Consider the following 288,358-nt stretch of genomic DNA (forward strand, 5'->3'; position numbering starts at 1 on the left):
CTTGCAAATGTGTGCCAAGATTGTTGCATACAAGAATGTTCTCAGCGGCATTATTCACAATAGTCCAAAACTGAAAGCAGCCTAAACATTTAATCATCAACTGAAAAAAAGAAAAAGAAATTCCTATAGGAGAATCTGCTATAACAGGAGCCAGGGTACTTGAATGGGTAAAAGAATGAGTCTGAGAATGGTTCATCCTCTGGTGTAGACAAGCATGGGTGAGGAAAATTGATTCAAGATGGAGAGGATGGATTAGTCCACATGAGCAACTGTTTGCTTTTCACAAAAGCCTATCTTATCTTTAAGAAGTGCCATTTAGTGAAAATCCCCTAAAGGACGTGTGATCCTCCCCAACTTGACCTACTTCCGAATCTAGACTTGGCCATGCAGGACCACTAGAAAGCTTCATTCTTGTACTTCATCAGTTTAGACCCTGAAAGAATTTCCTTTTCCAAGGAGCATTTAGTGCTCTTCTCTCTCCAGGAAGATAAGCCTATGTCCTGGCACATTGTTCTGGGGCAGGAGAAGCAGAGCTGGTGGAAGAAGGGTCCTCAGAGTCACCCAGAGCTGGGTTTCAATTCCTGCTCCACCTCTCACCAAATTGTAACCATGGACAAAATTACTTGATCTGTCCAAATTTCAATGTCTTTATCCATAAAATGGGGGTAAGAATCCATACAACATATAGTTACACGAGGACTAAACGAGTCACATCTATAAACTGTCCTTCACAGAAAGATGCTCAAATGGTAGCTGTTAGTATTTTATGTCGACTGATTCTTACCAGCTTCCATTTTAGAATGTGTGCCTTGACCTTGACACAGACCTTGTCCTCCCTCCCCACTGACTACACTAAGAACCCCAAGAATGAGTTAAGTGGTTCAAACCAAGCCATACTGGACCAGAGATGTTGGGTTCATCCCTAGCTGAGCTGATCAGGGAAGGCATTTGTGTGTCACCTGAATACAGGCTGATTTCCATGGACACAAGCTGGAGGGGGAAGGGAGGAAAGACCAGAGCAGGGAGGACCCCCGGGCAAAGAGAATGAGATGAACCTCTGGACTCTTTTGAAAACTGGACTGTGATGGTGGGGACAGAATTACTATCGTGTAAATGTTTATAGCCTCCCTGTACCTTGCTAGCCATAGGAGATTTTCTTTGTCTGCTTTTTTCCGTCCTCTTTAAGGAGCTTCTGTTTGTGCTAGCTCAGTTCCCAGGTCTCAATGTTGTAGAATCAGGCAATGTGCACAGAAACACAAAGTGGATGCTGGGAAAGACAAAGGAACAGGGGCAGACGGAAAAGAACAGTGAAAGAAGACAGCCGGATGGGTGTTGAAGAGGGTTTTATTTGGAGTTGAGAATCAGAGAAGGGAAGGAGTTTTGGGCAAGCAACTGATGATGACTTCTGAGAACATTGTAAGTGGCAGAGGTAATCAATAACCACAGAATGGCAAATCCAGGCTCTGGAACCAGTTGTGCATCCTTCACCACAGTCCATTTTAGAACTTTTTCACTACCTCAAAATGAAACCCCACTGTCTTTAGCCACCAACCCCAATTCTTCTGTCCCCCAGCCCAAGGTAACCACTGATCTATTTTCTTTCTTTATAGATTTGCCTATTGTAGACATTTTATTTTATTTAGAGATTTATTTTTTTATTTTTTTAAACTTTATTTATTTATTTATTATTATTATATTTTTTTCCCCCTAAAGCCCCAGTAGATAGTTGTAGGTCATAGCTGCACATCCTTCTAGTCGCTGTATGTGGGACGCCACCTAAGCATGGCCAGAGAAGCGGTGCGACGGTGCGCGCCAGGGATCGGAACCCAGGCCGCCAGGAGCGGAGCGCGTGCACTTAACCGCTAAGCCACGGGGCCGGCCCTAGACATTTTATATAAATGGAATTATACAATATGTAGTCCTTTGTGACAGGCTTATCTTATTTAGCATAATATTTTCAAGGTTCATCCATATTGTAGTGTGTATCAGTACTTCATTTCTTTTGTTGCCAAATAATGTTACATTGTATGTCTATACCACATTTTATTTATCCACTCATCAGTTGATAGACATTTGGATTGTTTCCATTTTTGGCTATTTTGAATGATATTGGTATGAACATTCACGTATGAGTTAGTGTGCACATATGTGTTCATTTCTTTTGAGTTTATACCTAGGAGTGGAGATGCTGGGCCATATGCTAACTCTGTGCGTAACTATTTTAGGAACTGCCAGACTGTTTTCCGAACTGGCTGCACCATTTTATATTCCCACCAGCAATGTATGAGGGTTTCAATTTCTCCACAACCTCACCGACACTTACTATTGTCTATTTTTTTTATTATTGCCATCCTAGTGGGTGTGAGGCATTATCTCATTGTGGTTTTGATTTGCATTTCCTTGATGGCTAATTGCCTGAATTTCTATTTAATTAAGATACTTTTTGGATGTAAAATTACTGAATTAAGGGTACAACTTTTAAGTTGATATGTAGTGCCAAACTACTTTTCATTAATAGTACCAATTTTACTCTGCCTACAAGTATATAGAATATTCATTTCATAATATCTTCATCAAAATAAATATTATATTTAAAATCTTTGCAAATTTAGTGAAATTGAAATTTATTTTAACCCCATTTCTTATGATACTGGGTTTTTTCATACACATAATAATTATTTATATAACTCAGTGAGCCTATATTCTTTGTACTTTTTCCTATTGAGTCTTAGTTTTTGTTTTTGAAATTGTTCTTAAAATGGCTAACGTTCATCTTGAATAGTCTATGTTAGATAAGAAAAGTTTTTGAGTGAATTATTGCTATAAAATATTTTGAGAAAAATAAATATTTCAGAGTCTTTGCAAAAACCAACCAGAGCAACCATTTTCCAAGCATTAAAAGAGATTTAGAATAATTTTTTTTTTAAAGATTTTATTTATTTATTTTTTCCCCCCAAAGCCCCAGTAGATAGTTGCATGTCACAGCTGCACATCCTTCCAGTTGCTGTATGTGGGACGCGGCCTCAGCATGGCCGGAGAAGCGGTGCCTTGGTGCTCCTCCGGGATCCGAACCCGGGCCTCCAGCGGCGGAGCGCACGCACTTAACCGCTAAGCCACGGGGCCGGCCCCTAGAACAATTTTAAAGTTCATATTTTGTTGTTTACAGAATGCAAAATGTTAGACAAATGGAAATTAAATGAGAGGGAACACTTTGATTACATGAGACATATCAATGCTTCTCCCTGAATGTAATTGAAAATTTGATTATAGTTTATGTTCAATGAAATGGAGGAAATTAGAAGTGGTAATTATTTTGGGGTTGATCCTTTCATTTAGCTTCTTAAGCACTTTAATTGCACTTATGGAACTAACTAGAGCTTTTTAAATTTCCCAGTGTATATCTCTCAATGTTTACTTGTATTTAAAAGAATTTCATGATAAAATCTAGGTCTGAGCCCTCTATTCCTGTTTGGCTAGCAAAATTCTTAAACAGAAATCGCTGAAGTGCAACGCACGCACACCCTCAGGCTAACAGTGCTTCCAGAAGACTGAGTGTGAGAGGTGAGCTGGTGGATACTGAATCACCAGCTCCATCTCTCTCCCCTATTGGTTAGTGCTTAAAGGTCAGAATTGCTCATAAAATAACTGGATTACAAATATCTCCAGTTTTTCTTTAGGAAGATCTGTGAGCCCAAAAGGACTTACCTGAAACTACAGAGTAGTTCTGAGTTTATAGTCTTCTGAATTTAAGTTCTCTTTTTCCAGGTCTAATGAGTCTCCCTTCCTACTCAGAGTTGGTTGTTTTATATGGCTAAAGCCAGAGGGAGCACAGAAGAATGTGGGATGGATGATGTATTATGTTCTGATCTTTAAACTGTATCTTTAAATAGCTAGATATGGATCCAAGAAATAGGAGGAAACTATTACTTTTAAAGGTGTGAGATACGGAATGGGGAAGAAAGGTCCCAGAAAATATCCTGAGTTAACGTATGTGAACATCACTGGTTTGGGGACACACTGTGTGAAGGAAGTAATTTACATCTTTGTGAATTTTCCTCTGCCACTGGCATTAAATAAGGAAATCTGCCAAGTGTCCCTGTGTTCCTGGTTGGGGAGGTGATTTAAGAATGTCGAGGAATGAGAAGTGTTCTCAACAGGAGTCCTGAGTTGGGGCCCTGTTATGGGTTGAGTTGTGTCCCCGCAAAAAGATCTGTGGAAGTCCTAACCCACCAGTACCACAGAATGTTACCTTATTTGGAAATAGGTCCATTGCAGACATAATTAGCTAAATTAAGATGAGGTCAACTGGAATAGAATGGACCCTTCATCCAATATGACTGGTGTCTTTATAAGAGCAAAATTTAGACACAGATACACATAGACTGTAGAACACCACGGAAAGACAGAGGAGGAGATTGAAGTGAAGAATCTAGAAGCCAAGGAACACCAAAGATTGCCGGCCACCACTAGAAGCCAGGTGAGAGGCACAGAACAGATTCTCCCTCACAGCCCTCAGAAGGAACCAACCCTGTGGACACCTTGAGTTCGGATTCCTAGCCTGCAGAACTGTGAGAGAATGAATTTCTGTTGTTTCAAGCCACCTGGTTTTTGTGGTAATTTGTTACAGCAGCCCTAGCAAACTGACACAGGCCCCAAATCTCCAGCTAAACTGCTTAATACTTTCGTCTAAATGGGCTTCTATGAGGAAAAGCTTTTATGTTTTGCTGCCTGAGTCTTTCTGCCTTAGGGGAATTCCCAAGACTTCTCTTCTCTCAGCACTGCCAATGCTGCTCTTAAACTTGAGCATGCATCAGAATGACCTGGAGGGCTTGTTAAATCAGATTGCAGGGCCCCACCCCAGAGCTGTTCATCCAGCAGGTCAGGGGTACGGTGTCAATTATTTGTTAATCTAACAAATTGCCAAGCGATGCTGACGCTGCTGGTCTGGGGACCACATTTCAAGCACTACAGGATCAGACACTTGGGGAAGATTTATGGTGCAAAAGTAACAAAGTCAGTCTTAGAGGGAGTCCTGAAAGGGTGAGGGCTTTGCATCATGTGCAGATAAGCCTTAAATTATATTTTCATAAATGGGTCTCAACCACTCTGCCCTTCCCCCATGCCGTAGCACCTGAAAGTCTTGAACTATCTTATTGGTTACAGGTTCTTTTCCCTTCTTCATTCTGAATTTGGAAGTTTTTTTCTTGTACATCTGGGCTTGGACTTGAATATCTCCCTATTGTTCTATCTTGAGCTTCCCTGAGTGATGAGATTTGAGATCTTATTGAAAGTTAATTTCAGGTTCCTTGTCCCACCTCCCCCATGAAGCCTGTTCACCATGACTCCTCCCTGCCTTGGGTTCATAACACATTTTCCATATTACTTATTAGGTGCTTGCTCATACATTCACCAATGGAACCAGTTTCATGTGGTGGTCACTAAGCGACCTTCTTGTTGATTGTGTTTAGCTAGACATAGGAAACTAGGCCATCATTGTTCTTCAGAAACACTTTAAATATCTTTTTTTTTTTATAATTTTATTTATTTATTTTTACCCCTCAAAGCCCCAGTAGATAGTTGTGTGTCATAGCTGCACATCCTTCCAGTTGCTGTATGTGGGACGCGGCCTCAGCACGGCTGGAGAAGCGGTGCGTTGGTGTGCACCCGGGATCCGAACCCGGGCCGCCAGCAGGGGAGCGCAAGCACTTAACCGCTAAGCCACGGGGCCGGCCCTCACTTTAAATATCTTTTAAGTCTTACTAAATTTCCCAAAGTTTCTCCACCCACTCATTCATTCATTCATTTGTTCATTCATGAAATGCCCTGTGAGCACCTGCTGTATGCCAGGCTCTCAGTACTGTGCTGGGCATGCAATGGGGAACAAACTCCAACAGTGCAGGCCCTCATGGAGTTTGCAGAGTAGTGAGGGCAGGGAGGAGAGAGACATAAAAAATCACATTAATACATGCAAAATCACAACTGTGACAAGTACATCAAAGGAGAACAGGCCTAAAGGATTAGAAGGGTGAGATTTGGCCCTGTGTGTGGGGGTGTCAGGGAAGACTTTTGACTGATATCTGAAGTATGTGCAGAGAGTTAGCCAGCTGTAAAGCAGAAAACAACTATTTCAGGCAGAGAACAGTGCATGCAAAGACCTGGTCAGAGGGAGGAGCATACCGGGGACTGATTTTTGAGTGCAGAGAGTAAGGGCATCAGGTGCGTGAGGGGTGCTGGGTGCCCGAGGCTGGAGAAGTGGGGAAGACGCCAGATGGTGTAAGTCCCTCAATGCCATGTGTACTCAGTCTCAGTAGTTAGGGGCCATTGGGCTTCTTCCTTGCTTCCACTGGCTGCTCTCCCACCTGTCACCACAAACCCACCCCTCATCATTCAGGCTTCGTCCCTCCACACCTTCTCACCACTATTCCGTCTCAGGGAAGTCAGTCCTCCCCCTTTATCCGGTGACCTCTCCATTTGGCCTTTCTTCCCTTCCCGCTTGCATCGTCCACTGACTGGGCTCCGTGAGCTTTTGTCTCCCTATGACTCATGTCTGCCATTTAACTGGCTCCTTCCTTTTGTTCATGAACCTGCCCAGATCTCCCAGCTTACAAAAAAAGCTAAGCAGGGGCTGGCCTGGTGGCACAAGGGGTTAAGTGCGCGCGCTCCGCTTCTGCAGCCCGGGGTTCGCAGGTTCGGATCCCGGGCGTACACCGATGCACCACTTGTCAAGCCATTCTGTGGCAGCATCCCGTATAAAGTGGAGGAAGATGGGCACGGATGTTAGCCCAGGGCCAGTCTTCCTCAGCAAAAAAGAGGATTGGCATTGGATGTTGGCTCAGGGCTGATCTTCCTCACACACACACACAAAAAAAGCTAATCAGATCCCTTCGTATCTCTTGACCTACTGACCGATTCTATCTTCATCTCAAGACTTCTCATGAAGTGGGGGTCGGGGGGGCAATGGGGACATCTGTCTTTGCTCCTCCCACTTCCTCTCCTCCACTGACTCCTCAGTCAATTCTGCCTTGACAGAGAAAAGACTTTCCTCACTGTTACATGTGATCGTGGGACTTATGCTTGCCGGCTGGGATGGGCTTACCCTCCCCCCTGTAATAATCTTCAAAGTTAAGGGCAGCTTAAGAATTACTCTCAAAATTCTCCAATTCAACTCAACAGTATTCACAGAAAACTAAAAATATTTTCAAGACCTTTGTTCTAAGGAACTCCCTACTTGGCAAACTTCCTGTGACTGGACCTTGAAAAAAAATTGGTATTCTTGAGAAGGTGGTGTTTTAATGTTAACTTAAATGTTTTAAAATAGTGCTTTATTTTGTCTTGAAGTTAGCTTTACATATGTGGGCCAGAGAACATACAAGATGTATACATTTAATAAAACCACCAATAATTTTTTAAAAGGCAGAAAAAAGAGTCCTAAACAATCAAAGATAAATGATTTATTTTTTTTTCATATATAAAGCTGATGCTGACAGAATGTTAGAAAGTTGTACTCTGTGTTCTTAGTATTTTTGACAGGCTTTTGCTGAACTAAATTATCTCTCCATTCTCACCTGGACTTTTCTGTAATCAAGAGAACGCAAGCCTGAGATGACATGGTAGAATGCGGACTGTGACTAAGGAACAGCTTTTCTCTGCATGGTTAACGAGCTACTAAAATAGTAACAGAACTTGGCCCCTTTAACACAACGCTTTAACAGGCTAACTAGCCAGATCCTATGTTCAGAGTTAACAACATGCCTTCAGAATCTCTAATGATAATGTCCACCTAGGAATAGAATAAATGAGCCAGTGGTAAAGATGCCCTAACAATTTACACTTAATGAAAGTTGTTCTCATTCCAGAAGTGGGCACTGCTGTCTCAGCTTCGCATTTATTTACCAGCATTCAGCTGCCAATTCCCAGGGGCTGGGGAGGTTCAGGCCCTGGCAGCCTGACACATACTAATCAAATAAACAAAAGGTTTAGATTTTTAAATCAGAATGTCAATGTCTTACAGGGAGAATTGACACTTGCTAAAGGACTATACTCCTTGTCACTCAATCTGTCCACCCTCGTCTGCGAAGGAAGCCTAATGCAGTGCTTAGCAGGAACTGTAGTTGCCTAAATTGCTGTATTTGAGTTGCTAGATCCAAACAAGAAATGGAACTGAGATGAGAATATTATTGCAGGGGTTGGGAATGGGGGGAGATATATCACGTAGAATGTGTTCATTGCAAGTAACAGAAAGCAACATTGGCTGACTGAACAAAGGGGAATTTATGGCAAGGTCATCAGGGACTCTCAAATTGACAGGAAGCTGGAGATCCAGGCTTGGATATGGTGAGGGAGCAGCAGTGAGGACCACTGAGCAGTCTGCTCAGATGGAGAGAAGTTAAGTTAGCCCCAGGCTTTCTGGCCTTCTGCTGGATCCAGCTTTTAAAATTTCATCAGCCTTGTAAAATTTCAATTGTCCTCTATCTAGTGAGTGTTTACATTATCTGCTAAGAATTGTATAAATAAAGCTAAGATGCTGCACTCAAAGAGTTAAGAATCTAATACTATATATCAATATCTCTAATACATGTTAGACCACATTCACAGCAGAGGTACACCATCAGGGCTTTGGGGGTCCACAAATGAAGAGAGGACATGGGGTTAGAAAGGACAGGGAAGAATTCGGAGGAAAGGCACTAGAGATGGGCATTGGAGATGGCGGGATTTTGCTAGGGAAGTTGGAAGCATTTCAAACTGGCATGTAAATAACGAAAGGGGCCCAGATATAAGCGCCTAATGTGAGTCACTCACTTGGTTAAGTGTCCTCCTTCTACTCCCCTTCCCTCTTCCCCTCCCTCTCATTCTCCCCCCTACCCCCCATGCCCCTTGATTGAGTTAATAGAGTTTAGTTAAATGAAGAGGAAGTTTTTACAGGGAGAGACCCCTGTGCTTTGGAGGGAGGAGGGCTATGTGGGACAGGAGGAAAGGTGAGGTGGGGAGAGAAAGACCCATAAATTCCCCCTTCAAGAGACAAAAAAGTGTGCTTCTCTGTGTATCTGTTGGAGGGTGGGTGGTAGGTGACAGACTTGGAAGAAAGGAAATGAAAGTGGCCTTTCTCTTGATTTCCCATCTCTAGGAAAGGGCTTGGGAGCCCTGCCCATGCAAAGTGGGGGCCCAGTGCTACTGGCAGCATCCAAAGGCACAAAATCTTATGTTGAGTGCTATTCACACCAGAATGACTGTCTGGGTCCTGCACATCCCATGCGTTACTACAAGGCTGTCTAGGGAAGGCTGGTGAACATCAGACCCAATGTGATGAGCATACTGCATCAGTGGCGGTGATAAATTGTTCCATCTTTCATTCATTCATTCCAATCTGTATTTATTAACACTGACTGGAGGCTCTGCCCTAAATTGAGGCTTAGAGGCTGGAGGAGAAAAAGTAACGATGAATAAGTCACTTCTTTTCATTGCTTCTGTTTTCTCATCTCTAAAATAACAAGTTGGGATTTAATGCTTTTGCTTTGCTATGTTTCTTGTGCTTAACGAGCTTACACAGAGAGTCAGTTTGCTCTTGTGTGGGCCCGAGGAGCAGTGTCGGGCTGAAGGGCAGAAAGATGAGAGCTGATGCTTGTCTTCTGCCTCCTTGGAATGAGAGGCCCTCTGAAAGCACCAGGGATGTAGCAGCTCTGTGCAAACTAGAGGTCTGGTATTTGCCAGAAGCTTTGGCATAATGCAAGGAGAAATAGTGCATGACTGATGTGATGGAATTATTGCTGACGATGAATTTCCTGTCCAATTAGTGAGGTGAGGCTGTGTGGGGGCTTCACTTAATTGGAACGTTCCTGAGCAGACATAGGTTTATTTACCATTTTGCATTGATTTGATCTCAGGAGATGAGAGGACAGCATGTTGAATTACAACAACCTTTTATTAAACAAAGTTCTTTCTCATTGACCTTTGGTTCCCCTTTCCCTACATCATGCTTCTGCATTTCTCCATAGAGCCTGTGCTGCAGCTTCTGGGCAACCACAGAGTCACTCATGTTTGAAATTTTTTCAACGTCTGGTGCATTTGTCCCCTTATGCTCAAGTCATGATGAATGTCTCTAAGAAGGGTTTCCCGAATTGCTAGCCTGGAAACTCCTTGGGGTTCAAGGTCCAGTCCACGTGGGATCTCCCCTTACCACCTCCCAACACATCCTATCAGGAGGCCTGCTGGTAGAAGGAGCCCAGCAAATCTCTTTCAAAACATCTCACAGGTCTTTACAGGTGTAAACTGTGGCTGCAGTAGAAATACTGGATTTACATGAAATCCAGGGGATATCTGGGGGAGTTAACTATGGTTTCAAAAGGATTTAAAGTCCTTTCTCTCAAGGTAGTTCCTGTGAAGTATAGCAGAATGAGCATCCTAAGTTGGTGGATGAAGAACCAGGGAAAGAGATTTTTGTTAAATTTGGGGTTCAGTTAAGTATTCACAGTTCTGAGGAGACTCTTCAGGTCCCCACTTCACACCTTTCACAGTTGAGACCAGAGCTCATGAATCCCAGGCCCTTCCACTCTGTAGATTAACTGCTGTCTCTCAGCAGCTTCAACCAAGGCCCATCCTTCTGTGAAAATGTTCCGTTGTTCAGATCAGGGACCAGGTGGGAAAAACTACCTATAAAATACTTTTTCTATTATACAAGTAATGGGAAAACATTTTAAAAATCAGGAGAATAGAGAAAAAATTTCACTCTTAATAGCTCTACTCTAGCCCAGTGGTTCTCAAAGTGTGGTCCCCAGAGCAGAGCATTAGCATCCCCTGGGAACTTGTTAGAAATGCACATTATCAGGCCCCACCCTGACATAGTGAATTGGAAACAGGATGTGGCCCAGCAATTGGTGCTTTCACAAGTCCTCCAGGTGTTTCTGATGCACGCTAAGGTTTGAGAACTGCTCTAGCAGCACAACCATTATTAGCATTTAATGGTAATCTTTTCATGAGTACGTGTGTGTGTGTGTGTGTGTCTGTGTGTGTGTATGCAGGCTTCACCAAACTGTCCGAGTACAAGAGCAGCATTGTACACTGTTCAAGCACTGTAACACTGATACTGACCCTAGGTTCATTAGGCTCTCTGTGTAATAGAAATTGACAAGAGGCACATCCAAAGTCCCAGACAGGTTTTATTAGGGCTTATGCTCAAGCACGATGGAGACAGCACAGAAGAGGCTCTCTGGCTGGCTCCTGGAAGGGAGCCGTCCTGAGTTTTTTATGGGCTGAGGGGAGCAGACTGGTGGCAGGATTCTCCGCCTCCAGACGCGTTCTGCTTCCCTCTTCCTGGTGGTGTGGCTGTGCGTACCCCATAGGGGTTGTGGTCCCTGCACCTGCCCAGTAGGTCTATCACGGCGGTGTTGCTCACTACCGCCGACCCGGAAAGGTCTTATAGTGGTTATCTAGAGGCTTTGTGCGCATGTGGGAGTCGGTGTCGACCGCTTTGGGGGGAAGTTTGCGGTTGGAACGTTGCTTGTCTTGACTTCGAAAATAGCTGGGTTGGGAGGTGCTGAACATGATGGTTAAGGGACAGGGGCAGAATCCCATCCCTATTCTGTCTCAAAACTAATCCCCAAATCTCTCTAGCCTAGAGCCTCACCTACTCGTGCAGTGAGTCTTGCATAGTTTCCTAGTGTCAAGAATCTGGGAATCACTGTGGTGGGCCTTATAGATGTGAGTAAATGTGCCCCAGGCATACCACCTCATGAGGCCTTTAACGCCTTGTCCTGGAGTCGTGGATCAGCAGCCCCAGCTATCTATCGGCAGGACTTTTGTCTTTCCCTGTCTGATGTTTCTCTGAGACACAGATTGGCCCTTGCTCTGACATTTCTTTAGAATGCCTTATGGATCACTAGAGCTTACTGTTCACCCTCTCTAGCTGTAAGAGGTCAGGGTATGGTCAATGCACGGAGCCACCATTCCCTCTGACCCTCAGGCCTGGGGACTGAGTCTGCCCAGTGCTTCAGTGAGGATGCACAAAAGAGAAGACACGTCCCCAAACTCCAGTAAGGCTTTTTGTAGGAAAAAAACAGGCCACTTCATGGACATCTAATGACAAACAATAAAATACATGTGGGCCATGGCAGGAACTGGAAAATCTCCCTTTATCTTCTAAGAAACAGAAAAGCATTTTCTTTATGTGCCTCACTCAGGATAGACTAGTTTTGCCACAGTCACAACCCCAGATTTAGTGAATTAAAATTACTCAGGTTTATTTCTCACTCATGCTAAACGTCTGTTAAACATTAGGTGGGGACTTTGCCCCACTTCGTCCTGACTCTGGATTCTAGTTGACAGACCACAACTATCTAGAACATTGTTGCAGAGGGAAAAGAGAGCTTTACAGCATCTCAAACCAACAATTAAATTCTTTGCCAAGAAATGACAGTCACTTTCGTTCCTAACCCAGTGGTTAAAACTTGTCACAGTGCCCCACTTAACCACAAGGGGTTTGAAAGGTTCAGTTCTACCGTGATCTGGAAGGTACATGAACATCTGTGGTGGCTATCACTTGGAGATTTGCTCCTTTTGTCTGCTTTTCTCTGCATAGGGGGTCATGGGTCCATGTGCTTTCACTGCTCCATTACCCACCACTACCTGCTTGACTCTGCCTTTATGTCTCTCAGTTCACATCATCAACAAGGACTAGGACTGGGAGATCAGCCGATGGACAGGTCTCCTTGTATCAGAGGTTCACCCTGGGCCCAAGCAGCCTGGCCACAATGTGGGGCTGGGGTCTGTGGTTCCTCCCAGGCAGCAGGGGTGTGGAGGAAGCTGCCATTCTGCCGCGCGGTTTCCTTATTCATCCTTGGCAGTGCCTCTCATCTTGGCTTCTGTCACTCTGGTTTCTCCTTCTTATATCTTTGGTCCCTATGTGGGGACAGTGTTCAAGTTCTTTTCCACGTGCTCCTCCGTCCAAGAAAGACCAGAGGAAGTGGCTCATTTCCAGAACACAGGCGACATGCTCTGCTCCCAATTCACCTAATTCCATCAGAATTTCCTTAGTTCAGCCATATATACTTTGTTACATATGTTGTATTTGTACAATTTAGTGTCATGCTTTCTTCACATTACATAATGCTTATTTTAGACTGAAAATCCTAAATCTGCTATCATAAGTGAACACCAAGTTCATATTCGGACTTTTCCATTTCTGTAAACAGAGGATTAAATGCTAGTACTGTCGTAATATCCCACTTCAATTCTATTTACCTGACCGGCTTCAAGGTTTTAAAAATATCTTTTCTTCTTCTTAAGTCGTTAAATTGTATCAGCCCAAAGGAAAAAAAAAGGGAGAGAGAAAGCGTCGGTGGCTTCCCCCGACGTTAAGTAGGCTTAAGGGATATTGAAACCAGGGCAGAGCAATGTTTTCTGTGACCAATCAAGCGGGGGCAAGGCAGAGAAGGAGCAATGACTTATTCATTACCCCAGATAGAGCGCCACTCCTCCTTTACAGGCTGCAGGGAGGCCGGGCTCAAAGGGCAGGCGGGCCGGCTGCAGGCAGCGCCGCTGCGGCTACCTGGAAGCCGAGCGAGTCACCTGCGTCGCGCCGGTGCCTGGGCTGCCAAGCTGCAGCGACCGGTCCGCAGTCCGCGGGGGCACGAACGACACTCGGGGCGGGACAGCGCCCTCGGCCGTCTTAACCAGGCAGCCGGCCCGGGGGGTGGGGGTGGGGGTGTCGCAGAGCTAGTCCGCGCGGCGGGCGCCGGCGCCCAGGTAGCGCGTGCCGCAGCACCTGCCCCGCCAACCCCGCGCCCGGGGCGGGGCTTCCCGCGTCCCCTTTAAGAGGCCGCCTCACCCGCCCCTGACGTCAGGGTGTCTCTCCGCACGAGCCCGCGTCCCGCGCCGCTCCGCGCCCCCGCGCCCACAGCCCCGGCGGCGGCACGACGAGCGGCGGCCCCGGGAGCGCGCCGCCCCGCCCCGCCCGGCCCGGCCCGCCGCCGCCTCCTGCCCGCAGCCGCAGCCGCCCGCGCGCCTTCCCTCCCTCACCATGTCGGTGGCCGGGCTCAAGAAGCAATTCCACAAAGCCACTCAGGTAAGGCGCGTGACAGGTGCGCCGCGGGGCGGTCCGGGGAGGAGCTGCGAGGGGCGCGCTGGGCGCTTGCAGCCGGCGGGGAGCCGGGGACCCCGGCCCGCGCCCAACACGCCCCGGCCGCGCCCCGCATCGCCCGCCCGCCGCCGCGGCCCGGGGCATCCCGGGGCTGGGAGCCTGCCCTCCGTCCCCGCCGCCGGCTCGGTGCGGCGCTGCGGGCGCCCGCAGGTCCCGGCGTCCCGCCTCGGCGCCCCGCGCGCCGCCCCCGCACCGCCCAGCGCGGGCGCCACGGGGAGGGGACCGCGGCGCGCAGATGCCCGGGCGGCGCGGCGGGAGATTATGTAAAGTCGCCGCTTCTCCGGTGACCTTGCGGTGTCGGTGCGCCCGGCTGTCCCGGGATGTGCTGGCACGAGGGTGGCCCGCACTGGGGGTGGCTGCGGAGATGCCCGCGGTCTGCGCGCTTCCCCTGTGGTCTCTGGATCCCTCTTTCCACCGCATCCTGTGGCTCCAGAGGAATGGGAATGGGGCGTCCTCCTGGGAAGCACATGCATTAACTTTTCCTTGGAGAAGTCGGTGCTGAAACTCCTCTGAGGCCAACGCTTGACCAGCGCTTAAAAAATGTCCCGTTGGTTTTGCAGCCGTAACGTAACCAAATTGTTGAAGACTTAAAATCATCATATATTTTAATGTGTTATTTTTAGTGAGCCTTTTACTGCTTGATGTGTCCATCTTTCTCTATTGGGTTAATAAGCTGCGATTATAATAAAACTTAATTCAGATTCTAATAATTTAAATCTCATTGGGCTTGGTTGAAGAACTTTATCTAGGGACACATAAGTGAATACTTATAATGTGACCTATTTCTTATGTAATGAGTATGGTTACTATTTTTTTATCCTTCTGAAACAGTTCTAGTTTAAGGGATCTTTACCTAAAGACTTTGTTGATTTCTTTAAATATTTATCATAATTTAGCCTTAAATATTTTTTCATAGATTAGCCTTAATTAATACTGAGCTTTCTTATAATTTCTCAGAAGTGGTAAGGTTTTTCCCAGGCTACCACAATAGCAGTTCTGTTATAAACCACATCCAGAAAATGTGGTGTTACAGAATCTTGGTTAAGTTAGGGTGACAGATGCAGCATGAAATTCATCTTGTGTGTCCCTACATGCCATCTCCCTCACCACAGACTTGCCTTTATAGAATCAATTATATCTGTCAGTTTGGGAAATCAAGAAAACTAAGACGATTTCAGTTAAAAAATGCCTGTTAATATAATTATTTTTGCTTTTCAGATTGGATCTTTCTAAGACTTCTCTGCCAGAAGTGTTTGTACATATAAGTGCATTTTTGGTGTAATTTGGAAGGCCTCTAATGACTTGATACTTCAAATTCTGTCAGGTTTACAGAACCAGCGTATGTGCTGCCCGTAAATTCTCAGGCAGGACTTCTATCTTTTTTTTATTTCGGATACTTTTCACTTCTCTAAAGTAGACCTCAGCACTGAATTTAATACCACCACATCCTTCTTTCACTTTGATTCTGACGACTTCCTTTGCAAATCTTGGTGCCGTAAGAGGTGTTTAGGAACCTAATTGGAATGGGCAAGGCTAAAGCTTGACCCACCTCTGTGTCTATGACTTTGAGCAAGTTACTTAACTTTTGAATCTGTCTTTGCTAAAATGAGAAGAATATCCATTTCTTAGAATTGATGTGAGGATAAATGAGTTTGTAGAACATACATGAAAAGTGGTCAATAAATGGTGTTAACGTTAAGGATAGTTTTATTAGTATAAAATACTCTTCCTTGTGTTAGTAATAATGAGACAGGAAGAAATTATAGAAGCTAGAATTTTAGCTTTGCTATCTTACTAAATCCAGGTGCAGAATTACTACGTCATTTTCTTCTTTTTACTGAAAAGCCTTTTATTTTCAAGGTAAACTAATACTCAATCTGTTCTTATCCATAACTTAATATAGCACAATCTTAGAAAGCCCAAGGCAGAGGTTATTCTGCCTGTGCATGTATGAGTATTTTGAAGGGCGTGTAAAGCCAGTGCTACTGTTTGCATGTGACAGAGATTTAGGGGAAAAAGCCGTGTCTTACTTTTTAAGCCATTTTTCCCATATACCTCCATGAACCTGATCTTATCTGCAGAGGAAGCTTTAGACCTGGAATTATTTTCTTTTGAGAATGGATATGCTAGATTAGATAGCCTGTGTTTATAAGTGGAAGGCCTCTCCTCAAGCAAACATTTCTCTTGTCTCTATGAAATTGAGTTTTTTGCTTATATTAGTGAGGGGTGATATTTATATTAATAAAGCAGTATACCTTTAGTGTTTACCCACTGATTTGAAATCTCTGATTAGATGTGTCAACTGTTCTCTTGGTTTAGAACTGATTATTTCTACCTTGTTGCTGACAGTTATTTTCAATATCTGCTATTTGGAGGTTTAAAAAGATGCTTTGCCAAATAAACTTTGTTAGAGGGGAAAATCCTTTCAGCTTGAGAATATATTAAAATAGCAAAAATTGATCATCTTTTTACTTTAATATACTTTATTACTTAATTGCTCATAAAGATAAAATGTACCATGCATTTAGAATAAATAAGATACTTTTTTTTTTTTTACTGTAAAATAGGGCAAACGAGCATTATTAGTCTTTTAGTGCATTTTATTCATATTGAGATTTCATTTTGGCAAGAGTAATTTCAATTTTTTTCACTTGTTGGTTTAAACTGGCAGCAGATTAGGTAAAAATAGCTATCTGGTTCCAATTAACATGCTGGTCTTACAAAATCTGTACTTGTTTTTTACTCTATTGGGCATTTGGTGTGGTGTACCTTGCTTTATAGTAAAGTGAAAGTTTGTTACAGAGTAAAATTTCTTAGGTCATTGTATTAGTTTGCTAGGGCTGCTGTAACAAAGTATCACAAACTGAGTGCCTTAAACAACAGAAATTCGTTGTCATACGCTTCTGGAGACTTGAAGTCTGAGCTCAAGGTGTCAACAGGGCCATGCTCCCTCTGAAGCACTAGGCAAGGATCTGTTCCAGGCCTCTCTCCTGGATTCTGGTGGTTTGTTTACAGTCTGTGGCCTTTCTTGGTTTGTAGACACATCACCGTGATCTCTGCCTTACGATGACCTGGTGTTCTCCTTGTCTGTCTATCTGTCCAAATTTCTCCTTTTTCTATGGACGCCAGTCATATTGGATTGGGGGCCCACCCTTCTGCAGTATGACCTCATCTTAAGTAATTACATCTGCAATGACCTTATTTCCAAATAAAGTTACATTCTGAGGTGCTGGGGGTTAGGACTTCAACATGAATTTTAGAGGGGGCATAATTTCAACCCATAACTGTCCTTATTTGCATAAAAGGATTCATCACAGTGTTCTAAGTATTGTATTTGATTCAGCATTTAAAAGGACAATTCAGTCTGTAAATAATAACTTTCCATTGCATTAAATGAGATATGCTTTCTTCTTTTTAATGAGTTTGGTTAGAATATATACCTATTATCGACTATATCTTCTGATTTTTTTTTAAATGATAAAACTCATATTTGGTTAGGCTGTATATTGATATAGTCTGGTATGTGATTATTGGCACACTCAGATTCTTCAACTGGAAAAATTTAATTACATTGGTGTTTTCTGCCTTTCTGTTTTAACTAATTTCGTCATGCTCTCATCACATTTAAAATGCTGTGTTTTATATAGATGCTTTGCTCTGGAGAATGTTACATAAATCTGTTTATGCATTTGTTGATTTGGTGAGACTTAAAACTTGTTAAGGTATTTAATTAAATATATTATTAGTTATGACTTGATCTGAGCGAGGTTCTCAGTTCCTTAATTGCCTGCTCTAAGCAGTAGGATCTCTGCTGCCTTCAAGATATCAAGTATAGCTTATTGGTTGACACAGGGTTCCCATACCGGCACTCTGTCAGGTTCTTAGCCTGGGGTCCATAATAGGCTGCAGAGGGCCTATATATTTTCTAAAATTTTATGCCACATTTTATATGTGCATTTTTCGAAGGGAGAGGGTCCTTAGCCTATCACCAGCTTCTTAAAAGAATTCCTGATCCCTGTCCCACCCACCCCGCAAAGTAAAAATGCCTTGTAAGAAACTGGTCAAGTCATCAGGAGAGAATGGGTGGTTCTTAAAATAACAGACATTCCCTCCATTCTATTACTGGACTTTATAATGTCTGATCAAAATGCAGCCTTCTCTGAACTAATTTTAGGGGCAAATGTAAAAAACCTTTCCAGAGGTGTCAAGATTGAATGAGATGCTGTTTGTGAGAGTGCCATGCTTGCATAATAAGGATGACTTGAACCACGTTAAAAAAAAAAAAGGTTGTTAATGAACTCTAACCTACCCATACACTTCGCAAATGGACCTGTGGGGTGTTTGAAACAGAAGTGGTGACTGAAAAGAATTTTCCTTAAGGCTAAGATTCTTCTTGATTGAAGTTTTTATTGTTGACATCGTTATATTTTTGCAAGGTTTTTTCCCCCACAGTGATTCTTTAATGTTTTAAATTGAGTTTATATGAATTTTGGTTTCAGTTGACTTGGAAAATTTTAAAGTACCTCTCGAATTAATTAGAAATACCCTTGAAAATGGCACAACTTGGTTGGGGAAAATGGTGACTGTTTTGAGGGGAAATGTCATTGTGTTACCAAACCAAGGGGGCTCTCCTCCTGGTGAGTTAAATAAGACTCTACACCAGTGGAAGTTGTCTCACAAAGTAAAGTGTATTTGCAGCAAATAGGAGGTCATGAGGAATCATTTCCAAAGTCATGGCGGCCTGGAACAAAGGGAAGCAGGGACCTTTATTTTGGAGGGGGAATGAATATTCAAAAGGGAGAGGCGGGTATTTGCTTGCACAGGCTCAGTTGGAAAACAAGCTTCCAAATATACTGCAGGTTATGGTAATGAGGCCTGAGCTCCTCCTGGAGAGATCTTAGCATTAAAGGTAAGGCAGAGGGCCGGCTCCGTGGCTTAGCGGTTAAGTGCGCGCGCTCTGATGCTGGCGGCTCGGGTTCGGATCCCGGGCGCGCCCCGAGGCACCACTTCTCCGTCCAACGTGAGGCCGAGTCCCACATACAGCAACTAGAAGGATGTGAACCTATGACATACAACTATCTACTGGGGCTTTGGGGGGAAAAACTGAATAAATAAAATCTTTAAAAAAAAAAAAAAAACAAAACCATTAAAAAAAAAAAAGGTAAGGCAGAGGTCATGGGCATAGCTCTTGTGGTGAGGCTTGGTCAGTTTCAGGATGGTTGGTGTTATATCTCCTTAACATACAAAAGGAAAAACACAACTTGGAGAAACAGTTCATTGCTTCCAAACCCACCCTGGAGTTTCTCAAGGGGACTAGTCGGTGACAGTTGTGGGAGGGAGGGGCTTGATATTGGGGGAGGAAGCTTGCAGAGCACATTCCATTCTGTCAAGCCTCTTGTGCTGCATACAGATTCCCAGGGTGTCAGGCAACCCTAGGGCTTTCTCTAGCCTGGGTAGCTTGAGGAAGTGAGAGAGAAGGGCAAGACCCATTGTAAGAGAATAACGAGAATTGGCGAGTTGGAGTGCAAGAACAGCTCCAGGGTTGAAAGTGGGGGGACCTTCCTGGGGATGAGCATCTTTGAGAAGTCAAGGCCAGAAGGGCACGATACTGCAGGGTAAGAAATCAAAGATTTTCTCGACTTCCCTTTTTTCCCCTTTCTGTTCTTTTAATTCTTTGTCCCCTTGTTCTGTGTTCTTTTATGTGATGACCACTCTTGTGTGGCCACAAGAGAGAACACATAGAGGCACAGGAAAACAAAGTTTATTGTACTCACAGATCATAGAGAAACAGAGTCGCTGCTTGTCGAGAGGGGGCCGCATGGGAGGAACACCAAAGGAGTGGGCTTAACCAAGCAGTTAGGGAGCTGAGAGAGCACAAGGACCCCAGGATCAAGGTGGAGTACACAAAAAAAGGCACGAGGGAATTTCCTTGGTCATTTCAATATTACCGGGTCATGGTCCACGACTGGCAGAGAAGGGAACCTGTGGTGAGGCCCATCTTTTCACACTGGTGCACTTGGTCACCTGGGTGGGGTGCTCACTGCTTGTGTGTATGGGGATGTTGGGGCAGCAGGAGATAAAATATGAAGTTTTAAAATTTTGCAGTACAACCTTTCTCAATTTTTTTTGATTTAGATCTTCTCTGTTTCTCTAATTACTTTGGAGTCCAAATGTTTGAGAGTGATTTATGTGGTCTATAATAAATAATAAAGAATAAGAAGAGAGCTATAGCTATACCTATTAAAATGTCATGATTGTGAGACCCTGTTAAGCGTTCTTGCAAACTAATAACAAAATATTTGCAAACAATACTAAATCATCAGCTGAGTCTAATGCTTCAGGAAATAATTTTAATATTTATGAAGATTTTACGTCTAGTACAACTTCTAAATTCAGAATATGATGTTCTGTTTGCTTTGCTCTAACCTCTGTCTCCCCATTACCCACCTCGCCTCCCAGGTCAAATTATATATGGTGTGGATGACTATGGAGAAGCTGTCTGTAATTCTTGAGAACCACCTGGCTCCTAGGAGGTTTGCTTAGGTCTCTGAAAGACCACTAGGCAGTATCTTCTGGCCTCTTCTAGTTATGATATCCGAAAGAAATATAAATATCTTTCCTATAATTCAAACTGCGCTTTCCTCGTAGATCCTAATTGGAGCAGTTCTGTAATGCTACAAGGTATCTAAGTATCAAGGTACAATGTGTGTTAGGCACATATCAATAGTCTGCTTATGCTTGTTAATGTGCAGAAAATATCGCTCACAGTGAACACTCAGTTTGGGAAAGGGAAGAATGGGAGTCATGGCAGTCATTGTCCACAACAGTGACGCCACCTTCTGGGTAAGCATTGTGAAGTCCCCACCCTTGCAGTAGATGAAGTTCCGTGGTTTTACCCTGATTCTGCAATTGGAGCAACAGTTTTGTTCTTTCTTCTCTTTGGCCAAATCTAAAGAGAGTGACAAGGAGTGTGGCCTCTTTGGGAGCTGCACAACTTCTTTAGTCAGCTTCCTGTTTATTTAAATTTGGAGATTATTTTACAGTCCCAGGCTTTAACTACTCAAGGCTCATGGCTGACTTGGGCAATAAAATTCCTTCAGAAACTTAAAAGACTTCTAATCTGTTTTCTTCTTGTCAGTTCCGTTTGCCAGTTACCACGATGGAAGTTCTTTTTTAGAGCTGGTTTTCAACCAGTAGGTTTGGTTGTGTTAATCTGAATTTTGCAAGAGCGCCTAATGCCTTGGTTTAACCAAGAAGTCTTAATGAATCTTTGTTGCTCAAAGCTTGTTTCATTCTTATTTCCTGTTATTTGCTTCAGAGATCCAGGATGACTGGGATTCCGCCATCTTTAACACATTGTTTTCAAGATTGCTAAAGGGAAAGAGTATGTTGGAACAAACTTGGGAGATTCTCATGGGCCATGCCTGGAAGAGGAATGTGGTAGGCAGAATGCTAAAACCCTCAAATGACCTCCTTCTTGTATAGTCCCTTCCCCTTTGAGTGTGGGTCAACTTGTCACTGTAAAGGTGTCGCTCCTGGGATTGTTACTTTATATGGCAAAAGGGAGTTTATATTCTTGGGATTAATCTAATCACAGGAGTCCTTTAAAAGCAGAGCATTTTCTCTGGCTGGTAGCGGAAGGGGAATTCAGAAAGATTGGATATATGAGAAGGACTGGACATGCTGTTGCTGTTTAAAGATAGAGGGCCATGTGAGAAGGAATGCGCTCAGCCTCTGGGAGCAGAGAACAGCTCTTGGATGACAGCCAGCAAGGAAACAAGGACCTTAGACCTACAGCCTTAAAGAGCTGGATTCAGTCAACAACCTGAATGGAAGAGAATTCTTCCCCAGAGCCTGCAGTTTGGAGCCCAGTCTAGCTGACACCGTGATTTTGGCCTCATGAGACTCTGAGCAGAGAACCCAGTCAAGCTGGCCCAGACTTCTGACCTGTAGAATTGTGAGCTAATAAATGGCTTTTGTTTTAAGCTGCTAAATTTGTGGTAATTTGTTATGCAACAACAGAAAATTAATTGAAGCAACAGTCACTTCTGTTTATGTTCACTTGGCTGGAACTTGTAACATGACCAAACCCTGGTACACCGAAGTGCAAGGGAAGAAGGAAGGAGGCTGGGAACTGTAGTCTAGCAGTGTACCCAGGATGTAGAAGTGGGTGTGGGAAAAAAGCTGGAAGTCTGTGCCACCCTGTGTCTATATAACACATTCATTTGTATGTGTGCTTATGACTGTGTGTATGTATATATACACAACATAAACGTACACATGTGTAAATTTTAAGTCTAGTTTGCTGACTTAATCTTTTATTACATAATGTTCAGTGTTCCATATGTCTTTTTAAATATATTTTATATTTTACAGTTTTTTTCCTACAATGTTTAGATTTTTCGATATTTAGATTTTTTTTTTCTGGTGAAACACAAGTTTCTTTTTGTGGTCCCTCATCAATTTTATACAAGGAGGCTGTTTTTGTGAGCAGCCTCTTAGCTTAGTGGGCTGGTATTATATTGACGGCTTCATTAACCTTCAAGTTGAGAGGCTGTGGCACTATGAAGAGATTTTTTTGAATTATTAGTCTCCAACAAGGCACGAGGGATTTTAACCAGTGAGAGTAGAGTGGTTGCCTGTTCCCCCTACATCTGTTTTGGTGTTTGTGGAACGCTAGCGCCACCACAGATACAGTGAAATGGTCTTATCTGGTATGGGCACATCAGACAGTTACATGGTAATTTGAGGTTCCTTAAGTTGTGTTGAGGGTTGCAGATGTGTGTAGCACACTTGGTGGTGTTTGTCTGGGATGTGTTAGCTCCATGCTCTTGGACGTGGTTCATGGATCTATAGTTCTGTATGGGTTTCTGGTTGCAGCTGGTGGGCAGGGCCAGACGTATTTTGGAAAGGATGAGGTCTGGCACCTTAGGATGTCCTCGAAGGACTTGGAGTCAGTTGAGCAGCTTGGCTGGGGAGAGACTAGTCAGGCACGGTTCTGTGGCTGAGTGATGAGGTAACCCAAAGGTGACCCTGGTGTGCTTCTTTATGTTGAGTGAAAATGTGTGCAGTGGTTTCCTGGCCATATTTATATTATTCATTAAAATGCTTAAGTGGCTACTTCTGGGCAAGAGAGACCTCCAAACCTGCTGCTGTGGCTCTCCTCCATCGTGTTTGTAGACTGACTGAAGGAAGTGCTTTCTGGAGATGTGCCTCATCAATACTGGCATCAAAATTTTACTCATGAAAGTTAATATCGTGTTATCCAGAGGTTCCGTCTGCTGCTTATGCTCAACCTTGAACTTAAGTCCTGTCTCCTGTTCCACTTTTTAATTAAGTTTAACAAACATAGAATTGTTTTCCATTAAGCTCTTTTCTGTTCATCTTATCCACTACCCTCTGGGCATCTTTGGTCCCTTTGAGACTCCCAAGTCCAAAATCTTGAGATTTTTCCCCTTTTTTGGTCATTACCTTAACCTTAAAACAAATTGTCCAGAGAGATACTTGTAGTGCTCATCACCCATCTCTTACCTGCGTTTCTTGATGTAGACATGGCAAACTCCTTTTTCCTAGCTCCAACAGAAGTTGGGAAAGCTGATCATTGCTAATGAAATTTAAATTGTTCAACAAGTATTTTGTGATCATTTAGATCCATATAATTCATTTCTTACAAATTCTTTCAGCTACTTTCTGTGTCTCAAGATATGCACATTGAAAGCATTTTGATTCATTTTCACCGTAAACCACCTTATATGAAAGGATGTGTCCTAAATAGAAAGCTTATCATAAAATCTCTAGGTCAATGCATTTGTCTAAATTTTATGACTGGTACTGTGCTTTTATGAGGCAGTGGGTTATGCTGATATCGTGTGATATGTATTGACTTGCTCTTTGTGACATTTAAATTCTTAATATCTGGGCCGGCCCCGTGGCTTAGCGGTTAAGTGCGCGCGCTCCGCTGCTGGCGTCCCGGGTTCAGATCCCGGGCGTGCACCGATGCACCGCTTCTCCGGCCGTGCTGAGGCCGGGTTCCACATACAGCAACTAGAAGGATGTGCAGCTGTGACATACAACTATCTACTGGGGCTTTGGGGGAAAAATAAATAAAATTATTAAAAAAAAAAATTCCTAATATCTGATGTCACTGTGTCTACTGGTTGCTGCCATGAATGCTTCAAGTGAATTTAGGCAGTCAGCTTCTATAGGTTCTTTCCATATGGTTATGGTGGAGTAATTCAAGTGAATTTAGGCAGTCAGCTTCTATAGGCTCTTTCCATATGGTTATGGTGGAGTAATTTAACTGTTTCCCAAATTTGTCATTCGTTTTTATCTTCATGACTTTTGGGCATCTGTATTCATCTTTAAATTACTGACTTTAATTTAAAAATGAATCATTGTATCACTTTCATAAATGGAAAAACCACTATCACTTATCATAAATAGAGGTATAGGAAGCTTTCATACAAAAAAAAATTAAATCCTAGATACTCTTGCTTAAGTAAATCTGTGAGCTTGAGGTTTATTCTGCTTTTGTTAAAACAGGAGATTAACAAATGTTAGACAAGCAGTAGAGAGCCTAACAATACACTGAGACTTTTTCCTTCACTAAATCAGAATGATTAAAGGAAGAATAAAGCGAATAACACCCTCATTGAGGGGATCAGTGTTATTGAGGACACAAGTCTGCACCAACTGGATTGTTCAAAACTTGCCTCCTCCCACAATTGGACTGTATAAATGGTCAACAATTTTTTGATCATCAAGGGATTTTCCGCCCAGGACAGGAGATTTGATTATGTATCATAGAAGGGAAGATCATTTGTTTAGAGCTACACTGAGTCATCTGTTCTGTACTGATGCTCAGAAGGGAGGCGGATACTCACTTCAGGAGAAGCTCTGAAAGCAGGGAAAGACCACACGTCGTCAGGCTGTGGAGAATGTGGTCAACAGGACGCCAGGGTTAGAAGCTCAGAGACTTTAGATCTCCTCCTAGTTTTCCCATTCTGAGGACCTGTGAGACCCCAGACAAGTCACTAGTCACTTGATTTCAAACCCCCTCCCAATTCCTAACTTCCTCTGCTGAGGTATTATGGTCTTGGGTGTGAAATTTGGTTCTGACGTTTTATGCTTCTGGTCTTCTCCCCTCTGATTCATATCTAAGTGTAGCTATAGTCATCTTTCTAAAGATCAAATCCAGTGTTGCTCCTCTGCTTAAAACTCTTCAGTGGCTCCTTCTGGCTCCCAGCATAAAGCCCTCATGAGTCTCTTTAAGGAGTTTGGAGTGTGATCTGACCCTTGTTTACGGACCTAGTCTCAACTCTCACAATCCTTATATGTGTGGTTTTTTTTTTGTGTGTGAGGAGATCAGCCCTGTGCTAACATCTGCCAATCCTCCTCTTTTTTTGCCAAGGAAGACTGGCCCTGGGCTAACATCCGTGCCCATCTTCCTCCAATTTATATGGGACGCCGCCACAGCATGGCTTGCCAAGCAGTGCATTGGTGCATGCCTGGGATCCGAACCGGCGAACCTCGGGCCACTGCAGCGGAGCGCATGCCCTTAACCACTTGCACCACCGGGCCGACCCCCAATATATGTGTGATTATCTTTTACATCTTTCCTTTGCACCGCACACACTTACCTGCCTTTGAGCCTTTGTACATGCTTTCCTCTTTATGGAAATTCCCCTTCCCTCTCTTCCACTTTATACTTGACTAATCACTACTTCTCTTTAAGGTCTCAGCTTGATAATTTCTTAGGGAGATTTACTCTTCCTTCATTTGGTGTGTGTTAAGTGCCCTTCCGTGTGCCATGAAAATTGCCCGTGACACTTCTCTGAAGTTTAGGGCTTGACCGCTGTACTGCAGGCACCTGTTTCCTCGTTGGTATTCCCCAGGGTGGGTATCAAGAAAGGTACTCTGTTCTGTCCTTCATTGTGACCCCAAGGCCTGACCCACAGTGGACGTCTGATTGATGTTTGTTGAATGAATACATCCTTGTTTCTTTTCTGTTTATTCATATTTATATTTAAAAGGGGTTCTCCTGTGTATGTATTTTTTAATTTGTTTATTTCTGCTTAAACATATATCACATATTTTTAAGAGTTAATTTAGAAGTTAAATTAAAACATGCCATCATAAAATTGTAAATTTGTAAATTTAAAATAAACTTCCTTAATTGTAAAAATGGCTAGCATGGCTAGGCCCTATTTTAACTCATTAACTACCCATAACAACTCTTTAAGGACATTATTATCCCCATTTTACAGATGAGGAAACTGAAGCACAGAGAGGTTAAGTAAGTTGTCCAAGGTTACACAGCTTCAGTGGCAGAGCCAGGATTTTAATCTAGACCAGCTAGTTTTAGAGCTGATAACTGCCAATAATTCTCAACTATGAGTCCTATTCCAGCCTTAAATGTCAAACTAAGAAATATCTAAAAGCATTTAGTAATCAGTAAGATAAAGATGAACACCTTAATAGAAAAATTAGAAAAGAATATGGAAAGGCAATACAATCCTGGCCACATGAAAGAACTACAAGTGGCCAGGATACAAATATAAAAATCATGGACATCAGAAAGCAACCTATGCCATTTTTCATTGTTTAGATTGGCCTGGATTAAAAGGATGATAGCATTCTGAGTTAGCAGGGGTGTAAGGCCAGGGCTCTCATTTGATGGTGGGAGTGCAAACTAGTGTAACACTTCTGGAAATCAGCAGTGTCTTCCTTGTAATTCTGTTTTTAGGAATCTATCCACAGAAAATAAATGTATAAGCATGCAAAACGGTGTACACAGTTGTTCACTTTGGTAGTTATTGTAGTGAACAATGGGAAAGAACCTAAATGTCAAATGAAAGGAGATAGGGAAGTAAATCACGGTGTGTCTGCATTATGGAGTATCTGTAGCCATTTTATCTGTAAGGTGGTGTTTATTGGTGTAGGGAAGTATTCACGATTATTGCTAAGTGAAAAAAGCAGACCATAAAGCAGATATGCGATAGGCCTGATGTTGGAAAAAAGAGCTATAATAGTAGCTAAAGTACACTCAGAATTTAGATGCCAAGCACTGTGCTGTATTGCTAAAAGATTACTTTTAAAATTAACATTTAAAAAGTGGTCAGTGGGCTTATGGATGAGCAGTTTGTGTTTCTATGTTTTCTCCTCATCTGTTGTAATTAGGTATATCTATCACTAAATTTTCTTTCCAGTCCATCATCTTCACTTGTTATTCCCATCCCCACTTCCTCAGGTGAAATTGAAAACAAGGCATAGAAGAATCTCACAAGCCATCACTGGGATTGGGAGCAAACCCAGTTTCCAGCCAAGTTCTAGAACTATAAATCAATGTGGGTTTGCTCCCTTAGGCATTTAGTGTAGGACTGTTAGAACACCTGCCCTCCCCTCCGTAGAGCCCTGAATTAAATTGTGCTGCTTGGGTTTCTTCTGAATACGTGGCTGCTTTTCCTGTTTCTCTAAGAAGTGTAGAAGCATCATAAATAAGAATGTTGCTAATGACTTTTGCTGGCATTTCTTTTAAATGTTCCTTTTTTATTCCAAATCCCTAGTCTTATCCTTAGGAAAGACAGGGTCGTGGCTGTGATTCTGTGTTTTGTGTAAAGGGCAGGAGGGCAGCTAGGACATGTGTGTATGGTATAGAAGAGTGCTTCTGCAAGATGTTCTCAGTAATTTGGTGCAAACCGTTCAGCTGCATTCTCCAGCCCTTACCCTAGGAAGTTCCTGGGTGTCTGTCACTTTTTAGCTTCTCGGCAAAAGGCTTGTAGGCAATGCCATCCCAGCAAAGAAGAATGAAGTGAGGTGGAGATTCCCTAAGAAGATAGGAGACATTCTCAGGGATCCACTTTGAACGTGAATGCAGATTGTTGTCAGTAGCCTCTTGTGGGCTTCTATTTTGAGGACAGAAAATGCAAAGTTTAGGAGGCCATGAATGGAAAAATAATAACCCTTTCTCCCCACCCCAGACAAAGTAGAACAAAATGGAAGAACCACTGCCATGAAGCTCAGCCTCAATAATGAGGTGGGCAGGCCACTTTCAGCTTCCTCCCAGAGGGGACCGTCTGGCGGCATCAGCCAGAGCACTGAGGGTGGCTGCTGGTTGGGCACAAGTGTGCCTTTATGGATGGTTTGGCCTTCTCTGGGGCTTGGCACTCTTTAATGGCTTCAGTGAAAAGTGCTTCGAGCTCTGAGACAAATAGGCTGTGAAGTCATTTCTGGAGGAAAGCTTGTTTTTTCCAGCCTCTGCAGAATCTCTTTAAATTTCTGGAGCTGGTATTAACTTGTAAGTTGAGAAACAGAGTTGAATACTCCACCTCGGAAATTTGTTTTCCTGCGTGTAGTCTGATGGAAGCGTATACTAAACTTATGCTTTTATTTGCTGCAAAACTTGAGAATTTGGTCCTTTTAAGTATTTTTAGATTTCAACATTTAAAAATATCATTATAAAAGAGTGATTTTTTGAATTAAAGTAGATGGAACATAATGGAACTTTGTTACCTATACATTCTGTACTGTCCTTGTTAGATGGCTCTCTTAAGAGTAGAAGGGTTTTGCGGGACACTTTTCTTTTATAATTGGGCATCACCAGTGGAAGGTGAGGTGTGAGTCTGTTTGATTTGTAAGTTTTTTTAAAGCAGGTTATTAAAATATGCTTTAATAAGCTGCTCAATAAATTATTTTGATTTAAAAACTTACCTTATGCAGGATAGATTCTTATTTGTATCAGTATGTTAGTCTCCTCTTGTTCTTGAGTGGACTTGGAATCCTCAAGTCTTGATTAATAGAGTACCCATGGACTGGTAAAAGGGTGTGCAATTCTGTTTCTGTAGATTAAATGACTCAACTTCTCTTATGTTGTAATTTTGAAGACGCTTTACCTTTGCCTCATGCTTCATTTAGTAGTGATTCTGAACCTGGCCTAGCATCTCTGCAAGTTGTTTAAAACCACTTAAGCTGATACAGTGGTTCCCTAACCTGGCTGTGCGTCATGCTTGGTTCCCAACACTTAGAGCCTGAATTAGATTAAGGAGGGGCACAGACATTACTATTAAAAAAACTCAACTCAAAAGCACTCCTCAGCTTTGGAGACTGCTGTCCAAAGAGTCTTCTATTAATAGATAGAGCACAGGGGAAAGATAGATGCCAAGACCAAATAAGTTTGAGAAATAATTGGATTAAACAAAGGTAAGCGTGTTTCTGTACTGCAGGACTTTCCAGAGCCCAGCCATCATAAAATGTTGAGAATTCTTGAAGGCAGGGTATGGTTATGTACAGTTTCACAAACTTAATTGATTAGTACATCCTCCTGCCTGCCTGTCTCCCTCCTCCTCTCCTTCTTTTCTTCTTTCCTTTCTTCCTCTCCTTCATCCATCTTTTTAAAACAGCTTGAGAAAAGGATTTGTTGTAGATTACCCATACATCAAATAAATAATAGTTTTGCTCTCTTTCAAAATAATTCTCTTTCAAAAGTTCCTAAAGTTTGATTTTAATGTGTGTTTCTTTAAGGGGAGGCATTACTTATATATATATATGTGTGTGTGTGTATATACACACATATATCTATACATACATATATATACACATATATACACACACACACACACATATATTTTTTGTGTGTGTGTGTGTGAGGAATATTGGCCCTGGACTAACATCCGTTGCCAATCCTCCTCTTTTTGCTTGAGGAAGATTGTCGCTGAGCTAACATCTGTGCCAGTCTTCCTCTATTTTGTATTTGGGATGCTGCCACAGCATCTATTTTGTATTTGGGATGCTGCCACAGCATGGCTTGATAAGCAGCGCCTAGGTCCGTGCCTGGGATCCGAACCTGTGAACTCTAGGCCGCCGAAGTGGAGTGCACGAACTTAACCACTATGCCACTGGGCTGGCCCCATTACTTATATTTTAAAACAAGTGTCAGGGTCTTTTGAATAATCCCCCCTGTCAAATAGAAGTTCTTTACTTAAGTCAAATAAAGAAATCATCACGATTTGACTCTTTAAGTAGTAGCTACTCAGATACTTGCTTCTCTAAAATTCATCTCAAACAGGAAACTCATTAACTTTTCCCTCTTTGTTGATGAATGTAGAGTGACATCTTAACATTTTATAGTGTGTTCTTGCTTATTTTACTCTAACACCTCTCTAGGGAGAAGGCATCTTGATTGGTACTGAGCCATTTAATATATGGAAAACGGAGGCCGAGTACCTTGCCCCAGTTTCTGCAGAAAGGATGGAGTTATGAGAGTCTGGCCCAAACTTCTTGTGCATTCTTCTTGCCAGTCAGCAGGCTTGTTTTGCCTAAACCGCTACCAGCAGTGCCAGATGTGCTCACGCAGCTGTGAGGGATAGGAGGAGAGAGAAGCAGTGTACGGGTGTGGTAGGGATGGTGGATGACATTCCCAACATGCTACAAGAGGCAGTGGCTGTAGATGGCCTGCCCCTGCTTAAACAGCCACTCACAGATACAGAAACTCCTTCCCTTCTCACGTTCGAAAGATCTTAAAAATATGATAGTAGTAGGTTTTTCAGGAACGTTATGAGGATCGAGGAATAAGCCTTCAAAGATTTTTTTTTTTTTTGTTAACGTTGTGGGAAAGAAACTTTACAATATATTATCTATTCATTTATTTATTTTTTTATAATTTTATTTATTTATTTTTTTCCCTCCAAAGCCCCAGTAGATAGTTGTATGTCATAGATGCACATCCTTCTAGTTGCTGTATGTGGGACGTGGCCTCAGCATGGCCAGAGAAGTGGTGCGTTGGTGCGTGCCCGGGATCGAACCCTGGCCGCCAGCAGCGGAGCGCGCGCTCTTAACCGCTAAGCCACGGGGGTGGCCCTCATTTATTTTCTTAAGAGTAATAAACCACAGTGCTGTTGAGTTACACATAGGGCAGTGCAAAGGCCGTGAGCCACTGTGCTTTGTGACTTAATTTCATATTGTTTCTACATTCAAGATATTTAATACACAGGAGCCATCTTTCCATGGTTGATGATTAATGTCCTTCGAATGAGTGAAATGGTTCAGAACTGGACTCCCCTGTGAGGAATAGACTTTATTTTAGTTTACACACCCGTTTGACTTTATAGGTTCCCTGATTACAATGACTTATCTCTACATTGTACAGTCTCACATTTTGTATTGAGGTTACCGGTCATGTAGAATTTTCTTTTCTGGTGCCAAATCTATCCCCATGAAATATTGGCATTTGTCATAATGTCAGTTTTTGAAATGCTGTGCAAGTTCCTTAGACAGTCCGCTGCTCACCCCCCCTGCCCATCCTAGTCCAACCTGGAACCATCTCAGTCTCCCAGCATTCTCTCCTGCCTCCCATCAGGTCACGTTGTAACTAGAGTAATCTTTTGAAAACCCAAATATGTCCTTGCCACTTCTGTGCTTAAAACCTTTCAGTGGCTTCTGGTTGTAAAGACCAAAATCCTCACTAGTGATCCACAAGGGCTGCCTTGCCTCTCCACCCTGATTTAGCGCGTTTTCCCCTCTCACTGTGCTCTGGTCATCCATCTGTCTTACGAATAGTACGTATTAAATCGATTACCTGCCAGGCTCTGTGCTACATTCTGAGTGTAGAGAGGCAAATAAAACACTCGTTCCTGCACTCCTGGAACTGGCAGTGTAGTGTGGGAGACAGACCAGTAGTAATCACACAAATATATAATTAGACATTGTCACAAGTGCATCAAAGAAATACTAGGGTGCTATGACAGGAGGCTGTATCTGACGTGTTGTGGAGAGAGGCGGCATGCTTTCCAGCATGTGGAATGGCTAAGGGTTATTTATCAGGTAGAGTGGGGAAGCTCTAATCAGCAGAGAGAATTCCAAATGTGAGAAAGTTACTATTACTTGCACTTAAAAAGATCAGATGATGGTTTCACAGACACTTGCGTATTTTAATTTGGTAAGGATAAAGAACTACTTTTTGTGTCTGACTGAAGCTAGGATCTTGGAGCATCTCCAGCTGGAATAGCTTCTGTTGAACGAATAAGATTGTGTGGTGTGATTTACATCATTATCTTTCTTACCAAAGACCATGTCTCTGGCTTTTCAGAAGTGAGTGGTCATGGAGTCTCTCTCTGAGGATGTGAATTTAAACTGAGGGTTGAAGGTGAGAAGAAACCAGCCCTTTGTGAAGTTGCCAGCTGAGGGGACAGCATGCAGGAGCGTCCCCAGGACGGGCAGATGTGGGGCTCTGCAGTCAGGCCCATGTGGCTAGATCGAGTGCCCACCCTCCCGTCACCCTGGGGCTCCTTAACTCCTGCTCATCCTTTAGCCCTTAATGTAAGTGTTACTTCTTGGAAGCCCCTTCTCTGACCTGGTAGATCGAATGAGGTTCCCCTTAATCCACTGACTGTGGTTCGTCATTGTGCATTAATTTTGTGGCTGTTTGATTAAATGTCTCCTCCACTGATCTCTAAATTCCTGAAGGCAGGGATCAAATCTCTCTTGGCTTACTTTTGAGGATGACGATAAGGATAAGTAACATGAATATAGTGCTTACCGTTTAGCTCAACCTTATAAAAACCCTATGGGGTAGGTGCTATAATATCCATTTTACTGATGAGGAAACTAACGCACAGAGAGGTTCAGTGCCTTATCCAAAGTAACACAACCATTAGTTAACGGTGGAGGCAGAATTTTACACTGGCAGTCTATCCTTTGGATGCTGGAATAGACTTTAAATCGATCACTTAATAATTCATTTCAATGGAACAGAATAGAAGGCCCAGGAATAAGTAGAACAGCTATATTGTGGTGATTTGGTATATGATAAAGGCAGCATTTCAAATCAGTGGAGAAAAGAATGGATTATTCAGTAAATGATGTTTGGATAGTTATCTATCCGTTTGGAAAATAGAATAAAACTGGATCCTTTATCACTCCTTATACTAAAATAAATTTTAGGCGGTTGGAAAGTATGAAGGTAAAAGAATGTAAGGTAGTGAAAGGAAAATATGAATTCTCTTGAGCTGGAGCAATACTTTCTAAACATGATTGATAAGGTGCGGAGACTGTAGAGTAAAGCTGAGTGATTTTTGCTTCATAAAAATGAAGAACTTCTGAGCAGCAAAAGCATCCTAAACGTGACTGAAATGACGAATGAGATTAAGATATGCAGCCTACAACTAAAAAATAAAATGGACAAACGAGCTTAGGCAAGGGTGTGGGCCAAGGGCTGCTACTCTGTGGAAGCCAGTTAGGCAATGTGTGTTGCTGTGTAGATTCCCTTTCATTAAGGCACTTCTTGGAATTTATCACAAGTAGGAAAATTGGAGGTGTGTGCAAAGACATATGTTCAAAGTTCATCACTGTGTTAATGGTAGTGAAATATTGGTACAGTCACACAATGGAGTTCTATGTGGCCATTAAAAGTGATGTAATCTGTATCTATTCACATGGACACTTTTCCTTGATATACTCACGGTGGGGCAGATTTTAGTAAGGTGTGTGTAGCATGAACCTCGATGTAAAATTCTGGGCATGGCCTGTTTCCAAGCATGTGGCTGGATGGAGGTTTGGAACATGGTTTGCAGCGTAGATAATTATCTCTAGATGTGGGCTTTTGAAAGTTCTCTTTTTCTTAAATTTTTTTGGATATTTCTTTAAAAAAAAATACCAACAATGAGCATATACCTTTTGATAATAAGAAAACTATCCAGGAAATGAAAATAAATATCTAAGATTGTATATCTTTATTTTTTTTTCCTAATCTGAACAGTTTTCTAGTTTATGAAATAAAAAATTGAGACATTTTGTTATCCTTTTGTAAGTATTTAAATGTTTATAACACTTATTTTTGGCTCCTATAAGTGCTATTCCCACTTTTGACCTTCCCAGCCACTGTATAGAGCTGTTTGAATAATCAGGGTACTGAACAGAAGGTCAAACACAAAGAAGGAAATGGGGTTCAGAAGCATTTTCATTAAAATTGCATGAATACTGGAGTTTATTCTACAGCAGAAAGCCTGCCTAGATGAACTGAATCAATGTTTAGTAGAAACACAGCCTTTTAAGCATCACTGTTCTTAAACTCTTCTGTTTTTAATTAAATGTGCTATGTTCTTTAGCCTTAAAAGAAAGAGTAACTAACTAAGACAAAGGAGGGGGAGAAACCCCCACCAGCGTCAAAGATAGGAGTATAATGTTGAAGGGAGAATTTCAAATAAACACCTACACATACACCCCTCCCTCAGAGATAATATTAAACAGCACAGCTGGGTCTGGTTCTGATCTTTTCTCAGCTCTTCAGAGAAGAGTTTAATAAAGCAGTAATTATGTAGGAGCCCTTACACACACTGTAGACAGGGATAATCTAGCTGCATAATTTTGCTAATGATATAGCTATAGAATGCTACTTCCATCCTAGTGTAAAATGTCTGTTTGTTCTTTAGTTCCAAGGGTTTTGCTGATTTCAGAACTGCAAGCAGCATTTGATACTCAGCACTCTGTCTGGTTCAATGAGTATGTCCCACTATTTTGGATTTTGTGGGGAATGGACTTTAAAGATTGGTTTCATGATAATCCACAGTGTGGGGACACATTTGGGATTTAAAAAAAAAACTCCTTGCCCATTGTCCTAGGTGAGGGGTGGTTGGAAGGCAGAGCAAAGGGAAGAAAGGGATAAATTTTCTATGTAGATGAAAAATGCCACGTGGATTTAGAGTTCCGAGTTTAGGACATGGAGATTGTCATATGTTTGCTGCTAATAGGTAACAGATCTCTGTAAATTTTTTTCTGTATTGTTTTCTTTTTCATTAGCTCTGCGATAACCATTGTGACTTTTTTTTTCCTTCATCACCATGTCACTCAGCATTTTGTGGCCGTTGTATATGTATACACCAGGCTTTTCGGTAGATTCCTCGTGCATGTTGTCGTTTCTCCAGCTCTATCTCACCACTCTGCGTCTTCAGCCAATAGCCCGGGCCCTGTTGGGAATGGTGTGCCTCTCATGCACAGGTTCATTTCTTTTTGGTTGTTGAGGCTCATGTTGTCTTAAGTGATCTCTTATTCTTTAATCTGAAGTGATCTGTTACCGAAGGACATATGTACATATAGCAAAATGAGCAAAAGGTGGAAAAAATAAACACAGGGCTTAACGTTCAGAGGATATTTTTAGACTTAGAAGCAGCAAGCTGCTTTCCATGAAATAGTCAAGTGTAATTAACGGCTCACGTTTCCCTCTTCAGTGGTTTTTCTTTAAAGGATGAAATGTTGGATTTAACTGTCTGTGTGTGTTTGGTTCTCCGGGTTCATGGGAGTGTGGTTATTCTGTCTAATGGCTATGTGAATAATATTTCCTTTTATCCTTGCAAAGTATCTTTTTTAGTCATTACAGAAATCAAATCTTCTTCCCACATAACTTTCAGAAAAGAAGTTATATGTTAAATCATGGCAGTAATTTTTTTTTAATATTTAGGGGTAGCGGAGGAAGCCAGTGAGTGGTTAAATGGCATTGTTAATTTTCGGGTCCTCTGGAATGCTTAAGTAGAGCCAGAAATAATTTTTTCAGATCATTTTGAGTGGTACAGTTTATTTGGTGACTTGTTGAATCTACCCTTCAGAAGTCGGGGTGTGGTCACTGGGGGAGAGAGTCTCAATTGGGGAAGTCTTCATCTGTCTGTAGAGGATTTGATTCTGTCAGATAGTTCTAAGAGTTATAAAAGAGAAATGGTCAAGCTTGGGAGTCATGAATCATATTTTTGAGCTGAGGATCTTACAGATCATTTCATATATGGGAAGCTGAGACATCATTTTAAGGGCATTGCAGAAAGCCTTTGGTTTAACTTGATGAAAGCTAACTCATACTTTGTAGACCGTCTCTCCCACCTTTTGAAAACCAAATTGGCATTCATTATATAAAGTGCTAAAAAATGAAGATCTCCATTTATTGGATGGTATGATTTGAAAGAGGAAAAGACTGAATAATGACAGTTGGACATGTCATTCTCCTCTGGGCTCAAGGTAGGATGCTCCTGGCACCCAGCACCCTTCCTTGGGATCAGGACAGCTAGAGACAGAAATGATCTTAATTCATGGGACCATGACTTGAAGTGGGGCAGCGGGGCTCCCAGTTTTCTTTTGTGGTTGCTTACAATAACCTCTGAATTTGTTCTCAGTGCACTATCTAAACAAGTCTGGTCTATCCTGCCTCTCTCTTGCCCTGAGGCTTGGCTCCTTACATGCTGCTTCAGCCCACTCTGTCCATTAGAAGCATTCCTGTACCTGACTAGTCCTGTCTCCCCGAGAGGCTGCGTCATGTGCAGGGATATTTCTTTTCTTTTTCTTTCTTTCTTTCTTTTTTTTTTTTTTTTTTGTGAGGAAGATTAGCCCTGAGCTAACTAACATCTGCCAATCCTCCTCTTTTTGCTGAGGAAGACTGGCCCTGGGCTAACATCTGTGCCCATCTTCCTCCACTTTATATGGGACGCCGCCACAGCATGGCTTGACAAGCGGTGTGTCAATGCGCGCCAGGGATCCGAACCAGCGAACCCCGGGCCGCCACAGCGGAGCGCGCGCACTTAACCGCTTGCGCCACCGGTCGGCCCCGACATTTCTTTTCTTTAGCTTATTTACCTTGAAAACCCAGTCAGTGGAGTGTCGGTTTGATTGCTATTGCCTCAATAGCAATTGTTTTTGTTTTACTTAGGGAATCAGTGGTAGGTCACAGTTGAAGTCAATACCAAAAGGCTAGGTTATGATGAAGCATACAAAACTATCTCTGATTTGGTACAGTTTAGCCAGAACATTTTTGTGCCATTTTTGCTTCTCTGTTTCCAAGGGTTCCATAGTATAGTCTGGTGTAGAGGCCGCCAGCTGCCTTATCTCTTTCACTCCTGTCTTCAGGAGCTTGGCAGCTCTGATGACTCACAAAAGGGTGGATCTTGCCTTCAAGGTGAGACTTGACCCCTCATACAGGGAGTGGGCTGTCCCATATAGACCTAGTTGTGTAAAAATAACTTAAATATTACTGATTTGCAAAAGAAGGATTACAAACAATGGTAACAAGACAGTTGATTGTCATATTTTCTTCTTTATTCTTCCTTTTTTTTTTTTTTTTGGAAAATGGAACGGGGAAAGGTAGGAAACACCTGCACCAGAATGAAAAAATTTCTTGTGAGATTAACAAAGGATTTCTATGACTGAATCATTTCTTTTTTTTTTTTTTTGTCTTTGAACTAACTGCAGAATGGTTGAAAGAAATCCTACAGTTATTCTAGAAATTGATGTGCTGTCAAGAACACTCAACCTTAAATCTCCTGCAAGGTGCATTCGAATCTTTCCTCATTGTGGTAGTTTTTTTGGAGATTATTGTTCTTAGGTAGCATGTGTTTATTTTATTCTTCACTCATAGGCAGAGAGCCATATTAGTGACAGGAGCTTGGACCCCATGATGGAGCAATGCTGTGTGTGACTCGGATTCCTATGACATGCCACAGAGTCCTCGGCCTATGCTTAGAGAGCTTGGCTCAATTCAGGAAGAGTGAAGACTTCTGATTTGTTTATAAGAAATCTCCTGATATGTTAAAATAATTTATTTGGACATAAATAGACATTCATTTCACCTCACTAAAAACGCAGAATTACCTATGTACCCATGTTCATAGCAACATTAGTCATAATAGCCAAAAGGTGGAAGCAACCTAAGTGTCCATGGGCTAATGAATAGGTAAACAAAACCATACAATGGAATATTATTCAGCCTTAAAAAGGAAGGAGTTCCTGTCACATGCTATAATGATGAACCGTGAGGACATTATGCTAAGTGAAATAAGCCAGTCACAAAAAGACAAATACTGTATGATCTCGCTTATATGAGATACCTGAGTGTTCAAACTCTTTGAGACAGAAAGTAGAATGATGGTTGCCAGGGGCTGGAAGGAGAGGTAATGGAAAGTTATTGTTTAATGGGTATGGAGTTTCATTTGGGAAAGATGAAAAGAGATCTGGAGATGGTTGGTGGTGATGGTTGCACAACAATGTGAGTGTACTTAATGCCACTGACCTATAGACTTAAAAATGGGTAGTATGGTAAATTTTATGGTATGCATATTTTATCACAATTAAAAAAAACCAACCCAGAGTGAATCACTCTGATTTTTTTGGCTTCTAGTCACAGTGGACTGAGGCTGTCCTGGTCCTATGCTTGGTGCCAGGAATGATCCAGTGAACAAAACTCTTGGTTGGAAGGGACCTTAGACATCATCTGCTTCAACATTCTCATGTTACAGGTGAGAAAGCTGGGTCTCAAGTGAGGTGATTGCCCACTTCATTGGTGGGTGTAGGCCTCCACACTGTGGCTCACCCAGTTTTCTGCGGAGGCAGTGTAGAGTTATGTTAAGAGGTGGGCTGTAGAGTTATAGTGCCTGGGCTTCACTCTGACTCTGCTGCTTACCCAAATTCACACAGATGGCTGAATTCTCCAAACCTGTTTCTGATTCTGTAAAAAGGGAATCATATCAGTACCCCATGAGGTTGTTATGAGGATTATCTGAGCTGATGCATATCGGACACTTAGCATAGTGATTTTGCATACAATAAGTAACAAATGAACATTAGCCGTTTATTGTCATTATTGTTTTTGTTATTGTTGCTGTTACTAGCTTCTGCTGCAGGGAGGGTTTGGAGACAGAGATTTGGGATTGAGGCTCAGTGGTTATCACTGGTTAGCTCTCTGTCCTTGGCCAAGCTACTTAGTCTCTCCTTGTTAACCAGTGTGTGAAATAGGGTGGATGCAATGCTTGTCTTGGTGTGGTGGTTGTGAAGGAAGGGAGTGAAGTACCTGACCAGTGAAGTTGTTGGTAATAAGCTGGGTCAGTTTTAGTGGGTGAGGGGAGGTCACTGCAGGCAGGAGGCCTCACATCTGTGAAGTCATGGTCTCCAAGAGTAGTGCTGGGAGCAGACATGCTAACTCTGATCTCAGGCTGAGAGTGGAGGTGTGTTCTCTTGGGCCTGCTTTCCAGCGCCTCCTGAGGAAGAGGTCACCCGACTCCTCTAGGTCAGTTGTGCCCAGAAGTTGGTCAGCCTGCAGGTGGAACTTGGCTTAGTTCAAGGCAGGGACAGAGGTGTTAGTGTTATCTCACAAGTGCTTTTGTTTCTGACCCCAGATGATAAACGTGCCCTCACGACTGACTCATTGTCTTGTTAGCTCTTTTGTACTTGCCCAGCCTTACCAGCGTATGGTGGAAGACTTCATCCAAAATTGAGATGAGCAGGGAGGTCATTTGTGCTCAAGGAATATTCATCTGACAAACAAGTATTGAAGTACCTGTGTGCCTAGCAGGCGGTAAGAGGCTCGAGACATAAAAGGGAGAGAAATGATCTGCCCCGGAGGGGCTTGGCACTCTCCAGTCAGTATACAGTCCTGGCTCCTGAGAGCTAGAAAAGAACAAGAGAGATGTTTGTCTTAGCCCAGGCAGCTCCTCGGTGAGGAGGCTTGGGTCCAACATTGCGATCATACCATGTAATATTGTAATGTGTGTGCGTTTGTGTTCCATGTATATATAAATGTTCACATCTAAGTGAAATATATATGATAAACTGCATATCATACAATTCAAAGTGTGAGATTTGTCATAGTCTATGACATCCCTACTTAAAGAGTCTCTCAATATTATGGACATCCAAACTGGGTGAATCCAGAATGACTTTACAACTCTGGTGCCAGAACGGGCAGAGGACATGGCTTCCGTGCACACTCACCCATATCAGGCCCAGGCAGTTAATGGATTTATAGTTTCATCAAAGTCAACAAATTATTTTGTCTGCTCTAAAATTTCAGCACTTGACCGCATGATCACCTTCACCAATGGCTTATTCTTTTTTCAAGTAGGCTCATCCAGTGTTTCTCAACCCTCACGGCTGGGTTAGCATCACTTGGGTGAGGTTAAAAAAAAATGTTCAGCCACCCCTCCCCAGACCAGTTAAACCAGAAGCTTCCCAAGCATGGTTGACCAGCTTGACACCAAGCATGATAGCAGCGTGCAGCCTGCGTTGAGGACCATCAGCCTGTCCTTTGCTTGCATAGCGTCTGCCTTCCCGTTTGATTGATGTCAGCTATGCCTGTCTTCTTGCTTTAATGGTCCATGGCCGTAGCAGTTGGGTTTCTCCTTGTTAGTCATCCTAGAGGTTTGATCTAGGAAACAAAAAGCTGAAATCAGTTCAAAAAGTTTAGAGCAGATTTAACTGATGCTCTCTGGTGAAGTGAAAGCTCCATATTCTCCCGAAGTCTGAGCTGCCTAACATTTTCTGTTTGGCGTTTTCCTTTTTCTCCATTAGGAAAGGAAAGGAGGAATTTAGTGAGGGTGTTCTCTGTCCTGTGATGCTACCACCACAGATAAATAAAACTACCACAGCAGATAAATAAAATTATGAAATTCAAGATGTATCTTGACTACCTCCACTTCTTGTCTAGGCAGTCTCTTGACTGGCAATGAATTGGCAATTTGGAAATGGAGCATCAGCAGTTGAAAATGAGGCTTCACTGTGATTTCCCATGAATTCATGTGCAAGACAGAAGCACCCCTACAGACACACAGTGCTTCAGAGGAGTGTGTTCACCAGCTGATGCCCTTTCTTTCTCCTCTTCTTGTAAGGGCTGATATAGGAAAGAGATTTTGTGTGTCCAGGAAAAGGACTATATTATGGTTCCTTAAAACGATGACACATTTAGCTGAATGATTAAGTAGAATAAATCATATTAAGGCCTTTTTCAAATTAATTTTTTAAAGGCTCACAATTAATAGTCTGTATATACTCACGTAATATTATAGGATGTGCAATTGTATTTTTGACTTGTTTCTTCAAAATTTAAATGGCTAAAACTTCCAGCAGGCTCCAAGAGCTTGTCTATTATGATTGTGTTTATTTCAGTCCATAGCAGAATTGCCTCCCTTGAATTTACACAAAAATAATGGTGTGAAACTTGGTATCATCACAAACTGATCATTCAAACTCATGGGTTAAATACAGTTAATTTCATGATTTCCTGAATGCTTTTCTGTCCGGAATACTTGTGTTCCTGTACAAGTGCTGGATGTACCATCATAGGAAATGTTTACTACCCTGAAGAAATTCAAGATTTTTCTTTCCCTTTAGCTCATCTGTTGAAATTAAAATGGAATCTTTGTATTTGGGGAGCTGAAATGCACTTGTGTATAAACAACTGAGGAAATTAGATACGTAGAAATCTTTTTTGAATTTGGAATTTTTAAGCAGCCCTCTTCGGGTCAAACCTTATTGTAGAAGCATGTTAAAGGAAACTTTGATAGACAGGTTTCGTTCTCCGTCACCCAGATACGTTGGAAGCAACAAGTGTTTTCATTTTGACTCATGCTTTCTCAAGTGCAGTGACAATTTGTTGAAGGATGAAGCACAGTGATATTTTAAGCTGCTTTGACATTCCCTAGGCAAAGGATTCTCAGGAACAGAGCCCTGATGTTTCAGAGAGTTGCACATGCTTTCATGCCTCTTCACTGTCTCCTTACTTAGACATTTCAAGAAGGCAAATACAGTTATTCAAGGCTCAAAGCAAAGGAATTGTCAGCCGGATTTGAGGTTGGAATTAGGTGGGGAAAAACATGAATTATTTTCAGTAACATACAAGTGGAAACACAATTTAACCAATCCTTTTTACTTCTAGTGAATGTAAGACTTAAAATCCATGGAGGTGGCTGCATTGCTCTTAATTCATAATAATTTAGAAAATAACAAGTTTTTAGTAAAGCAGCTTTGTTTTGGTGGATTGAGATCCAAGAGACCCACTGACACATAAAGGTGATCTGTTCTTTCACTATCCTTATCCATAATGGTAAACTGATCCTGGCATCTGCTACTTCTGCATCACACTGTGGGGGCTATGGGGATGCAGATCTGATGAAGGCATGGTCCTTGCCCTCAGTGGGCTTCAGTCCGGCAGGTGACAATGTTAGTAACCAATATTATTGAGCACTTAATGAACAACAGTTCTCACAGCCGAGGGAAGTAGTTACTAATGATATCCCCATTTATAGATGTGGCAGTGGAAATGCAGAATGTAATAGCTTGCTCAAGATCACAATTTATAAGAGGGAGAATTAGAGTTTGAATCCAAGTAGTCAGGGTTGTACAGCCCAAGCATCAAGTAAGTAGTTTAGTAAGTAAGAAAATTTTCTGGGATTTTTCAAAGGAGGCTTGGGACTGAAGAGAAAGAGCAAAGATGCTCAACCTCGGGTTTAAGCAGATCTTGAGCACTTTTTGGGTCAAGGTCTCTACCTCTAAAGCTCTGACAGGTATGGGGATTGCAAATCAAATGGCTACAAAAGTCAGGCAGGTAGCGTAGAGGAGTGAAGCCTGCCAGCTGGGGCAGTGGTGAGCTGGAAAGCCTCTTGAGGGGGCAGCCTCTGTGCAGCTGTAGCTTTGGGAAGGCAAGCCCAGTATGGCTGATCTTTAGAGGGGCAACTAATTAAAGGTTTAAAAAACGTCTGTGGGTCATAAAAATAGATCTTTAGGCCATATCGAGTTTGTGAGTCTCTAATGTGCAACCCTGGATATGTACTTAAAAGCAGTTTGGGGAGAATTATTGAGAATGTGGGAAAAACACTTTGTTCTCCAAAAGAAAGTTACAGATCACATTATGGAGCTACAGCTGTGCTCTGCAAGGCCACCCCTTGAGAATGGCATGGTCTTCCCAGCTCGTCCCTGCCTGGGCTCGCATTCGTGGGGTGAGAGACTCTTGGAAGTCACAGCAAGATGCACCGCACCTGTGCTGCTCATGGACCTATTTTGCTGCCCCTGGGAGCTCCAGGCCACTAACAAAGGTACTTTCTGATGCAAGTGTACTGCTCAGGTATTTATTTGCTAAGTTAAGGTGGAGCCCTTGGTACCACTAAATCACATTTTTCCTAAATTGGTCAGTGTATATGCAGTTTTAACCTTATGTGCCTGGATTGATTTGAGGCCCCATCTTATTGTAGCTGTGCAACTGTGGGCAAGTTCTACCTTCTCAAAATTCAGCCTTCTCAGGGTATTGAAAGGATTAAATACTCAAATGCACATAAGGGTCTGGCATACAGCAAATGATAGTTTTCTTTCTTTTCATCCTTGATCACTTGATTTATGGAAGTGGTAACAAATGAGCTTTCTGAAGCTCAGTGCTGTGTGTGAGCAGAGGGCTCTGATTCTATTTATGGTGTGTTCTGGCTGACAGGCACCTGCTAGGGCATTAGGGGAATTAAAGATGGGAGTTAAAGGCCTGTTTCTATTCTCAAGGAGTTTATGATTTAGGATGAAAGACACATAAAAGCTGATGTTTGACTGTTGAATTGGTTTAAGTGGTTATACATTTGGAATGACCACGATGATTGTTTAATGGGGGTGAGTGTGCGCTATAATGGGAACTGAGAACGTCGGGGAAACCCTCAAATTGTTAAAACATATACTTAAAAAAAACCAGGATGTAAGCATTGTGGTGGTTGAATAATATCTAGATTTTTTTCTTTTTTATGTGCGAGGGGAGAGAGGAGCACAAGTGGCACACAAATTTTTTAAGCAAAGCCATTCTAAGAACTCTAGTAGATTTTCTAAAGATTTTTATTTTTTTGTCTTCTAAAAACTACTTTACTGACTCAGGTAGAATTGTAATAAAAATAGGGCAGTGCCTCCTCAAAATGAGGCTTTCTCTTTTTATTTTAAAAATTAATACATTGTAGGGGCCCGCCCAGTGGCATAGTGGTTAAGTTTGCATGCTCCGCTTCGGCAGCCCAGGGTTCGCAGGTTCGGATCCTGGGCGCGGACCTACGTACCGCTTATCAAGCCATGCTGTGGCAGGCATCCCACATATAAAGTAGAGGAAGATGGGCACGGATGTTAGTACAGGGTCAATCTTCCTTAGCAAAAAGAGGAGGATTGGCATCAGATGTTAGCTCAGGGCTAATCTTCCTCACCAAAAAAAATTAATACATTATAATTAATTATCTCTTTCTTCAGATTGTAGGCTCCTTATTCTAAAGTTAATACAGTGAAAAAATGACAGTCTGAATAAAGAGAAGATGTTAATAATACTAGGGTATTAAATAAGGCTCTCATTTCTTTTCAGTGAAGGTTCTTTTTTTAAATTGGCAATTAACTGTTTTTTCCCTGTTTCTCTAAGGCTGTACTTACTCATGACAAATTTCATTTCAGGAAAGATGTAAATAACTTCTTTAACTAGTTTTTGGTGTTCATAGTGTAGACATTATATAATGAATATAACCTTACAAATAGGAAGATATACTTTATCAGTCTTTTTATTTCACAAAGTTAACAATTATTTTGCTATAATGAAATACACAGAGTAAATCCATCTGATTTTAAGACTGTCTTGTAATAAGTGGATGAATAGCTTTTTACAAGTCTTCTGAACTTGTTTTTGAAGCTGTTTTTAGAGAAATATAGGTTCTATATTTTATGAATATTTTCATGATTCTGAAAGTAACTTCTGAGATTAATTTTTATGGGGTAAATATGGGTACATGATAGGCATATAGTACATTTTGGTTTCTTTTTTCATTTTGGCTGAAATTTTTCATGAAACTAAAACATATCCTACAGCAAAATAAGTTTTGTCTTATCCTCAGGGCACTGCAGTTTCATAGAAAGGAAAGTGCATTTCGAACTTCGTTGGCCTCAGTTCTTTCTGGCTACAGCATCGTCAGAGACCTTGAATTGTCATGTCATTGCAATGATGTACTTGTGATGTACGTGAATTGAGTATGGGACATCATATCTGAGACTCAGTGGTAGCCGGAGCTCCCCATTATTAAGTTTATGACCTCACACTGACGTTCTCACCGGAAGCTGGGGGATCCCTAGGACATGGACTAAAGCTTTTACCGCCTCTCAGAACATGTCTGGTTGACTTTGGTCGCTGAAGTCTTCCTTCTCTGAGAACTGGCCTTGCCCTTGCTAAATCCTGTTAGAAGGGGACAAGAGGGGGGCATTGCCTTGGCCTCTGTCTTCACTGCCACAGAAGGAGGCAGCAGGAATTGGTGGCCCCCAGAGTCTGCCCAACTTCTCTTGTCTTTCGTGTCCATGGGGAGTCGGAATGACAACTTGCCTGTCTCAACACTTTTCCCCCACCGTAAGGTAATATAACACTTTATGGTTCTTTAAACTCTTTTCACATGCGTTATCTTATTTCACCCTGGACACAACCCTGTGAAGTCAGTACCCAGTAGTAGTGTCTCCAGTTGTACATACGGGGAAATTATCTCAGAGGAGGAGGTGCCTGGTGGAAGGTCTCGCAGCAGCAGAGCTGGCGTAGAAGGCAAGCCTGTGACCTGTCTGTGTGTAGGGAAGTCCAAGTGATTGCTGGTGACATTGCTTCTCATCCTCTCTGTAGTACTGTGCACAGGAGGGACAGAGAGGAAAGCCCTTCCTGAGATACCCCTGGGTGGGGCTTATGGCTGGCCTTGTGGCAGTAGCTCTGGTCAGCGCTTAGTGCGTTAGGATATGTGGAGTCCATATATGTGGTACAGCATCTATGATGTGGGAAGGACACAACTCTCCTAACCGTGCCACACCTGCGAGCTTGCTAGAAATGCAGAATCTCAGGCTCCACCCCAGACCTAAGGAATCATAATCTGCACTTTAACAAGGTCTGCAAGTGATTCTTATGTACACTACGTGTGTGAAGCACGAGCTCTAGAATACAGAGCACAAGAGATCCTACGGTTGAAAATAAGGTAAGGGGTGTGTGTGTGTGACTGAGAGGATGCATTTCATTTTGTGTATGTTTGTAAATGTGAGAGTGTGTTCATCTCATTTTACCTTTTTTAAAATAGCAGATTTAATGAGATATAATTCACAGACCATAAAATTCACTTATTTAAAGTGTACTATTGAATGGTTTTTATTATATTCACAGACTTGTGCAACCATCAACACAGGCAATTTTAGAACATTTTCATCATCCCTAAAAGAAACTCTGTACCCATTAGCACCCACTGGCCATTTCCCCACAAAGCCTAACCCCCTTCCTGGAAGCCCCTGACAATCGCTGATGTGTTTCTGCCTTTATGAATGGGATTTGTCTATTCTGTACATTTCATACATGAAAGAAATCATACAATATCTGGTCCTTTGTGTCTGAATTCTGTTACGTATGTTTTCATAATGATGTTTTCAAGCTCCGTCATCAATACTTCTTTCTATTGCTGTCATTTTACTTAAATTTATTTTGAGCAGGAGTGAGGAGATAGTGCCTTTTTTCTTAGCCTTGATGAAGTTGAGACAGTCTTCATTGTACAGTGAGAGTCAACAAGAGTTAATTTCTTAGTGTAACCGTTGCTTTCTAATGCCATAAGCTCTAGGATCTGAGAATTGTGTGACAGTGGAATATTAGGAGCATTGTTTCATGCTTTCAATTGAAGAAATATAGTGTTAGTATTTTCCATTTTCTTTCCAAGTGAAGTTTTGATTCCTTAATTTTCAACCCCTTTTTCCATAAAAGCAGTGGTATGCCATCCATGCTCTGCTGAAAACTATGCCTGTCTTTACAAAATATCCAGCTGATGTTGGTGAAAATTAAAATGACAAAATATTGTGTTCAGATAAATAACAACAATGGCTATATTTTTGGCAAGAAACCACATGATTGTCCCTCCCCCAAGCCGTCTGCTCCCTGCAGTTCTGAATGTTCTGTAATTTTAAGCTTCCCAGAGGAAGACAGCATTTTTTCCTTTGTTGTCTGTGCCAGGCTCTGAAATTTTTATTTGTCAAATAAAGGACAAATTTGTTTTCCTCTAGATATTTAAAGACCTTTTAAGAAATCTGTCATGCAGAATACCTTACTGACTGGGAAAATCTTTGCTTGGTTCTTGGGTTTTCCGGTGATCATTTTATAATGCATGTAATGTGTGGTGACCAGGGAAAGAGCGACAGGAAGATGTTTTTATACCTGCACAGAAGTAGTTCTGTGTTCTGTTTTAGCATTTCACTGTTCTGATGGTGTTACACAGTCATTTGGAAAAGTTTATTTTGGTTTTAGCAATGTGAAAAGCTTTTCCTTTCCCTCTTCTCTCCTCCCTGACTAAGCTCATCTTAATGCCACTAAATTACCAGCGCCTTATTTGGCTGGCTGCCTGGTAAATCAAATGACTGACGACAATACTGGAGATCTTGTGTGGTCACTTTCTAAAGGGTTTTGTGCTTCCTTTATACTCTTGTCTCCCTTTCTGTCTTTGGTGGGTAGACTCAATTATTTGACTCTGTTTGAGAGGGCTCTGGGCAAAATGCCATTTATCTTTTCTACTTTTGGTGACATGCTTTCTTAACAGATTTCTTTGGGATATAAGGTTCTTTCTTTAACGTGACTACTCTTTTTCTAGGTGCTGTAAAGTGCTGATCATCTTAGCAAATCACAAGCATTCTGTTCTTCCTCAGTGTCCTGACAGAGTTGCTGTTGTGTGTATGTGCATTTGTGTGTGTAATGCTGAGAATGCACGGTTTCCGAGAAGAGAAAAAAAAAGATAAAAATCCTTGCCCCTTTTAGACTGGAAATTAACATAACTGGGTTAGCCAGATCCCTCTGTTGGAGGAAATAGGAAAGATTGAATTGAACCCTTATGTCAAGAAAATTGACTTGGCTAGATTTCGGGGAGCAGGTTGGGCTGGTCCACTAAAGATTTGTGTCAGTATCTTCAGTGGCCTTCGAATTGGGACAGATTAACTACTTCTTTTTTTTAATTTTATTTATTTATTTTTTCCTCGCAAAGCCCCAGTGGATAGTTGTATGTCACAGCTGCACATCCTTCTAGTTGCTGCATGTGGGACACGGCCTCAGCATGGCCGGAGAAGTGGTGCGTCGGTGCGCGCCCGGGATCCGAACCCGGGCCGCCAGCAGCGGAGTGCGCGCACTAACCGCTAAGCCACGGGGCCGGCCCTAACTACTTTTTGTAATAGGTCAAACTCTGGGGAAAAAGGGCAGGCAACCAACATCAGCAAGAGCCTCTTATGTGTCAGGAAGTGTCATGTAAACACTATGTACATTCTTGTGTAATATAACAACCTTGTGAGCTATGCATTACTATTGTTATTATTACCATCACTGCTTTATAAATGGAGAAACCAAGACCCAGAAAGGTGAAGTAAGTTTCCTAAAAGTTCTACACCTGGAAAGTGGGTCATAGAGGCTGCTGTCCCCAAAGCTCGTGTCTTTTCCTACTAAGAGAAGTTTGTCTTTGCTCTGTCTCTGCCCATACTCTTTAAAGGGTGCGGTTGTTATAAGGGTTATAAGGGTGATGTGGCTGATGGAAAAACTCACAGATATAGGACAGAAATACAAGATCCCTTAACAGATTTAAATTTCCCTGCTCCCAGATGGCTGTACAGCGGCATTTCCAGGTACAGGGCCAATCTTCCCTGACTTCCAGGGACCCACAGAGGTGCCGAGCTGCCATTGACTGTCCCTGATTAGTACGAGTGCCCCCATCAGGTCCATCTGAGAATGCCCTATACTCCCTGCCCTGAGCATCCCTTGTCCTTATGGCCCCTCCCAGCCACTCTGGACACTGTCTGTGTGGTGCCTGCTCGCAGGAACTAAGTGACTGGAAGCTACATCGCTGAGTGTTCCTTGCACAGTTTGGTGAATCAAAGCTTCACATCCTGGTGAGCACCCTCTAACAGGCTAAAGCTATAGACCTGCCCAAAGTTAGTTTTGCAGAAAGTTTTCTGGGACCTTTTTAGCAACTGTCAAATAAAACTGTATAATTGACCAGCTATATTTTCTACAAATAAATTGGGCCTCTTATAATCTTTCCATCTGTGACTTTTCTCCTTATAACACCTTATTTTTTATTCTCCCCCCATTAATGCAGTCCCATTGTGAAAAACTTAGAAGAAAAGTTAAGTGAAAAAAAAAAGCCACTACCCCTTTATGAAGACGTCCTCATTAAAATAATTCTACATTTCTTTTCTATAGAAAAATGTTAATGCGAACCTTGTAGAACTCAGTCACATGGCAGTATGATCATTTTAATCAGTTGATAATTTGCTCTAGTAGTTTAAAAAATAGTCTCCCACCATTTTGCTTTCTCTACTGCATGGCAGGTTGTAGTTCTATGAATAAGAAAGTTAAAACTTGTGCTTGGTGGCAGGTCCCCAAAGAGGTGTGTATGGGAATTGAGATTTTGAGGCAGTGGGCATTCTGCTTTCGCCAGGTCTCCCTAATTAATGCCACCTTTGTTCAGCAGTGGAGAGTTACTTACTTATCACTTTATTTATCCTACATCAGACTTAACGTTTTGAGGAAAATTTGCTAAAGTATTTTGTATAAACCTGTATCACCCAGTGGATGGAGCACTTAGGAAAAAAGATAAACTAGAAAGCCTTAAGGTTTTTTAAGAAAAGAATAGCAATGCTAGCAAAGAGGCGTGATGACTTTCTGTGATATACACAGTCAGTGACCTGTTTTTCAGGAAGATGGCAGCTGCATTTTGTTCTCTTGGGGGAAAACATAATACATTGGTACAACCTCAACTGTAGCTAATTGGTTGTAGTGATACTTTTTAGAAATTGGAATCAACAAGGAGAAATCTACCAAAGCTAATTTCGTGTGCACTAAACTAATAAAAGAAGCTGTTGTATTTTTTTTGTGGAGGTGGTGTTTTTGTTTTTATTTTTATGAAGTGGTGCACGAGAGAGGGGGGAGGCTACAAATGTTAGAGCAAAGTAAAGAGCCAGATGATGAATCTTTATGAAATCATGAAGGGGAATAAAATATTGTTACTGCCTTATCCAAAAGTATTTCACCCTTATTATTTAAAAAACAAGAAGGTGTCAGCCTTTGGAATCATATCACTGATATAAGTTTCTTGCTGTGCCTATTTACTAATAGAGTCTGCAGTTTTAGTAGATTATTGCCTCTTCTTTAATTTCTCTTCTAAAGAGATTGGTAAAATTAGTTCATGTACTTATTTTTAACTTTAGTTTTCTTTCTGAGTATATAATACAGTCAGCACAGTATAAAAGGTTAGAAAGTGATGTTTCTATTCTGTTCCTCCCTCTGGCCAGTCTCCTGCCCCAGAGGCAGGCAGTGTTACTGTTACTGTGTGTTTCTCTACAGAGATAGTCCATGCACATTTTGGCAAATTGGTGTATGTTCTCTTCTTCTCCCTCCCTTCCTTTCTTATACAAATGGTTGCATACAATATATAATATTCTGTGTCTGTCTGGTTGTTTTTCACTTCATGTACCTTGTAGATTAGTCTGTATTGGTACCCTAAGAGCTTCCTCATTGTTTCATGGTTGGGCAATATTGTGTTGTTGCCATGACTTACTTCATCTGTGTGCTTTTGGTGGATGTTTTCAATTTGCTCTTTTGAATAATACTGCAATTTATAAAATTGTACACCTAGGTAGATTTGTTTAGAAAGAAATGGAAACCAGTACGTGAAAGATGGTTTTAGAACTGTCCCTGGAGGTTAGTCTCTGTCGTTGTTGCCCAGACTCGTGCTCCTTGGATCCCTCATCAGGGAACTAGATGTCATTGGAGTGAAGGAAAATGGGATTTAATGGCCAAATAAGCTTGGGAAATGCAGTGTTCGCCATTTTCTCTTGGAGCTTCATAAAAGAATTAGCATATTAAAGGCTTAAAATACTCATGTAGTTTTAACAACAAAAAAGAAAACTCTTCAGAGATAGTTTTCCAGACTTATTTAATGAGCATCACGTATTTCAAGATGCTTATTAACATCTGTCGAGACAGTTTCTGGGAAAAACTAATTTGGGAAAGGTTGACCTGTGTGATTCCTCCCTGTCTCCCCAGTTCTATAGATAGCAAAAACTAGCTAAACATTTGGTTTTTCAGCTGACAAATTGCTTCCCTTTGGAATTATGTTTCTTGATACCTGTAGCTTGCTCACCTCTCTGGTTCTACTGCTTAATGTGAGAAATGCCTTATTTGGCAGGCTGTGTGTCAGGACCATCTTCTGTTGGTGAGCATGAAGGCAAGTGGGATCAGATATTCTGGGTGGAGGCTGGTGTGAACTAAGGCCTTGAGTTGTGAAAAATCGTGTTGTACTTGGGGACAAAAGCAAGAGGTTCATTTTGGCTGGGGTTTGGGGTATAGTAGGGGAGGAAGGAGAGTGGTGAGACTTTCTAAAATAAGTAGCACTCCAGCAGAAGTTGTGGTTTGGACTTCTGTTATGGAATACAGAGAGGAAAGCAGTAGATATTTTTTGCTCTAGTGCACTGGTTCTCAACCAGGGATGACTGTACTCCCGAGGGGACATTTGACAATGTCTGGAGACATTTTTGGTTATCATGACTGGGAAGGTGCTGTTGGCTTCTGGTAGGGGTCAGGAATGCTGCTAGACATCCTACAACCATACAGGACAAAACACTACAATAATTATCCAGTTCAAAATGTCACTAGTACCCTGTTGAGAAACCTGCTCTAGTGGGATCCTTCCAGGGTTGGGGATTTAGTAAATTGTCATTATTTCTTTGTCCAGGCATCTGAAGTGGCATAAATCGGCCATGTGCCATTTTGGACTGCTACTGCTGTGATGCTAGCATTTGATAATATAGATTCAGGACTCTTTATTCACAATTCAATTTAAAAAGCTCTTGGGCTGGCCCGGTGGCGCAAGCAGTTAAGTGCGCTCCACTGCGGCGGCCAGTGCGCTGGGTCGGAACCCCGGGCGCGCACTGACACACCGCTTGTCAAGCCATGCTGTGGCGGCGTCCCATATAAAGTGGAGGAACATGGGCACGGATGTTAGCCCAGGGCCAGTCTTCCTCAGCAAAAAGAGGAGGATTGGCAGATGTTAGCTCAGGGCCGATCTTCCTCACACAAAAAAAATAAGAATAAAAAGCTCTCAGGGCCGGCTCCGTGGCTTAGCGGTTAAGTGCGCGCGCTCTGATGCTGGTGGCCCGGGTTCGGATCCCGGGTGCGCCCCGAGGCACCGCTTCTCCGTCCAACGTGAGGCCGAGTCCCACGTACAGCAACTAGAAGGATGTGAACCTATGACATACAACTATCTACTGGGGCTTTGGGGGGAAAAAACTGAATAAATAAAATCTTTAAAAAAAAAAAAAAAAAAAAGCTCTTAAAATGTGAAGTTTCTTAATAATTTATTTAGCAGTAAAACCTTACCTGCACTGACTTAGAGTCTCGATTCACTTGATTTTCTGTGAATGTTAATGTGTTTGATTGTAGGGTACTGGCCCAGACCTGGTTTAGAGTTTTACATAGAATGGTCAATGTACTCTATAATCTTTCTAAAATCTGAAAAACTCTGTATTTGAAAATACTTGAAGCCCTAAAGGTTTCTGATGAGGGGTTATGGATCTATGTATTGAACTAAATTTTTGCCTAATTTGATTTCTTTCAAGAAATTAAGAACTGTTAGTGATATTTGTTTTTTTTAATTCCAAAAATGACATAGGATAATTGTGAAGAACTTGATAAGTACAAAAAGGTAATAATATTATCAACCATCTGTGCAGTGCTTAATGTGTGCCAGGGGCTGTTCTCAATAGTTTACACATGTTAACTAATTCCGTCTTCAGAATTCTGTTGTTGTTGTTTACAAGTGAAGAAACTAGGGCATAGTTACTTGCCCAGGATCCCATACCTAGTAAATGGCAGAGCTGGGCTTTGAACTCTGTCACAAAGAAGGAAATCATCCATAATCTCCACAGCTAGAGAGGTTACTGCTTAAACAGTTAAAAGAATAGCTGAATGAACCATAATTTATTTAAATAGTGTTCTATTGTTGGGCATTTAGACTGTTTCAGTTTTTCACAATAGAACATTGGCATGCACACGTTTATGTATAAATATTTGTCCACATCTCTATTTCTTTCTTTTTTTTTTTTTTTTTGTGAGGAAGATCAGCCCTGAGCTAACATTCCTGCCAATCTTCCTCTTTTTGCTGAGGAAGACTGGCCCTGGGCTAACATCTGTGCCCATCTTCCTCCACTTTATATGGGACGCCGCCACAGCATGGCCTGACAAGCGGTGCATCGCTGTGGGTCCAGGATCTGAACCCGGGCCGCCAGCAGCGGAGCGCGCGCACTTAACCACTACGCCATGGGGCCGGCCCCCTGTGATTATTTCTTTAGGGAATGTTTTTAAAGGGAATCACTTAGTCAGAGTGTATAACTTTTACAGACTCTTCATAGATGCTGTGAAACATACCAGTTTTTACTCCCACTCGCACTTCGCCCTCATCAGCATTGAGTGTTAAAAATTTTTTCCCAGATTTCTGATTCTGAGATGTAGTATCTTGCTGTTTTCTGAGAAGATGGGACAGATGGCTGGACTTTTATTATGAGTTTTTAGTTTGTCAGGATATTAGAATTAAAAAAGAAATCTCCCAGGAAAAAAAGCACCCAAATTAAGTAGTCGAAACAACTGTCTTTTCAGGTTGATCCATGAAGTTAAATTGAGGCTCTATTTCAAATTATTATGAAGAGTTGGCAGAAATAAGGATGTCCAGCGTTAGGCGATAGTCTGATCAGAATCTTATCAGTATGTGATCAGTGTATGACTGAAAGAGCTGTTCAGTAGTTTATGCAGCATCTGCTATGTGCCACACAGTGCACTGTGTTTTGGGGATGCAGTGAAGAATAAGTTTACAGTAACAATAATAAACACTTGTAGAGCTTTTTGGGTGTGAGGCACTGTCCTGAATGCTTACATATATTAACTCATTTAACCCTCACAGCGATCCTATGAGGTAGGTACTGTTATTATCTCCACTTAACTGATGAGACTGCAGCACAGAGAAGGTAAGGAACGTGATCATAGACATACAGCTACTAAGTGGCAGAGTTAGGATCTGAACCTAGGCAAAGCCTGATTGAACTAGTTTGAGAAGCAGATATTAGGGGGTTGGTGTAGTAATCTGGGCACGAGAAAATGGTGGCTTTAGCTAACAATCCAGCAATGGAGTTGGAGAGAAAATGGAAAGATCAGAAGAGTTTTTCAAGATGGAATTCATCAGATTTGGTGAATTCACCAGACTGGATTTGAAGGAAGAGGGACAAGCCTAGGTTTTCTGGCTTGAGTGACTTGCTAGATGGTGGTACCATCAGTTGGTTGGAGACGACCAGGGGAGAAAGAGGTGCATGTTTTTGGGGAGGTGGAGAGGATTTTAATTTTGGATTGGTTGGATTGGAGAGGTCTGAAAGGTGGAGATGCCTAGAAGGCCATTATCTCCAAAATATTTGAGAGTTATGAGCTTTGAAGATCACCAAAGCTGCCCTCGTAATTTATTGATCAGAAAATTATTTTCTTTAAATACTTACAGTAGGTAGTTTATAGGAAGGTTTTACAGCCTTTTAAGGTGTTGACAAGTTGATGACTGTGGTTTTCAATTGATGGCTGTAGTTTTCATGTATCATATATGTAAGAATTTAATTACGTAATTTTAGTGCCCCTTTAAAAACTCATTTTAATGCCTACAGACAACTTTATAATGTGGTTGTGCCATTATTTCTAAAATCAACAATCTGTGAGTGGATAGGTTATTGCCATTTTTTCTTTATTGTAGATAATTTTACAGTGAATGTCTTTGTGCATAAAGCACTTTTAGCATGCAGAATTATTTGTTTGGACGTTGATCAGAACTAGATTTACTGGATCTTAGGACATATTGCAAAATTACTTTCTTTTGCTAATTTATGTCCACCAAATATGTGCAAGACTTTCCTCTTAATCAACCAGTGAGTTGAATGTTGTACTGATGATTTTTGTGACACCATCACACTCCCTGCTTTCCATAACACATCCTATAATCACAATCCTATGATGACTTTGTATACTGTGTCTCTATTTAATTTTGATCAATACCTGATTAACACAAATATTGCCAAGAATTTTACAGATCTAATTAGATAAGAATGTGGAGATCATGATCATTGTTCTCTAAAGTATTGATGCCAGGTTGATAGTTAAAGTCACTTGAGGTTGTCTGCCAAAGATTGACTGATGATGGTAGAAACACCTGGAATTTGGTAAAAGATGCCTATTCTTCAGTGTGCATTTTGTCTGCCTCTATGTGATAAGTGGCGGAGAATTAAAGCCATTATGTGCATAATTCAGGACAAAAACAACTTTTACCATAAATATCTAGTTATTTTGGGCAAAATTAGGATGACTTTTTGACTAGAATTAGGCAGGTGTAATTGCCTCAGTTTTCTACTTTGTTTTCCACTTTGCCCAGTAAAAATTTTACTCTCCAACCTTTCCTTTCTATAATTTTTCCACCTTGGTTTTCCACAGCCATGTCTCTGTTTTGTGTAATTTTCTTAAAGTTACTGATATCTGCCTCCAGAGCCATGGGATCTGGCTTCTTTTGATTATTTCCAAATGGAATTTTGGGAAAACTGGAATCACACTATCATTTTGTAATTCTCTGCATTCATGAGCTGACCTTTTCCTTGTGACCTTTTAGTGAATTTGCGTTATGAGTTGTTCTGCAAGTTGATCATTTAGGGATTACTTATTAGCCTGGTTACTTGCCAGAGTGACACATTAAAAAAAAAAGGTTTGTCCACCCATCTGCTGCTTCCCATATCCCCCCGAACAGTCATCAACTAGGAGAATTATAAAATGCAAATAAGCCATCTGCAATGTCCAAATGGGAGGATAGCTTCCAGTTCTTAGTCAGAGATCTGCCAGGGGCTGGGTAGTAATTTTGGTAGCTTTCTTAAGAAGGAGGGGATCTCTTAAGAAGTAGCTTGATTAAAAGTGTTCCCATAGTAATAGAGACATTTGGAATTGGGTGATCAGCCCTCTTGTGAGTGAAAAATCTCCTCTTTCCAGATTCACCCTCTACCTTTGGGATGCCTGTGTTCCATCATAGGTGTCCTCAACTTTTCTTTTTTTATCCCTTTACAAAGACAAAAAAATGTGATACCAACTAAAAAATGTGAAAGAATATTAATTGGGATTGAATAATACCTGTGGTTTTCTATTGCAGTCCTGGGCCTCTCTTGTTCCCTGAAAAAGTGGGTTTCCTCGATGTCCTGAATTTCAAAATGATGAAGATGAGAGGCAGGCATGATGGGTAAAGAATAATGGCTCTCGAAGCTGTCCTTCTGGTCCCTCATCTCACAGGGTACGTGCTCGGGACACGAGAGCAAAGACTTAAAATTGTGACATCCCTTGCTGTGGTTTTTGGGAGTGAGAACTATACTGGCTGTAGTATCGCAGAGGGAAATTGTACCACCTCTTTTCTCAGTTCTTCTCTTTGTCTTGAAGTTTTTGGTAATCATTCTCCTTTAACTTGCTGTTGTTTGCAAGTGTGAAATAAAGCATTGGTTCTGTTCTTTCTCCCTTCCCTTCCATCTGAGTGGGCCCCTTAGTGGTAAGTAAGAGTGAGGAATAAGAGGTTGGTATTTGCTGGTGTTACTTTATCAGGCCCCAAGCTGTGTCTGAATGTTCCCCAGATCTAGAAGCCGTGTCTTCTCAGTGTTGAGGAGCCTGTGGGAATCTAGGTGAAAAGGTTCAGTAAGTGGAGTGGTTTGGAAATACGGACCTTGGTGGTGGTGTGTTTGTATATTCAAACCTTGGATGTGAAAGAGTCTATATAGGCTTGTGTGTAGACTGAGAACAAGAGACCCACCAATTTTAGAGAATGAATTGAAGAAGAGTTGCCTATGAAGGAGAAGTCAGAGAGGAAGTAGGAAATCCAGAAAAGAATGATGTTCTGGAAGCTAAGACATGACAGTGTTTCGAGAAGAATGTAATCAAAGAATGAGAACACGTGTTTTTTTTATTTTTTTATTTTTTTATTTTTTTAATTTTTTGTTTATTGCAGTAACATTGGTTTATAACATTGTAAAAATTTCAGGTGTACATCATTGTACTTCTATTTCTGCATAGATTACATCATGTTCACCACCAAAATACTAATTACAACTCATCACCACACACATGTACCGAATTATCCCTTTCACCCTCCTCCCTCCCCCCTTCCCCACTGGTAACCACCAATCCAATCTAAGTCCCTATGTGTTTGTTTATTGTTGTTATTATCTACTACTTAATGAAGGAAATCATGCGGTATTTGACCTTCTCCCTCTGACTTATTTCACTTTGCATTATACCCTCAATGTCCATCCATGTTGTCACAAATGGCTGGATTTCATCGTTTCTTATGGCTGAGTAGTATTCCATTGTGTATATATACCACAGCTTCTTTATCCATTCGTCCCTTGATGGGCACTTAGGTTGCTTCCAAGTCTTGGCTATTGTGAATAAGGCTGCAATGAACACATGGGTGCATGTACCTTTACAAATTGGTGTTTTCAAGTTCTTTGGATAAATACCCAGCAGTGGGATGGCTGGATCATATGGTAGTTCTATCCTTGATTTTTTGAGGAATCTCCATACTGTTTTCCATAGTGGCTGCACCAGTTTGCACTCCCACCAGCAGTGTATGAGAGTTCCCTTCTCTCCACATCCTCTCCAACACATGTTGTTTCCTGTCTTGTTAATTATAGCCATTCTGACGGGCGTGAGGTGATATCTCATTGTAGTTTTGATTTGCATTTCCCTGATAGTTAATGATTTTGAACATCTTTTCATGTGTCTGTTGGTCATCTGTATATCTTCTTTGGAGAAATGTCTGTTCAGGTCCTTTGCCCATTTTTTAATTGGGTTGGTAGTTTTTTTGTTGGTAAGATGCATGAGTTCTTTATATATTTTGGAGATTAAGCCCTTATCAGAAGTATGCTTTGCAAATATCTTCTCCCAATTGTTAGGTTGTCTTTTTGTTTTGTTGATGGTTTCCTTTGCTGTGCAGAAGCTTTTTAGTTTGATGTAGTCCCATTTGTTTATTTTTTCTATTGTTTCTCTTGCCCGGTCAGACGTGATGTTTGAGAAGACGTTGCTAAGACTGATGTCGAAGAGCGTACTGCCTATGTTTTCTTCCAGAAGTTTCACAGTTTCAGGTCTTACATTCAAGTCTTTAATCCATTTGGAGTTAATTTTTGTGTATGGTGTAAGGTAAGGGTCTACTTTCATTTTTTTGCATATGGCTATCCAGTTTTCCCAACACCATTTGTTGAAGAGACTTTCTTTTCCCCATTGTATGTTCTTGGCTCCTTTGTCAAAGATTAGCTGTCCATAGATGTGTGGGTTTATTTCTGGGCTTTCGATTCTATTCCATTGATCTGTGTGTCTGTTTTTGTGCCAGTACCATGCTGTTTTGGTTACTACAGCTTTGTAGTATATTTTGAAATCAGGGAGTGTGATACCTCCAGCTTTGTTCTTTTTTCTCAGGATTCCTTTAGCTATTCGGGGTCTTTTGTTTTTCCATATAAATTTTAGGATTCTTTGTTCTATTTCTGTGAAAAATGTTGTTGGAACTTTGATAGGGATTGCATTGAATCTATAGATGGCTTTAGGAAGTATGGACATCTTAACTATGTTAATTCTTCCAATCCAAGAGCACGGAATATCTTTCAATTTCTTTGTGTCTTCTTCAATTTCTTTCAGAAATGTTTTATAGTTTTCGGTGTACAGATCTTTCACCTCTTTGGTTAAGTTTATTCCTAGGTATTTTATTCTTTTTGTTGCAATTGTAAATGGGATGGTATTCTTAATTTCTCTTTCTGCTACTTCGTTGTTAGTGTACAGAAATGCAACTGATTTTTGTATGTTGATTTTGTATCCTGCAACTTTACCATATTCATTTATTACTTCTAAAAGTTTTCTGGTGGATTCTTCGGGGTTTTCTATATATAAAATCATGTCATCTGCAAATAGTGACAGTTTCACTTCTTCCTTTCCAATTTGGATCCCTTTTATTTCTTTCTCTTGCCTGATTGCTCTGGCTAGGACTTCCAGTACTATGTTAAATAGGAGTGGTGACAGTGGGCATCCTTGTCTGGTTCCTGTTCTTAGAGGGATGGCTTTCAGTTTTTCACCATTGAGGATGATATTAGCTGTGGGTTTCTCATATATGGTCTTTATTATGTTGAGGTACTTTCCTTCTATACCCATTTTATTCAGAGTTTTTATCATAAATGGATGCTGTATCTTGTCAAATGCTTTCTCTGCATCTATTGAGATGATCATGTGATTTTTATTCCCCATTTTATTAATGTGGTGTATGACGTTGATTGATTTGCGAATGTTAAACCATCCCTGCATCCCTGGAATAAATCCCACTTGATCATGGTGTATAATCTTTTTAACGTATTGTTGTATGCGATTTGCTAGTATTTTATTGAGGATTTTTGCATCGATGTTCATCAGTGATATTGGCCTGTAATTTTCTTTTTTTGTGTTGTCCTTGTCTGGTTTTGGTATCAGGGTAATGTCAGCTTCGTAGAATGAGTTAGGGAGCTTCCCCCGCTCCTCAATTTTTTGGAAGACTTTGAGAAGGATAGGTATTAAGTCTTCTTTGAATGTTTGGTAGAATTCCCCAGGGAAGCCGTCTGGTCCTGGACTTTTATTTTTGGGGAGGTTTGTGATTACTGTTTCGATCTCCTTACTGGTGATTGGTCTATTCAAATTCTCCACTTCTTCTTGATCCAGTTTTGGAAGGTTGTATGATTCTAAGAATTTATCCATTTCTTCCAGATTGTCGAATTGGTTGGCATATAGCTTTTCGTAGTATTCTCTTATAATCTTTTGTATTTCTGAGGTGTCTGTTGTAACCTCTCCTCTTTCATTTCTGATTTTACTTATTTGTGCCTTCTCTCTTTTTTTCTTGGTGAGTCTAGCTAAAGGTTTGTCAATTTTGTTGATCTTTTCAAAGAACCAGCTCTTGGTTTTATTAATTTTTTCTATTGTTTTTTTGGTCTCTATTTCATTTATTTCTGCTCTGATTTTTATTATTTCCCTTCTTCTACTGATTTTGGGCTTTGTTTGTTCTTCTTTTTCCAGTTCCTTCAGGTGCATTGTTAGATTGTTTATTTGAGATTTTTCTTGTTTGTTGAGATAGGCCTGTATCGCTATAAACTTCCCTCTTAGAACTGCTTTTGCTGTATCCCATAAATTCTGGCATGTCGTATTTTCATTTTCATTTGTCTCCAGGTATTTTTTGATTTCTTCTTTGATTTGTTCGTTAACCCAGTCGTTGTTCAGTAGCATTTTGTTTAATCTCCACGTATTTGTGGCTTTTCTGATTTTCTTCCTATAGTTGATTTCTAGTTTCATACCGTTGTGGTCAGAAAAGATGGTTGGTATTATTTCAATCTTCTTAAATTTATGGAGACTTGTTTTGTGGCCTAATATGTGATCAATCCTGGAGAATGTTCCATGTGCCTTTGAAAAGAACGTGTATTCTTCGGTTTTTGGATGGAATGCTCTGTATATATCTACTAGGTCCATCTGTTGTAGTGTGTCGTTTAAGGCCAATGTTTCCTTATTGATCTTCTGTTTGGATGATCTATCCGTTGGTGTAAGTGGAGTGTTAAAGTCCCCTACTATTATTGTGTTACTGTCTATTTCTGTTTTTATGTCTGTTAATAATTGCTTTATATATTTAGGTGCACCTACATTGGGTGCATAGATATTTACAAGTGTTATATCCTCTTGTTGGATTGTTCCCTTGATCATTATGTAATGCCCTTCTTTGTCTCTTTTTACAGTTTTTGTTTTAAAGTCTATTTTGTCTGATATGAGTACTGCTACCCAAGCTTTCTTTTCATTGCCATTTGCGTGGAGTATCTTTTTCCATCCCTTCACTTTCAGTTTGTGAGTGTCTTTAGGTCTGAAGTGTGTCTCTTGTATGCAGCATATGTATGGGTCTTGTTTTTTTATCCAGTCAGCCACCCTATGCCTTTTAATTGGAGCATTTAGTCCATTGACGTTTAAAGTAGCTATTGATAAGTATGTACTTACTGCCATTTTTTAACTTTTTTTTTTTTCCTCAGTGTTTTGGTAGTCCTTCTCTGTTCCTTTCTTCTTCTATACAGAATTGATGGTCACTTTAGTTTGACCTCTGTCTGAAAGCTGTACTCTTTAACTCCCCTCCTCCCTCATGTTTTTGATATCATATCTAACCTCTTTGTTGTGCATTTGTATCCATTACGTTCTAATCATGGAAATAGATAATTTTTCCTATTTGTGGTCTTTTCTTTTCCCCTTAAATCAGTCCCTTTAACATTTCTTGTAGCACTGGTTTCTTGGTGACAAACTCCTTTAATTTTTGCTTATCTGGGAAAATTTTGATCTCTCCTTCCATTTTGAATGATAACCTTGCTGGGTAGAGTATTCTTGGCTGTAAGTTTTTCCTTTTAGCACTTTAAATATATCGTGCCATTCTCTTCTAGCCTGTAAGGTTTCTGCAGAGAAGTCAGCTGATAGCCTTATGGGGTTTCCTTTGTACGTAACTTGACATTCTCTTGCAGCTTTTAGGATTCTCTCTTTATCTTTAATTCTGGACATTTTGATTATGATGTGTCTTGGTGTGGGCCTCTTTGGGTTTATCTTGTTTGGGGCTCTCTGTGCTTCCTGTACCTGGATGTCTGTTTCCTTCCTTAGGTTAGGGAAGTTTTCATCTATTATTTCTTGAAATAGATTCTCTGCCCCCTTGTCTCGCTCTTCTCCTTCCGGGACACCTATAACACGGATGTTAGTGCGCTTGATGTTGTCCCAGAGGTCCCTTAGACTGTCCTCAGTCTTTTTAATTCTTTTCTCTTTTACCTGTTCACCTCGGGTAATTTCTTCTAGTCTTTCGTCCAGCTCACAGATCCATTCTTCTGTATCCTCTACTCTGCTTTTGAGTTCCTCTAATGAATTTTTCATTTTCAGTATTGTATTCTTCATTTCTGATTGGTTCTTTTTTATATCTTCCATTTCTTTGTTGACATTCTCACTGAGTTCATCTGTTCTTCTCCCCAGATCAGTGAGCATCCTTAACACTCTTAGTTTGAACTCTCTGTCAGGTAGGTTGCTCATTTCTGTTTCACTTAGTTCCTTTTCTGGGGTTTTGTCCTGTTCCCTTACTTGGAATGTATTCTTTTGCCTCTTCATTTTGCCTCTTTCCCTGTGCTTGTGTCTACGTATTAGGTAGGTCAGCTACGTCTCCTGCTCTTGGATAGGTGACCTTATGTAAGTGATGGCTTAGGAGGCTTCCAGTGTGCTTCCCTCAGTTCTCAATGTTCCAGGGGTGACCCCTATGTGGGCCACGTGTATCCTTCTGCTGTGGCCTGTTTGCTCTCCCTGTAGGCGCCCAGGGAGGCTGAGTTATGCTCCTGGCCAGCTGTTGTAATGCTCAGCTGCTTGTAGTTGTTGTGGGCCCTTCAGTCTCTTTATCAGGTGTGGGGATCCCTAGCACAGTTGGCTGCAAGTTCTAATACCACATTTGTGTTGCAGTATTTCTTTTAAGTGAGTAGGCCCCCAGTGTGGCAGGTTGTTAGGCTCAGGGCCTTACAATTGCTGTAAGCCTCTAGCCTATTAGGTCTCTTGTCAGTTCTCTGAGGATTGCAGCTGGGTGGGGCTGGCCTCAGGCACAGGAGCACCCAATTGTTTCAGGTTTTGGAAGGTGGAGCAAACCTCCTATGTGGGTCTTTGAGAAGTACAAGTCTTCTGCGGCTGAGAAGCCCTGCCGCCCACAGGTCCACACACACAGTCAACACAGTCCTGCCCCGTGTGAGCGCCCCGACCTCCCAAAGTGGACCCAGTCTCTCCACGGCAGGAGCCCCACACACTCTGCCACCGCCCCACACTCTCCACCCGCTCCTTGTGCACACTCTGCCCTGCTCAAGTCTGCTCAGTTGCCAGGCTGCAGAGAATCCAGTCACCAATCTATGCGGGCCCACACGTTGCCTGAGGGCTTGTTGTTGGGTGGGGCCAGTCTCTAGGGTGGGCTGCCTGCCCTGGCTCAGCTGGATTAAATCGGTGCTCTAGTGGGTGGGGCAGACCTGGGCTAGCAGGCCTCAGGGAGAACTCCAATGGTGTCTGTGTCAGCACGCCCACACCAGGCCACAACAATGGCCGCCGCCAATGTCCCAGTCCCTGGAGAGGTCTCACCCCTCACTGAGATGCGCTCAGGGCCTATTAGGTGAGTCTCTTGTCACCAAAGCACTGTATACCTTTCTTTCTGGTGATTTTAGGGTGCTTCCTGAAACGGGTGAGTTTGCGCGCGGGCCCTTTAAGAGCCAGTTTTAGTTTCTTTGTGAACCGGGTTTTCTGGGGGTGCTCCCCAGTGTTTTAGTGGCAGGCACAGTCAGATATTATGCCACTGGTCTCGATTGTGCTGGGTCCACAATATGCCCACAGCGGGGCCGCTCCCGGCTCAGGGCCCCGCTCCTCCAGGGAGGCTGCGCACCTGTGAGCTGCTCCTGGCGGCCGTGAAGCTGGCGGCTTGTGAAGGCGACGTTTTCTCTCCGGAAGGGAGTCTCTGCCTCTTCTACCCCAGTTAGGATTGTCCGTTGTTGCAGGAGTTCCTCTCATCCAGTTTTCAGTTCTGTCTCAGGGGTAATTTTTCCACGAGTAGTTGTAAATTGGCTGTGTCCACGGGAGGAGGTGAGTTCCGAGTCTGCTTACGCCGCCATCTTGACTCCTCTCTCCATGTGTTTTTGTTTTTACTTTTTATTTGGAAATAATTTCAAACTTATAGAAAAAAAGTACCAAGAATACCTATGTACCCTTTGCCCAGATTCACCTGTTGTTAAAACTTAACCATATTTACTTTATCTTTTCCTAAACACACAATGTGTTTTCTGAACCATTTTGAGGATATGTTACGTACAAAATGGCCTTTTACCTCTAAATACCTAAATATGTATTTTCTAAGAATTGGGATATTCTCATATATAACCACAGTACAGTTATCAACTTCAGTAAATTTAACATTGATACTGTGTTGTTTTAATCAAATATAACGTTCTTATTCTAACTTGACCAGTTAACCCAATGATGTCTTTCATAACATTTCCCCTCCAGTACAGGGTCTAATCTAGAGTCAGATATTTCATTTCATTTCATTCTTTAGCTTCCTTTAATCTGAAACACTTCCACAGCCTTGTTTTATCTTTTATGATGTTGACAGTTTTCAAGAATACATACCCCACCCTCAAAAAAAATAGAATGGTCCTAAGTTTGGGGTAGTTTGATCTTTCCTCATGATTAGATTCTGGTTATACAGTCTCAGTTGGAATATTGCCTAGGTGATGCTGTGTCCTCATCAGAGTAGCATCTGGAGGCAAATAAATAGTGCCCATTGGTGTTGATAATTTTGTTCAGTATATCAAGTTGCTGTCCAGTTTCTTGTCTAGTACTCTTTTCTTTTTCCTCCCTTGCAACTAATAAGCAGTCTATGAGGAGACACTTTAAGATCATGCAAATATCCTGCTTCTCACCAAAATCAGTACAATACTTAGCATTGGTTGATTGATGATTCTTACCAGATCCAGTCTTTACTACGATAGGTGCAAAAATTGCAATTTTCCAACTCAGTACTCCTTCCAGTTTTACCCGTCAGCCTTCATCCTTAAGCAAGAGCCTTGCCTTCATTCCTTCCTTCTTTCCTGTCTGTTGTTCGATCGGTCGGTCGGTCGGTCTGTCTTTCTATCTGTCTATCTATCTATCTATCTATCTGTCTATCATCTGTCTATCTGTCTATCTGTTATTGGCATGGACTCATGAATTCCTGTTTTCCAGTGGTTTATAAGTCACTGCTGAACTCTGTTATTTTGGGGTTCAAATTGTCCCATAGTTCGCCAGTGGAAGCCCCTTCAAGCTGCCTCTTGTGTCCATGTGGTCTGTTCTCATCTTTTTTTTTTTTGGAGAATTTTTTTACTTTATGGTATACCGAGATGTTCCAGGCTCATCTTGTACCTACTTTGCCCCAGCCCTGGGGTCAGCCATTTCTGTGAGGAGCTCAGATTCCTTTTAGTGGAGAAAGAGTACAGCACTTCAAGGTGCATGTTTTCAGCGATCCTTTCTGCTGTGTGAAGTGTGGGGCCCAGACTTTGGAAACTCAATTTCTTGGTTGATGAATTTTGGATCAGGTAGAAATCTTGGAGTAATTAGGGAGGGCAGTTTTGATTTGCAGTTGTTAATTGAAGACGATGTATTCAGAGTATGTCTGAGATAAAGATTGTTCTTGTATTTAATTTATTTGTAAGCCTTGGCTAGAGTTAGCCTGACAGATGGTGTCCCTTTCCCTCTGGCCATACCTTTTTGGGAGGGATCTGGCCTGCATTTTAATGAACATGCCTATTCTGGTTCTCTCCCATGCCTGCCTTTTTACTTGTGCTGTTGTCTCTCCAAGCTCTGTAGGCTCTCTTTTAACATTGGATCACCGCGTGTGAATGAGCAGGTGGAGGAGGTGAGGGGAGAGTGTTCTGGCTCCCTCGTGGGAGCAACCTGAGTGTGCCATTTAGTCCACATTTATTATTGAGTGGATCCTGGTCTGGGAGCCCCACCTTATACTTCTCTGTGGAATGAGCAGGATCGTAACTGCAAGGCTGTCGGAATACATGGTTCCCTTTGTACAACCTACCTCCTCTCATTGTCCGTCATCCCCAATTCAGCTGTTCTGACATTTTTTCACCTATTTGGAGCTATTTAAAAAGTATGTCTCATTGTGGAATCCTCTTGACTATAGCCTTGGTAATCCAGCAGAGAGGAGTTCCATTTTACAGATGAGGAAGCTAGGCAAAGAGTGGAACTTTCCAAAGGGGAGACAATTAGTAAGTGACAGAACCAGGACTTCAACCAGCATTTTTGTCTCTCAATTCTGTGCTCCTTTGCCTTGGTCTTAGAAATTCAAAGACTAAAGAAGGTAAGTGAGCCCTCTAGAAGTGGCCTAGATACGGAGATTGGCGGGGCTAGGAGGTGGGATAGATTTCTTCTTTCTTAATTAGCTTCCTATATGGGGCTTCACATATCGGGTACAATTTTTCAATGTGAAAGAGAGGCCAAGGTCACTCTCTTTCCTCATGGAGAACCAGACCCAGGAAGTATGTCCAAACCCTACGGTTACCCCAAGGCAATTAGGGAAAACTGTACACAGGCACCAGTCTCACTGCTTTGGGGTTGATGAAGCAGAGCAGAAAAGCTGTTCTTTTCTCTTTGTCTTTACTTTGGGCTTCTTCTCCTGATCCTCCTTAGCTGAGCTGATGGGCTCTCTTGGGGTGGCAGAGGTGTCCTCTTGTTTCTCTGGTTATGGTTCACAGAGGGAGGTTCTGGCCCTAGGACACGGCAGATGGAGCCTGTGTTTGGATGTCTCAGCAGGTGCAGGTCTGGGATGGGATCTGACCTCTACCTGGCACCTGTTCCTTTTATTGCCTCCATATGTCAAGAGAATTTCCCCCCATATGAGTACTGACAGATTTCCTCTGGCCTGAGGCCAGGTTTGCGGATGCCAGCAGTGGGACCTTGGTGAGGGGCAGTTGAAGAGATGGCCTGAGGTTAGAGAACCACACAGCTGCCCCTTCTAGAAGCTTCACTGGGCTTGAGGCATGGCTTCACAAGGGCCATGCTTGGGCTGTGTTCTCATCTCTCATTTTCCTGCTCCAGTTTTGTTTTTGTAATTTTGTTAAAGGCTTCATGTGTGTGGATTTTTCAAATGGCAGCGATGATATTTTTGTTTTTAAAGGGTGAAACCATGGCACTCTAGTGCAGTTACTTCAAGACACACACCAGCTAACCTTCACCAGTAAATCGAAGGCCATTGAGTCAGTTGTTCTTAGGGAGGCTGGGGACACCCTGAAATTAAATGCAAAATGTGACATGGGTACATGAACAAGTTTTTCTGAGGAGAACCTTCCATAGCTTTCTGCACATTCTCGTAGGTATTTGATAGCCCTTCTCCAAAGCATGGCCTCCAGTATACCTTTCCCACCTTCCTTGGAGGACTGGCTTTGCCTGCTGTGTTCCTCAGAGGTTTCTGAGAGTCAAAGGAGAGGAGGCCTTGAAAATAGCCTCTCATTATTGCAAAATTTTGAGACTTGCACTCCCTCCTCCCCATCTCTGCTGCTGCTGACCTGAGAAGGGGTCTGGGCGAGGATGGCTTCCTTTCTCCTCGACTTTGTGTCAGGCCCTGGATTGTGTGCTCTGTGCACCTCCCCTCATTTAATTCTCACGACTACCCTGTAAGGTAGGTGGTGAAGATTAAATAACACGTTCAAGCTATTAAATAGAGGAACTAGGACTACCAGTAAAATCTGCCGGATTCCAAAGCCAGTGTTCTTTCAGTATACTCAGGAACAAAAACACCAGCTGTTATTTTTCTTAGTACCCAACAGCCAGACATCCTGTGGTCCTGCTCCCTGTTGTTCTTCTTGTGGTGCCGTAAGTCACCCTAAAGCATAGATCGTGCCCAGGGGCAGCCTTCAGCTCATCTTCTCATGAGAGGCAGAGAACTAGCTTGCTGTTTGGGGAATAATGGCAGCACTCTCAGAAGGTGCTCAGTCACCAACCACTTTGCTGGATTCTTCATTCCTAGCCCAGCTGGCAGCTTTCCTAGACGTGAAGGCCAGAAACTGTGGCCTTTTCACCTCTACCCACTCAGCTGGAGAAAGAAAAGTCACAGAAGTGAAGTGTTAGCAAGCAGACCCCATCTGTTATCTCACTTTTTAAGTTAGAAATAATAATTAAAGTAATAATAATTACAAGGTGTTTTTAATGTAGTCACATTGGCAAGAAAAATATAAACCTGAAGCTCAGGGATTTAATTCTGGGAGTGTGATTTGGGATGCTGTGAATATTATCAATTAAAAAAATAACTAGCTGTGGCTGTTCTCTGATGGCATTTGAGAAGGTAAAAGCATTTATCATCCTACCATGGCCCTTCATCCTCTGTGATAACTGTGTAAATAAAGGATAAAACACAGGTAAACCTCCTGATAGAGAGGTTCCAGATGGCGTTAGCCGAAAAAACAACTGGCATCCAGAGTGGCCGTGTGGCTCTTCATACACGAACTGTGGGGAGTGTTTCTTTTTACTGCTCTGGTGACTCAGTATTGCAACCGTGGTCTGGGAAGGTTTGGCTTTAGCCTCTCCTCGCTGTATTTAACCTCTTCATACTTCATTTCTTACTTTTTCCTGCCATTGCACAGACCGGTTGTGAAGATGAGTGCACAAGAGATGCAAGAGCTCTAAGTTCTCTTGGGTCAAAGGAGCAGTGTCCCTTTGAGGTAGTGTTTTGCAGTGTAAAGCACAAGTCATTGGATATCTGAGACATGGCTATGTCACATGGAAAAGTTCCTTAAGCTCCCTTGAGTCTGAGTTTCCTCTTTTCAACATCATTATGTGGGAGATCAAAATTTGGCCACCCTGAAATATATCTCTTTACCTTGATTATTTTCTGTGATGGACATTTGACCTCCCCCAAACTGCCTAAAGAATTTAACATAGAAGACCTGTTCCACGAAGGTGTTACTATCATATGATGGCTGTAATCTAATGCAAAATAGATGTTACAATAGGAAAGGCACCAACAAGCCCCTCTTATCAAAAATTCTGTCTCTTCCCGGCCACATTCTCTAGGTGGCCCTGCAGGGAGTTGCCAGACAAACATTTGCAGTTATAAGGGAAATCTCTCTTTGTAAAGGTATCTCCCTCTGTGTGCTGGGAAGAGGGGGACCATGGCCTTGTCTCTGGAAACTCTTATCAGGACAGAAGGAGAGGACTTAAATCTACATACTCTTTTTTTTTTTTTTTTTTAAGATTTTATTTATTTTATTTTTTCCCCCCAAAGCCCCAGTGGATAGTTGTATGTCGTAGCTGCACATCCTTCTAGTTGCTGTATGCGGGACTCGGCCTCAGGATGAACGGAGAAGTGGTGCCTCAATGCGCACCCGGGATCCGAACCCGGGCCACCAGCATCGCAGCGCGCGCACTTAACCACCAAGCCACAGGGCCGGCCCTACATACTCTTGATTACTGTGATTTCTGTCTCTCCGGCCACCTTCTCTATAGGTGGCCCTGTAAAGAATTGTCTGACAAACATTTACATTTCCCTCTCCATGTAAATTGATTGTCTTCTTCCCCTCTGAAATCCCAAACCACTACCCCCCACCCCAGCATCCTCCTTTGTCTTTAGCTGAAGATGGTATTTAAGATGAGAATTGCCCCTATAGTGTTGAGAAACTCAGTTTCCCTGGTTTCTCCCCTGTGTATGTGTTATTAAATTTGGTATTATTTTGTCCTGCTAACCTGTCTTTTTAATTATTTGGCCAGCCATAAGAACCTTAAGGGAAAGGGCGGAGGGGGATTTTCCCTCTTCCCTGACAATTACATCATTTACAATTATGGGTGGTAGTTTAAACGAGCCATGATATAGCAAGCAGTTAGTGTCACTGGCACATTGGCGTTCAAGAAGTTCATGACTCTTCTCCCTGCCCCCTCACCTCCCTAAATGCATGCAACCCAAATAGAACCTTTTGACTGGCTGGAAGTACAGTAGGAACATTAGCCTGTTTCTGTGTCACAGTGCCAAGCTTAAACATACATCTCTAGTTCTGGAGATGGCCAGGTAAGTTTATTTTGGTTTGTGTGTGTGTATTCTGTGCGTGTAAGTGTACATAAGTCCGGGTCTCACATAATGAGATTCAGCTTGGCTTGGAGACTTCAAACCTTTTGACTCTATTTGAAGCTCTTAAGGTTAGAGAAGATCGAGTAACAACATATATTTGAAGCTAGAAGCCTCAGCAGCTTGTTTGGAGGCTTTTTTTTTTTTTGTTAATAGATAGCTTGAGTTTCCAGCAAAAAGTTCTGGGTAGGTTTTGTCCAGCTAGAGGGAGAATTGCATATTGGGCACTGACTATTAATGGATGAAATCCAGCTACTCGTTTATAGATCTTCAGTGTGAAACAAGGCCTCGTGTAGGTTGCCAGTTAAGAATCTATCTTGGTTCCAATTCCATCAGAGAAGCTTTAATATTTTTAGAAGTAAGGCTCACCCTAGCACAGCATATGGTGATATGTAATACCAGCTGTTTATAAAAATCTGTGTTTTAATTAATTTCTAGAAAATTAAATTGCATTTCTTCCCCCTGATGCCTTCTGTCCAAACTGTGTGAAACTGCAACAAAGTTCAGGGTGTGGCCTTTGCAGAGGACTTAGAGGCAAATTGGGATGTTGACCTTTAGAATATGAGGATTGCATGGTGTTTGGATGGCTGTCATTTCATAACAATCTTCCGAAAATAATATATCTGTGTTAGAATATTATTGAGTAGATATTGAATATTTCTGGATGCTGCTCTGGTTGTGCACAGGTGTGTTTGACCTCGTGTTCAGAAACCCACCATTCCTTTGGGGAGAGGGTTGTAGGAGAGCATATGCACAGGGTTTCAGTGTTAGGAGGGCTGTCAAGTGGACTGACTGGGAAGGGCAGAATGTGGTGGGTGGGTAAAAAGCGAAAGGCACATGCTCTGGTTTCTTGCTTTTTCTTGTTTGAAGAACTTTTGGTAGTTACGTAACACCACTAGAGCTAGAGACTAGGCAAGACGAAAGATGCAGTGATTAAAGAAAACAGGCAGTAGTTCCTCCTTATCCCTGGTTTCAGTTACCTGCAGTCAACCACGGTCTGAAAATATTAAATGGAAAATTCCAGAAGTAAACAATTCATAAATTTTAAATTGTGCACTATTCTGAGTAGTGTGATGAAATCTTGCTTGATCCCACCTGGGATGTGAATCATCCTTGTCTGGTGGATCCACGCTCTATATACTACCCACCCATTAGTCACTTAGTAGCCCTCTCCATTATCCGATAGACTGTCCCAGTATTGCAGTGCTTGTGTTCAAGTAACCCTTATTTTACTTAATGACCCCAAGTGCAAGAGTCATGACGTTGGCAATTCGACTATGCCAAAGAGAAGCTATAAAGTGCTTCCTTTAAGTGAAAAGATGAAAGTTCTCAACTTAATAAGGAAAGAAAAAAAATCGTATGCTGAGGTTGCTAAGCTCTACAGTAACTTTTATTACTTGTTATATAACAAGTATATTGTTATAATTGTTCTATTTTATTATTAGTTATTGTTGTTAATCTCTCACTGTGCCTAATTTATAAATTAAACTTTATTATAGGTATGTGTGTATAGGAAAAAACAGGATGTATAGGGTTTGGTACTATCTGTGGTTTCAGGCATCCCCTGGGGGACTTGGAAAGTATCCCTTGAGGATGGGGGAGCCTACTGTAATCTGGAAATCAGATATTTCCTTAGTTTATTCGATAATGATGATGTAGCCTGAGGGGCTTCCAAATCCCATTTGGCAAATGGGGGATAAGAGGGTGGAGGTTGGTTCTGAGGTCCAGTCTCTGCCTGTTTATGGACAAGGCAGGGCTGGATGGATGGTAATTTTTTCAGTCATGGCCCCTTTTTCCCATAAAAGGATTAGGACCATCTAATTGTTTAGGAACTTGGGAATTCAGCATATAGATCCAATCAGAATGATGGGAAGGAAAGGTAAGTAGCAATTGATTTAATATGTGATCTTTGATAGCTTAAAAAGTGTCCAGAGCCTACGCATGCTCTCATTGCTTGATAGTCTAGTTTTTTTTGTTGTTTTTTTTTTTTTGTGAGAGAGATCAGCCTTGAGCTAACATCCGATGCCGATCCTCATCTTTTTTTTTGCTGAGGAAGATTGGTCCCGGGCTAACATCCATGCCTATCTTCCTCTACTTTATGTGGGACACCGCCACAGCATGGCGTGACAAGTGGTGCATTGGTGCGCGCCCGGGATCCAAATCTGCGAACCCTGGGCCACCGCAGCGGAGCGCACGCGCTTAACCGCTTGCGCCAGTGGGCCGGCCCCTTGATAGTCTAGTTTTAATTTGAGTTATGGCATAGAGATGGTGATTCTAAAAAGGGGTGGATGAGAGGAAAAAGTGAACTGATCTATAGGCTTATTAATTCTTGGGAACTGTTCTGTTAATAAAACAAGCCTGAGAAGGTGAAACATACAAACTTAATAGCTAATAATATCCACATAGCATACTCTTCACTGTTGTCACATTTCTTCTGAGTAGTTCTGTTTTGGCAGTACATTTTGTTTTTAAAAAATAAAACAGAAAATTTAGTAATTTATTTTTCAGAGAGCAAGATGGATACTATTCAGTTCTTTTCCCGCTAGAATTCACAATAACCCTCTTCACACAATATTTATGATATTCCTAACATGAGTTATTTTTCTAGTCTTCTGGGTCTCTGTTTTCTCGTGTCTAAAATGAGAGTTTTCTACCACAAATTGATCTTGGAGGCCTTTTTAAGCTCTAATAGTTAGATTCTGGGTAAGAGACTGTGTTTTCCAAATGGATAATCAATTTTATTAAGATCACACCTTACTTTCAATAGTTTAGATCTCTTTACATCTGTAATCAATTCCCAATTTTTTTTCTTTTTAAAAAAATTTTCCTACCTCCGTTCCCCTAACCCCTCTTCCTGGATTTATTGAAAATGTATTCTGTAGTTTGATTGAATTGCTGTAGAAAGGCTCTGAATGTCAGGTTGAACTTAGATTTTAGATAAGCTATTTGTGTTCCAAGGTTGGGCTGCAGTTTCATCAATTCCATGAAAGCTGCTGGTGGTGGATTTCTGTGCTGTGCCATCCCCTGCGCTCTGTTGACCAGCTCCGTCTCAGGTTTCAGTGCAGTGATGATGACTATGTAAGGGGTCCTGCTTGTGCAGAAGAGTGAAGAGAACCCGGAGTCTGTGCATACGATGTCTCTTGGAACCTTGGCCATAGCTTATTCCTGGTTTTGCTCTGATGGCTTGTGTGACCTTGGGGATGCCATTGAATGTGTCTTCACCTTCATTTACTCGTCAGTAAAATGAGAGGGTTATAGTAGATAAGCATTAAAATAGGTGACATAATGATGACCTTGAATGCTTCAGGGTTACTACAGTTTCTTCTGAGTTGTCAAAGAAATTATGCTAGCTGTAGTTTTGAGTATAGCACAAACTTATATTCTAATTCCCGAAATATTGGTAATCCAGATACGGAATAGGATAGGTGGTTCCACATGGTGTGCATAAGATGGTATGTGAAGATGTAGGAAAAAAATATTAGAAAATATTTCTGTATTCTCCTCAAACTTAATTTGTTTTTATATTTTGAATTAATATAGCAGGATGCATATAGTTTATAAGTAAAAATATTGGAGGCCGGCGTGCTGAAATTTTTTACTGATTGGGGTTTGTATTCAGAATTAGGAGACCACTAGAATAGATTATATGTCTTTTTTGCCCAAAAGAATATATTTCATTAGGACATTCCAGTGTCTGATTGTTAAGCAACAGGATCTTCTACCTTTACTTGGGAAAGATCATGATACAGGATAATTGGGTGTGTCTAATTCAGCAAACCTTTAGTGACTGCTGTGTATCTCGAGTTGTGTTGAGATGGAGTGGATTTTAAGGATGCAGTTCTTGCCTCCATAGCATATAGTTAAAATAAAAACAATAGCTAGGTGTTCTGACACCCTTACTTGTTCAGATCTTCGTGTTCACCTTGGCATGGGATGTATTTGGTGAACCTTGGCCATTCTAACTTCCTGCTGCTGTCTCTCTCGCTATTCTTTTCTGGGGTTTATTGTAATGTAAACCCAGCAAACAAGACTTCTGGCAGCTCTGTAGATGGAAAATATAAAGACTTAATTTAATATCGAGGTGAAAATGAAGCCCACCTTACTGGATGTTCATGTCAGCTAGGCTGGGGCACAGTGCTGGTAAGTCAGTGCTTTGAAGACATCAGGGTTAAATGTTTTCAGTACCGCCCTAAGCATATCATCTTGGGTTCTGTGAGACCTTAAAACATCCCTTATTCTAATCCACTTTTCACTGACCTCTGCAGTTTAAATTGCATATTACAGTTTTCCATACTCTTTTTGAAAATGAGCTTTTTTATGTCCCAATGCATACCTGGAGGAGACTGACTTGGGAAAGTAGAGAGGTTGGCTTTCTTTTTTTCCCCCCCAAAGCCCTAGTAGATAGTTGTATGTCATAGATGCACATCCTTCTAGTTGCCATACGTGGGACGCGACCTCAGCATGGCCGGAGAAGCGGTACGTCGGTGCGCACCCGGGATCCAAACCCAGGCCGCCAGCAGCGGAGTGCGCGCACTTAACCACCAAGCCACGGGGCCGGCCCGAGAGAGGTTGGCTTATTGATGGCTTTAGGGTTGCTCCTTGCTGACATGCTCGTGTTTACAGTTTTGAAATTGACCTGAAAAACATCAGTACTCTGTTGTAGTTTTGAAATTTATCTGGTTAATTCCTCTCTGGGCATATTAATTTTCTTGGCGAAAGCATTTTTGGTTTGGAGTTGAGCATCTTCTTTTCAGCATTGTTTTTGGAAAGATTTTAGTAGAGCTTAAGAACTTTCTTAACCACATGCAACATTATTTCCTCTATAAATTTATGGGAAAAAAGATCAATTGAAAGGGTTAGCATAACACTAATTAGTGAATGTCATTTTCTCTAAAGCTGGCCTGAAATTGTCTTTGCATTAGGAAAGAGTTTTAAAAATTGATCAAAACTGTCAGAAATGAAAAATAAAATATTACAGACAAATTGATCTTTCATTATAAAAGCAACCTGTGACAATAAGGAAAAATAATATTAAAAATTCACAGTCTCTAGTTCAACTATTTTTAGTTTTGCATGTTTTTTCCGTCTTTGTTCACATAGCTACAGATCTCTTATTTGAACTATTTTGTTTTTGTATTTTGATTTTTATTGCCATTTATATATGATCACTATTTTAATTTTTCCATATACTATACACATATCACTGAAATGGCTACATAACGGGCTATCTAGTTGATTTACTGTAACCATTCTCATTTTGTTAGAATTTAGATTGTATCCAGTTTTTTAACATGGTAGATAATATTGTAGAGACCATATTTTTGCCTATAGTGTTTTTCTTTTCAGAATTTCTTCCTTAAATTAAATTAGAACTTTAGATTTGGAATTTCTGGATCAGAGTTACTTTTATGGCCCTGAAATAATACTGTTTTATGCTTTTTAGAAATAGTTTTTCTTCTTCCAACCAGCTAGATCACAAGTGATGGGTAAAGTTTTAGGTTTAGTGCATGGAGGAGTCAAATAGGTTATGTTCTTAATGTGTTCTGAAGATTTTGTGCTCTTTTTTTGTGTGTGTGAGGAAGATCGGCCCTGAGCTAACATCTGCCAGACCTCCTCTTTTTTTTTTTTTTTTTTTTGCTGAGGAAGACTGGCCCTGGGCTAACATCCATGCCTATCTTCCTACATTTTATGTGGGACGCCGCCACAGCATGGCTTGCCAAGCAGTGCATCGGTGCGCGCCTGGGATCCGAACCAGCGAACCCCAGGCCGCCGCAGCGGAGCGCGTGCACTTAACTGCTTGCGCCACGGGGCCGGCCCCAAGATTTTGTGCTCTTAAAGCATGCCTGTCATGTGGGGTCTGCCTGAAAGGGATTCTGCCAGGGGCTTCTGCTAATTAAATTGACTTGGTATAGTTTTTTAAAAATCAAACTAGTAGCTGATTGTGGTGTTTTAGTCCTTGATGCTCATTCCTGGAAAAAATTTTAGTAAAAAGAAAGGATATTAGCCTGAGGACAAAAGTATTTTGTGGTTCTGTAGAAGAGCTGCCAGTATTAACCAGCCATCACCTGGAACTTGCTGGCCTCTCCCGAGCCAGCCATCATCGGTCTTGTGTGCTGCCTTTCACTTTCTGCCAACAGAGACTTCCCAGCCCTTCTGGTGTAGGCTTTGCCTCTCAAGTGAGTGTGTCCTCAGGGGTGGAACTGGGCAATCTAGGAAGGTAACTTGGATGTCACAGGCATGTGGGAATGCCAGTAGAACAGGACTCTGTGGTGAATGTGGGTACTAGCCCTGCCTGGCAGGAGTAGACTAGAAATCTCTTGGGGTCACTGTGAGTGCTGTCCATTGATGGATGCCTGTAGTGTGAGAAGAGAAGGCTCTGCATGGCTGCCAGTGACATTAAAAAGTTTTCTGAGAGACCATGGAAATGTGTGCGTAACTGTCTAAAATGTATTAAATGTAAAAGGAAAATACAAAATGATCAGATATTGTGCAAGTACCCTATAATTTTTGCCTGTGATCAAAATAATATAAGAAAGTATAAATATATAATAGGGTATAGTGAGATTAAGGGGCCTTTCTTTTTTTGCACCATGTTCTTTAGTATTTTAGCACATTTTCAGTCGAGTTATGAAGTTATTTTTGCAAACTAAGCATGTGGGATTTTAAGGTCTGTGAAGTAAAGTTGAATGAGGAGAATTTGATGTTCTGGTTAAGCCACCGGGAAATGGAGGTTGGAAACAGTTAGCTTTTGTCTGCGTATCTTCTGGAGCTGAAATAAACAAGGCCCCCTTTGCTATATGTCCATGTGAGTATGTTCTAGGATCCTTCTGGGGAGGAAGTGTATCTCTAGCAGGAAAATTTCTAACTATCCAAATCTCTTTAGGAAGCTAAAGGAAAACTTTGAGATATCCAAGAGTGCTTTCAGTAGCCCTTGGCCACCCTCTGTACACTTTCTTCATTGCCGTGACACGGATCTTGCATTGCCAGTTCTCTCTTCCTGCTCACAAAACCCCTGAACCCAGTTGTGTACACTGTGTATGAAGCAGTGGGGCAAAATGGTAGAGAGTGCTGGTGCTGGACTCAGGCTGCTTGGGTTAGAGTCCTGACTGGCTCTGTGACTTTGGGCTTTTTAAGACGGTTTCTTCATCTGTATAGTGGAGACCACGATCGTACCCACCCCTCAGGGTTGTTGTGAGGATTACACTGGTTCATACTAGTGAAGTCCTGAGTGCAGTGGCTGATCCCTAGTGCTCTACTGTAGTTGGGATGATGATGATGATATGAAGATTATGATAAATCTTCTAGGGTAGTTGATTTTTTATTTATCTTATTACCGATGTATTCCTTTTCATTGTGGAAAATCAGAAAAACACAGAAAAGCACAAAGAAGAAAATTAAAATAATCCAGAACTCCACCATAGATTTTGCTCTTTGTTTTCTCTGATGATGAAATGAAATACGTTGGTCATTTGAGGAAGTAAAGATGTCTGTAAATGGGGTGTTTCCAGCACCCCTGAAGTAGATTCCCCTGTTCTACCTATGCCTAACACAGTACTGGGCTCATTGCCACTCAGCAGAGACTTAGCTTCATGTCTTGGTTCTGCTACTAACTTTTGTGACTTGGGCAAATCACTTAAATGTTTCTAGATGTTTTTGTTTAAGGCTAAAAACTAAAGTTGGGTTAGGTTTGTCATTCTCTCTTCTCTTAACTTTTGACTTGGATGTCTTTTTTTGTCTCCACTGAAAGGAGCAGAGAAGATGACTCCAAAGTCATCTTTGGACAACTCGGCCAACAAATTTTGAGCCCCGTGTAAATGCTAAGCACTCTACTGGCACTGGGTATTACAGAACCAAACAATAGAGACCTGCTTTCTGCCTCATGGAGCTTGCAGCAGGGTCCTGGTTAGAGAAAGATCAGCATCCTTTCACATCATGGTGTGGTGAAAGCTTCTGTGGGGCAGCACAGGGTCTAATGTGAGTATTTATTTGAACATCTCTAATTAAGATGAAGTAGGAAAAGAAAGGGGTGGTGAGATGAGCACCCAACTCTGAGTCAGGAGGCCTCAGTTTGAACTGCTTCATCTTGAAGAGCTGAATTTATTTAGAATCATGTGGGTTCCTATAATGTGTCCAGCAGCTGCCTTCTAGGGGCTGGGGATAGACAGTTCCTGCCTTCACAGAGCGCCTAGTGAAGCTGAGAAGGCAGGTGCCTGCTGTGAAAGAGTACAGGGAGCTCTGAGTGTACACACAGGGGAATTGGCTGGTCTGCGTTATCTCCTTGGAATGTCTCTTGGAGTCAGTTGTGATACCCATGGGGGTTCAGAAACGAGAGAAAAATGAGTGGTCCCCTTAAGGCTTTCTGAGGATTTCTTGGTTGTTCTGGCCTCCAGAGGAGGAGTATTACTGAAAGCTTTGGAAGGATGAAAGTTACTCTTTTCTTTAGCTGCCATTTATCAACCAGGTAATGGCACCAGTAACCAGGTGAATAAAATGACTAAACTAAATATGGGCACATGACTTGCGGAGGCATTCAAGTAGAGCAACACTGATGCTTTGCTTCCTTAGTGCAAAGTTTGGTTATCTTATCTCTTGTCTCCTTGCTGTGCCTTTCGTAGACTATTTAAGTGGGGTTGGATCCTGGCGGGGGGGGGGGGGTGGTCTGTGTGTGTGTGTGTACGCGCGCCCACATGTGCAGGTGCTTGTGTGTGGCGTATTAATGAAGGGGCTTGTAAACAGTAGTAGCTCTTTAAAAAGAGGTGTCTACCACAAAACCACCTTGGATTGAGAAGCGTAAACTACATGTTATCTTTGTATTTCTAGATTCTAGCACAGAGCTTGCCACTGTGGGCAGCATGGAAGTGTTCAAAAATAGATGGAGGATCTATGTCATGAACAACCTGCCTAATCTATCTAGAATTCCCAACATTTTATCCCACACCAAAACTCCTTCCATCTCTCCGAACAATGTTATATATTCCTTTCAGCTCAACTGTGTAGGAAAACATTACAGTGTACAACAGTGTGGTATAGCCCAGAACCATCGTCTGTTCTCCATGTTGATCATAACTCTGAAGAATGACCGTCTTCACTACTGGAATCGTGTCACGATACAACTTCCTGTTAGCTCTTTCTTATAATGTTAAAGGAAATTAGGTATTTTCTTTTGGTCCAGGAAGATTATTTTCCCATTGTCCAAGTTTACTAGCCGTAGAGTTATATCAATTCAAATATTTAACCTATACTGAAAAAAGTTTAGAGTGGACATTTAATTCAAATATTGTTTCTCTTGTGTCCGCTGAACTGGCAGTAGTTACCTTAGCCTTGGCATAGTCTTTAAAGCCAAAACCAAAATTAAAGCCAGCTGTCTCTATTTTTTGTTGAAACAATTACCTGTACTACTTTTCCTGGGTGATTTCTTCTGTGGATTTAAATTCATAATAACTATTCTAGTGTATTGGACACTAGAGCAAAAAGGAGGTCTTTAGTCACTTCACACGTGTGAATGTGTTGTTACTGCTAGATTCCTTCCATTTTGCTTGCAGTAGAATCCCTGCTCTAACCTGCTGATTGCCTAGAAGGGAAAAGAATTCAAAAGATGAACTTAGTACATGTAGTGTTTCTTGCTGAAATGGTCTCTTCTGTTGTAGTTGTGTCTTCTGAAAAGAGCTGAAATTGTTGCTTGAAGCTTGCAGTAAATTGTGGTATTTCAGTTTGATAGCTTTAGGACATGAGAACAAACACTTGGTGGTTAATTTAGCTTATGTTATATTTTAGCCCAACGGTTAAGACCATATCACAGCTTTAGCCACATATTTTATTAATAAAGATTACTACTTGGGTAAGCATTGCTGGTAAATGGAGAATGGTTGGGATATGGTCATCAAATTCAGGCTCAAACAGATCACTGTCAAATTCCCAGTCTTACATAAGAGTTGCTTTGGTACTCGGGGAACCTCTTCTGAACTCCCACAAGCCTCTGTTATGTAGCTTCCTTGTAGTACTTGTTGCACTATTTATTATCTGTTGAGTTGTCTGTGTTCTTCATTCAGTCGTGAAATCCTCAAGCCAGGCACTGTGTCATAACATCTCTGAAAGAAGGAATTCATGTAAAAGCATTCCACATAGGCCTTCATAAGGACAAAGAATTAGTGGAAATGACGTGATTTTTGGACACAGAAGCGTGGTTTGAGTTCTGTCTCCTTCATTTACTAGCTGTGCACCTTTCTGCAAGTGTCTTTTCTGAGCCTCAGCTTCCTTGTCAGTTAAGGTGGGATGATAACTCAGAAGTTACTGCTGATGTCTTCAAGACAACCTCAGTGGTTGTTTTAAGGGATTCAGAGAATGTGATGAAGCGCCTATCACAGTGCCTGTGGTTCCAGCAGGTGCCCAGATGGTAGTTGTTACTCATGTCATTAATACCAATAAACTAGATCAAATACTCAATTTCCATTCCTCCATGAAGTTTACCTTTTGATCTTAAAACACTGATTTCATAGTACTGATGTTTTTCAAGATATCCCAGAGAAGCCCTTACTATTTGCTTTTCCTAGCACATCTTTCAAATCAGTATCAAAGAAGCCATTGTGCTGTTGGGTGTTCATTTGTTTATTCATCCATTATACAAATATTTTATTGAGTGCTTGCTACATTTTAGGCCCAAGGCTGAGAGCTAGAGATATTAAAATCAACAAAACAGATCAGTTGTCTGTCCTAATGGAGCCTCTTAGTAATGGTAGAGACAGACAAAAAAAGTCAATAGTAAATGAAAGCATAGTCAGTTATGAAAAATGCCATGCAGAAAACCAAATGAGGAGGTGGAGAATAGTTGAGGTGATGGAAAACCATTTTGGACAAGGTGAGAGAATGGCCCTTTGAAGAGGTGACATGTGAGCTGAGACTTAGAATGAGACAGTGTCACCACATCCCTCTTCTTTGTGGACCTGGGAGACCTGCGTAACAACAGCCTCTTTGCCTTGTGGGCTCAGCCTCTACTGTGGTCACCTTGGTCCTTTGGGCCAACCTCAACAAGTAGATGGGCCTCCCTTCAGCTAAGCTGCCACCTTCTCCCCAGTAGAGTGGTCCTACCAATCACCCCTTCCCATTAGCCTATAGGTTCACTCCTCCAGACTGTGGTGTCTGGCTTCTTTAATTTCCATGGTCCTCAAACTTTAATGGACATCAGAATTACTGGGGGTTTGTCAGAACCACATTGCTGGGCTCCACCTCCAGAGTTTCTTACTCAAATAGGTCTGAGAATTTTCATTTCGAGCAAGTTCCCGGGTGAGATTGATGCTGCTCGTCTAAGATCACACTTTGAGAGCCACTAGTAGCTTTTTGCCCTCAGTCAAGTAAGTTTATGTGTCTCATCCATTTTATCTATCTATAAAATAAATATGGGGAGAACTTACATAGTGCTTACTGTGCTGGGCACTATGCTAAGTGCTTTGCACATATTATGTCGTTAATATTTATCATGATCCTTTGAGGTAGGTATTATTATTTTTCTCTATGTTACAGATGAGGAAATGAAGGCAGAGAGGTTAGGTGGCTTTGAGGTCACTTAACCAGGAGATGGTGGAGCTGAGATTTGAACACAGGAAGTTGGTTCCAGAGTCCATGTTCTTAACCACTAGGTGAAAATAGGTAGTGATCATATCTGTCTCCTAGTGTTTTCTATCATGATTAAATGAGATAACCTATGTAGTGGGCTAACACGTGTGTGTTTTTAAAGTCCCTTATCCGTATTCCATATGTAAAAATGGAGGGTAATTTTCCAGTTATTAAGCCCTGTGTTGTGTTAAAACACTGACTAGAAAGTGACTTTTGACAGGAGAGGCTACTAGCCAAGCGTAGTTTATATAACAGTTGCTCTGTAAGAGTGTGTTGAATGAATGTGTGAATTCTGATTTGTGGGAATTAAAGTGAAACCATTGCCATTTTCTTGTGTGACATTGGATTAGATTTCTAATCTAAGATTTCTTAAACAGGACACAAAAAGCATGAGCTATAAAAGAAAAAAGTGGACTTCATCAAAATTCAAAGTTTTTGTATCTTTCAAAAAACACCTACGGGAAAAAAGGCAAGCCATAGACTGGGAGACAATATTGTAAAACATAAATCTGGTAAAGGGCTTATGTTTAGAACATATAAAGAGTTCTTACAACACAATAATAAAAAGACAGACATCCTCATTAAAATTTAGGCAAATGATTTGGATAGGCCATCACAAAAGAAAGATACATAAAAAACCAATAAACATGTGAAAAGATGCTCACCATCACTAGTTGTCAGGGAAAGGCATATTAAAAACACAGCGAGGTACCACTACATACCCACTAGAATGGCTGAAGTTAAAAGAACTAACAATACCAAATGTAGGGGAGGATGTGGAGCGACTGGAACCCTTATACGTTGCTGGTGGGAATGCAAATTGGAAAACAATATGGTGATATCTTATAAAGTTAAACATAAATTTCCCATATAACTCAGCAACCCAACTCCTTGGTACTTGTCAAAGAGAAATGAAAACATATGTTCACACAGACTTTTATGTGAATGTTCATAGCAGTGCTATTCACAATAGTCCCAGACTGGGCACAACCTAAATGTGGCATATCCCTATCATGAAATACTACTCAAAAATAAAAAGGAACAAAATATTTTTTTTTTTTTTTTTTTTTTAAAGATTTATTTACTTATTTTCCCCCCAAAGCCCCAATAGATAGTTGTATGTCATAGTTGCACAGCCTTCTAGTTGCCGTATGTGGGATGCAGCCTCAGCGTGGCCGGAGAAGCGGTGCGCCGGTGTGCGCCCGGGATCCGAACCCGGGCCGCCAGCATCAGAGAGCACGCACTTAACCGCTAAGCCACAGGGCCGGCCCAAAAAGGAACAAAATATTAATATATGCAGATACATCTTGAATTTTAATGAATCTTAAAAAATTATGCGAAGTGAAAGTGGTCAAACTCAAAAGAATGCTGTCTGATTCCATTTATATGAAAGTCTATAACTGGCAAAACTAGTGATAGAAGGCAGATCAATGATTGCCTGTGCTGGAAGTTGGGAGACCGTACTGACTGCAGAGGAGTACCAGGAAACATTTTTGAGTGATGGTATTATTATAACTTGAATGTAGTGGAGGTTACAAAGTTATGTACAATTACAAAATTTCATCACACTATACAATTAAAATGAATAACTTTGTTATTTATTATTTTAATTGTAATTAGTGAAATTATAAAATGTACCTCAATACAGCAAAAACATTTAAAAAATATATAGCCTCTGCCAGTTTATCTAATTTTCTTCTACCATTGAAGCATTCTGCAGTGTTTCTTAATTAAATGTGATAATAAAGGATTATTCTTGTAAGCATTTTATACTCTTATTCTTTTACTAGTCATTATGTGAAGAGGATTTGGAAAGAGGTTACTTTTTTCCGTTCTTTTTTTTTAAGCCATATTAATCCAATTTGCTGGCCATTTATTTTTTTCCAAGAGCATTATTTCCACTTACTAGACAGGTTTATGGGGACACATTTTCTGTTTTGAACTAGAGAGCTTGCACTTCATAATATTAAAGAAAACCCGCAAAGTTTGTATTTATTTAAAAGGACCTCTCTCGACTGGTTTTCTCCTCTGTAAAATAGGCCAAATATTGCCCACCTTGCAGGGCTGCTGTGACCGTGAGCCGAGACCATCTGTCAGATGTAGCAGCCCTCAGCAGAGCTGGCGGCTTTACTGTGTTTGCCCATAGCACTTGTTACAGTTTCCTCAGAGGCAAGGCCTGGGAATTTTTGAAAGGTTTACTTGAAATGTTTATTTACTGTGACTATTTTATTTATTCATTTACTCTGTCCTTGAAATGAAGGCTATTTTATACAAGCATTCAGACCAGTTTTAACGTATTAAGGTCCAGTAGAATATCTTGTTCTTTCAACATGTTGCCTAATGTAGCATAATAGATAATAGCATAGGATTTTATTTTATTTGTTTATTTATTTTTTCCCCCAAAGCCCCAGTAGATAGTTGTATGTCATAGTTGCACATCCTTCTAGTTGCTGCATGTGGGACGCGGCCTCAGCATGGCTGGAGAAGTGGTGCGTCGGTGTGTGCCTGGGATCCGAACCCGGGCCGCCGGGAGCGGAGCACGCGCCGTTAACCACTAAGCCACGGAGCCGGCCCTAGCATAGGATTTTAACTTTTTAAATTAAATTCCGGGGAAGAATGTGAAGATAGAAAAGCTTGCCTTTAGAAAGTGGCTAATTTATACTTGAATTCTAAGTAAAATATTGGAATTGAATTGAGATATAGAATTATATAATCCCTTTAATGATAACAAAATTGAAAATTTATGTTTGGTTTTTACCTGGATGAGTTCATTTTTAAAAATAATTTTTTAAGCATTTATAAAGGAGCCTTTTTGGAGGTAGATGCCAATTATTTTATCACTTTTCTTTTCTTTTTTTTTTTTTGAGGAAGATCAGCCCTGAGCTAACATCCATGCTAATCCTCCTCTTTTGTGCTGAGGAAGACCGCATCTGAGCTAACATCTATTGCCAATCCTCCTCCTTTTTTTTTTCCCCCAAAGCCCCAGTAGACAGTTGTATGTCATTGCTGCGCATCTTTCTAGTTGCTGTATGTGGGACACGGCCTCAGCATGGCCGGAGAAGCGGTGGAGAAGCAGTGCGTCGGTGCGCGCCTGGATCCGAACCCGGGCCGCCAGTAGCGGAGCCCGCGCACTTAACCACTAAGCCGCGGGGCTGGCCCTTTATCACTTTTCTATTATGGACTGTGCTTGAGTTGAATATTACATTTTAGCTTTCCAATACCCGGTAGTGTTTCCAAGCAAATAGCTTTTCCAGGCCTTCTGAAGTAAAGCTCAATCACCATCTCCCCACTGCTCCTGGGGTGCATGCTGCTGATGGGAGCACGTGAAAGGTGCATCAGTGAGATCGATCCATACACGTTTTGAATTCAGATTCTTATTTTCTAATGATTGGAAATTAACAGGGCACAAACTGCTTCTCTAAATTGACTTGTGAAAGAAATTTATTTTAAGAAGGGATGGAATACTCTCTAAACACTAATGTATTTTTTGTTTCTCCAGTGTGCAAAACATTATGTTAGATACTGTGGGGAAAGACTAAAATGAATAATAGCTAACGCTCGCAAGTTCTCATCGTCTGCCAGATGCTATGCTGAATGCTTTATGTGGGTGATTTCATTTAGTGCTCACAGCAGCTCTGTGAAAGAGCTCTTGTCACTTACATAGATGCACGTGCGCGCGTGCACACACACACACACACACAGACACTTGAACATTTGAGGAAACTGCTGCTTTAGGAAGATGCAAGTGGTGGAGGTGGGATTCAGATTCAGATCACAGAGGTGGTGTTCTTAACTCCCGCAGATAACATCCAAAGCCTCACCTTCCTCATCTGTAGAACGGGGATAACACGCTAGCTTGTTGTGCGAGTTAAATACAGTCATGCTAAAAAACGCTTGGTACCATGTAGTAAGTACTTAATGGTAGTAGCTATTATGGCTGCCATTGGGAAAGGATTGTAAAGATTAAAATAAGTATATATATATATAAAGCACTTAGCACACAGTATGGCATGTAAGCGCTCAAAGACTCAAAGAGGCATCCTTTAGATTGGACCTTGAAAATTGACAGGGTTTTTGTATATGGAGATCAGTGCTTAGGGGAAAGACCATGATTGAGATTAGGGGAATTCATGTATGAAGGAGATGCGATTGAGGACTGTTAAATAGTCAGTTTAGCTACAGTAAGGTACTCAGGAGCAACAGGAAGCTGGATAGCAAAGGTAATTTTAGGCCAGATCATTAAAGATGAAAGCCAGGCAAAGAAGTTTTGCTTTATCCTTCTTTTGGAAAGCCAGTATGCTGATTTAACTTGCTAAAAAAATATGCAGTATTTATTGCTTAGTATTGGTAAAGTAATTATTTGGACATTTGAGAAGGAGAGTTCCCTTGGAATATTTCCTTGTTGCCATTTATTATTTAATACACTTTCCCAAATGTACTGAGAGAGTACCTTCGTAGAATCAAAGCTGCCCAGAAAAGGAGCCATTGGCTTCTTTCAAGGCTTAGCTTCTTAGGCTTCTAAGTTATTGTGTTGAAAGATCTCAGATATTGTCTGAAGTCTGTTGGTCTATCTGAAATGTTCAAGAGTTTCCTTTGGTAGTTTGGTTTCTTTCAGGTTGACATGATGAAAACCTCTAGAAAGAGCTGACAGCATAAAGTTACAAATGAGAACCCAGAATCAAAGTACTGTGGACTGTTCATCACATCATCAATCAGTTTCTCTTTCAAATTATTACAGTGAAATCTAGATACAAAAAGCACTATTTCATCAAGGATTTTATTTTGCTATAAGTATAATTGTGTTTCCTGTGTGATATTGTGTGTGAATGTGTGTGTATGAAAATAAATCTATCAGTGTGGGCTTTTATGCCTTTTTCTCTTAACTCAAGCATTCATAATGAGGTTCTATGGTATATATTTTTAAAGGCAGAATTACAACCGTATTTTGAATTTCACAACTCACTTTACGTCACAAATAGTGCGTTCTGATTTGGTCAGAAGGTCTCTGTTTTCAGTATGATTTAAATGAAAAAATAATAATGGTATGATAAGGATAAATCTAAAAATTACTAAATGTATGATATTTAAAAGGGCAGTGGGGAATGCCATAAAACTTACTTTTTTTTTTTTTTACTTCAAATGAAAAAATAAATTAGTTCGTTACGTGCCTAACTTACACAACCGAGTTTGCGTCATTAGACTTAGCTCAAATGAGGCAATACAATTTTCTTTGAATAAAAACGTGTAAGGCGTCATTTCAGGCATGAAGAAAATAATGGATGTTTTTAGTTATTTTGAATAAAAATGTATAATATTCTTTTACTCAGAGAAATTTAGGTACTTTTTCTGCTATGCCTAAATTTTGAAAAGATAAACATTTCAAACCAATTTATTATACATCTGTTGTAACAGAGAGAAATAAGGAAGAAAAATCACAGTTAACAGTTTTGACAGGTTTGTACCAAAATGATATTTAATATATCCAGATGTTCTACCCAGAAAAAATGTAGAATGACTCATACTTTATTTAATCTAAAATAAAAGCCTTCATATCCACCAGTTTTTATTTAGTGTCCCACACATTTCTAATATACTGTCAATGACATCTTCCCTGGAGAGAGTAAAGTTGACTTCATACCAGCTCTGATTAGAATTCTAACTAAAAACAGCAGTTGAGATGATGTAATTTTCATTCAGATTCTCAACTCAGTTATGGAATAAAATATTGCACATGTGTATTGATATAAAATAAGTAAAATTTGATTACTGCCAGGATTTTACTTAAACTAGAAATAGATGACATCCTTGTAACAATTTGAAGTACACAAAAGAACGTGAAATCTGGTCTTGTGTGGTCCTCAAACCTTAATAATCGTTAGTCTTCTAGATTGGTTGAAAAGTATTTGAGGTGATATCTACTTGATGATTTTATGGTCAACTAACTGAAGCATATTTACATAAAATCATAGGTAAGTGATAATATAAAGGATAAAGCAGACCTTATTACATTATAGAATCTGGTTCTATTTGGAATGTGTAAATACATGAGATTGCTCATGATAATTCTTTGTGTTAGAGCATCTTGAGCCTTTCCTCACCTACATAGTGTGTTTCTTGTTCTATGGAATACTTGGTTTCCTCCCTTCACTGGTCACCCTGATGACCTAATGATAGAACCGTAAGAATTTCCCCAAACTTGAATTCTGATACCCTATCACTGACCCCAGACCTTTTCTCTGATTCTCCTCTTTTCCCCAGTTTGTGTGTGTGTGTGTGTGTGTGTCTGTGATATAGATAGACAGGTAGGTAGGTAGATGGATAGAAGGAATGAACATGTATTCTGTTTCTTGACTTTGCTTCTTGATTCTTTTTTTCCATTAGTTTTTTTTACTGTTATCAATTATTATGATATAATTAATTTTAATATCTGGCAGGATAAACTCCTTCAGCTTTTGCTTCATTTTGTTGCAAAAAATGTCTTAGCTATTGATTTTCTTTTTTTCCTCCATATGTATTTTTAGAATTAGTTTGTCAAGCTGCCTACAATTCCTAATGGGATTTTATAAGAAATGCACTGGTGTTATAAATTAATTTTAGAGAAACCTTGCATCTTTAAAATGTTAACTCATCCAATCCATAAGCATCTTCTCTCTCTGTTTATTCAGAGATTTTTAAATGACCTTTAAGACATTTCCCCCTTAAGAATCTTGTGCAATCTCAGTTATGTTAATTCCTAGATATATTGGTTTTGTTGCTGTTACAATTAGTACCTTGTTTTCCTATTTTCAAGTTGATTATTACAGTACAGAGGAATGTTATTGATTTTATGCATATTGGTTTTTTTTGGTGAGGAAGATCAGCCCTGAGCTAACATCTGATGCCAATCCTCTTTTTTCTGAGGAAGACTGGACGTGAGCGAAAATCCGTGCCCATCTTCCTCTACTTTATATGGGACGCCCCACAGCGTTGCTCGACAAGCAGTGCGTCGGTGTGCGCCCGGGATCCAAACCAGTGAACCCTGGGCCGCCGCAGGGGAGCGCGTGCACTTAACCGGCTTGCGCCACCCGGCCGGCCCTATGCATATTGATTTTGTATCTGACAGATTTGGAGAACTCTCCCATTAGTTCTCCATTACCTTATTATGCCTCTTTGTTTTATTTTTAGTGGTCTGTGGGTGATGAATTGTTTTGGCTTTTGTCTCTTAAAAATCTTTATTTCACAAGATATTTTTGTTGGGTGAGGATGGTTGATGGTTTTTCCTTTCAGTATTTTCATGAGGTATTTGCAGTATTTTCTCATATTTAGTATTGATATTACTTACCTTGTTTTAAATTCTTAATCTCTCTGTTCTCTCACTTGTTGCTTCAGTAGTTATTTTTCCCTCTATTTTTATTCTGTCTTTTAACTCCCTGGATTTTGGTTTTTTTATGGTGTGAGGGAGGGATCTTTGCCATTACTTTGCCCTCTCTCTCATCAGTCTTGCCTGAGGCTATTCTAAATTATTAGTCCTTAAAAAACACCACTTTGTGGTTTATTAATCAGCTCTATTTTTTTTTTTGATCTTCTTCCGGTTCATTGATTTCTCCCCGTGTCTTTATTCCCTACCTTCTCTTTTATGGCTTTATTCTCTTGGTTTTTGTCCTCCTTAACAAATTAAGTTATTGGTTTCTTTTTAAATCTTTATTATTTTTTATTAAAGGTATTTAAAGCTCAGAATTTCCCACTATTACTGTTTTAGGTGCATCCCATAAATTTTGACTTGAGTTCTCTTGTCATAATGCTTTAAGGATTTTTCATTCCCCTTATTATTTCTTTTTGATATCATACATTATTTTTCATTATATTTTTACTTATATTTCAGGTATGTGAGATATCTTCTAGTTATCCTTTTATTATTTGTTTCTATGCTTATTATACTGAGGTAAGAATATAATTTGATGAATTTTTTGGCAGTTTTTTGAGGATTCCGTTGTGGCCCATGAAATGATTGAGTTCTGTGAATATTCCATGATTGCTTAAGAAGAACAAATAATCTGTGTTTCTAAAGTTCCATGTGTTACTATTAATATATTTACATTTTCTCTATCATTTCTGAGAGAGATGTCTTAATATTATATGAAATATAATATTATTAATCATTTATTTAAATCTTCTACCAGTTTCTATGGGGAGCATTTTACATTAGCCAACAAAAATAGTTGAGTTATTTATCCCAGTAGATCTGTCACTTATTTACTTATCTGTTTTGTGGTCATGCTTTTAGGTACATAATACTAGTGTGATTGTTATATTTTTGTTCTGCATCATTCCTTTTATATGTAAGCAAATTCTTTCTTTGCCCATTATGATGTTTTGGCTTTAAATTCTATGCTATCTGATAGTCAAAGTGCGACACTGGCTTTCTTCCATTTTATGCTTTTCTGACATGTATTTTCCATACTTTTAATGTTGACTGTTTGAGTCATGATTTTTAAAAAAATCCAATCTGAGAGTCTGTCTTTTGGTATTAAGTCTCATCCATTTACTTTATTATAATTACTGTTCTGTTAGGCTTTTTTTTTTTTTTTTGAGGAAGATTGGCCCTGAGCTAACATCTGTTGCCAGTCTTCCTCCTTTTTTCTCCCCAAAGCCCCAGTAGATAGTTGTATGTCATAGTTGTAACTATCAGGCTGTTTTTGCCATGTTATTTTGTTTTCTCTTTACCATGCCTGTTTGCTTTCTTGCATTGCTTTTCTTTTCTGCCTTCCAATGGAAACTCTTTCAACTGAATGTCTTATTTTTTCCCCCCAGTTCTTGGAAATTCTTGAGTATTATTTTTTTCAGCTCTTTTCTCCCATCTGTTTACTTTTCTGTATTCTTCTGAGACTCCTCATACTTCTACTTCTAGCTTCCAAATCTCTTATCTTGTTTCTCATTCTTCCTCTTCCTTTTCTGTTCTAGATGAGAGTTTCTTGACCTGGTTTTCTTAGATACTGTGTAGATTGTTTGGGCTGTTTTCTTTCATTCTTAGTGCTTGTGTTCCTCACCTGCCTTAAAATTTTCTCTGGATTCATTTTTAATTCGCCTGGAATTGTCACCTGCCTTGGTAATGATGTCTACTTGAGACTAGAAAACTTTGATGGAAAAAAGGGAGCAAAATATAAGAAAAGATAATTACAGGCCAATGAACAGAGGTGTAGAAAATCTACACAAGATGTTAGCTAACAGAATCCAATTGTTAAAAATGGTAAAAATAAGAATATATCCTGACCATGTTGAGTCTCAGGGTGTGTTGCTACGTAGTGTTTTCTTATTAAATTTTTCACTGATGACTTAGATTGAGAACCATTTAGCCTTTAAGTGAGAAAATAAGACCTTCTCTGAAGTAAGAGTTGTGTGACTCGATGGGAAAACGTATTTGCAGTTAGGTTTGTCCAGTAGGAAAAAAAAAGGAAGAAAGAGTATTTTCACGAATTGAGTTCTTTCCGTGTGCTAACCTCTGTGCTAGGCACTGTCCCACAGCATTCTCATTTAATTCCAACAGAAATCCTCTGGATAAGTAGCTACCATTCCTATTTTACGAAAAGGCCTGGAGAGAATGACTGTGGTGGTAAACAGCAAAGATGAGAGTATTATCTGAAGGAGAGTCACTAGTTTTAGATACCCTGGGATGACACAATGTTGAAAAGAAGCATGAAAAAGGAATAATTCTTGAGATTATGCATTCTGTTCATATGTGTGGGATGGGTAAGGAAAGACTAATGTGTTGAAATGATTTGTTACTCAGAGGAACTTAACTTTTTGATGGAAGCCTGAAGGGTGAAAGCAGTTCAGTTGGTGGGCAGTTGAATTGGGCTGGTCCTATAAAAGAAGAGGACAGATATTTCCTTGGAGAATGTTCATGGGGACCTTCACAAGAGACTGACATGGAGGATGATAACCTAGCTTCAAGTAGGTTGAAAACGACAAATTTATAACAAAGAAAATGACTAGAAAGATTTTTTTTTTAACACTGAGAAAAGTAGTTGTGTAATGTATTTATGTAGCCTGGCTTCTGTCATTATTCATTCTGCATTTTAAACTTTGACTTTTCCTTGACTTTAATTAGTGATGAGCTGCAAGGTGGTCTCAAGCAAGGAGAGAGCCGGCGGGCTGTGGGAGGGCAAGATATGGAGAGTCAAATGAGAATCCTCTTCCCAGTCAGAGGGAGAAAACTAGGCTGGAAAAATTAATACTTCTCTGGCTGCTCCCTTCTGCCACCCTCCGACCTCTGCGGCCCTGCTAAAGAATTAATCATCCTTTCCCTGTGTCTTTATTCATATATCATTCATAATCTCTCTTTACTATGGTGATTAGAACTTATTTCTCTTACGTGTTTCTGTTCTGTTTCTCCTAAATAACTGCACTCCAAGAGAGATGGGAGACTGTTGTGTTTTTTCCTCTGTGTTCAGTGAAGCCTTGTTATCCATATGAGTGGATAACCAGTAATTGAAAATGTATCAGTAGATCCGAACTTGGCTTTTTGGCTAAGCAGCGGAGGGTTTTGATTTATTTATAGGAGAGCTCTGTCCCCGAGCCATTATGCCTCTCTGTAAGGCTAGTCCAAAAGTGTAGATTAGGGCTCAGAATGAATAGAATTTAATGATGAAAAGAATGCATATTATGTCTAGGAATCTCATAAGAGAAAATAAGAAAACTTATAGAAAATTTAGAAAGAAAAATTTATGGAAGTAAAGTTGTAGGTAAAAATGAGTTTAATCACCACTGACGGTATTAACCAGTAGCTGGTGTGAACAAGAAATGGTATGCTAAGAGTATGAGAACACATTGTTTTGTGACAAAAGTATAATACCTTATTGTAAAGATGCTTTAAGAGTATAATAAGTAGAGAAAATAAGGTAATAATACAAAGAGAAAAATAACTGGGTGTGGTAACATGTGGACATTTTCTATCTAAATTGTTACTTTTAATGACAAAGACACACTGCTCTGGGAGGCTGAGAGAGAAACTCTACAGTGAGATTAAATAGGTCCCGGAAGAAACCATGGTTCAGTGTTCTGCAGATGTTCAGAGATCAAACAGTCTTTTTTGCCGTTCTGTGAAAAATCCCTCAGCATAGGGAGGTGATGAAGAGAGGAATTAGATCAGCATGCATTTTCCTTCTTCTCTGGAAATGCCTCGGACACCTATGAGGCTTTAAGCCAGGGTCTGGGAGCGGAAAGCTGTAAAAGGAAAAAGAAAAATCGCAGTCCAACAGGTCAGAAGACTGTAGTGTATTATGAAATAAGTGCCTGGATGGTGTGTTGTTGTCCGGCCTTTCTGAATCCGCCTACTACTCCCCTCCTCAAGCAGCTGCAGAAAGCTGACGGCGAGGGGTACACACGCAGGCTGGCTTCCGTCCCTCTCTAGCTCAGCTCTGTGATAGAGAAATTGGATGTTGCACTGCATTGTCTGGCTCTGCCTCCCTGATCATGCAGCTTTGGAGGTGGTGATATGAACTGAGTCCATTCTAATGAAACACTCGACGTGATTTCACGTTTCACAGTGTTTTATGTGGTGGATCAGTTTATGTAGCTTGTAAGTTGAGTCTGAACAGTCGCTTTTCAAAAGTGATTTAAGGAGAAATTTGTTTTATATTGTACCTTAATTACCTAAAACCGTGAAACAAAAAACCCCAAAATAGTATGTATTTAAACATATCACTTAAAAATTAAATGTTTTGAAATGATGATGGAAGCACTTTATTTTTCACATTGGCTGACATAGTTGCTGTCTCATGTTCTGGATCTACTTCCTCTGGACTTCTAGCATGGTTTTTGACCGCACTGAACATATCCAGTCTGTGGAGTCTGAACCTGATGACGTGTGAGGATCGCCATACCGTCCCTGAGCCTTGCCTTCAGCCAGAGCCGCCTCCTTAAGTCAGTCCCAGCCTGCTGTGTTCCAGGAAGGGGGGGCAGGTGAGGGAGGCCAGGCTGCTTTGCGCAAAGATCTGCATTTCTTGGCCTGAAGAAAGGTGCTGTTGAAAAAGCCCAGCATGGGGGCGGGCCCCGTGGCTTGGCGGTTGGGTGCGCGCGCTCCCCTACTGGCGCCCAGGTTCGGATCCCGGGCGCGCACCCACGCACCGCTTCTCCGGCCATGCTGAGGCCGCGTCCCACATACAGCAACTAGAAGGATGTGCAACTATGACATACAACTATCTACTGGGGCTTTGGGGAGAAAAAAAGGAGGAGGATTGGCAATAGATGTGAGCTCAGAGCCGGTCTTCCTCAGCAAAAAGAGGAGGATTAGCACGGATGTTAGCTCAGGGCTGATCTTCCTCACACACACACAAAAAAAGCCCAACCTGGCACGTTCTAAGTCAGGATTCGATTTGAGGTTGGATCATCTCTTACGTTCTGTTTTAGTGCCCTGAAATCCTTTTTGGAATGAAGTGTAGCTGTGTATAAATAAGCTCTTTCCTCTACCATCTCTATGTGCTGGTTTCTAGTAATACGCTTTTATTCTGATACAGTTTTGTATGAGATGCCACATAAAAAAATATGCATGCTCTGACCAGGGCTAAAAGTGTTCCTATTCAACATGTGAAACTTGAAATTGGTTTGGAGTATCTGCACATACTCTGTTAGTTACAAGCTCAGCTTAATTTCAGAAGCAGTAAAAATATTACAGCAATACTTTAAACTTGCAGCAGTGGCTTTGAGGTGACATTAGCCTGAATTTTATGGGCAAATGAACTGTGCAGTACAAGGGAATGAATTCTAATGATGCTAATTTTATGTCGATTTGTTCCCTACTTAAAGTATGCTTATACCATAATTTAAGGGGACAAAATGGGTTAGAGAAAATTTGTAAACGAATTCTAGCTTTAGATAAAAAAGTTGAAAATGCCTCAAAGATAACTTTAAAACTCATGTTCTTTGGATAAACAGTTCTCGTGTTCCACCCAGAAGCTTCAGTCACATGACTTTTATGGTCATTAACCTAGTTTGCTTTTAAGAAATGTTGGTACCTGCTGGTAATAACGTTGCCAGTCAATCTCAAAGTTGCTGGAATTTTTCTTAGCTCGAAAATAGAATAAATGATAAAAACTCAACCTGATGATATTTAAAAGAGAAAATTTGAAGAGATCAAAAGAAAAGGTGGGGTGAGGGGTTGGAGAAGGAATGTAGGGAAGAATGCAAAGCCATTCATTCTTCCCTTCCCACAGCTTTTTAAACAAAGTAATTAGGTGGTTACTTGACTGAGAAGCAGGGTTTCCTTTTTTGGAGTGAAAGAGCTAGACTAGTTTAGAATTCAGTCTTTAGATTGGTTTTCTAAAAATTATTTATTATTTGTTACTTAGACTACATTTCTTTATTTCCTACATAAATTGTGTTGATGGATCTGTCTCAATCATTTCTATTGGAATGTTTTTAATTTTAATTATTTTGATGGACAGATTTGCACTAAGAAAGTTACCCATGGATAGATATATTAGAGGAAATTTTAATATTCTTTACTATATAATATTTTTCAGAGGATTAACTGATTAATATATGATAAAAATCAGTAGAATAACTGGCCTTATAAAATAGCCAGTTTGTTGAAAGTTGAGTTTTTTGACTGAATTCAGATATCGAGAATTCTTTAATTTAGGAAAAATAATTCCGTGCCATTGCTTTGTAGATTGCAAGTAATATGGATAGCCTTGCCTATGGTACATTGGTGAAAATTGTCTGTTGTATTTGCAGTATCACAAGTACTCAATAATAAATAATAGATTGTTAAAGTAGATACCTATGATTGATATCTTTTAACTTTATACTCTTAGGAATGCAAAGAAGAAATAACTGCTAGTGATAGCTGTTTAAATTATATTCAAGTCTCTTGAGGAACATATTTGAACATCTTTTATGCTTATAAAAAAGGCTTTTCAATGGATATTCTCTTGTTTGCTGAAAATATACATGTAATTACCTGACAAGTTAAATACTACACAATTTAGGTTAGGAAAATAGAATAAGAAAAGGTGAAATAGCTTATCTTTTAAAAAAATTTATAGTGAGGATTGAATACTGATTTGATTTAGTGACTTTCAGAAAAAAAATCATTGGGTGATTCAATTGTTTGAAGCATACATTAACAAAAGTACTCTCTGGTGCTATAGACTTATAAAAATTCTCAAATTATAAACAAAATGTGACTGTTCCTAGGGAGTGATCACGAAATACTAGTTAGTCATCCACCTCAAAGAGGAATGTGATCTAATAAACTTATGCATGCTGAATTAGTATTTCAGTTCATCTTCTTTTAGTGCCTACTAGTTGCCAGGCATTTTATATTGATAATTAGAATATTGAGTGCTGAATAACATATAATCTTGCCTTCCAGGAGCTTCTTGTCTAGTAGGAGAAAGAGATGCACGAACAGGCCATTTTAATATACTATAGTAAAAACTGTGTTAAAACACGAACACATGACCAGTTGTAAAATTTGGGGCAGGAGAACAGAGACATTTGGGGGCAGATGATCCTCTAGGTCTCCCTAATCTACACCATGTAGAGGTGAGATCTCTGTTCTGGGCAGTTGTACAACCAACATGGGAGGCTGTTGTGGTTGACTTGGGTTCTGAGGTCAGCCCCTCTAATTCCTTGTGCCTTTAGGCAAGTTATTTATCTCTCTGTTTCTTGTCTGTGAATTAGGGACAGAAGTAAAAATACCTGCCTCATAAGGCGGTTAGGACCAGAAGGGATAACGTGCCTGAATGAGCTTTGTAAAGGGGAAACAGCACATCCATGCTAATTGTTAACATTCTTGGCACTCACGTTGTGACTCTGAGCTAGTTACTTAACCCCTCTGTGCTCTGGATTAATCCAGAGGGGGATTGTAAAAGGGAGGCAATAATAGTTTCTCTGAATAGGGTAATTGTAAGAATTAAGTGAGTTAAAATATGTAAACCCCTTAAAACAGTGTCTAGCATACAGTAAATGTTGACTGTTATTTTAATTATTATTCTTGCAGCAGAAGAGGTTGACCCTACCTCTCTGTGATTCTGGTGGAAGATTTTTAGCACGCTCATTTTAAAGTGCTCTGAACATTACGATTCCATATAGTTTTAATGACAATAAAAATTGTATGTTGTTGGACCACTGTTATGGATGAGCATCTAGAATTGGATTAACTGATTAACTGCAGGTAGGAGCATAAGAGGTGAGCAGGTGCTCTGTATTAGCTCAGACTTGGGGCTGAATTGTTTGGAAATGCCTCTTTCAGGTATTCAAATCGTATGTTTCTGCTCTGGCTGCAGAAAGAAAGTTGGTTTAGTGAACAGTAATTAAGATGCTGCCCTTTTGACAGTCATTAATAAATCATTAATTAAAAACCTCAGCCAGGAGTGTCTACTGCTGTACCTTCAGATGGGTGGCAGCTTATAAGAGAAAACACTTGTTTTCTTGTGAGCTCTGCAAAGTATTGGTGTCAGTTTCCTCCAGGTATTTTGCCTCTCCCAGGTAAAAGTAAAATCCAGATCTCTTTTGTTTAGACAACTACAGCAAGCTGTGTAGCCATTTCTGATACCTTGTCTTTTTTTAGTAGCAAATTATATAACTCTTCCTCTTTGATTTCTTCTAGTGACATTTTTTTTTTTGTGTGTGAGAAAGATCAGCCCTGAGCTAACATCCATGCTAATCTTCCTCTTTTTGCTGAGGAAGACCGGCTCTGAGTTAACATCTATTGCCAATCCTGCTCCTTTTTTTCCCCCAAAGCCCCAGTAGATAGTTGTATGTCACAGTTGCACATCCTTCTAGTTGCTGTATGTGGGACGCGGCCTCAGCATGGCCGGAGAAGCAGTGCGTGGGTGCGCGCCCGGGATCCGAACCTGGGCCGCCAGTAGTGGAGCGCGCTCACTTAACCGCTAAGCCACGGGGCCGGCCCTAGTGACGTGTTTTAATTGCCCTCCCCCTCGGGATGTCTAACAGAAAACTTTATTGCATCTGAATTTCACTGGATCATTGCATTGGGTGTGTGAAAGACAATGGGTTTATAATAACAATAAAGAACAGTAACAAACAATATTGCTTATTAAATGTTTACTATATATACCAGCCACAGTGCTAGGCATTTTAATACATAATCTCATATAAATCATTTAAGAACATTGTGAAATGTCCCCACAGCAATTTTTTAGTTAACCTAGACGTTTATTCGAAGATGGCATTTGCATAGTAAGAACTCTGTAGTGTGTTTATTGAGAGGGGACCTGTTGGACATTATGGGGAAGGAGTGTGGCTGAAGTCCTCCAAGCCATCCCTGGAGATCACCACCCCTTGCCCTACTAAGGTACCAGAAAATCGACCATGACAAATCTTTTGGATTAAGTCTTCCCATTTGGGGTGCTCCTGTTTAAAATGCAAATGTCCCTAGAGGGTAACTGATTAAATAGGAACTCAGTTATGAAATTTTCCTCCTTTGAGCAAGAATGGAGCTGAATGAAGGCTCAAGTAACTTTTACATGGGAGAAGGAAAAAAGGAAATGGAAATTTTTTTGCTAGTGGTACTTCCTAGGGAATTAACTGGAGGTAGAACTGGGGACCCAAGGAGGGAGTATAGAGTGGGGAGGAAGAATGGGAAAGGGGATTGGGGGAGAGCTAAATGACCACTAGGGCTCCTCCCTGTAGTTACATTGGGATCTCACATAATGAAGAAAGACCTTGTTTTGCTCTGATCCCTCCCTCAGTCAATGCTTTGGTTCTCTTTGGTCCTCCGCTCTGTGTTCCTGGGAGAGCTCCTCAGCCTCCTGTGCAGGCTCAACATAGATAGATGCTGCAGCTCTAGGAGAGGAGCCAGCAGAGCCATTCCTGAGATGCTTGTAGGTGTGGGGGACAGGGACACAGAGGCTGTCCCTGGAGTGTCAGCCCTTGAAGTAAGTCAGGTGTGTGTGTATTTTCACACTAACATATTCCTTTAGATCTCTGGGCTGGAGAGATGTAGTGAATAAGTAGAGGTTAAGAAAATACAGTAGTTAATCTTTGGGCTCTATCTTTTAGGTTCAGGGAGAGAACTCAGTCCTTGTAACAGGGAATGTTATATTTACATGTCCTCTGGAATCCAAGTTACAAACTGGTGGTAAAACACAGAAATGAGTTTATTCCCAGGGTCTCATGATTATTTCATCAGGTATAGTTCAAAATCAGTGTTTGTTTGATTCAAGTTGAAATTGGCTCACTTTAGAGGCACAAGAATCTCAATGATGATCTCTAAGCCAAATAAAAAGCAGTTGGGAAATAAAGAAATGTCTTCTAGTTTAAGACTTACTACTTGAGAGTGCTTCTTCCCCATTAAGACTGGAAGACAAGGGCCGGCCCTGTGGCTTAGCGGTTAAGTGCGTGCGCTCCGCTGCTGGCGGCCCGGGCCCCGATCCCGGGCGCGCACCGACGCACCGCTTCTCCGGCCACGCTGAGGCCGCGTCCCACATACAGCAACTAGAAGGATGTGTAGCAATGACATACAACTATCTACTGGGGCTTTGGGTGAAAAAAAAAAAAAATAAATAAATAAAATTGCAATAGTTCTAAAAAAAAAAAAAGACTGGAAGACAAAAATATTCTGATTTTCATAAAACTGAGTTTTTGTTATGACTTCAGGCAAGAATCTACTAGTCTCCATGACTGACTTTCCCCAGTCTGTAAACATGGATAATGATAACTGCCTCCGAGGGTGGTTATAAGGATTAAATGGTATAGTGGAGGTGTTAAGTAAATGGGCTTGAGTTATGACCCTCACACTTCTTAGCTATGTGAGCAACTTTATTTAATCTCTTTGAGTGACAGATGCCTCATCCGTTAAAACCCTGGTTGTGGTAAGAACTTAATGAGAGGATGTATGGTAAAATGCCTGGCATATTAAGTGGTTTGCCATTTGGATGTGGTTTCTTTGACCAGGACGGTGTTAAATTTGAAATAGTTGGCAACATTTAAGTGACAGAAGAAATCTGGATTTCAGAAATCAGAAGGTCTGGCAGCCTTGTACCTGCATCTCTGGCTGGCTGCGCTCCTCAGGCTGTGTGGCTATGGGCCTCCTTGTGTGGGACCACTGCTCCCTATTGACTTATACCTTGCCTGCTCGTTCACTTATGCTGTCTAGCTGATCCCGTAGGCATTTATTGTTTTGCCAGTAAATGGAGGTTTTGGTTAGAAAGTATGTGGCATTGGGTGTGATACTTGGCACACAAAACATGCTCAGTAACTGTTTTCCTTTGTCTCTGTTAGGCCACTGATAATGTAGTAAAGAGAACCCAGGTTTAATCTAGATGATTTCAGCCCTGAACTGGATTTTGTCTCGGTTGGGTGGGTGACCTGAGAGAACCGCTTAACTTCTCTGAGTCTCAGTGTTTTCCCAGGGAAACTGGAGGGTTTGGACTAGCTGATTCTCAGGATTTCTTCCAGTAGTGAACTTGTCTGAAAAGTGGTATATACTACATTTAAATTTCCACAGGGTGTTTGAAAAAATCTTGTATGATATCCTATAAATAAAATGGTGAAGTATAGATTATAAGAACAATTAGGTGAATTAGAAAGTGGCTGAAAAGTAATGGTCAAAGTTGTTGGTAATACCAATCTGGTAAACTGAAGAATTAGCCTGTGCTGTGGAGATTTTCATCGTTTATTTGGATAAAGCTATCAAGGGCAGGTCCTCAGTGTAACAGCTCATGTGAAGCTGGGAGTGACAGTCATATGATGGATGACAGGCTCAGGATGGAAAGATAGCGTTATAGAATGGAGCGGTTGGACCATCATTGAACAAGGGTAAATGTGCAGTACTGTATTTTGGGTTTGAAAAACGAACTGCACAAGTAAAGATGGAGAAGAAAATATCTTCAGAGCAGACGAAAAAAAGCTAAGGTTTTGGATGGAATGCTTAACCTCAAGGGATATCCATGGCTGTCACTGTGTTACATAAGAAAAACTTTAGGACTTCTGTTCATGTTTATTTAGACAAGCATCTTTGAAAAGATATTTTGAAAAATATCTATTTTTATATGTTGACTTACGTAGTAGGATGATAATATATGAATAAAAACAAAAAATGTGTGCATTTGGAGTACAGGCTTTTTTTAAACAAATAGAGGAGGATGTGATCAAAAGTTTGGAGACTACTGGATTGAAAGAGAATGTAACATAGTAGAGTGGAAACTATAGACTTTGGAGTCAGGTGTTCCTGAATAAAAATTTTGGCTTTAGCACTTACTGATTATGACCTTGCATAGGTAACAGCTTCTTTGAGTCTGACTTTTTCATTAAGTGTAAAATGGATGTTGGAATACTTTTCTCGAAAGTGAGTTGAGATGGTTACAGTGAGATGATTCTCCTATTGTCTTTTGGCTATTGATTTCTAGTATGATGCCATTATGGTTGGAGAATATACTCTGTATAATTTCAGTTATTTTAAATTTGTTGAGGTTTGTTTTGAGAAGAGTTAATGCGAGCATAATATCAGGTCTTCAGATATTTGCAGGGCTGCTTAATGGAAAACAGTTGGTTGCCTCTCTCTGTCATATGAGAAGATTGAACAAATGCAAAGGAGCTGGATGGGGAGAATATTTGGCTCCATACAAGGGAAGTGTCCTTATCCTATGGCTTCCCATGAATTCAGTATCTGAATCTGTCACCATTAGCTCTCTGGAGTTTATGGAAATGCTATCATGCTTTTGTCCCCCTCATGGTTTTTGAGCAAGGTTGAATACCAGAACCTCTAGTTCTTTCTTGATGAAATGAGTTGAGTAGGTTAGACTTCCAGTTTTCAGTGACTCGCAGTCAGATATAGGCTCAAATATTTGGCCCTCTCTTTTGGCATATTAGCACAAAGAATTAACATGTTTCCACATTTCACAGCAGCACATGTAAAACTGTATGCTTTCTATTCTTTGGCCAAATCCTTGCTTAATAAACCTCTTGTGGAGGATAGGTTCTAATGCAAAAGAAGGGAGTTACTTGATAAGTGACAAAAATAGCCTTAGGCTTTGCGCCTTTAGTAAAGCAGTCATTCTTGAAAGATATTTTATTTCTCTACTGCTCATTTTCTGGAGAAAGTTGTCAACTTCTTTGGGCTTTCCCCCCCCCCCTTGCATTAAGAGAAACTAAAGCAGCTAAGCATCTACTGGTGTCAAAAAAGGTAGATTAATGTGATCTTTTCTGAAACAGTATTTCTTAAGCATGGCTGTGCCACTGTATTTTAGATATGTCTCTTTTAAATAGCATATTGCTGGAATTAAAAAAAAAAACTGAGAATTGATCTTTTAGCTGGTGATTTTTGTATAGAACAGTTACATGACTGTGATGACTGTTATATTGAGATTTATTTCCTCTACAGTTTTGATTTACTTTAGCCTTTTTATTATGTACTAATGCTTTTTCTTTTTTTCTGCTTTCTCCCTATGTATTATATGGATTAAAATTTTCATTATTTGTCCTCCACTGGTTTGGATGTTATTCAGTTTATTTCTCTTAGACTTAAATTTTCACATATATACTCTGATTAATTTTACAAAAGATGAATCTGGCTTTTAGCAAAGTTTTTTTTTTGTGTGTGAGGAAGATTAGCCCTGAGCTAACATCTGATGCCAGTCCTCCTATTTTTGCTGAGGAAGATTGGCCCTGGGCTAACATCCGTGCCCATCTTCCCCTACTTTACATGGGACACCACCATAGCATGGCTTGACAAGCAGTGCATTGGTGCGTGCCCAGGATCCGAACCTGCGAACCCTGGGCCGCCAAAGTGGAGTGTGTGCACTCAACTGCTACGCCACCGGGCCGGCCCCTTAGCAAAGTTTTTGATTCAAAGAAGCAGGAATTTATTCTGGTATCAAAAAACATGATCACTCAGGGTTCTGAAATGTGGATTTGTTGTTGTTGTTCTGTGACTATAGTGTGACATTTCATAGTTACTTGTTAATTATATTCTTATTAATGGTTCTGGGGAATGATCCATCATAGAGATGTGAAGGCTGATATAAACCTACTGTGGGGTGATGTAATCCATGCCTCAGCACTGCGGACTTATTGTTAATAGATCTGTAGTTCAAGTCAAGTTGCTGATAGTGGCTGAGCTTTAGTTAAAAAATAAAATAAGCAACAGCAAAAAAATCAAAAGCAAAAATAAACCTCTCTTATGAAGCTAAAGAACATCTATTGGAATAACACGAATTAAAGACTTGCCATTTCATTAGTGAAATGAACTTTTTTTCCGAGTATGGAGAGAGACAGGCCTCTAATCACCATGTCTTGGTTATTGTCACCACCAGTGGCAGTTTTAAATGAAAGAATGCTAAGGAAGAAAATTACTGAAACAGAGAAATGTTGATGTCATTAAAAAAAAAATTTGTGCTTTGGAAATTGTGTTTAGTTTTAGTTTTACTATATTCATACTCAAAAGTTTTCATTGAGTGTGACTAAATGAAGTTGCTAGCAGCTAAAGGAACAGCTGTTGGGAGTGCTTAAATCTCTGATTAAAACATTGAAATTGTTTTTCTAATCTCCTTTGGTAAAAATGAATTCTTATGAATATGTTAGCAAAGTGGGCTTCCCATTACTATTTCTCTTACCATATGTTGTATCCAGACATGTGTTGATGCAAAACAAAATTAAATCAAGGCAATTGTGATGTGGAAATTGGATCAGGCTTCTGGAATTTTCAGTTCTTGGCTTCCTTTGCGTTATTTACTCTGAGACGCATTCACAACTCTATGTCTTTGCTTTATTTTATTGCTCTTTAAAAATGAAAATTATAATGGTTGTGAGAAAGTCAAGAGCTTTGAAAAAGGAAAAGCTTTGTATTTTAAATACATTATATGTGAAAATATATTGATATCAAATTTATGAGAAACAAACTTTTTTGACAAAGAAAGGGAAAGACATTGGCCCTATGATTGTGTAGAAAATTCAGAAGTACTTTTTGGAGAGTCAGGAAATATTTTCAACTACTTCTATGCACACTCTTTCTTTCCTAGCCCTTCCTCTTTTCCCTTTAATTCCCTCAACTGTGCTAGAGAACAGTGACATTTCAGGAGGAGATTCATTCAAAACACAGAGGAGACCTTAAGGAGATTCTCTTTGCTTGAAAATAAAATATGTTCATATTTCTTTGGATTATATTTTAAAGAAACCAATACGTTTTGAGTAACTTTTTATTTTGAAATGATGTCAAACTTACAGAAAAGTTCCATGGTTAGCATATAAAACTTCCACAAATATACTTTACCCAGATTCACCTAGGTTTAACTGTTTGCGCTATTGGCTTTATCATTAGCTCTTTCCCTCTTGTATACATACTGTTTTTTTCTGAACTGTTTGAGAGTTAGTTGTAGGCTAAGCTTTAACTATTTCAATACATATCTCCTTAGAACTATGACATTTTCTTACATAACCTTACTACAGTGATAAAAATCAGTCCACAGTCTGATTGTAAATTTAGTCCATTGTCCCAATAATGACTTTTATAGCATTTTCCCCCTACACTGGGTCGAGGATCCTTTTTTATGGATGGTATTTGTCGTGTCTCTTTAGTTTCTTTTAATTTGGAACCATTCCTCGTCCTTGTTCTTTCATGACCTTGACATTTTTAAACAGTACAGACAAATTATTTTGTAGAATGTACCTTAACTTAGATTTGTCTGATGTTTCTTCATATTATATTTGGGTATTTGCTTGTTTGTTTATTTACTTGTTGATTTACATTTTTTATGGACTTATGGATTCTTATTCAGTAGATTATAAACTGTTACTCCTACTATTTATTTTGATGTTCAGATTGTCCCAAATTTGGCCAATGGGAGCTCCTTCAGTCTGGCTCCTTAGCCTTTGACCTGTCCCGTCATAATTTGAGTATTTCCTTACTTTCAGGCACATGATGTTCCTATAGGTAACTGGTGTCATTAGTTTCTAGTTTATCCTTTTATTTCTTTTGCAAAAATATGTAGATACATGTATATTTTCTCCCATTCTTTCATAACAAATGGTAACACAATATATATTTTTGGCCTTGGCTTCTTTCATTTAACGGTATATTGTGCATGTCATTACGTATCACTTCACAGAGATCATCCCCATTCTTCCTTACAGCTGCATAGTATTACTTGTGTGGATATCACATAGTTTAGTCAGCCAGTTTTCTAAGTGCCAGCATTTAGGTTGTTTCCAGTATTTTGCAATCAAAAACAATGCTGCAGTGGATAACCTTGTACATGTATATTTTCATAATGTTGGAGGTCTATATTTAGGGTAGATTCCCAGAAGTGAGACTGCTAGATCAAAAGGGAAACACATAAGTAATTTTGTTAGATATTATCAAATTCCCCTCCGTAAGGGCTGTACCAGTTTTCATTCCCACAGCAAGGTATGAGAGAGCCTTTTTCACAGTCTTGGCTAATACCCCTTTGTAACTTTGCTCTTTCAGTGTTTTCCTAGCTTGAATGGGGAGAAACAATTGTATTATGTCAGTAACATGATTTTGTCTAATTTATCCAGCTTATTGAATTGCAGATTGGCCCTCAAGTAGCGTTTCTTCTGTTTTCCCAACTTCAACTCGCTCTTTGGTCCCGTTTAGCTAGGAAGGTAAAGTTACTCTCCCATCTACTGAAAACAATGGGACTTTCGTATACGTCCATGGTTCTCCAACATTAGTGGGCATCAGAATCACCTGGAGGGCTTGTTAAACCACAGATCAGTGGGTTCCACCCCCAGAGATTCTGATTCAGTAGGTGTGGGGTGAGGCTAGATTATTTGCCCTTCTACAATCCCAGGTGATGCTAATGGTCTGAAGACGGCACTTTGAGAACCACCAGACTGTACTAGTATCTTAGGGAAGTTGCTGGATCTTATGATTGACACTATATTTGAGTGATTATCTAGGAGAGATGTCATCGTGTCTGTACTATTGAAAAGACAAGATATCTAACAGACCTTTAAATCTTAGTACTGAAATGAGATACACTAGTCCAGCTTTGTTATCCATTTATTTAATCATTCATTTATTCATCAGATTTTTTGGCTTCCAACTATATTTGCTAGGCAGTGCAAGGGCTTCTGTTTTACTGAGGAATTTACTGAGGAATTTTAAGAAAAGTTAAAAATATTTTCCCAGATCTTACGTTTAAAAAACAAAAGCCCTTGACTTCAGGACCCTTTGAATAACCTTGGCAGTTCTATGCCTCTTTCTGCACATAATTGACTTTTACTGTAGTGGAACTGAGAGTTAAAGCTGAAATTTAATTTCACAAACTTAATAATGGCCTTTATAACTAATAATGACATTTTGGTTGCCTTGAGATAGCGAGGCATTGGTTGAAGCACTGTTTCTTTAGGTAATTATCTTGCTTCTTGATGAATGTGTTACCTCATCAAAGACTGTACCGGTAACTTGATGAAATGAAACTACACCAGTCAGTTAATCCCATTTAAGTCAGTGTAGAATTGACTGGGGCTACCCATGGACTAATGTCAGAGCCTAGTGTGTCCTGAGAGACCTGATAGGAAACTGATCTCTGCAACCTGATGGTTTATTTTGACCGAAATCTACTCTGGTGTGTGAAATAAATACAGTTATTTAAAGACCCTTAAAAATGCAGATATTGAATTTGCTTATTTTGTTCTCAAGGTGTACATACAGTTTTCTGGTTTGGCAATGGTTAAAATTGGGAGCAGAGAAGGAAAATTTGAGAAATCTTGGTTTCCAAGCAACTGAGTGCATAATATTAGATCTCTGTACCACTTGCTTAACGTTAAGGTGCCCAGAGTGTAAATAATTAAACAGAGACTAAAACAGCCATTATAGTCAGCTGAATTCTAAGCCCCTTGACCTGAGCTCATTATGGTCAGGTTAATAAATAGGATGGCTAATTCTCTAAGAAAAGGAGCCCAGTTACAGTCTCTGGCATGTACATGGATCTTGAAAATCACTTGAACTTAAATAAGCATATAGTTCCAACTTTGATTTAGCAAATGTGGGAATCCCATTGGGAGGTGAATGAGCTGTGACAGAGCCTTGGCCTCTCTTCACCTCCCCAGTACAGAGGACCTAAGGAGGGATTGCTTTTATAAAAGATGGGAAGAGTAATAATCAAACCCTATAATGACTTTCACTTCTGATTCTCTCTGAGATCTCTCTCTTTTCACTCTAGAAGCTTTCCCTGGTTGATTTCATCTATGCTCATAGTTTTAATTCTTGTGCTTATACAGATGACTTCCAAATGTAAACCTACAGCTTTATTCTCTTTCTTGAGAATTCAGACTTGTATATTTGAATACGTGCTGGGCATCTTAACTGTTTCACTCATTGGTCAAACTCAAAATGTCCTACAAGGAATTTATCTCTTACCTATCTACTCCAGAGAAGACTACTCTGCCTGCTCTGCTCTGTCCTGTCTGGGGGTGATACCTGGAAGAATTACTGGGCTCTTTGATTTCTCCCATTACTCTTACATTCAGCTATTTGCCATGGCCTGCCAATTCTGCCTCAGTAGTCATCCCCAATAAATCTATACTGTCTTCTCCTCTTCTGGTCTCTCACCTTGACCTTAACTGGTCCGTCTGTCCCTGGAGGTGGCCCTCTCAAGTCCATTCTATACTGCAGCCATAATCATTTAGAAACAAAATTCTGACCACGTTTCTCCCCATTAAACACTTAGATGACGCTTGATCGCTAACAGGATTAAGTCTAAACTCTGTGCCTTGACCCAGTAGCCACCATGATCTCACTCTTGTCTGCTTCTCTAGCTTGATGTCTTGCCATTCTCCACACATACTTTCGAATGCTGCAGTTCAGAACTGCTGTTAGTTGCCTGAAAACACCATGATGTTTCACAGATCCTCACCTGAGATCGTGCTAATCTGTGCCCCTTTTAATTCTTTTCAAGACTTTGCTCTGGCTCCTCTAGGATACCTTCCTTGATTTCTCTTGCTCACCCACCCACTACCATCCCAGATTACGTCTGTTGTCCTTTCTCTAAGGTCTCCATAGGGCACCCTGTGTATATCTCTATGGTAGAATCTTGTCCACGTTATTGAATTCATCTTTAAGTTCCTTGAGTGGAGAGTCTGTTTTATTTCTCTTTGTATCCTTGTGCCTAGTATTGCTCCTGAAATCATCATGAATTGATCTGTGCTGAAGATATGCAGAATTAACTGCATAATGGTAGCAAGGAGTGTCTTTGCCTTTTCTTTTCACTGCCAGTGAGAAGTGGTGACACATGCTTTGTGTTTATCTTGGGTATCTATTGCTCCATACCAAAACACCCCAAAACTTAGTGGCTTAAAACAACAAACATTTTGGTGCCGGCTCAGTGGCGTAGTGGTTAAGTTTGTGCACTCGGCTTTGGCGGCCTGGGGTTCGCAGGTTCGCATCCCAGATCCCGGGCATGGACCTACGCACCGCCCATCAAGCCATATTGTGGCGGCATCCCATATACAAAATAGAGGAAGATGGGCACAGATGTTAGCTCAGGGCTAATCTTCCTCAGCAAAAGGAGGAGGATTGACAATGGATGGTAGCTCAGGATCGATCTTCCTCACCAAAAAACCTCCATTTTATTTGTTCATGATTTTGTTAGGAAGTCATAGACTCATAATTGGGCTGTGCTCAGGTGGTTCTTTCTTCTTTTGGTCTTGTCTGGGGTCACTCATGTGTCTTCATTCATCTGGTGGCTTAACTGGGTCTCAGTGGTCTAGAATAACCTCACTCACATGTCTGGCAGTTTATTGTTGGCTGTCAGCTCTGCCTCTCTCTTATCCTCAAGGAAACTGGCCCAGGCTTCTTTACATGGTGGTCTCAGGGCTGCAAGAAAGTGAGGACAGAAGCTGAAGGCCTGGAAGTCACATGGTGGCAGTTCTGTCACATTTCCTAGGTTAAAGAAAGTCAGCAGGCCAGCCCAGATTCAAGGCATGGGGAAATAGTTTCCACTCTTGATGGGAGGAGCAGCCATGTCACATTAAAGGAATATACATACAGGGATGGGAGGATTGGTGACTTTTTTTAACCATCAGCACAGTATTCCTCATTAGAACTGGATTGACTTCTTTACTTTTTGAGTTCTTTTTGCACATTTTTTGTATTACTTCTATGGTAGTCATCTTACATGCTTTAAATTTTGTATGTCTTCCATCTTTAGTATGTCATGTTCCTTCTTTAGAAGGTCATCTTTTACTTGCATTTAGGAGAAGCATGATAAACATTTATATTCCCCATAGTGCCCAGCAGATTTTTAAATTTGTCAGGTTTTCAATAAATGTTTGTGGAGTGAATTATCTTTTTTAAATTAGGGAATATTTTAAGTATACAGAAATATAAGAGGAATAATATAATAAATAGGTACCTACCACTCTGAATATCTTTCCTGAGATAGAAATAATGCTGTGAACTGATAGCTAAAACCTGTTCAGTGACATTGTGAGTTTATATATAGTAAGCTGTTGTTGGCTGACTTGTGCTTTTAACAAACGTTTATGACCTTGTTTCAAAGGGAGAATGATTTCTAAATTTCAAGAAACTCCACCTTGTAAATTTAGTTGAGTCATAATTTGAAGACTGCTTTTAAAGCCAAGGAGATACTCCTGCATGTGAATATTACAAGAATCTGGGTAATGTCAGTATCTATCTGAAAAGAATGAGCTAATTGCGGAGTTCTTTAAGTTGTACAGAAGTTATTTTTCTCTCTAGAATTTCAAAATTCTTTGCTACAAGAGAAGGAGGAGTAGATAAAGGTGCTTTAAGGATGTAGATATGCTGTCTCTAGTACTGTTATCTGTTGTTAGTAATACCCTGCTAAAAATCCTAGAGCTTTTACTTGCCTGTTGGATTTGCTTCACGGATGACCAATAAAACCCAGTAAAAATCCCAAAGCTTTTACTTGCTTATTGGATTTGTTTCATGGATGGCTTTTTCAGACTGTTTAGAAGCTGTATGTATCACAAAGAGAGCTAGACAGTGAGAGAAGATAAAAGATTTGGTTAGAAGAAGGGAGAGAAATACCTCTCAGTTTGGGGACTATGCACACTGTTCCATTCACTTTGCCCTGTGTTATATCTGAAAAACAAAAATCCGTGCTGTTAATCTTAAATCCTGATCTTAGTGTCTGGTATCTCCCCCTTTTCCTTTTCTTTTCCCCTCAACTTGACCATAAAAATACTTGAGCATCTATAATGGGGAGAATTATTTTTCCCAAAAATTTGAAAAGTAAATCACAGACCTCATTAATTTTCTTCATTAATACGTAATTATGCATCTCTAAAAGTGACATTTTCCTACACATTCTTAGTATAGTTTTCACAGCTCAGTTTTGTCCTCGTAGAAGGAGGAGGATGACACCATCCTCACTGAGTAAAGGAGGTTGTGGCCAGGAAGGTCTGAGACATAACAGGTGCTTCCCCACCTTGCTTTTTCTTGTTTCTTGAGTTTCCTTTCTGTCTTTTTTTTCTTTTTTCTGTTCTTTTTCTCTTTTCCATACTTCTGCCTCCCCATTTCTTCCCTGTGTTCTCTTATTGACATTTCTGCCCTGCATGCCAAAGATCTTAACTGCTCTGTCTTGGTTCCAGCTGAGGAGACTAATGGAAGCCACTGCAGCGCCAGGGGTGCTCAGAGGGATCATAAGCCCGTCCCCAAATGGGAGCTTTGGGAGAGGTCCTCCCCTTCCTCATTCACTTTCAGTCACTCCTGGGGATTTGGGGATTTCTGCAGGGTGAGCACGATCCATCTTCTGTCCTTAAAGAACCCATGTTTATATCCTGACTTGTTCTCTGTGAAGATTTTGAAAACAAATTATTTTTTGTGAAAAGATACAGCTGTGCCCTTTTGTACAAACACTGGAATCTGTTCATTGTTTTCCCCTTTTTGCCCATCCTCATTAGGATTATTCACTGAATAATCTTGTTTTTGGCTTGTGTTTGACGTTTATACATACTACATGGATTGGATAATTTTCCAGTGATGCAGTGCTCTGACATTGAGGAGGTGATATTTCAATATTGATTTTTCTAGTGAATGCTTTGAAATATTATCAGTAAGATGCTTTTAGCATTTTATAATGTTCCACCAAGGACTTATTTTGGAGTCTACTGTGGTTCCCTTAATGTGTTAAATGAATGAGTTATTATTTCACACAACTCACACTAAATCTTTTAGCCACCAGTGTGTCTACAAGCTTCTGAGGAATGTGAAAATGACTATATTAAAATGGGAGGAAAATGAGAAGAAGCTTATGGTGGAAAGTACCACAAATAATTTTTAGGAAATGTTGTAGTACTCTTAAGCATACAACTAAGGAGGAAGAGATAAGTGGCAAAATGTCTTAGTCTAGTCAGTACAGGATTGGAAGCCTGTAGTGTAGGAACAGGGAATGGCTCCCTTGTGATATCACCAATTAATGCTTGTCTTTTTTTGTTCTCTTTTTCTTTGTTCCTGTTGTGTTGTCCTCTCCTGACTTAAAAAATACAAGCACATTTCTAAACCTGATTAAGGCTTTCCTGTGACACATGCATGTGTCACCAGGAAGTCTGCTGACTCTGAATTAAGGAAATGTGGTGTCAAGTGGAAAATAAGAAATGTTTCTCCTTTGTAAAATCTATTTGGTTTGGGTAAATTCTAAGATGTAGCGTTTTAACTCGAGTCCCAAGCACTTTCTGACAGATTTCTAGTTAGCAAGTTGACACGATATATGTGCGTTTGTGTATTTCAAGCTCCAGAACCTCTCAGGTTAATAAAAACAAACAAACAAAAACCCGTGAGAACAGGCTTCTGCTAGGATGTGGAAATTTGGAAAGATTATTGCCCCTATGCTTACAACAGTAAAAAGCCAGATAATCTACAAAATCACAACTTTTCTTGAATCCATTAGCGAATTTAAGTTTCAAGGCAACCAAGTAGCCTGAAATCAAAGGAAAGTCTTACTTCTCTAATGCTTGCTTACCTAGGGAAGATGCTGGGTGCTGTATAAGTTGGTAAAAAGAATTCAGCTAAAAATTTTTTTTAAGTGCTAAAAGCCGAATATATGCTGGCATGGGAGCTGCAGCTGCAAGGAGAATTCACACTCACATACAGGCTCTTCTCCAGAGGCTTTGCCAGGTGCTCGTGGGAGAGACTGGGGCAGGGCAAGTGACCAAAGCAAGCCTCCTTTGTGAGGCAGGGCTGGGAGAGGTGAATAGCAACCACTGCAAGGAAGGCATAAAGCTCTTCTCCCCAGCCCTATCTCCATGATGGAACAAAAGCCTTAAGCTCCTGGCAGAAAGGGCAGCAAATCCTGTAGCCTCAGGGCACAGTTGAAGATCTGTTGCATCTGGGAGAAGGAACAGAAAAAACCCCTCTACCTCTTGAGGAGGGGGAGGAAAATGTTCTCCACTTGGATTATTAGAGATTCCCTAACATTGGAGGAACAGGATCACTGAGAAGGCCCTACTGCCATACCAGACACACAGATTGTGCCTAAGACTGAGGCTGAACCAGAGCAAGAGACTGCCACTCCCTTTACTCACATGGCAGGTTCGCAAGCAGGGAGTAGCAACTAACAGCAGTCTACTGCTGGGGAGGGGGAGGAACATGGAATCAGACCCTCTCTGAGGTGCAGGCACAAAGGGAAGACTTAAAGCTGAGGATGGAACAGACATTAAGAAAAACTCTCTGGCACATCAGCCCATGTTAAGCACAAGGTCATGCTAAGGCCATATGAAGCCTGTAATGTGCGTAGGGTGACCATAACAACAGTAAAACCCAAACCCAGTTTCAACTCCTGACTAGACTGAGTCAGCTCTCCACACTTAGGCCAGCAAAAGAAGAGACATGTTCATTTCTGGGCATAAACACTATATTTACCTTAGTCTCTACTGTCCTACACAAGATGTCTGGCTTTCAGCCCAAAATTAGTGAAGGCAGGAAAAACAACACATACACCAAACAAAGCACTCAATAGAACCAGACTCAGATAAGACCCAGATGTTAAAACTATCAGACAGAGAATTTAAAATAACTGTGATCAATATGTTAAAGGTTCTAGTGGAGAAAGTAGACAATATGCATGAACAGATGAGGAATTTCAGTAGAGAGGTGGAAATTATAGGAAAGAATAAAATGATACTAGAAGTGAAAAACATAGTAATAGAGATGAAAAATGCTTTGGACGGCTCATTGGTAAAATTGATATAGCCAAAGAAATAATCAGTGCGCTTGAAGACAGGTTAAGAGAAATTTCCCAAACTGAAACACAAAGCAAAAAAAAAGGGTAAAACAAAAATAAAAAACTTAGAACCTCCAAGAGCTTTGGGACAATATCAAAGGTTCCAACATATGTATAATTAGAATCCCAGAAAGAGAAGAGAGTGAACAGGACAGAAAAAAATATGTGAAAAGATAATAGCAAAGGATTTTCTAAAATTAATGATACATACCAAATAACAGATCCAAGAAGCTCAATAAATAGCAAGCAAAATGAATACAATGCACACACATAGTCCAGACACATCATATTGAAACTGTCAAAAAACAAAGAGAAAACCTCAAAGGCAGCCAGAAAGAAAAGGCACATTATATGCAGAACAACAGAGATAAGAATCAAAGCAAACTTCTGATCAAAATCAGCCAAGACAGAAGTGCTAAAAGAATGAACTGTCAATCCAGAATCTTATATGCAGCGAAAATTTCTTTCGAAATGAAAGAGAAAGAAAGAAAATCTGTTGATGACCCCATTACTCCTCGTTTCACTGACAACATTTAAATATCTATGGAGATGAAGATAAAGATCTGGTATCAGCCACACCAAAGTGAACTGACAGCTGTGATCAAGTCTCTATTCCTGAGTTTTCCTATGACTTTTGTGTTTTGTTGATCCTAGTACGGGGTTGAAGCTTTGATGGCTTACAAGGGTAATGTGCTTGATATCTGTATTGGTTAGGGTTCTCTACAGAAAAACAGAATATATATATATATATATATATATATATATATATATATATATATATAGTGTGTATTTGTGTTAGGTAGATATCAAGAGATTTATTTCAAGGAATTGGCTACTGTGATTTTGTGGACTGACAAGTCCAAAATCCTCAGGATGGGCCAGGATGCGAACCCTCAAGCAGGAGTTGATGCTACAGTCTTGAGGCAGAATTTCTTCTTCTTTAGGGAACTATTAGTGTTTGCTTTTAAGGCCTTTCACTTCATTGGATGAGACGCACCTACATTATTGAAAATAGTCTTCACTTAAAGTCACCTGAATGTGGATGTTGACCACATCTACAAAATACCTTCACAGCAGTACCTGGATTAGTGTTGAATTAAATAATTGAGTATTAAAGCCTAGCCAACTTGACACATAAAACCACAGGATCCATTATTAGAATTGTGGAAAGATTGATAATGGAATCTTTGCAAAATGATGAAATTGCAGCAGTGGACTACATCACAATCATTTGTATTTGTAGGGTGGTGATAAAAATGATCCCAGACTGAAGATGCACATTAAATAAACTGGCAAGATAAGAATTGAAGATATAAACTAGCACTAAAACTTCCAAAACCTTTGATTATGCTCTCTCATATAGTAAGCCTACGCTCTGATTTTCTTTATTTTTTTCCAGCTTTATTGAGATATAATTGACCTATAACATTGCATAAGTTTAAGGTATGCAACGTAATGATTTGATATATGTATATGTTGTGAAATGATTACCACAATAAGTTTAGTTAACACTGCTTTGATTTTTTTAGAATCATTCTAATGTCTAGAACCACTTAAATGTATGTTGAGTTTTTCGTCCAGTTTCACACCTTAAACTTGTCCCTTCATTGAAAGTCACCCTCTATGGCTACAATTTTGTTACAATTTAATTTTTTTTACTCTGCTACTCCATAGAGGGTAGTTGAGTTAAAAGTATGTTTTTCACAGCATAGACTTGAAATCCTAATGATAAAAATCAGATTGTAACAAGCTAACTATAACATGCTTGTAGTTAAATTGCAAATCGTGTTCCCTATAGAAAATATTGGTAATTTCCCTGGTATCTGGTGATATGGAAAGACTAAAATGAGGATTTAGGGCCGGCCCCGTGGCTTAGCGGTTGAGTGCTCGTGCTCCGCTGCTGGCAGCCTGGGTTCGGATCCCAGGCGTGCACCGACGCACCCCTTCTCCGGCCATGCTGAGGCCGCGTCCCACATACAGCAACTAGAAGGATGTGCAGCTATGACATACAGCTGTCCACTGGGGCTTTGGGGGAAAAATAAATAAATAAAATTATTAAAAAAAATAAAATGAGGATTTATCTGTGTCCCAGAAACCATTATTATGGTGAATATCTCTTATAATTACAATTATTAAACTAGAGAGAGAGAATGATATGAATCTTAAGGATTTATGACGAAAAGGTCTTAAAGATTACTTATTATCTGGGACCTATAATTTAGAAAGTAACTTTCATATTTGAGACAATGGCAATTAGGTGGTAATAAAGGAAGATTCCTTCCTAAAGCCAGTTCTGTTACGTAACAAAATTCATTCAAGTTGATGATAGTATGTTTCTATAATTCTATGGTATTTAAAAGACAGGGACAGAGATTGCGTTGCACAGTTCAGTGTGTTAGTAGCAGCTTTTTGTAGTGTATGAGAGTTAGCTTTCTGCTACCTGTACTCACCTAAATTTATCTGTTCCAATCTCAGTCTACTTGGAAAATCCAAATACCTCTGAACTTGTTTTGAACTTGTTATGCAATGAGATATCTATCTGTCTAATGTAAAGTGGTGCCAAGATGATCCAGTTCTGTCCATTGAGCCCAGTTTATGAGGAGACTCAGGAGCATAACATGGCAGCACTTTTGACCTAATCTTACAACTAGTAGAATTGTCTTTTGGAAAGTGGTTTTCTGTTGTATTTAGTATTTGATACAGCTTGCTTTGGTCAGCAGTTGAAAAAACGCAGTTTGGGATAGAAATTGGGTAAAAGGAGAATATTGGATATAAGGGGAGAAGTAGCATATTCCTCAACAGGTGAAACATTAGATAAATTATTTATAAGCAGAAGATAAAGGAAAATGTGTTTAAAATATAGCTGGGATCACGAGCACCTCTAGTGCTCAGATCTGATTTCTAATAGCATTCTCCAGTAAGAGGAACCAGGGCACCTTGGAGAAATGGCTGGTTCTAGGACTGGGGCAGGAAACACATAAGATGAGCTTGGAGCGTTTTGTAGTGCCAGAAAGTAAGGAGGGTGCCCCCCGCAGACAAACACATATTGATGGGAATATGTCGGAGGGGCCCAAGGGCCAACACAAAGAGCTCCCAGTCGCCAAAGATGGAATAATTTGAGCAAAAAAATAAATTAAGTAGTATTGGATCATAACCTGAATTAAATAAATACTCATGAGTCCATACTGATGTAAGTAAATGATTGAATAAATTAATAAATGGGAGAGAAGAAGCAAATAGCCCATGCAGAAGAATTCCAAATAATTTACATACTCTGCCCTAAAGGAGAGGGAGCGTGACTCCTCACTCCTCAAGTGTGGGCTGCTTATAGAGACTTCCTTCCCAAGACTACAGTATCGAAAGGGAGTGTGGGGAAAAGGGTAACTTTACAGTGGGGGAACCTGACAAACACCCTTTGAGGCAGGTGATAAAGGTCCACATCAACAGTAATAAGTCATATTGATAGTATGTACCCTTGATAGGATATGATCAAAATGGCACTTCACCTCTGTGGTAAACCCACAAACTGAGGCTAATCATGAGAAAAATATCAGACAAATTCCAGTAGAGGGACATCCTGCAATATTCCTGACCAGTAATCCTCAAAACTGTCAAGGTCATCAAAACCAAAGAAAAACTTGAGAAACTGTCACAGCCAAGAGGAACCTAGGAGGACGTGAAAATTAATGTGGTAATGTGGTATCCTGGATGGGATCCTGGAACAGTAGAAAGGCCACTAGGTCACAAAAGGAAGGAAATCTGGATAAACTGTATACTTCAGTTAGTAATGACCTATCAGTACTGGTTTATCAGTTGTAACAAATGTACCATACTAATGTAAGGTGTTAATACTAGAAGACACAAACATTTTGAAGCCCAGTGCACATGGCCCTCCTTCAGAGTATCCTCTGCACAGCCGACAAGGCCCTCATGATCTGGCCCCTTCCTTCTTCAGGTTCACGTGTCCATGCTCCCTCCTGCACTACTCCAGCTACACTGACCTGGTTGCTCTTCCTTGAATGTGTGGCACAGTTGTTCCTGCCTTAGAGCCTTTCGCTGGCCTTTTCCTCTGCCTGGATCCCACCCCCCTTACCTTTCCCCCCCCTTACCCCCCCCCCGCCCCCACCATCTTCCCGCGTACTGTTCATTTCATTCTGGTCTTTTGGCAGATACCGCCTCATGAGAAAGGCCTTTTCTGACCATCCTACTTAAATTTTCTCTCCTGCAGTCTATAACCACAAAACCTGCTTCTTTTTCCTCATGGTACTCAGTCTCTCCTGAAATTATTTGTTTTTAAACTTTTCGATCCACCTCAGTAGAACTTAGATCACATGATGTCGGGGTTGTTGTTGGTTGTGTTTATTCCTTCATCTGTGCAACTAGACTAGCCCTTGATACGTAGTAGGTAGTAGGCACCAAGTAAATGTCGAATGAAGAGTGCTCAAATTCTGCCTCCTTCCTTTTCTCTTAATGCTTACAGCACATTGTGCCTCTCGTAAAAATTGTTCTCTGCTATGCATTATCATTTGTGTGTATGAGACACTGTTTCCCTTCTAGATGGCTGCACTGCTGCAGTGTGATCTCTGATTTATCTCTGTACCCTCTCAGTATCTAGCTTGGTGCCTGACAGGAAATTACTGCTCACTAGCAATTTATGGGATAAATATTTGTATCTGCTTTGCATCTGTCATGTAGCTGCTTTCAGCATAGCCCAGTGGGATGCCTCAGGCACTGCATAAAAAGTTGGATACATCTGCTTTGCTCAGGGACTCCTCTGCATCTTACCTCCCTACTGCCTTGCTGAACTTCTCCATGCTTCTGCTGCCTTGATCTTGACCTCTTTGACTTTGGTCTTGGTTGCCTCTGCATCATATGCCTTCTTTAGAATGGAAGGCCTTGGTGTAGAATCCTTTAGGATGCCATCTCATCTTGCTCAATAACTGGTTATGAGGCAACCTGCTCCTGTGGCCAGCTAAAGCCCAAGATAGGTGTTAGGGCATCTGTCTGGGGAGGAAGCTCAACATTGTGAATGTATACTGTGGCTTGCATGAGGCAACCTGCCCTCCTCTTCCCCCTTTCCCAGCCCCTCACATTTATTAAGAATGACAAGCAAAGTGTGGGTACTGGGGACACGTAGATGAATAAAATACAAAGACTCTGAAGAACTTACCATGTAAACAAATGGTCCTCAGATAATGTGAATCATTACACTTATGAAAAGCCAGGGCATTTGTTTGTGAAGCTTAACCCAGGGCCACCTGTCCACCATATAGAGCTTGCCTGAATGAATTGTAGGCATAGTGATTAACTAGAAGTAAGCAGACTTCTGCATCGTAGCCTTCCAACACTTGCTCCTAAAGCAGTGGCAAGTATTATACTTTAAAATAAGCTCCTCCTATGAAGAAAGGGGCATGTTTTGCAGGGTGGAGACTTGCAGTAGTTCATAACCAGAGTCTTAGCGCACTAGTTACACTTAACGATGCGTCTGTCCCTGCAGGTGCCAAGTGCTAGAGGTTCTGCCATTTACACTTGTAACGTTTGTATTTTAGTTTTCACTTTACTCTGCCAAGAAGTGACTAGTTCTTTTTTAGGTTTCCAAGGCAATAGTGACCAAATGCCTAAGATTTCTATGCATTTGTCTTCTCTACTTGGGGAAGAATTTCCCTAAGGAGCCTCATTCCAGTTTCAATAACGTTAAACACTGTGTTTTCATAATCTTAGGACCCAGGAGTTTTAGAGAACAGTTCCTTAAGTGATGCTTTGCACTAAAAGAGTCTCTGTAGTTAAAGCCATTCCTGTGTTTTAAGACTATTTTTATGACTGTTAGGTGTCAAGGTTGGTTCAGAATAATTTTGCAGTTGCGAACGGCTGGTTCAGTTGAACATAACTGCATTTTAAAGCAGGGAATTATGCTTGCGGCAAGGCCCTGGATTCTGTCCAGCTTATTCCTTTCCTAGATGATTTCTTTGTTAGGATAATTACTTATTCCCAATTTGTGGTCTCAGTTCTTAATTTCTTATGGACCACATTCTTTCTGTGACATACGGAGATGGCAGATTTGAAAGAAAGCAGTTTCTCTTTCTTTTGCAAAGAAACAAAACTCCATTTCCTTTTGTCATATCTCTCATTTCTTCTACTTGCATTTAATTAATGATAAAACTGTTTTCTTCTGATGACTTATGGTGAAATAGATCTAGACCTTAAAGAGTCTATTTATAATCCGTCTTCTTGAAGACAAAATGGATGGCTGTTTGGGTAGGCAAGTCAAAATAGGCATCTTTAGTCCTCACACCCCCGTAGTTTCTTCCCAGATACCTGAAATACCAGCTTTCGAACTTTATTTTCGAGGATTTTTAGATATCCTTCTTTGAATACATAGAGACAAGACTTTAAACTGCTGGTAGTAGTCATTTTCATTTTAGCAGGACTTGATCAGATTTATTGTCTGCGTTGACTGGGTACTGATACGGTAAGGTTCTGATGAGGAAGAATGCAGAAGTATAATTGGGGCAGCGGAGTAACGCTTACAGAGAAAGATCTGCTAGGGTGCTATAGCAGGCAGCCTTTGTGTTTAGGAGGATTCAGTTATTCATTCAGCAGTTATGTCTTGAGCCCCTACTGTGTGCCAGGTACTATTCTGGATGCTGAGCATATGCAATGAAGAAAACAAAATCCCTGGACCTCGTGGAACTGAGAACCAGAGGAGGTGATTTTGGGAAGAGGCTGGTTCCAGGAGGATGCTTTAAACTTTATAATGTGGCCTATGATTCATGCTGTTCCCCTTTTTTCCCTAGTAGTTTTGTACCTTGATGTTAATTGTTCTGCTGCACACACTCTGTTGAATAGAGCTGTGGACTGTTAAGCTGTGGAATCCTGTCTGGATATTTCTTCAGTTGTTCTTTATTCCCTGTTCTCGTTGCTTTATAGCTTTTTGCACAGTTTTGACCCTTTCCTTTGAGACCTAAATTGCCCTTTTAATTCCTTCCTAAAGCTAAGTCAACTTATATTTTACCTTGTCAGTCAGAAAATATTACCACCATTATCAATGAAAACATTAGAAAGATGTGTTTTATTTACCTCTTTTTTTGTTTGTTGAACAGATAGTATAAAATTAGTTATTAATACGTTGCTTAGAAAAATGTGAGTACCTGGTACGTTTCTTGCTGACTCTTATTTTTGGGGGTAGGCTACAAATGTGTCCCTAGATAATTGGTTTTCATCAGAGTTTATAACATTTTAAGCCTGTTGTTCAATTTATTTGCCTATGATTCCTACTTGTAAAAGCAAAAGCACTTAGTTTGTTGAACATATGAGACATGACTGGATTTTTTAAATCTACAAATAAACTGAGTTGCTCTCTCCTTCATTTACTTTTCTTGCTTTCAGGCAAAATTGATGGGATTTGCAGTTACAGAATATTTTACACTAACATAGTTGATATTTTATTAAAAAACAAACTTGTGCTATTCCAGTACCAATGTCCTCATTCTTGACTGTTTAGATGTTTTTTTTTTTGTTTTCCTGGAGTCTTGTTCTTTATCTTGTCAGTATTTGATTTTGACTTTAAAATGAATGATTCTAGATGCCTCTGACAGTTATTATAAAGTAGTACATACTCCATATAAACTGCTTGATATTCTTTAGGGTGTATCCTGAAGAGTTGTCTATTTCAGCCATTAGAAAAAATGGCCTTTTGAAATATCTATCAAAATTACAAATGCAATCAATTTCTGAGAATTGATATCTGAGGTATACTTACTTATATGTGGAATAACATGTGCAAAGTTACGTTTTTGAAATGGCAAAGTAGTGGAAAGAGACCATATAAGTGCATGTTAATAGGAGGTAGAATAATGTTGGTACACCCATGGTGGAATACTGTGCAGGTGTTAAAAAGCAGAGGGGGCTTGCTGTTTGCTGATATGGAGGAAAGGAAGGACACAACACTCATGATAGCTTTTATGTAGGAAGAGGGGGTGGTGTATACTGATATTATTATTTGCTTATTTTGCCTAAAGAAACCCTGGGTGGATATCCAAGAAACTAATAAATGTGATTGCTTATAAATAATAAGTGGGGGAAAGTAGGACAGTTGGAGGCAGAGATGGATAGGAAATATTTTTCACTGTGTACTTTTTTACATTTTTTCCTTTTAAATAGACTTTATTTTTTTTTAGAGCAGGTTCACAAAAAAATTGAGCACAAAGTACAGAGTTCCCATATACCCCCTTCCCACACACAGTCACAGCCTCTCCTACTATCAACATCCCCCACCAGAGTGGTACATTTGTTACAACTGATGAACCTACATTGACACCTCATAGTCACCTGAAGTCCATAGTTTACAATTCACCTTTGGGGTTGGACATTCTATGGTTTTAGACAAATGTATATAAACATGTTATCTGTAATTATGGTGTCATACAGAGTATTTCCACTCCCCTAAAAAGCCTCTGTGCTCTGCCTGCCTGTTCATCCCTTCTCCCCCCAAATCCCTAACAACCACTGATTGTTTTATTGTCTTTGTAGTTTTGCCTTTTCCAGAATGTCATATAGTTGGACTTATACAGTGTGTAGCCTTTTCCAAAGTGGCTTCTTTCACTTAGTAATATGCTTTTAAGGTTCCTCCACGTCTCTTTCATGGCTTGATAGCTCAGTTCTTTTTAGCGTGGATAGTAGTCCATAGTGTGGATGTACCACAGCTTGTTTATCTATTTACCTACTGAAGGATATCTTGGTTTCTTCCAAGTTTGGGCAATTATGAATAAAGCTGCTATAAACATTTGTATGCAGGTCTTTGTGTGGACATAAGTTATCACCTCCTTTGGGTAAATACCAAGGAGTGTGATTGCTGGATTGAATGGTAAGAGTGTGGTTAGTATTGTAAGAAACAGCCAAACTGTCTTCCAAAGTGGCTGTACCATTTTGCATTCTCACCAGCAATTAATGAGATTCCTGTTGCTCTACATCCTTTCCAGCATTTGGTGGTGGTGTGTTTTGTAGTTTGGCCATTCTAATAGGCATGTAGTGGTATCTTGTCATTTTAATTTGCATTTCCCTAATGACATATAATGTGGAGCATCTTTTCATATACTTATTTGCCAACTGTGTATCTTCTGTAGTGAGATGTCTTTTAAGGTCTTTGGCCCATTTTTTAATTGGGTTGTTTGTTTTCTTGTTGTTGAATGTTAAGAGTTCTTTGTATATTTTGGATGACATTTATCAGATGTGTCTTTTGTAAATATTTTGTCCCAGTCTGTGGCTTATCTTCTCATTTTCTTGACAGTGTCTTTTGCAGAGCAGAAGTTTTTAAATTTTGATCAAGTCCAACTTATCAATTATTTCTTTCATTGATCTTGCCTTTGGTGGTGCATCTAAAAAATCATCACCATACTCAAGGTCATCTAGATTTTCTCCTGTGTTATCATCTAGAAGTTTTATCATTTTGCGTTTTATATTCAGGTCTGTGATTCATTTTGAGTTAGTTTTTGTGAAGGGTATAAAGTCTGTGTCTAGATTCATTTTTTTACATGTGGATGTCCAGTTGTTCCATCACCATGTGTTGAAAAGACTGTCTTTTCTCCATTTTATCATCTTTGCTCCTTTGTCAAAGATTAGTTGACTGTGTTTATGTAGGTCTGTTTCTGGGCCCTCTATTCTATTGATCTATTTGTTTATTCTTTAATCAATACACTGTGTTGATTACTGTAACTTTATAGTAAATCTTGGAGTTAAGTAGTGTCAGTCCTCCGACTTTGTTCTTTTCCTTCTATATTGTATTATCTATTCTGGGTGTTTTGCCTCTCCATATAAACTTTAGAATCAGTTTGTCGATATCCACAAAATAACTTCCTGGGATTTTTGATTGAGATTGCACTGAATCTGTAGATCAAGTTAGGAAGAATTGACCTTTTAACAATGTTGAGTCTTCCCATCCACAAACATGGAATGTCTCTCCGTTTATTTAATTCTTCTTGGTTTCTTTCATCAGAGTTTTGTAGTTTTCCTCATATAGATAGATCTTCTACATATTTTACTATAGTTATACCTATTTCATTTTTGGGGGGACCAATGTAAGTGGTAATGCATTTTTAATTTCAAATTCCACTTGCTCATTGCTGGTATGTAGGAGAGCAATTGATTTTTGTGTATTAGCCTTGTATCTTGCAACCTTGGTATAATTGCTTATTAGTTCCAGGAGTTTCTTTGTTGATTCTTTTGGATTTTCTGCAGAGACAATCTTGTCATCTGCAAACAGAGTTTTATGTCTTCCTTCCCAGTCTCTCTACTTTTTTGTTTCCTTTTCTTATTGTATTAGCTAAGACTTCCTGTATAATATTGGAAAAGCAGTGGTGAGTGGGGATATGCTTGCTTTGTACCTAATCTTAATGGGAAGGCTTCTAGCTTCTCACCATTAAGTATGATGTTGACTGTAGGTTTTTTGTAGATGTGCTTTATCTAGTTGAGGAAGTTCCCTCTATTCCTAGTCTGCTGAAAGTTTTCATTATGAATGGGTTTGTCAGATGCTTTTTTCCTTCTATTGACATGATCATGTGATTTTTCTTCTTTAGCCTGTTGATGTGATGTATTACATTAATTTATTTTTGAATGTCAAATTAGCCTTGCCTACCTAAGATAAATCACAACTTGGTCATGATGTATAATTTTTTTTATACATTGATGGACTCACTTTGCTGATATATTATTGAGAATTTTTACATTGATGTTCATGAGGACTGTATACTTTTGAATACGGTTTTGGGTTTTTTTGAACCATGTCACTGTATTGCCCATTAAATATAAAAAGTTTTTTTTTTTTTGTCTTGGCCACTTGGGACCTTACATGTATACCAGTATTGATAATGGGTTTTGGAAATTTACTGAATGTCCCTGTGAGCAAAGAAAAGGTGATGTTTGGACACTGGATTGGGGTCCTCTTTTTGAGATTTTTGATTGGTGGTCATCTTTTCGCCTTTGACAAGCACCTGAGCATTTCTTCTGGAACAGAAATCCCAGCGGTAGGAAACCTAATGGATACTCTTTTGGTTGCATAGATACAGGAGAAAGCAAAGAGATGATACATAATTTCTACTTTCTAGGAGTTGCCATTGCTTCTGTGTGAAATGGGGATAGATAGAGGTGATGTTTTTTGTTATTATTTTGTTTGGCACAGTGTGAATTGTATGAAGGCTCTTCATAGAAACAAACACAAATAAAAAGAAAGGTTTCTTTTTATTCTACCATTTTATGCAAGAGTTTTTTCAGACACATAAAAAAGGACAGCAGAATTGCCACCTGAAAATTTATAATTTTCTCTCTAGATAATATTGTTTTGCAAGAATTGAATCAGAGTTGCTAAGAACTGGATACATTTCCTGCTGCATGAAACAAGCAGGCAAGTGGAATGCGTGGAAAAGTCATTGATGGGAGAGGAGTCTCACTTTGCTCTCAGCATAGGCACTGAGCATCACTATATTTGGAATAATATTAGCCACCTGTATCTTGGTTGGAATTTCATGGTAATAATTTAATTTCTGTTGAAAGAAGAGTTTATTATTGAATGTATAATGGAAACTTAGGAAGCTTATTTATATGAAGTATATGCTAGATTTTATTTTATTACTTTCTTCTATACCTGCTGTTTCTCAAGATTTTCATTGGCAGTGGTTCTCTCTTTTTGCTGGTTGGAAACTTCCATATTATTCAGAAAGGAAAAATCCTGCTAAGGAAATTGGAGACAGAAGCAGATCTGGGAATGTACCAAGAGTCTGGTGTTGACTGCCCATTTTTTATGCTAATAAGAAAACATTGGTTCTTTTTCTCTGGGGGCCGTCTCAACTGTTTGTTCTAAAAGCAACTCTTGCTTTTTTTTCTAATCCTGGATTTGCTATATAGTAGGCATGATATGTCTCTACCAGCGTAACAGTGTTGACTATCATTTAGCCTTCAGAATTCAATTTATAAAATGTTACCTTTTTTTTTTTCTTTCTGTCAACTTCGATAGTAGAGCTGAAGCCAGAAGAGGAAAAAGCAAATATTTGAGGGTGTGAATAGTATAAGTGTGTGACAGGTGGAAATGAAAATATCCACCTCTAGATAAAGTGAGAGTGTTATTTCTAGATTTCTGTGTGCCAGTCAAATGAAGGTGATGATTTCCCTAAGATGTTGCTCTGAGGTATTAAAATAACTAGGTTAAACACCAAACTTAACAGTCACAGAGCCTACTAAAATTTTTACAAATAGTTGTTTACAGATTGGACTATTTTTTTTAGTAGGGAATGGCGTGGGGAGGCAGCACTTCAGTGATATCTTTCACAGGAATCACAATGTTGAATTTGGAGAAAATCCAATAAAAAATATAAAATGCTGTAAAATGAATAAATAATTAGAAAGAAATAGAAAAATAACCAGAAATAGCTACAGGGGAAAGAAGCAAATACTACTAGAGGAAATACAGAGGAAGACAATAATTAGAAAACAGATAATAAGAAATGTCATCCTATTCTCTCCCCTGGCTGTTTTTTATGGCTCTATTCAGTAGGTGCAAATTCTGGAATGTTTAGTAGTTTCTCTTAGCTCATCATACCAAGCTCTCTTCATTTTTTCAAAATGAAATGCAATCCCTCTGCCTCCTTAGGATTACAGGCATGATGCCTTCAAGGATGGGAGAGGAATTCAGGGACCCCATGAGCTTGTTTCTGTTTGATACACAGTAGATTAGATGCCTGAGGTGTCAGTAAATATTGGAGATTTTTATTTCCAAAAGGTTAGAAACTTTACCTAGCTCCTCTCCTCTGCACACATAAGGGGTAATTGGATTATTTTTACTGAGTCAATAAGGTTTTTGGTGTCACATAACCTCACTGAAACCAGTGCAATTGCTTGGGTCTCAATACACTCCTACCAGTGGAAACTTTCTGGAACCAGGAGGTGTCTGAACTCCCTATGTGCTCGCCTGGAGCTTTCTGACCTTCTCTGTAAAAAGCCCTTTCTGTGTTGACGCTGCTGGTGGTGGTGGGTCAAATGGCAATTACATAATCTTAGTCCATTTTTCAGTTAGGTTGGCCTTTATGCCAAGAGCTAGGAGTAGATATCTTCTTGGCAGGAATAAGCAAAGAAAAAGCTATTCAGATTTTTTTAGTGGACACATTATGAAAAAAAAAATCTTGATGGCTGTGGCATTGGAGAAATGGTATTTTATCAGAAGGAATTGGTAGGGAATATCAGGGTCATTTCTTAGATCTGACCTTAGTAATTAATAGAGGTCTTTTGTGTTGATGTTGCATTTTTAAAAGGCGTCTTGGCATGTTGAGGGGAAAACACTAGAACAGGAGTAGGCTGGCCTGCTAGTTCTAGCCTGGGCTGTGTTGTCTCACTTGTTCAGCAATCTGATGCTAGTGGTGTGACTTCTTCCCCTTCGGTGAAGCCTGTTTGTAATCCCCAAATTCCTTTCAATTCTGAAGCTTATTGTTCTCATTAGGGGCAGCTTGAGGATTTGGGGAGGCCCACATTACTGAAATTAAGACACCTTTTTTTTTTTTAAAAAAGATGACATCTTTTAAAGTTGGCTTTATAACTCAAAGAAGGATATTTTAACTACAATTTGTTGTTACATTTGTATGTTGTAATGATGATTTCAGATTTATGTTTGTGCCCTGAACCTAACTGTGAAGGGAACAGTTTTGTAAACAAAAGCAGAGAAAGTAGCTTGCATACTTTACTGCAGAAGAGTGGTCTATTGACTCTTCAGGGATGTGCGTCCTCCTCTGCTTTTTTTGGTTCTTCTTACCACACACATCTTTTGTGTGGATGCTAAAACTGAAATTGACTTCCACGTGTCTTTGCAGAGTGTCTCCATGACCCTCTTACCTTCCTTCACGTTCTTAGACTTGTGTTCATTTTAGGGTGATTTTGAGAGACTGAACACACAGAAGCCTCCGTGTCTCTTACCGGTGTAGCAGTTGATTTTTTAAAAATATCTACAAGAAGGGATGCATATTAGGGGGATGGACTAAGTGCATTGTTGGAACCTTGATGCCGTCACAGGCTGACAGTTCCTCCGTAGGGGTCATCTACCCCACATAAGTACTAGAGAGGCCATGTGGGATGTGGCCGCTGGGGGTGGACACATACACTGCTAACAGCTGTCCAGACAGTCTACTCTCTTCCATGTTTGTAGCTGGCTTAACACTTTCAGTTCGGGCTCATCTTCAAGTGAATTTCTGTATAAGCTCCAATCAGAGTAGTAGCCAGTCCCAGCTCTTGTGTTCATAATATAACCTGAGGAATTCAAAGCAACATCTTAAGTCATCTGGCATAAACAATTCCCCTATTAGCAACTTTATTAGAAATCCCCTGGTGTATAATTTCTGTAACTGACTTCATCAAGGAATCCCCATCATTGCTCCCAAACAGCCTTTTAGACTACTGAACTTGGAATGGTCCAAGAACGTTTTATATATCCCACAGTTTGGTAGATACAGAAACTGCCAGGAGTGTAACCCAGGTCTCCTGGGTTGCTTCTTCTGCATTCTTCTTGTCTTCTCATTTGCTGTATTGTCGTGATGTTGCTTGAAAGGAAGAAGTAATACCAGGTTGGCATTGAATCTCCAGGATCTGGAAATGGGCTATTAGGATTTGAAAGGCATATCTACCCTATGCGTTCTCTCTGTCTGTGTGTTTACTCCTATTCACTTCTAATCTTGGCCGTAGCTGGACTTCTAGGATTCTGTTGTCAGCCTTGAATAAATTTGACCAGGTACTCCCCTAGAGGATCCTGGAAGAACTTAAACATGAATATTGTGTACTTTAATAGACTCTTGGATAGGAAGACTTGCAGACCTGGACTCAACTCCAGATACAGCTGCTCACTTATGGCTCTGGTCAACACCTTAACCTCTCCAGGTTTCTGTTGTCTTGTCTAAAACATGGTGCCTTCTGACAGTGGATTTCTGACTCATAAAATAATCCAAGCCATATTGTGAATAGTTACTGCTCTTAACATCAGCTTTGAAGGTAGATGACTTTCCAGACCTGCTCTAAGTTCTGGATTATATAAATATATGAGCTTCTCTGTATCCAGTGGCTCCAGGAAAGTAAAATATAGCTGGTGGCATTTCTGAACTTTTTTTAAACTAGCCTCTGTTTTTGGTCCAGGCAACTCTGAGTATTTCTCAGGCCTGCCAACACAAGTTCCTATCTCCTGGTTTTGCTTAAATCTTGAAGATGGCCCTTTCTGTGTAAATGAGGAATAATGGAAGTTTGGACCTCATTATTTGCCAGTTCTGTGGTCTTGAGCACAGGGATGAGGCTGCGGGAATTAAATGAAATCAAGGTTCAAATTCTGACATGGTGGCTCCATGAGCTTTTCAATCCAATTTCATTTCATCTTTTTGATTTTGTGAATCTCAACTAACTAAAAGCTCTATACTCCTTTACCTTTTATGTTGGACAGAGAAAGAAAGGTATTGTGGTCATTGACACTTAAATTAGAACATTTGACAATATTAATGGGGTAATATGGGGAAATCTGTGTGGGGTAAGCAATGTAGTTGTTGAAGAACCTTATGGTTTATAGTTCTAGGAGAATAATAAAAGAGAAGGCTCTCATGCTTTCAAGGCTGTTGGCTGAGATTCTCTTTTCTGATAAATAAGAATTCTCACAGTTAAGAATGTGTTTGTGTGTGTGTGAGAGAGAGAACACAGGACAGATCAGATCCATATCTGGAAAGTCTTAGTGAATGGGAGAGAACCAGAAGAAAGTCCTTGGGAATTTTTTTTTTTTTTAAATCTGTGCCAATGTGTTCATATTGGAATGGTTCTGAATCCCAGGCTTTAGATAAACTTAGACATAGTATCAAGAGGTGAAATTTCATCAGCGAAAGTTGATAAGTAATCAATAACAGAGAGAGAAGAAAATGAAGTAAAAGATTAAACTAGAGGGATGAAATGATGCTGGGCAGGTCGTTTAACAAGCTCTCTGGCTTTGTTTCAGCATATGTAGGGGAGTTGGACTAAATTGTACTTCAAGTTCCTGTTGTATGTAGGTCGCGAGTACAGTGGAAGATGTGTCTGACCTTTCTGACATTTTTTTCCTTTCAGTTTTTGTTCTTTTTCTAAAGGTATAGCATAAGCAAAATGTTTTTTAAAAAACATCAATACAGAATGACATGGGGAGAAAAAAACCAAAATTCCCTGAAATATTTCCATATATATAACCATGATTGACTCACTGTGAATCATTTGGTGAAGATATTATTAGACTTCTGTGCAACCAGCATAAACTGTTTCATAACATTCAAGGTGAAGGAAACAAGTGGTCACGTCTTATATTTCTCCAAACTAAATTAACACCAACTGAAATACATACTTGCTAGATTGACAGGAATTTCGGTATCACTGGGGATGTCATCTCCTGTCTCCCCCACCCCAAGTTTACACAGTCCAAAGAGAAAATTCACTGAGATTGGCTTTCAAGCAGAAGGAGCCTTAGTATCCACCTGTCTCCTGCTGCAGTCCCTGCCCCTTAGCCCTCCTGCCACACTGAACGCTGGCCCCACTCACTGTCCAGCGGTGCTTGCCTATGTTACTGTGAAGCCTCATGAGCTTCAACTCCCAGCAAAGAGCATGTGGCTCTTTGAACAAAGGCAGTCCCGCTGGTGCAGTGCCTCATCCATTTTGTAGTGTTACATAAAATTTCATTGATGACATGTGCCATCGTGTATTTAGCCAGTCATGTAATGGTGAACATTTAGGTCATTTTCAGTATTTGTTATAATTATGTCATGATGAATATACTATTCAGTTGTTTCTTTAGACTTAATACCCAGGAGTCATGTTGCTAGCTCAAAAGATACACCTGTTAAATTTTGACCCATGTTGCAAATTTGCATTCCAGAATAGATGCACCAGTTTACATTCCCAATGAGAGTGCTCTGCATTGTCACACTTGCTGGTGATCTTTGTGAAAGAAGAAAATAGTTTTGGATACCACAATCTCTGAAGGGGAACATATGGCCCCACAGATAGGCAAAATTATCTTTAGAGAACCGCAGTTCCTCTGTGTGTTCAGGATCCATCTGCTGGGAGATTTATTGTTTTTCTTTCTTTTTTTTTTAATAAGTTTGTTTTGAATTGGTTGTGTCAAACCATTTGGATTGAGAGAATGGGTTATTTATCTCATGTCCCCTCACTGTATTTGAAGAAGTGGCCGGATTTCTCTTAGCCTGCTGTGCATTTGTGACCTTTTTATTGTATTTTTCCATATACATATGATTTACCCATTAGAATAAATTTAAATTCAAGAAGTCCAAGTTAAAATTTCCTAAAGTAATATCCTAAAGCCCAGTTGTGAGTTGAAAACTCAACAGAACTCTAAAGTTGTTGGGGCTTTCTCCCTGGTCCTCTTTTTCTGTGGTTTCCTGATGGTTAGGGTACTAATTCCTAAATCTCTCTTTGCTGTTTTTCTGAAGATAACCCATTATTGTCTACTTCTTGTTCTTTAGCCAGATTCACTTGCCATCCCAAATTTTTCATGTTTTCTCTTTATTTTACCCTTCTTTGGAAAATTTCCTATAGTCTATGCTTTTGATTAATCTGAAGGGTCTCCTAAATATTACAAAGGCCCATATTAAAATCTTGTCAGCAGTAAGGCCATATGGTTTCCTACATGTTCTGCAGAGTAAAGAAAACACTTACTCTGATATTCTGAGTCAAACTCTGAGGACTTAAACATATGGTATAAAGATGCTGGGCAAATAGTTTTTAATATTAGAAGCATGTCAAGCCAAGCGGCGGATGAACTCATCTCAAAGGCCTGCCTTGAAGAGATGAGAGCTTTCAGCTGTATCTCATCATGCTAATATGGAGTGTGCCTGCCCTTAGGCAAGTCATTTCATATTGGGCCTTCGTCCCTCTTGGGTAAAATGAGCTGTAACCTTCCATCATTCCATAACCTCTCCCCTTGAAGTGGGTCCACAGAAGCAGAGATGGAGGCAGTGAAAACAGTCACCAATCCAGCAAGGAATACTTCCTCTGGGGTCTGAATGAACACTGGAGAAATCTGTACACAGAATCTTCCCAGAGGAGTAAGACAGACTAGAAAACTTGAAAAAAATTCTTGCTACAAAGCACTTGGAAATGCTGGATTAAAATATAACAATTATTTGTTTCGTTGAATAGCAGAGCTAACCAGAAAGTTAAGGAAATATCAGGAGCCAAAAATGAAGAGGGAACTGAAGACCCGTGTTGTCCTAGAAGAAGTGGAGGAGGGGTGGGGAGATGATAAGAGGTAGGGCGTGAGAGTAGCGCTTGAGTTTTATCTCCTCTTTGAGGAGAGGAGCTGGAGGTGAGTCACCCTCTCTTAAACTCCAGACACTCAAATAATAACTTTTTAAATTGCACATGTACATGTCCTGACAATGCCAAGTAAAATAGCCAGTGGTGAATAAAAATTTAAAAGCTTAAAAACAAAATATTACCTAAAATATGACAGAATTAAGACCAAACCCGTGTGTATCCCAGGGCTTCTGTAACAACCACAAACTAGGTGGCTTAAAACGACAGAAATTTATTCTCTCACAGTTCTGGAGGCTGGAAGTCCAAAATCAAGGTGTCAGCAGTGCCATGCTCTCTGAAGGCCCTAGGGGAGAATCTGTTCCATGTTTCTCCTAGCTTCTGGTGTTGCTAGCAATCCTTGGTGTTTCTTGTGTTGTAGACACTCCAGTCTCTACCTCTGTCATCACATGGCGTTTTCCCCATGTGTCTGTTTCCTTGTCTCTTCTTACAAGAACACAGTCATATTGGATGAAAGGCCCACCGTAATCCAGTATGACTTGATCTTGACTCGATTACGTCTACAATGGTATACCAAGTAAAGGCAGGCAAAAAAGAAGAAAAGGCAGGGTTTTGACTTTTCTGTCTGACAAGATTAAACTCAGGGCAGAAAGCACTAAATGAAGCAAAGAACAGCTTGTTTTTTATGGAAGAACGACACCTAGTAAATGTATAAGGAATGATCGAGTTAGAAAATCACAGTTCTGCAACCCCCAATGAAAAGAAATTGATTCTTTTTGTTTTTTTTTTTTTTTTTGTGAGGAAGATCAGCCCTGAGCTAACATCCATGCTAATCCTCCTCTTTTTGCTGAGGAAGACCGGCTCTAAGCTAACATCTATTGCCAATCCTCCTCCTTTTTTTTTCCCCAAAGCCCCAGTAGATAGTCGTATGTCATAGTTGCACATCCTTCTAGTTGCTGTATGTGGCCTCAGCATGGCCGGAGAAGCGGTGCATCGGTGCACGCCCAGGATCCGAACCCGGGCCGCCAGTAGAGGAGCGTGCGCACTTAACCGCTAAGCCACGGGGCTGGCCCAAGAAACTGATTCTGATAAAGGCCGTTAAATGCTGCTAGAGCTATTAATATATTTGTATGGTCCTAGGTTGTCATGCCACAAAATTCTTCCTGATTGAAAAGGTGGAAATTTATTTTTATCATGGAGAAACCTAGAGGTCACCACCTTAACCAAGTGATCAAACTGAGCATCAGTAATAGGGAGACAACCTGAGTTGTGTGCCTCCTGATGTGACACAATATGAAGCATGTATCCTCATTGAGGAGAAGCAGTCGTCAGTAGAATAGTTAACCTGAATCTAATTAAGCCTTTGCCTCTAACTTTGAGATTTCAGGAAATATAGAGAGAGAGGAAAAAGGTAAATGACACCATCAGAAAACAACTAGATGAGTCTGAAGTGGGGAACATTCTCCAAAAAGATGGAACTGGTTTGTTCAAAAAATCAATGTCATGGAAGAAGGAAAAAAAGAGACGGTGGAAACATCTCGGAATTAAAAGACTAGAGAGATGGAACAACCAAATGTCATGCATGAACCATGATTGGATTCTGGAAAAATGAGTTTAAAAGATGTTTTGAGGATAATTAAGCAAATCACATATGGATGAGATAATGGATGATATTAGGAAATTATTATCTTTTTAAAATGTGGTATTGGTATGTGATTATTTGAGACAATGTACTTATTGTTAGGAAATTCTTAGTGAAATATTGGGGATGAAGTGTTGTGAAGTTGTAATTTGCTTTCACATGGTTAAGCAAAATATGTGTGTGTGTATAATATGTATACACACATATAAAGTGAGTATGGAAAATTATTTTTTAACCAAGATGATAAGTATATGGATAATCCTTGTAGTGTTATTTCCAAATTTTTTAAATAAAATGTTGGGGGAGAAAAGAAGTTGGCCTTATTTCAGATGTGCAACAGTGGCTTAACATTAAGGAAGCTCCTAATCCGTTTTACTATATTAGGTCTAAGGAGACATGTACAGTTATCTCCATAAGTAGTAAAGGCATTTGATGACAATTCAGTATTCATTCATTAAAATAATTCTTAGCAGAAATAAAGTTTCCATAATCTGCCTCAGTCTCACAAACCAGCATCATGCCAAAACATTAAAATATTTCCATTAGAGTCAGGAACTAGACTACTTGTATTTTTACTTAACTTTGTTCTGGAGGTATTTTATCATCAGCACAGTTCAACAAGGAAAAAAAAATAGGGGTATAGAAATTGGAAAAGACAGTAAAATCATTACTCTTATCAGATGATATGATTGTATACCTAGAAAACTTTATGGGGTCAAATGGAAACACATGACAAATAACAAGCATATTCATTTTAACCTACAGAAATATTAACATACAGAAATAGCTTACGTAGATACAGACAGCCACCAGTTAGAAGATATAGTGGAAGAAAAGACCTCATTTTTAGTAGCATCAAAAAAGATAAAATGACTAAGAATAAAATTTCTTATTTTAAAAATTGAAAAAACAAAGTAAAATTCTTCCTAGAAGAAGACATAGAAATAGAAAGGCATACCATGTTCTTTTTTGGATGAGAAGACTCAGCATCATAAAGGTATCAGTTTTACCTAAATTAAACTATAAATGTAATATGATATTTGTAAAAAAAAAATACTGTTTTAAACAAAATAAGATTATCATAAATTATATGGAGAAATAATCAAATATAGCCAGGGAAAATATAAAGAAGGATCATAAGGAAGAACTAGCCCTGACAGATACTGAAACACATTTAAAAATCTTCAGTATTTAAAACCGTGTGTTACTGGTTCATGAAACAAAAATTAATAGACTTGAATATTGAGTGTGGAGACCCAATGCATATGGGAATTTAAGAGAAGATATGGGCGGTGTTTCGAATCAGTGAAGACAGGATAGATAATTCAATAAATGATACTGGGACAAATAGATAGTCCTCTTGGAAAAAGGTTGGACCCATAGCTCATATCTTATACCAGGACAAATTCCCAATGGAATACAGATTCAAGTGCTTATAAATGAAACCATAAAAGCACTAGAACAAGCCACGGAAGAATTTAAAAAATAATCTTGGTTTAGTGAAAGCCTTTCTAATTATGACTCCAAATGCAGAAGCTATAAAAAAAAGAACCAACATGTATACTTACATGAAAAGAAATCATGGGCAAAAAACGTCATGAGCAGCAGGGTCATGGAAAAATTTAAACAAATGGAAAAATAAGGAAAAAAACATAGTGAATCCTCCTGTGCCCATCCCCTAATTTCAAACATTATTGACTCATAGCTAATCTTATTTTGAAGCTAATTTTTGCTGTCATATCATCTCATCCAAAAAATATCTGTGTTTGTGTATATATGTGCAATGTGTATGTATGCATAAAAGGGCTTTTTAAAAACACATTAAAATGCCATTATCACAACTAAAAAATTAATGATTCCTTAATATCCATGATCATTATTAAGGCATAGGAAAAAGAATCTTTCGGTGATAATAATCACATAAATATATACAAAAGGCCCATTCTATGGCCTTAGAAATATCAGAAAAAATAAATTAAAAAGAGAGGGAATATGCTGCAGAAATTCCTGTTAAACTAAATTTAGACACTTCCCCCCTTGGAGTGTTCCAAATGCTCTGAGTCTGTTAATGCTTGGTAGTCGGCTGGTTATGTCACTTGATTATCCTTTTGTTAATCCTGGATCTTGCTCTGACCTGAATGAAGCTCGTTGCTTCATCCTGCCCTTAGAAATTGCTTAGGACTGCGACAGATGACAACCCAGCAGTCTCTAATAAATCCTTCAAGGTGTGTATACATCCAGACATTGGCAGGAGCCTCAAGCTCTTGACAGAAGACTCACCTCAGATGAAATGCGCAGGTAGCCTGGGTACCTCCAGAATTTCCAGCCCTTCACCAAATGAGAGTTAGCTACATTCTGTGGGTAGGGAAATATTTTAAGGATTTTGTGGCTCAAGAAAAAAATCAATAAAAATATTATTTTTTTTAACAACTAGACTAAGAGGATCTCTTTTCACAAAGATATTTAAGATGCTTATGAGACCAAGTAATTGTGAGATTGAACAAGGTCGAATTTTGATATCGTCCTAAATTTGCCTTTTCAAATTAGTGTGACTGTTTAGAATAATATGTGCCAGTTTCCTCCAGTTTGTTTTCTTAAGAATAATTTAATAAAAAAGTTTTCCTGAGTCCTAGAGCTAAAGACTAATCAAAGGAATAGATTTCAGATTTTAAGTAAAACTTAAAATTATATTATTTGAGAGTTGACCCCCTTTTATTCCAGAGTAGCTAAGAGACTGGCTCAAGACCACTCAGTAGGGCCTGGATCCCAGGTTCCCCGACCCCATACCTGTGTCCTTTCTGTGGGATCCTACTTCTTTTCGTAACTTTAAATAGGTTATCTTCATTCCCTTAGAACGTGTGTTGATGTTTTCAGTAGGGCATTATAGACATGAATGTATTTTTTTTTTGGTGAGGAAGATTGGCTCTGAGCTAACATCTATGCCCATCTTCCTCTATTTTATATGTGGGATGCCGCCACAGCATGGCTTGATGAGTGGTGTGTAGGTGTGCGCCCAGGATCCGAACCCACGAACCCGGGGCCACCAAAGCGGAGCACGTGAACTTAACCATTACACCACTTGGCCAGCCCCAACATAAATGTATTTTTATGCTTTCTTAATTTAAGCTTTTTCTCCACATTGCCTGTGATTCTAGCACCTTTTCATGAACTTTCCTATCCTCTAAATTGCGCCAGCCTTTCTGTCCTACCGGGTGCAAAAGGAGCAATTGTTTTTCCTAAAGAAATCCGTAATTCACTTTTTTTCCCTCTTATCTTTTCTTACCCTGGTGAACTTTTATGGTCATTTATCTCTGTCATAAAAATGAATGAATACAGTGCGTTTAATCTTTCCTGTGTTAAATTATATGATACACACTGTTGATGTGTTCATTCTTGTTTCTTTTGTGTGAAAGGAAAGTTTTGTTTCTGAAGGAAGATTTGCATCTTCTTTTTTTTTCCTTCTAGCTTCACACAGCTCAGAGGTGGGCAGCTCGGGGTCCTGGGAACTTCCTCGTCTGTTCCTCTCTTCCTGATGTCTAAGGCTAATCTCACACCATTAAAATGAACACACAATGACATTTAAAAAAATAGAATCCTGCTTCCCATATAGGAGAGCCTTAATTATAAGCCAGAGAGGGCTCGAGAAAGCTGCTGTAGGGTTTTGCCTCAACAAAATAGTAAAAGTTGAAAGGAAATTCAAGCAGTGTGTTTTTAAAAGAGAATTGTAGCATCTCAGGGTAAAAAGAGATCTTTAGGCAACATCTGTCTATAACCATTTGACATATAAAGTCCCTACCCCACTAACCAGTGGTCAGCTAACTCCCGTTTGACCCACCCTGAAGACCAGAAACTTATGAGAGCAGCTAGAGTGACAGGAAGAACCTCGCCTTTTGAATCTGGTAGATCTCTGTATCCTGACTGTGACACATGTGCTCTGTTACCTTGGGCAAGACCCTTAACTCTCTGATCCTTGATTTCCTTATTGTGATGTCACTAGGCTATTATGAGAATCAAGTGAGATAGCAGTTACCATTATTAGCCAGTCCATCATGTTATTCAGTACTCTGAAGCTGAGCTGAGTATATCTTCTAGTTCTCATGTCTGGTTCTGAGTCTACCTCTTAGGGCTATGCAGAATGTGTTTGTAATCTCAGTAGGACTCCTCTAGGGGCATTTAATGTCAGGTCTCAACTCTTTCTCTAGGGTTGTTTGTTGTCCTTTTGTGTATTTGAAAGCTGTATAATCGAAGGACAAATGCAGACAAAACATTGGTAAGCTGGAGGCACCTTACAGCCTTCTCCATGATGCACCTGTATTTTACTGCATTATACTGAGTTTATGCTACACAACAGTCTCATTTGTGAACGTAGTATTTTTATGAACAGAAGCTCAAATTTAAAGTTAAATGTTTTATTTCATCATCAACCAATGTGGAAAATGCTTCATTTTCTGGATGACTATATACATACGTTTCAGCAGAGGACGAGTGAGAGTTATCATTGGCACCAAACATTTGCTTTACAGCTGTTAGAGCTCACCCCTAATCCTTACCCCTAAGATGTAAAGCATAGCCTGTACATAAGTCCGTTCAGCTTGCTACTGATAATCAAAATCCTCTCCCAACCCAAACAGGTAATAAAGTAATCCCATAGGCGTTTACTTTCTCACCCTCATGTTATGTATTTACTCTTCACTTTCTGCCCTAAGATAAGGTGAGACCTGGAGAGACATATTTTCACCATGTCCTCTGGGAAGCTTGTGGATTTTATATATGATGTCCCCATTATGTTGAGTAGAGTGTAAAAAGAGAATTCAGCAAATCTTTATCTCTGAGCCTCTCCATTATGAATGTTCTCTGATTCATTGCGGCCCTCACAGCCTCTGAGATGGGTAGGGAATGCTCTGTCCCTAGAGGCTGGACTATTCTTGTCTTCTTTCTTCCCCTCATGGTTATCTTTGCTCTCTGTGCCTGCTTCTTGACAATCTTATCACCACCTCTACTCCTTTCTTCTTTTTTCTGGTTTTTCTACAATTTCACTTGTGCTTAAGTTTGGTTTTCGTAATCAGCGATGCTGAATTTTGCTTCAGCGTAACTGATTGTCACATTTCATACATTGCTTTTTTTGAGTTTGATTCTTCTTGGCCCTGTTTCCTGTCAAATGTTTCTAGAGAAACTCTACCTTGTGTAATTTAGGAACGCAGGAGTAGAACAATTCTAGTTTGAAAGTATTTTAACTTGGGCTTTTAAACAGGTAAAATTGGGGGCTGGAACCATAAGATCTTGACTTTCTTAGAAATTTGTCAACAACTATATAGTTAGCAAATATATATGATTGTATTACATTCTTCTCATAAATTAAATGTTCTTGACTCATGAGCACTTGGTCAGGTCTCTCTAGTGTTTTTAACAGACCACTTTACTTACCCTCATGTAGCTCAGATAATGAATGCCCTTTGTTGTGCTTCAAATTTGCTATGTGAAGGAAGTCCACTTCTGAGATCAGTTTTAAAAGTGCTATTTAAAGGCTGTCTACGTGGCCCCATTTAAGAAATAAGGCTATGCAAATCCAACCTGATTACAGGATTCAGGTTTAAGGAAGTTCGAAGTGCATTTGGGTTCTGGGTTACCATAGATTTTAGATTTTACTGGAACTAAAAAACTGAATTTTAGGCTAAGTTTTATGTAAGAAGAATTCCATTTCCAGCACCAATGTATTTTCTTTAATTCTCGGTCCTAGGTGACCAGGCTATAGTTTTTCTCCATGTTCAGAAATTGATTCTGTAGCCTTGATACACTTTTGTTTATCTATCAGATTATTTCCTGCTGCCGTGATTCTTACTTCTATCAAAACATTTTATTTGTTTCTGTTGTAGGTAAAGTGTTTAGCCCAGAGGTTCTGCTGATCTGTAATGTTGCTGATTGTTCAGGTCAAAATGTTTCCCAGAGCTTGCTCATTTAGTGCCCATGAAGAATGCCTTTGGCCTAGAAGAAGCTTGTTTTGTTTATTTGCATCTTAATTTCGAGAAAGGTCACTCCTTTACACTTACCTAGCATGGACCGAGGGCACCACTCTTCTTTTAGTACCACCTCATGAATAGAAAGCCTAATGATGTGGTCTGTGACAATATTTTTCTTGCAGGGCTGCAGTCTGGAAAGTCAAAACCTTTTTGGAAAATCTCACATTTTCATTTACTGGAAAAATTGACAGAGTTTAAAAAAAAAATCCAGCCATCACTTAGTGTGCACAGTTAGGAACTGTCATTTACTTTAGTTGGAATTATTGCTTTAGGAAAACCATTATACATAATCTTCCATCAGGTTTAGCTGCGTGCTGAAGTATTCTCTTAATATCTTATTATTAGATAGTGAAACCATTTTTGGTCTGTATGAGTATAAAACAGAAGCTTATTAAATCTTTAATCAAGAAGTCGTGTAATCAAGAAGTCGTACCAGATTCCTAGTCCAGATGTAAGAACATATTTCTCGTGTGGCATGTTCATAAAACAAAGGCCCCATCATGCACAGAAGCATAATACTCCTCAGCAGAGAGAGACGCTCCAGATATTAGCTTGTTTCTGGTACTGTGTCTGACATGCAAGTGGGCTGTGTATCATTGGCCTCTTTTCCTCCACTGTGCTTAGCAGGGCGCACAGATGCATCGTAAGGAGCTTAAGACTGAAAATGGAAACTACATGTGAATGACTACACATTACAAGTAAAGTTTTCTCATTACATAAATATATATATGTGTGTGTATGTTTAACCTGTATGTGCATTACACACACACACACACACACTCACACACATTTAACCTATATTTTGTCTCTTCTGTTACTTTGCCTACTTTACATTATGGCAATATTTTTATTCTTTGGACAGTGAAGCTGGCATTCATTCATTTAACAAATATTTATCAGGTTTCTGCTATGTTGTAGACACTGTGGAAGGGTATTGGAGATACAAAGAGGAATAAAAATATTAATCTTGTTACTAAGTAGCTTACAGCCTCATGAGGGAGATAGAAAAATAAACCATTAGCAACAGAGTGAGGAAAGTGCTGATAGAGGTACTGTGTGTACAAGGTGCTTTGGAGCCTTAGAGGGAGGAATGAGGTCCTTGGGACAGGCGGACTTGAGGTGGGATGGAATGGTCTGGAAAGGACCTGCTCTGTTGAGGAATCTGAATTTCACTCTAAAATAATTAGGGAACTATTAAGGAATTTTAAGCATCAGAGTGACGTGGTTAGATTTGCCTTCCAGGAAGTTTGCTCTGTGGACTACAATTTAGGAATGAGAGGTAAGGTTATTCCTCAAAAAAAAAAAATAAAATTACTGTATGATCCAGCAAGTCCTCATCTGGGTATATACCCAAAAGAACTGAAAGTAGGTTACACTCATGTTCACAGCAGTATAATTTGTACGCCCATGTTCACAGCCGTATAATTCACAATAGTAAAAGGTGGAAACTACCTAAATGTCCATCGACAGATGAATGGATAAATAAAATGTGGTATATAGATATAACAATATTATTTATCCTTAAAAAGGAAGGAAATTCTGAAACATGCTACAATATGGAATAACCTTGAAGATATTATGCTGAGTGAAATAAGCCAGTTGTCATCTGTGAAGTGTGATAATAGTACCTGCTTCATAGAACAGGGTGGCCCTTAGTAAGAAATGAGTTCACTCATCTCGGGTGCTTCAGAGATGCCTGATAGACAGTAACTCCTCAGTAAATGTTAGCTGCTGCTGCTTTTCCTGCTACTTTTACTACTATTATTATTACTACTACTACCACTACTTTATTTGAAGCAATAACTTAAGGATATATCATATTAATCTTGCTTCTTTGACTTGGATGAGATGTCTTATTTTTAACAGCTTCATTGAGGTATTGCAGTGGTATTTAGTTGTGATTTTAATTTATATTTCCCTAATGACTGATGATGCTGAGCATCTTTTTATGGGCTTATTTGCCATTCCTGTATTTGATGTGTGTGTTGAAATCTTTTGCTCGTTTCTTTATTGGGTTGTTTGTTTTCTTATTATTAAGAGTTTTGGGAATTGTTTATGTTATGGATACAAGTCCACTTTTCATTCTCTGAGTGTCTGAGGAGCAGCAAAAGACTTTAATTTTGATGAAGACCTAATTCATCAATTTTTTCTTTTAAGGTTTGTGCTTTTGGTGTCATATCTAAAAAATCTTTGCCACATCCAACATTATAAAGATTTGGTCCTATGTTTGGTTTTAGACGTTTTATAGTTTTAGGTGTTAAAGTTAGATCTATGATCAGTTTGAGTTAATCTTTGGGTATAGTAGAAGGTATGGATTGAAATTTTTTGTGTTTTTTTGTATATGGATATACAGTTATTCTAGCATCGTTGGTTGAAAACTATTCTTTCTTCACTGAATTGTCCTTCCACCTCTGTAAAAAAAAAAAAATTTGCCCTATAAATCTGGATTAATTTCTGGACCTTTATTCTCTTACATTGATCTCTTTTTCTGTCTTGATGCCAATACTATACTGCCCTGATTACTGTAGCTTTATAAGTCGTCTTTACTTTATACATATTGGGAGATTTTCTAGAGATCTTTCTGTTAGTGATTTCTGATTTGATTCCATTGTGGTCAGAGGATATACTTTGTTTGACTTGAATCACTTTAAATGTAAACTGAGACTTGTTTTATGGCCAAGAGTATTGTCTGTCTCGGTAAATGTTTCACGTACACTTGAGAAGAATGTGTATTTTGTTTTTGTTGGGTGGGGTGTTCTATAAATGTTAATCAGGCCAAGTTGGTTGATAGGGTAGTTAAAGTCTACTATATGCCTAGTGATGTTCTGTCCACTTGTTCTACTAAGTATTGAGAAAAGGCTACTGAAATCTCTAATTTTAATTTTGGATTTGTCTGTTTCTACTTGTTTTTCTATTTTTGCTTCATGCATCTAAAGATCTATTGTTGGAGTATAAATATTTAGGATTGTTATAGCCTCTTGATTAATTGAAATTGTTTATGAAATAACCTTCTTTATCTCTGGTAATATTCCTTGTTCTGAAATCTGTTCTCTGTTGTTAATATGACTATATGACTGTGGTGTGTCTCCTTGAATTGTGTTACCACGTGTATCTTTTCCATCCTTTTACTTTTAACCTATTAGTGTCTTTATGTTTAAAGTGTGTTTCTTGTAAGCAAATATTATGTTTTACTCTTTTATCCAATCTGACAGTCTTTACCTTTTAATTGTTTTTTTTTTCTTAGAATATTTACATTTAATGTGTCTATTGATATCTTTAGGTTTAAATCTATCGTCTTTCGGTTTGTTGCATCTGTTCTTTCTTCTCTTCTTTTTTTGCGTTATTTTTATCATTCCAATTTATCTCCCCTGTTTTATTTGCCATAGTTATTTGTTTTGTAATTTTAGTAGTTGCTTTAGGTGGTATATGTTCATTTTAACTTATCACAGTCTACCTTCAAGTGAATTTACTCTTACTTTTATAGTATAAGAACCTTATAACAGTATACTTCCATTTCCCCTGCTCTGGGCCTTTATGTTATTATCGTGAAATATTTTGCTTTTAGCTGTGTTATAAACCCCACAGTACATAGTTATTATTTTGGGTTAAATGGTCAATTATCCTTTAAATAAATTTTACTGATAAAAAAATCTCATATATTTAACGATGTAGCATTTTCTCTGTTCTTCATTTTTTGTGTAGATCCAGATTTCCATCTGGTATCATTTTTCTTTTCCCCAAAGAACTTTCTTTAACATTTCTTCTAGTGTGGTTCTTGTGGTGAGGAATTATTTCAGTTTTTGTATGTCTGAAAATGTCTTTATATTGCCTTTGCTTTTGAAAGGTGTTTTCTCTGGATATAGAATTTTTGGTTGACTTTTTTTTTCTTTTAGTACTTTAAAGATATTGCTCCACAATCTTTTAGTTTTGTATTATTTATGTTGTCAACTAGAATTTTTATTCCTTTAATCCTCTGTATGTAGCATGTCTTTTTTTCCTTTGGCTTAAGATTTTTTCCTTTATCTGTGCAATTTGACTGTGATTTGCTTTGGTGCAATTTTCTTCACATTTCTTGTGTTTAGAGTTCATTGAGCTTCTTAGATTTATGGCTTTATAGTTTTCTTCAAGTTTGGAAAGTTTTCAGCCATACTTCAAGTCTTTTTTCTGCTCCCCCCACCAACTCTCCTCCCCTTCACAAACTCCAATTATCCTTATATTAGCTCACTTGAAATTGTCACTCAGATCATTGGTGCTCATTTCTTTTATTTTTTTTAGATTCATTTTTCTCTGTTTCATTTTTGGATAGTTTCTGTTGCTGTATTTTAAATTTCAGTAATCTTTTTTCCTGCAATGTATATTTTGTTATTAATGCCATCCAGTGTATTTTTCATCTCAGACACTGTAATTTTCATCTCTAGGTGTTTGATTTGCATCATATATGTATCACCTTTGTCTTTATTTAACATTTTGAACATATGGAATACAATTGTAATTGTTGCAATGTCCTTGTCAACTAATTCTATCATCTATGTCAGTTCTGGGTTAGATTTAATTGGTTGGTTTTTCTCATTATGGGTGTATTTTTCTTCTTTACATGTTTAATAATATTTGGTTGTGTGATATTGTGAATTTTACCTTATTGGGTACTTTTATATTCCTGTAAAAATTCTTGGACTTAGTTCTGGGACACAGCTAAATTACTTGGAAAACAGTTTTATCCTTGTGGGTCTTGCTTTTAAGATTTGCTGGGGTGGGTTGGTGTCAAGATGGAGGTGTAGGCGGGCTCTTAATTCACCTCCTCCCACAGACACAACAAATTTACAACTATTCTTGGAACAATTACCCCTAAGAGAGAACTGAAAACTGGATAAAAAGAACCCCCACAACCAGGGACAGGCCTGATTGTGGTGGAAGAGGCAGAAATTCCTTTCTGGAGAGAAAAAAAGCCACCTTTGCAAGCCACGGTGCTTCACAGCCGGCCAGGAGCAATCCTAAGGTATGCAACCTTCCCTGGAAGAGTGGAGGATCTGAGCGGGGAAGTGTTAGCTCTATAAGCATCTTTTGGATTCAGCACAACTGAGATGAGTGTCATAATATCTGGCTTTGTTGGCTACTAACAACAATGGAGAATACCCCAGAAAAGCTATGGGACATAAGGAGGAAAAAAGCTGGCTCTTAAAGGGCCCACCCACAAATTCACCCGTTTTGGAAAGCAAACTAAAATCACCAGAAAGAAAGGTACACAGTCCTTTGGTGAAAAGAGTCTTACCTGATAGGTTCTGGTACATCTCGGTAAGAGGTGAGACCTCTCCAAGGGTCTGAGACATTGGCAGCAGCCATTATTGTGACCTAATACAGGCGTGCTGACACAGACACTGGCAGATGCCATTGGAGTTCTTCCCCTAGCCTGTTAGGCCAGGGTCTGCCCCACCCACTAGAGCATGATTTAATCCAGCTCAGCCAGGGCAGGCAGCCAGCCCTAGGGACTGGCCTCACCCAACAGCAAGCCCTGGGCAACTTGTGGGCCTGCATACGCTGGGTGCCTGGATCCTCTGCAGCCTTGTGACTGGGTCCACCTCTGTGGGGTAGGGCATGCACAAGGAGCGGGTGAAGTGTGTGGGCCCTCTGCAGTTGAGCGACTGGGTCTGCTTAGGGGTTGGGCACGTGCACATGAGGCAGGACTGTGTTGCCAGTGTGTGTGGCCCTGTGGGTGGTGGGGCTTGTCAGCTGCAGAAGACTGTGCTTCCCAAACAGCCACATAGGGGATTTGTCCCACCTTACAAAGCCTGAAACAATTGGATTCTCCCTTGCCTGGGGCCAGCCCCACCCAGCTGCAATCCTCAGAGAGCTGACAAGAGCCTTATAGGCCAGAGGCCTACAGCAATTGTAAGCCCCTGAGCCTAGCAGCCAGCCACGCTGGGGGCCTACTCACTTAACAGAAAAACTGTAACTGGAATGTGCTAGAAGACCTTGCAGCCGACTGTGCTGGGGCTCCCCAGGCCCAATAAAGTTACTGAAGGGTCCATAGCAGCCATATGCAGCTGAGCACTGCAACCAGCTGGCCAGGGGGACAGCCTAGGCTCCCTGGGCACCTGCAGCAAGAGCAACCTTGCCACAACAGAAGGACACATGTAGCCCACAAAGGGGTCACCCTGGAACATTTGGAACTGGTTACGAGAGGGAAGCACGTTGCTGGGTCTCATAAGGTATCTCTTACATAAGGCCACTTCTCCAAGATGAGGAGACATAGCTGACCCACCTAATACAAAGATATAAGCACAGAGAAAGAGGCAAAATGAGGAGGCAAAGGAATACATTCCAAGTAAGGGAACAGGACAAAACCCCGGAAAAAGAACTAAATGAAACAGAAATAAACAATCCACCTGACAAAGAGTTCAAACAAAAAGTCATAAGAATGCTCACTGATCTGGGGAGAAGAATGGATGAACTCAGTGAGAATGTCAACAAAGAATTGGAAAATATAAAAAACAGCCAATCAGAAATGAAGAATACAGTACTGGAAATGAAAAATTCACTAGAGGGACTCAAAAGCAGAGTAGAGAATACAGAAGAATGGATCAGTGAGCTGGATGAAAGACTAGAGGAAATCACCCAAGCTGAGCAGATAAAAGAAAAAGAATTAAAAAGAACGAGGACAGTCTAAGGGTCGGACCTCTGGGACACCATCAAACACACTAACATTCGTATTATAGGTATCCCAGAAGGAGAAGAGAGAGACAAAGGAGCAGAGAATCTATTTGAAGAAATAATAGCTGAAAACTTTCCTAACCTAAGGAAGGAAACAGACATTCAGGTATAGGAAGCACAGAGAGCACCAAAGACGATAAACCTAAAGAGGCCCACACCAAGACACAGAATCCTAAAAGCCTCAAGAGAAAGGCAACAAGTTACATACAAAGGAAACCCCATAAAGCTATCAGCTGACTTCTCAGCAGAAACCTTGCAGGCTAGAAGAGAGTGGCATAATATATTTAAAGTGCTGAAAGGAAAAAACCTACAGTCAAGAATACTCTACCTGGCAAGGTTATCATTCAGAATGGAAGGAGAGATAAAGAGTTTCCCAGATAAAATTAAAGGAGTTTATCACCAAGAAACCAGTCTTATAAGAAATGCTAAATGGCATTATTTAAGTGGGAAAGGGAAGACCACAAATAGGAATAAGAAAATTATATATATTAAAAAAAAAGCAATAAAATCACAGGTAAAGGCAAAAATATAGTAAAGGTAGAAGATGAACCACCTATGAAGATAATATGAAGGTCAAAAGACAAAAGTACTAAGTCCATGATAAGAACATAACAGATACACACACACACACACACACACACACACAAAGAGGTTAAATATGATATCAAAAGCGTAAAATGTGGGAGGAGGGGAGTAAAAGAATAGAGCTTTTAGAAAGAGGTCAAACTAAGGAGACCATCAAATTAATATAGATTGCTATATATGTAGGTTATTATGTATGAACCTCATGGTAATCATAAACCAGAAACCTATAATAAATACACAAAAACCTAAGAGAAAGGAGCTCAAACATAATACTAAAGAAAGCCATCAAACCATAAGAAAAGAGAGCAAGACAAGGAGAAAGGAACAGAGAAGAACTACTAAAACACTCAGAAGAAAAGTAACAAAGTGGCAATAAGTACATACTTTAAATGTCAATGGACTAAATGCTCCAATCAAAAGGCATAGGGTGGCTGATTGGATAAAAAACCAAGACCCATATATATGCTGCATACAAGAGCCGCACTTCACACCTAAAGACACTCACAAACTGAAAGTGAAGGGATGGAAGAAGATACTCCATGCAAATGGCAGTGAAAAGAAAGATGGGGTAGCAACACTTATATCAAACAAAATAAACTTTAACACAAAAATTGTAACGAGACAAAGAAGACCGCTACATAACGATAAAGGGAAAAATCCAACGAGAGGATATAATGCTTGTAAATATCTATGCATCCAACATAGGAGCACCTGAATATATAAAGCAATTATTAATAAACATAAAAAGACAAATAGACAGTAACTCAATAATAGTAGGGGACTTTAACACTCCACTTACACCAGTGGATAGATCATCCAAACAGAAGATCGATAAGGAAACATTGGCCTTAAATGACACATTGGACCAGATGGACTTAGTAGATATATACAGAACATTCCATCCAAAAACCACAGAATACATATTCTTTTCAAATGCACATGGAGCATTCTCCAGGATTGATCACATATTAGGCCACAACACAAGTCTCCATAAATTTAAGAAGATTGAAATAATACCAAGCATCTTTTCTGACCACAATGGTATGAAACGAGAAATCAACTACAGCAAAAATATCAGAAAAGAAATAAACATGTGGAGATAAAACAAAATGCTACTGAACAATGATTGGGTCAATGAAGAAATCAAAGGAGAAATAAAATATCTGGAGACAAATGAAAATGAAAATATGACGTGCCAAGATTTATGAGATACAGCAAAAGTGCTTCTAAGAGGGAGGTTTATAGCAATATAGGCCTACCTCAATAAACAAGAAAAATCTCAAATAAATAATCTAAAAGTGCACCTAAAGGAACTGGAAAAAGAAGAACAAACAAAGCCCCAAATCAGAAGGAAGGAAATTATAAAAATCAGAGCAGAAATAAATGAAATAGAGACTAAAAAAAAAAAAAAAATAGAAAAAATCAATGAAACCAAGAGCTGGTTCTTTGAAAAGAAACAAAATTGAGAAACCTTTAGCCAGACTCACCAAGAAAAAAAAGAGAGAAGGCTCAAATAAATAAAATCAGAAATGAAAGATTTTACAATGGACATACATTTACATACAATGACACCTCAGAAATACAAAGGATTATAAGAGAATACTTATACTAGGAAAATTATACGCCAACAAATTGGATAATCTAGAAGAAATGGATAAATTCTTAGAATCATACAACCTTCCAAAACTAAATCAAGAAGAAATAGAGAATTTGAATAGACCAATCACCAGTAAGGAGATCGAAACAGTAATCAAAAATGTCCCAAAAAATAAAAATCTGGGACCAGATGGCTCCCCTGATGAATCCTACCAAACATTCAAAGGAGACTTAATACCTATCCTTCTCAAACTCTTCCAAAAAATTGAAGTGGGGGAAGCGTCTGAACTCATTCTATGAAGCCAACATTACCCTGATACCAAAACCAGACAAGGACAACACAAAAAAAGAAAATTACGGGCCCATATCACTGATGAACAATGATGCAAAAAATCCTCAACAAAATACTAGCAAATCGAATACAACAGTACATTGAAAAGATCTTACACCACAATCAAGTGGGATTTATTCCAGGGATGCAGGGATGGTTTAACATCCACAAATCAATCAACGTGATGTACCACATTAACAAAATGAAGAATAAAAATCACGTGATCATCTCAATAGATGCAGAGGAGGCATTTGACAAGATAAAGCATTAATTTATGATAAAAACCCTGAATAAAATGGGTATAGAAGGAAAGTACCTCAACATAATAAAGGCCATATATGACAAACCCACAGCTAAGATCATTCTCAGTGGAGAAAAACTGAAAGCTGTCCCTCTAAGAACAGGAACTAGATAAGGACGCCCACTTTCACCACTCTTATTTAACACAGTATTGGAAGTCCTAGCCAGAGCAATCAAGCAAGAAAAAGAAATAAAAGGGATCCATATTGGAAAGGAAGAAGTGAAACTGTCACTGTTTGCAGATGACATGATTTTATATATAGAAATCTCTAAAGAATCCACCAAAAAACTTTTAGAAATAATTAATGAACACGGTAAAGTTGCAGGGTACAAAATCAACATTTTTACAAAAATCAGATGTGTTTCTATATACTAACAATGAAGTGGCAGAAAGATAAATTAAGAATACAATCCCATTTACAATTGCAACAGAAAGAATAAAATACCTAGAAATAAACTTAACCAAAGAGGTGAAAGATCTGTACACTGAAAACTATAAAACATTGTTGAAAGAAATTGAAGAAGACACAAAGAAATGGAAAGATATTCCATGCTCTTGGATTGGAAGAATTGACATAGTTAAAATGTCCATACTTCCTAAAGCAGTCTACAGATTCATTGCAAAGTTCCCTTTGGAAGTTCCAACAACATTTTTCACAGAAATAGAACATAGAATCCTAAAATTTAGATGGAACAATAAAAGACCCCAAATAGCCAAAGGAGTCCTGAGAAAAAAGAACAAAGCTAGAGGTGTCACACCCCCTGATTTCAAAATATACTACAAAGCTATAGTAATCAAACAGCCTAGTACTGGCACAGAAACAGACACACAGATCAATGGAACAGAATCAAGAGCCCAGAAATAAACTTACACATCTGTGGACAGCTAATTTTCGATAAGGGAGCCCAAGAATATACAATGGAGAAAGGAAAGTCTTTTCAATAAATGGTGCTGGGAAAACTGGACAGCCACATGCAAAAGAGTGAAAGTAGACCCTTACCTTACACCATACACACAAATTAACTGAAAATGGATTAAAGACTTGAATGTAAGACCTGAAACCATGAAACTTCTAGAAGAAAACATAGGCAGTACACTCTTTGACATCAGTTTTAGCAATATATTTTCAAGTACCATGTCTGACCGGGCAAGAGAAACAATAGGAAAAATAAATAAATGAGACTACATCAAACTGAAAAGCTTCTGTTCAGCAAAGCCAACCATCAACAAAATGAAAAGACAGCCTAACAATTGGGAGAAGATATTTGCAAACCATATATCTGATAAGGGGTTAATATCCAAAATATATGAAGAACTCATGCATCTCAACAACAAAAAAACTAAAAACCCAATTTAAGAATGGGCAAAAGATCTGAACAGACATTTCTCCAAAGATATACAGTTGGCCAATAGGCACATGAAAAGTGTTATTAACTATCAGGGAATTGCAAATCAAAACTACAATGAGGTATCACCTCACTCTTGTCAGAATAGCTATAATTAACAAGACAGGAAACAACATACGTTGGAGAGGATGTGGAGAGAAGGGAGCTCTCATACACTGCTGCTGGGAGTGCAAACTGGTGCAGCCACTATGGAAACCAGTATGGAGATTCCTCAAAAAATTAAGACTAGAGCTACCATAAATCCAGCTATTCTGTCCCCCTGCTGGGTATTTATCCAAAGAACATGAAAACACAAATGGGTAAAGATACACGCACAACCGCATGTTCATTGAAGCATTATTCACAATAGCTCAGACCTGGAAGCAACCTAAGTGCCCATCAAGGGAGGAATGGGTATAGAAGATGTGGTATATATACACAATGGAATACTACTCAGCCATAAGAAACGATGAAATCTGACCATTTGTGACAATGTGGGTGGACCTTGAGGGTATTATCTGAGTGAAATAAGTCAGAGGGAGAAAGTCAGATACCGTATGATCTCACTCATAAGTAGAAGATAAAATCAGCAAGAAACACTCACATGGAGACAGAGATTGGATTGGTGGTTACCAGAGGGGAAGGAGGGAGGGATGAGGGCAAAAGGGGTGATTAGGCACGTGTGTGTGGTGATGGATTGTAATTAGTCTTTGGGTGGTGAGCATGCTGTAATCTACACAGAAATGAAAATAGAATGATAAATTATATAAAATTTATATAATTTTATAAACCAATGTTACCACAATAAAAAAAAAGAAAAACATTTCATAGGTACTTTATTAAATTGCAAAAATATAATTTCATCTTTCCTCAGTAGTTTTGCATTTTCTAAATTGAGTAAGCCTTTTATACATAAATATTTGTGGTATTTTCGTATTTCAAATTAGTAAGACTTAAAGACATGATCATTGAAACTGAAAAAAAAAAAGTAATTTGCTGGGGAGTACCTGAGTAGTGTTTAGTCTGTAGCTAAAGCACCTTACTTCGCTCTTCCGCGGCAAGACCTCTGAGTTCTCTACTCAAGGCTGGGTCAGTTAGGCTTTTCCAATATATGTGGTGGGAGTGGGCACTGTTCCTGGCTCCATGGGAGTGTTGGGCACTTTTCCCTTTTATCTTCTTGGATGGTTCTTTCTGCAGTCTTGGTTTGTTTCCTCACATGCTCGCACTGATCAGTACTCTGCTGAAGTACTACAGACCTGCGAGGTTCTCTCTCTCTGCATGTGTGCAGCTCTCTCCACTCTGGTACTCTGTCTTACAAATTTTAGCTATCTCGCTCTCCTCAGACTCTGATCTCCAAGGCTTCACTTGTGTTTTCCCTCCTTGCATTAAGGCCTGGAAAATCTCTCAAAGCAGTAAGTTGGGACAGTTGTAGGGTTCATATCGTTTGTTTCCTACCAATCAGGGATCACTGTCTTACCAATCAGGGATCACTGTCTTTTATTTCCTGATACCCAGTCTTGAAAACTGTTGTTTGGGGGCTGCCCCCATGGCGTAGCAGTTAAGTGCGCATGCTCCGTTGCTGGCGGCCTGGGTTTGGATCCCGGGCGTGCACCGACACACTGCTTGTCAAGCCATGCTGTGGTGGCGTCCCACATAAAGTGGAGGAAGATGGGCATGGATGTTAGCTCAGGGCCAGTCTTCCTCAGCAAAAAGAGGAGGATTGGGCCGGCCCTGTGGCTTAGCGGTTAAGTGTGCGCACTCCGCTGCTGGCGGCCCGGGTTTGAATCCCGGGCGCACACCGATGCACGGCTTCTCCGGCCATGCTGAGGCCACGTCCCACGTACAGCAACTAGAAGGATGTGCAGCTATGACATACAACTATCTACTGGGGCTTTGGGGGAAAAAAATAAATAAAATTAAAAAAAATTAAAAAAAAAAGGAGGATTGGCATGGATGTTAGCTCAGGGCTGATCTTCCTCACAAAAAACAAAAAGAAAGAAAGAAAACTGTTGTTTCTTACACACACACACACACACACACACACACACAGACACAGACGTCTGCACAGGCATAAATCAGTCCTTACTCCATCTTGCCCTGGAGCTGAAGTCTGATGAGATGCTTTTTGAATTGTCAGACCTATTAGCTAAATGTTTTTCAGAGGCATCCGTCATGGTCCAATGGGATCAGTGATATAAGGCTGAGAGTCTCATCTTTCTCCCAATTACCAGCTGTGTAAGCTGTCTCAAGGGACAGACCCATGGAGTTTCCTACTTGGATGGAAGTTTACCGGTCGTGTTGTTGATCCTCCAACTGATGCATAATACCCTTTCTGCACTGTCTCTCCTATACTTTTACATGTTGTACAGCTCTCCTTTTTTAAAGAACATATTTTCTACTTTAGATATTTCTCATGGTTAGAAACTTCTTCGTTATATGAGCTGAAATCTGTCTCCTGCTAACTTCCATCTAAATTTGTGTAGTGAAGACATTGGAAATTAGTCTAATCTCTTTTCCACACAGGAGCCCCACTCATATTTGAGGGCTTATTGCCTATTTCCTTCCCAAGTCATCTCTCCAGGATCACTATCTCTTGATCTCTCTGAGCCTCAGTGGTCTCATCTGTAGAATGTGGTATTTGTTTAAAAAAAGGACTTCTATATCTGTAAGTGCCTTCTTTAATGAGTGAGACACCATGCTGGATGCTAAGGATGCCAAAGAGAATGCGCTGTCTCTGCCTCTCAGAAACTCAATTTGGGAGAAGTCAAACGATGCAGCAGAGAGATAAAAATGCCTATTAATAGAAGTCTGCAGATTGTACTGGACCCTTCACAGGATTTTAGAGAAGATCAAATTAGTTAAGATATCTGAAGTATAGTCTATATACTATAAAGGACCATAAATGTGTTTGGTATTATTGTTAGCAGTAGTCAAAGATGTATCAACAGCTGATCTGCCCCCATTATTTTCTCTGAAGCCTGTTGTGCCTCTGACCTTTCTGGTTTTAAGGTTCTGTTTGAAACCTCTGGGTTCCACCTGATTAATGAGTTTTGATATATGATGGTGCCCACAGTGGGGTAGAAACATGCCAGTAAGTTCATTTTTCCTCCTGCTATTGCAGGTTATTTGGGCTCAGCTCTTATAAAAGATATCTTGTACTCAGTGAATTTTTATGTGAATTCAGGTCTTGTAAGCTAGGGGCACTGTAAATCTCTACTGATGCTTTATTGTTTAACACTTTAAAACTCCAGATGGTGATGCTAATACTTCTGCATTTACCATATGGAGAACAGAAAGCGACTTGCAGAAGAAAGCAGGGGCAAAATTCAGATATTGTGATTTTGTAGCTCTAGGTTAGTGCCTCCCTCTTAGGGTTTTAGAGCTTCTCATCGTGATTCTTCAAGCATCTCATTACGTTGCCAGCAATATAATAAATGAAGTTAAGAAAAACTGTATATTGACGTGACACGCTGCTGAGGTCGGGGTTTGGGAGGGTGCACAATGTGGCAGCATTTCTTATATTTGGGGAGTGTGTTAAAAATGCAGATTCCCAGAACCTACCTCCAAATATTCTGATTTAGCCATTTGGTGGGTGTTGGGGGGTGGGGGAGCTGAGGGAGCTGCAGTGAACTTGAAATTAGTTTCTGGATAATTCTAGTATGGGTGGGTCCTGCTTTGAGAAACATTGGTGGGGGAGTGTCTGTGATGAGGGCAGTAGATTTTCTTGTCCTGCCTCTGACCCTGTATTTGTTCTTCCATCCTTGCCTCCACCAACTTCTGAGGGTCTACTTTTATTAGGAATTTATATCATGAGGAGTTAAGAAGATGAGTCAGATATTGCTATTCTCAAAGAACCTTTAGTATAGCCTTGAGATACCCTGGGTTCATCAGGGTGACTACATGGCTTTGAGTGGGTTACTTTTGAGCTTACTGAGTATAATCTGGATAATACAGTCTACCTCTTCTTCAAGGTTGTTGGGAAAACTAATTGAAAATCAAGTGCCTTCCTACAGTCATAGGAAATGTTACTTTGTCCTGTCGTAGCCTTAAATATGTTGAATGTTATTTACTTTCCCAAGTGGCTAAACTTAGCTAAATAAGGTCTTAAATGCTAAAACTTAAAGCATTGTACATGTGAGTTAGCTATTTCTAAACTGTAGGAACTGTTGCCAGGCCTGTTTCCAATCAGTGTTTTCATGATCTGCCAAATTTAGGGCAAATTATAAATATGAAGAAAGAACAAGATCATACCTGGAATATAAAGTTATACTTCTGGAGTCAGACATGTGTCTTTCCCAGTATATATTTAAGTTTTAGTGGCCTGTGCTTATTGATTTTTAAAGTACTATGTGAAGAATCCTTTCCACACTTCTTTTCTTGTTCCACCTGTGAGTAATCAGCTATAAATCATATATCTTTTTTGATAAGTAGAATTTCTTTTTGTTTCTATTAATTATTTACAAAAACTTCTATATATTTTTAATATTTTGAGTATCTTATTTGTGAAGTTATCGTTGTCAAAAACAAACCAAATCATTGACAAGGTAGATGTGAATTTATCATTTATCAGCAGAAGGAAAGATGTTTTATTCTGCTGCTCTAAAATTATAATTTTAGCTCATCTCCTCTCACAAAGAAGTTAACTTGGTACCAAGACATGTCGCAGAAAAGAGATTAACCTGAAAATGAATTAACTGTGTGATCTTCTGCCTCTTCGGAGGGGAGAGAGGACAAAAGAAACAAGAAATTGACTTTCTAGCATTCTTTTGATGCTTTAGGTGAAATGAGATATGAGGAAATGTGAGAAATAAAGGACTTAATGCTCAGTTTTCTAAATTTAACTTAAAACAAAGCCTGATAGTCTTGGGGATTAAAGATGTACAGCTGTCTAAACTGGTAGTTCTTAATTTATGAGCCAGGGTGTCTATTTTGTACCATGCCCCTCCATAGGTGAGCCACCTAAATGTGATCAATGTATACAGTTAATATTTGCTACAATAATCGCTACACTGTCTTCTAGAAGAAACATTTTGATGACAGTGAGTGGCAGTGTGTTGTTGATCAGGATACAAGTGTGGCAAAGAAGAGATGGGAAGCTTTACTGGAAGATCAGACTGGTAACTAAATGAGGTGTGTATCTTAGACCACATTGGTACTCCTGTCTAAATCCTCTAGCTCTTCTCTTTCTTGCTGACTTGCCTGGGTTCTGCACCTCTGTTTGGCCACCTGAGGTTGGCAGTTTGGTTAGACTGACTGCATGGCTTTTGGTTTTGGCTTTGGCCCCTAGATGCAGACCCACCCACCCCCTCATCTGATTTAGGAAATTAGCGTTAAAATGGCCACATCCAGTGGTTTCCATGGAATTTGGCCATTTCAAGATTTCTTTTAGGATTAGAAAAGTAATATGTACTCATTATGAAAAGTTAAAACAAATAAAAGAACAAAAATTTGAATAACCTTTAATTCTCTCACTGAGATAGTTTTGATATTTTGAGGACTTAGTGTTCTCTTCTAGTCTTTTTCTATATGTATATTTTTAAGAGTTAGGATCATACTGTTTTAAGCCTGACTTATTTTCACTTTATAACATAATGAATATCTTTTCCATCATTTCAAATGGTTGCTGTATGTTCCATTAAATGAAAGTACCATATTTTACTTACCCAGTCTATTGTTTTTTTCTAGTCTCTTGGGAAAGTTTCTCTTAAATTTCCTAGTACCATTCTAGCTGAAGTAAAGAAAAAAGTGTATTTTCATGTGCAATCACACATGTGTGTACTTGTGTACATATTCCGTATTATGCATTTATGGCTTTGACTACTAATAGGGACATTAGGACAGTGAAAAAGGGGCAGCTCTGCAGAGAACCCGGTAGTGATGTCAGTAGTAATGCTCTGTCCTCCTGCCTGTGTGATCCCACATGATCTCTTACAGTGAGATAATGAACTCTGTAGGCTGAAGTAGAGCCCGAGACTCTTCACTCTGCCCATCTGCATTACCAATAAAATAATGATATGATTACAATAATATATACTATATACTAATAATATGATTACAATAATAATATGTAATATTTAATAATCAAGTAATAGTATGGTTACAGCTGTAACCAACACTTAAAGCACTCACTGAGTGCCCGGCACTGTTCAAAACAGCTTCACACACATTAGCTTATTTAATCTTTACAACCATCCTATGGAGGGCATGGGCCCTCAAACACAGCAATATAAAGGGTATTTCAAATTACTAAACCACAACTCAAACTTAACTGGGAAAAAGACAAGCAAACTTTTATCTACTTTAAAAGTCTACAATATGAAAATTGAAGGCCTCTTGAATGGTGATGGTGAACAGTACTCCAAAAGTTAGCAGACCTTTCTGCATTGATGCATCTTTGATGCACTAATTGTTGCTGCAATGAACCCATCGAGGGAGGAAAGCAGTGGAGGCAGCAACCAGAAAAAACTGGGAAATATAAATACTTCATTAGTGGTTATTTTTAAATGCTCTGCTTAAGAAGGGTCAGATTTCCTGACCCTTTAAAAGGCAAAAAGAAAGTCTTCATGAAGTGATGGTCTGTCTGGGGTTCTTAATCAGTGGCACTTTGTGAAATTTCATTTCACGGGTGGTAAATTCCATATCGACTTGGAAGTGTAGTCTGTAGACTGTGTTTTTTAGATGAGGAATCTCTGAGTATAGAGAAAGTGAAACATTTGCGCAAGATGATGTAACCAGGAAGTGGCAGGATCTGTACCTAGAAAGTGTGGCTTTTCAGGCTTGTTCTCTTTATTTGTTACCCTCAGACCTGACCTGTACCTGCCAAGAGAAGGCAAGTGTGATTATGAAAATCTTCTATTTAGTGAGCTTTCTTAGTCTCTACTTTTAAACAAATGACAGTTTTTCCTACGTGCAGTACCAACTTATGGTTCTCATATGTATGTGGCTGTTATCCTCTCTATGTTGGACAAGAGCTCATTGAATATAGTTAATATCCATTATTCGAGAGAAAACATTTTCTCCATACCATCATGAGCGCTCTTTTCCTTTTGAAAATATTCTTTTGTTTTGTTTTATATTTGTAATTTAACTGTTTGGCTTTTGAGTGTGCAATAAAACGTTGGTTTACAAAAACTCCTACTGTTACCAAATGACTCATCAGGATGAATACACCTCTGGGTCGCTTCCGTTCACTGTCTGATAGATCTGCTACCATCACCACTTATTTTCTTTGTAAATTAGCCATTTTCTTCTGTCAGTAATTTATGTCCAAATCTAATGATAACAAGTAGCTTCCAGAAGAGGTGGTGGATGTAGGTGAGAGAAGGTATGCAGGGCACTCTAAATGTAATTAGCGGGTTCCGAGTTAGCTTGTTAGCTCATCTTCACGGCTGCCCCATGCCCCTTCCTCTCACAGATGTCTTTTACCTAAATCACTAGGGCCTGATTAGTAAATTTGCTTTGATTGTAAAAGATAAACAGTACAGTAAAAGCACATTTAAAATACAAAGGAAAAAAACCACAACCCAGTGTTTTCTGAGAGCCACAGCAAGCTTATTGCAGTGGTGTAAATAAATGGTCTTTGTGGATTTCATGTGTGTTATTTCTGTATCAAAGTTTTCATAATGTACCTAAAAATTCTCACCTTATATATTTCTTATGTTGCTTCTTTGTAGCACCAATAATCAGTGTTCAGGGAGCCTTCTAGCATTTCTCCTGGCTGTGGCCACTATTTTTACAAACTTTCAAATCTTATATTCTCAATAAGAAAATATGAATGAGTAAATTCTCTGGATGTCTTAAGTAATTAATCTCACATTATTTTTGCCTTCAATAGCACCCTCATGATACATGTTTATAAGCTGTTAATAATTTAGTCACTGCTTTCTGAGAATTAACAAATGATTCTATGCATCTTTCATACATCAACTTAAATACGCAGTGGCTCACTGACAGGTCTGCTTGACAAATGTATCTGAACCATCTGTTGAGATGAAAGAGCTGTTAACTTATACACTTTCAAACCACCTACGTGAGAGATTTTCTCTATTTAACTTTAATGAAAGGCACGTTTTAGGTTAAATCTTTTAACAACTAACATTTTGTTTTTCTTCATATTTTCTCTCAGCATTAGCATGCTGAGGTAATTCTTCTGCATTCTTCCTCTGTTTGCCTGAGGATTCCTGCTGCCTATGAAGATTCTTCTCTAATATTTTTTCTGGGTCTTTCTCCCATATCAAAACTAGCATGTCTTTTCCTGATTTTTCTTTCAGCCCTTTGGCCTCCATTGTTTTTGATGAGAAGTCAGCTGTTAATTTTATTGTGGTTCCATTATACCACAATGAAACAAGTTGTTGTTCTCTTACTGATTTCAACAGTTTGTTTTTGGCTTTCAACATTTTGATGAGTCTGGGTGCAGTTCTCTTCGCATTTACCCTACTTGAAGTTCATTGAGCTCCTGAGAAGTGTAGATTAGTGTTTTTCATCAAATTTGGGAAGTTTTCAGCCATTGTTTCTTTGAATATATTTCTGTTTCTTTCTCTCTCCTCTCCTTCTGGTACTTTTATTGTGTGTATGTTGTACATTTAATAGTTCTCACCTTTCTGAGGCTCTGTTTAGTTTTTTTCTTCATTCTGTTTTCTTTCTGTTCTTTGGATTGCATATTCTCTATTCATCTGTTATCAAGTTTGCTGATTCTTCCTTCTGCTAGCTCAAATCTACTGCTGAGCCACTCTAGTGAATTCTTCATTTCACTTACTGTACTTTTTAACTCTAGAATTTCCATGTAGTTTTTTTTTTTACAGTTTCTATCTTCTTATTGATATTCTCTATTTGATGAGACATTGTCATCATACCTTCTTTTACTTCTGTAAGCATAGTTTCCTTTAGTTCTTTGAACATATTTATAATGGCTGCTTTCAAGTCTTTGTTAAATCTAGCTTCTGGGCAGCTGTAAGTTTCTGTTGCCTGTGTTTTGTCCTGTATATGGGTCATACTTTTCTGGTTTTTGGTTTGTCTTTCGTTTTCTGTGTGTCTCATAAGTTTTTGTTGAAAACTCCACATTATAGGTAAAATATTGTAGTCCCTATGAATACTGTGCCCCTCCCCCCCTTCTTTGCAGGAAGTTTGTTGAAGTTGTTGTTTTTTGGTCACTGTTTTTCTGTTTATTGACTTGGCTGGACTAATTCTGTGAAGTGTATTTCCCACATTATGTATTCTGTGACTTTCCTGCTCAGATTTTATTTTTCTAGTTTTTATCTTTTAGCCTGGCTTCCTAGGGGTTTTCCCTGTGTCTCCATAAACCATTTATTGACCAAAGTTTGTGCTTAAGCTGTCTTAGGCAGTTGGATGTGGGTGTGGCTTGTAGACTGCTTTTACAGTTTAGGGAATTTATGATTTCCCCCCATTTTTAGCCAGGGCCTAGTAGTTCAGAGGTCCTCTCTCCAGTCCCTCCAGAGAAGGTGCAGCACTGGCTATGCACAGAGTCTTCCAGACCATGAGGGATGAATGTGATTTTATTTTTTATTTATTTATTTTTTTGTGAGGAATATTAGCCCTGAGCTAACATCCATGCTAATCCTCCTCTTTGTGCTGAGGAAGACCGGCTCTGAGCTAACATACATTGCCAATCCTCCTCCTTTTTTTTTTTCCCCAAAGCCCCAGTAGACAGCTGTATGTCATAGTTGTACATCCCTCCAGTTGCTGTATGTGGGACGCGGCCTCAGCATGGCCGGAGAAGCGGTGCGTTGGTGCGCGCCCGGGATCCGAACCTGGGCTGCCAGCAGTGGAGCACGCGCACTCAACTGCTAAGCCATGAGGCCGGCCAGAATGTAATTTTATTTTTAAGCCTGACATCCTGACTTCCTCTTAGGTTAGAGTGGCTTATTGTTTAGCCAGTGTTTGGTCCAAGGTTGGGCTTAAACCTCGTGAGTCAGTAAGGCTTCTGCTCTTTGCTGATGGATCTGTGTATGACTTGGGGAGTTTTTTTATGTCTGCCCTATGTCCCACTCTGGTTACTCCTGAGTGGGTGCAGCCTAGGGTGTGTTCTCAACCTTCCGGACCTCAGAGATGAGTGATTCCAGGAGCACTCTTCTTGGATGTCTCTCAGGCTCTCTCTGCTAAATTTATGGCTGGTCCATCATTTTACTTTTTGCTACTGATATCACGAAGCTACTAGCCTCCATGTAATTAATTGCTTGCCACCAAAATCTTCATTATTTTTGACAATGTCCTTAGGCATGTACTTCTGCCTACTCTGTCCCAAATAAAGTCGGTGTCCTCAAGCAGCATGGTGGAGCTTTCTGTCATTAGGGCCTGCCTCTCCTCCTGGGCGGAACCTCTGTGCCATTGCACCAGGCTTTGGGCAGGGACAGTAGCCACTTCTCCCACAGTGACAACTTGTCTATCCAGGCAGGCACTGTGTGGCCCCTGGTCTTCTTAGCTTGCTCTTCTCAGTGTGGAATCTTCACCCTATGAGTGAGCTAGGATTAGGGTGATTGGAGCCCCAGTATTTTTGGCCTGTTGCTTCTGGGACAGAGCTCTGCCCTGCAAGTAGAAAGTGGGGGAAAGGAGATGTAGTCCTCTTGGCAGCACTTGCCCAAGTTTGTGCTTCTGTAATGAGGGGTTGGAGGTAGAGGAATGAGAGGCACTGGCAGCCTGCAGCTCTTGGTGAAACTGTAGCCCTCTACTACAAGCTATGAAGAGAGGGAGCCCCTGTGTTCTTGGCCGTATCTACTCAGAGTAAAGCTTCCATCACTCCCTCTTTTCCTGATTTTTCAAGGTTTTGCTCCAAGCTAAGTGACATTTACCTCATCTTGTGACTAATCCTTCATTGTAGTTGAATGTGCTCGTTGGGCTGTGACTTATAGCTTTATGTTCCCTGGTACTATTGCTATGAATGCCCCTTCGTAGTAAGTACTCAGTAAAGGTCTGTGAATGAATGAGTGGATGAATGAATGGATGTGTACCATATTTGTCTTGTGGTGTGTTTATTTTTACCCAAAGGCGGTGATAACATGCGGTGGGGATTTTGGGTACTTGGGAGCTCTGCTGAGTGTGGAAGTAGGTCGAGACTCTGCTGACCCAGCCCAATCATAGCCAGCCAGAACTTTTAAAAATAAAAGGGGTATAAAGAACTACTACACAACACATGAGTAAGAAAAGACAACCCAATAGCAGAGCGAACATCAGCCCCAATGAAAAATAGGCACATGATATGCATAGGCAGCCTGTAGAATAGGAATCACAGAAGATCAGTTAGTGTGAAAGGATGTTCAACTTCTCTAGTAGTCAGAAATATGGAAATTGAAACAATTTGTAATATAAATTCATAACCATCAGGTTTGCAAAAATTAAGTAGTATGACAAAATTAAATATTGAGGAAGATATGGAGAAATGGGAATTTTGGTACGCTACAGGTAGAGGCTATAAATTGGTATAACTACTTTGGAGAGTAATGTAATAATTAAATTTGAAAGTTGAAGATTCATGTACTTGTGTAACTTATGACACAGTAATTTCAGTTCAAGGCATATATCCTAGAGAAAGCTCTTCCTCATGCAGCAGGAGACACTCACAGAGGGATGCTTATTGCTGCACTGATTGTAATAGTGAAAAATACAAAACAATCCAGATATACATCACTAAGGAAATGGATAAACAAATGTTGATACATTCTTACAGTGTAACACTGTACAGAGGTTAAAATGAATGGTTTGCCTCTACACATAGCAACGTGTATAAGTTTGATGTGTAACAAGTTATAGAAGCATATGTAGAGTATGATATTATTTATATATGTTAAAAAACAGAAAATAAATCTTTATATTGTTTATGGATACTATAGCACAGGCATCAGCAACCTATGGCCTGTGGCCCAAATCTGACCCATGACCCAAGCTAAGAAAGATGTTTACATTTTCAAAGTGTTGTAACAACACAAAGAAGAAAGCAAACAAGCTATGGCTTTTCTCCATAGCAGGTCAGATAGACACTCTGAGGGAAGCTTTGAATTCTGAAAGAAAATTGGCTATATAAAAGGAGAGTACTTTAATTAAAAAAAAGAAAGAAAGAAAAGAATATGCAACATAGAGTGTATCTGATTGTCTTAGTCCATTCAGGCTGTTATAACAAAATAACATAGACTGGGTGGCTTATAAACAACAGAAATATATTTCTCACGGTTCTGGACCCTGGAAGCCCGAGATTTGGTGTCTGATGAGGATCCTCTTCTTGGTTCATAGACGACCATCTCCTTGCTGTGTCCCCACATGGCAGAAGGGCAAAGGAGCTCCCTGGGAGTCTCTTTTCTAAGGGTGCTAATCCCACTCATGAGAGCTCCACTCTCATGATCTAATCACCTCCCAAAGGCCCTACCTCCTAATACCATCACATTGGGGGTCAGGATTTCAACATCAGGATTTTGGGGGGACACACACATTCAGTCTCTAGCTCTGACCCTCAACTCCTAAACTGTTTCTACTTGCCACTTTACTAAAAAAGTTAACTGACCCCTGCTGTACATATGCTCTGTGTGCCCAGAGTCACATCCCTCAGCCTAGCTGGGGTGGACAGCTCCAGCTCCCACCCCTAGCCTTTCTGCCCCACGAGTTTCTCCTATGCTTGGAAGTTCAGTTTTTCCTGGGTGTTGCCTGACATATCAGGAGTCAAAGCACCTCGAGGCAGCCTTCAACCAAGGGGAACATGAACCAGATGATTGCCCCAGCTTCCTGTTCATCCAGGGAACAATACTGAGGTGCATTCTACATGGTTCCTCAGAGGGTCCCCTGCAGGACCAAGCACATTGCCTGATGCAGTAAACAGCTCCAGAACACGGTCCTTTTGGCCTTGCCTTTCTCTGCCCTGCGCTTCCTGCTCCCTTACTCTGCTTGCTGGGGCTACAGCCCACATAAACTGCTGCCCCTTCATCTGTGTCCCAGGCTCTGCTTTGAGGAGCTCCAACTAAGACAGACACATGGGCAATAAAAGAACAGAACTGCCACTGGGAAGGAGAGTGCTCAGGGGAGCAGGGAGCATAAAAGGAGCCTTGATTATAATTTTACATTTTATTTATTTAAAAGTGTCCATAACAAATAGGGCAAAATGTTAGCTTTTTGAAAGCTGAGTGGTGTATAGATGGGTGTTTACATTTTGGAGTTCAAAATAGTGTGTCAGATTTCTATGGGAAACTAGTCTTCCTCTTTGACTTGTAATTTTTCTTCAGGAGCTGTTTCTTGTGCTGCTTACATCCAGTTTCTACCTTGGCCTGTTCATCATCCCTATTTGGGTGAAATTAATTCATTATGAGAATAAAGAAAGGTGCCTGTATTAACCTGGTAGGGGGAGGAGAGGCACTGCAGTAATTAAATTTAAAGAAACTTTCCCTTGATTTTTTTTTTTTTTTGTACTTCACAGTGTAACTCTCTCCTCCATCCGTAGTGTGGTATCTAAAACCTGCTTTACTAAAGATGTTCTCCTGAGCTTTAAATGATAGGTTGAAGCATACTCTAAGTTAGGAAATATTATGTAAGAGTAAATGGTAATTCACTCAAGAGGAACACAGTTTGCAAGGAAACCATAAAATAATTCATTGGGAAAATTTCTTTTAGGTTCCAGAAAATTAAGTCTCACTGTGGGTTTTCATGTGCTCTGTAAGGAGGGAAACTAAAACCAAAACAAAAGGACAATGGCAATAAAAACTATATATATTGTGTTCTCTAAGCCTACTTACAGAGCAGGATGTTTTCATTAGCAAATTTGGGATTTGATGCATGCAGAACTTCTTCCAGAGAGAAACCGTATGTTCTCTGGTGCATGCCAGACTTGTGACAATCACGATTATGTGGTCCTGCCAATGAAAGCAAAATGTTGTGTAGCCATTATGGCAGGAATGAAACCTCTTCCTAAACCAGCATCCTTTTGTGATGCCAAGCTCTCATTTGGCTGAGTGGCTTTGTGCTAGCTATATCTAGTGTGATGTTTTAAAATCGTAAATCCTCTCGCATTTCACCCTCATTGCTCTTAGGATGAAGGCCTTTGTTTAGTCCAGAAGGGCCTGCAGGGTCTGGCTCCTGCTGGTATCTCCAGCTTCATCTTGGGTGCTTTCTCCTTCCCTCTCTAATCTTTATTCATGCTGGCCTCTTGGAGGAGCCATGCTTACCCCATATACCCCAAGGCCTTTGCACATCCTCCTCACGGTATCTTCAGTGCCTGACACATAAAAGGCATTCAATAAATATTTTCTAGATGAATGACTGACAGAGATTAGAAGGTAGCCAGATTCTAACATGGTAATGGTGGTGGAGATGTTGTGGTGGGAAACAAGCATATAAAGAAGGTACCACCTTTGACTGCCTTCTCTAGTCGCTAGTGTTTTAAATGGCTATTGAATAGGCCAGCTCATGCTTTCACCCTACTTTCTCCAACTTCTTTTCATCATATTCTTATTAACAGTCATGCCAGCATATTACCTTAATAAAAAAACCTGTTTACGATACTAGTGTTGGAGGCTATGTCCAGAGCTCTGCTGATTACCCTGTCTTCTATATCCACCTTTTGCCTTCAAGCTTTGCCACTGGCAGAGGGATGTTTTGTGGGGAAGAAAGAAAAGACAAATGCCGTGATTGTTCAGGGGAATGATATCAATAGAATTGAATAGAAAAAGGAAGTTAAAGGAAAAAATAAGCAGACCACATCAGTGCAGAGGTTGGTGTGCTGTTCCACTGCCTCCTCGTCTGCTCATACATTGCAGGCCAACCAGGTGCCAGGGCTGCACTAGGCACTGGGAAATAGAGATGAACAAGACCCAAATCGCTGCCTTCCAGGAACTCTGAAACATTGGAGAGGCATTCAGATAGATGATGATGGTACAAAATGCAATCTAACAGGTGCTGAATGGAGTTAGGCCCAGGGGCTGTGGGAGCACAGAGGGGTTTGGACGTCTTTACGGGGAAGGGGGGGTGGGTACAGTTGACCTACTGACAATATGATTCAGCAGGCGTATAGGCAAAGGAAGGAAGTTATGGATTTATTATTGGAGGACGGTAAAACCTAATTGATTGTAGTCAGTTCTTGTTAATTACCAAGACAATGTTTAGCAACAGTTTTTAGCAATGTAAGGAGTTGTGGAAAGCAAGCTAAAAAAATTTAAAGAATTTTTGCACATTAAGGTATCCTCTGATGCTGTAGATTGATATCTATTGATTACAGCTAACCCAAGTTGACCCTTTCCTGGGAAACAGGAGTTTTAGTGAGTATGGGAATCAGGGGACCTGAGTTTCAGTCCTGTCTCTGGTGCGACATGGCTGTCAGACTATAAGACGTCTGTTCATCTTGCCCCCACTTCCCCAGTGGTTCCCATCCCTGCTCCTCTCCCTACCCTCCAGCACATTTGATGGGATGGTATATTCCCATCAAAAACATGTTTACTTCTGCGGTGCTTCTCTTCTGATGGGTGACCAAACTTCCTCTTTCCTACAACCTCCATCCCAAATCAGAATTGGAAACCCTTATTTTGCCAAAAAAAAAAAAAAAATCTGTACTGTGTAGGCTCATGAATGTATTCTCTTTCCTCTCACATTCTCCTGCTTAACCTTTGCTTGTTAACTCATTGAACCGGTATACCATAGGACTCTGGTAACATGAGTTGATTTGATAAGAAAACTTGAGGTTGCTTCTAAAAGATGCATTCTCAGTATAGCATTGCATGCTGAAATGTAAATCTCAAATTCATCTTTAACTAGTAACAGGTGCCCGCAGGCACACCATTTTACTCTTAAAGATCCTCATCTGGAATTATGCCTTTTATGTTAATGGCCCTCAAACGTTTAATTGGCCTGGCTTTTGGAAAGTGTTTATGTGTCTTCCTGCTACCACAAGTTAGTCCTGGGTAGAAATGTTTATAAGCCTCCACCTTACAGTCACCATGTCTATGATGTCACCTTGTCACTCTTAAGTGACAGGGTCATTTGATGGTGCTTGTGGAGTAATGACACTAATCCTTTGCATTGGTGAAGTACTTTACAATTGACAAAGCACTTACTCAGTTATCTCATACAGTCTTCATAACTGCCCTGTGACTTAGCTTTTAATTATCCACAGGTCAGAAAACTTGAGAGGCAAAATGTTTTGCCTGAGGTTATCAACCTAGAAAATAGCACAAAATGCCCATCAAATTATGAGTGGTTAAACAAAATATAATACGTCCATACAACGGAGTATTATTCAACCATAAAAAGGAAAGAAGTACTGGGGCTGGCCCAGTGGCGTAGTGGTTAAGTTCAGCACTCCGCTTTGGTGGCCCTGGGTTCACAGGTTTGGATCCCAGGAGTGGACCTACACATCGCCCATCAAGCCATGCTGTGGGAGTGTCCCACGTACAAAACAGAGGAAGATTGGCACAGATGTTAGCTCAGCGACGGTCTTCCTCAAGCAAAAAGAGGAAGATTGGCAACAGATGTTAGCTCAGGGCAACTCTTCCTCAGCCAAAGGAAAAAAAGAAAAAAGGAATGAAGTACTGATACATACTACAACATAGATGAACCTTGAAAAGATTATACTAACTGAAAGAAACCAGAAACGAAAGACCACATAATTATATGATTCTGTTTATATAAATGTCCAAAATAGGTAAATCCATAGAGACAGAAAGTAGATTAGTGGTTGCCAGAGGGTGGGACGGTGAATGGAGTTGGGGAAGAGGACTGGGGAGTAACTGCTAATGGGTACAAAGTTTCTTTTTGGTATGATGAAACTGCTCAAAAAAATAGATTATGGTGATGATCACAGAACTCTGTAAATATACTGAAGATCATTGAATTGTACACTTTAAATGAGCGAACTTTGTGGCATATAAATTAAATCTCAGTAAAGTTGTTACCATTTTTAATTCATTCTTTTCCCTACATCCCAGGGCAAAGGACAGTGACTTAAAAACAACTGGTACTGGGCCCCTGTCTTGGCACATATTTGGCGTCACTTCTTCCCTGTCATAAGAGGTACCCAGCCTCTTCTTAAAAGTCTATCCCTTCTAAATGCTCCTCCATCCCGTCCTCTCGTGTCCAAGAGGACAGCCTCTCAGAGTCCCTGTATTCACCACCTACTACGCACTAGCAGATGCTGACATTAGCACAGTAGTAAGCCTGAGCAGAATTAAAAAGAGAATATTCTTTCCTGTGTCCTTTCCATATTTTATTTTTTGGCATATTTTCATTAGAACTTTGCAAGCAATCAGCTCATTCGAGAGCAAGTCTCCCACCTGATTGAAAAACACTGGGCAGAAACTTGAAAGAAAAAGAAGCCATTAGTGCCAGTTGGGAATGCTGGGATAGTATTTAGAGCCTGTCCCCAATTTAATGCACAACTTGGAGCAACTCTAAGCTTGTTGAAAAGCCAAATATTTCCCTGTTATTTATCGAATGCTATACAGTCATGCTTTACTTAACGATGGGGGACATGTTCTAAGAAATGCATTGTTAGGCAGTTTTATCGTGTGAACATTGTAGAGTGTACTTTCAGAAACCTATATAGTATAGCTTACTACACACCTAGGTTATGTGGTACTAATCTTGTGGGACCACTGTCATAAATGCAGTCCGTCATTGATGGAAACGTCATTATGCGGTGCATGATCGTATACATATTTGTATAAGAATGTGAAAGGTAACTATTGGTACATAGTTGATTGGGGCAGTGGGAAATGGGACGATAAAGTGAGTAGTTTCTTTCCACACCGTGAAAGCATGTTGGGAAAGAAGGAGTCAAGGTGGCTCTTAGATGGGTGGGACCCAGTGACATTACTCTGAGGATGTGCTCCACTGATTGCAGCAGCCTTTCCTGTTACTTACACACTGCAGGAGCAAAGGACACCTGAAGTTCTAAGACTAGAAATTGTGGGTGAAAAAGCAAACTAGGAATTTATATGATGGAGAGCCTCCACCACTTCTTCTCTGGCTTCAGCATGAGCCTGCAAGGTGTGCATCTCCAGAGAGTCAGCCGCAGTGCAGGCAGCAGACCTCGAAGCTTGGAGTGGAAGCAGACTGGTGCATCTGTCAGTACACAGCCTTGTCAGGCAGTGATGGGCTGCTTAGCATTCAGGAAATTCTGCCCTGGATTATAAATGAAATCTGTATCTATATCTGCCCTGTTGCTAAGGTGCTTTTAAAATTTTTGGTTCAGATGTTGGAATTTCTGCAGATATGAGGTATCAAACTTGATATCTCAGGCAGGGATCCATCTTTCTGAGTTTTATGTGGTTATTCTTTGTTCCTGATTTAATTCCTTTGTCAGCAGGTCAGTGATTTTCTGTATAAGATGGTGGATCTGGTATTTCTTCATTGAATGCCAAGTGGTTGTCCATCCACTTTCATAACTATCTCTGAAGTCTCTTCATATTTCTTCCTTATTGTTATATAAGGTAAAGCTTATGATTTATTATTGCATCTGTGAGCATGATGCTAGCTTTCTTTGGCTTAGGAAGGAAAGAGCATTTACCTCAGGATAGAGTTTGGCTGCCACATTTGGTGACATAAAATGCTATATGGAGAGCTGAATATATTGATGTGTGAAATACTTGGAGGAAGTCTCTCATATGTTTTCAAATACCCATTGGCTTGCGGTCCGTCCCTGATGCGTGCTTTCTGCAAAGCTGAAGTACCTACCTTGAATGGATGGAGAAAGCTGTCCAAGCATTAGTGACGGAAATGGAGCGTGTTCTGAGCTGCCTGCCCTGCGGCTGGGACCCAGCAACTGTCAGTTACTCTACTTTTCATGGGCATTTCCTACAGTTCTGAATGATATTTCTATAGGCAGAAAGTGAGATGGAAGAAATACTATATAAAAAAATATGAGGATGTAGTTCCTGTTGTCTGATTGCTGGTGTCCTTTAGATCACGTGTACTTTGCCTTGACCCCATTGTACTAACCTACTACATACACATCACAGTTTGCACGATCACAGACCTATCAGATTCTTGAATTCTAAAGGCTCTTGGAATGATTCTTCTAACTACCACCCCACTGCCACCTCCATGTCCATCCTCCGTGCTTGCTTACACTCATTTGAGAAGTTGCTTCCTTGGTTTCTTTGATCCTTCTGTTTCCTGATTCTCCCTCTACTTTTTGTTTTTTTCTTGGTCTTTTTTGTTAGTTTTTTCCCCTGTCTAGCCCTTCATTATTGGTGATGCTCAGGGTTCCTTTCTTGAGCCATAACTGCTCTCTGGATGCGTGGTCTCCCTGAGCAATCTCCCTAAGCAAGGCATTTCCGATTTTACAAATTAAATATATAGCGCTGACTCCATACCCCTCTCTCTTGCTCTGACCTCTCCCTTGAGGCTCAGACTTATGTATTCAATTGCCTGCTGGACCTGTTTACTTGGACTTCAAACCCAGTGGATCTGTACCTGAGTTCTGTTCATTTGTATGCATCCATCCATTTGCCAAAGCCTGAAACCTGGAAGTCATCCTAGAAGTCTCTGCTTCACTCCTATATGAAATCAGTCATGAAGTCTTATTTATTTTATGTCCTGAATATTTGCTTAGTCTGTCCTTCCTCCCAGAGTTCTCAGTTCAAGCCCTCATCTTCTACCTGGCTCATTGTGGTAACATTTTTTTCAAGTCAGTCTTCACTCTGGAATCAGATGATTAAAAATTAATTTAGCTGTATCATTCCCCAGCTTAAAACCTGTTAATGGCTCCCCATCAATGCTAAGATGAAATCTAAGGTCTTATGGTAAGCCACTTAAAATATTTTGGCAATTTTAAATATACGCTTCCCACAAGATCCAGCGATTCCACTTTTAGGTTTCTACCCAAAAGAAATTAAAACGTATGTCCACACAGACTTGTATGTGAATATTCATAGCAGCATTATTCATAACAGCCCCAAACTGGAAGCAATCCAAATGTCCATCAACTGGTGAATGGATAAGCTAAATGTGGTATAACCATGCAATGGAATACTATTCAGCTGTAAAAAGGAACTGAACTACTGATACATGTAACAACATGGATGAATCTTAAATGCCTTATGCTAAGTGAAAGAAGACAGATATTTAAAACTACCTATTGTGTCATTCCACTTATATGACATTGCTAGAAAAGGTGAAACTATAGAGATGGAAAGCAGATCAATGGTTGCCTAAGGGTGGGAGTGAGCTTTGACTAAAAATGGGCACAAGGAAATGTCTTGGGGTAATGGAAGTGTTTAAAACTGGATTGTAGTGATGATTGCACAGCTGTGTAAATTCACTAAAACTAAAAAAACAAAACAAAACTAAGGTCTTGACCATGGCATAAAAGGCCCACTACCATTTGATCCCTCCTGCCTTCTGCAGCCTCAGTTCTCATCATTTTCTGCCTTATGTTCTGAGCTCTGGCAGCGCTGAAATATATGTACTTTCCTGCACATTCTGTATTGTGTTTGCTTTTTGTCATGTAGTAGCTAACACCTGAGAAAGTTTCCTTCTATATCTTACGTCTATCCTTCTGACTCACTTATATTCATTTGAGAATCAGCCAGGCTGTAGGAAGCTTTTCCCAGCCTTGTCTTCTTACCCTTATAAGTCCAAATTGTCCATCCTAGGCTGTGATGGTAGTCTGTACTTTAATTTTATGTACTTAGCCCATTATATTGAAATGGTTTGTTTGTATATCCATACATCCCACCAAACTATAAGTTCCCAGAGAGCGTGTGCCATGTCTTATTTGCATATGAAACCTCCAGTGCTAGCAAAGTCCCTGGTACATAGGAGGCACTTAAATTGAGTTCTCTTGTATTCATTCCATTTGGTGGATTTAATCTAAAAATGATTTGTTGTGTTTTTAAATTTTAGTATGAGATTTGATCAAAATAACTCTAATCTAGGGCAGGGGTGGGGAGTGGAGGGGGGTGAGGTTCCCTAGTATTTTCTCTTCAAACACATTGCGTGGTATTTTCTCCTTTTCTCCCTCTCCTAATTTATTATCTGCCTTTGGTGTATGATAAATAACACTCCAACAGGTAGAAATTGTGTCAGGGTTCTCCAGAGAAACAACCAGTAGTATACGGAGCCAGAATTTTTTCTTCATCAAAGTAACCTCAGTTTTGTTCTTAAGGCGTTTCAATTGATTGGATGAGGCCCACCCACATTATCAAGGATAATCTCCTAAAGTCAACTGGTTGTGGATGTCAACCACGTCTTCACAGCAACGCCTAGATTATAAGTGTTGGAATAACTGGGTACTATAGCCTAGCCAAACTGACACATCAAATTAACCATAACAGATATAGACATCACATTTTTAGTTGTCAGGCATCTTAGAACTCTCCTGGTTATCTAACCACACCCTACCCCTGCCCCATTTTGTGGATGATGAAACAGAGGCCCAGGGAAGTTTGTGGTTTTGGTTCACAAAACAGAAACTTTCCAGCAGTTTCTCTTAACAAATGAAAGCAAGGCTACTTACCTGGCCTTATCAACTGAGTCATCCAGCATTAGATTCTAGGCCATTCATTAGCCAGTACTGAAATCTTAAGTGAATCTGAATCACTGGTACCTTTTTTTCCCTTGTGAGTTCTGTTTTCTTCTCAAGGGAATTTATGACTGAGCTTTAAATAGAATTAAAAAAAAATACTACATGACATAATTCTAGCCCCAAGTTTTTGAGTCTATTTTTAGCAGGCACTGTCTTCTTATGTTTTGTTCAATTTCAATGGCTTGTTGCAGTGGACTATGAAAATGTATAAATTTTTCCTATTTCCAGGTATAGGAAACTTTATGTAAATATTATCCCCCTCTGTTGAACACCCCTACCTAAATTACCCCTTATGTGATGAGAAACTAGATTATTCGGGAGAGTTGAAAAATAGAGAAATGGTTATTGGTTTTTATTCTGCACATTTTACATACTGTTTTTTTTTTTATTTTCTAGAAGACAAAAATAGGGTCACTTGCAAATGAAACTGTATGTGATAGTATAAACTATCTTCCCAGGGAGGGACTGAAACTCTGCATCTCTACAGTAAATCCTACCTACTACCTTTGAGAGTGTATGTAAGTAATTAGCCACATAGTCTATAGGAAATTCTCACTTTGGGGAAATGGGGCTTAGGAAGTTATTACTTTTAACCCCAATGAACCACACCAGAAACAATGAGAACATCATGCAATTCAATTTCTGCATATTCTATGCCGTATTTGACAAGAAGCAAGATAGACTGGAAGCTGGGAAAAGGGCCAAGTGCTTAGTTCACCCAAACTCATTTTAAAGTTTTTAGCTCCAGATATTCCAAGAAAATCAGTCTTCATCCTCTTGAATTCTTGGGGGGAAAATTACTAGTTTTTATATTATATAAAAGGAACGTTTCCACTTTTCTTCAATATACAAATTCTACTTGATATTAAGATATAGTCAGAATTAGCTCAATTTAGATAGATGAAAATGCATTTTAAAAATGCATTTACTCATTTTCAAAGAAAATCTGAAGTTTCTGGATGGGAAAAATAAATATATATTTCTTGAAATTCACTTTCAAAACATCATGGCATTTAAGCATTCCAATTTAATGACAGCTGAGAAAAACTAGTGTGAAACTTATATCCCATGAAGTGAATCCACCCTGCCTTTCATACATGGGAATACCACCATCTGGAAAAACAAGATCTACTTGTACTTAGCCAAATACCAAGAAAATACTGCTGTAATTTTGACTCTCCTGTTTCCTTCTGAATATTTGATATGTCCTTAAGTATTATCATTATAAGTTTTATTTTTAAGTACTGTACTAATAAATAATGATTAAAGAACTTTCATGAATAGTCAGAGTATGGGCTTCTTTTATTTATTACCATAGGTGATGCCTTTCTACACATATTGGGAAAACGGTACAGTGTCCCACAGGGGTAGTTATTATAACTTCTTTCTAAAGAGCTTGTGCATTAAGTCATGTTGTCCTTTAATGCATTTAAAGAACCTCTACACTTAGAATTTTTTTGTCAAATGAAAGAAACCAACTTAAAATTCTATCTTTCATGTGAGTAAGACCACTTGTTAAGACATAATAAACTCTTATTTTGATAATTATTTTTGATACTTTACAAAGTGCTCTTACATGTATCTTCTAATTTAATTCTCAAAAAATCCTGTGTTAGATGATATTGGTTTTCATTTCTTGGGTGAAGAAACTGAGGCACTAAGAGGTTATGCGTTTTCTCCTTCACTCAACTATTTGGTGTTATTGTCAGAGCTGGAATTCGTATCTCTTGATTCTAAATCCAATTTTTTTTTAAACTTTACCTGAAGTGGCTCTCATTGACTTAATTAATTGTCAATGAGATTTCATTATGCATGTGAATAATTTTGTGGATTGTTCCATGGTGCAGATGGGCAGGATAATGTATGAGTTTTACTTCCTGCTCTTAACAGACTAGCTGGGCTTAACTTATGGAATGTTAATTAAAGTAATTCTATTTTAATATGAGTAAACACATACTGCAGTACTTAAAATTATTTTCGTTTTTTTTTTTTTTGGTGAGGAGTACTGGCCCTGAGCTAACATCTGTGCCCATCTTCCTCTATTTTGTATGTGGGATGCTGCAGCAGCATGGCTTGATAAGTGGTGCAGAGGTCTGTGCCTGGGATCTGAACCCGCAAACCCTGGGCTGCTGAAGTGGAACATGCAAACAACCACTACACCACTGGGCTGGCCCCTTTCGATAATTTTTTAAAAAACATTTTGGAAAGTATTATATTTACTTTCCATCATATATGTGTGGGTATAGATACACACGCAAATATGTTTGCTCACATGTGTGTTCATATACATACATATGTGCATATACATATAAACTAAAATACATATATATTTAGAATCAGGATTAATGGGAAAATTGTGTGTCATTAATACTAATTGTAACTGTACTGAAAGTAATTTGGTGAATGAATATAGAATGGGTGCAATTGAGAGAGCATTTTCTTTAACCTTGGCTATAAATAAAATATCATACATCATAGTTTGAATTTTCTAATTTTTTACCTGTTGCTGATGCAGAAGAAGATATTACACTTTAGAGGGGAGATTAAACTCTGAAAAAGGACATACGGAACCAGTGCTAACTCATAGCTGAGTCTTTATTTATGTGCAATTTTTGGTCTTAGAATTGAGATACATTTTTTTGAACTGATAAAGTGTCTGCTCTGCAAGCACTATGTTAGGTACTGTAGTCTTAGCGGTTTTCAAACAAAGAAGCATGCAGTATGATTCCTTCCTTTTAGCATCTTACAATTCAGGTGAGCAAATATCCTCAGCAATTTTACTCATCAAGTGATTAGTTCCAGGTAGTCGAACAGATGGTGTGTTTCATTAAGAGTGCAAAGGAAGTGTAATAACTTCCAGCTAGAGTGGGCAGTCAAGATGATGGAGGTGAAATCTGGGTGAGCATTTTAGATAATTGGTAGGATTTAAAAAATAGAAAAGGGAAATAGGTCCAGGTACAAGGCACAGGGAATAAACGCAGTAAATTTGGTGGATGCTAAGAAACTTGGCTTTGTATGATGAATAATAGGAGATAAAGCTGAACAAAAACAGAGAAGTTAGGAGGTAAATAACTTTGCAGGTGTGTAGGGTTGAATGAATTTGGTCTTAAGTCTATTGAATTTCACTGATGATGTGATTTTCAAGGAGGCCTTTATAAAAGGCAGTTGGAGATATGGTAGTTGGATCTTCAGTAAATGAAATGCAATGCAGGGAAAAATCAGAGCTACAACTAGAGGATGGAGTGTCTTTTGCCTGGAGGTGACAGTTAATTCGGGGGAGGATGAGTCATTGTTGGAAAGCAGTGTAGCATCCTTTGGGCTGGGAACAGTGGTCGTTTATTTAAGCTGTCTCTTGCTGCTGGTTCCATTTGACATTTTTCTTATTTGGTATACAGAGAAAAAAAGTCAGCATGAGACAACACTATTGCAGACTCAGAATTAAGATTTTTAATTTAAAACATGAGTTGAGTGTATTATTTATTTTCTTTTTTTGAAAAATTGTGCCCTTTGGAAGACCATCTCAGAGTGAGGTGATCAGTCTTATTTGCATCACTTTATGCCTCCTTTCAGTGATCTTAACATTAATATTTACAAAAGTACATTGTAGTTCAGTTCCAGAAATCTTTACTGAGTACCTGTTGTGAGGAATATAATGAAGAATAAGAAAGAGGAAGGTGAGATTTTTGGCTTGGTTGGAATTCAGAGTATATGGAACGTGTAATAGAAGCTAAGATTAGAAGCATAACCTCTCAACGTTGTGCTAAGTGGGTACGATTGAGGATTTTGAACAGAGGAGCTGTTTTTAGATAGTAGAGGGAGCATATTGGCTCATTTGTACTCTTGTGTGTGATTCAAATAACTTTTGCTGATGTTCATTTAAATAGGGGATCAGTTTCTCAAACGGCAAGCATCTTAGCCAAAGTATACTAAACAGCATCAGAAAATATTCAATACTATGAAATCTTGGTTTCAGGAATCACTTCACTGGAAAATACTAGGGCAAAACTATTCTTAAATAAATGGTACTAAGTAAGGAAAACAAAAGTCATTGTTGGCCAAATGGGTTCAGGGAGCCTGTATTCCTCACCTTGACTATTATACATAAAAGGATAGAAGTTTTAGTAATGTTATTTAAAGACCAGGAGGAGAAGATATTGGACGTACTCCTAAGGAATGAGTCAGTTGTTATTTAGGCCACTGTTTAGTTCAATGCCTTGATATATTTAGATCCTTTGTGACTTCGAAAAAAATAGCCCAGAGAACAATGTAGATGTCTTTTCGAATACTCCTTTTTTTCAAGAATCTAATTAGATAAGAAATTTTTATATCAACCAGCCAGTCAGGCCAGTACCAGTATCTAACGGTTAGCATCCTTCACTATGTTTGGTGGACCGTTTCTCTCAGAGCAGCTCAAATGTCAGCTTTTGTTGAGAAGAGAAAGATATTCATATTCTTTTTCCCTCTTTCAACCTTTCTCTCCTTCTCTCTCCCTCTCCCTCTCTCTCGCTCTCTCTTTTTTTCTCCCTTTCTCCCTTCCTCTCTCCCTGTCTCCCCCCCCCCCGCCCCCCACAGAGTACTTAAACCAAATAGTTAAAGCCAGTGGACTGATGAGTTGGCCTCAGTGTGAGTTACCAGGACTAGTTCTAAATTATTAATGGACAAAGTCATCCACTTGAGATAGTGAGCCAGTGACTCTGATACTAACCTGTTAATGGATGCAAAAAGAAGGAAAACTTAAAATCACTCTCAGTTGAGCAATATAGGATTGAAAGTATAAGCCCTTGTGCTTTTGATTAGGACCATATTTTATTCCCTAATGGTCAAAATGTGATTAACCCACGGTTACCAGGATTCTCTAATGTTACTATAAATGGAGACATTTCTCAGCTACCTGTTTTTTGTGACAGTTTTGCAAATAAAAATTAAATATCTCATTCACAGTTCATGGGAGCAGTCTATCTACAATGATCCTCTTTGACCAAAATGGGACCTTGAGATATAGTGAGTTTCCTGACATTAAAGACAGTCAGGTAGAACAGAGAGAGAGTTGATTTGGGGCTATGTAGCATATATTTCTTTATCGTGTAGGAATTTGACTAGATTAGAGTTTCCCAGCCCAAATTTAACTAAAAACCGTGTACTTCAAGAATAAGACACAAGAGGGGTGGAAATAAGAGCTACAACTGCCATCACTGAGCAAAGTGAAAGGGAGGGAATCAGTGTAAAAATCTTAGTAAAAATTTGTTTGGTGATAGGGAAAATTTGATAACCTTTAAGACCTCTTCTATTGCTGATTTTCTATAACAAACATTTCTGAATATGCAGGTCAAGTCCCTGGCACTTGGAATCCCACTGGGAGGTTCTAAACTGAATTGTGGGGCTTCCCTTCCCCTATTTCTGGTTTGGTAAACATCTTTACGAAAGCAGGCAGAGAAGCTGACTGCTGGGCCAGATCACAGTTGGTGCAGGCTTTAGGATAGGTGGTAGTGATGCCAGAGAAAGCCTGGATCTGTACAGACTGTTGGAGTAGTTGATAGCCAGCATCACCCAGGACACAGGTTAAATGAGGGAGCCGATGTCAAGGACCAACAATTAAGGCAGTGAATCTACCTCTGGCCATCTGAATCTAATGGAACTTCAGGCAGAGAAGGCCAGCACCACGGACAGCTCTTCAAAGCTGGGATGGGAATGCAAAGCCTAGGGTTTAGCTTGGGAAAATTGCGTTTAGGTCCTGGTTCTACCTCTTCCTAGTTAAAGGTCTCTACTATGGACAGGCAGTTTAATTTATGCAACTCTAAGTTTTCTGATCTGCAACATAGGAATAATATCTGCTCTACATAGTTCTTGTGTTACATATATTAGATAATAAATTGCAAGTGAAAGTATGTGTCACTTATACAAATTAAAGATGTTAATGTTGTTTTTATTAACCTTTCACTTTTAATCATTGATGTTTATCTGCCTAAGATTGTATTATGTTAATGAAAATTGCTAGATTCTTCTCAAGGTATGAAACAAGAGTTAAATAAAACTGATGGGCGAGACCAAGATACTGTAAGCAGATGTACACTTTATTGGTCAGAGATAGGAAGTAGGATATGCTGCCTATCTTGTAGGTTCAGGCACGGGTTCTTATATTTATTATGTCATTTAATTTTCATAACAGTTCTATGTATCTAGGAAAGAGTAGAGGAATCAGTTCATGCTGTTCGCTTCTATCACAGCATATTCCTCCTATTTCTGCTGCTGGGCTAAAATGAATGGTATCTAGTGTACAGGGCCAAAGAGGTGATAGAATTCAGATTCTCAGTTTTTTTCTAAAGGTTTTCCTGATGGCAGAAAGCAGGAGTTAAAGACAGAGAAAAGGGGAGGGTAAGGAATATACCTCAGCCCCCAACAAGGGGATATGAGAGCTTCCATGTCCAGGAGATGGAGTAATGTATTCAGGGACCCTTTTAGCAGGAGGCGAACCAAGCTTACTGGGATGAGTCAGGTTGTTACTAAGGTTACTGCAGATCTGGGCATGGTGGGGATCCTCTGCAAAGACCTGTAATCCAGCGGCTATTAAAGGAAATGACAAACCATACTTCGATATCTGTGTGTGGTAACTTTATGTAGTACAGTGATGTGTTAGTGAAAAGCATATAACTACCTTTGCAATTAGAGTATTTTAAGAGGAATGAAATTTTTGTGTCATTAGTGTTTAATCTTCCTGTCTTTGATGGAACCAAAATATTTTTCTTGTGATCCTTTCATAAATTTTTATTAGACTTAATTTGAATCGTTATTTCAGAACAGAATAGGATATCTCATGTTTTTATGAACATGAATTCTACATGTGGAAAATGACCGTTTGCATATGTAAATTGGTGAATATAAAATATATGATAATGAGAATTGATTGGGTAGCAAAGAAATAGCCTCAACATCTTTCCATATAGTTTATCTTATGTATATAAATATGTAGACAGCTACAGGGAGCTTTATAAGACTATTATTCAGGTTCTTTTATCTGAAGAGCAGCTGGGCTGACTTTTTTTACTTACCAGTTTGATAGATGCTTGTGATTATCTATTCAATAGCCCATTAAGGAATAGGTTGAAGTAGTAGCAATTTTCTGCCTACGTAGTATTTTAGATCCATTATCAGAGGAAATGATTGTTGTATGATGCTGTTGTCCCTCAGAACTTCTGAAAGGAAAATGTTAGTGATTAGATAGTTACATAATGATTTATATAATAGAAAGAGCACTGGAGTTGAAATCAGAAGATACAAGTTTGAATTCTTGCTTCAATACTTACCAGGTGCGTGGCCTTTGGTAAGTGTTTAAACCCTGTGAGCCTCTGTTTCCTCCTATGAAAATCGGATTGCCCACCTATGTCAGGGAATGGTTGTGAGATTATATTAGATGATGTATGTGAAAGTGCTTAAAACTTGTAACATAGTTTTAAAAGAAATTTTATTTATAATAGTTCTCTTTTTTGGTTATTTTCTACAGAAAGTGAGTGAGAAGGTTGGAGGAGCTGAAGGAACCAAGCTAGATGATGACTTCAAGGAGATGGAGCGGGTAAGTCTTCACTACTTAGGGTTCCCTTTGACATAGAACTTCCCAGCACACTAGGAAGAGGGAGAAAGGAGGGGAAACGGTTCTACACTGGTACCTGAGAATACATTTTATTATTCTTAAAAATACTCTCCTTTGAGTGTGTATTTTAAAACAGAAAATGTAAAGTATTCTGTCTTTCCTTTGTACTATCCTAAGAACAAAGCCTCAACGAAGGTGAAATGTCATAATGTACTTTTCCTGGTGAATTTTATCATCACTTTTTAGAACAGGGACAATGTGGAGCTGGTGTTTGAATTGGGGTGAGGTGGGAAGAGGACAAGGTGGGGAATGGGGTCCCCTACTTGTCTTTTGTAGCAAAGTGGCAGAAGCTAAGTAAAAAAAGTAGCAAAAGCTACTTTTGTTCTTTGCGTGAAGAGTCAAACAGAGAAAATTCCTAGATACTTTCTGCCTTGTCTTTTTCAGTTTTTTCTTCTGACGAGTTCCTTGATGAATTCAGCAAGTTCTTGTATTATGCCTCCTCTGAGCCAGGCATGTAGTATACGGCAGTGAACAGGACAAGTTTCCTGACTGCATGAAGTTCACAGTCTGGTGGGGAAGGCAGACTTTGGACAAATACTGACCAATGTGGCAAGGGTAATGAAACATTTATTAGAGAAGCTTGAAACAGAGGAAACTCACCCACACAGGGTGGTCAGGGAAGACTCTCCTGATAAAAGTGAAGATGTGGTGCCAGCCCTGATGGCCTAGCAGTTAAGGTTCATTGCGCTCCACTTCAGTGGCCCAGGTTCAGTTCCCAGGTGCAGAACCACACCACTCGTCTGTCAGTAGCCGTGCTGTGGTGAGCTGCGGCTCACATAGAAGAACTAGAAGGACTTACAACTAGAATATACAACTATGTACTGGGGCTTTGGGGAGGAAAAAAAAGAGACGAAGATTGGCAACAGATGTTAGCTCAGAGCGAACCTTTCCCAGCAAAAAAAAAAAAAAAAAATAATGCATTCAAATTCTGCAAAAAAAGTGAAGATGTGGAGGATGAGTAAGAGTTAGCAGAGCCAAGTGTGTTTCTGGTAAAGGAAACAGCAGGCAAGAGAGAACGGGACACATTTGAGTTCCTGAAAAGAAGATGAGTTGCCAAGAGACAGGGGTCTTGTGAAATGAGACTGTGTAGTATTTACCTAGCTGGTCATTCTGACTAAATTCACTGGTAGAATAGGTATCCACTGGAGTGGAGATCTAATACAAAGGTCCTGAGTCCCAACCAGAAGTCTAGGGAGCCAGCCTCTTAGACAGAATGCCTGGCAGCCACTTGTCCCCACTGGACTGCAGTCTGTGTTGGTCCCTATTTCTCATCTCTGGACAGTTCTAAATACCACCTGATCTTCAGTCAAAGCTGGTAGCCACTGCCGTTCATAGTTCACAGTGCCTATCCTTCTTCTACAGCATCAGTCTCCAGACATGGACACACCTGCCCAGAATGACTTGACTTTGACTCCTCCACTCCCTGTAATTTTGGAGTTAGTTCCAGACTCCCCTTGATGAGCAGCCCTGTCGTCTGTTAATTTGTCCCAGCTTCTGTCTACACCCAATCTTCCTTAGTCCCCCCCATCCTTTGATGTCTACCCCCCAACCCAGAGGGAATTTTTTGTATGTCACGTGGCCAGAGCCATGTCATTAATGACAGAATAGGCAAATATTTAGGAATTTAGAACTAGGGGGTCAGAATTTGAGTCCTGCTTTTAGCATCTGTCAAGACTAAAGGTAATAAGCTTGGTAGCTCACTGCCTAAGTTAAGACAGACTGTCTGTTTCTTAAATGAGACTAAAAAGAATAGGAAATTTGGAGAACAGAGTAGAATTTATCACTGAACAACTAATTAAACCTTTGAATCCATGAGAGTCTTGCAAACTAATTGAAATAAAAGAGGATCTTGCAAGTTTTTTACTTCAGGCAAAGACCCACAGACATCCCTCTGAGTCTAAAGGCAAGGTTTATTTCTCCTATTTCCTAGAAAATAATGAGTTTCTTCTCTTTAAAAATCTAGATATTCCTGCAATAAAGGAAACCTTTGCTTGTTATTTGAAGAACACACCTATGGTTTTGTATTTGGATTTATACCTAAGTAAATCGAAAGACTTAGATTTCAGTGCAGTGTGGAAATTGTTTTGTTCCATGTTATTTCACACATCTTTCATCCTATCTGTGGCTGTATTGCAAATTTTGCACTCCCTACCCATGCTAAATTTGCATTAAATTTAAATATTTCTGTGGTAATTGGAAAGCATGTGCTTTGGATTTAGAATCTCAAATCTTTTTCTTTCCTGTTAATTACTCACAAACATGTTTTAGCTCGATCTTCCCAAGCCTACAGAAGAATCACCTTTCCACAGTCGGTTTTCTGATCATCAGGCAGTTGGGGTAGAGAGACTTTTGTTAGCTGTGTTCTCAGAGGTGCAGTTAGACAACAAAATGAAACTAATTAGAGATGTGCATCAAGCAGCACTCCTGGGAGAGAGAAGTGAGTGTTCACAGAGGTGGTTTCTCTAATCACCACCCCAGCCACTCTCCTGCTGAGATGCAGTGAAATCTCTGAGCCCCGGCAGCCTTCTCCTCCCAGGGCTGATTAGGTGGAATCCTGTGGCTGTGTTGCGTCTGTGGGAACCCTGCCCATAGCTCTCTCCCCTCAAGTGCTGTGCAGGGAATTGTTTCTGCATTCGTTTTAAATGGTATCTGTTGCTTACAAGCTTTGTTAAACACAGACTAAGTTTCTTACCGTGGTATGAACATTGTATGAATTTGTTCTTTGAAAAGCTGCAGATTTTTTGTCAAGAGAAAGTTGAGGGACCTCTGGTTCCTTCTCAGATTTCCATCCTTTGCTGCAGTGGTTCTGTGTTTTTTGTGTATAGTTACATTCGTTAGTTTGCATGGAATATCTGTAAATGCCTCCACGTGCCAGGTATTATGCTGGGCACCCGGAGTACAAAGACGGTTAAGGCATAGTTCCTGCCTCCAAGGAGCTTCCAGTTTTGATGGAAGAAATAAGCTCATTAATCAGTGGCTTATAGGACTGCAGACTTACGTGGTACTTGGTGTTCTGGGGATGATTCCCATGGAAGAACTAACACAGGCTGGGTAGATCAGTGGAAGCTTCCTAGAGGAGAGATTGCCTGAGTGAAATCCTGAACTTTTCTCCTGTTCCTGCATACATGGGTAATGCAGAAGTCCAAGCCAAGGAGTGCCATGCCTCTTTTTGCAGCCTGAAAAGTATCCTGGGAAATTCCTGCTGTTGAAACCAGAGGAGTCCTCAGGTTGGAAATATGGCTATAGACCAATTTAATGAGAATGGAATTCTTCTGAAGGGGCAGCTTCAAGTTTTAAGAAAAGCAGGACATTGAGAAAGAACAGAAAGAATGCCATTCCATGTGAGAGTGAGAAAGAGTGGGTTGTTGGCAGGGTGAGGTGTGGAGAGAGGCTGATAGGAGGATGTCCATGGTCATTATCTTCATACACTTAATTTGGCATTGGGTGGAGAGGGATTAGATCCTTCTGTTCAACCCCAAGTGGTAGAACTAGAATTAAGGCATAGAAACTATGGGGAAATAGATTCAGGCTCAATATAAGAAAGAACTTTTGGCTGCTAGAGCTATTTTTCCTTAAAAAAAAGAGCCTTAGACGTGGCTGCATTTCTCATCACTGCCCGTATTTACACAGAGGCTAAACTTTACTACATTCCCAGCTGCGGTGTGAAGCACCCTAGTCGTCGTCTCTTTCGAGTTTTGTGGCAAGTAATTTGTTACTAATAATGTCACTTTTTAAAAAGATCGTTCTTACTTGAATTCTAGTGATTTACCTTGAATGGAAGAGAAAGGAGTCAAGGCCCAGCTGGCGTGCTGAGTATAACACATATCCCTGAGTGCACCCATGGGCATCTGTCATGCCCATGAATGTCTTATTCCTGGGTGTGGTGGAAAAAGAGAAGATGTGGATAATTGTACTGAGATACTCATGCACTGGTGTAGAATTGTAAGATGGGTGAGAGCCCCAAACAAGATGAGCTTTAAAGACATCTTTCTGCTCATCCTGAAATTTAGGGAAGGCAGATTTCTTCTCAGTTATGTGTTTACAATATATTTCCAAACTAATATTCATTAAAGATAATGCCCAAGAAGATTAGCAAAAAAATACATTGGGGCAATCTCAGTCTAATGCCTTGTTTATTTTTGTTTTTCAGCACCCTGTTTATTAATCAGGCTTTCTGAGTACATAAGATAACTGCTATAAAGCAGAGCAATTTGGGGACAGGTACATTAACTCTTCCAAGTCAGTAGGGAACTATTAAAAGCATCATTATTGGACCAGCCTGTATCTTACTGCCAGACAGACTTTCCCAGGACACTGTTTTCATCATGTCTCTATGACTTGTTTAATTAGGTATTCTCGTTCAGGGTTCTCATCACTTTAAGCGGATGTGTGTCCATTCTTAATAGGTACATTTTCTTAACTTCGGTGATAGAAAAATTAAGAATTTGAATAGATTTTAGTGTTTCATTTGACATTTTTAACATTTCTTTTGCATACCCACTGTGAGTTACCCCATATCCAAGTGGATGCTTGATTCATCTATTTATTATTGATCGCTAAACCCACAGACTATCTGTGCTTCACTTTAAGGTGTCTAGTTTTTCTTAAACTCTGCTCCTGCGTCCCTGTGACAGATCTGGTATCATGCAGTATCTGACGGTGTGAAGTCATATCTTTCAGCCATTTGTTGCTCCACAATGAATACCATGTTGTTCAAGTGTGCTGTCACCTAAGTTCAGGAAACACTGACTACTGTTTTCTCCAGTGGAAAAAGGTAATATTTAGATGCCTCAAAACAATAACCCATTCTAGTCAATCCAGTACCTTTCACTTCTCTTGTATCTTGTCTCTAAAGACTGAGACAGCTGGTGAAATGATCAGCATCACCTGTAGATTCAGCATGGCTTGGCGAAAATAGAACCTTAGCACAGGGATCAGGAGACTTTTTCTGTAAATATATTAGGCTTTGTGGGCCAGAGTACCTCTGTGCTCCCTGTTGCAATCCTCACCTCTACTGTTGAAGAGCAAATAAACAACCACTGACAGTGCTTAAATGAATGAGTGTAGTTGTCTTCCAATCAAATTTATCTCAGGACACTGAAATTAGAATTTCAAATAGTGTGCACTGAAATAGTAGTCTTCTTTTGAATTTTTCCAACCATTTAAAAATATAGAAACAGGTAGTGGCCCGGATTTGGCATACCCATAGTTTGCCATAGTTTGGCAACCCTTGCCTTAGCATGAAGAAGAAAAATATTGTAGTGAGTAAAGAAGGTTGAGAGAGCTATTTTTCTCCCTACCCAAGGCTGTAAATTACAAGACTGGATAGTGAAGGAAGCACCTCCTGAGTCTAAAGTATTAAGAGTTGCTAAAATCTTGGTCTTGAGAAAATTGAAGAAAAAAGACTAGAAGAATATATGCCTACACATTTACTTACCTTCAGAAGAAAACTTATTTCACATAGAATTTTTATTTCCTAAAGACATGCCGATATTTGTATATATTTACAGTTTCACTTCCTCTAAACAGCCTTCTCTAATGGCTCCCTACCCTCATCTAGACAAAGTTAGTTAAAGAAATGGAGGCTTAGGAGCTCACAAGAATTGAAATTGTAATTTAGGATGCATCAAAACTTATTTTCAAGTAATAGTCAAATCTGAGCATTGAGGAAATCATTAGCTATATGTCATAAGTTCAAAGTGAAACTGTGCTGTTCTCAAATGGGAATAAACTCTGGCCAGTTATAATAAATTACTCATGTGGAAATATTCCTAGTTCATGCTAATTATATCAGGCCTGTCAATCAGAGAACATGTGCTTAGACATTGCCAGTTTACATATATGAATAGCTTTCCTAGCAAGCGCCTAACAAGGTGCATTCAAGGTTCTCACAGGGTAACGGCCCTCAGCCTGTTCATGGCTGACATGGTATAGTTTACTTCAGCAAAAAGAGTTCTGCACATTATTAGTGAGGACAGAGATGGAGAGAAGTTAGAAACTGGTCAGCCTCCTACCTGCAGATGGTCATTGGACAATTCAGTTCCTCCAGCTCTTTTTTAGGAACCTTCTGATCCGTGACCTTTGGAACTGCTTTTATTCCCATCACAGCCACACTAGCTGTGTGACCTCAGGGAGTTCCTTTCCCTTCTTTAGGTTCAGATTTCCACATTTAAAAAATTCAGGCTTTGGACTGGATGCTTTGGGCTAGATGCTCTGCTGATCTCTTTCTCTTATGTTCATTAACTCTGGCAAGTGATTATCTGTCAGAGTAAAATCAGGAGCAAGATCCTAGTGAATGAATTTGCTGATAGCTGTTCCCTGTGTGGCGTATGTCTTGATAATGCAATACACAAATAATTATATTGGGTAAAGTTGTTTTCAGAGGTGGATCTCAAGTGAAGGTTGTTTTATGCTCTAATCAAGAGCGTTTAGCTAGAGCTTTTTCTGTAATGATGTGTAGGTAACTAAAAGTGTTGAAGGAGTCACCTCAGTGGGCTCCAAGTCTATAAAGATCTGGGGTTGTATGGGCTCTTTCTTGGGAGACTTGGGTCAAACCACAGGGGACACTGAGGTAGTTTGTATTCCTACTTCCCTTCTAAGGTTGAATCCCACTCTGGGACCAAACTTAATGCTTTAATATTGGTATCTCCCGTGTCTCTGTGCCTCCCCGGAGACCACTCGCTTTAGCCAAGCTGGTGGCTTTTGTGTATAAAGGCTGAGTAGTGAGGCAGTCTGTTTACAGAGCCCCAAAGGGAGAGGGGGTTCCATACCCCAAATGAGAACCATTTTTCATGCCTTCTTTGCTGACCTCCCTGTGGACCACTCAAGATATGCGTTGCTGGCACCCAGCCTCTGTAGAGAAGCCTGTGTAACAGAAGGCATGTGGTCCAACAGCTCAGCATGGGAAAGCCTCCGTTTCGCAGATGCCCAGGGTAGAATAGTTCTTGTGGGTGAAGTTTCCACAGACTTTGAGGACTTTCAAAACAAAAACAGAAAATGGGTGGCAGGTGCTTTCCTCTTGGTCCTGTGTGGTTGTCCAGGCCCCAGCCCCGTCTGACTTGGTATCTCTCTTCAAATTGGGAGGTGTTGCCATTGCTCGTCTCTACAGGGAGCTTGTACTTTCAGGAAGTCTAGGGTAGTGGTTTAGAACACAGACTCTGGAGCCAGAATTGGGCAAGTTTCTTAACCTCTCTGTATCTATTTCCTGGGGTTTCTGAGGATTAAATGTGTGAAGACATTTAAAGCCCTTAGAACAACTTCTGACAAATAGAAAACATTTTATGGTGATGGTGGTTATGATTATTACCGAGGAAAGAGATGAGGGAAGTGAGAAATTGGTTAGCCTCCCAACATCAGATAACTTCACGATATCAGATGGTCATTGGACAGTCAGTTCCTTCGGCACTCTCTCTTAGACACTTGGACTTTTGGAGTTACTTTTTCTTCCCATCATAGCCACATAGGACCTTTGGATATATTTGGTGTCAGATTCCGTAATCTTTGTCATATAGTCAGCAGGAGACCTGCGTTTTCCTCCTATCACACATGTAACCTGGACTTGCAGTGTGTTTGTTCTACACACAACCTTTGAATTCATTTCCATGACGTTGAGTGCGTAGTGGTTGGTTGGCATTCTGCTAATACTTCCAGGACCTCCAGGTATGGTTGCACAAGTTCTGCACTGCACAACTCCAGAGGACCACTCTTCACCTCAGTACTAAACTCTGCTTTGTACATACTCAAATCTAAGACATCTTAAAAACTCAAGTCAATCAAAAGGACCTTCATATGTAGGCAGGCACCTCTTAAATAGGAGTGCTTTTTAAGATAATTTTATTCCACGATGACCTCATAAGAAAAAGTATTTTCCTTTGTTAATTGCAGTAAAAGCAAACTTTTTACACACACACTAATATGACTACCATGGAATGGGAAATTATTAAGCATTGAAAAATAAAACTGAAAGATAAAATCTTCTGATGGGTTATGGCTTGGTTTCTAATTATGAAAAAGAAAGAGGCTTACCCCATCCATGAAAGGCTGATTTCATATGTAGATACAGTAGGTTATTGAAAAATTTCTTGGAACTGAGGGAGGAGCCTTTGAACTCCAATTAAAATAAAAGTCCCCATGGACTTAATTGATATCTGAAATTCCACCATCAAAAATTAGTTCCTTTTGGGGCCAGCCCGGTGGCATAGTGGTTAAGTGCACGCGCTCTGCCTCGGCGGCTCTGGGGTGGTTCGCAGGTTCGGACCCCGGGCGTGCACCAATTCACCACTTGCCAAGCCATGCTGTGGTGGCATCCCGTATAAAGTAGAGGAAGATGGGCACAGATGTTAGCCCGGGACCAATCTGCCTCAGCAGAAAGGGGAGGATTGGCATCAGATGTTAGCTCAGAGCTAATCTTCCTCACCAAAAAAAAAAAATAAATAAAAAAATAAAATAGTTCCTTTCACTCATATATTCCATGCAGATACTTTGGATATTTATTTTCATTAGTCATTTACCCTCTAGAGTGAGTGAATGGACCAGGCATGCTAATAAGAAAGGATTTCACGGTGAATGTAGAGAGGATATAACTGTACTGAACAGCTTACATAGCCTCTCCATGTGGGGAGAAGGGCCCCCAGAGAGAGGACATGGTGAGCTGCTACACGCAAATACTGACCATTCAAAATTGTGCTGGCATAGTCTCTAGAATTAACCAAAAGTTCAAGGTCTGATTAGAAGTGTTTGCTCAAGATTTTTGTAAACTTAGGATGTTCTCAGAAGTTAAATAAGAACTGTCTTTCTCTTACTCAAATGAACAGAATTGATGTTGCGTTTTTCTTTCTTTAGGGCAGGGAAACCTGCCGCCATGCCTGGCCCTCTGTAGACATCCAGTCAATGCCTCTGGGGCAAAATATGATATATTATCTCTACCTTGTTGTTAATATTTTTACTTTTAGGTGCATTTATTTTATGCTGAATTTATTCCTGGGCCATACGTTTTTGTCTCTTCAGTTTCTTCTGGGATATCTTTTTCTTCTGTACAACCTCCTCTTCTGGTTTGGGAACAGTTTGCTGTTTTCCAGTAAGAATCCTCTCAGTGTGGCAGGGTGAGCTCACCGAGGGGTTAATGAGACTATGAGTTCCGTTAAGTGCGGGGCCCACTTTGAGGGTCTTGTTCTCCTGGATGTGCTCAATGACCAGAGTCTCTACATCAAAACCCTTAAGTTCAGCATTGCTCTCTGCATTTTTAAGCATGTACAGCAAAAATTCAGTACTCTTACTGAATCGTGGAACTTGTGTCCAGCCCCACTGTTTGGCCTGGGCACGCCTACCAACTCCAGCATTGTGACGATGGAATGGCTTGCATTGCTTCTGTAAAGTAACATCTTTCAGAGACTTGGTGGCTTTTTGGATATGTGTATCCTCCCTGGCCTGGGTAGTTTCATGAGTGTTCTTAAAGTAAACATGAAGATTTGAACCTCTTGATTTGCATGATTTTGTGGAGTTTTCTGAGTCAAATGAATAGCAGACCATTTTCAGAGACCACCTCAGGCCACTTACGGGAAGAGGAAGCTATCTCCAACTTATTTTGCCGGAGGATAATGAAGTCTATTTTGAAACAAATTTTAGGAAATGACCAGATTCCTCTGTGGATAAGTCGGCTTTTCTTGATGGAACACAGCCGAATGCAAAGCCATTATTACTTCTGGCGTCTCCTCCAGCCCCTTAGCCTCCGCCGCAGGACTGGTGCTCTGGCCACCACCAGTGGTTGTACGTCTACTCAAGCAAAATTAAAGCTCTTAAGCCAATAATTTTTGTCATTTAGAATATTTATTTTCTCATTTCAGAAAGTGGATGTCACCAGCAGGGCTGTGATGGAAATAATGACTAAAACAATTGAATACCTTCAACCCAATCCAGGTAAGGAATCACTTAATATGGTCAGGGTATCCCTCCAGGTAACTTTTAGTTTCTCTTTGATAGATAGTTTAAGTTTGGTGTGCTTCTACTTCCTCAGCCCACTTTTCTGGAGGTTCCGTGACTTCAGGTATAGCACTTTGGGGAGGAGGACTTTATAAGCCTCACATTGAAGTCACCAGAGGGTTCTGTAGTGTTCTGTCTGACTGTGGTGTATTTAACAAACAGCATTGTGTGGACAGCTTGGGTGGCACATAATATCAGGGTAGCTACAAGCTGTTACTAATGGAACTTTAATTTTCAAGGGACGGTAAGAAAGAAAATTGGGATAATTTTAAGATAAGACATAGTAATTCCCAAAAGGTGTGAAAAAGTAGGAAGTCGAATAGTTTTTGTGAAATACAGAGGTTTTCTGCTCAAATAGCATCACTGAAGTCTTTGGAGAGTTGTTCTGTTTTTTTCTTTTAATTTTTTTTTTTTTTTTTTTGAGGCAGATTAGCCCTGTGCTAACATTTGTTGCCAGTCTTCCTCTTTTTTCCTCCCCAAAGCCCCATACATAGTTGTATATCATAGTTGTAGAGTTGTAGCTCTTCTATATGGGACACCACCTCAGCATGGCCTGATGAGTGGTGAGTAGGTCCGTGTCCAGGACCCGAACCGGCGAACCCTGGGCCGCCGAAGCGGAGTGCGCGAACTTAACTGCTGTGCCACTGGGCCGGCCCCTGGAGGGTTGTTCTTAATTCTGATTCTTCTGCAAGAACATCGCAGATCAGCATTTGTTCCTGCTAACCTGTTACACTCTAAGAGAAGGAAGTTACAATAGAGATAATGGAGCTCTCCTTGAAAAGAGAACCAGGCAGAACTGGGGCAGTCTCTTTAGGCAGGAGGTGTAACAGAGCAAAGCAGCCTACATCATGGACCCCCTCACTCCTCTTCTTGTAGAGCAGTTCCTAACTGCAGAGTGTAGAAACTTGAAACAAGGCTGAATGTATTTATGTGAGATATATGATTATTTGGAAAACTGCTTACTCTTGAGACTAGTTTCTTTGGGAGTTTCAGGTTGGGATTCCAGTGTCTGTGGTGGTCCTAGGGAAGATGAGCCAGGCACTGTGTCAGCCCCCATATGTTTGGATGCTGAGCATTAGTGGGCAAGAGATAAGAAAAGGGGAAGGTGTGGGATAAGAGGAAGTGGGCAAGTGCAATAAAGTGCTGACTGACTCTCTACCGCCTCCTGCTGGCTGTAGCCTGCATTCAACCTTTATTCACCTTGGACAGCGCAGCTGCTGTTTTGAAGATAAACTTTGTGGGAATAATGTTCTCGATTTTTTTTTCTTTTTCTTGAAATAAGTAAGAGATAGGATTATGTGAGGAAGTAACATACAGAAGTAAGTATAGTAAGGCTGTCGGAATCAGGAATTTAACTGGACCAAATGGTTAGCAAATTAGGCAAAGAATAGCAAAAATCAAATTTCTGATTTTTACCCAGAGCCTTCTTTATGACCTTTATATTTTACAGAAGTGAAAGGCTCTCTCAGATGTACATCTGTTCCTTAGTATTTAAATAACTGTAATTGGTCAGGTTCTGAAAAGAGAGCTGCTCACTCTGCCTCGCCATAAGATATCATTTTATAGGGGCAAGAAATTTCTGTCTTCATCTTTGTGTAGAACTCTGGGGTGCTCTCTGATTTCCTGGTATTTACACATGAATTGTGTTAGTAACGCATTGCTGTGGGGCTAAGATAAATATAGGGAAGGGGAGGAAAAATATAGTATTTAGCACTAATGCGTTTTTGATACAGTGCTAGTTATATACACTGTCTCATCTCAAAAGTAACCATTTTTTCTGGTTGTAAAAATAAAACACAGTTAAGCAATTTGTACTATGAAAAAGAGGCTAAAAATCCATTGTAACACAAACTCTCAGTGGGAACCCATGTGTTCCTGAGTATAAAAGAACGATGCTCTGTTGTGGCTAGTTGCAGTACGTTGAATAGTATGTCCCCCCAAAAAATTAGGGCAGCCTAGAACCTCAGAATGTTACTTTATTTGGAAATATTTTCAGAGGAAATTAGTTAATGATCTTGAGAATAACTCATCCTGGAGTTAGAGTAAACCCTAAATCCAAGGACTGGTGTCCCTATAAGGAGAGGAGAAGACACAGTGAGAGACAGGGAAGACCAGTGAAGATGGAGGCAGAGGTGAGAGTGATGCTGCCCCAAGTGAAGGGGCAGCTAGAAGAGGCAAGGAAGGAGTCTCCCAGAGAACCTCTGGAAAGAACCAACCCTGCTGACACCTTGATTTTGGTCTTTTGGCCTCTTGAACTGTGAGAGAGTTACTTTCTCTTGTTTTAAGTCACTTAGTTTGTGGTGATTTGTTAGGGCAGCACTAGAAAACGAATATAGGAGGCTAGCATCATTTTATGCAGGTAAAAACAAGGGCCAGAAAATTTAAGAAGCTTTCCCAAAGTTATCCACCCAGAAAGGGCTGAAGCCAAAATTGGAACCCAGGTCTCACTGCCTCCTAAGCCCATGTACTTTCTGTTGCACGATCCTGCTTCTGAGAAGAATGGGTTCAACTTCATGGAGGTGCAAAGGGTCCTCCATCTTCAAAGTGCGTACGACAGAAATTCAGAAAGGAAACAAATTGTGGGACTGGGACTTAGTTTTTCCTTTAATAAAAAAGATAACAGGAGAAGGTAATTGGGAGAGATTTGAATTTTTAGAAATGCTATATTTTTTATCGAATGCTTAATATGCTAATTAGCTGCCAACATATTGGTTTTATGGTTATTTGAAAATTGAATGGACATCTGCTACCAAGGACAATTAAGGGCATCACCAGGCAATCCCAGGTTGGTTTCAGAAAAGCAGTTATTTATGGGCAGACCACATATGTATGCAAATAAGTGTCACCCAGAAGAGTCTAGAACAAAACAAAATTTCGTATAATGGTTCTGCAGAATTTAGACAATTGGTATTTAGTTGGTTTATGATAGATATGACTTAGTTCCCCCATGAATTTCTTGCCCTGAGAGCAGACGCTGGTTCTAGTGCTCGTGAAAGGTAGCTGGTCAAGTACCCTTGTTCAGAACCGAAGTGTCCTTGAGAAGGGGATGCAGGAGTCTAGCAAACACCCAGAGGCACGTAGTCCTTGGGTGCAGAAGAGCAGAAGGAATATTCCCAAACTCGTGCAGGCTGGTAGATACTTTGACCACTCAGCCTCTCAGCGACCCCAGGAGCTGGATCAGCCAATATGGATCACTGTATGCTGGTCTCGAATAAGCAAGATCAGCACAGAGGCTGTCGCCAAGTAACGAATTTACTTGGACAGGCCAGTAGAATTAGTGGAAATTAATTGCTTTGAGGGTACTTTGAGAGTATCTTGTATTAGATTAATACTTTAGGAGACTTTCTGGCTTTCTGATCTTGTGGTTGTAGAGCATATACATCTTTTATATTCTCGAAACTCAGTTCCTATTGAAACGATGATCAAAGAGAATCTGATTAATTTTCATCAATCTGTAGATATGCTTTGTGTAGGCCCCACATTCACTCTAGCCCGCTCCTGGAGTGATATTTTTAAAAGACAAATCTGATCATATCATTATCTTGCGTAAAACCCTTCAGTGGCTTTTCATTGCTTTTAGGATTAAGTTTTACATTTTTAACATGGCTTAAAAGGCCCTCCCTACATGGTCAGCCTTTCCTTTCCCCTCCACCTTGCCAGGAAAACAGTTCCCTCAGGTTGGCATAAAGGTCACTTAGCAGCCTTCCTTGACCCTGGACTATCTTAGGTTCCCCATCAACGTCCCTCTCATGATCCTGGCTGCTTTTCCCTGGTGACATGTGACACACTTACTGTAATTGTGTGATGTATGTGCTTTTGTTTGTCCTCCCTTGTAAGGACAGGACTGTGTCTCTCTTATTCACCCCCACAGCACCAGACCCCCAGACCCCCAGCTCAGTTCCAGGCGGCCAGTGGCACTTGGATATTTGAATAAATGAATTATGAAGCACAGTTGACAGTCAGGGGCTAATGTAATAAAACTGCTGTAACATAAAGGAGAGAAGGAAAAACTCTTCCTTTTCTCTAAACCATTGGCTCTACCCATGTAACCAACATTTATCAAGTGCACTTACTTTCATGCAAAGACCAATTCTAGATGTGGTGGGAGTAGAAACGGGACCACGGTTGGGTCCCTGCTTTCCAGGACTTCACAGTCTAACAGCGTAAGGTACATAACTCTGAGGAGAGTGGCCCAGAGGGCTTCACAGCTAATTCCTTCAGGAAATTCCAGCTAACTGATGAGGTGAGGAAGGGTGAATGGGGTCATGGGTCTACAGGTGTGCTCTGTGAGGCAGGGCTTTCAAGAACATAGCACAGAGAACTGTAAAGTCTTTCAGCTTGGACTGTGAAATTATTCTGACAGGAATAGCTATAAACCAGTACAAATTTCCAACCTGTTTAGATAAGAAATAATTTGAACATGAAAAGTACTGTGTACTAATTCCATTCTACCGATTGTGAGCCCCTATTCTCATGGTATCTAAGAGTAAGATCATCAGAGAAGATATGTCAGTTTTCTTATATGAGTATTTTGATGCCCTGTGGAGATTGAAAAAGCACTAAATCAGCATTGTCCAGTAGAAATAAGATGCAAACCACATGTGTAATTTTGAATTTTCTAATAGCCACATTGAAAAAGTAAAAAGAAAGGTAAAACTGATGTTAATAATATTTTATTTAACCCAGTATATCCAGAATTTTAACCAATATTAAAAATCTTTGAGAAATTCTACATTCCTTTTTTTTCTTGTACTAAGTTTTGAAATTCGATGTGTGTTTTATACTGGTAGCACATCTCAGTTTGGACAAGCCACATTTCAAATGCTCAGTAGCCTCCTGTGGCCAGTGGTTCCCATAATGGACAGCACAGGACTAGAGGGTTTGCCATTCAAGCTGTTTATTAAATTTTGATATATGTTGGATGTTTAGCATCTTGGTTTATGTATATTGGTGGCGGTTTCTTCAGTAGAGAAATGGAATCTTGATTTTGGATCAGAATATCTTTAAGTGTGTTTGTTTTTTAAACTTTCTACAAATCTGCTTCGTGGCACTGTAGTTCAGATCTTCCCCTTAAATAGAATAACAGACATGGCTGGATGGGCTGTGTTTCCTTCCCAGAATACTGGTTATGACAGAGGCTTTTCAGTTTGCACTGAAAAGGCATTCTGACCCTGAAATAGTAATCCTATACAGATTTCCAAGCTGTGTAGATAAAGAACAGTTTGATCATGAAAACACTGCACACACTCGAGGTTTTGGTTCTCTACAGAAAGACTTTTCCCTTGAAAGGCCTGTATGGTCCAGCTTTCTCCAGCATGCTGAGATGTGGGTATAAAATCGGGGTCATTAGCTATCTATTCAGAATTTTTTAATAATAATTTCAAATCTCATTTGTAGAATGTTTCCTGTGGAAGTAAAAGTAAGCTGTATTAATTTTAAAATATCTCATTAATCCCTGGAAAGACATTACATAAAAATTATTATACTTCTTTCCCATGGACTGCCCTCTTAAGCATCTCCTTCCAGAGATGAATAACTACAGTGACTGTAAGATATTTGGCGGCAGTAGAGCTGAAAATCAATATATATATTATTTGGCATTCGTGTGTTCAGATCCTTGGCTCCCGCAGAACTGAATTTGCTGTTTCCTGGAGGGCGGGACCTGAGTCGTAATCATCACCCTCTTGTCTTCCAGAGCTCTTAGCATTGTGCCTGGTAGGTGGTTTGCCCTCACTGTGTCTGCTGAATATATCCACCCTTTGCTTAAAGAATAAGGGATGTGTACTGAGGCTAGTACAGAGCTTTTACTTTTCCAAATCCTGGCACTGAAAAATAATGAAAATGCATAAAGGACAGATTACAAAAGTAATTGTGAGGAAAATGTCACTAAACTTCAGAGGAATAGGGTCTTTCAAGGATAAACATATTAAAGAGGAGAGTATAAGTCAGGTGATATGTAGTATAATTCGTATACTATGTGTACTGGAAAGGCTGGAGAGTTTTCCTATTTCTACTACAGCTTTGGGAAAAAACATTGAAAATTAGTAGGTTCCTAATATATTTGAGATACCTCAAGTAATCCAGAGTTTTAAATAAGCTGAAACTGGTGGATTAATGATATTCATTTGCTGTGTCTCTGAAGACTGCTAAAGCCAGACCTTATTTAAAATATAATTAAACATAACAGATATTATAGTTTAAAAATATGCATATATATGGGAAATGAAGCTAATGGAGTCTCACTTTAATAGCCCTGAGCTACTTAATGCACTGCGTGCCTGTGGTGGTCCCTGCGCTCCCTCTGTCTCTCCAAGTCTGGTCTCCCTCTTGTTCACCCTACGGCAGCCTCACCAGCCTTTGAGTTTCTCCAGTGCTTCAAGCCCTTCCCTGCGTCAGGACTTGGCACTGGCTGTTCCCTCTTTCTGGAATGCCCCACTTGCCCGTTATGTAACATCTGTCTTCTTACTCATCCTTCCTGCCTCAGCTTAAATATTACCTGCTCTGAGAGGCATTCCCTGAGCTCCCGTCTAGATCAGGTCCTCTCCAGAGCTGCATTCTTATACTACCTTCACATGAGTCTCCACACATCTGTCCAGCGGTTCCCCATTTATAGTAAGGTCAAAAGTCTTCATCATGGGTTACAAGGTCCGATGATCCGACTTCATTTTCTGCTCTCCTGCAGTCTCCATCCCGCTCCCTCTCCACCAGCATCACCAGCTTTCCCACTGTCCCTCAAACACACAAGCGCCCTCATTCATCTGGACCGAGCCAGTCCTTCTGCCCGAATCACTTTCTCTCCGGGTCTTCCCTCAGGTCTCTTGCTCCAATATCACCTTATTTGTGCAGCTTTCCTGACCATCTTGTTTAAAACATCATCACCCCTCATCACTCTCTAAGCCCTTTCCCTATTTTGTTTATCTTCATGGCACTTACCACTACTTAAACTTGTATTAAATGTTTGCTTGTTAAAGCGTGGCTTGTCTCTGCCGGCATCATGTAAGTGACCTGAGTGTAAGACTGTTGTTTGTACACTGCAATCAGAGAGCCCTGTTCTTATCTTTTATTGCACTTAGCACGATATTTCCTTTTCTAGGTTGTTTTTATTTGTTCAATATCCTGCCTGCCTTCATTCTTACTCCCCTAGTTTACATTCTCCACATAGCAGCCAGTTCATTCCATTAAAGATGTAAATCATATCTCGTCACTCCCCTGCTTATTATTCTCAATGGCTTCCCAGTGAACTGAAACTAGACTTCCTGGCTACAAGGTCCCGTGTGATTTGGCTCTTGCTCTGCCCCTGAGCCCATGTTGACCTCTGTGCACTCTTACTGGCTTCTTTCTGGTCGTCATGCTCAGATATTGGCACAGGAAGTTCCTCTGCCTGGAGCGCTTTTCTCTGGGCTCCCGTTGTGCCTGCTCCTTCTGGTCACTCCATATCCAGCTCTCTACAGTCCTTCCCTGGTCACTCTATCCAAAATAGCCTCTCCCCACCCCTCTCATATCCCTTTCTATTATTTTATCACCATTTGAAATTATGTTCTATTTTATCTTTTTTTTTTAATCATCAGCTCATCACCCCCTTTTTCCATCTAGAATGTAATCTCCACAAAGGTAGGGACGTTGTCCTGTTTACTATCCCTAACATACAGATAGTGCCCTCAATAAATATTTATCAAATGCATGCTGTTTATCTCTCCCACTGTCTTATAAACTCGTCCAAGACAAGGACTGTGTCTGTTTTGCTCATTTTTATATACCCAGTACCTAGCACAGTGTTTGGTGCTTAGTAAGTCATTAATTTGCTGAATGAATGAATCAAATCATGTTAAGCATATTTAAGCTCCATCTATAGGAGTAGCTAACTTTTCATGTAGGGTTATGGTCTGCAGACTTGAACAGGCCAGGATCAGAGCTGTTCCTCTGTCTATATAATATCGACTTGGTGTGTGCACAATGAATACATTTTACAATTGCTTTGGAAGAAGTATGCAAGTACATACTCTGATGTTTAAGATCATAGGCTGAAGCTACTGACAGAACATTCATATTTAAAGACATAGATAGATAATAGTTGTTCCTATTTTCAGATCATAAAACTGAAGTTTCAAGAGAGGTTAAATAATTTTCCCAAAGTCATGCAACAAAAGACCCAGAATTCATATTCAGATATGACTGTCTCCAGAGTCCATTTTGTTTTCACTGTTGTATGTTACAAAATATGAAGACAACTTCAGTCACACACTCTAGAGTGACCCCTAATGATTCACACCTTGTATGATCCCTTCCCTTTGAGTGTAGGTGGGATCTGTGACTTGCTTCTAACCAATAGAATACGGCAAAGGTAATGAGATCAACCACTTACCACTCCCTTGATTAGGTCACATTATGTGGCAAAGTTGCTAGAATGTCACTTCCATGATCCTGTTACATTATATAAAACTGTCTTAGGGGACTGGAGTGAGAGAGATTCTCCTGCTGGCCTAGAAGAAGCAAAGTGCCATGTGTGACTGCTTAAGGAGAGGGCCGTGTCAGGCAGCTGAGAGCGGCCTCCAGGACCTAAGGGCAGCCACTAGCCGACAGCCAGTGAGAAGCCAGGGCCTTCAGTCATAGCACCACAAGGTAGTGAAATTTGTCGACAACCTGAGTGAGCTTAGAAGCAGATTCTTCCCCACTCGGGCTTCCTGATAACATGGCAGCCTGGCCGACAACTTGATTGTAGCCTTGTGAGACCCTGAATAGAGAACGCTGTTGAATTGAGCCTAGACTTACAACCTACAGAAAGTGTGAGATAATAAATATATGTGGTTTCAAGCACTAAATTTGTGGAACTTGGTTACACAGCATAAAAAACTAATGCAATATGACTGTTTGTTCCCCAACCAGAGCCCCTAGTTCAAGCATGTCACTGTCTGCTGGGCCATCAGGCCATTTGCCCTTATCACTTACGGCTTCCTGGATACCTTACATTGAAGCAGGAGGTAGATTGAGAAAGCCTGTCACATCTTTTCAGCTCAGGATGAATTCTCCTGAACCCCCTAGGGAGTGGAAGGACACATCCACTCGATGCTAAGACTGCAGATGTCTTTGAAACATGAGACAATGAAAAGCACTTGGCACAGTACCAGACACTTCGTAGGGGCTCAAGAAGTGTCGCTCACCTTCTCTTCCCAGGGCCCGGCAGCCCTCCTCAGGGCATATCAGGTGCTTACCCAGCAATTCCTCCACAGACAAGGCCTCCAGGAACAAGTCCCTCTGCAGGACCTTTCCCACAACAGTATCATGGTGCCAAGAGCCCACCCTCTGTCTTCTCTGAAAACCCCAAGAAGCAGAGGCTCATGATGGTAGTACTCAGAGGGTTGTGTATTTTTCAAATCGCAGGAACCATTTTACACTCCTGTGGTGTAACTGCCTGCTCTCCCAGGACTGTGAGGCCTGTGTTGGCGCCTTGCAGCACCCCACGCGGAGGTGGGCAGTGTTCGTTGTCCCATTTTGTGGGTTCTTAGGGCTGCTGACTGTGTACCGTGGAACACTGTCTGAAAATACCTCCCTGGCACCTCCCACTCAGCAGGGGCACAAGAGAGCTCTGTTGTCTTGGAGGGAGATGTTATATAAGTACCATTATTTGGGTGGAGGGTAGCATGATCCAGTGCTGAAGTTACGTGTTTATATAAGTCAGCTGGCAAATCTTCCTCTTCCCTTTCTTCAGTCCTTTCTAATATTTAACTTCAGGAGAAACTGCATAGGTTTGAGGAAATGTACCTAAGTCTTCATTACCATATAAATCTTTTGCATTCTTTAATGATTGTTAGTGTGCAAGGCTGGGGAACACATTCCTCACAGTGCAGGAAGCGTCAAAGGGCTCATTTCAGACTTGCAGATGTTCTGAGATTTTACTCAGGAAAATTAGGCAGTTACACGCAGTCATCACAGGTTGCCAATGTGAAATATATGCTAAAATGTTATTTATTACATACATTTTTTTGCAAGTATTAAGCCTTAAATCTAATTTAGTGTGACTTGGGGATTTATACTCATATTCCAATTGTAATCTCTGTACTAGACTTTGCAAATTTAGTCAGAACAATTCAGAATTAATTTCTTCCTTCGACTAAAAACTCAGACCCCTGATAGATAGGAGTTAAGTAGAATTTTAGCTGTTAGTGGCCATTTCAGTGAAATGGCTATCAACTACAATTTTCTCCAGCCAAAAGGGGGAAAGAGGAAAAAAGAACTAACATTTGTTTAAGGTCTGCTTTGATTTCGTATATCATCTCATTTCACCATCACAACAATTCTGTCAGTAGGTATTGTCATCTCTTACTTATAACCAGGCACAGTGAGGCTAGAAGGGTACGCAACTTCTCTTCCCCGCAGAGCTGGTGAGCACAGAGCTGCTATTTGAACCCTGTCCTGTGTTATTCCTTGGATAGCACGTGCCCTTGCCTTAATTAGTGAGAAATTGTAATAGATTCTTTCATAGGAGAATGCACTTCTAATTTTTTTATCATCAAAAAGAGGCTGTATTTTCACATTTAAATGCCACTTTAGTCCTCTAAATTTTAACAATGCATATTCGCAATGTTTGTTATATTTAGTAATTAATTATTCCCAATGGAATTTGATACTTTTCCGCAAGAAGGGAGAATAAATTACCTTTTTGTTTTCCTTGACATAGCTATTTGATCTTATTAAAAAAAAAAAATCTTCTCTTTGTAAAGACCATAAACAGAAACCAGATCATTAGGAAATGGTCTGGCTGTAGTAGTCATTCTTATAGAAATAAAAACAACAAAAAGAGGGATTTAAAAAAAAGGGATAAAGTTAACATCTTTACATTAGAGTCTTAAAGTAAGACCTGTTGGTTTTGATCTCAGCAGTGGTTTTACAAAGGATGGGTTTCATTGGTTTTGAAAACTTATGTTAAGGTTCTACGCACACTGGGATAGATACCATCTATTCATTTGCAAATGACCTAGTCCACTTATCCTACTGGATTCTAATGCATGTATGAGAGATTTTTAGATTTGAAAGGCATTACAGAGATCAGATAAGCCGGCCTTCTTATGTTTGAAGTGAGATGGCAGAGGTCCTGAGAGGTTAGGCAGCTTGCCCAAGGTCACGCGAATGGAGAGCCCTCCAGTCTCCTAACTCATGGTCCAGCCCTTATCCTGCTTCCTGAGTTGCAGTATCTATCACCCCTCCTCACCTCTGCATTTTGAAACACCTAGCAAGTGTAAATATAGCTAAAGCTTTACACTTTGCTGCTGACAAGTCCTAATTTGATCTATTTTAATGAAGATGTAATAAAGCAGTGAGAGCTGGAGTGGCATTCTGCGATGAGAATGGGCTTTTGAGACACACCCAGGATTCAAAATCTGCTCAGCTTCTTGTTGCTACGTGTCCTTGGGCAAGTTACATAATATCTTTGTGCTTCATTTTCCTTATCTATAAAATGGAGAAACCAAACCTGTCTCTTGTGTCATTGGGAGGATTAAAAAGATGAGGTATGTAAATTACACATAGTAAATACTTCTGAAATGATAGCTGTGGTATGAAACATGGTCCTAATCTTCAATTTTTCAAAGATATTTTAGGGCTCTTTCTAAGTTTTAGACCAGATGGTAGCATTTATGAATACTAGTACAAAGCATTAAGCATTTGTCCGCTAAAGATCTCTGCTCTTTTCGGCAACTAGGTTTGGTTTCTGTAAGATAAGTAGAGATGACAAAGGAATTAAGTCCCCAAAAGCAGTGAAAGGCTTCTCGAAAATTTATTCCATCTCTTTGGATGGATGCTAAGTCCATTAGGTTTCCCCTAACAGTCAGAACCCGGAGATATGACTTGGAATGCTGTGGCCATCTCTTCTGCCTGAATCTGTCAACTGTTTTCATCAACACACGGCAAGGGCGGGGGTTGGCTTTCCTCCTTCCCTGTTGTGACAGACAGATGCCCTGTCAATATGTTTCCTTATTTGAAATTTTACAGTTGAAGAGGGAAGGAAGCCACTGTTAAGAGCATAATACAGGAATTTAAAGCAGGTTGTAATTTTTTTTATTTACAAAAGGTCTTTCCCTAAACGCTCCTGTCATGATCACTTAGGGTAGCGAGGAAGACGAGGTGCAGAAGGAAAGACTCACTGCTCATACCTGCCCCCTCCAGCAGTGAACACCCATTTTCACCACCTCTGTACCCCTTCACCCCTACCCTGTACTCACATTTGTGCTGAGCCTCTTCATTGCAACTTCCCGTTCCACGAAGACTATTGGTTTCCAGAGCTACAGAAATCCCCATTTGCTGTAATCTTGATTTTGAACCATAGTAAATGAAACTTAAAAAAAAGAAAAAAAGGATGACATCAGGACTCCCTATTTTTGTCCTTAGGAAAAAGAACATTCCATCCTCTTCCATCATTGTCTTTGGGACCAAACTCCCGTAGAAAACACCACTTTTGCCTTGTCCTCCGACGCTTTGGATCCACATGTCCTGACATTTCACAGAACCTTATAAAAGGAGTCTCAAGGGTTTTCCTACAAATGTCTGTCAAAACCTCAACACCCCCTCATATTCGTGTACCGCATCCTGTTTACAAATATACAAGGAAAACTACTGTTTCTCTCTACACTTCACCCACAGAACACTTCTGACACCAGATGTTTGGGTTTTCCCCACACCAACCAATTCTCCAACTCCAGCTGGGTGTCCTGCAATTCAGTTCCATTCTGACACTATCTACCTGGAATTAGCATCAGATCCCACAGGTTAAGGGCTCAGTGCCACAAGACTGTCCCCACTTCGGATGCCAATCCCAAGTCTGAGGCTCTGGCACTTCTGACCCCCTCCTTGGATTTGATAATTTGCTGATAGAGCTCACAGAACTCAGAGAAACACTTATTTAACTTTTACTGGTTTATTATAAAAGATGCAACTCAGGAACAGCAGAATGAAAGGTGCATAGAGCAAGGTATGGGGAGGGGTACAGAGCTACCATGCCCTCTCCATGCATGCCAGCCTTCCAGTATCTCCATGTGCTCACCAGCCTGGAGGCTCTCTGAACCCTTTAGGTTAGGATTTTTATAGAGGCTTCATTGAGTACCATGATTAAATCATTGGCCATTGGTGATTGAATCAGCCCTTTTCCCCTCCTCTGAGGTCAGAGGTCAGGGAGTGGGGCTGAAAGTTCCCACCCTCTGATCACAGGATTGGTTCCCCTGGTAACCAGCCCCCACCCTGAGGCTATCCAGGAGCCTTTACCCACCAGTCATCTCATTAGCATACAGAAAGACACGTATCACTTCAGAGATTGGAAGGTTTCAGGAGCTATGTGCCAGGAAAGGGACGGAGACCAAATCTATATTTTTTATGTCACAAGATGCGATGGATGGAAGTGCTAGCACAGGAATACCTTTTCAGATACTGTCAGGAACCCATGGCTTGGTCATCGTATTTAACAATGATAAATCTGAGTGGTGTATATATAAGTGTGTTATGTTATTCTCTATACTTCTTTGTTTATTTGAAATATTTAGTCTTTTTTTTTTAAGTGAAAAAGTATATTTCTTAGCCACCACAGATGAGAATTAGAGTGCAGTAAAATTCCTCACAAGCTTGCGGGTTAACCAGCGGTATGCTGGTCAAGGTTTAACAACCGTCTCCCTGGAAGGAAAGCGTTGATTTGTAGTGTTTTCCAGTTTCTGAGTTGCAAAGTCTCCCATGGCTTTTTTAAGGTACCAACATGACATCACTGAATGTAGACTTGGAAAGAGCAAGTCACAATTGGCTCCCGCAAGCCAGCACTGGCTGCCTCTAGCACACCACTGGGTGACGCTGTCAAGGAAGAGTAGCTGCCACAGGTAGGTAGGCAGTAAACGCTCAGTAAATTAGTACCTGTACACAGGGGTGGGGAGAGCTCCAGAGAATTGACGATGTTAGGGACCTGTCTCTTCTTTATTTCTGAAAATCTTAGATCTCATATTTATGTGCTTATGGAAATAAAGCACTTCATCAATAAAATATCATCACCCAAGGATTCAATAAATCATGCAGTCAAGAAACTTTATATTTCTATTAAGACTTTTTTCAAAGTTAATTTTTTTTCAGGTGGCTTTATCCAAGAAGAATAAACCCAGATGGAATCTTTATAAAGATAGAACACTTCAGAAATCCATGCAAAATGAAAATTATTTAATAAAAGATTTGCTCATAAATGTAGGAATTCAGCTAGTTCTTAAAAGTTAGTTTAATGTGAAGTTGGTTAAAATAATCAAATATAAGAGCACGGTATATAGTGGGTTGAATAGTGTCCCCCAAATTCATGTCCACCCAGAACTGCAAAATGTGACCTTATTTGGAAATAGAGTCTTTGCAGATGTATTCAAGGTAAGGATCAAAATGAGGTCATACTGGATTAGGGTAGTCCCTAAGTCCAATGACTGATATCCTCATAAGAAGTGGAAAAGACACAGATACAGAGAGAATGCCATGTGAAAACAGAGGCAGAGGTTGGAGTGATGTAGCTAAAAGCCAAGGAACTCCAAGGATTGCTGGGAGCCACCAGAAGCTAGGAAGAGGCAAGGAAGGATTCTTCCCTAGAGCTCTCAGAGGGAACGTGGCACTACTAACACCTTGATTTCAGACTTCTAGCCTCCAGAACTCTGAGAGACTAAATTTCTTTTGTTTTAAGCCACCCAGTTTATGGTACTTTATTATAGCAGCCTTAGAAAACGAATACAGACAGTAATAAAACATTTATTTCAAATTGCTCCAAAGTTCCTATAACACTTGATTTAGGGGGTTTTCATAGGCTCAACCAGACAATTCGTCCCACATGGCTTGATTAGGCCTCCTCTGGCGTTGCATTAACTTGGAAGAATATTAAAACTGGAGGCGCAGCATGCTAGCACGGCAATGCCATGCATTTTCTTCAGTGGGGTTCTCAGCAGTCCATACAGCAGTCACGGTTTATTTCCTGGCCCCCCCCAGGGACAGCTCAGGTTCTAGAGAATGAGAACACAATAGGTTACAGGGGGGAAGGAGTTTAGAAGTCCCATGTCCTAAATAGGAATCAGTATCACTTCTATCACTTGTCACCACTCAGGTCTCACCAAGGGATATGCCCAGTTACAAGATTCACTGCACTTAGGGAAACCCAGAATGGAAGCATCCCACCAAGTGTTGATCATTCCTTCACAGTCCTCCCAGTCCAGATGTAGTGTATCAATCAGGAGTCATTTTTACCATAAGCAGTGTTGCCTGCTAACAGGTGATATTTTACCTTTATCATGTTTTCAGGAGAACAGAGCAAGAAAGTTAACCGAAATTCATATTTATTCACAGAGAAGGAGAAAAGATTTTAACGTTTTATTCATAGCCTTTTGCCCAGCAAAGTAAACCTAGACTAGAAGCTTGTTTCTGTTAAGTCAACGCTATAGCCTCTATATTTAATCCACAGACACAGTGGTGGTGGGAGAGTGAGGAAGGAGGTGGGAAGGCAGAATTTTCTGAATATCGTCTCGTGCCTTCCTCCCCTCTTACCAACTCTATTCCTTTAACCTAGATGAGACTTTCTTGTCCTCGCCCTTAGGGTTATACTAGAGGCAACATTTGATATTTATATCTGGACCCACCAACTCTAAGAGCTGTTCTCTTGCCCAAGATAATCTGGGAGTGCCATATTTGTTCAGTTCAATATAATTCTTAGTGAACCTACTTTCCATACAACAAAGAATTTATCATGTTGGTTATAGCCTCCATTTTACTGAGTATTTCTTTGAATGCCAAGCACAGTGCCAAGTACTTTCCAAACATCATTTCTTATCCTCACAATAACCCAATGAGGAAGCTCTCATTTTTTTCTCTATTCTGTAGAAGAGAAAACCCATTCATTTTTTTCTCCAGTTATCTGCCACATTTATTCTAATGTGGTGTTCTAAGCCCTGGGCACACATTAGTAAATGACACAGGTCAAGACTCCACCCTCATGGAGCCCACAGTCTAGTGGGAAGAGGTTGACAGGGAATAAATACCCAATGTCAGGTGGTGATCAGTGCAGTAAAGAAAAGTCAAGGGTAAGGGAGACAGAGAGTGACTGGATGCAAGATCTTGGTGCACTTGGTGTGCTCAGGGAACAGCAAAGAGCACAGCAGGAGGAGGAGGTCGTGAGGGCCAGAGCATATAAGACCTTGTCACCGTTCTGAATGACAAGCAAGTAGGACTCTGAATGACATGAGAACACATTAAAGGGTTTTGAGGAGAAGAGAGACATGAAAAGAACATTGGAAAGGACTCCTATTTATAATAGATTATAGGGAGCAAGAGTGAAAGCAGGGAGGCCAGTAGGAGCCTCTTTTAAATTTTTTTATTTATTTTATTTTTTCCCCCAAAGCCCCAGTAGATAGTTGTATGTCATAGCTGCACATCCTTCTAGTTGCTGTATGTGGGACGCGGCCTCAGCATGGCTGGAGAAGCGGTGCATTGGTGCACACCCGGGATCCGAACCCGGGCCGCCAGCAGCGGAGCACGCGCACTTAACCACTAAGCCACGGGGCCAGCCCAGGAGCCTTTTTTAATAATCCAAGCTAGAGATGATGGTGGCTCAGAGTGAGAAGTGGTCTGATTTTGGATATGTTTTGAATGCACAGCTGACATAATTTACTGACAGATTGGATGTGGAGTATGGGACAAAGAGAGGCATCAAAGATGACTATAAGGTTTCAGGCCTGAGCAAGTAGAAGAATAGTGAGTTGCATTCACTAATATGGGGAATACTGTAGAAGGAACAGTTATGGAATGATTGTGGGAAATCTAGAGTTTAGCTTGAACATGTTAAGTTTGAGATGCCTAAACATCCTAGTGGAGTTAAGGGGGTGTTGAATACATGACTCTGTAGCACAGTGGAAAGGTCTGGGTGGAGAGAGAAATTTGAGAAGCATCAGCTCACTGATGCAAGGAGGTTAAGTGATTGTTCAGAATCAATAAGAGATGGGACTCTGATGTCCACATTTGCTTGTCTGTATCTCCAGAGCATCCTCAGAAACATGTTCTGTGATCCATCCTCTTGGATATTCTAAATCTGCAGGGCAGAGGTGGAGGTCTCAAATCTGTGTTTTAAAAAAGTTTTCTGCTATACACCAGGTTGACAGCCACTGGTAAAGTCCTGTAGAAAAGGATTTTTGAATTTTTTCTTTGAGCCTTGTGGAGACATGGAGGTTTCCACCTGCAGCTTTTAGTCCTAGAGGATTTGATGGAGTGGGAAAGAGAACAGCTTTGGAGTCACAGACCTGAGTCTGAATTCCGTCAGTAACTGATGAGAACTTGGACACATTTTCCAGTCTCCCTGAGCCTCCACATCCTCAATCTATGGATGGAGCCCATCCTTCTCTCTGCAAATGGGAATGATACAGCCAGACCCACAAGGTGGTGGTGGTTGTGAAGATTAAGTTTAAAGTGTTTATGTAAAGCTCCTGGCTTACGGTAACACTAATTAAAGGCTAATTCTCACCTACCAAATATAAAACCACCAGAAAACCTTTGTAGAATTTTGTTTCATCTTGATTTTGGGGGGAATTTTCTTCCCCTTCTTCCTGTTATTTAATGACCTAGGCTTCAAGATTCCAGGTGTTTTCTTCTTTATTATGGTGAATAATGTTCCGTTGTGTGTGTGTGTGTGTATATATGTGTGTGTGCGTGCATGCACATGTGTATATATATGTGTGTGTGTATATGTGTATATGTGTGTGTATATATATATATAACATTTGTGACAACCTGGAAGGACCTTGAGGGCATTATGCTAAGTGAAATAAGTCGGACAGAGAAAGACAAATACTGTGTGACCTCATTTACCTGTGGAATCTAAAGAAACCAAACTCATAGAAACAGATCAGATTGGCAGTTGCCAGAGTCTGGGGGAAGCGGGTGGGTGAAATGGGTGAAGGTAATCAAAAGGTACAAACTTTTAGTTTTACGATAAATAAGTCCAGGGGATGTAATGTACAGCGTGGTGACTATAGTTAACAATACTGTTTTGTACATTCGAAAGTTGCTAAGGGAGTAGATCTTAAAAGTTCTCGTCACAGGAAAAAGAAAAATTTTATATGTGAGGTGATGGATGTTAACTAAACTTATTGTGGTAATCATTTTGCAATATATACATATATCAAATCATGTTGTACTTCTTGAACTTAACACAATGTTATATGTCAATTATATCTCAATAAAACCGAGGAAAAAAGACTCCAGGTGTTATCGAATAAGCTGCCTCTCTTTATTCAAGCCACCATCTTTTCAGCTCAAGATCCATCTGTTGTCTGTCTAGTACAACCCCACGGATATTCTGTTAGACTTTGTATTTGCTGAAATTGGAACACTTCTACATTTCCTCTCCAAAAATCTTCTCTTTCTCTTGCGTCTTCATCTCAGATTTGTATCATCACCTCCCCGGTGGTTCTCAACCTTGGCTGCACATTAGAATCACCTAGAGGACTTTAAAAACAATCGATGGCCAGACCACATGTCAGACCAATTACATCAGGAATCTGGGAGTGGAACACAGGCCTCAGTGTTCCCCGCCCCCCCCCCCCCGAATTCTTTATTGATCTATAACATACCAAAAAATCAAGTTTCCAAATACACCAGGTACTTCCATGTGCCTTTGCTCATATTCTCCAGATGCCTAGAATGTCCTTTCCCATCTCTCTGTCTTTACAGCTCACTTTTGAGCCCAGCTCAAGTGTTTCATGAGCCTTCCCAGTCTTACTCTTCTAGGCAGAATTCATTCCTCTTTTCTGTGATGTGGATACATTATAACCTTAGCCACAATATGGCCCACGTCTGCCTCATATCACAGTGAGTGGAATGCTCTCTGACTCTCCGACTGGACTGTAAGCTCATTGAGAGCAGAGGCTGGGCCTTGCTTCTCTCCGAGTCCCCTAGCAGAGTCCCTTTCACACAGTAGGTGCTTAATAAAGACTTGTTCTTAAAAAACAGATTTTTGGTAAATACCAATTCAATCAGGCAGTGCAAATTCAGGATTTTTCTTTAGAGGGGGATACATAATTGTTTCCAGTGTAAGTTACTTATTGATTCTTATTAATTTAATCTTTTTAATCCCCTTAGCTAGGGCTCATAATTTAGATTAGGAACCCTCTTTTGTTGGGGGAAATGAGAGCCTATTTCTTGATTCTGGGAGATTGTATGATCAGTTTCTTACCAGTTTCACATCAAGCAGTTTTTCATGGCATCATTTAGAGATGAATAGCTTCCAAAGAGCCAGTATTAATAACAGTGAATGGGAAGTGGGATTCCACCCTTCTGCACTTTAAGAAATGGAGTCAGAAGAAATGAAAAGGCCCGACAGTGTCGGAATTCTTAAAATCTAGTCTGTGTAAGGGAAACGCAGGGCAGATTGCCATCAGCGTGACTTATTCTCCCAAATCATCCTGTCAGATCACAGAGTTAGTGTGTAATTAGATCTTATCAGCAGCCTCTAGCCCCATTTCAGAGCACAATAGGAAGTCTTTTTTCAAGGATTTGAAAAAATGATGTATGCAGAAGAATTTTATAAAAAATTAAAACTTTTAAATAAAATCGTTCAGCCCACAATTAATAAGTAAGCACCTGCTATATGCTCGGCCCTGTGCTAGAATTCAGTAGGACGTGATTTCTCGACTTGCAACAGGAAACAGACATGCAGAAAAGAGAAATAAAGTATCGTGTGAGATACGGTCAATGTTTGTACAGGGCACAGAGAGACATAAAGTGGGGAAAGGGGTCACTTGGAGGCAGTGGAGGTAAAGGTTGATTGGGAAAGACTTTGTAGAGAAGGTGTGCTTGGAGTTGTGTGAGGCACAGAGACAGAGGGAAGGCCATTCCAAGAAGGACAGTTCTAGCAACTTCAGGAAACGGCCAGGAGTTTCCTATGGCTAAAGGTCAGGGTGTGCTTTTTTTGAGAAGTTTTGTGTCCAAGAAGAATTACTTTAAGAAAGGGAACTTGGAATAGTTTTGGGAATTATCCAACTGTCTCCTTTTTCTCAACTTTTTATGGATGAAGAGCCTAAGACCCAGAGAGGTTAAGTAAGTCATCCAAAATTACACAGCAAACTTGCTGTCCTGTCTGGCACTCATAGAAATAGCCAACATTTATTGAATGTTTATCATGTGCCAACATTGTCACATACATTATGTCATTTAATCCTTACATCAGCCTTACCCACTGAGGAGGAGGTACCATTTTACAGATGAGGTAACTGAGGCCCAAAATCACCCAGCAAGAAATAGAGCCAGGATTTGGACTCACACAGCCTGACTCCAGAGTCTCTGTCTTAATCCCACTTGGTTAAATCGGCTCTCCTTTCTGGTGGCGTTTGTACAATTAGCGGCTAACTCCTACCTACAGTTATTCTCATTTATGTCTATCTGGGTAAATAAAGGCCCAAAAAGTGGAGTTGAAGAATCAGAGAAAGGTCACCAACCAGCCCTGACCCAGGTGACTGAACTTAGGAATCTAGAAAGTAGGCAGGTCCCTGCTGAAGCAGGGCTGCAAAGGACACTGACGTGGACGGGTATGGAAGGTGGTTGGCTCTTAAGGTTACTGCCTCTGAAAGTTTGCCGCAAAAGGCCTGTGGTGGGCCTGGGGTCACCGTTGGTCAGCGGAATCAGCATTCGAGAAGAAGAGCCGGATACAGAGTAGGGAAGAGCGAGGCTGAGCCGAAGCCCATTTGCACCTCTACACCTGTCTCACCTCCTCTGACCACTGACAGCCTTCAGAGTGCTATGGCTGCTGCTTTGCTTTCGGCTCCCAAATCTTGCACAACCTCTCTTTGGACCAATTCTAATTCAGAAACCTGTGGGGAAGGTATTCTGGGAAATGTAGTTCCCCGTATAACCAAGTTGACAGTAGAGCAGCCAGCACACCTTCTCATAGAAACGAGAACGCGGAAAAAAGAGTGCTCTCCTGGTCTCCGGTGCCTGTTGTGCGTGTCTGTGCTAGTTACTCTTGTGGCTGTTATCCTTGAATACTGATACCCTTGTGAATGAGAGATTTATCAGGCATACACAGCTAGCAAGATTTGGAGCCTGGATTTTTTACCTATGTTTGTATGAGCCCAAAGCTAATGTTTCTTTTAATGCCCTGTGCTGCTTTCCATGCAAGACAAGACCTAACGGTTTGTTTTCCTGTTTGTTCATTTGGATTAAGAAATAAAAATTTAAAAAGCTAAGACTTAGCAGAAGTACTGAGTTTTCCCAGTAGTTACCACACTAGTTACCATACTAGTTATATTTCCAGCTAGTTACCACAGTTGATAAACAGCTTTAGGAGAGACTGAGCAGTGACTCACACAGACACTGCTTTTAGGTCAGAGGAAAATAACTCCGTGGGCAGGCGGGTGGGCAGAGCTTCTGTTTCACTGCCAGCAGAGCCCTGACCTCCCTTCAGCTGTGCCCAGAATTAGAGTGCTCGTCAGGGATGCTGCAGATTATGCCTTAGAGTTGGGAGCCGATTCAGATTGAGCCTTGGCTGCCCGTGTGTCTTCCTTAAAAGATAGCATAGATTTTGAGGCCATCTTTAGCAGGGGACAGAACAGTGGGAGCCCCTTTTTGGAATAAATGAGCCTTTTCTGGTCATCCTAATTTCACTTCCTGCTGTTTGAATTCACCCAATACATGATCCTTCCAAAAATCACCTAGAAGTGGACTCATCAAGACCTTTCCTCTGATGATGTTTTCTGATGGGCTTTCACCTGTTAATCCTTATTAACTTTTCTCTTCCCAGCCAATCCTCTTGACACCGATGAACGTATTTTTGGTAGAGCTTTTTGGTTGAGAGACCCCCGAGGTTAGAGCAGTACCCAGGTTGTCAAGATGGTATGAACGTTGTTTATCCAGTTCAGCCACTAAGTTAGGTCTCCTGAGGGGAAAAGAAGTGAGAAATATTTTAAATTTAGTTTTTTATAATGGAAGTAATACATGCACATATTATTTAAAAAATCATATAGTTTTGGAAAGCTTTTTACAAAAAACTGCAGATCCCCTGGAGTTGCATCTCTTCCCCCTCATTTCTGTTTCCCAGAAGCAACACTTTCAAGACCCTTTTGGCTGTTTCTTTGGCTGTTTTTACTTCTCATCTTGAAATGACGTGCTTTTGTTGCTCCTGCTTGGTTTTCCAGTTTTAGGTGTTTTCTGTTTGATTCCCTATTTGGAGATAAGAGTTGGTTGCTCCTTTCTGTCTTCCCGTTCTTCCACATCCTTTCCCTCTCTCATTTCACCGGGATGTTTATAGCATGATTTTTGCTAGATCAGTATACGGTATTTACATTTTATGCCCTTGTAAGCTTGTATAAAGCTGAAACACATAGAATAATATGACTGTATTTCCTTTCTTGTACAACCTTTTTGTTTTTCCTAGAGTTGCTTTATTTTTTATTTTCTTAACTTTTTGTTTACCTTTCACTAATTCTTTCCCAAACCCTCTGCCACACCTATGAATTTCCTCCTGATACATTGAAACATGTCAGGTGTTAATCATGTTTGAGACACCTGATGCTGCATTCTGGATTGGTTGCTGTCTTGGTTTGGGTTCCTCCAGGAGCAAACCATGAGGCAAGGATTTAAGCACAAGTGGTTGATTTAGGAGGTGATTCCAGGGAAACCTTGTAGGGGGAGTAGGGACGGGAAGGAGGCCGATGAAGGATGCATTATAAAGCAAGGTACAGTGATGGACAGCTGTAACCTGAACCCAGTGGGGATCATCGGAAGCCTATAGCCTTGTAGCTCCTGGCGCCCTGAGCTGCGTGCACCTGGTTATCTGTAGTGTCAGCTGCAGTTGCCCTCAATGCCTGATGCACAACAACCATTATGAGATCTCCCTGTGTCATCATTTTACCTCTTTCCTTACACTAGATCCCTTTTTCTAGATCCCATACCTGTCCCTTTTCTTGATTGACACCTTCATTTTGGTAGAATGCCTCTTCCAGTAGCTTGGGAAGAAAAATAAATTGAGAATCTTCCTTGTGTATTTGAAAATGTCATGTACTCCCTTTACACTTCATTGATAATTTGAATATAGAATCGTAGATTATTTTCTCCTGAAAATTTGGAGTCTGTTGTTTTCTGAGGAAGTTTCTCGTATTCATGATTTTCTCATGTTCAGTGACCTTCTAATTCTTGATAGTTTATATGTAACCTATTTTTCCCTCTCTGAAAGGTTTTAGGAACGTCTCTTTGTCCCCAGTGTTATGAAATTTCATATTATTGGTCCTCAGTGTGGACCCTTTAGTCCATTGTGCTGGGCATTCAGTTGACCCTTTTGATCTAGAAACGCACGTTCTTTAGTTCTGGGAAATTTTCTTGAACTTTTAAAAAGAAATTTTTCCCTTTCCGTTTCGTTGTTTTTTCTTCCATTATTCAGCCTCAGGACCTCCTGGATGACTGATTCTGATTTTATGCTTGCTTTCTGATTTTTTTATCTTCTGTTTTTTTGTTCTACTTTTGGGGGAATTTGCCTCAGCTTTATCATCTATGCTGCTATTGATTTTTAAATTTTATGTTTTATTTAAATTCTTATTGAAAGTTAAATTATTTTAATTTCTAAGTCTTCTCTGTTTCTCTTTTGTTTTGTGGATCAAGTATCTTAGATGCCTGAGAATATTAATGATAATTATTCTTCGCCCCTGAATTGTTTCCCATAATTTCCTTGTTTGTTTTCGCTCTCTCATGTTAGAAGCTTTCTTCAAAGTCTGTTGTTAGTGGCTGACCTTTTCTAGGTGTAGGACACTAAAGCTGTGTGGGGGTGGGTGGGGCTTGTTAACTGTAATGGCTTCATTCTAGGGTTATCAGCTTGGGGTTTCTGCATTGGGTGCTTCCAGCTGTGAGTGTCTTTAGGTCTCTTCTCTTGGGTTGGTTGTATTCCCCAGAAAAGAATCTTCTGGTCCCCTGCCCTGAGAGTACAAACCTGGCTGCCAGTTCTCTGGGGGAGGTGGGCTGGCGAGTCTCACAGTTTGCTATGTGGACTGGTCCTAATGCCCTGTTTTCAGTATGGGATCCTGTCCTCAGCCGAGTCAGGTCAGGTATCTTCTCTTCTCTTTAAAAAAAAAAAAAAAGAAAAAATCTATTAGATTGCTTCACCTTTTATTCAACAAAAGAAACAAGTTTTCTAGTTCTCATTCTCTGTTACGCTTCAAAAGGCTCTCAGTCACATGAGCCAAAGGGTGTGAGCAGAGTCTGCTTATGAAAACCACTGCCAGGATGGTCTACTAGTTCCCAAGATAATCTATTTATTCATTTATTCTTTCCTTCAGCAGACGGGAGTTAAACATCTACTGTGTGTGCAGCTTTATGCTAACCCTCTCTGGGAGATACACAGAGCAACATGCCAGTATCCTGCTCTCGTGGAGAGATTGCTATTAGGAAGCTGTTTCTACAGTACAGCCAGTGAGGGCAACTTGAACTAGAATAGTGAAGGTGGGAAAGTAAAGATGGGGGCATAGTCAGAGAGATTGTAAGAATTTGTAAGAAAGAGTAAAGCTATGGGGAAAAAAAAAGATAATGGGAAGGAGAGGAGTTAGGTCCCTTTAGAAGAGAAGGACCCCTAGAGGCACATCCAACTTGGCGAAGCAGTCCAGACTGAGACCATATTATAGGAATTCTACTGTCTTAAATTTGTATTTTCTAGGCGTACTCTCTGTTTGTTAAAGTACTGCTTTTAAAAATCGTTGAACAACATTTATGTTAACATTTAAAAATGGTTAATTCAGAGGTCTGATGATTTTTTCAACACAGAAGTTTTACCAATCCAAGCTTCTTAACAAATGTTTAACAGTTTGTGAATGAATTTAAAAGTCAATCTCTTCAAATATGTGGATTAGTAAGTATTTCAGATGATTTGAAGAAATAAACTAATAGAATATGGTTTTCCTCCACCTTCTCATGAAAATGTAGAACATATTCAAGATGCACTTAAGTAATTAGTAGAATAAGGCTCTTCATAATTGAACAACATCAAAATGATGAATTTGAATATCAGCCACAGTATATTAAACCTTTACAGTTACTTCTGGTAATTACTTACCAGAAGACAACTTTTAACAGAACCAAGATATAAGCACAAATCAATAACCAACTTTTGTAAAAGGAATAAATCTTTAGAGTGTAAACTGATCAGAACAGGATTTGAAGGGATTAACCACCACATGTGGTTTCGTTACTCTATTTCTTTGACTTGCATTTATCTTCTTTCCTTCTATTCATTCAGTACTTCTTATGATCTTGTGTTTGCTTATTTCACTTATATTTGTGCTGTTATTACTCCTTCTCTGTGTTCCTCCGGTACCCTCTGCATATTAGCCGTTATCGCATTTATCATGTTCATTGCTGCTGTCTGTTTATTTATCTGATTCCTCACCATACTGTGAGCACCTTGAGGGCAGGGACAGTGTCCCTCCTGGATCTCACATATGGCTCATTGTAGGTAAGGCTTTAAAATAAACTCTAACAATATCATCCCCTCAAAAATGTGTAATCATGTGGCATTTCCAATTTTTGAAATTTAACATGTACAATACACTTTTTCATGAAAACCAGAGTAAAGAAAATGTGAATTTTATATTTTTCTCCAGTTGCCACCAGGCTTTGCATATTGCTGTTAGCCTGACTAATTGCTATTCACTATGTGATTCTAAGCTTAAAGATACTTCCCTCTGGAATCCTTCTTTGCCGTGCTCCACTCCCCAGACTAGGGTGATGCTATACTTCTGTGACTCACTGTAATTCCCCCACGACACTTAGTATATACACTTCACTCTAATGGCTTTTACAGTAGAGGCTACCCTCAGTTCACTCTAAACTTGGTAGAGGGGACCATAGCTGTCTTGTTCATTATAATATCCCCAGGGCAGTTTTGGAAGGGTAGCCTCTCATGGGAACTCTCCTTGTCTCCAGTGTTGACCTTTGAAGCCCGAAGTTTAAATAAAAGCCTATTTGAAACAAACGTTCAGGATTAAATGTCAGCCACTGAATACTAGAAGTGCTTTTAGCTGTGATGGTATCAGGGGTTTCCATGCAGATGGGATGCTGGGCACAGTCCTAGGTTAATGTACATTCCCAGCTCTAATGATGAACCTAATAATGAACCTGAATATCCTAGCATCAAGCAAATCATTGGCTTTAACAGTGTGTAAATAAAACTTTCTTCCACGACAACTGGAATTGGTTTCTACGCATCCTCTTTTATAAAAATAAAGGTGCAAAAGAAATTGAAATGTTGTCTTTGTGGCACAAAACTTATTTTTCAGAAGCAGTTATGTGTTAGAGAAGTGATTAACTCTTTTTCATGAACATAATATTTCTGTTTTTCATGGGTCTGTTTACTGTCAGAATCTTAGTTGAGAAGTGATTTTGAAAATAGGTCTATTTTATACATCATGTAAGTGAAACATGGCATAAGGCCCACACTGCAAGAATTAACAATTTCTTACTGTATTTCATAGACTTCTAGAATTGAAATGTAAAACTGGAATCTTAAAACTTAGAGATCACATAATTCAGTAGTTTTCAAAATGCTTTCCATGGGGCCACACAGCTCCACAGAGGCACTGCAGGGGCCACCACGACGAAGAGAGGACCAGAAAGGGCACAGGCAGTTGGGGAACAGCACCCAAGGATGATATCTTCATCCAGAAGAGCACTGCCTTTTTTGTTGAGTTCCTTGTAAGATTTTGAGAGAAAGAGAGAGTTAAGCGATTAAAAACAATATGTCTGGGGGCCGGCCCTGTGGCATAGTGGTTAAGTGCGTGCGCTCCACTGCTGGCCGCCCGGGTTCGGACCCCTGGTGCGTGCCGACACGCTGTTTGTTGGGCCATGCTGTGGCGGCGTCCCACGTAAAGGTGGGGGAAGATGGGCACGGATGTTAGCTCAGGGCCGGTCTTCCTCACACACAAAAAAAACAAAATAAAAAACAAAAAACCAATATGTCTGTGTCTGTATCTGTCTATGGACCAACCTCCACACACTGTAGCTGAAGATAAAGCTGGGAAGGGGAAGGTGCAGTTTTCAGTAGCTGAGCTGGTTTATAGGCTGATTAAGGCCTGATTCTCCATCCAGCCTTGTTTCTACTATATCACATTGCCTATTTTGAGAGTCTGTTATCACTTTGCCTCCAGCTTCCAGAGCTAAACTCAGCATGATCAACACCATGTCAAAAATCCGCGGCCAGGAGAAAGGGCCAGGCTATCCCCAGGCAGAAGCGCTGCTGGCAGAGGCCATGCTCAAGTTCGGAAGAGAGCTTGGAGATGATTGCAACTTTGGTAATGAGCACTTTCTCACATTTTAATTCTTTCATTTGTCCGTGGGGATTTTCGTGCCAGTAAGAAAGTCTGTAGGAAATTATTCAACCATGTTGCATTTTGATTCTCAGTTTTAGGTCTTGTACACATGGGCCAAAAATTTGTTTTCAGAGTTGTTTTGTCATTTTTAGTGTCATTTGTTGTAGGAGTTTTATTTATTTTCTTTTTTCCCTGATGAGATCCCAATCTTTACAGTAGTTGGTTGACATGTCCAGATGCCTGAACACTTGCTATGGAGTGTGTCTGGCAGTAACTGAGTGCTGGGGGCAGAGCGAACAGTCATAATCAGCATGTTTCAACATCACACCCTATGGGGCTTTCTCTTAGCTCTCTGCTCTTTGGTATATGGGACCTAGTTCTGCTACCCCAGGTGACTTCCTTCACCCCTCTCTCCTCCGGCTACCGTACTAAACTCCTTCTGTTTTCACTCTCTTGTCATATGAGGTCTCAGCAAATGGCTGTCCTTCCTGGCTGAACCTTGCTCTCTTCCTAATATTTGCTTCTGCTGAATGTTTGGCCTTAAACAGGTTCCCTATTAGGGAAAGCTGGCAATTACAAGGGAGGCAGGAAGCTTCCCATATTGCTTTTTAAAGGAAAAGCAAAATTTTATGTTCTTTATAATAAAGAATACCACGCCCTTGGGCACATTGAGTCCGTTGCACCGTATGAACTGTCTTCAGTGGAAAATACACTGTTCTCTGGAGGGCATTATATTCTGTCTCTCATCTCACTTGTCTTCAGAAGACAGGTGGTAATCCCTGGGTTTTCGTCTGTGATGGGCCCTATTATTGCAAATGCATTTCGCCTTTGTTCTTTAACATACAAGAGCTTCATTCCCCGCTTCCAGGCCCAGCGCTTGGTGAGGTGGGGGAGGCCATGCGGGAACTCTCGGAGGTGAAAGACTCTTTGGACATGGAGGTGAAGCAGAACTTCATTGACCCCCTTCAGAATCTTCATGACAAAGATCTGAGGGAAATTCAGGTATCTGCAATGAGTCCTTTGGGAAGTGGGTGGTTTAAATGGTACAGAAGCAGGTGCCCTTTTGCTGTAGGAAACATTTTTCTAACCTTACTGTGCATGTTGTCAGCACTGGGCCCGTGAATTGCAAAACAATCCAGCAAGATAAATTGAGGGAAACCAGAAATGCAGTACTTTTTACCCACCATTATGACTGTGTCACTCATGAGTATTGCATTTGACTTCTCCACGTTCAGTTTTCAAGTTTTTTCAAGCTTTTTTTCCTGGAAGGATAATATTCTTTCCCTGATAATACACAATTTTATTAATTAGTCTATGGTTTTCTGGGCTGATTTCACTCTTTAAAACACTAGCTGTACAGTTGTTAGCCTAAATACATAGTTACTCTGTCACTTATTGATAAATACATGTTTTTATATTGTCATAACAGTTGTTAGGATTGAGGAAGAATATCCAACTATCTTCTTTCTAAAACATGTATAACAGTTGAGCAATTCTAGATAAATGAAGTTCAGCTGGCTTTACCTCTAACTAGGTGTGTAATGTTTGCTCCTTCATTCCTTCAACAAATATGTGTTGAACCTGTCTGAAATTTAATTTGCTTTACTGTAACATGGACTGCCATAACTTGAAATCTCCTAGATCTCCTTATTCTAGCTTATATCTCCTTCAGCCCTACCACTTGCTCAAGGTTGCACGTTTAGTAAGTGGCAGACTCACTCTAAATCTAAAATGTAACTCTGAGTCCAGTACTCTACCCTATAGCTGACTGTAAGTGTAAATGTTTTACGAGAATATTCCTTTGAAAGAAAACAGACACTTACCTTGGATCAGGGCATGGATTGGAGGCAAGGTGTGCAATGGGAGGGAAGGTCTAGGATATTTTTCTTCCTTCTTTCCTTCTTATTTCTTCACCATTCCCAACTCTGTTTTTATCTCTTTCCCTTTCTTTCCATACATATCCAGGATCAAGGGAAATCCAGCATTTTCTCCCACCCATTAGTAATGAAACACTGCAGCTCTCTTAGGACAGAAACACTTCGTAGCTTTGGGAAACTCTTTCCTACTTGGTCACTAGAGGTGTTGGGCAGAGGCTGGGCAGCCACATGGTGGGGATGATGCAACGAGAGATTGAAGTGCAGTGTGGGGCATTAGATCCCATCTATGGTCCCTTCCAAGTTAGGTTTTTTGACTGAGTTTCATCATCTGTCAAATAAGAGACTTAGACTAATCAACGGTTCCTCAAAAGCTGTATCAGTCAACGAGGGTAAGTGTTAAGACATCGATTCCTAGGCCCCAGCCCTGGATATTCTGATTCAAGTGATCAGGAATTGGTATTTTTAATAAGCAACTTAGGTGATTCTAATAGACTGGATTACCTCAAAGGTAAATCCTTTCCAGCACTAATGTTCTATGACTCGAAAAGCTAGAATGCCATTCTTTCTCACTTTATTTCAAGGAAAGTGTTTTTCCTCTGCCTTCTTGTGAGATACTGTTTCTCTTGAGGATGGGGACTATGGGCCCTCCACCTGTGCTTTCCACATGTGTTGGGCGTGGACACACATTCCCAGCTTCTATCATGGGATAGAAAGGTGTATTCCAGCTTGGCTTTGGCCCAGCAAGGGCAGAAAATAAAGGGCACTGGTATTTCCCACAATTTCCTTCTTGCTCTTAATTGTTTTTAAAGATGTTTCCCCACCTTTAACCTTTGGAAGCAGTTGTCCCACTGATGCATGTTTCTTTATTTTTCTGGTGACATGATATTTTAGAACTTAGCCTGTCTTATTTTGGAAGCTAATAGGTATGATGAGGAAGCGAGCTCTAAATAGGCCTTTTCCATGCGTCCCTTCAAAGCATACTCCTGCCCTTGACTTTTTCAGCATCATCTAAAGAAGTTGGAGGGTCGACGCCTGGACTTTGATTATAAGAAGAAACGGCAAGGCAAGATTCCAGATGAAGAGCTCCGTCAAGCTCTGGAGAAATTTGATGAGTCTAAAGAAGTTGCTGAGTCAAGCATGTTCAATCTCTTGGAGATGGATGTGAGTGACTCTCCTGTGGTTTTTGATTTAATCTTGCCATGGGGGCACAAGATTAATGTGGTAAAGGGTTGTATAATTAAAATCGTTAATATCTGATTATACTATGTGGTGACAACTTCAGTAGATCATTATTTCTTTCAAATAATTTGAAATTATAAAGTAGATTGAGAAATGGTAGAGTTTTTTCTGTATTCCTATGGTTTGATTTAACTAGGTTTTTTTTAACTAATGATCTTGAAGTATTACCAACAGGAGGAAAATAAGGAATGTTTCTGGTGATCCATATATAAGTCTAGTAGTTTAAAAAGAATACTCTGTTGAAATATAGGGCAGATTGACTTCAGATTGTAAAAGAATATCAAGTAAAATACATTCACAATTGAGTGTCCAACATAAGTTAAGATGTTCTGTATTTTGAAGTAAAGTTGACATTTTCTTCCAAAAAGTAATTTCAATTGAGTTTGATGATTGTAGCATGGATATTACATTTGGGACCAAGATGAGATAGTTTAAGAGCTGCTTTCACATTTCCAGAGTACTGCATCATTATTTGTGGCTTTAGAAGTCACATTCTGTTGAGTTCTTTTAGCTTTGAAGCCAGGAGGACAGTCCCTCAGGGAGACAGACGCCCCCACCTCCAGCCCCATCAGTTGCTGACCAACTTCTGCCAAGATGTTTGCAGAGCCTTTATGAACCTATAACTTAACCGCTTTGCCCTGACTGTTGACAGGGGAGGCATGTTGAACATATTCAGACTTGCCCACCACCCAGAGACAGTGTAGGTTTGTGTTTATATAAAACAAACTGTGGGGTGCTGGCCCGGTGGTGTAGTGGTCAAGTTCATGTGGTCTGCTTTGGTGGCCTGGGGTTCACAGGTTCGGGTCCCAGGCACAGACCTACACCCCTCACGACATGCTGTTGCAGTGACCCACATACAAAATAGAGGAAGATTGGCATAGATATTAGCTCAGGGACAATCTTCCTCAAGCAAAAAGAGGAAGATTGGCAACAGATGTTTGCTCAGGGCCAATCTTCCTCACCAAAACAAAAACAAAAACAAATTGTGTCCACCTAACTGCTGAAGAGAAATACTGTAGAAATAAGGGGTGACCTGAATCACAGTGCTCCTTCCCTGTCCCCAGGGCCCCACCCCACCCCAGAACTCATGGGACAGCATTGCCTCTGTCACTATAGGAGGCCACTATTCAGCTAGATGATAACAAAAGACACAAAATGACAAGTAACCAAGGATGTTTAGGATATTAGAGCTGGAATGAGCTCAGTTGTCACTTGTCCCAACCCCTTTACATTACAGATGAGGCTCAGAGAGGACAAAAGATTCTCCATTGCACCACACTGCCTCCCACGGTGCCGCATGTGAGAAATCAATATTCACATTTTTATTAATAGCACTAATATATTGACTGAGTGTGAAAGCTATAGGGAGCAAAGAGTCCTTTGGTCAATGCTTCTTTTTCCTATAACAAATCAATAAAATCAGCCAAATCCTAATCAGAATGTTGTAGCTAAGCCTGAGACTGTTCAATGCGAGTTATGTGATCTTTGGGAGGGTTCTACTAAATGTTGCCTCACCTCGTGGTACTGGAGTTTCCAAGCGTAAGGCAGCTTTCTTATCCTTAATTGATTTGGAACCTGCAAAACTAACTGTCTTAGCCCGGCTCACTACACAGTGATGGGCATCGCCAAGCACCGGGCTGTGTGTCAAGGGCTGCTTCTGTTTGTACTGGGCAGTAGTAGTCGCTTAAGGACAGTCACCTGATAATTGAGTTGTGATTCCCCCCATCGATCTGCAGATCGAACAGGTGAGCCAGCTCTCTGCGCTCGTCCAAGCCCAGCTGGAGTACCATAAGCAGGCAGTCCAGATCCTGCAGCAAGTCACCGTCAGACTGGAAGAAAGGTATTTACACTTCCTTGCATTTTACTCCATTTTCTTCCTATAAAATCATGTCTAAGGAAATGGAAATAATAGAATACATTTGAAGAAAAACTTCTGCCAAAATTCCTGCTGATCCTATGCAGGCACCTCATGGATTATTTGTTTTGATTTTATTTTGTCTTGTGCTTTGTTTTACTTTGTTCCATTGAGTCATATCTTGTGTTTGTGAGAGGTAGATACGTGGATTCTAGTTTGGCTGCTGCATATGGGATACCAGGATGCTACCAATGATAATGGATGCCATTTGCTGATATTCTGAGTGGTTACTGAGGCATATCATCATCAATCATACAAGAGCCCTGTAAACTAAGTATTGTGAATCTCACCTGACAGAAGAGCAAACTGAGGCTCAGGGAGGTGAAGTAACTAGCCCAGGGTCACAGAGTGGTGCAACTGGGGTTCACAATCAAGCATAACCTATTGGAAAGCCTGTGTCTTTTCACACCTGTGTTTCTCTGAGTGGTGACAAAGTCCTCCACCATCAAAAGGGAGCTGCTTTCGTATGCCTGTTCCATCTCCTCAGATGCGCCCCACGGTGGGGCTATGGTAGTTTTCTTCCTGAATGGGGCTCCCTGAGTTGTGGGGCACAGCCTGCACAGCTGTATGCAGTGGCCCTGCGCTATAGTATATGTTACTTTATTAGCCAGATATTAAGCAGGATGACTTCGCTAAATGTATATACATCAGAGGGTCTCCTCAGCAGCCTTTATTCTCAGCTCATGGCCATATTAGACTCTCAAAGCTGATGAGATGCCTAAATGCACAGTGAAGCCTCCAATCATTCTGCCGCACTGTGGGAACCTCCTCACCTCTTTCCATTGTTTCCACCTGGCTAGCCTCTCTCTTTCCTCAGCATCTTCCTTGAGGAGCACTTTGGTTGTGCATCTTCCCTCAGTGCCCCCTCGTGGAAATGTGTATAACACTCTGAACCCTCTAGAAAGGTTTAGAACCATATAGTTCAACATACTACAGAAATATATGTCTTAGTGACATCTGTTGAGCATGAAGGGCCACTTTCCCTTTTTTTCCTCTGAAATATGTTCAAAGTCAGTCTCATTCTACAGTCACTATACCCTACACTCTCTTACCCTTGCAAATCTGTTGTACCCTTTGCTTAGTGAACACCTGCAACTGGAAAATGCTTAGGAGTGTGCGGCATACATTTATTGGTCATACCTTTCTACCTTCCTCCTGTCCTCCGTTGTTTCTTTCCCCCTTCCCATATCTGATGCTGTTCTCAGGGCACACAGTTTCCTTCTGTCCTCCCTCCAAACCTTCTCAAGCTCACCATGGAATAACTTCCTTCTGGACACACCTGTTCATCTAGAATTGACTCCTACCTATCTTTTACCTCCTTCCTTAAACCTTCTCCAACTTCCCCATGGACAGGTAGTCTCCTCCCCAACCGCACCCCTGTGTTGTTGTAGCATTTTGCACATCTCCATACAGTACTTTCTGCAGTTTATGGTAATCAGTTGTTTACCTTCTGTCTCCCCTATAGACCATAAGCTTCTTGAGGGCGAGAACTGCACCTTATTCATCTTTGTGCTCCCGGCACCTAGCACAGTGCATATTTGCACAGGGAGCTCTGAATAAATGAGGGAGGAAGTGAGGGATTGAGAAAAAAGATGAAGACAGTGAGGATATGACCATAGAGGGACATCACCGAAAGCAGAGACATCACAGATAAGAAAACTAAGGGTCTTTTTCAGATTCCCTGTGCTCCACAGTGGTAGGTTGGTGGGTGACCTAAGCATTTCCTGCAATTTATTGCTTTTCTTTTTGCTTCTTAATTGGTTATATACTCACTTTTTTCCCCCTCTTTTCTTTGCAACACAGAATAAGACAAGCTTCATCTCAGCCTAGAAGGGAATATCAGCCTAAACCGCGAATGAGCCTGGAGTTTCCAACTGGAGACAGTACTCAGCCCAATGGGGGCCTCTCTCACACGGGCACACCCAAACCTGCAGGTAAGGACCTGAGACCTGCAGACTCCGTGACACAGGCCTTGGGCACAGCCCGTTGACACTTTTCCGGAAATTCTGGGAGCAATCCAACCTGGCTGCGTAAGAAACACACAGTAATACATTTCCTATGGGATGGTTTTGTCAGGTGGAAACTCTTTTAAAGGACTCCTTTCTTCTTTTCTCATTGATCATTTCTTTCCTTCCTTTTCCCTCTTCTCTTTCTTTGTATGCCCCTTTTTTTCTCACTCTAACCTGCTAACTAACACATTTGATTTTGACCCTTGTTCATGGTCATAAATCACCTTAACATGTCAGTTTGGTGCTGGGGGTGTCATCTTTTTTTCCCCTCTGTTTTTCCCCTTCTGTGATTCCAGTGTGGATGAGAGCGAATGCCCCTGGGCAGTGTGTGCCCATGTACACTCACATACAACCCACAGACAGCAGCTCCAGGAATGTGTTGAGTTGGATTTCTTGAGTCACAGGAGCATATGGGTGAATATATTTGCAGATGAATACATTTTGAATCTCAGCATCTGTTAGATTTCCCTCCTCCTACCCTTCAACCAGTCCATTGTGCTGTGCTAACTGAGGTTGGTACAATAAAAGCTAAAACCTATTTTCTATCAGGAATATTGATATATACCCAATAGTGTATTCTTTTAATTGGCACCATTGCTCTCCACCCCCTCCACACAGATTAGATAAAAGCCAATGCTTCAGATATTTTCAACCTTCACATTTGCTTGGTTGAAGAAGTGGAAACCATCTTATACTAGATATGGATTTTAAAGATAGGCAGCTTTCTCCAGTTTTCCCTGTATCCCCAGTGCTTGATGTTCTACAGTAGGAAACGTTTTATGAGATGCTCTCAGGAGACTAGAAAGGAAAAAAGTGAGGTCTATGATGACAGTTGAAGCTCTCTGACCTTTGTGCTCATCTCTGCTGCTCAGAGCCCCCAGTATGGATGTAAACAGCAGTGGCTCTTAGAAGTTAGCTGCATACAAGGACTAGTCATATAAGTTATGTATAACTTGCTTCTCCCAGCTCAGAAACCAGCCAAATATTTCACTCTTCTTTGGGAGACTTGTTAATTTTCTGCTTTAAGTAAAAAAAAAAAAATTACGTTGTGTCCTTTTAAAGCCATCTAGATGACATGGGAGCTGTATGCTCTTATCTGAGTTTATATGTATACGTGTATGCATGCTATTTTAATATATAGTCATTTAAAATAGACCACTTTTAAGATATGATTCCATTCTTCGTTATTTTATTCAAGGTAGAGTATATTACTTGTTATATGCCATAATTCTGATGCACTTCTCATATTTATATATGCAACAGTTTATAAAGTGTAAATTATATAATTTTTTACATAGTCTCATTGAAAAGCCACAGTAGTACTGTGAAGTTCAACTGTTAGTTCCAATGTTAGACAGAGAAACTGAGAGTGAAGTGCCTTGTGCAAGGTCTCACAGAAGAAGAACTTGAACCCGGTGTTTCATATTGTTTTGTTTTAACCGCATTACGGCAGTGTTCCAGAGGCTGGAGTCTTTATTTATTTATTTATTTATTTATTTATTTGTGAGGAAGATCGGCCCTGATCTAACATCTGCCAATCCTCTTTTTGCTGAGGATTGCCCTGGGCTGACATCCATGCCCGTCTTCCTCTACTTTATATGGGACACCGCCACAGCATGGCTTGCCAAGCAGTGCGTCAGTGTGCGCCTGGGATCCGAACCGGTGAACCCTAGGCCACTGCGGCGGAGCGTGCGCACTTAACTGCTGGCACCACGGGGCCTGCCCCTGGAGTCTTTATTTTTAAAAAATGAGAACTACACTGTTATTCTGAGGTTGCAAACCATTGTCCATGAAATTAACTGGACTATTTTACATGTGTGGAGATTTTAAAGTGTTAACATCGAAAGAATTCTGGCCATGCTGTATTATTGACCTACATCTCATTAAAACTCCTTAATTCATTGGGTCTCCCATCTCTGGATATTGTCAGGAAGGCAAACCTTGATGAGCTGTGTTATATGTGTCACAAGAATAGATATGACCGTTTTTCATACTGGAAATGGAAGCAGGAATCCAACAACTTCCAGAAATTTGAGAAAGCTTCTGAAGACTGGTAGGGGGCAGATGCCATGCAGTGGACACTGGGGACTGGTAGCCAGAGGAGGCTTCAGCAGGGAGAGGAGTGAGGGAGGAAGCCAGGGGGACAGCAAGTCAGGCGGGTGCAGCAGGTGGTAGATACGTGAGTTAAAAACCCCTTGTCTCTCTGTGTTCTTCTCTCCTGCCCTTACTCCAGGTGCCCCGATGGATCAGCCCTGCTGCCGAGCTCTGTACGACTTTGAACCTGAAAATGAAGGGGAGTTGGGCTTTAAAGAGGGTGATATCATCACGCTCACTAACCAAATTGATGAGAACTGGTATGAGGGGATGCTTCATGGCCAGTCAGGCTTCTTCCCCATCAATTATGTGGAGATTCTGGTTGCCCTGCCCCATTAGGATGTTATGCTGGCTGACTCACCTCTTCTTGACCCAGATAGTTAAGTTTAACCACTGCTTTGGTAATGCTGCTTACAACACATCCCAAGTGCAGGCTGCAGTGGTCCGAGTCATCAAGCCCCACCGAGTATCTTTGGTTGACTTGTGCGATCCCACAAGAGTCATGGTGACGGGTGGTATCTTCTTAGCCTGATGAGCATGGCATGTACTTTTTAAATACCATCTAAGACCAGCCAATAGTCGTGGAACTGCTGTTTACACAGTTCTCGGGAGGCTGTGGCTTCTTAGAATATGACCATGAGCCACATTACAGAAAAACTATCCTACTGAAGATATTATCTATCACCCAGGGGCCATGTCAAGGTCTCAGGTTCTCCATTTAAATAAGAGAAAGTTCTTGCTTTCACACTGTCCCCTTCCAATTATGTAAGTCACGGAATTGTCGAAGAAAGCCTTCCTCACCAGCAAATTGTCTTCTGGTCTGAATGAGTTACTCCCTTGATGCTGTTAGTAGAAAAGTGTTGAGTGTGGATTCAAAGCCTTCTCTGAGAGCAGTCACCTTTATTCTTCCCACTTATACCTATTTCTGAGATACAGCCAGTTTTCTTCCTTCCCTGCTATTAAAGCCAGAGGAGGACTCCCATTTTATTTCTAAGCAAGATAGTTAGCAATCAGCATATTGTGGGAGAGGCTGAGAAGAAATACTTTATTATGAGGAATTGGGAAGAGACCTCGTTTCCAAACTTAAATTTCTTGCCGTAGAGAAATGATGTATGTATTTAGGCCACTTCTGAAGGTACAGAGAAGGAAGAACAAATAGCTTCACTTAGTTTTATTGATGAGTTACATGTTTCATGAATCCGTTTGACACAGAGACACAAGGAAAAAAAGTCTAGAAACCATTTTCCCACTAGTTCATAGCCGAGAAACAGTAACTGTCTTTCCTTTCCACTTTCACCTTGTGTTCTTTGAACATCATCTGTGCATATTCTGCCCTCAATGAGGACCAAATAAAGATGATTTTTGTGCATAGCTGTTTAAGACGTGTGGCTGCATATGCAAAACTTTCCCTGAAATTCAGTCATCACTTTTATTTCTGTCCCTTCTATCTTATTTTCATTTTGTGTGTATGGTGCTGCGCGTAAGCTTATGAGTGTTGTGGGTTTTTTTATCAGTCATTAAAGTCCTGTTAGGTCTCCAGAGTTCTATTTATCTAGCTGTACAGATTCTTTCAGAGGTTTAATGTGCTGCTTCGGATGTGCCACCTGCGGTAGTGGATCATGTGGAGTGAAAGGCAAATCTTACTGCTTAATGTATAAAACTCTTACCACGGGAAGCATCACTGTTTCCAATAAATATTGCTGAAGACAGAACCGAAGGCTCTGGTCCTTTATTTTGTGTCAGTTCTTTGGGTCTGACAGTGGGTGGATGAGGGTTCGTTTCTGTCTCCATTGCCTTCTGATGCAACCAAACCAGACCCAGTTCCAATGTCAGATCTACTTCTCTGTAATCAGGGAAAGTTCCTTGTCAAGAAGCTAGCTAACCCAGATGCTGGTAACTTCTTGGTAACCCCAGGGAGGGGAGGAGATTTGGGAGAGAGGATAAGAAAGTGGGGAGAGGAGGTCTTCTAGAAGTTAAATGAGGTGTCATCAAAGGCAATATCATCAGAAGAATATAATTCAGAGGGGCAAATAAAATATATTGTTTCAACCAGTCTTTTGTTTTCTTTCATGCTTGAAGAGAAAGAGAGACGTGGAAATAAAGATAGGCCAAACGCCAGCATTCTTTTTTGTTGGTGTGAATGTGTGGGCTGGGGTGGGTGGGGAATGGGACCACCTTTAGGGAGGTTGAACCAACCCCAGACACCTGTTCCTCTGAGACTAATCACAGAGTGAACTGTCTGAAGTGGAAACAGAAGCAGAACTAAACTAAACTAAAATGGAAAACAAGTGCAGTGAGGCAGTTGTCGCGTTTTATTTTTCTAATAGGTCTAATTATGGAAAGATAATTATTTTCCCATTAGTTTATCTTTGCTATTTATAGCAAAGATTGTCTACTTATTTATAAGTAGACAATAAGAATGACATGACGAAGAATTGACATTTCCCTGTGCCTATGTAGAGTAATATATATCCTGGAATGTGCCAAGTCCTATTTTGCATAGGATTAGCAATGGTTTAGGAAATCAGGATTATCCCAAGGCTTTGTTTTTAAGAGAGCCTCTAGTGTTCTGGATGGAACCATGTGGGCATTTTTAAGGCTTATATTTCAAGACCCTCTTATTAACCAGATTAAGAACTGCTATGTGGACTGCCTTTCATCCCTTGGGGATGGTGATGGTGACACAGGAAGGACTTAATGCTGAGGAAGGCAGCAGCTGGAGCTTCCATTTGGAACTTGGGGTGATGGTCGGTGAAGACTTTCCAGGTTACATGGCGGGGCGGCCCCACCAGCGATCTCTGGGCCCAGCTATTGGGGACCTCTTATGAGCCCCCATATTATAGGCGCTATCAAGGAAAAGAACAAAACTTTTTTTAAAGGGTCCAATAAATGCTAACTGCTCAAAGGTCAGCCTGTCGTATGTCACTGAGTTCTCACGTATGCCTAGGTGATGGTGGCCTTCTACTTGGGGCGGGAAGAGCTGTGATTCTTGACAGGAGGGGAGCGGGTTGTCAGCTTTGGAGGCGAAAGAATGGAGAGCAGCATTGCAATACTACTTTCTTGAAAAGAAACCCTGTATGTTTTTGGTACCACTCTGTGTGATTAGGTCCTGATAATAACCCAAAGCTAAGATTTTGGGAACTCTTTACAGACAAGAAATAACAAGCGTGTCTACAGTAGGGAGGTGAAGAATAAAGTGTGACTATCAGGAAAATTTGAAGATATTTGGAGTCCTCTCTGTCACCTGGGTTATTTTTTTCCTCATGGCAGATGTGGTCTCAGAAACAAGGGTTTCGTATATACTTTTACGTATCATTTGAAAAAATGTTTGCAACATTCACTAAGTCAGAAATTTTCCTTTATATTCTAGGCAGGCAAAATGTAGATTTCTTCACCTGGCAGAATCTTTCCTGATTATAGTGGCCTTTAAGCAATAAAAATAGATTCGTATTTACAGCTCTGTTTGAATGTCCTAGATCATTCTTTTCACACTAGAGAATCAGACGCATTCAACATTTTTGTAAGATGATACTTATAATTGAAGGGGGAAGAAATGGGAACTACCGTTACTTATTAACCCACGTCAAGTACTTTGTTAAGCTCAGTGTATGTGATTTTGATTGAAGACTAAGGTTTTAAACCTTAAACACTCAGCTCTTGGGGTTGATACACTGGAAGAAAGAGAGCTTAGTAAAGGGGTTGATTGTTTACCCAGTGTAGTGTCTGATGTTTACTGGTGTTTCAAACTTAGAAAAAGAAAAAGAATTTACCAATGTTTTGAAATATCTTAACAAGACAAAGAAATGGTGAACTTCCTGATGGAGAACTAAAGAGACTATAAGGTTTTCTAAAAGGCCCACTTCATAGGATTTCAGATGTAGGTAAAGTGAGAAGTTTTAAAAGCGCTATTTTTCACACTCTATTTCCCTTCTGGTGTTTTGGTTTCCTTAATATCTTTCCGCGTGTGACTGGTAAAAGAAACATCCAATTCCTTTATTATTCTAAACCAGATTAAGTATGGCTGCTGTCCCACTCCCATCGGAATTGGCAGCCATTACTCTCGCTTCTGTCCGTCTCCTGAAACGCTAACGTGCATCGGAATCACCACGGCTTGTTAAAACAGATATCTGGGCCCCACCCCCAGAGATTACGATTCACTTGGTCTGGGGTGGGGCCTGAGAGTTTGCATTTCTAATAAGCTCCGTAATAATGTATTTCCTGATTTCTGGACCGCACTTGGAGTACTGCTGTAGTAGATAAACTTCTTAGGAAAAGCCAGCCGCTCCTGATGTCCAGGACCAGATGACAGAACATAGGTGCGTTAATCAGTTGTTTTGCCTAATTAAATTGTTCTTTGTGTTCACAAACTGAATTGAACTTTTTGTGGAGAATGATGGCTTGGGGAAATCCAGGCGTTTTGTTGCAGACCCGAGAAGTCCCACTTCAGTTGCGCGTTGGTGGCTGCTTACACATGCCCTGGACAGCCTGTGTCAGTATTTTTAGCAAGTTTCTCAAGTGATTCTCAGATTTGGGAAATTTGCCTGAGAAGTCTATGTAAAAGTGTTTTAGATGAGCTGCCAGCTGTTTGCTGGCTTTTTCTTCTTTTCCATTTTTGCTTTGATTTTTTTAAGACAACACATTCATTGGTGGTTGAACATTTGACGCGTGGGTTTGCACCCTCACTTCGAGTGACCTTGCAGATCCACAGCATCCCGTGTTTTCCCCACACGTGGCTGGTGGGAAAGACAGGCCGGGTGTGAGTCTGTGCTGAAGTAGAGCTCCCGTCTCTTCCTGGTCCGTCCTTCCTGCTTGCCTGCTTACCCCACGTCCTGCGAGGGAATCAGAGAGGTGTGTCTACAGTTAGACTCAGACGGGGCTAATATCAGACCTCTTGCTTTTCTTGTTTAGATCAGTGGGTCACATACTTCAGTTCCTCTCAGAATCGTGATGGGGGGAGTGCATGCTAAAATGCAGATTCCTGGGTCCTGATGCTAGAGATCGGGATTCACGCGTCTGGAGTGGGGCCTGGTATTCGCACGTTTAACAGGCATCTTGCCCCGCCTCGTAGTTCTTATGCGGGCGGTCTTCAGGCCACACTTGAGAAACCAGATTCAGACTTGGGAATTCTTAGATTTGTGAGTGCCATGGAAGGAATCAGTTAGTAGACATGGGCTGGCAGCTAAGAAGAGGAAAGGAGGAGCCAGCTTCCTCTCGCCTTGTAGAGCAAGTGCCTCCCATGAAAAGAGAGTTGCAGTTAAAAGCATTGCAGAATGCACAGCTTCCTCCCTGCTGTTAGCAGTCACACAGCCTTTTCTCTGGTCTTGACTTTTCTTTTAAGGAACATCAAAGGATCTGAATTGATTAGGTAGGAAATAGAGATGGGAGGCGGAAGGAGGAGAATGGGAAGGAGGAAGATGGGTCGTGAGTCTGAGGAAACCTGGACTGACTGACCTAACATACCCAATCACCAAAATTTTGGTGCCATCTGATTATTATATATTGTCTATGTTCTTTTTTTCCTTTTTTGTTCTTTTTGTCCCCAAAGTAGTTTTGTGGGACTTAGATTGCCCTCTGCTGGCCAAAAAATATTTTAATCAGTTAAAAATCCGAAAAATTCCCCTGTTGGCTTTGTTGTCATCGTGTATAAGCAGAGTTTAAGTTCTCCCTCTTCTAGAGGCATGGTGCTTAAGCTATTGCTCTTTTAATCAGTTAGTCATTTTTAGCACATCTGGGTATCAAATTGATACCCATGAAATAAATAATGTGTGATCTTTAGGAAGAGAACTGAGTTGCTGCTCTTGTAATAAAAAGCGTGGTTGTGGATCATGTGGTGTAGTTATCCAGTTAAGACAAAAGTGACTGACAATTTACAATGGCTACATGTTGTGGTATAGGATTACAATGTGGTCTCATCCCAGCTTTCTGAAGCCAAGCTGAAAAGAAGTGGTAGGTCTCAGTATTTCACCTTGGACAGCAGACTTCAAGAAATGCCACCTCCAGAGACAATATTGAAACTTACAAAGTATAAATGATATTCTTAGAGTAATTTTGTGTGCGTGTGTGTGAGGAAGATTAGCCCTGAGCTAACATCTGTTGCCAATCTACCTCTCTTTGCTGAGAAAGATTAGCTCTGTGCCCATCTTCCTCTATTTTTATATGTGGGACGCTGCCACAGCATGGCTTGATGAGCTGTGCACAGGTCTGCACCTGGGATCCAAACCTGCGAACCCCGGGCCGCCGAAGCAGAGTGCACAAACTTAAACACTATGCCGCTGGGCCGGCCACTAGAGTAATTTTTAAAGTAGCTTTACTGAGATGTAATTTACATACCATAAATTTTTCCCATTTGAGATGTACAGTTTAATGATTTTTAGTAAATTTATAGAATTGTGCACCATCACCACTGAAAGCCAGTTTTAGAACATTTATATCACCCCCAAAAGATCATTTTTGCCCGTTTGCAGTCAATCCCTACTTCTACCCCACTTCCACGCAACCTCTAATCTGTGAATAGTGTTGTTTTAAAGTATAAAAATTGAGACATTTTAGTTAAGTGGGAGAGATAATGGTTTAATTGATAAGTGGTACCGGCCTAATTGACTATCCATCTGGAAAACTATCCCATCTAACATGCTCACCTCCATTAGTCTCCTCACCTCTTCCTTAGCACTATGCAAAGTAGCTCTGGTGTCTCCACCTCATTTACTGTAGGCCATCACAGTATCCAAGCTTCAAGGAGCTATCCCAGCGACATACTGGGGGAGAGGGGTCTCCAGTTGTTGAATTCTGAGTCACAGGAGAGTCTTCCCATGCCAATAAATGCTCCCCCATTCATCCTTGTATTTCTCACACCCATTCCCAGTTCAGCACTCTGGAGATTCAATCCCACGCATCTTCCCCTAGTTCCTGCCAGTACATGTTAGTCTCTTCTTCCTTCAATGTATAGACTATTTTTCCCAGAGCAGAGACAGCATTCTCTGCTCTGGGTGAGCTGAGCTATGACACTGTTTATCAGCCTAGAGGCAGTGAGAAGCAGCAGCCTCAGGTGAAGTCTTTGCAGGGTCCCCGAGAAGGAGAGGCTGCTCTGCTCTGGCAGAGTGGAGGCAGGAAGGGCTGTTCTCAGATGGAATGCTTTAGAGGACCTGGGAGTTGAGGATTCTGAGCCTTGTCCACCTAGACGGCTCCATCTCAGTCCTCTGAGTCCACTCTTCCTGACTTTGACATAAAGGAACTGTCGAGACTGTATATTCAATTTTCTTTGTAGCTTTGCCTCCTTGACAGATTTTGAGCTTGATTTCCAGTACAGTCTTCCCTACAGCTGCAGGACATAAGGGTCTCCTAAGTGCTTCCCTAGAGGCCCTCTGGTTTTCACAGTTTATGGTTGGCTGACCTCTAGCTATTTTTTTCCCCAAGATATTCAAAACAGTTACCAAAGCCAGTGAATGCCACAGTCCTCATAATTACCATTGCCCTATACTGGTCAAATGCCTCTCTTCATCTTCCACCTGCACCTAATTCTAATCCCCCATAGGAAAGGGTTTATTGTGATCCTTTGTCCCTCAATGGCCACCATAAATGGAGTCCTTGCCATCTGACTGGTGGGTAATCAACTCCAAAGTCCCATGAGAGTTTGCTTTCTAGGGCCCTTTCTGATACTGACTTTCTTAGCCTGGTACCCACAGGCAGAGCGTGAGACAAGTCTTGCCTGTGGGTAGATTTTGGGGGAACTGTGATGCTAGGAAAGAGGAAATTGAGACAGGGAAGCAGCAAAAGCCATTACAGAGGTGCATTATTGAGGTGTCCTACTGCTTGGCAATGAGTGTTTGATCCCACTGGAATCTACAAAGGAGAAATATTCCCTTGGAGAATCAAAGGGGGAAGCATTGGTCTATTGGCTCCTATCCCCCATGCTTCTGGGTTTCTCATGGCTGAATACAAGAGTGGGATCCCAGGAAGTGAGGTAGGCAGCCTGTAACCCAAGGCAAGGCTCTGTCCACCTGCATCCTTGCAAAGCCAGTCAAAGCTTGCATGGGAATGGATGCTGCAGTGTTGGCTCCAGTAAGAAGTAGGGCCAAGAGGATTTGGAAGTGGAACTATACCCGCCCTCCTCACCATGCAGCTTCCGCTCAATCCCTTTCTGCCCTTCTCTTCCCAGCCCTTGCAACTCTTATTATATTCAAGGGATATTTATCGCTTCAGGATAAGCCCCTTACCTAGAGGAAGTGTATTCTTGCTGGCATCTTTTGAGTCCCTGGGCCAGTTCATTAAGAATTCCCCCCTGCACAGCTTCTTCCTAAGTAGCTTCTGCACCTGATTTGGCTAGTTTGGACGGCCCTTAGATTTTTTGTTTTTTTTTTTTTGTGAGGAAGATTAGCCCTGAGCTAACATCCATGCCAATCCTCCTCTTTTTGCTGAGGAAGACCAGCCCTGAGCTAACATCTATTGCCAATCCTCCTCCTTTTCTTCCCCTTTTTCTCCCCAAAGCCCCAGTAGATAGTTGTATGTCATAGTTGCACATCCTTCTAGTTGCTGTATGTGGGACGTGGCCTCAGCATGGCAGGACAAGTGGTGTGTCGGTGCGTGCCCGGGATCTGAACCCGGTCCGCCAGTAGCGGAGCACATGCACTTAACCGCTAAGCCACAGGGCCGGCCCCCCTTAGATGTTTTTCGAGGCTGAGGGTTATAAATCTCTCCTAGATTTGCTTAAAATGGCATTACTCATACTACTGTTGTTTCCATTAATCTTGTTTTTTTTTTTTCTTTTTCTTTGCTGAGGAAGACTGGCCCTGAGCTAACATCTATTGCCAATCCTTCTCCTTTTTTCCCCTTTTTCTCCCCAAAACCCCAGTAGATAGTTGTATGTCATAGTTGCACATCCTTCTGGTTGCTGTATGTGGGATGCGGCCTCAGCATGGCAGGACAAGCGGTGCGTCGGTGCGTGCCTGGGATCCGGCGTGCACCAGCAGCAGAGCGTGCGCACCTAACCGCTAAGCCACGGGGCCGGCCCCACCATTAATCTTGTTTTGCATGACATCTTGGAGAACTGGGAAATTTTTGTCTCACGCTCCCACGTTTGTACTGGAATTCATACTCTTAATCAAGAGGAGATGGAAATGTCAGGTTCCTGAGTGAGAGACAGAGTCAGAGTCACTCCCTCCTGTGTTACTATCCACCCAGGGCCAAACGGTATTCAGATATGAACTTTGTCGATTTTAGCCGCTGCTGAAGGCAGAATGTTCAACTGTCTTCATAATCCTGACCCCAGATCTGGAGTAGCTCCCCTGGTGATGACCAGGGACATAGAGGGGTTTCGTCTGCACACATAGCCAAGCCTCTGTGGTGGCCACCAAGGAGTATTCCCTGGGGGAGGGGGTACATGTTCTGACACATTTTATTACTTTTCCTCAGCGTAAAAATTGTAGGCTCAGGGTGATATCTAATTGCAACTCGCTTAGCTCATTTGCAGCAGATATCTCCCTGTGCTTTTATAGAAACATAAAAATCAAGCAAGCATGACTTCTAACCCAAGAGGGACTTTTTAACATTTTTTCTTCCATTGCTGCATATGAGTGGCCTATTTGGTAGGAAAGGACTCAAAAGCTTCAGGTATCTTGTTTAAAAATCCATAGGCAATGGTCTGTAGTTTCTTTCTACTTCACAGGAAGAGGGATTTTCCAAGGGTTTCCCATAGAGGCTGACATATATTATCTCATTCTATCCATACAACAAACCCAAGAGAAAGTCAGTGTAGTCAGTTTTTCATATGAAGGAACTGAGGTTCAGAATTCTTACTCAAATTTTTCTGGCTCCAAAGCCCATTCTCTCCTTGCACCATCGCACACAGCATTTCAAATAACTTGTATTTTGGGGATGAGAAACACAAGTCCCCAAATTCACAACACAAGACACCCCTCTATTTACTAGCTTTGTTATGTTGGGTAGATTACTTAAACTCTCCGTTTCTCAGTTTCTTTGTTTGTAAAATGGGGATATAATAATACCTACCTCATTGTTGTGGTGGGTTGTTGAGGATTAAATAAGTTAACATATGTAGAGTGTTTAAAATAGTGCGTGACACAAAGTAGGAAAGCCATATGGTTTGATAAAAACAAACCAAACCAAGGGCCACAGATTCTGAGACTAGAGTCAGTTCTGACTCTTGCTCCAAAGTCTTCCTCTATAAAACAGTTCTGAAATGGTAAAGTCAATGGGAAAATGAGTTGAATTTTCCAAATGCTCTATGCATCTCTTTTCAGCAAACATTTATAACATTAAACAGTGATAGTTTATTCCTTTGGTATTTGGAAACCACATCCAGTATAGAATAATTCAGATCCATTCACCAAGAGACCATTTATTTTTCATGCCAGGGAGACAGCAGGATCTTGTAAGTTTGGAGCCAATGGGTCTTTAAAGAATGGAGCCGGCAAAACGGGGAGACGAGGTAAATGGAGGCTGACCAGGCAGGAACTGCCACGCCCTGTGAGGCTTGGGAATGGATAGAGCTCATCCTTGTTCTAGACATTATAGTGAAACTCTGGGTAGCAAGTGTCACTGAGCTAACATGAACTAAAACAAAAACAAAAAAGGAATGCATGGGTACATGTAATTGGTAAGTTCAAGGATGGTGCTCTTGTCAGGCAAGACTCGATCTAGGGGCTCAAGCAATGTCATTTGGGGCTTATCACCCTCATTGAAAAAAATTCCTCAGTTCTTATTTTTATTTTTTTATTAATAATATTTTTAAATAATTTTATTAATAAAATTATATTAATAAAATAAATATTTTAATAATTTTATTAATAATCATTTTATTATTAATGTGTTGGCTTCATTCTCTTCTGCCACAGACAACTCTTGGCACATCATGGGAAAAATGATTGCTGATAGATCCACACCTTCATCCTTCCAGGAAGAGGGGCCCTTTCTCTCCAGTATCCAAATAGAACAATCTCATGGAAGGACCTGATTGGCCCTGCTTGGACCATCCTTGGACCAGTTACTATAGTCCAATCACTATGGTTGGTTGGATAGGGTCCTATGAGAGTCCCAACCTTAGTCATTGCCCTCCCTTGTGGAATAGGAGAGGCAAGGCTTTGGGTTGGAGAAGAAACAGCTCTCCAATTAAAGGGGAATGTTGGACAAACAAAAATCAATTAACATGCACTCTGCCCCTTATATCGAATCCCAGGCTCCCTCAAGCTCTCTTCCTCATTCCCCTCCAGTCTAGTTCCCAACTGGTTTCTGGCTCTATTTACCTTTTGTAATCTCACCTTCTCTTAGATTTAATCCCCTTGACTCCTGACTCTTGTCTGCACCTCAAGGATTGTGGCTCAGGTGTGCTTTACCACTCTCTCTGCTTTAGACAACTGCCTTGAGTAAGATTTCCTTCTTTGGCAAGTCCTACAGAGCCCAGCTTCTGGCACCAGTTTTGTCTTTTTGATCCCATTGAGCTTCCCAGAACCAGACATCTTGTGTGACATCAGGATATAATTAGGGTTTATGTGGCTGACAGTGGTAAGTCTTCAGTTTATATAAATGCACTGAAGGGAATGAGGGTTGGGATCTCAAGAACATTGGGAAAGGAGGGACCTGAGGATTAACAATGTATCAGAGTAAGAGCATTGCTATAGATTAGGTCCTAGGAAAACTGTGGGACTTGGAGATTGAAGGGAGTTAGGATCACTCCAGGGTCAATTAGAAACATGGGGACATCAATATAGCTTCCTTTGATTTGGGGGAGGGGTTGATTTGGTAGTTGGACTTGGAGAAGTGGCTTGATCAAATTCAAGCATGAGCTTTTAACAAGACTGCCTCTTAGGTAGTGTGTTCTTTTATCAGGAGGCATTTAATCTTTGATCATTTATGCTTTTGTGATTTTGGCAGCCGTTGATGATCATTCCTTAGATACATTAATAAGAATTGCAAAGTAATGATATTCTAAATCTCTCATTCCTCCTTCATTAATTTTCTATAATACTTTTATAAGGAGAAACTTTTATCTATTTGTTTCCCAGTGGTACAGTGTATATAGGAAAGACAAGATAAATTCTTGATTTTTAAAAAATGTTTTCCTGTTTTCAAAATAGTGAGTTAATTCATTAGCATCTCCAATGGTGACCAAGAGTTTTTTGTAAGTATCATTATGAACTCATGGATCTAATCATATTTAATATGTTTCAATCTGTTGAAGTTATCCTTATTGATACTCAAATTGCTCCTATTTTGGCCAGTAGCATCCCTTTAAGTTGGCTTCTGGGTCCTTTTGATACAATGCTAGGAGTCTCTCCTCACTTCCTTGCTTTCTGGTGAGGTGAGATGCACAGGCTCATCTGGTAGATTTCTTCCCCAGACCTGGAATTGGCCGTTTCTTCAAGGAGCCCTGGTTCCCTTGAGCAGGAGATAGAATCTCAAGAACACAGCCTAGGTGCTAGGGAGTTATTTTATCTTCTAAAGTAACAAGAATGGTCAGTTATTAAATTACATTCTACATAAATAATAATATATGATAATTACTAATTCCATGAAAATGCTCTACAGATTTTCAGAAATTTTGGAGGGTATATTTGTCAGAGTTCTCCAGAGAAACAGAACCAATTGTCTGTCTGTCTATCTTTTTATCTATATATATACATAAAAATTTTTTTTTATGAGGAATTGGCTCATGTGATTATGCAAGATGAGAAGTTCCACAATCTGCAGTCCACAAGCTGGAAACCCAGGAAAACCAGAGAAGCAATTCCTGTCCAAGGCTGGAGGCCTGAGAACCAGGGGAGTTGATGGTGTAAATCCCAGTCCAAGGGCCGAAGTCGCAGTATAAGCAGGTAGGCAAGAAGGAAATCATCCTCCTTCCTCTGCTTTTTGTGTATTGAGGCCTTCAGGGATTGGATGATACCAAACCACATTGGGGAGGGTTATTTACTGTAATGAATCCATGGATTGAAATGTTAATCTCATCCGGAAACATTGTCATAGAAATAATATTTAATCTGTCCCTGTGGCCCCTTCAAGTTGACACACAAAATTAACATCACAAAGGGTATGTTTGACAATATGTGTATGTTTGACAATATGAGTATGTTTAAATAGTTTTGTGGAATGCCCCCCAATTCTCTCGAGAAGCTCCTCAGGGTCTTCTTAGAGATACAGGCTGTTTTCCTCCTGAGGGGTTGAAGCTGAGATGTGATAAGAGGCCTGTGGGACTCCTGATCGGGTGAGACGTGCTAAATGAACAGAGAAATCAAACCGTGGTTTCAAATATAAGCCTAACATTGAAGTCACTGGGCCAGATGCTTCCCATTTCAGACATTGATTTGTGTGAGCAAGCTGTTTCTCACTTGGGCAGCCCTGTGTAATAGGCCTCGGGAGGACTGGCAGCCAGGATTTATTTATTTAACAGTGATTAAACATTCGCCCAAGCAATGCAGGATGCCAGCTGGTGGGAAAACTATCAGAGAGGCTGGAAAGGCCATATCATCCCATCTGCATGTTTTTTCATATAGGTGAGCTGTGCAGAAAGCTAAAACTTAATCTTGGTGTGCTTAATCTGAGTTCAGTTGGTTGTTGATTGTAGTGTTCAGTTTCACCATGCTCTGAGAGCCTGATGCAATTATTTCTTCCATGGGGCCGTTCCTACCAGGAGGTCTGGAATGCAACTTTCCACTGGTTGAGTTCCTGCTTCCCGGGACATTGCTGGACATTGTTCAAGTAGTGTAAAGAGCAAGACTCCCCTTTGTAAATGAGTTAACACCACCACCTCCTCTTTTCTCTTCAAAATATGGCATTTTATGTGTTTTCTGATGCAGGTCAACTAGAGGGTTCCGGAATCTTTAGCTGGGGGAATTCCAGGCCTTGCACTCAGCATTTGTTTAAGTGCGTGAGGACTTTGAGTGGCCCTTATCCGCGCATCTGAAGAGGGTCGTTGACTTTGCTTTCCAAAAATGGTTCGCTTCATTCTTCCGACTGAAGGTGGACAGTGGAATTTTCAGAACAAACATCTGATTCGCAGAGCTGATTGGCTTCTGGGGGAGGATATCAAGGCACATTTGCATGTTTGGGGCTATCACCAAGGCAGACTAAGGATGTGGAGTGACTAAATCCAACAGATGGTCAGCCCCCGAGATAGCGTGACGTCATATCATTCTCCAGCTGATGTTAAAGAAGTGAGCTCTTCAGTGGGGCCTATGCCATGTGTTCAAGTCTCTCTAGCTAGCACCATCATGAGAAAGCATATCCCTATGATATTTTTATCGAGGAGGCTGGCTACATGTTTTACTTCTGGGGGAGCACGGAGCTTTCTTTCACCTTCAACTCACACCAGTTTATGGGGGAGAGGGAGCTTATTTGGGTCAAAAATTGACATAATTAGACAAACATATGTAGGAACAGAGTTTCTGGTGGGCATAAAAATGAATTATAAACAACATTAATTGAGTGCATATTATGTGCCAGAAACAACGCTAAACATTTTACATGAATGGTTTCTCGCAGTTCCTCATAACAACCCAATGAGGTAAGAATTATTATTGATCCCTGTCTTAGTTTGTTTAGGCTGCTATTAAAAAAGTGCCATGGGGGCCAGCCTTGTGGCATAGTGGTTAAGTTCTGCGCTCTCTGCTTTGGCAGCCCAGGTACATGGGTTTCGATCTTGGGCATGGACCTACACCACTTGTCAGCCATGCTGTGGCAGAGACCTACATACAAAATAGAGGAAGATTGGCATGGATGTTAGCTCAGGGCTAATCTTCCTCAGCAAAATAAAACAAGTAACATGGGCTCAAACAACAAACATTTATTTCTTATGGTTCTGGAGACTGGGAAGTCCAAGATCAAGGTGCCAGCAGATTTGGTGTCTGGTGAGGGCCCTCTTCCTCATTCATAGACAGCCATCTTCTCACTGTGTCTTCACAGGGTGGAAGGGGCAAGAGACCTCTCTGGAATCTCCCTTATAAGGGCACTAATCCCATTCATGAGGGCTCTACCCTTATGACCTAATCACCTTCCAGAGGCCCCACTCCTAATACCATCACATTGAAAGTTAGAACTTCACATATGAATTTTGGGCAGACACAAACCTTCAATCCATAACAATCTCTATCTTACAGATGAGGAAACTGAGGCTCAGAGAGATTAAGTTATGTTGAGTGCATGTTGTGTGCCAGAAACCGTGCTCAGCATTTCACTTGGATTATTTCACATAATCTTTTACAATGACTCAGTGAGGTAGGACCTATTAGTAATCCCCATGTTAGGTATGAGGAAACTGAGGCACAGAGATTTAGTAATTTCCCCAAGATTGCACAGCAGTGAGTGATATCTCCCACATAAGCTGTGTTTTGGAGGAAGGAACATCATCTTTAAAAGGCCATATAAAACAAGGGTAGGCTAGGGGCTAGCCTGGTGGCATAGCAGTTAAGTTGGTGTGCTCTGCTCCGGCGGCCTGGAGTTCGCAGGTTTGGATCACGGGTGCGAACCAATGCACTGCTTGTCAAGCCATGCTGTGGTGGTGTCCCATATAAAGTAGAGGAAGATGAGTATGGGTGTCAGCCCAGGGCCAATCTTCCTCAGCAAAAAAGAGGAGGATTGGCATCAGATGTTAGCTCAGGGCTAATCTTCCTCAAAAAAAAGAAAAGAAAAGAAAAAAAACAAGGGTAGGCTTCAGGGCAGTAGAAGTAAGAATTGGCACCTGTCCGGCCTCTGTCTCCAGCCTAGACAGAGTCCTCGTGGCCCCACTGTGGCTGGGAGCTCACCCTTAGGGATGTGAGAGGGCCACGTGCAGAACCCACCTCTGTGTTCAGGCCTCACAGACAATTTCCACTCAGTAAGCCCTTTCAAAACCCTTGTAACCCAGAAAGTCTGCATTGCATCATGCTTCTGACGGGCTATTAGTAGTAGTAATAACAATTTATAACGGGGTAACTTTTTGAAAGAAATGTCTTCTTTTTTTGCTTAGTGTTAACGCAACTATAAAATAAGGGAGCCCAACCTGAGCACGAGGGAGATGTAGTGGAAAGATGGGGGTCTGGGGAGATGAGACCTTGCATAAGTCATTTCCTTTCTCTTGGATCTTGGTTTCCTCATCTAAAATGATGGGTTAGGTTAGACCAGAGTCCCGATCAGAATCCCTGAGATGTGATCATAACTCATTTGCAGATACTCCGTGGGTGAGAGGCAATATTGAGAACCGCTTACTGACAGGTGTAAGGTCAGTGTCCTCCAAGTGTCCATTGTTGCTTCCAAACCACAAGTGTTCCATGCTCTTGTAACCAACCCTCCGACTTCAAGGCTCATGCCATCTGGCTCTACCCATCTTTATTGTTCCTTTCTGTTACTCACCACCCACCACATTCACTGCGACTTTGACAGGTGGCTTAGTGACTTCTTCCCACCATCTCATTGTCATCCTGTTTACTTTCACTGTCTGCGTGAATGGCCAGTTCAACTTCCTAGCCTCTCAGTTCCTTGGTGTTTTCACCTCCGTGATCCACGACCACCACCCAGAACTGCATTGCCTCAGAGATCTTAAGCTACAGTAGTCTACTCCCTGCCTACATTCCGTGCTCCCCTACTCTAACCAGTCTCTAGGCAGTACCCTTTTCTCCTTGCCCGTTTTTCTTTCTGCCATGTCTCTGGCAGCAGGCCATCCCATTCCATGATGCATCCAACTGTGTGCTTTCTTCTTTCCTGTCCTGGTGCTGCCAAGAAATGCCAAGCACTGGTGGCGAAAATCCCACAATAATGCAGATGTATGCCATAACAATGTGTGTTTTCTAACTCCAGCCAAGGACTTAACATTGCCTAGCAATATTTCTACATTCTTTCTCTCCTCCCTCACAACAGCTTCTTCCAATGTGCACTACAATCTTCAGGTTACATGTCCCTCTGCTATGCCATCTCTATCACTTTCAGCAGACAACCTTTCCAATAAGCTGGAAAATTCTTAAATTCCTGCCCTTTCTCTACTGCCGACTGCCAACTTAGCAATATCCAGTGGGAGAGATTTTTTTCCTCTTGTGAAGGATTCATTTCTCCACTTGAATTTTGGATTCTACCCCCATGACAGAATAATTTACTGTGATATTAATTTGTGCTTGTCCTATGTTCCTCACCCATCCCTACCCCCATCACCCCTTGTCTCAAAGATGGTTTGTGGCAAAGAGAAAAACAGAGTTTTCTGGTAGTTCTGTTCTCTGTAAATATCTAAGCTTACTGAAGAGGGGACAGGTAGAGAAGGGGTGATCTGTAAAGGCAGGAAGAGGGGAAAGTGATTTCCTGCGTATCAAGAGGAGCCTGCAGGTGGAGAGGAGAGGGGAATTCCTACCAGTAATGGGGCTTCAGTGATGGTGCCCTGGGGATACTGGGTTGTCTGTGTGAGAAATCTAAGGATGCTGACCTCCAGGCCTATGGACTCATGGTCTCCCTCAAAGCAGATTGGGTCCTGCAGGCTTGGAGAAAGAGCATCTCTGGGCTCTGTGCTAACAATCAGAGTGGCCATCCAGATGTTCTGATGCTGTGCAAGGACCCTTGCCTGATCCTTGGGAGGTAGGAGAGACACCATATTGACTGCAATTGAATTTTCCACCAGAGTTAATGTGCTCGAGAAGGAACTGTGATCTGAATTGGTTTGCAAGGTTTATACCTCCAACTCTCCCCTGAAACCTCAGGGACCTCACCCCTTTAGTTATCATCTCTCCCCTCTCTCATACCTCTGTCCCACCTCCTCTGCTGGTTCTTTCCCCTCAATATGTACACACATTCAAACCTCTCACATCTTGAAAAGATACCCTTCCCGGGGCCCCATGCGTCCCCTCGCTATCCTTCCATCTCTCTCCTTCTATACATACGCATCTTCTTGAAAGAAACGTCTACTTGGGTCATGTCCATTTCATCTCATCAACTTCACTGACTGGCTTCTCTTAGCCTCCACAGATCCACTCTGGGTAAGGTCAGCAAGGCTGTCCTTCTCTGACCCTATGTCACTTATCTCCTCTGAAGTAGGAGTCTCCTCTGGAACCTTTCTATTTCTTGGCCGCTGGAGACACTTCATTCTCTTTGCTTTCTCCCTTTGCTGTTTCTTAGAATCAATGTGGCTTTTCCTCCTATCTGTCTCTAAGGTTGGTCATCACAAGGGCCCTTCTCTGACTCTCTTCTCCTGTCTTCCTTGCTCTATATATGCTCCAAAAAGAGTGACTGGATCTATTCCATGGCTTCAATTACCATGTCCATGTGGATATGTAGAAAATCCTTATCTTAAATCCAGATTTTTCTGAGCTCCAGATATAAGATTCAACTGCTCCCTGGACTCTACTTGGCTCCTCAAACCCAGTGTGTCCCAAAAAGAATTCATCATTTCCATCCCATCATTGACCTGCACCTTCTCCTACATTCTGTATATCGAGGAGTGACTTATCCATCTACCTTATTATCCAAGCCCCAAACTTGATATTCACCCTTGACTCCTCCCTTCATCTCATCTTCTAGCTCCCCCATGAATGATCAAATCCTGTCCATTTTACTTTCTAAGTGTTTTTTTGTATCTCTCTTCTGTTTCATTCTTAGCAGTGCAGAGGTCAGGCCCTAATCTCTGCCTCCCTTCCCCATCCACACTTAAACTTTTACAAGTATCCTAATTGGCTTTCTGGCTCCTTATCTTGGCCTCTTCTATTCATTCTTTGCTTGTTATCAGCCTGATCTTTCTGAAATGCAAATTTCGTTGTGTTACAGCTCTTAAAACCTTCCAGTATTCCTCATATGATAGAATAACAGTGTTATCAATGAGCATGTTTGGCTATAAATAACAGACTATGTAACCAAGAGTGGCTTAAGCCATAAGGGTTATTTTTTTCTCTCATAATAAGTCCACAGATGGGTGGTCCCAGGGGTGGTTCAGCAGCTCTGTAATATCATCAAGGATGGCCATCCTCCTTGTGTTGGTGATGTCTGGTTCATAGCTACCAGATGGCTGCAACAGCTCCAAGGATCACATCTTTACATAACAACTTCAACAAGCAGATTGAGAATGGTGGGCTCTCTTCATGGGTGTCTCTTCTTTTATCACAAAAGAAATTATACCTCAGCCATCCCTCTGGCACATGATCTCTTACATCTCTTGGCCAGAATTGGGTCATATGACCATCTCTAGCCATAAGAGCAGTTAGGAAAATCGGTATCTGGTACTTTCTGCCACCAAGATGAAAACAGACCAGCAAAGAAAAACAGATCTAGGAATGGCTGGTGAGTAGGGAAACAAGAGTAATTGTCACAGCTTTCAACTCCTGGAGTCCTTAAACATGTTCTCTCTCACCTCCATACTTCTGCATCTATGGACCCATCACCTGGAATATAACTCCCCACGTGCACACCGGTCCCTCCATCTGGCTAACTCCTACCCCCTCTCCAAAGCTCAGCTCAGGCATCACCCCACTCCCCTCAGTGATGGATTTTATGTTGATCTCGTGTTCTGGATTGCACTGTTTGTCCTACTCTGTTGTAATTCCAAATTTCTGTTTCTCATAGTAATCTTAAACCCCCTTGAAAACAGGGACTGAGTCTTTAATCCTATTATAGCCACAGTCCATTTTTTTTTTGTAAGGAAGATTGGCCCTGAGCTAACATCTGCCAATCCTCCTCTTTTTTTTTTTTTTTTTGCTGAGGAAGACTGGCCCTGGGCTAACATCTGTGCCCATCTTCCTCCACTGTATATGGGACGCCGTCACAGCATGGCTTGACAAGCAGTGCGTTGGTGTGCACCCGGGATCCGAACTGGCGAACCCCGGGCTGTTGCAGTGGAGTGTGTGCACTTAACTGCTTGCACCACCGGGCCAGCCCCCACAGTCCATTTTTTTTTGAAGAGACTAAAATATTTTTTAATAATCCTATTTGTTAATTTAAATATAAAACTGCTTCCTTTTTGTGATGTTTTTCCCCATGGTTTTTTTAGCTGCCAATAGCCAGTAGAGGGCACTGTGGCCTTTGACTAGAGTGCCCTTTTGAGGTAGTTTGATTGCTTTAGCATAGAGCTTGCTTTTATTTTTATTTTCCCCAAAAGAGGTACTGATGCTGAATTTCTTAGTCAAAAACTGAAATCATGCATTAATTACTTAAGTTAGATTTTCTTTGTATAATGCATCCGTGGAATATATTGAGGTCATTCAGAGTTACGGCATACCTTCACTTAATCTTCTGAAGTTTATTGCTAAAATGATGCGCAATCTAAATCCCCCTCCTTAGGCAGAGTGGGTGCAGCTGTTGAGTTCTTGACGGTAGCTGAAGTGGTCTGAAGAGCATAATCTGGTGTCTTGAAAATGTGCTGACCTTTTACCAGCTCCAAAGCCCGCCCCATCCCCTCACTTTGTGAGAAATGGCTTAGGCCAGGTTGACGGAGAGTGGTTTTGATAAGTTGTACGAGTAAAGGTGAATGTCATTTCGTGACTGGTGGGGGAATGAGTCTGGGTTAGGAAATCAGGATAGTGTATCATTTGTTCATTCATCTTTCACACATTTCATAAATGTTTGAGAACCTATTATGTGTCTTGTCTGACATTATTCTATTCACTGGGACACAGAGTAAATGAAACAGATTAAATCCTTGACCTCATGGACCTTACATTCCAGGGAGGGAGATAAACAACTAAATAAATGCATAATAAAATATCAGGAAAAATCCCATGGGAAAAAATGAATCATGCTAATAGATTAGAGAGAGGCGGAGGGTGCTCTTTTAGGTACATGTCATAAAGGGAAGAACATTCTAGACAGAGGGAGTTCAGCAAGTACAGAGATCCCAAAGCAGGAGAGTGCCTGGTGTACTCAAAGGATTGAAAAGAGGCGAAAGGAGCTGGAGCAGGGCTGTGAGGGGAAGGTGGTGGGGGATGAGGTTGGAAAAGTAGCTGGGGGGGGGGGGGCAGGGACAGCCTGGGAGGGGCTAGAAAGGAAGGGGATTTTCTCCTCAGTGTGATGAGAAACCGTAGAAGGGAATGGTCAACAGTGGAAGCAGAGAGACCAGTCAGGAGGTTATTGCAGAGTCCGGGAGAGAAGGGCTGGTGCCTGGACCGTGGTGGCAGTGGCGATGGTGGCACATAGTGGTCAAATTAGACTGTACTTGAAAGATTTTTAAGATAGAGTTCCTGGGATTTGCAATGGATTGATTATATGAAGGGTGTATAAGAGAGAAAGTTGCCAAATCCAGGGCCTCATTTTTTCCTTTCTTTTCTGAGCACGCAATTTAAACTGAGGCCAAACTAGTCATTCATCTTCAACTCTGGTACCCCTAACACCAAGCCCAGCACAACAACAACTGTTGTTTATGCTGCTGTTAACAATGAGTTTCTCTAATTCCAAATAACAGCACCACAGCGTGGGGGCTTCCTTCATTGTCCTGTGATTGACAGCAGTCTGTTCATCAGGTTTGGAAGACCTGCGAGATATAACACGCACATCAGGGGTCTTACCCTTAGCGGCCTCTCTTTCCCCCTCACCCTCTTTCTGCTCTTTTATCTGAACTGCAGTATTTCATTTTTTCAGCTGAAGTAAGCAAACTTTTAAATGCTCATCCATATAACCCAAGAAAGAACATGACCTATCTGAAAACATGTGATGAAACTTCAGTGTGGCATTCGTCATTCCAGTCGTGCACTGCATAATGATGTTTCAGTCAACCATGAACTGCGTTACGACAGTGGTCCCCTAAGATTAGTACCGTATAGCCTAGGTGGGTAGTAGGCTACACCATCTAGGTTTGTGTAAGTACTGTAGGGGAGGAAGAAATTTTCCTCCACCCTTCTAGGTTCTTCTGGCTGGTCTAAGAATTAAATTGACATGAGACAGATTAATAGGAGAAAAAGAAACAAAAGTTTAATAACATGCGTACATGGGAGAAACCCAGGGAAACCAAGTAACTTGCCACCAAAATGGCCAAAGCCCTCACCTTAAATACCAGCCTCAGCTAAAGACAAAGAAGATGTTGGGGTGGGGAGAGTCAGGGACTTCAAAGGGAAGGAAGGCAATTCACAGAAAGGTGAAAAGGAGCAAACGTTTGGAAAACAAGTGTTTTTTGGCCACACAAAAACAGAAGACCACAGAAGGGAGCCGGATAAACAGGCTTTTCTAGGTTCTTCCCTGTCTACACTCTACTTCATGTTATGCTCAAGCGATAGGTCGCTTCCTGAGACAAGGTTTTTAATCTGAATTCTTTTAGGCAGTTAACGGGGAGGGAACAAGAAGAAGTTTGAGTCTTTTATTTCTTAAAAATAATCATGTGTTAAAGAGACACACTTTGGGGTGGCAAATTTTGTTCCCCTTCGGAACACTCTATGCTGCTCACACAACGACGAAATTGCTTACTGGTGCATTTCTCAGAAGGTATTCCCAGTCGTTCAGCAACGCGTGACTGTACTTCAAGACAGATTGGCAAACACCTTGGTCAGGGCTGATTATAATACTTTGGGGTCCTGTGCCTGTAATTCACAGAGCTGCCACCAAGTGGCGCCTGCAAACTTTAACAGGCTCGTCCTCTGCAGGCACATGTACAGAGCGAGAAGGAACACAGCAGAAAATCCAGTCTTTTTTTTTTCTTGAGGAACTTGCAGTTTATAGAAATGAACCTCATTAGAAACTATACTCAATCACATGGAAAGAATAATAGCCTGGTAATTCGTAGTGAAAAAGCCTGTCTTTTAAGTGATTCCCCATCTCCCACCTTCTCTGCAGCTCACTGCCTGTTATAGATCTCCTCCTCATCATATCTCCCCCATTCCCACAAGACCAGCCTCTGAACACGAGCCTTGCATTCCCTGCCCCTCACCAATCCCACCCAGCCCTTTAATTTACCCCGCAGTGATCTTTCTAAATCACAAGTTTGATCACGTTACTCTGCCACTCAAAAATTTGCCCCCTGCTGTCTACAGAATGAAACTGAACTTGAAGGTCCTTGAGGGTCTGGGCCCAGTTTGCCTTTATATCGGGATTTTCTCCCACACTACTGACTCAACTCCATTGACACTGACCACACTTGGGGTTCCTTTTGTAAGACGTAAATTCAAGCCTTCGCTTCTCTCTGTGCTCTTCTTTCTGCCTGGAATGTGCTTTCCTCTTCCCCTGGAAACTCCGTGCTGATCCTCCAATGCTCAGCTCAAAGCACCTCCTCTGTAAGATCTTACCCACCTTCCCCTCACCAGCTCCCCTCTGTGCTGCCAGAGTAATTTTTAAAACCTCATGTGCCTCTATTACGGCACAGAAGCTAATAACCAAAGCTACTCTTTGTTAGGGACTTTCTATGTGCCATGGACTCCTCGAGGCCCTTTCTCTGTCCAGTAATGTGAATATATGTCTCCCAGACGAGACTACTCGAGGATCGAGTTTTGTTTACATTCTGCAACCTTTCAGGGTTTAGTAATGTGCCAGAGGCATAGTAGATGCTTATGCATTACCCAAAGATTTTGGTTTTGACCTTGTTGGTTCTCAAGCACCTCCTGATGATTGCAAGAATTCCTGTAAGATTCTATAAGAATTCTGAAAAGACTAAAATAGGCCCCCTTTCACTGGGATGAGGTTTGGGGAATGCCTCACTTTATAAACCATGGGCTACGCCACAATTTACCGCAGAAGGAAAACCAAGTCACTCCTCTCTCCTGTTAAGAGCATTTCCAACTTTCTGGCATTAATTGTAGATTTAACGTGCTTTGGATAGTAAGAGAAAATGTAATCAAGTTACCCAAGGTGTTGTGAGGTTCTATTCACATGTATGCTCAATAAATAACTCAGTTATTGTCTTCCCTTGCCCTTCTCCCTTACGCAATTTAAAATGTTTTAGGAGTTCTCATACAAAAACAGAGAGAAAGTGAAAAATTTTCCCTTCACTCTGAAAAGTTGCAAGGGTTACTAGGTGTTTCTATGCAGTTTGTTGGAATTAAGAATGTCACAGATAAAGGGAATTGGGTGGATTCAGCTTTCTTCTCATGATGCTTTGACCCAGAAAGATGGAACATCTGCAAACACCTACTTGTTCTTGTAACTGCAGGGGGAAGAGGCTAATCTAAATGCCCACCATGGGAACTCAGGAGTGTGCGGGAATATTCTTCCCACGAGAAAAGGAGAAGGTAAAAAAATTATGGAGATAGTTAGATGATAGACTGATTGATAGATGTGTAGTCAGGCCCTTTGATACCCGGATTAAGACTCTTAAACAACGTAGGGAGACCAAAATTAATTCCTGTCTCTGGGATAAGAGCCCTGAATATGCAGAGACACCCTGCTGAGAACCAAAGCAGGATGATTTAGTTCAGGGTCAGAGGGGAAAAGTAATTTTTAGGATAAAACTACATAGTACCATTCAAATGTCTTCCAAAGAAACCCCAGGAATCTTGGACCTAAATTCCTCAAGACAGGAGACTAAAATACCAGCGGGGCATGTGTCTGTCCTGGAGCCTAATAAAGAGCCACAAATACTGGTGTGAAGTGAAGCCTTCCCCAGCAACTCCAGAAAAGAACAACAGTGACGGAAGGGAATCGGCAGCAGCTACCAAAGGAAGCCCCCCAGCGGGCAAGCGAAGAGTATCATCAATGGTGATGGGAGAACCTCAATGGCCACTTGAGGGGAAGTGAAATACGTGACTAATCTAGGATGAGAGAAACTGCAGGGGGATTGGATTTCCGCTTGTTTTACTTGGTGTCCAAGGACAGCTGGAGTTAGGTTACTTATTTAAGGATTAAAGAAGAACAAGAAGTGTAGAAAAGCACAAAACGCTGGAAAACTTATCCATCAGGTGTGCTGCCCAGCCATTTTGCCCAGACTTGGTTCAATCTGGTATGTGCGTGCGTTGGGGGAAAGTAGCTTAGAAGCATTTCCACGTATCTTGCTATGTTGTACTATGATTTGTTGTTTGTGTCTGTCTCTCTTGCCAGACTGTGAACTATTTGGGAGAAAAAAGCATGCATTATTCATTTTTTTAACCTCTAGAACCTAACTCAGGATCTGGACTGCTGGTTGATCAACAAATCCTGGCAAATGAATGAATTTATGAATGAATCAGTGGGTGAATGGTTGAGGACATAGTTTGGCTCTTTCTTTGCCCCTGAAGCCTGACTCCATGTGCTGCTTTCTCAAATGTATTTCAGTGATCACAGACAAATTTTACCGCTAGCGCAATCCTTTGCATTTTAAAGGTGCAGGATTGAGAACAATCGCCTATCTATGCAGGTGGGGCTGGAAAGGACTGATTTACGGTTGACAGGCCCCTTCAGTGGGCACAAGACAAAGACTGTTTTTCGACTTTGTCTCCCGATGCTGTCTGCAGACTAAGCCCAGCCTCCCACGGCTCTGAAATTGGACGAAAGCACCACCCACCTCTATTTTAACTCTTTCATCCAGTGGTTTTCAGGCTCTGGGAATGGGTGGACCAAAGGGAGCTTAGAAGGAATGCATGACAGGGACCCTGCGGCAGCTTCCTGTGTGGACCCATGGGCGTCTATATGAAATCCTGCACAAAGTAGGCAAGTTACCAGTGTATTTTTTGTTTTGTTTTTGTTTGCTTTGCTTTGTTTTATTATGAGCTTGTTATCATCATCACCATCATCATCAAAACACCTGTGAGGGCAATTCAGGTTTTAAATAAGCAAACCACAAATATAGGCAAGCACATAAGAGTATTCATGAACAGAAAGGTGATACTCTCGGACCCAATCTCTGTGTGGATGGACACCAGGTGAAGAGCTTGGGAGATGTATCTTTTCCTGTGGAACATCTTTGAATTTCGTGAGGAGCTTGGAGATAACTCACCCCTACAGACGGGCTATGGAGAATCCCTGAACAGGACCTCTGTTAGCAAAAAACCCACTCTTGTTTCTAGGATAATTATAAATTAGTTGACAAGTTTTTGTGATTCCAAAACGATGAGAACATTTTTTTGTGGTGCAGTTATTTTAGCGTGTGCGAGGGTGGAATTGTTTTGGTCCACAGCTGTCTTTCAGCCCTTTACAATTACCCTACTATGTTCAATTGCTTTAAAAGTAATTAGATTTGAATGATTTAATTATGGTGATTAAGATTTCTGTAAAATTTGCAAGTCTCGAACATTTAAGCTTCTACAATACACTGTGGCACTTGGCATCTTGTGGAAAGAAATTTATAGGTGGTTTGGTAACCTATGAAGTTCAGAACCTGTCTTGTTCCAGCCTCCAACCCCCCTGGAGCCTGAGGGAGAAGAGGATGAGTACAGGCAAAGAGCCTATGGGGGTCTGACCCGGTGTCTTGTTGGCCAGCGTGTGGCTCAGAGGGTCTCTCTCACCTGGAGTGTGCTGGCCTAAGGTCTGGCCCCCCAGCAGAAGGGGAGATTTCCTGGGCTCCATTTTGCCCAGTCCACACTGAAATCTCAGGTCTCTGAAACTTCCCCTTCAGGGAGAAGGAGGGCAAGCCTAAGGAAAAGTATTCCAAACAAGAGATGGAGCTGAATGCTGCAGCAAGCTTTCTAAGCAAGAGATCCTCATTCACCTGAAGAACCTTGGCGAGTGAGTCCACACTCAAGGAAGTCCACAGGGCTGCCAGGGCGGTGGGAGCTCATGGCCACAAAAAAGGAAGCAAAAGCTGCCACCAGACGACAAACCAAAAAAAAATCGTGTCTGCATATAAGACTTTTTCGTAAACGTGGTGCTGCCCCTGGGCTCACTTTTATGTAAGTAGGGAAACGATTCATACCGTCTAATCAGTCCTACCCAAAGCTAGTGTTGTATTCATGATGGACTTTATGGTCTTTGGATTAAATCTGCTTTATAGGAATCAAATAATTATAAGCAAACAGCCAAATGTTGTTTCATAGTTATTGAAGCAGTGAACATGTGTTAAACATGTTTTTTACTGTAGCTACCCAACCCTGGCTAATCACTGGAAACACCTGGGGAGCTTTCTGGTTGGCCCTTAGAAATCTGTATTTTTCAATGTCACCGGGTCTTTCTGATGGGCAGCCAGATTTGAGAACTGTACGTGCCATGCCATGCTGCCTCCCCAAATAGGTGTTTTGCTTATGCTCATAATTTCAGTGTCTTTCCCTACGTTCTCCTTTTAAATACAGCTATTCTTCAGCTGCATTTCATGTCTCTTATCTTGGATGAGACCTTCTCTGAATACAAGCAAAGTATTCTCTATTATCTGAATACTTACAGAATTGATTTTTCACTTAATATACTTAGTAATCTTTTAAGGTCTGTAAATCTGGTGTCCCCAGACCAGGAGGCAATCAAGTGTATATCTATTTAAGTTCTCCAAGAGATTAAATGCCTCATAAACAGATGCTCAATGTATATTTGCTAATTTTCTTCTTTAAAATAGAATTCCAAACCTAAACTGGTTAATGTTAAATACTTTCACTTTGAGCCTACTTAGAAATTTGTCTGTTGCTAAAAAGAATACGAAATTACGGTGAAATTGATGGTCCAAGTGGCAATGATGGGGATTCTTTTACAAAAGAAGCCTAAGGCTTGATAACACTGAAAGGGATTGTAGGCTCTCTCTGCGCAGATTTGCGCAGAAGTGTAAGAAAGGTGGTATAGCTTTTTAGTATCAAGTGAAGTAGACTTCAAGCAAAGAGATTATCACTGATAATGAAGGGCGCTTCATAATGATAAAAAGATTAATTCATCAAGAAGACAAAACAAGCATAAACATATACATACTGGATAATTTCAAAATAAGTGAAATAAAAACTGTTGGAATAAAGGGAGAAATAGAAAAATCAGCAATTACCATTAGAGATTTTAACATGCCTTTCTCAGTAATTGATAGAATAGTCAAATTCAGGACAGATAAGAGAATTGAACAAACAACACCTTGACCTAACATAGCCAGAATACTACCACAACATGCAGAACATACATTCTTTTCCAGTGTGTATGGGACTTTCACCAAAACAGACCACGTGCTGGGACATTACATTTCAAAAGGCAAATATTACACAGTATGTTCTCTGACTACAATTAGAGATAAATAACAATAATAATACATTTGTAATACATAATAAAACAATAGCTAAGTTTTGCAGTTTTATAAGCATATTTTGTATTTGGATCCAGTCATTTGATTTCTCTCTTCATATATATTCTTTAGATCTGTCATAAATAGGCCTCACCCCATTGGTTTATTTTGAACGTTGTAAAACGGCAGCACTAGGCTCTTAGAAGCTATGATATTTGAATTAATTCAAAGAGCACCCGGCTGCGGTTCAGGTGACAGATCACAAGAAGAGTTAGCTATTAGAGGGACAATTAGGCCAAGTGCTCTGGTTTTGTTTATCCAGATGGCATATAAAGAATCTTTAAAATGTCCCCCAATTATTTTTATCTACTCTGCCAATCTCTGTCTTTTAATTGATGTATTTAGACAATTTATAGCTAATGTTAGGCCTTAAGTGTACCATTAATTTTTTGTTTTCTGTTTTTAGTTTGTTTGCTTTTTCCTGCCTTCCTGTGGGTTACTTTAACAGTTTTTAGAATTTAATTTCTATTTATCATTTTTACTTGTTATCTATAGTAGTTTTTGAGTGTGTCACTTTATATAGCTTATTTATTGACTACTTCAGGTATTGTATATGATATATCTTATCAGAGTCTACTGGTGTCAACGTTTTACCAGTTAGAATGAAGTGCGGAAACTTTATTTCACTTCACATTTCTTTGTCGTCTTCCATTTATAACATAGGCACACCTCGTTTTATTCTGCTTTGCTTTATTGCTCTTTGCAGATATTCTGTTTTTTATAAGACCCTCCACCAGCAAAAAGATTATGATTTGCTGAAGGCTCAAATGATGGTTAGCATTTCTTAGCAGTATTTTTAAATTAAGGTATGTGCATTGTTTTCTTAGACATAGTGCTATTGCACCCTTAATAGACTACAGTATAGTGTAAACATTACTTTTATGTGCACCGGGAAACCAAAAAGTTCACGTGACTCACTTGATTGCGGTGGTCTGGAACCGAACCCACAATATTTCCGAGGTACGCCTGTATAATTTTCTTAAATAAATATCGAATTTAAAAAGTTTCTCTCTATATATTGAGAACCAACTCAGACAGTGTTATAATTTTGGCTTCAATTGTCAAACTTAATTTAGAAAACTCAAGAGGAAAGAGGAAGTTTTCTTCACTCGTATTTTTGCTTTTCCCATTGTTCTTTCTTCCTTCCTGTTGTTCCAAGATTCCTTCTTGTATCATTTCTTTCTGTTTAGAGAACTTTCTTTAGGCCTTCTTTTAGGGTAGGTCTGCTGGTGACAAATCCTCTGGCTTTTCCTTCAGCTGAGAATGTCTTGATTTCCTCTTCATTCCTGGCGGATATTTTTACTGGATATAGAATTCTTGGCTGACAGCTCCTTTCTTTCAGCCCTTGAAAATTGTGTACTACTTCCTTCTGGCCTGTTTTGAGGAGCATCCACTGTCATTTGAATCGTTTTCCCTCAATTGGTAAAGTGTTGTTTCTCTCGCACTGCTTTCAAGAATTTTTGTTTGTCTTGAGTTTACAGAAGTTTTACTATGATGTGTTTTGGCTTGGGATTCTTTGGGTTTATCCTGTTTGCAATTTCATTCAGCTTCTTGAATGTGTAGGTTTATGCCTTTTGCCAAATTTAGGGAATTTTTCAGCCATATTTCTTTGAATACTTTTTTAGCCCCACTGTCTTTCTCCTCTCCTTCTGGGATCCCAGTGACACGAATATTAGATCTTTTGTTATAGTCCCATACGTCCTCAAGTCTCTGTTCATCTTTTTTTCCAGTCTATTTTCTTTCTGTTGTACAGATTGAATAATTTCTGTTTTATTTTCAAGTTCACTTATTATTTTCTCTGTCATCTCCATTCTGCTGTTGCGCCCATTCATTGAGTTTTTTATTTCAGTTATGCTATTTTGAGTTCCAAAAGTTTCATTTTGTTTTTGATATATGTTATATTTTTTTGCTGAGGCTTTCTCTTTCTTTGCTGAGACTTTCTATTTTTCAATTTGTGTCAAGAGTGTTCATAATTATTTGTTAAAGCATTTTTATAATTGCTACTTTAAAGTCCTTGTCAGATAATTCTAACATCTGTGTCATTTTTGTTTTGGCATCTGTCTTAGTCAGCTCAGGCTGCCATAACAAAATACCGTGGACTGGGTGACTTAACAGAAATTTATTGTCTCACAGTTCTGGAGTCTAGAAGTCCAAGATCACGGTGCCAGCAGGGTTGGGTTTTGGTGAGAGCTCTCTTCCTGGCTTGTAGATGACTACCTTCTCACTGAGTGTTCACATGGCTTTTCCTTGGTTGTGTGCGTGTGGAGAGAGACAGCAATCTCTCTCTCTTCTTCTTCTTATAAGGACGCTAATCCCATAATGAAGGCCCCATCCTCATGACTAAACCTAATAAATACCATCACATTGGGGGTTGCCATATGAAGTTTGAGACAAAATTCTGACAAACTTCAGTACATATCAGCATCTATTGATTTTTTTTTCTTATTCAAGTTGAGATTCTCCCGGTTCTTGGTATGACAAGTCATTTTCAATTGAAATATGCACTTTTTGTATATTATATCATAAGATTTTGGATCTTATTTAAACCATATGTTTTAGCAGGAGTCCTCTGACACTGTTACAGTGGGAGAAAGGAGGCATGGCTTGTTGCTGACAGGTGGGGTTGGAAGTCCAGGTTCCCCAGTTGGCCTCCAATGATACTCAGCAGGGGGTGATTCCTCATTACTGCTGGGTGGAGGGTGGGAGTTCAGGATCCCCACTAAACCTTGCTGATATCACCCTGGTACCCTGTCATTACTCTCACCTGAAGGTCCCTAGCCTGTCTGCCTTTTGTTCTCCATCTTTCAGAATCTTCTTACTTTTCTTTTATATATAATGTCTAAGATTTTTAGCTGCACTTAATAGAAAGCATAGGGAGAAGTATGTCTACTCCATCTTTGCAGATGTGGAAATCTTAGAAAACATTTTCATGCAATGATAGTGAAAACATAATGTATCAGAATTTGTGAGATGCAGCTAAAGTAGTATTTAGTGAGAAATATGTAACTCTGAAGAAAACTTGTATATAAGAAAATAAAAATGATCTACAATTGATGATGTAAACTTTCACCTTGGAAAGTGAAAGAGAAAATTAAACTCAAAGTAACTAGAAAAAGGAAATATTAAAGATAAAAGCACAATAAATGAACTAGAGAACAAAACAGTAGAAAAATGCAATGAAACCAATAGCTCATTCTTTGACAATATCAACAAAATTGATGAACTTCTAGCTGGATTGATCAAGAAAAAAAGAGATAAGATGTAAATTACCAATACAATCAGTTCCCCATTATAACACATATTTTGAAATTTAAATTCTTTCCAACATGATTGATATATAGGGAACACTTTGAGCATAATGCACTTTCACATTTACTTATGTGTGATTTTGTCTACAGAGACCTAGAAACACTAAGTGAATGCAGAAAACTGCACCCAGCTGAACCGAGCCGCATAGGAATACACAAAATGCACACCTGTGCACATCTCAAACATCTACCAGCTACCTCATGTCACCACGTGTGTGATGAGCCACACCCATCCACATCTGGTGTTGGAAATTTCTGTCCAATTTTAGATAACTCTCCTTCCATCACTTCATAATAACTTACAAGCCACAGCCCTTCTGTTGCCCACTCCCACAAGCAAGCTTCAAGTCTTTTTTTCAAGGTAAAGTGCCATATTTACTGTAGTATTTATGTATTTCTTAACCATTTCATTTATGTAAAACTGCTACTTTTTAAAATAGATTCCTATTTTTTTTTGTTTTGTGTCACTGACGAAGTTTTCGAATGTTGTGCCTCTATTCCCATTTTTCCCATAAGCCTTGTGGTTTTTACTACGTAATTTTGTACAGCACAGTGATTTTTAAGAATATAGATACAGCATTATAGCAAAACTGACTGTACTTTACCGAGTGGTGAAATTTAGTGTTCTAAATAGTACAACCAGACATTACGTGCCTCCTGATATGTTGCAATATGAACTATACGGCATCACTTATGAAGACTTCCTACCAAAAATCTTGAACCCGAAACTATTCAGGCCTTTAGATCTAGTCTTCAGTGTAAAGAAAAACAGGGGAGAGAAAAATAAGTTAAATGACACCATGAGGAAACAATTAGATAAATGCAAAGTGTTACAGTCAACCAGATAGTTGGCTTGTCCAGATGGTCGGCTTGGTCTGATTGAATTCTGTTTTGAAAAAAGTCAACATTAGATACAATCAAATGTAGAGTACGTTTTTGGTACCATTGGGGCAATATACTGGAGACAGAGTGTTATATGATGTTATAGAGTTATTGTTAATTTTAAGAGTAATATTGTTATTGCCATCAAATCACAAAATGTTCTTATTTGGGGGCAAATGAAAAGCTTAAGTATTTAAAAGTGAAGTGTCCTGATGTCTGTAATTCCTTTAAAATGCTTCAGCAATTTATATGTGTGTGTGTATATACACACACATATATACATACATATATGTATATGGAAATACATACAAAAACATAAGAAAGCAAATATGGTAAAATGTTATGGGTGTTCATTATACTAATATTTTCACTTTTTGTATGTTTGACATTGTTCATATTTGTTATTTTTATAATTTTACAAAATTGACATCTAAGAGGAATTAAAATACTTTTTACCTGTTCTTTTTCACAGAAACTTCATGACTTCAGGGGTCCCCTTAGGTCTCGGGGTCAATTTATCCTGCCTGCGCCAAGTGGACACAGTCCACTCTCTCATTGCTCATGTATCTTTTGTTATAAAAAGCACTCAGCTTAGGCAGCCTGTGCCCATCTTTGGGATTCCTTGCATTCTTCCTGGATATAAGTCTCCCATTGTATTCCCTTGTCTGGTCCCACAAGGGAAATTTAACATAACTTTCTCTCATTTACTTGGATTTTTTTTCTTTAAGAAAAGAAGCAATCAGATCAGAGCAAAATCTGAAAAAGTAGATGGAGTTGTGCTTTATAGTCACCGGGAAAAGAGACGATGTTCTAGAAGCTTGGGACTTAGAGGAAAAGTCCTTTATGCCTTTAGCAAAGACTTGAGCATGGATGAGCAGCCCAAGGGGGAAGGCAGAGACTGGAGAACGATTGTAGAATGTGTATACCCGCGTCCTGCTTTCACGCAAAACTGGGCACAGCTAGTCTGTCTCTCCCAACTCCTTGACAACTTGGAGCTGCTGGATCTGAGCCAGGCCTGAAGGAAATGGATACCTGAGCATACCAGACACAGGGAGACAGCTCACGTGCATGCTGTTGCAGTGATTACAGACAAATCTCAGAGATGAAGGGCAGGGGGCATGGGGATCCAGGAGAAGAGTTAGGGATATTTTGGAGTGACTATAGGACTTTTTATTTTGCATTTTATTCTCCTTTAATTTTTCAATGAAAGAAGTGATTAACTGTTGTGCATCCAGAAATAGTTTAAGCTAAACATAGCGTAGCTGGCAGAGGTTGTTATAAAACAGAACTTGGATGTGGGAATGCTGCCTCTTAGCTGTAATCCTTCCCCTGGGTAAAGCGATGTTAATGCTGTGAACTTAAACCGAGGTCAGCCTTGAGAATGGAAGGTGAGATCTCCTCTCTTTAACTCAGGGGGGAAAACTCATTCTCATGGGTATGCAAACTATCTAAAGTTAGAGGGACCTTTTCTTTAATAACTATCATCTTTTTTAGACGTGAAAGAGACCACTGTTAAGAAGATTTAGTTCAGGGGCTGGCCGGTGGCATGGTGGTTAAGTTCGCACACTCTGCTTCAGCGTCCCCAGGTTCGTTGGTTCGGATCCCAGGAGTGGACCTGTACCACTCATCAAGCCATACTGTGGCAGTGGCCCACATACAAAATAGAAGAAGATTGGCAAAGATGTTAGCTCAGAGAAAGATTTAGTTCAGCTTCCTGGTTTCATGGACGAGGACTATAGAAGTGATATTTATCCAGGCTCGCATAGCTAGTTGGTGGTAGAGGTAAGATTCCAAGTTCAGTGCTTTTCCCACCATAGCATGTGGTTTCTCTCAATTTAGGATCCTTTCCCCACTGCATTATGATTAAACATATACACAAATGGAATACGATTAAAACTTAGATGAGATTGTGCATTGGCCTAATCGAAACCTTGATTAGGTTCTTGGAGGTGAGGAAAAGACTGTAGTTTGAGAAGGGACACAGTCAGCAACATAATCAGAACCTCTAGCTAGAGGCAGGTGTTGCCGTTTAGGTAGTCTAATCCCAGGGGTGCTCAGGGATGATTCCAGGTGCACTATCTGAAGAGCTACCTGGGCATTGAATGTGCGGGTTCCTGTGTGGGGGTGGAGAACCAGTGTTGCCTGGCTGTATGCATTATGGAGTCAGATCAGGAACCATTAGGAAATAAGAAATGGGCTTTGGGCACACACTGGGTACAAGCAGAAGAAATCTCTTCCCACCTCCAGCCTTACTCCAGTCCATCCTGCCTGGGAATCTACGCAACATTTTTTTTTTTTCCAGTAGAAACTCCTCTAAAAATTCTGTTATCTATTTATTTAATCTTTTTTTAAAAAAAATCTTGTATTCTGAAATAATTTCAGACGTGCAGAAAGCTTTCAAAAATATTGTGAAGAGTTCCCATATACCCTTCACCCAAATTCCCGGTATGTTAATATTTTACCGATTTGATTTATTCTTTCTTGTGGAATCATTTGAAAGCACATAGAAGATATAATGCCTCTTTATGCCTAAATTCTTCAATGTGTATTTCTTGAAACAAGGATATTCTTTTATGTAACTACAGTACAGTCATCAAAACCAGGAAATTAACATTTATACAGCTATTATCTAATCTACAGACATTCACATTTCATCAATTGTCACACTAATGTGCTTTATAGGAAAAGAAAAAAATATTTTTCTGATGTAGGATCTAATCTAGGTTCACATGATGCATTTAGTTGTCGTGTCTCTATAGGCTCCTTCAGTTCCTCAGTCTTTTTCATGACCTAGACGTTTTTGAAGATTACCGGCCAGTTAATTTGTAGAATGTATTTCATTTTTGCTGTATCTGATGTTTCTCCATGATTAGATTTAGGTTGTACCTTTTTGGAAGTAAAACTACAGAAATAATGATGTGTTTTTCTCAGTACATCATCTCAAAAGGCAAAAGATATCTATTGCCCATTGTAACATATTAACTTTGAACACTTGGGTAAAGCGGTGTCTGTGAGATTCCTATGCAGTTAAAGTAACTATTTTTTTTTATTTGTAAATAATAAGAGTCTTGTGGGAGATGCTTCCAGACTATATAAAAACTCTATTTCTTATCAAACTTTCACTCATTGATTTTAGCATCATGGTGATTCTTGCCTAAAACAATTACTACTATGGTTGTTGCCAAAAGGTGATTATTTTCTAATTCCACCAATCCTTCCACATTTATTTCCATCATTTCTTCAATACTTGTTTGTTGCCATTCCAATGCAAGGAAGAGATTTCTCTTCTTTCTCATTTATTTATGTATTTACATAAGTATGGACCCATGAATTTTTATTGTATTCTGTGGGTTATAATCTGTACTATCAATATTTATTTTGAGGCTCAAATTGTCCCAGATTGAGTCTCTTCAAGCTGCCTCCTTATCCTTTTGACATGTCCCATATTCTTTTAGCACATCTCTACTTTCTGGCTCAGCAAGATGTTCCAGGTTCATCTTGTACTTTCCCAGCTCCACCCCTGAAATCAGCCATTTCTTCAAAAAACCCTGATTCCCTTCAGTGGAGAATGGTGTTTAGAATCCAAATCTGGGTTTGCTGGGTTTGCTGAGTTTGCTTGTTTGTACTGGGATGTCCCAAATGACATTCTTACTAGCACTGCTTTCATCATTTCACTTCTGTGACCCTTCCTGGGCCTTTCTGTTGAAGAAGACTTGTGGTCCACTTTTCCAGTCTCAGGCCAGTCCCGGTGCTGCCTCCTGTCTGCCAGGAAGAAGCTCCCACCTGCTTGTTCTCATTTTCATAGTAGCATCTCTTTTCCCAGTGGCTACAAATTTGGATGCAAGCTCCCTAGAGCCTTTCTGTCCAATCACTTCTTATAGCAACCATGTATTCTGAACCAAAAACTAGGAAATTGCAACAGATGACCTCCCAAGCTTAAATATACTTATGGGTAGAATGGAACAAGGTATTTGAAACCAGGATAGTCCTGGAAATTCTATTCACCAATGGGTACAAAGTCCTCACTCTTCTTCTTTAAATGGGGCATTTAAAGAAGACATGAACAAACAAAATTGGTAAGTGTAGCTAGAGCTTAACATTTCCATACATTGCTCATGTACCTGCAGCCTGTTCCCTGGCCTATATTTCCCAACCATTTTTCTGAGAAGGTTCAGGGATGGTCTCTGCCTCTTATGCCTCTTTAATTCCTGGGAGTAAAGCTCATAAATCCTTCTCTCTCTGTCATCCTGAGTATCTCAGAACTGAACTGGGCCGCTGTCAAAGCATTTGCTCTCCATATGAATTCCTAAATGCTCTAAATATCAACCCTTCAAAAGAAGACCAAATACAGTGAGTGACGGTGGACAGGAAAGGAACTAACATAACATACACATTTCATTTTCCCAGTTCTGAAAGTTTTCCCTGGCCAAGTCTGGCATTTTTATTATGTCTTAAAATTGTGCTTTGTTATCATTTCATTTGAAAACACGTGTCTTTGTTTAAAAATGTGTGTTAGTTGATGCCAGTTGTGTATCCTGAAATGTTTTCCTGAAGTGATAGCAGTTTTCATTCATCTCAGAAACCATGGCCTTTGCTGATGCAGGGGAAGCAGAAGTACAAAGCAGGCTTGTCAGAGGTGAGTCCCAGCGGAGGGCTTGATTTCAGCATACTCTTAGCAAGTCATGCATCTCATGTACTATGCACCGCCGCCTGTAGCCCATGTGGTAACTTTGCATGGATTAGAAAAAAGTGCCTGGAAGGTCTCAAACTCACAAGTAATTAGTTGATCACTTCCACTCACAACTCATTAGCCAGAATTAGTCACATGGCTTCACTCAACCACAAAGTGATCATGAAGTGTTGTCCCACCATCCACCCAGAACGAGGGGAGAACAGGAAATATTTGGCAACAAGACTAATGACAACTAAATGCCTTACAATTGGTGTCTTATAATTAATCAGTAATATTTACCTTATTAGTGATAGGTAAAATAGTCATGCTTCTTACAATATGTGGTGCCTTAAATTCTATGAAATACGGTTGCTTTTATGGATAGTATGAGACTATTAACAGGATTTCTTCCTAGCCCCACCAACACAAAGGGGTAAAAATTCAAAGTCTATGGTTATAAAAACACTCAGCCAATAATCGAATCCAGAAGCTCACAGGATACTTCGTGGGAGCAGCTGTGCCAAGGCTCTGCCATTTGCATGTGTACAGGGGGAGCTGCGACCTTGGCCGTCACTGCTGTTGCACCCTTTCTCTTTGTCCTGTGTTCTTCCCCCATCTTGTGGCCATTGTCACTGCTGCAGCCATGCCTGGGCCCAAAGTCTCTCTGCTTGTCTGAGTCCTGGTGGTCCTGTGGCTCTTGCCATGACTACTGCTTCTCCTTGTCATGTCCACTAGAGTTAATGAGCCCTATTTCAGGCAGGAACTGCACTTGGACCAAGGCTGGGGATCTGGGTCCGATTGACTCTCATCTCAGCCTGAGCCCTGGTACTGGTCTGAGGCAGGTCCTGCTGCTCTCTGCAGCCCAAGCTGGTGCTGGCATCTTGGCCCAATTCTGGTTGCCACCTGGCTAGACTCTCCCAGGAATGTCACACCTTGACTACACAACCTGTTTTGCTTTAGCTGCAAATACCCTCGCTAGCCAGCAAAATGTCCTTTTCCTGAGCACCTCCTGATGATGCTGAGGAGACTGTTTCTCCTGCTCCAGACTGTTAATGAGCTTCTCCTAGGGGAGCGAGTCCAAATGAGAGAAAGGCTGTCCCTATTGCCCCGTGAAGCTTTAAACACCGTGCAAGGCTTAGCACTTGCTCTAGGAACAAACCACTTACTCTCCCTACAGACACACTGCAAAAATTCCTGTCCTTGTACATTGCACTCCAGCCACACTAAGCCGCAACCACCTGCTCTCCAACACACCAGGCTCTCTCATACCTCAGGTCTTTACACAGGTCTTTTGTTTAGAATGTCTGCTGCATCTTGCTCTACCCAGCTGATTCTTATATACTTTTCAATGTCAGGCCAAAGGCTACCACCTCTCGACACCTTCCCTGATTTCTGCAGCCTTACCCACCCTCCCTTCCTCCAAAACCTCCCTGAATTTCAGCCATACCCACATCAACCTAATCATTGTATCACATGACGTTGTATGTCTCTTCACGGTGAGCTCCTAGAAGGCGGGAGCTACACCCTGCATTTCTGTGTATCTCGTCTCTAGCACAAAGCCTGGCACATTATAAAGCTCAATAAATGTGAAATGGATGCAGGTCTGTGCTTTTGATGAAGAGAATGGGAAGTCAGTCATCAGGCATGCAAACCTGAAGGCTCCCATAGGGCCATCTCACTGGAATTGGGGGTGGCACCAAACCTCGAGACAGAACAAACGAGAGGCAAGAGACAGAGATACCATCCATCTCAGCTTTCCTCAAGCGTAGTGAGGAGCGAGGAGGGACCAGCAATGATCCCAGGGAGGAAAGATGGGGCTTTTCTCAGGCATCCATGAGTGCTAAGAAAGAGCTGCAGCACCGAGGCTAGAAAGGCAGAAGCGTCCGACTAGAGAAGACACCTGAGGAGCCCACTCTGCAGCCATGATTTCGTGTTGAGCCAGAGCCATATTCCCAGCTGCCCACTCGAAATTTCCTGGACATCTCAGGTTTGGGATGCCCAAAGCTAGATGTATTATTACCCTCTCCATCTCTGGGACTTCCTCCTTGGTAAGGGTCCTACCACACCCCCAGCTGCCTGAGCCAGGAATCTGGGTATCGTTCACGATGCTCTCATGCCCTCACTTCCCACATCTGATCCACCACCCGGACCTGTCTGTTTTCGCCTGAATATCTTTGGATTCTGTTTGCTAAGTGCCTCTTAATTCTGTCTCTTTATCTCCACTCCACTGTCGCTGTCTTAATTCAGGCCACCATCCTCTTCCAGACTTCAAGCTGATCGCCCTGCCGTTAGTCCCTGCACTAATGCTGTTAGGTAATTCTCTTCCTTTTTTGAAAGACTTTAGAAACTACTCATTGTCAATAGGATAAAATCTTATTTCCTTGGCATGAGATATAATCACATTCATGATCTGGCCCCTTCCTCAATGTCAAGCTTTATCAGTTTTAATTAATTAATTTTAATTAATATTAAAATTCTTTCAGCTACAAGTGGCAGAAAATCCTGATGTAAAGCACTTAAACCAGTGATCTCCTAGATGACAGATACGTATCTAGAGTGTGTGCGAGATGACCCAGTGGAGTACAAGACAAAAATATTAGAACTTCTTAAAAGTAAGAAATCAAAGTTTACTAAGATTGAATATAAGAATTCCCACTGGTGGATTCAATCAGTCCTTATGCCACATGGTAGCAATCAAATCTCCCATAGATATAATGGCCTGAGGGAAATAGTAGAATTCCAAATTGCAGAAGAGTTGACCAAGGGCAGTCCCACGTGTCTCTGGTTTAGCAAATTTACGGATCATACTATCTGGGTTTTCTTGGATAGTGATGATAACGAGATAATTTTCCTTTTAATTTGTTATTGAAGTATAATTTATAAAACTGAAATACTCCATAGATTGGGTTTGCCTTCCATAGAACTTCTAGAACTAATGGAATCAAACAGAATATAATCTTTTGTGTTAGGCATTTTTTTTGCTTACCATAATGTTTTTGGAATTCAGGCATGATGTTGTGATTTGGCATGTGGCATGTGAAAATTGGTATATGTTTAACTTCCTAAGAAGCTGGCAATTTGTTTTACAAAGTGTTTGCACTAGTTTATACTCCCACCAGGTGTGTAGGTTATACTCCCACCAGACTTCATATCCTCGCCAAGATTTGATGTTGTTAGACTTTTTCATTTTAGTCGTTCTAGCGAGATGGTGTTTCATTAGGGTCTACATTTGCATTTCCCTGATGACTAATGACGTTAATCACCTTTACATATGTTTATTAGACATTTGTATATCTATTTTTGTGAAGTGCCTCTTTAAGTCTTTTGTCCATTTAACAAAATTTGATTGACTTTTGTTATTAACTTGTGAAAGTTCCTTATATATTCTACATATAAGTACTACATCAGATATGTTTATTGCAAATATTTTCTCCTGGTCTGTGACTTGCCTTTTCATTCTTTTAGTAGTGTCATTGGATGAGCAGAAGTTTTTTAATTTTGGTAAAGTAGAATTCCCTTCTTCTTGTAGGGTTAGTACTTTTCATATTCTATGTAAGAAACTTTGGCCTGATTTTGAAGATACTCTCCTATGCTTCATTCCTGTATAGAACGGGAGTGAAAAAGGCACGTAACCTGTTAGTATTATTATGAAATTAGCTTTGAGTTTACTGACTCCTTGAAAGGGTCTCAGGACCCCCAGTGGTAGCCAGATCACACTTTGAGAACCTATACTCTGTACCTTTACTGATTATTTTGTCTACCTGTTCTATCAGGAGTATGAAAATCTCCAACTCTAGCTATGGATTTTTTTCCGCTCTGTCAGATTTTGCTTCATGCATCTTAAAGCTCTGTTCTTTTGTGCATGCACATTTAGGATTTTTATGTTTCCCTATGAATTGACCCTTTCATATCTCCCTCTTTATCTCTAGCAATGCACTTTGTCTTGAAGTCTAATTTGCTGATATTAATAGTCACTCTAGCTTTTTAAAAAATAGATAAATAATAATTGCATAGTGTATCTTTTTTCATCCTTTTACTTTTAACCTATCTGTGGCTTTATATTTAAAGTGCATTTCTTGCAGACAGTATATAGTTATTCTTGCTTTTCTAGGACTCCAGTATGACACTGGAGTTTCTAATTAGAATTAGAATGTTCAGTTCATTTATATTTGATGTCACTATTGACATGGTTTGGTTGAAGTTCACTGTCTTGCTATTTTATTTTATTTGTCCTGTCTGGTTTTGTTTACTTTTCTTCCTTTCCTAATTTCTTTTTTTTTTTTTTTTTAAAGATTTTATTTATTTATTTTTTCCCCCCAAAGCCCCAGTAGATAGCTGTGTGTCATAGCTGCACATCCTTCTAGTTGCTGTATGTGGGACGTGGCCTCAGCATGGCCAGAGAAGCAGCGCGTCGGTGCGAGCCCGGGATCCGAACCCGGGTCGCCAGCAGTGGAGCGCGCTCACTTAACCACCAAGCCACGGGGCCGGCCCCCTAATTTCTTTTGGATTAATTGAATATTGCTTAGTGTTCCATTTTATATGCTCAATTGGAGTTTAGTTTTACCTCTTTGTTTTGTTTTTTAGTGGTTGCTTTAGGGATTAAAATATTCATCCCTAACTAATCATAGTTTCCCATGAATGAATATATATATCACTTCACTTCATATACAACTAAGGATCCTTAAGAGCACACTTCCACTTACCTCCTCTTTCTTTTGGCTATTGTTCTCTTACATTTTACTTTTATGTGCACTATAGATCACACACTGCCTTGCTTTAACTTGTGCTTTATATATATAATTATATGAGTCCTTTTACTCTGCAGACACAGAGCCATCTTCATCTCAGGAACATTATCTTCTATGACTTATTTAATTATATTTAATGATGGCCTTACTTTTTTCTCCTTTTGGGACTCATCTGTTTCTCAAGTTTCCTCAGTGTATTCTCCAAGAGATACATTCTCTCTTATCTTTTACCTCATGGCTTTCATCTTTTTGTCTTGTTGTTCAGTTCTTTAAAATATTTCTTCCGAGGGGGGTGGAGTCAAGATGGCGGCGTAGGCAGACTCTGAACTCACCTCCTCCCGTGGACACAGCCAATTTACAACTACTCGTGGAAAAATTACCCCTGAGACAGAACTGAAAACTGGATAAGAGGAACTCCTGCAACAACGGACAATCCTAACTGGGGTAGAAGAGGCAGAGACTCCCTTCTGGAGAGGAAAAACGCCGCCGTCACAAGCCGCCAGCTTCACGGCCGCCGGGAGCAGCTCACAGGTACGCAGCCTCCCTGGAGGCGCAGGGCCCTGAGCCGGGGAGCGCCCCCGCTGTGGGCATTTTGTGGACCCAGCACAATTGAGACCAGCAGCATAATATCTGACTTTGCTGCTACTAAAGCATTGGGTAGCACCCCCAGAAAACCCGGTTCACAAAGAAACTAAAACTGGCTCTTAAAGGGCCCATGCACAAACTCACCCGTTCCAGAAAGCATCCTAAAATCACCAGAAAGAAAGGTGCACAGTGCTTCGGTGACAAGAGACTCACCTAATAGGCCCTGAGTGCATCTCGGTGAGAGGTGAGACCTCTCCAGGGACTGGGACATTGGCGGCGGCCATTGTTGTGGCCTGGTGTGAGCGTGCTGACACAGACGCCATTGGAGTTCTCCCTGAGACCTGCTGGCCCAGGGTCTGCTCCACCCGCTAGAGCACCGATTTAATCCAGCTCAGCCAGGGCAGGCAGCCCACCCTAGAGACTAGCCCCACCCAACAACAAGCCCTCAGGCAACGTGTGGGCCTGCATAGATTGGTGACTGGATTCTCTGCAGCCTGGCAACTCAGCTGACTTGAGCGGGGCAGGGTGTGCACAAGGAGCTGGTGGAGAGTGTGGGGCGGTGGCGGAGTGTGTGGGGCTCCCGCCGTGGAGAGACTGGGTCCGCTTGGGGAGGTCGGGGCGCTCACACGGGGCAGGACTGTGTTGACTGTGTGTGTGGACCTGTGGGCGGCAGGGCTTCTCAGCCGCAGAAGACTTGTACTTCTCAAAGACCCACATAGGAGGTTTGCTCCACCTTCCAAGACCTGAAACAATTGGGTGCTCCTGTGCCTGAGGCCAGCCCCACCCAGCTGCAATCCTCAGAGAGCTGACAAGAGACCTAATAGGCTAGAGGCTTACAGCAATTGTAAGGTCCTGAGCCTAACAACCTGCCACGGTGGGGGCCTACTCACTTAAAAGAAATACTGCAACACAAATGTGGTATTAGAACTTGCAGCCAACTGTGCTGGGGCTCCCCACAGCTGATAAAGAGACTGAAGGGCCCACAACAACTACAAGCAGCTGAGCATTACAACAGCTGGCCAGGAGCATAACTCAGCCTCCCTGGGCACCTACAGGGAGAGCAAACAGGCCACAGCAGAAGGATACACGTAGCCCACATAGGGGTCACCCCTGGAACATTGAGAACTGAGGGAAGCACACTGGAAGCCTCCTAAGCCATCACTTACATAAGGTCACCTATCCAAGAGCAGGAGACGTAGCTGACCTACCTAATACGTAGACACAAGCACAGGGAAAGAGGCAAAATGAAGAGGCAAAAGAATACATTCCAAGTAAGGGAACAGGACAAAACCCCAGAAAAGGAACTTAGTGAAACAGAAATGAGCAACCTACCCGACAGAGAGTTCAAACTAAGAGTGTTAAGGATGCTCACTGATCTGGGGAGAAGAATAGATGGACTCAGTGAGAATGTCAACAAAGAAATGGAAGATATAAAAAGAACCAATCAGAAATGAAGAATACAATACTGGAAATGAAAAACTCATTAGAGGGACTCAAAAGCAGAGTAGAGGATACAGAAGAACGGATCTGTGAGCTGGAAGAAAGACTAGAAGAAATTACCCAAGGTGAACAGGTAAAAGAGAAAAGAATTAAAAAGAGTGAGGACAGTCTAAGGGACCTCTGGGACAACATCAAGCGCACTAACATCCGTGTTATAGGTGTCCCGGAAGGAGAAGAGTGAGACAAGGGGGCAGAGAATCTATTTCAAGAAATAATAGATGAAAACTTCCCTAACCTAAGGAAGGAAACAGACATCCAGGTACAGGAGGCACAGAGAGCCCCAAACAAGATAAACCCAAAGAGGCCCACACCAAGACACATCATAATCAAAATGTCCAGAATTAAAGATAAAGAGAGAATCCTAAAAGCTGCAAGAGAATGTCAAGTTACATACAAAGGAAACCGCATAAGGCTATCAGCTGACTTCTCAGCAGAAACCTTACAGGCTAGAAGAGAATGGCATGATATATTTAAAGTGCTAAAAGGAAAAAACTTACAGCCAAGAATACTCTACCCAGCAAGGTTATCGTTCAAAATGGAAGGAGAGATCAAAATTTTCCCAGATAAGCAAAAATTAAAGGAGTTTGTCACCAAGAAACCAGTGTTACAAGAAATGTTAAAGGGACTGATTTAAGGGGAAAAGAGAAGACCACAAATAGGAAAAATTATCTATTTCCACGATTAGAACGTAATGGATACAAATGCACAAAAAAGAGGTTGGATATGATATCAAAAACATAAAAGGAGGGAGGAGGGTAGTTAAAGAGTACAGCTTTCAGACAGAGGTCAAACTAAAGTGACCATCAATTCTGTATAGAAGAAGTAAGGAACAGAGAAGGACTACTAAAACACTGAGGGAAAAAAAAAAGTTAAAAAATGGCAGTAAGTACATACTTATCAATAGCTACTTTAAACGTCAATGGACTAAATGCTCCAGTTAAAAGGCATAGGGTGGCTGACTGGATAAAAAAACAAGACCCATATATATGCTGCATACAAGAGACACACTTCAGACCTAAAGACACTCACAAACTGAAAGTGAAGGGATGGAAAAAGATACTCCACGCAAATGGCAATGAAAAGAAAGCTGGGGTAGCAGTACTCATATCAGACAAAATAGACTTTAAAACAAAAACTGTAAAACGAGACAAAGAAGGGCATTACATAATGATCAAGGGAACAATCCAACAAGAGGATATAACACTTGTAAATATCTACGCACTCCAATGTAGGTGCACCTAAATATATAAAGCAATTATTAACAGACATAAAAACAGAAATAGACAGTAACACAATAATAGTAGGGGACTTTAACACTCCACTTACACCAACGGATAGATCATCCAAACAGAAGATCAATAAGGAAACATTGGCCTTAAACGACACACTAGAACAGATGGACCTAGTAGATATATACAGAGCATTCCATCCAAAAACCGAAGAATACACGTTCTTTTCAAATGCACATGGAACGTTCTCCAGGATTGATCACATATTAGGCCACAAAACAAGTCTCCATAAATTTAAGAAGATTGAAATAATACCAAGCATCTTTTCTGACCACAACGGTATGAAACTAGAAATCAACTATAGGAAGAAAATCAGAAAAGCCACAAATACATGGAGATTAAACAAAATGCTACTGAACAACGACTGGGTTAATGAAGAAATCAAAGAAGAAATCAAAAATACCTGGAGACAAATGAAAATGAAAATACGACATGCCAGAATTTATGGGATACAGCAAAAGCGGTTCTAAGAGGGAAGTTTATAGCAATACAGGCCTATCTCAACAAACAAGAAAAATCTCAAATAAACAATCTAACAATGCACCTAAAGGAACTGGAAAAAGAAGAACAAACAAAGCCCAAAATCAGTAGAAGAAGGGAAATAATAAAAATCAGAGCAGAAATAAATGAAATAGAGACCAAAAAAACAATAGAAAAATTAATAAAACCAAGAGATGGTTCTTTGAAAAGATCAACAAAATAGACAAACCTTTAGCTAGACTCACCAAGAAAAAAGAGAGAAGGCACAAATAAGTAAAATCAGAAATGAAAGAGGAGAGGTTACAACAGACACCTCAGAAATACAAAAGATTATAAGAGAATACTATGAAAAACTATATGCCAACCAATTCGACAATCTGGAAGAAATGGATAAATTCTTAGAATCATACAACCTTCCAAAACTGGATCAAGAAGAAGTAGAGAATTTGAATAGACCAATCACCAGTAAGGAGATCGAAACAGTAATCACAAACCTCCCCAAAAATAAAAGTCCAGGACCAGACGGCTTCCCTGCTGAATTCTACCAAACATTCAAAGAAGACTTAATACCTATCCTTCTCAAACTCTTCCAAAAATTGAGGAGGGGGAAGCTCCTAACTCATTCTACGAAGCTGACATTACCCTGATACCAAAACCAGACAAGGACAACAAAAAAAGAAAATTACAGGCCAATATCACTGATGAACATCGATGCGAAAATCCTCAACAAAATACTAGCAAATCGCATACAACAATACGTTAAAAAGATTGTACACCATGATCAAGTGGGATTTATTCCAGGTATGCAGGGATGGTTTAACATTCGCAAATCAATCAACGTCATACACCACATTAATAAAATGAAGAACAAAAATCACATGATCATCTCAATAGATGCAGAGAAAGCATTTGACAAGATCCAGCATCCATTTATGATAAAAACTCTGAATAAAATGGGTATAGAAGGAAAGTACCTCAACATAATAAAGACCATATATGAGAAACCCACAGCTAATATCATCCTCAATGGTGAAAAACTGAAAGCTATCCCTCTAAGAACAGGAACCAGACAAGGATGCCCACTGTCACCACTCCTATTTAACATAGTATTGGAAGTCCTAGCCAGAGCAATCAGGCAAGAGAAAGAAATAAAAGGGATCCAAATTGGAAAGGAAGAAGTGAAACTGTCACTATTTGCAGATGACATGATTTTATATATAGAAAACCCTAAAGAATCCACCAGAAAACTTTTAGAAGTAATAAACGAATATGGTAAAGTTGCAGGATACAAAATCAACATACAAAAATCAGTTGCATTTCTGTACACTAACAACGAAGTAGCAGAAAGAGAAATTAAGAATACCATCCCATTTACAATTGCAACAAAAAGAATAAAATACCTAGGAATAAACTTAACCAAAGAGGTGAAAGATCTGTACACGAAAACTATAAAACATTTCTGAAAGAAATTGAAGAAGACACAAAGAAATGGAAAGATATTCCGTGCTCTTGGATTGGAAGAATTAACATAGTTAAGATGTCCATACTTCCTAAAGCCATCTATAGATTCAATGCAATCCCTATTAAAGTTCCAACAACATTTTTCACAGAAATAGAACAAAGAATCCTAAAATTTATATGGAACAACAAAAGACCCGAATAGCTAAAGGAATCCTGAGAAAAAGAACAAAGCTGGAGGTATCACACTCCCTGATTTCAAAATATACTACAAAGCTATAGTAACCAAAACAGCATGGTACTGGCACAAAAACAGACACACAGATCAATGGAATAGAATCGAAAGCCCAGAAATAAACCCACACATCTATGGACAGCTAATCTTTGACAAAGGAGCCAAGAACATACAATGGGGAAAAGAAAGTCTCTTCAACAAATGGTGTTGGGAAAACTGGATAGCCATATGCAAAAAAATGAAAGTAGACTCTTACCTTACACCATACACAAAAATTAACTCCAAATGGATTAAAGACTTGAATGTAAGACCTGAAACTGTGAAAGTTCTAGAAGAAAACATAGGCAGTACGCTCTTCGACATCAGTCTTAGCAACATCTTTTCAAACACCACATCTGACCGGGCAAGAGAAACAATAGAAAAATAAACAAATGGGACTACATCAAACTAACATGCTTCTGCACAGCAAAGGAAACCATCAACAAAACGAAAAGACAACCTAACAATTGGGAGAAGATATTTGCAAACCATACATCTGATAAGGGCTTAATCTCCAAAATATATAAAGAACTCATGCATCTCAACAACAAAAAAACTACCAACCCAATTAAAAAATGGGCAAAAGACCTGAACAGACATTTCTCCAAAGAAGATATACAGATGGCCAACAGACACATGAAAAGATGTTCAAAATCACTAACTATCAGGGAAATGCAAATCAAAACTACAATGAGATATCACCTCACGCCTGTCAGAATGGCTATAATTAACAAGACAGGAAACAACATGTGTTGGAGAGGTTGTGGAGAGAAGGGAACTCTCATACACTGCTGGTGGGAGTGCAAACTGGTGCAGCCACTATGGAAAACAGTATGGAGATTCCTCAAAAAATCAACGATAGAACTACCATATGATACAGCTATTCCACTGCTGGATATTTATCCAAACAACTTGAAAACACCAATTTGCAAAGGTACATGCACCCCTGTGTTCATTGCAGCCTTATTCACGATAGCCAAGACTTGGAAGCAACCTAAGTGCCCATCAAGGGACGAATGGATAAAAAAGCTGTGGTATATATACACAATGGAATACTACTCAGCCATAAGAAACGATGAAATCCAGCCATTTGTGACAACATGGATGGACATTGAGGGCATGATGCAAAGTGAAATAAGTCAGAGGGAGAAGGTCAAATACCGTATGATTTCCTTCATTAAGTAGTAGATAATAACAACAATAAACAAACACATAGGGACAGAGATTGGATTGGTGGTTACCAGAGGGGAAGGGGGGAGGGAGGAGGGTGAAAGGGACAATTGGGTACATGTGTGTGGTGATGGGTTGTAATTAGTATTTTGGTGGTGAACATGATGTAATCTATGCAGAAATAGAAGTACAATGATGTACACCTGAAATTTTTACAATGTTATAAACCAATGTTACTGCAATAAACAAAAAATTTAAAAAAAAAAAAAATATATTTCTTCCATTTGTCTGACTTGTGATTTGAATCTTAGTAGTGATTCTTTTGTCAATCCATTTACTGACTTTATTAATTCTGAGTCACGTTTTTCAGTACTGAGAGCCATCTTTGTGTTGTCCTTGAATCTCTTTAATAACCGTTTCTCTTGTCCAATTTGTTGTTAGTCTCCTCCAGCCCCTCAGTTTCACTAGGGGCCTGTTCAGAATGTTCTAGTTGTTCTCTCCCTCTCTGACTGCCAGACACCCTCACGTGTAATTGCTGTTTGATTTGATTGTCTTCTCACTTCGGCTCAGATTCAGCTGTTGATGCACCTGAAGTGGGGCCATCCCATGGGCAACGGAAAGCTTGGTGATCTTCGCTCCTTTGAGCCAGTAGTGGAGCAACAGTCACTTTATCATCCTCTACTGACGTGTCAGCATCAGGAAGAAGCCTTTCTGTTTCTCAGCCTCCTTGAATTCTCCTACCTTAGGAGCAGAGAGAAGAAAATCCCCCTTTTCAGCTCCTCCTCAACATCTCAGGGGCGGAGAGCCCAGACGCATATACCTAGACCTCGTGGCCCCACCCTTAGTAGAGTTATTGGAGTGAGAGGTGGGGATCCACGGATCTTAGTGGACTAAGTTCTCCTGGATCCATACATTCTAATCCTTGACTTTAAGGTCTCCAACACTGTTTCTATGTTCTTGCCTGGCTCAGGTGGAAAAAGTCCTACACACATACTGATCTCCACCTTTCCCATTGTCAACTGCAGCCATGGCAGTTCTTAACTCAGGAGTAATAGCTGGAATGAGATAAGGGCGTCAGGACATAGTCAAGCTGCCATCCTTCCAGAATTTTCTACTCTAGGGACTATAGTTAAGCAAAAGATAACTGACAACGGAGATTACCCAGGTAACCATCATGTTCTCCATTGAGGGGTACATGAAGCAGAGTGGTGTAAGGGGGAGGCTTTGAGGTCATTCAGCCCTGGGTTGGAATCCCAGCTCTGCCACATACTCATAGTGGGAAAGTTATTTAGGGTCTATGGGCCTCACTTTCCCTTCTGTAAAAAATAAAGAAAATGAGAGCTCTTTTATAGAATTGCAAAATTTAAATCAAATAATACACCTAAAGCTCCTATCACATGCAGGTGGTACCTTGTAGGTTCCCTTCTCCCTTTTCTTTAAACCTCTTTCTGTTAATGTTCCCCCATTTTCATGCCTCATTCACCAGCTCATAGACATGTCTCATAGGCCAGAAAAGGGATATCCACAGGATCTCAGCTCCAGCCCAAGTTCTCCTATTTCAGCATTTTCCCAGTCGTGTGGCTATATAATGTTACAATATGTTCTTGTACTGTAAACAGCAGAGCACCACACCCAGGATGTCCTGAAACAGGAAGAATTGATGTTTTATGTAAGAAGTAGGATGTGAGGTGGAGAAAGAATATTTCCTATAGCCCTTGACTTAGCTCTGGATGTAGCCTGGGTAATATAATATGTGAGAGAGAAACTGGGTCTGGACAGAGGGAGAGGAATTAAAAGGGTGAAGGCAAATAATAGACGAATTGGGACTGTAAAAGGACGGGGACAGGATAGGGATTGAGAGAGGAAGAGGGCCTGGAATCACAGAGGGGAATGTGGGGCTGAGCTGCCTTCCTCTTGACAGGCCCTTTAGAGCATGAGTGTGTCTCACACAGAGACAGGACACAGTGCCTGCCCCCTGGACACAGCACACAGGCAGAGCAGCCTGCCATTGATGACAGCTTTTCTGTAACCTATAAGCCCAGCAGACTGTTGGCATAGCCTACACACCTGGAGAACCCAGAAAAGCAACCTGCCAACTAATTGGAAGTACCCTCCACCCAGGGCCCTCTTTAGTTTGTCCCAAATACTCATATTCTGCCCTGCTCCTCATCTTTATCCAGTCTCCTGTTGTCAGCTCTGCTCCTTAGTGCTCATTGCCTGAATTTGGTTTCCATGGTTTGGCTCTAATGCTTCATAAGGAGGCTTAAAGTCATCTATTCCTTTAGCTCCTCCTCTTGCAATGAAGTCTAGCCACTAAACTAAGTCTTCCTTTCTGGTGTGCCTGATTATATCTCCTCTGTCCTTCCATGATATGAAAATATCCTTGCTTTAAAGTCTAATTTTTCCAAAAGGTACTTCCCTTATTGTCTACGTCACCATCATTAGAATAGTGATTACATTAGCAGGGACATTTTATTGATCACTCACATGTACCACTCACTATTTATAGCACTTAGAAAAGATAATATTCTCTTATATAATCAGCAGCAACTGTTCAATCAGTTTAGCTAATCTATCAGTGTGAGTGAATGAAAAGAGGTCAGGATGTAGAGGGGAGGTGAAAAGAAGTTTCAAAGAAAGGCTAACAGTTCATGTCATTTAGAGAAGTAAGGGTCATTAGGTAAGAGAGCTGGCTAGAAGTTCACCACAGCGAAGTTTCTTTTACATAGTATTTTGCTTAGGGATGGCAAAATTTAAGGTTATGGAAAAGTTTTTTTTTTTTTTTTGACCATTTTCTGTTTGTTAATATATAAACAGTTCTTCTACCTAAGGGGCTAGGTTTACTAAAATCCAAGTTGTCAAAAATACAATTTGTCTCAAAATCACCTTGTATACCCCAAATTAATAACCTAAGCTTCCACCTTAAGAAACTAGCAAAGAAGAGTGAATTAAAACCAAAAGAAAGTAGAAGGTAGGAAATTAAAGATTAGAGCAGACACCAATGAAATGAAAAACAAAAAAGATAGATAAAATAAAACAAACGTTGATTCTTTCAAAAGATCAACAAAATTAAAACTTTATCTACACCAATGGTTCTCAACCAGAGCTTCTTTTACCCTCCAGGGGATACTTTTCAATGTCTGGAGAAATTTATAATTGTCATACCTTTGTAGGTGTGTTTGTGTGTGCGTATATGTGTGTGTGTGGACGCATGTGCTATTGCATCTAGTGCGTAGAGGCCAGAGATGCTGCTAAACATACTATGATGCATGACAGCCCCCTCCATAATAAAAATTATTGGTCCCAAATATCAATAGTGCTGAGGTTGAGAAACTTTATTTAGTCTGACCAACAAAAAAGAGAGAAGACACAAATTAGCAAATCAGGAACGAAAGAGGAGACATCACTACCAACTTTACAGAAATTAAAAGGATCATAAGGGCATACTATGAACAACTTTATGTTAACAAATTAGACAATTTAGATGAAATAGGAAGATTCATGAAAAGACATGAATTAATGAAACTGACTGAAGAAGAGACAGGAAATCTGAGTAGACACATAACAGGAAAGAATTTGATTAGTAATTGAAAATCTTCCCTCAAAGAAAATCTTAGGCCCAGATGTCTTCACTGATGAATTCTATAAAACATTCACAGGAAAAATAATACCAATTCTTCAAAACAAAACATGAGAGAACACTTCTCAACAAATTCCATGAGGCCAATATTAACCTAATACCAAAGCCAGACAAAGACATTATAAGAAAACAACAGACTAATATTCTTCATGAGTCTAGATGCAAAAATCCTTAACAAAATATTAGCAAAATGAATCTATCTACATATAAAAAAGATTAAACACCATGACCAAGTAGGATTTCTTCCAGGAATACAAGGTTGGTTTAATATCTCAAAATCAATGTAATATTATATTAATAGTAATATGAATAAAGGACAAAACCCACATGATCATCTCAATAGATGCACAAAAAGCATTTGATAAAATCTAACACCAATTCATGATAAAAACTTTCAATAAACTAGAAAAGGAAAAGAATTTTCTCAACTTGATAAAGGGATTCTATGAAAAATTTACAGCTAGCATCATACTTATTGGTGAAAGAGTGACTGTTTTCTCCTCTAAAAATGGGAAAAAGACCACATAATGTATGATCTCATTTATATAAAATGTCCAGAGAAGTAAATCTATAGAGACACAAATTGGATTGATGTCTGCCTGTGGTGGGAATGGGGAATGGCTGCAAATGGGCACAGAAAGCTTTATGGGGTGATGAAAATGTTCCAAAATTGGATTGTGGTGATGGTGTCACAACTTTGTAAATTTACTAAAAATTATTCAGTTGTGCAATTAATACGTGTACATTTTATGGTATCTAAGTTATATTCAACAAAGCTCTTAAAGTATCACCATGTGGGGTGTGGTATATGCATATACACATGTGTGGGAATGATCATCAGAATTTCTGAGGGCTTGGACCCTCATCCTGGCCTGATATCTAATTAGCTGTCTATCCTTGGTGAAATTACTTGTTCAGTCCAATTCTCAGTTTCTTCATCTTTAAACCAAAGGGACAAGACTACTTGATTTCCAAGGTTTCTTCCAGTTCTTCTAATATTATATACATCTGGATGGTTTCATGTGAATTGTGGCTCATGAACCAAGTAACTAAGGGTTAGATGCCAGGCTTCAGAGGAAGGTGTTGCTTTCTGCTTTAGAGAGTAAGAGACTATTAGGATGGGAGAACCTCTTGGAAGTCAGTTAGGGCTAGGTTACACCCTTCACCATGTGAGTGAGAACACTGACATTTTAAGTGACTTGTCCAAACCAAACCAGCTACTTAAGTAGCCCAGCAGGGACTAGAATCCACTCACCTGGCCCCCAAGTCAATGTCCTCACTCAAAAGCCAATGTTCTTATCCCAGGGGATAGTTGTCCTTTTATATCTATTTTATTAGGAGTTGGGGGAGGGGAAGCTTGGAGGAAGAGTAGGCAAGAAAGGACTCTTAGGTGCCTGCAGTGTGGGTTATATCTTCTTGCAAGTAGATGCAAGGCTGGGTCTGAACCTGGGTCTGAGGATGGGTGGGAAGGGCATTGCTCTATATATGTCCAGTGTCTTCTCTGCACAACTGTAAATACGTATTTCCCTCTTCTAACCATCTTTTCTCACTTGTCTCCTTATCACTGTGTAAAATCACCATAAGCATCAGCTTTCAGGAAAACCTCTATTTGTTATTCAACAAATATTTTATTCCTACCAAAGCCAAACAAAAAAGTAATCATATAAAAGTCAAAGTATAGTAAACTCCCTGCAAATTCATGGCCTGATTTCCCGGGTCCCACCCTGCTTTGTTTCTGGCTGTGGGCATGTGGGTCCAGGATCATTTCTCTTTCTCCTTTCATTGTTTACTGCCTTCTTACTGCTTCTCACCTCCAAGCTAGATCCTAGAGCATGAAATAGGGTGCCAATCTGTCTGCCACCTTGTGGTTGGAAACATAAGCGTTGTAGGTTAAGTTTCTTGAATCTAGAGAATTTAGAAAATTTACATTTGACTATCAGGGTAATAAAAACCCTGATACTCATGACTAACGGGAAGAATGGCCGCCATTTATTAAGCACTGTGTGCCAAGCAGAATGTGAAACTCTCTGTAAGCATTAGTGCATTTACTTCTCAAAACAGACTTACGAGACAGGCACTGTTATCTCTGTTTCTCGATGAAGAAACTGAAGCTCAGAGAAGTTAAGCAGAGTGTTCAGGGTCATATGAAATAAGTGGGTGAGGCCCCCAAATCTGTCTGTTTCTAGAGCTGAGCTCTTAATGTAACCATTGCGCCATCCTGTCTCTAAATCCATCTCATCCTAATCTAGTTTCATCCAGTGCTCAAACCTTCTACCATACCACTGACAACAGACCATCCATCCTTACCACGGCAGGGAGCTCACTAGCCCCGGGGCACCCCATTCCATACTTGAGTGACTTGCTGCAACTGGTACCCAATATTTGTCCTGGAACTTCTATACAGACAAGGTAAAACCACATGACTGCCTTTCAAATTAAAACCCCTCTCCAAAAAAAGAAGCATGTCCTTCTGCGCCTTGAGCTACGCCCCCCCCCAAATAGTTCCAGTTCTTGAACAATCTCTATGTGACGGGGTTTTGCGTCACTCTACCACCCTGGTTTCTCTCCTTTGAACATGCCCCAGGTTATCACTTACTCCCTCTTAAAATGTGGTGTTTGGAACCCATAGCACAGAAAGGAACAATAGCATCACCTTCCTCTTTCTACTTTCTATACTTCTTTTAATGCCGCCTAAGCCTTGCTTAGTTTTTGGTGGTCACATTATTTTGGTTCATTCACCGTGGGAAAACCATTTTCATCTCTATATGGTTCAAATAAAATAGATTTAGAAATCACAGCTAAGTACACAGTTCTGGCTTCAAGAAATACTTGTTAATGATCCTTTATATTCACTTCATCTAATTTCAGATTAATAGATTGCTTCTATGTCTATTTCTACCTAAGCTTGCTGATGATTTTGTTTTCTGATCTCATAATCCAAATGTGGCCAAGGAGTTTTGCTAGTCCTTTTTTAAAAACGTCTTTTTCCTTGGAAGAAGAAGAACCAAACAGACCCTTGTTGTTGTGAAGAGCCTGGCTGAGCTGAAGGGGACGCGTCCTCTGTGCTCATTCCTCTCCTGACTGGTCGCCAAGCTGCATGTTTGACCTCAGAAGATGCTGAGGAACGCTGCCCACTCCAAGTTTAGCCTTGATCTTGCTCAGCAGCAAAAATGTCTCTATGTCAATGGCTAAAATTACCTAGTCAGGCTCTCTCCACCCCTGGCCTGCATTTTCCATCATCTGTTTATTTGTAGTGGGAAGAGATCATCTTCCAAAGTGGGCCCAAAGCGGGTAGATTCAACTCTACCCCCTGTTGAGACATAATAATTTTCTAAATCTGCCTGGAGACTCAAATTAGTTCTGGATGCTTTCCTGTCACTTGGGTGGAGGGCTCGTCCCCAGCATTAATATTGATGGAGATATAAATTGTGGCTGCCTATCCAGTTTTTAACCAGCACTTAAAGTTGAGTTTTAAAGCTCCATGAAGATTTAAAAACCAAAAAAAAAAAAAAAAAGGCGAAATTCTTGCCAATTTCTACACTTCTTGAAGCACTCAAGCAGTAGGGTCCTCTGTGATGCCCTTAAATCGTAGGAACATTTCCCCAGCCAGGCCCCTGTCCTGTAATTCTACCTGAAAGCAACTCAATCTGTGTTTGAGGTTGTTGCCTTCTTCCTAAGGACCGACGCAGAAGGTGAGTCAGTGAGATGAAATCTGAGCTGGGCCTGGCATGCCTGATTTTAAACACACGTCTAAAGCGTGTATTTAGCTGTCACCGAGAGATCTGACAGTTTATGGGAGAGGTGCTATGTACAAAGGACCAGCAGTGGGCATTTCCAGCACACACCCACTTAGAGCATGCTGTGATCTGAGCTTCCCCGCTCCCCAGAGCCAAAGACAACCACTGTAATAAAAAACAACCCCATTTACGAGGCACCAGAATAAGACACGACCATGATTTTCTTTTGGGGACATCCTACAAAGACAATGATGCAGGTAGAAACAAGTATCCACAAGCAAGTTTGCTCATCAAAAGTACATTTTTCCTTCTTGGTTTAAACTAGTACAGGGAATGTTTGATACTAGCCGTTGCCAGAGATCCTGGAACCTACCAAATTTCTTAGCATTGGGGTTTCTCATTTGTTGGGCTGTATCTAGGCTTGGCTAATGAAATAATTCTCCCTGCCATCGTCAAACATTTAACAAGCATCTTCTAAACACAGGGCATTGCACTTTATTATCTTTTTAAGTTTTCGTAAATACCCTGCAAGGTAGGCGTTATAAGCCCCTTTTAGAGATGGGAAAAATGAAGCTCAGAGAGGACAAGGGTCTGCTCCCAGGACACACAGCTAGTGAGTGGGAGAGCCAACAGGTGGCAAACAGCCAATAGAGCCTCAGGTCTCCACCTCTAAAGCCCATGTTCCTAACCACTATGCTCTACTGCCCCTCTATCCCTGCCCTGCCCGCCTTCCATCCAAATGAAGTGTTAGGATTATGCCAAACCACCTAATGCTTCCTCCAGGAAAATGAATTTTTGAGGCTTTAAAAAAAAATCCTACCATTTTCTCTGAGAAAGAAGAGACCCTATCAGGGGAGAGATGCTCACTCAATCACCAGACATCCCCACCCAGGTACCTACTCAGACTTCAGATGATGCCAGCCCCAGCCTACCATCTGACCACAACTGCGTGGAGAGACCCCAAGTGAGAACTGCCCCTGTGAGCCCCTCAACCCCAGAACCATGAGGAAGAAAGCTAGATTTTTGTTTTAAGCTACAAAATATTGGGAAGTTTGTTAGGCAGCAAAAGACAACCAGAATACTACTATTAATGAATCAGTGTTCTCTCCGACTCACTCAATATCTCATAGGACCTAATGCTTAATGCCGAAATATCTCCCACCACTCATACCCAGAAAAACCCAAAAATGTTCCAAACCCACAGAGGACCGACCTCTGGCCACTCAATTAAATTTTGTTGTCATTAGGCCGAAGGGCAGTGATCGGAGGTGTAAAAATATTCCTCATCAGCCTTTTACTCCTATATTGTCACATAATGCAAGAGAACAGTGTTACCAGGGGGAGGGCAGAAAGGATGGTCAAAGCTCACTTACTATTTATGGAGTTCATTACACGACATTTATACTTCTGGCATGTCCAATATGCTTTTGAATTTGATTTTCCAAATGATTTACCTGGACTGGCTGAAGAATCCTCCACATCAGGAAGGCAGGCAGAGTGTAAAGTCTCTGAATGAGCAGACGGGTCACCAGAGACAAAAACGGGAGTGGGAAACCATATTTTACAAATGCTTTCTTGTGCCGGGGACTGTCCAGGAATTGTCTTACTTGATCCTCATTCAAACACTCAAGGGAATCACTTCTCCCCATTTTATAGGCTGGAAAACTGACTCCGAGAGGTTGTGATTCGGAGGTAGTTGGAAGAGCCAGGACTTGAAGCTCAGGCTGATTCCAATGTCTGCTCTCTTTTCACTCGTTAGAGTCAGATGCACACATCCAATCAATGTGACTTCCCCGCAGATGTCAAAGTGATGTGAGCAGTGTCTTTGCTGCCTCCCTCTGCCCCTCTCTGAGGCAGGGGCCTTTCTTTGACTTCTCTCCAGGAGTGCATGGCCCCCAGTGAACCAAACGTGTGCTGCGTGGGTCAGAGTTTGTGCTACACTCTGTTGTCTCTTGTATCCAGGCCCAGGACGCCATGTTCCTGCCCTGGGGGGACACGGGTACCTGCTAGTGTTGGTGCTCCCTGGGGTGGACGTCACTCAAGGTTACCAGCTGTAGGGCCACCATCATGTTTCCAGGTGTTTGGTCATTCAGAGCAGAGTCCTAGATGACTGTCTCTTGATTCACAGAGAAAATAGAGGCCTTTGCATGTGAATGTCCTGATTTTTATGGTGCCACTAGTCTCTATGCCCTCCCACCCCGCCACACACTTACTCATCATAGCATAAAAGTCCCAGTCACAGCCTAGATGTACAGCCATATATCCTTCATTATTTATTACTCCGTGACGGGACTAGAATTTCTCACAAACCCCTGTTTTCCTCTGATGGGGACATACACTTCCTTTGCTACCTCAAGTTAACGTAGTCACTTATAGTTTTAAACATGGTCAATCCTGAATTTAATTCTTCCAATTCAATCCAAATTCCTGAGCTTTCCTGGCCCAAGGGAGATGATCCTGTCCATGTGTCATCCTTTGTCCTTTACTGACCGTTGCTCTGCCATCCCATGCCCCCAGGCTGTGGCCGTGGCCTCTGTGCTTTCTGCACTCTCTACTGAAGCATCTGTGGCTCGTGTAGTGTGTGGACCTCCTCCTGGACCCCACCCGACCCCTGCAGCCCAGCTCCACCTCGGCCGACCCTGAGACTCAACTCTGTCCTCCTCAGCGCCTCATGATTGTCCCCTGTCCCTGAGCTGCCCAATGCTCTGGCTGGCACAATGATCCCCTTGACCATGGAAAATGTGGTAATCATTAGTACTGCTCACCAAATATCTCTGAATTACACTTTCTGGGCCCCTTATGGGTGCTGGGGCCATATGATTCATTTGGCCAATTAGCAATAAATAAATAAGTCAAGGTAAACATGTAATTGTCTGGGCGAGGTCCTCCCGAATCCTCTTTCCTCTGCCTGAGCAACCAGCTATGTCTAAGACGGCTATTGCTCCATCGGCCTGCGTCCCTGAGTGTTAAAGATGAACTGACCTCCCTACCAACTAGTGATGGTCACGTAGTGTGTGCAAAAAAAATAAAAATTTGTTACGTTTCTTAGATTGCAGGGCTGTTTGTTATAGGAATTTTTTCCTTGCCCAACTAGAGGCGAGGAATACTTATAGGATGTGGAGAGGGGAGCTATTTCAGGCCCTCCCTGCCTGATATGCCATTGTTGTTGTCATATGTTCTCTAGCCTGGCTGCCCCATGGTGACTGAGGCACCCTGTGAGGTACTCCAGTTCCCTAAGCCTATCTGGGTATTTCCATCCTGTGTCCATCACCCCTCTGGTTATGACCTTGAGTGAGGCACAGAGCAGGCCTACCTTGGGCTCTCCACTCTTAATCCTCTCTAAGGTTTCCTTTCAGCAATGGAAGGATTTTACCTCTGTTACTGAACCAGGTTCTTTTCGCCTGTTGCCCGGAAAGCCAAACACTGAGATGATGAGATTGCAGCACAGAGAGGGTTTTAATCACAAGGCAGCCAAGTGAGGAAATCCGCCTCCCCGAAAATGGGGACTCAGGGATATTTATAGGGTAGGGGGCAAGGTGGTCTGAAATGTGGAGATAGATGATTGGAGGTGAGGAGAGGTGAGGTAATTGATGATCTGCACAGGTGTAGTCAAGCTTCATGCTTCTTCATAGGACACATGTTCACAAAATGGTGGCGTTAGCATGATCTAAGGGGGGAGTTTTTAGCCTCTTGATGTCAAAAGGTCACTTATCAGGCATCTGCACCAGCCCCGTTGATGGTTTGGTGGTCTCAACCAGCCTGAACTGGACAAGGGGGGTCCGAATTCCTGAAAAACAGCTCAAACACCCATTACCATGGTGACCCAGGAGCCAGGGAGATGTTATCTATAGGAAACTAGCTAGAGTCAGCATATTGGCTGAGCAGCACAGTTAACAATGGGTGGGTGAACAACTAAAAGCTATAGTCAGTAATTGCAAAAAAGAAAAAGGCTTTAGTTACTAGTTACCTAATCATCAATGGTTAGCTTTACTGGTTTCTCTCCTTCCTGTGTGATGGGAAAGCTTACATCATATCCTGCCTCCTTCCTATGGCTTCCTCCTGCCACACAATGGCTGATTTCATAGGCCTATGCTCTCGTCTTCCAGGCCTGCCTTGTGTCTTCCAGCCCAAGCTTTTTTCTTTCAACATAGCCTACCTCTTACAAATGAAAAACACTCAGCCTTCAGACTTGCATTAGCCAAGGACTTGAAGAGCTCTATTTTGAAACTGAAAGCTGGGTTTTTCCACTGAGGGCAGTGAGTATAGAAAGCCATCTCTGCTGCTTGGCAGGTAAAGAAAGAGAAATAGAAAAGACATTTAAAAAATAAACCACCATTCAACATTGCAACCTCCTGCCCCTACATCTGCACACCCACACCCAGCCCTGCCTCCTTCCCTGCCATCAGAGCTCTGGTCCCAGTGTGGCTTTGCCTCTCATTCTCTTCCTGTATCTGCAGTCTCTCGCTCTTTACTGATTCTGTGCCCTCAACATTTAACCACCTTTATGTTTTGCCTGTTAGATTAATTAAACAAAGAGGCCATTACACTGAGGTGCTTCTAATGCCTTAGCAGTCTACATAAGCAAACCCAAACCTAAGCCTATAATGCTTCAAGGTAAAGAAATCAAAACCCAAGAACAACAAATCACAAACAGCCAATGAGGCTTTCCAAATAAGGCAACTGCTCAAGCTACAGCCAATCAGATCACTTCCTTGCTTTTCTTCCAAGTCTTTGCTATAAGAGTCTTGCTCTGAGCTCCCATCAGTGGAGGGCTGCTAACCACTTCTGTTTTGGCATTGCCTGATTCAAATCAGTTTTTGCTCAAATAAACTCTTAAAATTTTTAATATGCCTCAGTATATCTTTTAACTTCCCCATTGAAACAACCTTACAAACAAAAACTCAACAAAATTCCCTGCCTAATTGTATGTCTTTTTCTATCTCTTTCCTCCACGAAATTCTTGAAAGAGGAGCATACTCACCATCCATTACTCACTCCCAATCTCTTCCATTTTGGCTTCTGAATCCAGTGGGCATGTGTCAGCTTTATCTCCCTTGACCTCTCAGCAGGACTTGCTCTCACTGGCTTCTTGAAGCTCTCCCCTCCTCCCGTCCAGGGTCTCTGGGTTTCCTCCCCCTTCTCTGGCCATTTCTCAGCCTCTTTGTGAGCTCCTCCACCTCTAGATATGCTTTTGAGGTGTCTGTTGCCTGGGTTCTGCCTGTGGCTCTCTTTTCCACTAACAGGACTTAGAGATCACCAGATGTGCCCTTGGCATCTGCCTTCACACGCTTCAGAGTTTCTTCTTTGCTCCACTGGGAACCGGCCCCCAGGCATATGCCTCCTTAGCCTTCTGACTGAAGGTGGGTTGCAGGGAGGGCGCTTCTCATCTGGGGAGTGCCACACCCTCTCTTCACTCTGAAATGCTGGTAGGGTCTGCTGGCATGGGCATTCTCTGCGCTCTGGGAGGCCTCTCTTTGTCCTGAGCACACCTTTGATCCTGCTTTTTCCATCCCACAGCTTCTAGCAGGAGTCAATGTAGCGTCTCTTTCATTGTCTCCTCCATGATGGTAACAACCTGCTGTTTCCAACAACTTGCGAATTCTCCAGTCCAATGAACTGAAGATGTTTTGCTCTCTGAGGTCTCAGGCATTTCTTTCAGAGAGAATTGCAATATTTGCCTGGGGGGGATGGGAATGCGGCAGAATACTGCCTCAATTAGGCCTTGTCATAGAGAAAGACAGACTGCCTTTGGGTGATGGCAGCCTCTGCGTGGGGTAAGGATTCTTCCTAACAACACCAGCTGCAACCTCCAAACCTTTGCACTAGCAGCTCCCTCTGCCCAGAGCACTCTCTCTTTCCTTCCTCACTTTCTGCAGGTCTCTGCTCAAGGGTCACCTTCTCTGACCACCCTGTGTTACCTAGCACCCCTCCATCACTCTTCACCCCCTTATCTGGCTATGCCCCTTTTTTTCTTAGCAGGTATCGCCACCTGACACATTTTAATCCATTTGTCTATTGTCCTTCTCTCTCTACTGGAATGTCACCTCCAAGGGCAGGGATTTTTACAGCTTTGTTCAGTGCTGTATCCTGTGTCTCAGACAGGGCCTGGCATGCTCAATACATGTTTGTTGACTAGATGAATGAATGAATGATGATATCTTCTCATGAGAATAGGTAATCTAGGGCAGTAGATTTTAAACTGCTCTAGATAAGCCAAGCCAGAAACCTGGGATTCACCCCTGGCTCTTTCCTCTCTCCAACATTTGCAATCACTCAGTCAGTTCTACCTATTGGATGTCTCTACACTTAGTCCCCATCTCTCTGCCCTCATTCCCCATCCAAATCCTCATCATCTTTCACCAAGTTGCAGGCAGCCTCAAGGCTGTTTTCCCTGAGTTTAGCTCCTCACCCTCCAAATCATCCTTCCTCTGTAGCCAGAGAGCGTTGCCAACATACAAAGCTGCTAATGGCACTCCTTGGATTAAAAGACTTCAAAGTCTTCTCATTTCCTCCAGGGTAAACCCAACCTCTTTTGCGGGCAGACAAAGCTCTTCAGATCTGGCTTCCACTTAACTCAGGGCGCAGCCTTATCTCCAATAGCTTTTCCCCTGAACTCAGTGCTCCCCCACTGGCTCCTCAGTTCTCCACACTTGCCAAGCCCCTTCACCTGGTTCACTGACCAGGACATTCCAGGCAGAGAGGGGAGCAGAGACTGGCAGGAGCCATGCGGATCCCAGAGTTTTTACAGACTCTGAAAGGAACACACAAACGAAACATGCAGCTTCTGCTTCTTCCCACCCCATCTCCCTCCTGTATTCAAACAGGGCCCTGCACATCCCTTTGCCAATTATGTAATTACAACACTTCATTTTAATTGTCTGCTTATTAATCTTTCTCACCCATCAGACTGAGTTCTGTGGACAGGGTCTTTTTACGCATCGTTTGAATGCTCAGTCTCAAAGGGAGACTAGTGCTTGGTGGGCACAGAGGAAATGTTGGTTGAAAAGATGATGAATGAATATAATTTTAACAAACACATCATTTCATTCATATAAATTGAAAGGAAAATACAATAATCTTTTAAAATATGGAAAAACCGGGGTTATATAAAAAATAATCCGTCTTCCTAATTAAACAATTTCATATTTTACATACTACTTTCTCCAGGGTATGCAGTGTTATTGAAAGTATTATTTTGTATTTGTATACTACTTGCCTTTAAAAGTGAATGTTTCTAGTACAGAGTGCAGGAAAATATAACTTGCCATCTTGAAAGAAATTATCAACATAATGCACAGGCACTTAATTTGGGGGCTTTGAAAACTGAAGTGTGTTTAGTGTATTCCTGGTGCAGGTGCGGGGCCAGTGGGGCAGCCCTTTCTCTGGGCCACCCCCCCAACATCCCTCCTTCCTGCCCCGGGGTTGACGGTACTTAGAAACGGAAGTGGTTGTACGGTCTCCAAGGTCTATTTAATCTTTAACCTAGTTATTGAATTTGCCAAAAAGAAGGCCAATTAGTTCCAGGTGTGATGCTGGGGTCTCTGATGTGGAACTTCCCCATTGGGAAGTTGGTTCACACCTGCCTGTAAATGGCTCCAACATCATTACCAAGCCTCTCTGCCTATGGGCTGAGGAGGGAATTCTGTTCACTTGTCTTATTTCAAAGTCAGTGTCCCATATCTCCTTGAGAATAAGTATGCGTTTGGTAATGTTCCTTTCATAATGGGAGAATTCGGTGCTATTT

General features: G+C 40.6%; 1 protein-coding gene across 2 annotated transcripts; it reads left to right on the forward strand.

The window, feature by feature from the left end:
* The first annotated feature begins 13,798 nt into the window (after positions 1 to 13,798).
* Positions 13,799 to 226,562, forward strand: SH3GL2 (SH3 domain containing GRB2 like 2, endophilin A1). Of its 2 annotated transcripts, none has more exons than XM_087444654.1 (9): positions 13,799 to 14,056; positions 178,278 to 178,346; positions 188,267 to 188,339; positions 215,555 to 215,698; positions 216,585 to 216,718; positions 218,596 to 218,754; positions 220,569 to 220,672; positions 222,551 to 222,681; positions 224,990 to 226,562. In XM_087444654.1, the coding sequence occupies exons 1-9, from the start codon at positions 14,012 to 14,014 to the stop codon at positions 225,187 to 225,189; spliced, it is 1,059 nt and encodes a 352-aa protein (XP_087300780.1). In that variant the 5' UTR covers positions 13,799 to 14,011; the 3' UTR covers positions 225,190 to 226,562. The 2 variants fall into 2 exon arrangements, with proteins under 2 accessions (XP_087300780.1, XP_087300781.1); XM_087444655.1 differs by lacking the exon at positions 13,799 to 14,056 and adding an exon at positions 63,073 to 63,150.
* The last annotated feature ends 61,796 nt before the right edge of the window (positions 226,563 to 288,358 follow it).

The sequence above is a fragment of the Ceratotherium simum genome, chromosome 20 (genome assembly GCF_057802395.1).
Source record: "Ceratotherium simum simum isolate JZ-2026a chromosome 20, ASM5780239v1, whole genome shotgun sequence".
Taxonomy (NCBI): domain Eukaryota; kingdom Metazoa; phylum Chordata; class Mammalia; order Perissodactyla; family Rhinocerotidae; genus Ceratotherium; species Ceratotherium simum.

What these genes read in the sequence shown, in the direction of transcription:
- SH3GL2 (XM_087444654.1), top strand. Translation starts at nt 14,012, where the DNA reads ATGTCGGTGGCCGGGCTCAAGAAGCAATTCCACAAAGCCACTCAG. An exon ending in AATTCCACAAAGCCACTCAG is followed by an intron (nt 14,057 to 178,277) that starts GTAAGGCGCGTG and finishes TATTTTCTACAG; the next exon opens with AAAGTGAGTGAGAAGGTTGG. An exon ending in AAGATCTGAGGGAAATTCAG is followed by an intron (nt 216,719 to 218,595) that starts GTATCTGCAATG and finishes TGACTTTTTCAG; the next exon opens with CATCATCTAAAGAAGTTGGA.